This window comes from Triturus cristatus, chromosome 7 (genome assembly GCF_964204655.1).
Source record: "Triturus cristatus chromosome 7, aTriCri1.1, whole genome shotgun sequence".
In the NCBI taxonomy this organism is placed as follows: domain Eukaryota; kingdom Metazoa; phylum Chordata; class Amphibia; order Caudata; family Salamandridae; genus Triturus; species Triturus cristatus.
The window spans coordinates 68,624,502-68,892,265 of NC_140590.1; the positions used below are offsets into that span (position 1 = coordinate 68,624,502).

Sequence of the window (267,764 nt, forward strand, 5' to 3'; positions counted from 1 at the left end):
AAGTACCCATTTTGCACTAAAATACAACGCCAAATGCCAGTTTTGCGTTACATTTGACATAATTACATGCAATTACACTTTTTTCCCCAAAATTTCACATAATTATGCAAAAGCAAATGACATGAATTTCGCACACCCCTTTTATGTACTTCATGACAGCATTCCCCTTTAACATCCTTCTGGAATTAGCCCCCTGTGCTGCATCCAGGAGTGTCAGTGGGCGCCATACACCCAGTGAACACTAATAAAAGTCAAGCAGTAGGTGTAAGAAAGTCAACTCAACCACCCCAATATGAGGGCCCTACAAGAGACATGACACCTTTTTCCAAATCAACATTGTATTAGATTGGAATAAAACTTTTTTTTTTGTTTTATATGGTGCAAACTCGATCCGAAGGTATCAGAGCGCTTTACATGAGCACCAGTTGTGTTACAGAAGGACCCATTCATTAGGTCTCGCCTGAGACAGCGCTTTAGCGCTGCTCTCGAGAGAGCTTTTGTAAATGGGGGATCTGGAAGTGCAAAAGAGTGCTTTCAGGCCTCCAAATACAGTGCATGTGCGCCGGCCGGGCGCGCGCACCATTTGGAGGCCTGAAAGCACTCGTCTGCTTTCACTTTCGCGGGCCGCACGGCAGTAAAGATTGCAATCTCTTTGTTCCCAGCATCAGTGAGATGCAAATGAACAAACCGCGTGAGGCCAAAGGTCTTATTTTTTTTAAAACAAGCCAGGTCACTGCTACAGTGAAAGGAACAACAAGCATTTACAATGCAATAGGTCTCGCATTTACGCGAGTTTGAGCTATTCACATTGCAAATAACAATGCCTTTAATTTGTGTTTTTGTTTTTCAAACATAAATAAAAGGCATCGTCATTTACAATGCCAATAGCTTAAACTCGCGTAAATGCGAGACCTATTGCATTGCAAATGCTTGTTTTTGTTAGGCAGGGGAGATTAGGTGATTTGCCCAGAATCAAAGGATGGTGAGCATCCCTGCCGAGACTCGAACCCGGTTCCCCATCTTCGAGGTCGATCGCCCTATCCCTTAGTCAACTGACACTCAAAATGCCCCGGTCCCACTCACGTCCAGTAAAAAGTCGCAAACAAAAGCATAAACTAATACCTAAAGAGCTCAGACCAAGAGGGGAATTGAACAGAGGAATTTAAAATCTTACCGAAGTACTTATCCGTCTGATCACGCGTACGTTTCTGTAGAGCAAGCTTGTGCCATAGTGTGTGAAACTAGTACATAATATTCTGAGCTTTCGGAATCTTTCATTGTGGGCAATAAGCCTCTTTGTCATTCACAAAATATGCGAAATTAACAGTCTCTAAGCCAACCAACACATAAAAAGGGTGTCCACCAAAGAATATTTTGGGGGCATACAAAATTCAGCAATTTACATTTTTCAACATTTCCAAACTCTCCTGGAGATAACACGTCATCAAACAGCGCCCTAATGTCTCGTAGCAAAACACCTGCATAATTATTTGACCCCGTCCTTTTATTACTGTCACCCTTGACCAGTAATGTGATTAGGAGGTTTAGAATTAAAGCAATTAAACTAAGAAATGAGTTGGCTAACTAATATGATAGTTACCTATTAGTATTTGTTTACTTTAGATAATAGTTTACCACTGGATTCAAGCAAGCCTGGCTGAAGACGGCTGAAATGCCAGCAACCGGTCCTAGGAAGCTTCTTTCCGGTCCAGGGAAGGCATGGCTTGGCAGTTCGGGCTGGACTGTTCCCATGAGGCACAGGGTCAAGACTGATTTGCATAAGGCCATGTCTGAACTGGGGTGGCAGAGTGGGCTAAAGAACGGTGATGGATTAAACCCAGATCTCTTGACTGGGCGTGAGTGTTTGATTGGTTCTGATGCTTCGTCCATCACCACCCCCTTTTGTACCGCTGATCGGTCAGTAAGCATCCCCCTCTCCATCACAACCCCAAAATGTTAAAAAGCTTTTATTAGCGTGAAGTTAAAAAATCAAAGGTGTCATGCAGAGCGCCCACACCTTACTGCAGTCTGTGCTGGCATGCTTTTAATATAGGCACATGGATATTGAGCTCTAGAGCACCAACCCCAAAGATGGCGGCCTCAACCAGGAAGTGGGGCAGTAATGAGATGTGTCCAGTTCCTACATTCCTCCAAGCATGGCAGACATTTTCTCTCTGACAGCTCTGCCAAGAAAAGAATAGCACGTCCCATGATCCCATGGGACATGGTGGGAGAAACCTTCAATCCGTACTTATGTAAATTGAGATATGTTTCAATAGGTTATTCTCTGTTCTTTAAGCACAACTGTAACCTCGTTGTGAACAACTGGGACTAATTGACTCATGGCTCGAGGAACTTCAGTAGCTCCGACCAGTTAAAGCACCCTTCAGTGGACTGAGCGCTTGTACCAACACTCAAGGAATGAAGGGAGGCGTTAATGATGCCCCCCCCCCACGCCGAGAGTCTTGTTCCCAGTCATAGCGTGTCCGACCGCCCGCAATTGCTTCGGTATCAGATCCCTGGAGGAAAATTCAGTCTGTTTATACAATTGAGAAACGTGGATGACCTGACGCTTCTGTTGTCCACTCCGAGCATGAATAACGGACCTGAAGCCAACCTCCCTTCTTTAGACAACCGGAGCATGACAATCCCCAAAGACCTCTGTCATAGTACCGCCAGGGGCACCCCTCTGTCCCCCCTCCCCCAAAATGCATCCCCAAATAACACACACACAAAGACTGTTGAGTTGGGTAAAATTTGCTGCAGGTTTATTACATATTACAATATGTAATGGGTGGGTTATCTTACGGGCGATCCAAGGGCAGGCAACCAACTGGGCCGCCTGATGAGCCGGGCAGCGCGGGAGCGAACCCCGCCAAGCTGCCATCCAGGTGATTCTTTTCTAGGATCACGTGCCGTTGGTAACTTCTACTCACGCCCCCCCTCTCAGGGCGGAGCGTCGCATAGCAAACCCCCCGGTTGTTCAGGCCCACAACCGCCCGCAGGACTAGTGGGGCGCCGGCACAGCTTCCGGGACCCTCCCCTGAGGGTCCTCGGTTTTGGCTCAGGCACCCCCTATGGTGCCGCGCAGAGGTACCCTTTGTACCGGCCTGCTTCCAGATCGCCCTGTAACTCCGCCTGCAACGAAAAAAGAAACATTACAACGCTCTGAAACCCCCCCACCCGACCCCTACGCTGGGTAAGCGGTAGGGAGGGATGCGGCGTACTGGGCGACAAAGAGGTCGCCAGGAGGGTGGGGGAAGGCTAAATAGCCTCCCCTTCCCCACAGGGGGCCAGGAAGTGACACGCTTGTGCGTCACCTCCGGCAAGCACGAGGGGGGGGGGGGGAACACCGGCCGGCATCCCCGCCCCTTCCCCTTGGGAGGAGGTGGGGAGGGGTGACCGGTGCCCCGACGGCACTAGGGCGCCGACCGCTGTAGTGGCCCCCTGCGGGGGCCGCGGTTGGCGGCTTTAGCAAGCCACCGGCTTCTAGTCCACGTGCGCTGGTGCTGCAGGAGTCCTCCCTCTGAGGGCACACCAGGCAGAACCAGGGAGTCCGCTTTATAAGGTTACCATTGGACGCTGTGCACAATGGCGATTCGGCATGGCCTATCGTGATACGATCCTACTCGTCAAAAGGGGTCTTTGGTTTGGACTTTCTAGGGAAGATATCGCCCAGGTGTGCATTATGCTAATGTCAAGAAACCAATCTAGGCAAGAAACCTGCTGCCCAGGAATAGATGTGAAATGCATCTGATCTTGGAAAGAATGACTGATGTTTCCCCACAATTGCAGTGCCCTGCGAAGAAGCCCAGGTGCAACCTGCGCATGTTCCATACAAAGGGGGTCTTCTTCGACAATACGTTTCTGCGCGCTATCTAGTCTTAGAGTCCATTTGACCTTTTATAAACAAGAGGCATGTGAACTCACATAGAAGCCCCGCCCCACACACACTAGCGGCATGCAACGTTTACCCGCCCTTTACTCACTATGATGGACAGCTCACTCAAGGGTCCCCGGTGCCTTTCGGCACGGTGGCAAAGTTACATACACACATGGTCACTGGAGACAACAATTCTTCTGACAGCACAAGCAATTCCGCAAGCTTGCGGAATTCTGCGTGCTCGTGGAGATTTTTTGCCGTTTCGCAGAACTTTGCGTAGTGCGACTACGCTAATTGCACTCACCTTACTAACCTTGCGGGCAAGAGACTCCTAGGATGAAGCATGCCTCAATAAAGTGGGCAAAGTGTCCCTTTCCATTATCTAGGGATACCGGGAGACAATAGCAAGGATTTTACAATCCTTTGTGTTTTTGGTGCGGATATAGCCCACTGTGACTGAAGTTGGGGGATAGCTGCACATCTGGGCTTCCTGTTCAAGCACTTGCAATGGTGGGAGAAAATAGCCACCTCCTAGTTCTACTCAACTTAGGTCCATAGGAAGAAGACGAGAACCCAAGCTTTAGTCTTCCTGACCGGGCATGAAAACTATAATACTGTGACTACTTGAAAGGCACCAGATGCGATCAGTGTGAAAAGTATCCCACTGCCAGCCCCAGGGCACAGATCAGTGCCCTATAAATATGCCTACTAACCATCTAGAACAGCACCGAAAGTATCCCACTGTCAGTGCCCTAAAAAGACGTCTACTACCCCCTCCAGGCGTGAGATCAATGCCCCCATATTTTTGTCGTCCTGTCCTGCATTAATACTCCAACGCTCAGCGATCCTATGGCCGATTGTAAACCAATACAAGCTGCAAAATAATAGTCTTTGCACCATGACTCTCTCTGATGCCAAATATGGCCAGATGGGCTACAGGTCTCTGCTATATCCCAGTGCCCTCATCAGCCTAAGGATTCTAACTGCTGTACCCACCATCTGGAGAGGCATGGAATGAGTTTCTGAAGAGATCCACCGCTCCCTGCTGGCCAGTGGAGGACTGAAGCAAATTCTAACAGCTCCTTGTACTGCATAGCGTCTTCAAGAGTCTTCCAACAAGCAGGTACAAGGACACTTATAGACGCTATGCAGTTTTGCTTCTCCAAATCCTCTAATAAATCAATTGGTTGCATAGTTACATTTGTCACTGAGGGGAGACAGCAGCCCTGATCCTCCTGGACCTCTCAGCGGCATTCAACACCGCATCCCACCACATGCTGATCACAAGGCTGCATGACATTGGCATCCAAGGGGACGCTCTCAGGTGTATCGCCTCCTCCTTCACTGGAAGAACACGGAAAGTCTGCCTCCCTCCTTTTACTTCCGAACCCAAGGAAATCCTCTGCGGTGTCCCCCAGGCCTCATCCCTCAGCCCCACCCTCTTCAACACCTACATGAGACACTTGGCCAACATTGTCAAATCCCATGGACTCAACATCATATCATACACTGGTGACACTCAACTCATCCTCTCCCTCTCCAAGGACCCCATCACCACCAGAAGAAGCTGCCACAGGTGCATGACGAGCCTCGCCAACTAGATGACAGACAACTGCCTGAAGCTTCACGCTGACAAAAGGGGAGGACTGATCTTTGGTAAGAACACAACTCCCTGGAACGCTTCCTCGTGGCCCTCGGAACTAGGGCCGGCACCCACCCCGTCAGACAACGCCAGAAACCTCGGCATCATACTGGACAGTAGGCAGCCGTGAAGTCCCAGATCAACGCAGTGGCCTCTGCCCACTTCTTCACTTTGCGCATCTTCCAATGGCTCCCCCTGAACACAAGATGTACTGTCACACAAGACTCATCCCTAGCAGACTGGACTGCGGCAACGCTCTCTAATCGGGATTGCTGCGCACCTCCTCCAGAGACTGCAGACCATTCAGAACGCTGCAGTTTAATTCGTCCCCGACCTCCCCCGATGGACCCACCTCACCCCAAACCTCAAAGATCTCCGCTGGCTCCCAGTACAGAAGAGATGCCAGTTCATGCTGCTGACCCGCGCATACAAGGCACTACGCAACCAATGGCTGCCCTGGTCCAGGAGAGCTTAGAATGAACGTCCCTGTGACCTACCCTCCAAGGTGGACAGTAACATACGAGAACACCATCAACAGACCTGCAGATCCGATCAAGGCCGCCTGCGTGCCGCTGAGCGCCCGTCTCTCACACCGCTTCCTCCATCACCCCGCCAAGCGCTGCACAGCAGGATAACTTCACACCGATGGTAATCACACATGACAAGGAAACACTTCCCACATAGGATCAAAAGAAAGACAACATCCTTCCAACCACTGGCTCTACCCGGTGTATGGTGCTACTCATGTAGCCAAGCGCCTCAGAGCCCCACAAAGGGATGCTAAGCGCTATATTAACGTGACTTTACCGTCTGAAGTGCACATAGGCATGAATAGACTATGCAAATGAAGAAACAGCCCCTTTTCTTGCAAGTTTTTCTCAAAAGGCCGTTTTCCAGATTTATGGCGTGTGAGTTAAACTGGGAGAAAGTGAAAGAGTGAGGGGGTAAAGACGGAGACAGAGGGGGCGAGAGGGGTCGTCCAAGAGTGAGAGAACATTGAGTGAGTGGGAAGAAGAAAGGGGGCTTGAGAGCGAGCAGCGAAGTGGGGAGACCGAGAGGGAAGAGCGCGTGCAAGAATGCGGCCCCACCGTGGAGGATGAAGGGGGGGGGGGGCGTGAAGAGGGGGGGCTGCTGGAAGAGCATGAATGGACAGGACAGCCTGACAATAGCACGGGGAGGGGGCAGGATGCGGGGCGTGAGGGACAGAGCAAGGGGCGCGGCGTGGGGGAGGGGCGCTTGTGTTTTCATTGTGTGTGGCTTGTCATGTGGCTTGTGCCCTGGCCTCAGCTCCCAGTGAGGATGAAGGACCCCCCCACGCACTCACGCACTTAAGTCGGTTGGAGGAAGGCGCTGATAAGCGCAGCCCAACACTTGTCTGTTAACCCTTTGCCGGCGGGTGGACAGAATGGAGGGCGTCACTCACTGCGCGTGCGGCCTCTGGGGCTGGGCACCAGCTGGGGGGGACGGCAGTGCCACCCAGCACACGGTGGCATTGCTGAGGGGCCGCACTGGGTGGGAAGGCACATACCTGTGTCTCATTGCTTGTGGCAGTCCACGTGGGGTGCGCCTTGAAACCAGGGCCGTTTCTAGGTGTTTTGCCACCATAGGCGAGAATTGAAAAATGCCGCCCCCTCCCTTTTACTACCATCACTCTCTCCCCCTGTCATCCAGGCTAGAAGAATTATTACATTAGATATAAAAATGTTTGCGGCCCTACCCTTTTGCCACCCTAGCCGGCCGCCTAGTCTTGCCTAATGGTAGAAACGGCCCTGCTTGAAACCTGTGTGGTGGCGGCACACTGTCTAAAAGTAGAGAGTCGTGTTTGTGTTTCCATTGCTTGTGGTTGGCCACGAGGGCCGTACCTCCCCCACCGCAGAGTGGGGGTGATTCACAGTCTAAATCGGGGGGGAGGGGGGAGGTAATATTTGTCTTTGCATTGCCTGTGGCAGGCCATGTGTGGGTTGCACCTCCCAGCGCACTGAGGCGGTGGTACCCTGTGTCATTTGAAGAGGGGGTGATGTCTGTGTCCTCTTTGCCTTGTGGCAGGCAGGCCATGTGCGAGTTGTACCTTCCAGGACACATGGGTGAGGGAGAGGTGGGTGTGTCTGGGAATGATGGGTATTTCTGTTTTCAATGCTTTGCAGGCCATGTGCGGGTTGTACCTCCCAGCGCACTGAGGCGTTGGTACATTGTCTGATTGAAGTGGGGCGGGGGGAGGAGGTTTTCTGTATTTCACTTGCCTTGCGGCAGGTAGGCGAGGTGTGGGTTGTACCTCCCAGCACACAGAGGTGATGGAGAGGTGGCCAGTGGGTGTGCCTGGGAATGACGTGTATTCGTGTTTTCAATGCTCGTGCCAGGCCATCTGTGCGCTCTCCCTCCCACCACACAGTGGTGTTGAGCGGACGGGCACTGAGGTGTTTGTAAGTTGGGAGGGTTGTTGGTTTTTTCTTGCTTGTGGCAGCCACGTTGGCTGTACCTCCCTGCCCACAGAGTTGTGTCGCAGCACACAGTGCTCATGGCAGATTATGTAATGATATCTGTGTTGTCCTTGCCATGTGTGCGCTGTGCTTCCCTGCACACAGCAGTGATAATGGAGGGGCATTGAGGTGTTTTTTCGGTGGGGGTGGGTATTTCTGTTTTCCTTACATGTGGCAGGCCAGGGGCTGTACCACATTGCAAACGTGGGCTGTACCTCCCTGCCCACAGAGCTGCGCCTCTCAGCACACAGTGCTGATGGCAGATTATGTAATGATATCTGTGTTGTCCTTGCCATGTGTGTGCTGCACCTTCCTGCTCACGGCGGTGATCATGGGAGGGGCATTGAGGTGTGGCTTAGGTGGGGGTGGGGGTATTTCTGTTTTCCTTGCTTGTGGCAGGCCGTGGGCTCTACCTCCATGCACACAGAGGTGATGCGGGGCTCTCTGATGTGTGTATGTAGGTGGAGGGGTGCACTGAGGAATACTTGTAGGTGTGTGGGGGTATTTCTGTTTTCCTTGCTTGTAGCCGGCCGTCAGTTCTACCTCCATGCACACAGAGGTGAAGTGGGGCTCTCTGATGTGTGTATGTAGGTGGAGGGGTGCACTGAGGTATACTTGTAGGTGTGTGGGGGTATTTCTGTTTTCCTTGCTTGTAGCCGGCCGTCAGTTCTACCTCCATGCACACAGAGGTGAAGTGCGGCTCTCTGATGTGTGTATGTAGGTGGAGGGGTGCACTGAGGTATACTTGTAGGTGTGTGGGGGTATTTCTATTTTCCTTGCTTGCAGCCGGCCGTCGGCTCTACCTCCATGCACACAGAGGTGATGTGGGGCTCTTTGATGTGTGTCTGTAGGTGGAGGGGTGCACTGAGGAATACTTGTAGGTGTGTGGGGGTATTTCTGTTTTCCTTGCTTGTAGCCGGCCGTCAGTTCTACCTCCATGCACACAGAGGTGAAGTGGGGCTCTCTGATGTGTGTATGTAGGTGGAGGGGTGCACTGAGGTATACTTGTATGTGTGTGGGGGTATTTCTGTTTTCCTTGCTTGTAGCCGGCCGTCAGTTCTACCTCCATGCACACAGAGGTGAAGTGGGGCTCTCTGATGTGTGTATGTAGGTGGAGGGGTGCACTGAGGTATACTTGTATGTGTGTGGGGGTATTTCTGTTTTCCTTGATTGTAGCCGGCCGTCAGCTCTACCTCCATGCACACAGAGGTGATGCGGGGCTCTCTGATGTGTGTATGTAGGTGGAGGGGTGCACTGAGGTATACTTGTATGTGTGTGGGGGTATTTCTGTTTTCCTTGATTGTAGCCAGCCGTCAGCTCTACCTCCATGCACACAGAGGTGAAGTGGGGCTCTCTGATGTGTGTATGTAGGTGGAGGGGTGCACTGAGGAATACTTGTATGTGTGTGGGGGTATTTCTGTTTTCCTTGCTTGCAGCCGGCCGTCGGCTCTACCTCCATGCACACAGAGGTGATGTGGGGCTCTTTGATGTGTGTATGAGGTGGAGGGGTGCACTGAGGTATACTTGTAGGTGTGTGGGGGTATTTCTGTTTTCCTTGCTTGTAGCCGGCCGTCGGCTCTACCTCCATGCACACAGAGGTGATGTGGGGCTCTTTGATGTGTGTCTGTAGGTGGAGGGGTGCACTGAGGTATACTTGTAGGTGTGTGGGGGTATTTCTGTTTTCCTTGCTTGTGGCAGGCCGTGGGCTGTACCTCCATGCACACAGAGGTGATGTGGGGCTCTTTGATGTGTGTATGTAGGTGGAGGGGTGCACTGAGGAATACTTGTAGGCGTGTGGGGGTATATCTGTTTTCCTTGCTTGCAGCCGGCCGTCGGCTCTACCTCAATGCACACAGAGGTGATGCGGGGCTCTTTGATGTGTGTCTGTAGGTGGAGGGGTGCACTGAGGTATACTTGTAGGTGTGTGGGGGTATTTCTGTTTTCCTTGCTTGTAGCCGTCGGCTCTACCTCCATGCACACAGAGGTGACGTGGGGCTCTTTGATGTGTGCATGCCTACAAAGCCCTCCACGACTCAGCACCAGGATACCTGAACCACCGCCTCTCATTCCACGTACCCACCAGACACCTCCGCTCCGCCCAGCTGGATCTGGCCACCGTCCCTCGGACCCACAAGACTAGAATTGGAGGAAGATCCTTCTCCTATCTCGCCGCTAAGACCTGGAACACCCTGCCTCTCCACCTCAGACAATCCTCGTCGCTGACCCAGTTCAGGAAGGATCTCAAGACCTGGTTCTTCGTCTGAACTCCAGCGCTCAGACGGTTCAGCATAGCCCCCCCTCAGCCCCCAGTGCCTTGAGACCGTCACAGGTGAGTAGTCGCGCTTTGCAAACCCTGATGATTGATTGTGGCAGGCCATGGGTTCTAACCAGTGGCGACTCCTCCTTTAAGGCGGAGGAGCGTCTCCCCACTGCTGCTGTGCAGCAGTAAAAGAAAGTAAAAACAAAATGATAATAACGCAATTTTATTCTTCCCTGCTGTGGCAGCATGAGGGCAGTGCTGCTCTGCTGACAGAGCAGGGGAGGAGGGGTGGGCACCCTAAAGTGCGCATGATGCTTTGACTGGCCCTCTTGGGCCGGCCAGTCTTGCACACTTTAACATGTTCTCCATGCAGGCTACATTACAGCCTGCATGGAGAACATGCCCAGGTCCCCAGGCCCAGTCTGAGTGCCAAACCACGGTGCTCAGACCAATCACAGCGCTGCATTGCAGCTTTGTGATTGGTTTAGTGGAACCTTGCTGCTTCCTGTTCAGCGGAGGAGAGATGATGTGGGCCAGAGCAGCAAGTAAACACATTTTTCTTTTTTTCCAAATAATACCTCCTTAACCCCTCACCCCCGCCTCACCACCCCAGACCCGTGCTGGCCGCCGCTGGACTGGCTCTTCCTCCCTGCACACAGAGGTGGCATGGGGTTCTTTGATGTGTGTTTGTTGGCAGAGGGCAGGTGATGGGTTGCATTGAGGTAGGTGTGTGTGTTTGGGGGGGTTATTTCTGTATTCCTTGCTTGTGGCAGGCCATGGGCTTTACCTCTCTGTACACAGAGGTGATGTGGGGCTCTCTTATTTATTTATTTATAAAGTTTTATATAGCGCGAACATGATCCCGAAGGATATCAGAGTGCTTCGCACTTGGCGGGAAGGAAGGTAATCATGGAAGTTCAGGCGTCGAATAAGAATACCAAACGAAACAGTTACAAAAGGGGGCATCAGAGAACATCACAATAGCTAGGAAATAGCGAACTGGGAGGGGAGCACACGATTCATTAAAGAAGTATAGCAACCAGCTCAGGGCTTAAAGTGTAAGTCCAATAGCTTAAAATAGACGATCAAAACCCATTTAAGGCAAGAACTTGTTCATAAGGAATCTTTTTACTTCTAATTTGAAAGCAATCGTGAAGGGGATTTTGCGTATTTCCGGTGGGAGAGAGTTCCAGATCTTCGGGCAGAGCCCGAGAAAGCTCTGTGACGCGCTCCCTTTTTGCGAAAGATCCGTGGTTTCAGGGGGAAAGACTTCTTCAAGGTCTACCACCTCCCGATAATTCTACCTCTTGAGCTAGATACCTGGGGGTTTGAAATGGAGGGCTTTGTGAGACAGGCAGGCAATCTGTAGCTGTATTCTTGCTTTGTGGGCCAATTAAGACTGGGGATATGTGCGCATTTCTTTTTGTACCCATAATCAATCTAGCAGCAGCATTCAATGAAGCACTTAGTGGGGACAAGGTATATTTGGGGCGGCCACAGAGCGTAGCACTGCCATAGTCTAGCCTCGGCAAAACAAGCGCTTGGACCACCAGCTTGAAGTCAGCTAGTGGAAGGAAGGGTTTGAGATTCCTGAGTAGCCTCACCAGGTGATTAGCTCCCTTGCACACCTTGCTAATATGATTCTTCATGTTCAGATGCTTGTCCAGGGTGATTCCGAGAGATTTATCTGAATCAATAAGCAGTGTAAGGCATTGAGGTGGTTCATCCAGAGGTCTAACTTGGGGGGGGTGATTCAGAGGAGAAATGATAAGGAATTCTGTTTTGGAAGTGTTGAGCAGGAGGGGGTTCTCGGTTAACCAGTTTTGAGTATTCATTAGGTTAGTGTTGAGTGATATGAGGTTTTCCGGGGAGGTGATTTTCAGGTAAAGTTGTGTCATCCACATACATATGGAAGAGAATGTTCGTGGAATTTAGTGCATTAGCTAATGGTTCCAAGAACAAGTTGAAGAGTATGGGAGATAGGGTGGACCCTTGTGGGACCCCCATGAATACTGGCGAGGGCTGTGATAACGAGTGGTTCACCTTGACTCTTTTGGATCTGTGGTGGAGGAAGGACGAGAAACATTGCAACACCAGACTAGAGAGGCCCATCCTGTGCTCTCATATGGATAAGAGATTGTTGTGATTAACAGTCTCAAACACAGAGGAAAGGTCAAGGAGGATTAGGAGGCAAGATTCTTTTTGGTCAAGCATTTTTAAAATGTCATCCATAACGTGAGTGAGAGCCGATTCGGTGCTGTGCCCACTCCGAAAACCAGACTGATGTTGGACCAGAAGTTGGAAATTCTCAATGTGAGCGCAAAGTTGTGATTGGATACATTTTTTAGGAGTTTGGCCAGTGTGGGGATGTTGGAGATAGGAAGGAAGTTGTTATGGTCAGTGTTGGAAGGCGTTCTCCGGGGGGCTTCGGAATACGTTCCTGACCACCCGTTGACCCACCTCTCCCAGAGTTAGGCCGAGCAAGGGCGGGGAGGCCCTTCCTGGAAGGGTCTCGTACCTAGGATCACACACATTGCGCTTGCACTCTCTGACAGAGGGACACCACACAGTAGTTCTTTGTAAGACAGTATACTTTATCGTAGACGTAAGGGATCTTTATGATCCGAAATGCAGGCATGGAATCAGTGCCACAAGCAGCGGCAATCTCGTGATGGGGGTAAGGGGGTAGCGGGACAGTCTTTGAGTTCAGTGTCTCTGCGGAGTATCCTGCGCACAGCTCTCAATCCTCGAGCTGGGGGATGTTACTTCTCTCGGCAATCTCTGCCGATTCCCTTGGAGGAGAGTGCCGCGAGTCACTCAGCAGGCACAGGTGGTTCGGAGTTCGGGGAGCCGCGACAGCGTCAGCAGGGCTCAGGTGGTTCAGAGTTCGGGGAGCCGCGACAGCGTCAGCAGCGCTCAGATGGTTCAGAGTTCGGGTAGCGTTCTTCGGTTCGGGGAGCAATCGAGCCGCGACCAGGTCAGCAGGCTCTCGTCAGTCCAGGTCTTCTCTGCCTCCCGTCCCTTCAGCACCCCTTGTTATACTCCCCCTCCTCTTTGAAGTCCGGAGTCCTCGCCGAGAGGGGTCTTGGTGCTTGGGGGCGGTGTGTCGGGACTTCCTGTCGCTCGGCCCTTTTATCTGTTCAGGTGGGTCTGGGAGGGACTCCAGACACCCAGCAGGCGAGGCGCCGCTCACCGGGGGCCTGGTGGCTGATTGAAACCTTCCTTGGGGAAGAGACCAGAGGTGTGACAGGGACGGCGCCTCCCGGTCTGGCTTGGGGGGGTTTCTCTCTCCCTCGGCCGGGCATGCGTGTTGGGGTCTGGCCAGCCATCGGGATGTTGGGCCATGGTGGCCGGAAGTCTGTGACATCGGGGGATCGGTGCGGTTTGCAGGGTGGCTTGCTGGTCGGGAGGGCCCACGCCACGAGGCCGGTCTCACAGTCAGCACTATCTGCATTTGTTTTTTTTAGTACAGGTGAAACCTGAGCAGCTTTTAGGCAATCAGGGACCGTGCCTTGTGTCAGTGAAGCATTGACAATCTTTGTTCAAATGGGGATGATGCTGTGATGGTTGGACCAATCGCAAGGGGTAATGGTATCCAGGGGTATGGTGTTTCCTTTGGAGATGAGGAGGTCCAGAATTTCTCCTTTATTAGGAGTTGGCCGGTGACAGTATTGAATCAGCTTGTGATTGCATAAGAATGATTTAAGGCGTGTTACAGCTTGGTTATTTGGGTTAGACCAGTGAAGGTTGAAATCATTGAGGAAGATTTGGGACGCTACGGAATCAACATTGCCGGAGATGATTTCCATTATTTGTTAGATGAAGGAGAGATTGTCCCCCAGGGGATGATGGAATGTATGTTTGCAAACCGGAAGGTGTTTACTTGAGATGTTGAGACAGAGGTATTCACTGGAGGATAGCGTAGAGGACTCAGAGTGGGAAACCAAGAGTGTGCTCTGATGTATGCAAGCTAGGCCACCGCCCTGCTTCTTCGCTCTGTCTAGACAAATAATGTCATGGGTAGGAGGCACTAGGAGGTCAAGGATAGGAGTGGAAGAGGGATTAAGCCAAGTTTCAGTGAGGATGATGATGTCTATCTCATTGTGTCGGATGAGGTCGAAGATATCAGAGGCGTGTTTACGGCTGATCTGCAGTTGAGCAGTACGCATTTAAGTCGTACCGGTGCGTGGAGTAGAGGAGTGTGGATCAGGTTCACTCACTTGAGGTTGTCATTATTTAGGACTCTGAGGTTGTGTGGGGGTTCTCTGTTCGGGTTAGCGTGGATGGCTTGAATGTGACCCAGAGGAGTCTTGTTGGTGTCTAGAGTAAGTGAATAAGAGATGAGTAGCTCATCGATATCATTAAACGCAAGATCGGCCTTCGTTCTTCTGGGGCGGGAGCGGGCAGGAGGGGGCGGTAGGGAGGGGTACGGTTTTAGAGATAGAGAGGGGGGAATGCTGGACAGGGTGAGATATAGCGTTAGAGGGAACTCCTGGCAAATTTCCAAGGGAGAGGAGGGAGCGGATCAAGGGGAGATGCTCAATTGAGAGGGCTTTCAAATCATGAAGTTTGACGGTGAGAAAGTGCAACTGGAGAGATATATCTCCCAGGTGCGCCTCCAGGTCTGAGTGATGGATGAGGGGTAGAGGCCGTGTGGGGAGATCTGGCGGTGAGGAGGGGCCTCGAAGGATGCCAGTGAGGTCTAAGGCGGTACTGCGAAGTTCCGTTGAGGGGGGTTGGTCATTGAGGACTTGCAATGTTCTTGATAGTTTGGATAGAGAAGCTGGGGAATGTGAGAGGGTGGGTGGACAATTGACCTGTGTATCAGGGGTGGTCAAATAGGAGTTGAGTGGGTTTGGCTGGTCATGAATCATGGAGGGCAGTTGCCTGGTCTCCTAGAGGGTGGCGTAGATAGAGGGATGAAGGAAGGGGGATCATCCGTTGAGAGCAATGACAGTAGGTGCATGAGGGAACCTCTCAGCTTGAGTATCATCCTGTATCGGACTTGAGATCGGCAAATTGAGAGAACCCGTAAGCCCGCCAACCTTCTGAGTCGGTGGTTGAGTGGATTGATCCAATCCGACAGGCGATTGAGAGGATCTGAGGTCATCTAAAGGGGGAGTATAGTTTTTAGAGTGGGGTACTCCCGCTGTAGTATGGGGAGGACTGGTTAAGTCCTGAGTATTAGCAGGGTATGGGTAGGGGTCATTGGATTTAGCGGACACCGCTTTTTTGAGTGTGGGGAAAATATTGACCATTTTAGCTAGGTTGCCATTAGAGGCTTGGATTAGGATGATACCTTTGTTGTAGAGGGTGATAGTGGCGTTAGCTTTGAAGATGAGCGAAGGCGACATTGTTAATTTGAGACCATGTGGGGTTTTCCTAGTGCCTGATATTCGAAGCATGGAATAGAGAACATTCCGCCAGCATGCCCGTTTTCTGGTATAGAAGATGAGGTCATTAACTAGAATGCCCTTGTTTGCACAGAAGTAGACGTCTGAGATGAATGTTTTGGGTCTGGCTTTGAGTATACAATGTTTTGTTTTTGGCCGAGATTAGACGGGTAACTGATAATGAAGGAATTAGATCCTGTGGGGTCGGGACTTATCTCCATTCTGAGAGTGTGTCCTAGTGAGGAAGGAGCCCAATTAGGAGTTTATGGAGGTGAAGGTAACTTTATCTATCAAATAAAGCGTATCTAAGCAGGTAAAAGTCCTAATGGGCAGGCAGAAGAAGTTGGCAACGGATAGTTGTGATGAAATTATTTTAGACTTCGGGGTAGGTTAAGTGGCAGAGAGCCTGAAACCGGAGAGACTGCATATGGAATCTAAGGGGACTGGGGGGGGGGGGGGGGGGGGGACAGAGAAAAGAAGAAAAAAAGTAGGTGCAGATGGAGGGGTGCACTGAGGTATACTTGTAGGTGTGTGGGTGTATTTCTGTTTTCCTTGCTTATGGCAGGCCATGAGCTGTACCTCCCTACACACAGAGGGGGAGTGGGGCTCTTTGGTGAGTGTTGGCGGAGGCGATGTGGGGCTCTGGTTTGTCTGTAGGTGATGGGGTATACCTGTAAGGTGTGTGTGTGTGGGGTGTATTTCTGTTTTGCTCCTTACATGTGGCAGGCTGTGGGCTCTACCTCCCTGCACACAGAGGTGAAGTGGGGCTCTTTGGTGAGTGTTGGCGGAGGCGATGTGGCGCTCTGGTTTGTCTGTAGGTGATGGGGTATACCTGTAAGGTGTGTGTGTGGGGGATATTTTTGTTTTGCTCCTTACATGTGGCAGGCTGTGGGCTCTACCTCCCTGCACACAGAGGTGAAGTGGGGCTCTTTGGTGAGTGTTGGCGGAGGCGATGTGGCGCTCTGGTTTGTCTGTAGGTGATGGGGTATACCTGTAAGGTGTGTGTGTGGGGGATATTTTTGTTTTGCTCCTTACATGTGGCAGGCTGTGGGCTCTACCTCACTGCACACAGAGGTGAAGTAGGGTCTCTGGTGTGTCTGTAGGTGATGGGGCACACGGAGGTATACTTGTGTGTGTGTGTGGGGGGGGGGGTGTATTTCTGTTTTCCTTACACGTGGCTGGCCGTGCGCTCTCCCTCCCTGCACACAGAGGGGATGTGGGACTCTGGTGTGTCTGTAGGTGATGTGATGTAGGTATACTTGTAGGTGTGCTTTCTCGTGTCTGGCAACAGACGGGCCACCGCTGCACCTCCCAACATACAGTGCCGGAGACGAGGAGCACACGCTGTTGGGGGAGGAGAGCTGCTCCCTTTTCTCAGGACAGCTAACTTGTTTGAACACATGCTGCTCTTTTGAATAGAAGCTCCTCCCACTGGGGAGGGTGAGGAGGAGGAGGGAGGGAGAGCAGGAGGCAGGGCAGAGCTTGGGCCATCCACCTGCTGCAGCCTCAGGAGTCGGCCTGGGGTCGAACCCGGGACCAAAGTCAACGATTGGTCGGAACCGCTGGAAGACCAGGGGTCAGATCCACCAGGGACTGGAGCCGGAAACCCCAGGCGGGGGCGAGAGTGACCGACCTGCCCCCCTCCTCCATCTGGACCATCACCCCCCGCCCCCCACTCGGGGGGCTCGGGACGCCCGGGAGGGGAGAGTGTCACCGGAGTGTGGACTCTGGCCGGCACCAGCACCGCCGCCGGCACCGGACTCCAGGGGGCGCTTCAAGTAAGTTTATCCTTCGCGGAGGTCATCCGGAAGTGCGACGGATCTAGAGTTTGGTGGGAGCCCTCCCCTGGCATGCGCCCTGCCCGCTGTGCCCACTCCGTGCCACCAATCACCTTGCCAGGCTCTGCTCTCTTGTAAAGTAAAACCCCACTGCGCCGAGAGGGGGCACTTCCGGGCTCCTCTCAGATGTCCTGGCTGTTGAGGGGTACAAGGAACCCCGAGTTGTTTCTGTGGGGTTCATAGGTTGGTCCGGTGCTGCAGACCGGTAAGTTTGGGGTTCATAAACGACATGGGGGTTTTGTCCTCGCTTTCATTGATAGTTTGTGTGTTTTCAGGTGAGCAGGCAGGTGCTGTCATTCCTTGGGGAGGGGCGGGGGCCGCGGTGCGTGCTTCTCCAACTGGTCCGTTTGGATGGGGGGTTTTTGTGGGGGGCTCGTAGGTTCTGTGTGTTGGGTGAGGGGAGATATCGATTTATCACGGATATTATTTGGGGGAATTGTACCCATTTCAAGGGAATGTGTGCCAGGGGTATTTGAATGTGTCTCGAAGACCCCTAGATGCACCTGTTTGGTGTGAGCCGCTCACCTAGTCCAGGTTACTGCTTTGAATTCCAGGAAATGTAGGTACAGATTCTAAAGATAGCAACCATTGGTAAAGCCAGTCAAGCAAGCTTTATTGGGTCTCACAAACCCCTCGTTGCCGTAGTAGCCCCGAATGGATCTACTTTGTGTGGGCATGTACTCCCTGTGAATGGACAAAATGCCTTCATCAGAGTGAAGTTAGCCAATGGCTGAAGTGGCCTGACCCACTGTCCCATGCTGTAGGGGGAAGAAAAACATTTGACTGTCACAGCAGCTGACCAAAGGAATAGTAGGGCTGGCTAATAACCCTATATTAGAAAATGTAATGGTATGTGCCATTTTATTGAAATCGAAAGCTCTTGACTAATGCCATACCTAAAAACAAAACTGAAAGTATCCCAATTTAAAGACCCCCACCCCGCTCAAAGGGCAGGGTGAAATACTTAAAGGGGACATGGGATAGCTGGGACCTCCACATCGTGCTGATTGGTTGGAAGTGTTGGGGAATAACACATGCTGCAGTGTTTTTATCCAGGCTTAGGGCTATGCGTGCTGTGGTCTTCTTCAGACCAGTAGTTTGAGGGTGTGTGTGGGGGCGAGGGGGGTCATAGGCGAGGCAGTGTCTTATCCATACTAGTCGGTTGGGGGTGTTATATCCATACCGCTTGTTCGATGGTTTGGGGGTGTTGGGGCAACCGATGCTGCAGTACGTTCTTCGTGCCGCTAGGCTGTGGGTGTGAGGGTTACGTGCGGTGGTCTTTTCTTCATGCCTATAGGTTGAGGGTGTTGTGGTGCCAGGTGGGTCTGGCAGTATTTTCTGCAGGTCAATAGGGTGTGAGTGTGGGTCACATGCGCTGCTATGTTTTCTTCAGGCTGGTAGGTTGGGAGTCTTGGGGTAAGAGGCGGGTCTTATGGTGTTTCTGCAGTCAGTATGTTTCGGAGTAACAGGTGCCTGCGGTACTTCCAGGCTGACAGGTTGGAGGTCTAGGGGTAATAGGTGGGTCTTATGGTGTTTCTGCAGTCGATATGTTGTGGCTTTTTTGGTAACAGGTTGGGCTGGTAGGTTAGGATCTTGGGGTAAGAGGTGGTTCTTATGGTGTTTCTGCTGCCGGTAAGTTGTGGGGTAACAGGGGCTGGTAGGTTGGTGGTCTTGGCGCAGCAGGTGGCCTTATTGTGTTTCTGCAGTCGGTAGGCTGTGAGTGTTGGGGTACAGGTTTACGCTGCAGTGCTTTTTTCACGCTGGTAGGTTGGCAGTCCTGGGGTAACAGGTGGGTCGTAAGATGTTTCTTCAGTCGGTTGGCTGCGAGTGTTGGGGTACAGATTTGTGCTGCTGTGATTTCTTCACGCTGGTAGGTTAGGGTCTTGGGGTAAGAAGTGGTTCTTATGGTGTTTATACTGTTGTTATGTTGTGGGGTAACAGGTGCTGGTAGGTTGGTGGTCTTGGTGCAGTCGGTAGGCTGTGTGTGTTGGGATGGGTACAGTGTTGTACTGCAGTGCTTTCTTCACGCTGGTAGGTTGGCAGTCCTGGGGTAACAGGTGGGTTGTAGGGTGTTTTCTGCAGTCGGTAGGCTGTTGGTGTTGGGATGGGTACTGGTTTGTACTGCAGTGCTTTCTTCACGCTGGTAGGCTGGAGGTCTTGGGATAACTGGTGGGTTGTAAGGTGTTTTCTGCAGTCGGTAGGCTGTTGGTGTTGGGATGGGTACTGGTTTGTACTGCAGTGCTTTCTTCACGCTGGTAGGCTGGAGGTCTTGGGGTAACTGGTGGGTTGTAAGGTGTTTTCTGCAGTCGGTAGGCTGTGGATGTTGGGATGGGTACAGTTTTGTACTGCAGTGCTTTCTTCACGCTGGTAGGCTGGAGGTCTTGGGATAACTGGTGGGTTGTAAGGTGTTTTCTGCAGTCGGTAGGCTGTTGGTGTTGGGGGTGGGTACTGGTTTGTGCTGCGGGGCTTTCTTCACGCTGGGCATTCATTTAATCTCCAAGTGCCTTCTGGGAGTTGTAGTGATTGTTCACTTCCATGTAGCCTCATTGTATATTCCAATGAGTTGGAAAAGGAAGAGCCAGTGCTCATTCAATCACGATTTATAAAGCGCAGCAAGTCACCCAAGAGGGTTTCAAGGCGCTGGAGTTGCTAGCTGCTTCGTGGTGCTTTTGTTCACAACCATGTTTTGAGTCCTTTCTTGAATTCCCGGAGGGATGCGGCATACCTGAGTAGAAGGGGAAGGTCGCTCCAGGATTTGGATGCTAGGTGTGACTTTTTTTTGCCTTTATCCTCGCAATCCCCTCGACCTCACCCCCACATCGGCCATGTTGAAATCTTTGGTTCTTTTAACTACAGATATTAAGGTATGCCAACTGATTCTCTGGGATATTGTCCGATCCATGCTGTGCTTTGTATTCTGGTACTTGTAGTTCTCTATTTTTATTCCAGTAGCTCCCTAGTTGTCCAGGTGTTGGCAGTTTGTCACCGTTTTTAGGTCGCACCCAGGCAGAGCGCATGCGCTGTCTGGAAGACCTGCCGTGATCACTGTTCAGAGTGTAACCCTGCCTGCTCCTTGCCTTTGGTTCACTCCTGCGTTGCTCTTTTTTCCTGACTCCTTATTGGTTGGTGCTCCCGAAACATAATGTCTGTTTTATGTCATGGAGCACTGGCCAACTACAGTTTACTTATGCTGTAGGTGGTTATGTGCTCATTTAGGGGTTACTTGTTTCATTTCCTGCTAGTCTTTCACCACAGCGCTCACTTCACGGGCCGCAGCGCGCATATGTTTTTTGGTACTTGGACATCGTGCTTCATGTTCTAGCATGGCGTCCTCTTTCATGTGGGCCACCATGTGCATAACTTTTATATAGAGGGGCGCCATGCTTCGTATCAGCACAGCGCCCACTTTCATGTTTGCAACATGGGCACCACGCTTTATTTTTCAGCATGGTACCTGCTTTTTAGGTCTCGCCTGACCCAGCGCATGCGCTGGTCTGGCGAGACTTATTGAGAGGGCTCCAAAAAGTGCTACCAGGCCAGCCTAGAGCTACAGTGCATGTGCGCGCGCACGCCGCACTTTACCGCGATCACTTTCACTTTAGCGGCCGCTTGGCATAGCCAATAGGTCTCGCTTTTGGGACCTTATATTTAGTTTTGCACTTATAAGGTCCCAAAGGCGAGACCTATTGGCTCTGCCAATGCTTGTTATGTTTACCATCCATAAAGCTCCAAGTCTCACAAATGCAAGACCTATTGGATTAAGTCAAATGTTTTTTTGGCTCGGCCTAGTGGAGTATTGCTATTGGCTCTTTAGGTGTATCCCTCCACCTCCCCTGGAGTGCCTGCTGTGAACCACATGTAGGGCTACTTTACAACTATATACCTGTCTATCCACTTCATGGTGGCTCTCTCCTGGATGTCTCATCTTAAAGTGTTACGGTGATGCAAGCGTGGGCACCTTAAACCGAGTACTTTGCATTTGCCACTGCTTGCTGTAGTCTGGCAACACAAAAGTACACGTCGCTGAGGTGCTCGTGCCGGTCGTGGGGCATCCGGAGAGCTCTGAAAGTTTACCCCGCACTGTGGACTTTGCACATGTCAACAAAACACGTAACACAAACACACAGGGGAGGGCGGGCAGGTGCGCTGTGTGTCGAAATGTCGAAAACTTGGCAACACCAGCGTGTCGGGTAAGAACGATGACTGCCGGGCTTGTGTTTTTTAGGGCTTCGAAGCGCTAGTAGTCAAAAATACAATTTAGCGGTACCTTACCAGCCCAGCGTGTTATTGTAATCTCTTTTGTGGGGTGCGTGGAGGGGTCTTGGAGGTGTTCTCTTGTTTCACAAAGGCACCTGGAGTGTACACGTCCCTTAAGGTGGTCTCATGATTCGTCTACGGTGCTGCGGCACCTCTTTCACACGGTTAGAGTCGCAGTCACACCCCTGCAGCGAAGGAGAGCCCGGTTCTGTAGAGGGATGCGCCGCTGGATTCTAGGCGCTATGATGGACATGAGCGCCCTGAGGACAGGTGGAGGAGGCGAATGTCCCTCTCGAGTGACGCTCCGTGCTCCCCGATCGGCCTCTCCGCACATCTCAGCTTTTTTTCTTTTGTTTGCAATCTCGAGGGGCCCAGAGCGGCCCTGGCAGTGCGGAGATCTCAGATCGACAAGGGAAAAATAGGTAAAGCGCTTGGTTCATCAGTGCACGCGGCCGCCCCTGCACAGCTGGTGGAACCCACAAGGCTGCAGCCCTGTTAGCAACATTCATGTACTGGGCAAAATCCCTGCTGGCTTCCCGTGCTCACAGTCACAGCCCGAAACCAAGGCCACAGGCAACTACACTATCTCAGCTCCGAGGCCACTGAAAGAATGGGCTCACAGCCATGAGCTGTGTCCTTCGGGCCGTGTGTGTGTGTGTGGGGGGGGGGGGGGGGGGGGGTTCTCGAAAGAAGAGTAACGGTTGCGTTCTTTTACACCAAGTCGTAGCCCTGTATCAAAACCCCCCACCCCAACCATAGCACCTGCGTGTCCAGCCCCACCCCCCTTTGAGATCAAAGGACCCCGTGGGCAGGGGATCCCCGTCCCTCAGAGACAACAGAGAAGCCCATACCCCCAGGGGACTCGCTTCCTCCTGAGACTGCGTACTACGGCCAGGGCTCCCACCGCTGTGGCACCACAGGGCGCTGTGGCACCACAGGTTCTTTGGCCAGGGCTCCCACCGCTGTGGCACCACAGGCCTCTGTGCCCAGGGCTCCCACTGCTGTGGCACCACAGACCTCTGCCCAGGGCTCCCACTGCTGTGGCACCACAGGCCTCTGTGCCCAGGGCTCCCACTGCTATGGCACCACAGGGCTTTGTGGCCAGGGCTCCCACCGCTGTGGCACCACAGGGCTCTGTGGCCAGGGCTCCCACCGCTGTGGCACTATAGGCCTCTGTGCCCAGGGCTCCCACTGCTGTGGCACCACAGGGGTCTGTGCCCAGGGCTCTCACCGCGGAGGCACCACAGGGCTCTGTCCCCAGGGCACCCACCACTGTGGCACCACAGGGCTCTGTGCCCAGGGCACCCACCACTGTGGCACCACAGGGCTCTGTGCCCAGGGCACCCACCGCTGTGGCACCACAGGGCTCTGTGCCCAGGGCTCCCACCGCTGTGACACCACAGGGCTCTGTGGCCAGGGCTCCCACCGCTGTGGCACCACAGGCCTCTGTGGCCAGGGCTCCCACCGCTGTGGCACTATAGGCCTCTGTGCCCAGGGCTCCCACTGCTGTGGCACCAAAGGGGTCTGTGCCCAGGGCTCCCACCACGGTGGCACCACGGCGCTCTGTGCCCAAGGCACCCACCACTGTGGCACCACAGGGCTCTGTGCCCAGGGCACCCACCACTGTGGCACCACAGGGCTCTGTGCCCAGGGCTCCCACCGCTGTGACACCACAGAGCTCTGTGGCCAGGGCTCCCACCTCTGTGGCACCACAGGGCTCTGTGCCCAGGGCTCCCACCTCTGTGGCACCACCGGGCTCTGTGCCCAGGGCTCCCACCTCTGTGACACCACAGAGCGCTGTGCCCAGGGCTCCCACCGCACTGGCACAACAGGGCGCTGTGCCCAGGGCTCCCATCGCTTTGGCACCACAGGGCTCTGTGCCCAGGACCCCCACCGTTTAGATCAAAGGACCTCATGGACGGGGGGTTCCCCCTTCCTCCACAGACCTCAGAGAAGCCCATTCCCCCCAGGGACTCGCTTGCTGAGACAAATACTATGGCTCCCACCGCCGTGGCAACACAAGGCTCCCACTTCCCGGAGACCAAAGGATTCCGTGCCCACGGGCATGTGCCTAGGGGCCTGGGCACCGCCGTTAAGGTCGAGGATTCTGTACTTATGTGCCGTCTTCGAAGACACAGGGGGCATGCTTCGCAGAAGACTCACCATGAGATCAAACAAGCATTGGCATAGCCAATAGGTCTCGATTTTGGGACCTTATAAGTATTTAGTTATGCAACACAATATCCTTGGTGCAACAACAACTGTTGCATGGCAAAACACTTATAAGGTCCCAAAGGCGAGACCTATTGGCTGTGCCAATGCTTGTTGCTGTTTTTGTGGTACTGCAATATATAGGGATGTTATTTGTCACAGTTTACAGTTTGGATTAGATCATTGATGACACTATTGTTCATAGGATCACAATGTCTCCAGTGACAACTTCTTGCTGCCCAGGTTGTGCCGAGGGGTTCCTTATCCGGTGGTTCTGCTGTCCTGATCGAGCCGAAGGTCCTGCTGCAGTTGTCTCCTCCCTGTGGGTGTGGTGTTGGGTGTGGTTGTGTGTGTGTGGTTGGTTTTGTGTGTGTGTGTGTGTGTGGTTGTGTGTGTGTGTGTGTGGTGTTGTGGTTGTGTGTGTGACAGGCAAACATGGCCGACACAGAATGTGCGTAAATGGAAGGGTTAAAGGTTGTCTCCTGCAGACAACAGAGCCCTTCCTTCAGTATGTTTCTATTTCGAGAGGCGGTCCTCTTTCTGTTATTGTCTTTGTAGCAATACTCCTGCAAATCCGTGTGTCCAAACATGCATTAAAGTTGATGACTTCTGCACTCCCCTATGCGTCTGTTGCATACCAGCCAGCCCCCTGAAAAGAGCATTTATTAGGAAATGGTGAATCAAATGTAAATATTGGATGCACGCACTATAATCTTACTTATCTCCAGACATGCTGTTGGTGTGTAATGTCCTGATTAATTATTCTGGCAAACCCGTTTGCTACATTATGGCAAGCCTGTTTGCTACATTATGTCGGTTTATTCAATTTTGCTGTTTGCTACAGTAAGCTCTTGTAACATTATGCGAGCTTGTGACAGCATTCTCGTGTGTGGCCTGTTTCCGGTGTTTACATGCTGTTTGCTACCTGAACCTCTTTTTTTAGGTCTCGCCTGACCCAGCGCATGCGCTGGTCTGGCAAGACCTTTTGTAGGTGGGTTTCGAAAGTGCTACCCACATTTTTGTGCTGGCTACAAGCGTCAGTGCATGATGGCGTGCACGCGCACAGCTGCTCCCCGCATTCCCCCTCCCTTCTCGCCCAGCCATCTGCCTTTCCTGCACCAGCCTTCAGCACCATGCCCCTCCCCCCGCTATTTTAGCACGTCAACGCGATCGCTTTCAGAGTGATCGCGATCGCGATGACTTTCGCCTGGCCTCTCCCCTCTGCAGCGTCGGTGTGTATATTTTTGGCTTCTTGTGATTGCACATACAAAATCACTGTTTGTCATAAAAATCCGGGTGCGTTTTTAATACAATTCTGGACAGCATCTTCTGAAATACTCAGCAAAGCACGGCGAGATAAATTGCTTGAGCCATTATGAGATGTTGATTTGCTTTCACGGTGTGTTGTCGTGTTTTAGCTTATCTGTGATGCAACACTGTTACATGTGGACTTCTCATCAAAAGTAAAAACACCGAGATGTGTAGTCTTTCTCTCTCACCCACCCTCCTCTCAATCTCACTGGATTTCTTTCTTGCTCTCTCCCTCTGTTTCTCTCTCGTCCTAACCTTTTTCTGTGTCCCTCATTCTGAGTCTCTCTATCTCATTCTCTCTCCTTTCCTAACCCTCTTTGTCCCTGCAGTTCCCCTGTCTCTCTCACTCTATCACCCTCTCTGTCTTTCTCTCCACCCATCTGTCTTCCGTGCTTCCGTTTTTCTCTGGGCCCCTTTATTTCCCTGAGCCTGTTTCTCTCCCCGATACCAAATCTGAAATAACACCCAAGGCTGATTACCAAAGTAGGATTGAATCCATTTGGTAAATTGCTTTTAGAACATGAGTGAGCAATAACATTTTTTAACTATAATTAAAACTACATTTGTATGGATTCCATTGAAACATATCCATAAAAGGCATCCTCCTAGCCTGTTCAAGGGTCTGCAATGTAACTACATTTAAAAAGACAAACATTGGCATAGCCAATAGGTCTCACCTTTGGGACCTTATAAGTGTTTAGCCATGCAACAGTTGATGTTGTTGCACCAAGGATATTGTGCTGCATAACTAAATACTTATAAGGTCCCAAAAGCGAGACCTATTGGCCATGCCAATGCTTGTGTTATATCGCGCTGTTTGCTACAATAAAATAATAGTTAGCATTTAAGGTGGGCATGTGATATTGCCTGACGGAGATGCACCCACTGGGAGAAACCCGAACGCTGGTAAGCACAAAAGCGGGGGGGATTGAGAAAGCAAGAGGAAAGATAGATGGCGCTGGCGGTTCGCGCGAGCACGCTCGCGTGAACGCAAGCTTGTCGCCAGCCAGCAGCACTTAGAAAACTCACCTACTAAAGTCTCTCCGAGCAGCGCATGCGCGCTGACTCAGCAAGACCTAAAAAGCAACCACTCCCAGTGGGTCTAATTTCTGTGGCTCACTCACTGAATGAAGGATATAAACGACCAGCCTTCTATCAAGCACTCCAATAACTGAATACTTTAGTGCTTTGGTTTTAAGAAGCAAAAGTAGTCATTCCTTTGCCCTCCAAATGAAATCCCAGCCTCAATGGGACTGGATAGAGTGGCCGGCAAGATTATGAAGTATCTCACATTTTTATATGTGCATAACACATACACACAATTGCCACACTGTTAAAACATTCAAAGTGACAACACAGAACTGAAAACTTTAGAAAGTAAATTGGCAGCCCAACCCAGCCCCCCCGTATACATTGTGAGCAAATATAATGACCAGTAACATAACTAATCACTTTGAAAATGACATAATTCTTTTCTCCACATCACCACTAACGAGAGTCCAAAACCCACAAATCTGCCGTGCTCAATTACATCACGCATAAAGCTACCCTATAGGAGGAGTATCATTTGAAGGGAAGCAATTGTGTGCTGGTGGTATCAGTTGTCACATTCAATTACTTATATAGAAATTGTGATTTTTAGAAAATGAAAAAAGGAAGGGAAAAAAACATGGAATCGACATTCGAATTCCCGAAGATCCTGCAGTGAGTAGCGTAGTTTGTGAGGTTCGAAGCAATGTTTTAGCGAGTGTGCAAGGGGTAAGTCGAATCTGTGCAACACCTGAACTGACAAAAAAGTACTAATGTGTTTTTTAAAATGGCGGTACTCTCGAAGTAACGTGAACATTCGCTTTGTTATTTCACCCCTTGACGTGCCACCGTAGTCTGAAAATATGCCCCATAGAGGTCAACGGTTAATTAGCACAAATATGAAGAACACACCTTGAGGTAAAGTTCATATTTAAGGTACTGCCGGCATTTAAAACAAGCAACGCGAGTGGTGCGTGCGCGCATGAAAAGTGAAAGCCTGCTGCAAGTGCGAAAGTGAAAGTGATCGCGGCAGTACATATTGCAAAGCTGCCGGCTGTGCGCGTGCACGCTCGCGTGAAGGCAAGCTTTTCGCCAGCCAGCAGCACTCTGAAAACTCAGCGATACCTAAAAACTAAGCCTGGGCAAAGCACTACACTACGCTAGTGTAGTTTGCACTACTTCGCGAATTGCACGTAGCACAGTGCAAACACGCTTAGCAGTGCGTAGTGCAGCGGACATTTTTTGCTTGCTCGCGGTCCTCAACGTCAAGTTGGCGACCGCGAGCAATCAAAATTACATCCCGGCGAGACTTTTTCCTCGTTCGCGATCAGCAACATCAAGTTGCCGATCGCGAGCGTGGAAAATAAACCTCCCGGTGAGATTCTCAACGCGGGGAGGTCAGGTTTCTCATTGCAAGTGGTAGCGTATACTCGCGACCGCTCGCGATGAGAAAGCTGCTCGAGTAAAAATCTACTGGAGCGGCAGAAAACTACAGCTCTCACTGTGCAAGATGCCGTTTTCAATGATTGCTCAGTGCCGTATGCTTGTCTGCACTGTGCAATCATTGAAAACGGCATCTTGCACAGTGCGAACGGGGTACTACGCAGTTCGCGAAGTGGTACGCGTAGCTCGCGTAGTGCGCTACGCGTAGCGCTACTTCGCGAACTACGCTCAGGGTTACTAATAACTATGCCCAGGGGACCCACGAGCTGACACAACAGAACTATGTACCCTGCTGACTGGGCACTGACACGCCCGGGCACTAACACGACAGGGCTCTGTTCCCAGGTGACACACACAACTCGCATATCTTGTGCTGACTGAGGCATGCGCAGTGTGTCTGCTAAAAAAAAAATGGATTGTGCATGTGTCGCCTCTCGGGCATGGGCGATCCACTTTGGGGCCCCAAGCAAGACCTATTTTGGGGGTCCCTATATGTCTTTAAGCTGTTGGTGCATCCAGATTGAGTCCGTTTAAGATGTGGGCAATTGTCCAGATCTTTACCCCCCCCCCCCACATTCGAACCTCCGGGAAAGTGAAATTTCTCTCTTTTATTTCCTGTCTATTCTATTTCTCTATCTAAGCCTCTCTGTCGGCTCTGATGTTACAATGTCACCCAAACACTCTGGTATTTAAAAGAAATATTACAAATGCACAGTTTGAACCATCCTTGCAAGGGAAGAGAAAGGAACTATTTTAGGTGGATGTGAACAGTGTGCAGAGGCTTTGTGCAGTCACTCAAAATGAAGGGAGCCAGTAGGTGTCGTGGGCGGACCCTTGTATACTGTGGCAGGAGGGGGCAAAATGTGAACTGTAGTTTAACAGACCAGTGGGTAAAGGTACAGACAAAGATTCTTTCCCCGCAGCACCCCCTCACAGACCTGCAGGGTTGCCTCGCTCGGGGTCTAGCAGGGAGTAACAACCGGGACTCAGTGGGCTCCCGAGGATGGAGGGCCCCCGGTGCTACTGCACCATACCCACCAGTGAGAGCTACGCCCCTGGCCTCACGACTCAGCTGCACGGCGTCGCTCCTTCACTCACAGACCCGCCTCCCATTGGAACAATCTCTTTGAAGTGCTCCCACGCACCCACTGACCTCTCCAGACCCCCGTCTTCAGCAGGAACCCCTGGGTCACCCACGGAGGAGTTGGTGAGGTCACTGCCAGCGCCCCCAATGGCAGCCTGATAGCACGAGCTGCCTTATTCCGGGCGGCAGGCTGGGCAGTAGAAACCGAATGGCGTGAAGTGCTTCGATGCCAGACAAAACCGCGAAGCACGTAAAAATTCCCCTTTTATTTAAAGGTGGAGATGCCTTTTGTGCAACGTGTACTGAAATGTCCAAGTTCCACATTGTGCCTCATAAATAATTCGCCTTTGTGCTGCTTCGACTTTCTTTTGCTGCTTACTCCTACCGCATAAGGTGGTCATCTGCCGCCACATAATTCCAGTGGTCCTGCCCAGTGGGGAGAGTGCGGTGACCTGCCTGGGGGTGGCACCAGCAGGGACGACCCTTCAGTGGCGAGTCGGAATATGCAGTAGGTCGCCCTGCCTGGGGGCTGGCCAGCGTACATGTCTGCACTGTTGTAAGCCAGTGAACACCACCGTCTGGAGCCTCTCCTGGTGGCCGGGCTCACTGGCACCAGTGACGCCCTGGACGACAAGCGGAGGTTTCCTCCGGGGGCACCTCTACTTGCGTGTCTCCTTCGTGCACTTCTCACTGTTCCCCGTTTTACCAGGTTTTACTTTCCAATGTCTTCCATTCATTTTCATATTTTACTGTTTTTCGTCTTTACTTTCTCTTCTTTTACTTTCTTTTTTTTAATTTATTTTCTCGTTGTTTCCTTTCCATTTTCCCGTTTCTCTCTCCCCCTTTCTCTTTTACACTCGATTTTCTCCTTTTCCGTTTCGGGTGACTTGCTTTTGGTCCTGGGAGATGCACTGTATGACCGTGGGAACGTCCCTTTCCTGTCCGCTCTTGAATCGTATTTAGCATCATTTTCCAAGTTAGGCTCGATGAGTTTCGTGCCCTTACTCTAATCTAACCCTGACCGCAGACATTTCCCAAAGGAAAGCTGTAAACCGCAAGCTGCACAGCTGTTTATATGCTGTGTGCCCGTGGGCACGTTTCACACGCGTGCCCACCGTGTAAGGGAGGGCTGTCGGAAGGCAGGGGGGGGGGGGGGGTCGAGTATTGAAGTACGAGTGAGGAGAAGGGGTCGTGTATGTGGGCCCGTGACTCCATCTGGGGTCAGTTCACCTCACTCATTGCTTCGGAGATGAACACTCCTCAAACTCGCAGAGGGAGGAGCAGCCAGTGGCCGGAAGTTGCATGTTATTAATACCAGTTCAGTTCCCACATATAGCAAAATAAGCAACAGAAAGGTGCCCAATGAGCCTTTGTAAAGGTATTCCATGCGCAGCCACACGTGTTGGTTGCTGCACTTTCCGTGACCTTTGAACCGCTTGTGCTAGAAACCATTTTTTTGGTTAAAATGTGCAGATTATTCAGCAGGTGATGGATTATGTGGCAAATGTATACTTGGGTGAAAACTGTTGCGGCCGCACACTCGCATCATTCCAGTGCTGGCAGCGCCTGGTGGGGTGGGCCCGTTTTTTAGCAGTTTGTGGGCCTGTTATATGGCTAAGTGTGTAGATTTTTACTGTTGATTTCTCTAAGGTTAAAACAAACCTTGCCTGCAGCAAACACAAGTCCATGCGCTCTCCCGTACCCTGAGAGCTAAGCATACAGCGTTTCTTTACAAGTTCAAAAGTGGCCGGATTTGCAAACGTGGGCCACTTTCTAAAGCTCTCTGGTTCACCAAGTGCACGTGCCTTATCCCGGAGTACCTGCTTGATTCTGTGAAGTGCCAGTACTTGTCTATCATCATGTTTTGGATCTCTTTGAGAAGAGCAGATACCCCCTCTCCCCCCACTCTCAAAATGAAGAAGTGTAGGTACTCGGTACCTGTCAGTGCCGGCCCATTTAAAACATTAAGGGGCAGATTTTCAATAACTGGCGCATCCCTGCATATCAGCAGGGATGCGGCAGTTATTTTGCGTCACGGCAGAGACCTCTTGCGCCACCATGGACGCATTTACAATGCGGCGCACCATGGGGCAAGAATAGATAGATCCGTAACACATCTGCTGCCGTAAAGTTGACGCATTTCTGGAGTCGAGTCGCAAGCGCGACGCAGCTCCAGCAAGGCTCGGTGTGCCCCTATGCCTAACATGCTGCGTCAATCCTTGCGCCTGCTTCAAGCAGGCGCAGGGTTTTGACGCAGCATGGCCGTAAAATCTTGTAGATTTCACTCAGCCACTTTTAGGAGGCGTTCCTGCGCCGGAACGCCCCCCCCCTGCGCCGGAACGCCCACATGTGGCGCAGGGCTTTACAACGTGACGCATCTCTCTGATGCGTCACGTTGTAAATACCCAGCAGCATGGCGCTGGCTTTGCGCTGCTGCTGCGTCACAAAAGGACGCAACGGTGGCACAAATGTGGCGTACGGGGCTTGTAAATCTGCCCCAAAGTGCGAACACTGGATAAATATATTGCATTAGCAATGCTCTCCTCTTAAAATAGGGAGTTCCCAGCCTGCCTCAGATTCCCATGGGCGCTGCGGAGGTATATATTGCAGGCTCTAATAAAGTCCCGCCTGCCTCAGGAAAACCCCCAGGTGCCCGCCTCAGGAAAACCCACAGGTGGCCGCCTCAGGAACAAACCCCTCCCCCCCCCCCCCACCTCAGTAAACAGCCCAGGTGCCCGCCTCAGGAAAACCCCCAGGTGCCCGACTCAGGAGAACCACCCCCCGCCCCCCTTCCCCTGTGCCCACCTCGGAAAAACTCAGATGCTTTGTGTTTTTTTTCCTGGCACTAGTTCCGGTTAAAAAAAAAAAATAAAAAAATAATGGCCCATTATGCACTACGCTTTTTTTTAATGGTTTGTCGTTGGTACATGCTGCCTGTACCTTGGTCAGGGGAAATGTAGAAAATCAAAAGGAACTAGCCCCACGGTCGAGGGAGATATGTGTATGTAGATATGAAGAAACAGAATAGTCTCTTTAGTCAAAGGAAACCATTTAGGTTTTTAAGAAAGGCCTCACCCACCAACCTAGTTGCTGGCATGCTTCATCATCGGCCCCCACTAGGGGTACCGAATGTACCCCAAGTGTGCTGCGACGCCTGCAATTGCAACGGAGCTGGTTTATTGTCAAGGTGAGTGTGCAGTGATGGTGTAGTGCGTGTATATTTAAAAGCTGTCCCTCTGGTCCCAAAAACCAATTAGAATTATTTAATAATGGGCCATGGGCAGCATTAAAAGGAGGCAGGGGATGGCTAAGGAGGTATCAATGGCCGCCACCATCCAGTGGGGTCAACATGTTTCAACCAGTGCCTGGAAACTGGGGCTGGCTTTCATCAGGACCACGAAAGTGGAAGGTGAGAGGACAGTTCTAACAGAGTGTGTATAGCCGTCTATCTGCGGCGCACGTTAAGGCGCCTTAACTAGCAGAGGGGGTATTCCTCTTATTTCCAATCCTGTGGGAGGGAAAAGACAAGCATACACAAAACATACCACATATAATGTTAGCCTCAAGCAATATCAAGTAACATGGTATACTGCGGTGGAGGTGCAGAGCGGTACGGCACGTGAGGCAGCGTCAAAAGCGTGCTACAAGTGGCGGTGCACGCTAAAAGTACGCTGTAATGTGTCGAGTGGCACAAGGACACGGTAAAAACATGGTGAACAAAAAAACTAGAATGAACCCATGAATGCTTACACCAAATATTAAAAGGACACAGGCTCCATGAGTCAGGAGTAGGGGTATTCTGTCACAGCTACCATCTGGACAGGGTAAAAACAAAAAAAGAGAGAGAAAGGGACCAAAAGAGGGGGAAGTAAATAAACTTAACCGGCAAAGGAATCAAAGCCGGTCAGAGATTAGATCCCACTTACTTGTAGCTAACAGAGCTCATACCGCAAACCTGTGTGGCCTCTCTCCGACTCCGTGGCTGGAAATGAGCGGAGGAAGCTGAGGTTTAAATAGCACACCCGCCAAGATAGCGCTCAGGTGTGGGGAGCAGCTGCAGGCAATTAACAGGCAGGTGTCTGTAAAAAAAGAAGGAAACAGAAGACAGACACACAGGGGCCGGTAAAATACCGGGCAAAAAGAAAAGAAAGACTAAAAGGACTAATAAGACCAGCGCGTCACACAGAAGGTGTGTAACCGCGCATCGGCAGTGAAGTGCAGATCGCACATGCCAAGCAATGTGGCAAGTGTATTATGCGCATAAGCAGAGAGGCCAATAGCCGGGGGTAAATCGCGCACGTGACCGACAAAGGGGCATGTATGTGTGGTTCATGGGCAGTGCCTCCAGAGTGGGTAAGGAGTAGCGCAAAGTTACTTATGTCAACTGCAAATCACAGAAGAAGTCAAAAGTGAAACCAAATATAATGAAAAAATAAATATATAAAAATAAAATAAAAGCAAAAATAAAACAGAAGAAGCGCAAGTGTGGAGGGACGATCTCAATTATTAAGGGTATTCCAAGGTATCTGGTCATTGAGACCTTCCGCATGGGTGGACAGGCGGCATACCCAGCGCTGCTCCTTGTCAAGAAGAAACTTCGCCATGTTATCATGGGTAGGGTTAAATTGTTCAATCACAGTCCAGTACATGTCATTGGGGGTATGACCCCGTTCAGCGTAGTGGCTGGTCAATTTGCTCACTGTTTTTTTACAACGAATTGTGCTGCGGTGTTCCACAATCCTTAGCCTCACTTTTCGAGTAGTCATGCCAATGTACCTGAGGTTGCAGGGACATTGAATCAGGTATACCACATGTGTGGAGTTGCAGTTAGTGTGTTTTTGTTGGTACCACACCTTGCCTGGTTCCAAGTCCAGGTTTTTGGATGGTCTAGTCAGATGACAGATGCTGCAATCCCCACAAGGGTAGTGGCCAGTGACTTTGGGGAGGCCCCAACTCCACCATGGACGCATTTACAATGTGGCGCACCATGGGGCAAGAATAGACAGATGCGTGACACATCTGCTGCCGTAAAGGTGACGCATTGCTGGAGTCGCGTCGCAAGCGCGACGCAGCTCCAGCAAGGCTCGGTGTGCCCCTATGTCTAACATGCTGCGTCAATCCTCGCACCTGCTTCAAGCAGGCGCAGGGTTTTGACGCAGCATGGCCTTAAAATTTTGTAGATTTCACTCAGCCACTTTTGGGAGGCGTTCCTGCGCCGGTACACCCCCCCCCCCCCTGCACCGGAACGCCCACATGTGGCGCAGGGCTTTACAACATGACGCATCTCCCTGATGCGTCACAAAAGTGACGCAACGGCGGTACAAATGTGGCGTACAGGGCTTGTAAATCTGCCCCAAAGTGCGAACACTGGATAAATATATTGCATTAGCAATGCTCTCCTCTTAAAATAGGGAGTTCCCAGCCTGCCTCAGATTCCCATGGGCGCTGCGGAGGTATATATTGCAGGCTCTAATAAAGTCCCGCCTGCCTCAGGAAAACCCCCAGGTGCCCGCTTCAGGAAAACCCACAGGTGGCCGCCTCAGGAACAAACCCCTCCCCCCCCCCCCCCCCCCCCGCCTCAGGAAACCACCCAGGTGCCCCCCTCAGGAAAACCCCCAGCTGCCTGACTCAGGAGAACCACCCCCCGCCCCCCTTCCCCTGTGTCCACCTCGGAAAATCTCACAGATGCTTTGTGGTTTTTTTCTGGCACTAGTTCCGGTTAAAAAAAAAAAAAAGGCCCATTATGCACTACGCTTTTTTTAAAAAGGGTTGTCGTTGGTACATGCTGCCTGTACCTTGGTCAGGGGAGCCAGCACAGGTCCAGGAGGGCCGGATCCATGCCACCTCTTCAGAGAGTCCTCTGGAGATGCATTTCCATAGGTGATCACTTACATGGGGACAGATTCTCCGGGCACACATTTTAAGATTGGAAACTGTGCTCTGTGCACAAGTCACGGTGTGCCAGTGAGGTCATTTTATCCGACCATGGCAAAGAAGAAAAGCCCGTGTTCATCCCAGTAAGTGCTGGTTCGTGGTCCGAAACCCATGAAATAAAGTGTTTATCATCCACAGAAAGCGCTATGGCACTTTCTTGGGAACATGAAGCACTATACAGACAAATGCAAGAAGCTGTACCACTGCTGCTCAGTTCCCCTCCCTCCCGCGAACAAGAGACATCTTCCGGACTGAGTGCTGAGGACACCAGCCGCACGCCCTGGTGGATGGAACGTGCGATCTTGGGCATGAGGTAATGCCGACAACCCCCTTTGTTCTCTCTCCTGCGCCGCAACAAACTCTGTACCCCGAGGGGCAGTCTTATCATAGTGTGGTATTGCCCTTGCGTCAGGAAGGTAATGCAAGGGCAATGCCACACTAAATCCGATTTACCAAGCAACGCGAGGCCGCCTTGCGTAGACTGTGGTGCTTGGCACATCTGGAATAACGCAAGTTTCTTACTCTGCCCCAAGGAGGCGTTCCATGGGTGGAGCCTGGGTGTTCCCACGCATTTATCCACAGATTTTGGTGCATTCCCAGAATTACCAAGAGTGGTAGACCTGGAATGCATCAAAATGCTACGCCTTCCCAGGTGAGGTGTAATTAGGAGAAATATGTTTATTTGTCCTCGTTTTTTCCACTGTCTGTGTTGCTGCATTCTACAGCGCAGATAGAAAGAGGGAAAAAACCTCAGGGTATTGTTTTTGTGCAGGAAGGTGTTGGTTCCTACACAAAAACAACCCTGCCTACCAGGGAGGCACCCTTTCACCACGGCTTAAGGGTGCCTGCAAGGTTGTGCAGCAGTGCAAGGTCAGGACAGGAATGCAGCATCTCATGTTAAATAAGGTGCATTCCTGCCCTGTCCCTGTCTCGCAGAGCAGCAAGGTGTCTTGCTGCGTTGCATGATCAATCTAAACCTGGGTACCCTGGTCAGTAGACTGCGATTTCCTGAGGATAACATACCTGAGCACAGATTTACAGAGCCCGTGCATTGCCTCGGTGTCATGCAAGGGGCGCAAGGCAACGCAGCGGCTTTAGTGTGATTTGCTAAGACACGCGTAGTTCCCTTGTGTGGCTCTGCGTGGCCTAGTAAATCTGAAGTAATGAGAATCGGCGCAAGTCGCTTCCTTGAGCTACTCTACCCTGGGAAGGCATTCCATGGCGGAGCGTGGGTGCTCCCACGCACCCACCCATGGATTTGGCCATTCCCAAAATTGCTCAGTCTGGTAAACCTGGAAATGCATCAAAATGCCTTCCCAGGTGTGGCGTAATGGGGAGAAATATTTCAACCCTTTTCCTCTTTCCTCATTCTGCCGCACACAAGGAAAAGTTCAAAAGCCAGGCCTACGTCGGCACCAGGCTGCACTCGCTGTGCCAGCCCCGGGAGAGGAATGTGCCCAAATCTACTTGTATTGCCCATAAATTACCTCCATTTCAAGGTCCCCACAAGAAGTATGAATTTCAAAATATTTTAGTACTTTCCCAAGATTCAGCCTGGCCCTCTGTCATCACCGCATCATACCACCAAACCACGTGGGGAGGAGGATAACTTTCCACCTGCAGCAAATACAAAAATCACCAATAACCAGAAACAACTGTAAATAAACGACGAGAGTGTAATCTAAAACTCGGGGGCATATTTCTCAAGGGTTTTGCAACACGCAAGGGGGCGCAGGGCGACACAAAACCTATAGTTAGATTTACCAAGACACGCACGGCCACTTTCATGGCCCTGTGTGGCTGGTAAACTTAGAGCAATGCAAATCCGTCCCTGCCTTGGTTTGCCTGCCCCTGGGAGTCTTTCCATGGGTGGAGTGTGGGTGTCCTACGCATCCCCCCGCCCCCCATGGTTTCTGAAGCATTTCCAGATTTGCATTTCCTGGTAGACCTGGGAATGCGTCAGAATGCTACGCCTTTTGTTCTCTTTGTACGCGTGCTGCGTTCTGCAGCTCACTTAGAAACAGGAAAAAGCCCCAGAGGATTGTTTTTGTGCAGGGAGGTGTCCCTTCCTGCACAGAAAGAATCCTGCCTGCATTGCATGCACCCTTGCCCCATGGTGCCAGCCTGCGTTGGTGCTAGGCGGGAGTTGGTGTACAGGCACAGGCAGAGAGATCAGGAAAGCGACGTATATTGGTAAATAAGGCGTAATCATTTCACCCCCCCCCCCACTCCCTCCCCCCCACGTCACGCAGCACAGCACGTTGTCCTGCTTCCTTGGGTTGTGTGGCTTGTTAGTAAATCTGCCCCTAGTTTTCCATTTTTTTTGTAAAAAAATATAAAAGACTTCTTTGTTCTTGGAGTTTCCACCACTGACTCTCGGGCAGATTAGATCTCGCCCCCTCTACCCCCCAGGGGTAACAGCCGACACCGGAGTAGGGCAGGTGCGACCGCTCCCACATCAGAAAGCAGCCAGCGAGCGCTCCAGATTTCAACACCAGGCTCCGAATTGTTGTCAGTTGTTGCACTCCAAGTCCTTAAAGTCACGTGCCACCCCAGAAGTCTCCTCTTATTCCTTCTTATTGACACCATTGATTGGCCATCAAAAGCCCCCCTCCCCCCACACTAGTGGCGCTGCTGACCTGATCCCAGAGGCAGCCATTGCAGCCGGCGTATGGGCAGGTGAGTCACAGCAAAGTCTAGTAGTAAAGCTGTTGGGGAGACGGGATTTGTTGGGGGGGGGGGGGGGGGGGGGAGTGATCAAGGACGGATTACTGGGGATCAGAGGGAGCTCTGTGTGGCGCGGTGGGGGGGGGGGGGGAGTTGGCACCAAACCCCGGGTAGCCTGGGGCCAAAGCTGTTTTCTGGACACGTCGGACACATTAGGCACTGAAACCTTTAAACACTTTGTACGGTGCTTTCATCACTGCCGTTAACGAGCGCTACCCTGCTGTTTTCCATTTAAAGTTTTCATGCGAGCACTCGGTGCTAAGGTTTTAATTAACTGAGCACTTCATAAAATAAACTTGAACTGAAACTTGACCTGGCTTAGGGGTCCGTCCTGAAACCATGGGTTCAGCTGATGATGAGCCCGTAGGGGAATCTGCTGGGGATCTAGTGGGGTTTACGGGGGATCTGCAGTAGTGCAGGGCGGTGTGAAACCAGGCCATAGAGTTCAGGTCCCAGGACAGCGGAGACCACGTGCCTCGAAGGACAGGAAATCCATGCCTCTGCTCGCTATCTTTGGAACCTCAAAATATATCCACGTGTACAGGTGTGTGGGTATTTGCACTGTACTATCTGTCAATCAATAATGGATTTATAAAGCGAGGGATGCCACCGGTAGGGTCTCAAGGCGCTGTGCTACAGTCAGGTCGTGGGTGTGAGTCACAGTCAGGGTGGCTCCTCGGCTAAGGCGGAGAAGCCTCCGTAGGGTCACAGTCAGGGTGGCTCCTCGGCTAAGGCGGAGAAGCCTCCGTAGGGTCACAGTCAGGGTGGCTCCGTAGGGTCACAGTCAGGGTGGCTCCTCGGCTAAGGCGGAGAAGCCTCCGTAGGGTCACAGTCAGGGTGGCTCCGTAGGGTCACAGTCAGGGTGGCTCCTCGGCTAAGGCGGAGAAGCGTCGCCCCACTGCTCTCAGAGCAGGTCTATAAAGGGCTCATAACATCGCTGTTATCATTTTAGTTTCCGGAGCTATGTGGCTGGGTTAGGGCGGGCGGGGCTGGTGCCACAGGAAGTGGTTCATGCACTTAAGTGTACATGACTATTCGGCTGCAGTCTCGGCCGCCAAACAGTGCTGCACACTTAGCATGTTCTCCACCGGGCTATAATACACAGCCTGGGTGGAGAACATGCCGAGGCTCCCGCTCCGCGTCAGAGGCCAAACCACGGTCCGTTGCAGCGTTGTGATTGGCTTAGGTGAGCCTGGGTGCTTCGGAGACTCGTCCGTGAAGCAACGAAGGAGGAGAGACGGAGGCGGCCGTGAGGAGTTAAGTGTGGTGTTTTGGGTTATACGTTGTCGCTCCCCCGCCCCCTCTTCTCTGTTCCTCGCCAGCTGCCACTGGTCACGCTGCTCATGGTGGAGGTTCACTCGCCGAGCCGACTGTCCTGTTCCGCGTCCGCGTGCTTCGGGCGATGCTCGGGCGGCTGCTCTGATGTCTATGTACTGTTTCTTGTAGAGCGCATATATTATCACCCAAAGGTCTCATAGCGCTTTGCCAGGACTCGGGAACAGACAGAAAAAGCTGAGGAAGAAAGGATTAAAATAGCCAAGTTTTTAGGGACTTGGGGAACTTTATATACTCAGCCTCTGTACGCAGGTGTATGGGCCATGAGTTCCAGAGGGTGGGAGCCAGGTTCGAGAAAGCTTTGTTTCCGTACTTAACTGTTCGGACCTTCGGGATTATTAATAAGGATTTATTTGCAGAACGAAGTGTCCTCGAGGGCTGCTAGCTTTTTAGTTTTGTTGCCAGGTAGTGAGGTCCTTTTCCATCAAGGGTTTTATGAACGAGACATCAGATCTTAAAGTGATCGCAGTGCACAAGCACCCGTGGGAGGGTACCGGTACTGGGGCCACAAGGGGTGCGCCATCTCATGGTTGGGGTGCACTACAGAGCAGTGTGGGCTGCTCCGGTGGGAGGCAGCTCAGGGGTGAGCTGTCCCGGCAGAGCCCTTGCTGTGCCTGTACTGACCTTTACACAATGACAGGGGTCAGCGTTCAGGTGCACGGGCGAAGCCGTGTGTAAGGTGGGTCAGGGTGGCCTGCAGGTCGTGACTAAGGTGCACCAGCACAGGTGTATGTAGGCATCAGTACTGTAGTAGCGGCTCAGGGGTGACATGCACCGATGAGCAGCTAGTGGCTAGTAAGGGATGATGTAGGCCAGCTTTGAGATGCACCAGTGGAGCTGTTAATGGCCGCTAAGGGGTGACATGCACTGATGAGCAGCTAGTGGCCGGTAAGGGATGATGTAGGCCAGCTTTGAGATGCACCAGTGGAGCTGGTAATGGCAGGTAAGGGGTGATTTAAGTGAGGTTTAGATGCACCAGCAAAGCTGTTAGTGGCCGGTAAGGGGTGATTTAAGCGAGAGTTTAGATGCACCAGCAAAGCTGTTAGTGGCCGGTAAGGGGTGATTTAAGCGAGAGTTTAGATGCACCAGCAAAGCTGTTAGTGGCCAGTAAGGGGTGATTTAAGCGAGAGTTTAGATGCACCAGCAAAGCTGTTAGTGGCCGGTAAGGGGTGATTTAAGCGAGAGTTTAGATGCACCAGCAAAGCTGTTAGGGGCCGGGAAGGGGTGATTTAAGCGAGACTTTAGATGCACCAGCAAAGCTGTTAGTGGCCGGTAAGGGGTGATTTAAGCGAGAGTTTAGATGCACCAGCAAAGCTGTTAGTGGCCAGTAAGGGGTGATTTAAGCGAGAGTTTAGATGCACCAGCAAAGCTGTTAGTGGCCGGTAAGGGGTGATTTAAGCGAGAGTTTAGATGCACCAGCAAAGCTGTTAGTGGCCGGTAAGGGGTGATTTAAGCGAGAGTTTAGATGCACCAGCAAAGCTGTTAGTGGCCGGTAAGGGGTGATTTAAGCGAGAGTTTAGATGCACCAGCAAAGCTGTTAGTGGCCGGTAAGGGGTGATTTAAGCGAGAGTTTAGATGCACCAGCAAAGCTGTTAGTGGCCGGTAAGGGGTGATTTAAGCGAGAGTTTAGATGCACCAGCAAAGCTGTTAGTGGCCGGTAAGGGGTGATTTAAGCGAGAGTTTAGATGCACCAGCAAAGCTGTTAGTGGCCGGGAAGGGGTGATTTAAGCGAGAGTTTAGATGCACCAGCAAAGCTGTTAGTGGCCGGGAAGGGGTGATTTAAGCGAGAGTTTAGATGCACCAGCAAAGCTGTTAGTGGCTGGTAAGGGGTGATGTAGGCAGCGTTGAGATGCACTGATGGCGCTGTTAGTTGCTAGTAAGGGGTGATGTGTGCCCGCGTTGAAATGCACCAACGAATCTGCATCTGGTTGGTAAAGGGTGGCTGGTAATGGGTGGCCAGTAAGGGGTGACGTAGGCAGCGTTGAGATGCACCGATGGAGCAGGCAGAGATACTAAGCAGCTGTGTGTGGAAGCCAGCTCTAGACTAGCAGTCTGTGCTTAGGCCTGGGATGAGACGCACTGACGGAGCTGTGTCTGGATCCCCCCAATAGGACATTAGGGGTTATTGCAAAACAATGATTAAAATATTGAGGTGCTCTGAAAGAGCAGTGAGCGTGGCCCTGCATTTCAAATGAAGTTGGCGGTGTGGTGAGAGGGCTCAGTGACAGGCACAGCACCTCTGGGTTGAGCTGCATCAGCGGAATGGTGACAGGGCCCAGTGACGGGTGCATCCTAGGATTGAGGTGCATCGGCGGAGTGGTGACCGGGCCCAGTGACAGGTGCAGCACCCTGGCATTGACATGCATTGGCGGAGTGGTGACAGGGCCCAGTGAAGGGTGCAGTCCGGGATTGAGGTGCATCGGCGGAGTGGTGACTAGGCAAGTGACAGGTGCAGCACCCTTGTATATGGGGGTGCATCGGCAGATTGGTGACAGGGTGCAGTGATGGGTGCACCCTGGGATTGCGGTGCATTGGCGGAGTGGTGACAGGGCCCAGTGGCGGGTGCATCCTAGGATTGAGGTGCATCGGCGGAGTGGTGACAGGGCGCAGTGATGGGTGCACCCCGGGATTGAGGTGCATCAGCAGAGTGGTGTCAGGGCCTAGTGACAGATTCAGCACCCTGGGATTGAGATGCATTGGCGGAGTGGTGACAGGGCCCAGTGGCGGCTGCGGCCTAGGATTGAGGTGCATCGGCGGAGTGATAACAGGGCCCAGTACTAGAACACTAGGCCTCCAGCACTCTTGCTCACAGAGCCGGCTTTAGGGGGGTGCGAACAGTGCAACTGCGACTGGGGCTGACTTTGGTTGGGGAGGCGCAGAATTCGCAACTCATCCTGTCTGAAATCTGAAGTTCTTGGTGTGACTCATACCAGCGCGCACTAAGTTCTGTGCCCAGAGTGCCTGGGCGTGTCCCGGATCATCGTGTACTGATCGGGCACCTCATCCTATTGAGGCTCCCCTCTGTTACTCGCCATTCGTCCATTGTTCCCTTGTAGACTCTTAGCGCGGTGGACCAATTGCCCAGACCACACCTGGCCCCTCCCGAAGACATGTTGGCGCCAGGTGGTAGCTAGAGATATTGGCTGGCGTGAAGAAACGCTTCTGAGACAATTCAACGACAGATCAAGTGACGGTGTGACTCCTTTGTGTTATGAGACCTTTGGGTGAACTTCCCTAGTGGCTGCTTAACTCCCCCCATATTTACATCTACTCCCTAATTAAAACTGTTACATATTCCCACCCGCTTCCCGAAGACCCCGACTAAGTGTGGCTTCGGCCACGTGCGGTCCAGTGTCTGGGAGGCGAGGTGGTTATCCTCCATCTGCGAGAACTAGAGTGGAGGGAGGGTAGAGCCACGGGGTCTGCAGAGGGTGAACGATTGACCTTTTGGGTACCAGTGGCACCACATTAGGATGCGGAGTATGTATGTGTGTGAAAGAGCGTGTCGTATGAACTGGCTGATACCTGTCGCATCGCATAGTGCGTGAGCGGAAGTGATCGTGTGCGGAAGTGATCGTGTGCGGAAGTGATCGTGTGCGGAATAGGCCTGGGTTAAATTTCCGTTTCGCTCGCGGAATTTGCGATAATTTGACATTTTCGCATTCCGCGGAGAGCGCGAAAATGTCAAAATTTCCGCATTCCGCAGTTTAGCGATAATTTGGTTCTTGCTCGCGCTGTAAAATAATACATTCTCTCGCGCGCGCGATCACCTTACCTGAATCCCCGCGTTCGCCGACAAGTTTTCCCGATCCGGTCGCGTCCTCCACAAGATGTTGGATTGTTGGTAGCCATTTGCGCTGTCTCGCGACAGTTCGCGCCCGCAGTAACGTCATGCGTCGCGCGATTACGTCTTTCTTTTCGCGATCATGCACCGCGAGAAGAGTGAAAACAAGATGGCCGCGCCCGCAAGCAACCACATGGGTAAGTTGGCGAGCCGCGAACACGCAGAAAATACCGCGAACGGGCGGGAAAAAAACTTCTGCATCTTTGCGATATTTCCGCGTGTTTGCGGAGATTTTAAAAATGTTCGCGATAATTTGCGAAAGTCGCTTTCGCAAATTTCGCCCACCCCTAGTGCGAAAGTGATCGTGTGCGGAAGTGATCGTGTGCGGAAGTGATCGTGTGCGGAAGTGATAGTGTGCCAACGGCCTGTGATTCATGACACTGGCCGGCGGTATCGATTGTTGCCAAAAGCAAAATACCTTTTGACTTTGGGTTTTTGGGCTTGCGGTGCAACTAAAAAATATTCTGCTTTCGTGTATGTACATATTTTTGATATCATGCACCACATCAGGATGCTCACTCTCAATGGGGAGGGGGGGGAGGGGGGCTGATTCTGAATTGTCCACTGTGTTTACTATTGATAACCACGCGAGTGGGCCTAGTACTGCTGGTAATATATCCAAATGTGTTTTATGCCCTAAAGTAAAAGATGTTCATGATATAAGGATTGAATATAAGTGTTATTTACACCCACCCTGTTAGAAGTCTCTCTTGTGACGCTCCAGGTATTCATCGCGAGTGGCTGCTGACCCTTTGCCTTACACATGGCCTCTGAGATAAGCCTGACTTCTCCATGTCAAGCTACCCTAGGATGAGCACGAGGTGTACAGCATGCACCTCCATGTCAAGCTACCCTACGATGAGCACGAGGTGTACAGCATGCACCTCCATGTCAAGCTACCCTAGGATGAGCACGAGGTGTACAGCATGCACGTGCCATCACCTGCCCTCGATGGTAGCGGTAGGTTCTGCCTGGCTGGGGCATCCCTTCAGCCAACCAGACACTGCCGGTTCCTACAGGGCGCTGTGTTCAAAAATCACTATTGGATTAAAAGCACATGGAATTCCTTGTGCATCCAGCAGTCTTCAGGCAACAATAAAAAAGTCAGGATAACTCTGGTGATTAATGTTCCTACCAGTGAGAGAACGGAATTTTATCTATTGGCAGTTTTAGCTCGTCGTAAAGTAGCGCAGAGGGTTAATGTGCCTGCTGTAAAGATTGTGTGCCTTACAGATCGCTTAACTGGGTGAGTGAACTGATAGCGCTATAAAAACAAAATGGAAAGTATTTCAGAGAGCCACTGTGGAGGGATGAGGTGCGCTGTTGCAGAGAGGTAGTGAGGGAATTCGTGGAAGGGAAGTCATATGGGGGTGGGGGTGCCACCAGCGCTGGAGCCGACCTTGCCTGCTCAGGGTGGACTCCAGCCCCCTGCTCAGGGGGTGCGCCCCCGTCACCTACACCTTCCAGGGATACTGTTTCAGCCGGTGTAGGGTGTCACTACAGCAGCTGCTAGGCTGAGAATTGTATTTTCTTCTGCCCTCGCACCCCGCCCCAAACACTGCTTTGATTTTGAAAACAAAGCCCCTTCAGCTCTGGTTGCAGGTGTCAGGGCGGGGGAAGCGGGGGCCCGCCCCTCCCACCCTCGCTAACCTCTGTAACCTCTGCATTGATTTGTTTGTTTTGGAGGTGAGTAGATGGGGAAACTGGGATTACTTTACGGCGCGGACTCGCATTCAAGGTGTGCATCTCGTCGCAGTGCCAATGGGTGCAAATACGGCGCGGTGATCCTCCTTGAAGGCAGATTAAACGGCACAGAACTGTAAACCCGGATATGTTGTTGAGGGACTGGAGTTTAGAAAGCAGCAGCACATAGTAGCGGGCCACCCGCTGGGCTGAAAGAAAAACCTTCTTTTGAGTCATCCATTTTGTGGCACGCCTCGTCGCCACGCGTTGTTCACCTGTGAAACCAACAAACTGAAAGCGCTGCGTGGGTCGGAACAGAAACCGAGGCGCTAGAAAACCCGAGTCTGGGTGGGTGTGTAGGATGTGTCCGATGAAAGCAAACGAGGGATGTCGGATGTGCAGGGCCACAAGGAAGTGTGTTTGTGTGTCTCGGCTGCCTGCTGCTGCCTGTGGTGACCTGAGCTGTCACTGGTGCTCTGCCGTGTGTGTGTGTGTCTGTGTCGGCTGCCTGCGGCGACCTGACCTGTCACTGTTGCTGCCGTGTGTGTGTCTGTGTCAGCTACCTGTGGTGACCTGAGCTGTCACTGGTGCTGCCGTGTGTGTGTGTCGGCGGCCTGCGGCGACATGAGTGGTTACTGGTGCTGCCTGCTTTATACGTGGGGACATGGAGGTGTGTGTCTGTGTGTGTGTATGCATCTCGGCTGCCTGCGGCAACCTGAGCTGTGACTGTCACTGGTGCTTTGTGTGTGGGGGCGTAGCTGCTATGAGTGTGTTTGTGTGTGTGAGTATCTCGGCTGCCCGTGGCGACCTAAGCTGGTGTGTGTGTGTGTGTGTGTGTGTGTGTTTGTTATGGGGGAGACGGAACTGGCCCCGCTGCTGCTGCGTGTACAGTGTGGGGGGAGTTTCTGCTCTACGCCCGGTCTCTGATGGACTGCGCCGCTGCTTTCCACACTCGCCGGTTGTGTGTGAGGGCAGCCGGCACCGATGCTCCCTTTGTTGTGTGTGAACCCTTCGTGTCCAGAGGTGGCTGTACTAATCCCTGTCATTCTTTCTGTAGTCTAATTCTGGGTAAAGTGTTCAGTGTAATCAGTATCTCAGTAATCCCAACCAGTTAAGCCATTTCTTGTAATCCAATACAGGGTAAATTACTAGGATTGTTGCAATTTAAACCCAGTATTACTCACAGGGAAGCACAGCGAAGGCGCAGGCGATGGACTGTTCTCCTATGACCGGACCTAGCACCTAGCGTAAGGATCTAATGCCAGGGGAAGCAAGAAAAGTGATCCTCTGTTAGCCCATAAAGCGTCCAGCGCGTAGAATTTTCAAGAATTTATTTCATTGCATAGATACTAAACACCATTGCAATACAGAAGCTTGAAATAAGATTGTAGGAACATGATAAAATATAAGGTGCGCACTTATAGTTTCCATAAGCATTAAAAAACTTTAAATAAGTTGGATTACTAACAATTAAAAGGCACTTTGGTGCTAGTGCGGATTGTTGCTGGTGTAAGGAATGCCGTCAGTGCGGCGTTTGTGTCCGAATCGGCCACTGCGATCAGTACAGAAAGGCGCCTACGGTGTTTCTAAGCTGCTAACCACAATGGGGGCTTCCCAGTTCTCCCTTAGTTGGAACGGCCTCTGTCTTTAGTTGGGTGGATTATGCTGGGATTGGACGTGTATAAGGCTGTCGGCAATTCTTAATGACGAGGCCTGCGCACAGTGGTTTCTGGAAGGTTTGCTCTGTATCCCAGGTAAGGCGTGGTCTTATGATGGCATTTTTTGGTCGACTGATGCAAGAAATTTTACTAGGCTGCAGCTTAGTTGTGGTGTTCCTGGATCGAAGCATGCCTGAACTGATTGCCACCTTGCAGGGGTCTCTTTTCCTGCCCCGTCTCCGTACAGGAGCATAGAAGATGGGTGATATCTCCCTGGCCGGTTTTGCACAGGCTGCAAGAAGTTGGGGATGATGCCCGCAGCCACGGTGGAAGGTTCAGAGTGCACGGGAGCGTGCCGAGGCGAAGCTTCAGGAATTTTAGTTTCCGTGATTTTGGATATCCCAAGTTAAAGTATTTTTGAGGGGCTAAGATCTTGTAGTTATTCATGGTCATCCACGCATAAGATCTGGCCGAAAAGGCGGCTTTGTCCTCCACCAATGACGGTTGTTTTAGGGATTTCCAGACCACCCTCTTAAAGGCTGGGTGATTGATCTGCGTGTTCCAGAGGACGGAGAGCCCAGTGCTTGCCAGAGTCTCCTGAAGGTAGCTTCTTGCCGGGGAATTCTCCCCTGTTGATGGTCTTGCCGTAAGTGCTGGTTTAGAGTGTTTGGGGCCCATAATCTGATTTTATTCCAGCAGATGATGTATGCGCCGTACGTGGCCCCTGATTGCTTCAATAGGCCAAACTCCAACCTTCATTGCACCGGGGAGGTGTAGTTTGGGAGGCTGTAAGCTTTGACTAGAGTTTTGTCCAGTAACTTGACGTCTCTGCCTCGTATTATTTCGCTGCCATGGGTTATAGTGGATGGAATTTTTGCCTGCGCTACTTTTAGGAGGGGGTTTAGTGTTGTACCGGTTAGTTTTGATGTTAGATTTGTTAAAGTTTAGTGCTAGCACAAGCACTTTTCTTTTAATCTCTTCTTGATGTCGTGCGAAGGCTCCTTCTTTATCTATGTACACGCATAGGCACTTGTAATCCGCCGCTGGTTCTATTTGTGTGCCATCCAGGTGCCAGGACCATGGCCGTTTCCTCTTGTTATTAATGGTCATTGTCCTTGTTCTTTATAGATTAATTGTCAAGTTGTTTCCTCAGGTGTAGCCCTGCATTTCGTTAAGAAGGTGTTGCATGCTGACTGCAATATGGCTAAGCAGAATTAGGTCGTCGGCGTACAGGAGATTGGACAAAGTTGTGCCCCCCAGCCTGGGCGCGTGGTAATTATTTGAGCTGAGTGTTTGTGGCAGATCTGCCATAAGTAGCCTGAGTAAGGTAGGCGCCAGCACACAGCCCTGTTTCAGGCCTTTCCTTGTTGTTACTCTTCTCGAAAGGTGGGCCCCCGTTCCCAGTTTCACCAGTACCCAGGTGTCTATATGGAGGAGTGTTAACCTTTTTAATAGGACTTGTGGAATGCCCCAGCGGGCTAGCTTCCCCCACAGTCTTTCCCTGTCAACATCATCGAAAGCGGCACTGAAGTCAATCACACAAAGGTGCACCGGCATTTTCTTGGATATTGCAGCCTCAATAAGCAGAGAGATTGACAGGATGTTGGTTGTTGTACCTGTTTTTTGGCGGCAGCCTGTCTGGTTTAGTGGTATTATATCGTTGGCATCGGCCAGGCGTACTGCGCTTGGAGTAATCTCTCAGTGTAATAGAAAGCAGGGTGACGTAATCCTAGTAATGTCTCCTAATCTGATGTGTGGGGAAGTGGCCACAGGAACCACTTCTGTAATCCAATGTACAGTATTGAGGCGTATACATTCCCGAACATCAACACGCACACAGATGATCCATTTTCTTGTAATCCCATAAAATAAGACCTATTGTGATCGCCTTCTGTTATCTAAATAATAAGATATGGCTCGAAGTGATATTACTTCAAAACCAAATCTTTCAGCCTATTCCTGTCCAGAACATGTCACAATTTTTTGCTTTATGTGTGTCTCTCGGAAGGACGTGGGATGGACCAAGTCTTTTCTTTCTCCATATATCTTAAGTGTTGTCAGTACAGCTGCTCAGCAACAGAACTGTGATAATACTTAACTCCATTGATAACTTATAGATACCAAATTCGGAGTTTACCTCAACAACGCCCCTAAAAAGTAACTTCCAAACCATCCAGTAAGGGTCTTAGTTTTGACGAGGAGATGGTGGCCTTCATCCTGGCCGGCCCAACACGCTTGGGGGACCAGATCGGCTCTCCCAACATCAACCTCCTCGAAGATTGTCTCCTATCTCTTATAAAGTAAATTGAGATTGACAGTCCTACATGGGGCTATTATGACAGAATACTTAACGTCCACTGTAGCCACAAATTGCCTAATTGTGACCAACAAACCCTGTATATTTTTGGAAGACATCCTATTCAGAAAAGAAAGGTCGCAGCATGGAAATGTACCCTTGACTGGTTAATCCTAATTATAAATACCGCCTGAAAAATCTCAGCAACTCTCCCTACGTACAATATGAACATCAGAAAATAATCTGAAGTCTACAGTCCAACTAACCGTCTATAAGTAAAGATTGGAAGAGATTAACAAAGAGATGAATGGGAATAAAGAATTTGCTACGCACCAGAAGATAACTAAATTACAAAAATATATCAAGAAGTTTAGCCTTGAGAAAGTCTGCCTTTGCACTTCAAGAATTACTAGTTGCGCCAACCACCAAGCCGCGAATTGATGAATATGCAGGGGGAAAAACACAGTCACCCAAAAGGCCCTCGATCTTGGGAAAGTTCAATTGCAGTGACAAATCCATGGTGCTCCCACAGGGCTTCCACCACCCATTAGAGCCAGGTTTCTTCCAACCACCTCCCCTTTGGCCTCAGGCTTTGTTTTGGCAGCCCTACTCTGAGGCATCAATTTCCTAATTTTTGCCAATCTTTTTTTAGGAAGGGGCCAGGCCAGAACAAGAGGATGGCACAGAACTATAGGAACTTCACACATACTGTTGATGAAAGAACCACAAATGACAACCAAGGGGAATGTAGCAGCCCCCAGCACCAGCAAAACTATCTAATTATGAATTTATCGAAGCAACCTCCAAAAGACATGGAAAGTAGCATTCGGAATAAGGGCCTCTGTTTTGTCCCCACACCCTGGATTGACCTGTTCAAACTTCACTGTAAATTGGCTGTTTTTTTCCAGGATCTTAAGGCAATCTTTACAGACAAACGGCTAGTCAAGAGATTGCGATAACAGATCTACATAATCCACCCAGCTTCAATCCCCCTATGGCGTTGACTCCAATTGAGATATAGACTTTTGAACAAACTAAACTAACAGAGGCCAATCACTTGAAACCAAGAGTCATCTTCTATACCGTTGCACGGGAAGAACAAAGGCCTTGAAGGTTCTATTGAACGTTAAGATAATAACTATCAAGCCGGCAGATAAAGGGGCAGCTGTTATAATGTCTACGGAAGATTACAGGAAAGAATGGCTTAAGCTGCTTAGTGACCAATGAAGATATAAAGTCATAACAATGTAACCTATCAGACCGCTGGCACAACTGGTAAAAACAGTGGTGTAGGAAGCTAAGTCCACAGGATGGATCCTGAAAGCTGAAGCTAACTTCCGGATAAAATTAAACCTACAGACGCCAGACATCTATACTTTGCCCCAGATTCATAACGGTAAAAATACAACCCCCTGGACATCCCATTGTGTTTGGCATCAATTCTTAACTTGAACTGCTGTCCATATTCTGTGAATTTTTCCTTCAATCAATAGTGGAAAAGATGACCCATTTCCAGAAGCTACGAAGCTTGTGCTCAACCTAATCAGTAGGAATAATTCCAACGGCAGGATAGGATCTGGTTATCATGCTTGAAGTGGAAGCACTCTACCCAAGCCTCCCGCAGGACGCCACACCAAGAGCAATTGATGCACTTATGAGGAATACCAAATGGATTTACGTGACTAGGGAATGAAACTAAAGAACTTTATCTTGGCCTTCCCCACATGTGGGAACTGCAGAAACATAACTGTAGTACGAGTAATTGTGTATATATATATGTGTGTATATATGTGTGTGTGGGTAAGTGTATATATATATATATGATCACTTGCCTCTACCAATTACATTACATTGGAATAAGCACAAGGAAGATTTAAGGGCAGAAGAATGAACACAGGGGCATGATTCGCAGCAAACGCCACAACAAAACTGATCCCCCATTTCATTAAAAAGGCTATAGACCATATTACATGACATGGGTGGTTCTAGAATCACTACAGGATGTAATACCCAGGACTGTCTTTTTTGACAGAGAACTATGATGGATATACAAGCTCAAAACCTCTATAACTGGCATAAATGATGACATTCGATGGTCGTTACTTTTACAGAGATGAAGGAAACATAACAACTGTCCCAGCAGCTGCAAAAACTAACATAACAAATGCACAGCCACGCGTTGTCCTAGGAAACGAAGCATATATGCACCTCTACACTTCAGGATTGCGCAATAGATCGCACATCACTCATGATGACATTTGACTCTATGGTCTGCCGGGTTACTTGTTACAAGGATTGTATTAACATTCCCTGCATTTCACTGTCACCCCTTATAGTAAAAACTAGCAAACCCCAATATAACAAGAATAGGAATACTGCCTAGAATGGAACTTCAATGGCTGATGCACCCGCATTAACGTTAATTATCGAAGCAGTGTTATCAGATTAATCTTCCACACCTGCGTATTCTAAGACACTCCCCAGTTACTCGAAGAAGCTGTATAACGGCTCATAAAACATGTCGCTACTAGGGGCCCAAGCACTAGTTTTCACTAATATGTGAATATTTTTAAATTTTAATCATGCAGCCCATAAAAAGCGCCCTGGGCCATTCACCCTCCAGGGACATGCTATGATGTAAGGCATCGGGTGGCAGCACTTTTAAACCACTCTCAGAAGCTACGTTAAATAAAATACCCTTCAAGACCATGCCCAGCCTCTTTTTGGGCCGTCTGACATACACAGACGCGAGATGATGTACGACGTCAGTTGGCGAGATCTTTGAAATCCTTAAAATGCGCCAATTTCAATCCTGGCCAATATTTAGGCGTGAGTAGAAGCAGGTAGGCAAGATGCCTAAATACGTAACCACCTCAGGGATGGGAGCGACGATGAACCTACGCAGTTTGTACACTATGAAATTCGATGAAACGGGGCAGTATGACTATCGCCATGTTTGCCTTGCAGTTACTCACAATAGAGAGAAAGGAGACATTCTGGGTTCCCACACCCTGTGCCTGCTAACAGTTGCAATCTAGACCTGGGCAGTCTTCCCTTCATCGTAGGGCACATTTAAAACGCCATATTTTCACAGTACGTGTCCTCCAAATGGAGATTAGGGTCCTTTGGGTCCTGAAAAATTGCCCCAGACCCCTTTGGTCTAATGGGCAATGATTGACCAAATCATGGACTTGGGGATAACTATGTTCCTATGAGGCCGCCTTCTTATCCGCTTGATTGTCCATAGGTAAGTTCCCAATCTGCACCTTTCCCACTCCTGGAAAGGGTCAGGGCGCCCTTGTCACCCCCTGGGGCTACAGGACACAGATAAAACATCCCCATCAAAGTGCTGAGATAAGGCACCCATGGGGCGTTGCACCGCCCAACCAACGTGGAGCAGCCCGATGGTGAAGCATGTCACTCTGATGGGGGAGGGTCTGTGCATTCATATCCCTTTGACCCTACAAGGCTGGGAGTCCGTAGCACTGCACTGCGGAACCTTTCGGCACATCCCTTTCTGCAACACCACACAATATTTAGCTTTTACATAGCTCTGTGGGGAGGAAGCGTGGCGACTGATTCAATTCCTCTTGCTAACCTCATATTTGTGGTGTTTTTATAATGAATGCACGATGGAGCCATCCGAGTCCTCGTCTGTATTGTAATGCCGGGTAGTGTAATCTGCTTTAGAAATCTGAAACCACTTGTAATGCTGCAGTCCGTAGTGCACCGCCTGTGTGTGCCAGGCATACTGTTGTGTGTGTGATGCTCGCTTGCACTGAGGCTGCGGTGCTGTCTGTTCAGTGTGAGGGCGCACGTGCCACTATGTACTAGTGTAAGTGTAAAAGGACCTTGTCCTGCTGCCAATAGTGTTGCACCAGCTGTATTCACTATGCAAACGCCAGGCTATGGGTTTTGTCAAAGACTTGTGTTCATGCAGGGAGATTTGGAGGGAGGTGTCTGAGGTGATAAATGGGTTCATTCTAACTGTGCCTTTGTGCAGACACCCGGCTGGTGTCTTGGTCTCCTTGGTGCACAGCAGGGAGTGTGGTGCCCCCCCCACCCCGGTACTTTCGTTAGGACTGTCGATTACTGCCCTTCTGAGGAGGGGATTTTCCTTGGCTGCATTAAGGCCGAGGGCACCCTTGCCACCCGCTGGTAGGAGGAGTTTGCGGCAAAGGTGTTGGATACACAATCGGGGTGTGTGGAGACAGGGCTTTAAGTGGGATGAAAAAATTGGGGGGGTCTCCCAAAGGGGTGGGGTCCATGTAATTAATGGCGTGGCTTAAAAACACGTAAGATTAAGAATCTGTGTTTAGCACAGTGTGCCGCCTGACTTGTATTTTGCTGTTCCTGTCATTGTGTCCAGATATGATACAACAAGTCACATCATACCTACAAGTCAGGACTATTTGCTTTGTCAATGGTTGCTAGTTGCATAAGATAAATAAGCCGCAACTATGGCCTGTATATAATATTGAAAAAGCTTCCACCAAGCCCTGGTGACACCACGACAATGTTGCTGCCCCTGAGTTTCAAAAAGAGAAGGGAAATACAGAGAGAAAATGACTCTCTAAAGGATTTCCCTTCCTCTACAGCATGGGTACTCACAAACTTTCTCTCGGGGGCCAAATTTACAGTGTGGTTTCTGGCTGAGGGCCGCACCGGTGGGGGCGGGGCCAGTGGGGGAGGGGGCGGGGCTAGAGCAAAAAAAAAAACTATGACCATGAGGTTGAACACAGGCCACTGCAGCAGACGCCTTCATCTACTGAGCCACCAGACCCGGTATGCACATCTATCTATCTATCTATCTATCTATCTATCTATCTATCTATCTATCTATCTATCTATCTATCTATCTATCTATCTATCTATCTATCTATCTATCTATCTATCTATCTATCTATCTATCTATCTATCTATCTATCTATCTATCTATCTATCTATCTCTCTGTCTCCCGCCCTATCTATCTATCACTCTGTCTCCCGCCCTATCTATCTATCTCTCTGTCTCCCGCCCTATCTATCTATCTCTCTGTCTCCCGCTCTATCTATCTATCTATCTATCTATCTATCTATCTATCTATCTATCTATCTATCTATCTATCTATCTATCTATCTATCTATCTATCTATCTATCTATCTATCTATCTATCTATCTATCTATCTCTCACTCTGTCTCCCACCCTCTCTATCTATCTATCTATCTATCTATCTATCTATCTATCTATCTATCTATCTATCTATCTATCTATCTATCTATCTATCTATCTATCTATCTATCTATCTCTCACTCTGTCTCCCGCCCTCTCTATCCATCTATCTATCTATCTATCTCTCACTCTGTCTCCCGCCCTCTCTATCCATCTATCTATCTATCTATCTATCTCTCACTCTGTCTCCCGCCCTCTCTATCTATCTATCTATCTATCTATCTCTCACTCTGTCTCCCGCCCTCTCTATCTATCTATCTATCTATCTCTCACTCTGTCTCCCGCCCTCTCTATCTATCTATCTATCTATCTCTCACTCTGTCTCCCGCCCTCTCTATCTATCTATCTATCTATCTATCTCTCACTCTGTCTCCCGCCCTATCTATCTATCTATCTATCTATCTATCTATCTATCTATCTATCTATCTATCTATCTATCTATCTATCTATCTATCTATCTATCTATCTATCTATCTATCTATCTATCTATCTATCTATCTATCTATCTATCTATCTATCTATCTATCTATCTATCTATCTATCTATCTATCTATCTATCACTCTGTCTCCCGCCCTATCTATCTATCTATCTATCTATCTATCTATCTATCTATCTATCTCTCACTCTGTCTCCCTCCCTCCCTCCTCCGTTCTCCCTCCGTCTCCCTCCCTCCCTCCCCCTCCCTCCCCCTCCCTCTCTGTCTCCCTGTCTTCCTCCTCTCCCTGTCTTCCTCCTCTCCCTGTCTTCCTCCTCTCCCTCTCTCTCCCTCCCTCTTCCTCCCTCTGTTGCACTCTGTCTTCCTCCCGCTGTCACCTCACCCCCTGCTCTCACTCCCTGCTGCCCTCCATCACCTCACCCTGCTGTCCTCTGTCACCTCACCCCGCGCTGAGACGGCTTCCAGGGAATGCACACGGCCGCCGCACCCAAGTACTTCACAGGTCTTTTAAAGACCATTCACTTGTTAATGAGACTTTGTTGTATTTCACCTCTTCTTAGCGCCCCTGCATCTCCACTCAATGAGAGGGGAGATGCAGGGGTGCTAAGAAGAGGTGAAATACAACAAAGCCTCATTAACAAGTAAATGGCCTTTAAAAGAATCGCCCGGCCTCACAGCTCCGCGCTGCTGTAACCGGCGGTGTTCGCTGACAAGCACAGGGCACAGGCACTGTCTGCAAGGTCCGCGGGCCGCCAAGGAAGGCTTGCCGGGCCGCCAACGGCCCGCGGGCCGTACTATGAGTACCCGTGCTCTACAGCGCTCACCGCGCGCACATCGACGTGCTGCTGTCACTGCAGTCCGGAAAAAAAAACGGACCGCCGGTTCCAGTGCACAAAACAGAGGCCGATAGAGACCAGTTTCGAGGCCCCCATAAAAAAAAACTGCCGGTGCTCGGGCCTAGTGAGACCCGGCCCACTTGAAGCCCTGCGTGGAGAGAACGTGCGGCCAGCTCCCTGGGCGCACGTGCCTGGGCGTGGCGCTTGCACGCGCAGTGCACAAAGATGTAAACACACTAGACTTGTCTTTTCAATGATGAGCCCTTTAGCATTTTACTGGGCCAATGAAGAGCGGCATAGGGCTCACGCGCATTTTACTCACGTACCCTACAGCTTCCTACTGGGCCAATAAAGCGCGGCAGTGGGCTCGTGCGCCGGTGCGCCTTTCACTCACGGACCCTTTTACTGGGCCAATAAAGCGCGGCAGTGGGCTCGTGCTCCGGTGCGCCTTTCACTCACGGACCCTTTTACTGGGCCAATGAAGAACGGCAGTGGGCTCGTGCGCTGGTGCGCCTTTCACTCACGGACCCTTTTACTGGGCCAATGAAGAGCGGCAGTGGGCTTCCACACCTTTCACTCACACATTTTTAGTGGGCCAACGAAAAGCTGCAGTGGGCTCACTCGCCTTTTACTCACGAACCCTTTTACTGGGCCAATGAACAGCAGCAGTGGGCTCGCAGGTATTTCACTTAGAAACCCTACAGCCTTTTACTGGGCCAATGAAGAGCGGCAGTGGGCTCACACGCCTTTCAATCACGAACCCTTCAGCCTTTTACTGAGCCAATGAAGAGCGGCAGTGGGGACGCGCCTTTCACTCAGAAACCCTTTTAGTGGGCCAATGAAGAGCGGCAGTGGGCTTGCACGCCTTTCACTCACAAACCCTTTTACTGGGCCAATGAAGTGCGGCAGTGGGCTCATGGGCATTTCACTGATGAACCCTACAGCCTTTTAGTGGGCCAATGAAGAGCATGAGTGAAAGGCTTGCACGCCTTTCACTCAGAAACCCTTTTAGTGGGCCAATGAAGAGCGGCAGTGGGCTCGCACGCCTTTCACTCATGAACCCTACAGCTTTTTACTGAGCCAATGAAGAGCGGCAGTGGGGACGCGCCTTTCACTCAGAAACCCTTTTAGTGGGCCAATGAAGAGCGGCAGTGGGCTTGCACGCCTTTCACTCACGAACCCTTTTACTGGGCCAATGAAGAGCGGCAGTGAGCTCATGGGCATTTCACTGATGAACCCTACAGCCTTTTAGTGGGCCAATGAAGAGCGGCAGTGGTCTCGCACGCCTTTCACTCACGAACCCTACAGCTTTTTACTGAGCCAATGAAGAGCGGCAGTGGGGACGCGCCTTTCACTCACGAACCCTTCGGCCTTTTACTTGGCCAATGAAGAGCGGTGGTGGGCTCACTCGCCTTTTAATCACAAACCCTTTGCCATCTTTAAACGAGCTTGCTGCAACTCTCTGCTGCAACAAATCGCAAAGTGCTTATTAATGTAGTATATGTCCATCTTTTCGGTGGAGAATATAGTGTGGGCCACAGATGGTACACAAATGCAAAAACATATAGAGATCAGAACCTGTCTGAAATTGGTGTAACAAGGCGTGGGAGTATTGCATCTCTTTATTTGAGTATTTGTAGGGTACAGCATGCTCCCATAAGGTTGTTTCTTTAGGAAGGTGTTTAAAGGTGCCAATTAAGTTGGAATGTTTTGAATTCCGTTCTAGTTTCGAAGATTGCGTATAGTATTTGTTTTCAAAATACTCACTGTGGAGCTTGGTTTGGTTTCTGTTTTTGTAATCTGACAGCCAGCATGCCCCATTTACTGTCCAAACAAGACAGTTCTGCATGCCCTGAAGCAGTCCAAACAACAACAGAATTAGCACTGAAACATCTGAATACTGCATTTTCCAGTGACGATAAATAGCAAACACTTTTTCAACGCCCTTTATGTCGGTCTGCCCGCCCACCTGCCTAAGAAACTGCAGGTGATCCAGAGTGCCACGGCCAGACTTCTGCTCAACCTTCTCAAGCGGACGAATGTCAGATCTCAGCTTCACGATCTGCACTGGCTACAGGTGGGTGCTAGGGTGACGTGCAAGGCCCTTGTGACGGTGCACTCTGCATTATATGGCCATGGCCCGGCCTACCTTCAATCAAGATTTGTTTTCTATTCTCCAGCCAGGCAGCTTCGCTCTTCTGTGATTGGCCCTAGGGCCCGCAAACTGAGATATGATGGTAGCTCCCGGTCCCATCTGGGTGCTTTGGCTTGGAATCCACTTCCGGTGGAGCTTCGCGCTGCCCGTTCCCTGAGTATTTTCAGGTAGAAGCTGAAGACATTCCTCTTCAGATAAGCTTGTCCGAAGCTGTCCGTCTTCATCCTAGGCACGCGCCGGGAAGCTCCTCGGAGTAGCCACACACTATATATATATATATATATATATATATATATATATATATATATATATATGCCGTTAACATAACATTCAGAATTTTCTCTTCTGTTAGTCTTGGCATCTTTTGGGGTGTTTCCCCTGAGTTTTTGCTTTCTGCACCCCGGTTTTGACTCTGTTTTTGCTGGTGTAACGTTTCTGCGCGCTTTTCGCACTGCTGATCAGTGGTAAAGCGCTGGTGCTTTTGTGGTAAATTGTGTTCTGTTCGGATGTTTGATTTAGTTGTCAGTCCCCAGTAAAGGGCACTGCGGGTGCCGGGACTTGTGAGTCAACCGCTACTCCTGGGCCTGCAGCACGGATTGTGCCACCCACGTACGTAGCCCGAAAAAGGTATAAGTGAATGAATATTGGTATGCCTGAACTCCGCGTCTAAAGATGCAGCCTTTAGTGAGGGTGCCCTTTTCATTCTGAGTTCATAAAGGCCACTTTTAGAAAGTGGGTATTATTTTGCTCGGTCATCCTGTGTGCCGCTGTTTGGAATGTGGATTGCCTGTCTGGGTTTTGGACGACAGATGGTTAGGAAGCAGGGTGGCTCCCGATTATCTACGTAGGTCAGCAAAAGGGCTAAATACACCTGGGCTGCGATGGGGGAAGGAGGAGGAGATTTCCTTGCACCTCAAAGGGCCTGGTCTGCCTCTGCCAAAGCCGTCTCCACCTCCTGCCAGGAAATCACACCAGGGAAGGCCAAACTATTTCTGGCCGGGCACAGACACCCTCTGCCTGGAACATCAAAGGATTTTTGTGTACAAATACTGGGGCCCAGACCCCTGAACTTTAGAACTCATCTGGATCAAGGAGACTGCCAAGAAGAAGAGCTGGAGAAGCTGCAAGAATGAACGACTGCTTTGCTGGGCCTACCTGCAGTGGCTGCTTCTTTCTTGGACAGTGAAAGGCCTGGACTGGGCTTTCTGCAACTGCATTGGTGAGACTCTCCAAGGGCTCGAAGTAGAGCTTTCCCCCTGTTCACTGAGTCTCCGGAACATCAAAGACTCCAGGTTCTTCAACCCGCAGCACTGGGGACTGTGTGCTTCGTACTGCAACCCGAAGAACACCACCTCGACGACGCTTACGACGACCCTGCCGACCCTGTGTCCTGAAGGCACTGCAGAGGGCACCGCCGCAAGGCCGCACTGTGACCCTGGTCTCACCGACGACGCTGATGCCATCACCAAGCCGTTGCTCGCACCGCGACCTGTGGGCACCGTACTCTGCACCGCCTCACTACACGACGACGCCGTGGCCTTCCTGACGCCGCTACTTCCTGCCGAGATCGACGCCGCTGCTTGCACCGTGGTTCAGGGGCACCGCTCGTAAGTTACACGATGCACCCCCCCTCATTCCACACCGCAGCCTTGCCTTGGCCCACCGACGTCGGTGCCATCGACTCCCGCTCGTCAGCCAACAACAGCGCTTCAGCAACGACTATGCCGCTGCTTGCACCGTGACCTGCTAGCACAGGGCTGAGCACCGCCTCCATCTCGCACCGCGACCCTTGTCTCAACGATGACGCCATCTGATGCTGCCACCGAGCTGCTGTTCGCACGCCAAACCTGGGAGCACCGCACGCCGCACCACTGCCCTGTGCACCGCAGCACCCGATGCCTGTTGGTGCCAGCGCTCCTGATGGCACTGCAGAGCGTGCTGTGGCAATGCTGCACCATGACCCTGGTCTCACCGACGACGCCTGCTGACGCCATCACTGAGCCGCTGCTCGCACCGCGACCTGTGGGCACCTCACTCTGCACCGTCTCGCTACATGCGATGCCGTGGCCTTCCTGACGCCACCACTTCCCGCCGAGATCGATGCCGCTGCAATGCACCATGGTTCGGGGGCACCGCTCGTAAGTTACACGACGCACCACCCTCATTCCACACCGCAGCCTTGGCCCGCCGGTGCCATCGACTCCCGCTCGTCAGCTGACAGCGCTTCAGCAACGACGCCGCCGCTGCTTGCACCGTGCACCGCCCCCATCTCGCACCACGACCCTGGTCTCACCGACGACGCCATCTGATGCCGCCACCTAGCCACTGCTCGCACCGCGACCTGGGAGCACCGCACGCCGCACCGCTGCCCTTCGCACCGCAGCACCTGACGCCTGTTGGCACCAGCGCTCCTGATGGCACTGCAGAGGGTGCTGCGGCAATGCCGCACCATGATCCTGGTCTCACTGACGCCATCACCGAGCCGCTGCTCGCACCGCGGCTTGTGGGCACCTCACACTGCATTGCCTCGCTACATGACGATGCCGCGGCATTCCTGACGCCGCCACTTCCCGCCGAGATCAATGCCGCTGCTTGCACCATGGTTCGGAGGCACCGCTCGTAAGTTACACGACGCACTGCCCTCATTCCACACCGCAGCCTTGGCCCGCCGGTGCCATCGACTCCCACTCGTCAGCTGACGACAGCGCTTCAGCAACAACAACGACGCTGCTTGCACCGTGACCTACTAGCACCGCGCCGAGCACCGCCCCAATCTCGCACCGCTACCCTGGTCTCACCGATGACACCATCTGATGCCGCCACCGAGCCGCTGCTCGCCCCGTGACCTGGGAGCACCGCACGCCGCACTGCTGCCCTTCGCACCGCAGCACCTGACGCCTGTTGGTGCCAGTGCTCCTGATCCCATCAGAAAGGAGGTCGACCTGCAACACGAGTGACTTCAAGGGCCTCATCGCCCTGCATCTCTGAAAGGTACTGTTTGCGTGTCTTCCGGACACCGTAGCTGGCCTGTGACCCCCGCGGTCAGCCAGAACTGTTTTTGAATTTGTGTGCCCACGACGCCGTGTAAGCCCGGACGGAGCTATTCACGCACAGAACTCTATTCAATCAACATATTTTTGAACTGTGAACTTCTAAGTATAGTATTGTGGATTTTTATCGTTTTTTATCTTGTTTTAATTATATAAAAATATTGGATATTTTTCTAAACTGGTCTGGTGTCCTTTTGTAGTGCATACACTGTATTACTGTCGGTTATATGCAAATGCTTTACACACTGCCTCTAAGATAAGCCTGGCTGCCCGTGCCAAGCTACCAAGTGGGTGAGCAGGGGTTATTTTGGACGTGTAACTCCCTTATCCTGACTCAAGTGGCGATTTTTGTCTGGCTTTGGCCCAAGCCCTAGCCTACTAAAAATCCCATGTCTAACAACTTCATCTGTATTTTTCATTTACGATTTCTCTGAAACCCCACTTACCTCAAATCACACAGTTCCCCTCTCTGTAATGTCATCATTTTTGATCATCTTAGTGCAACTGTAAAAAAAAATACTTCTTTATCTTTTTGTGGGACAGTTTATAGTTGTTCTTTAAGACAAGAGGAGTAGGAGAGATGATATGACAACTTGTCTCTCATTCTAAGTCTGCAAAACTTGAGACCTTTAACAAATGTAATAAAAATGTTAGGGGTGAACATATTTGGAGGGTGCACAGTTGTGGTGACTTTTAAAACTTTGTTGGAGGAGCCGGGCCCCCACCAGTGTAAAACCAGAACATTGGATAAAATCAAAACATAAAAAATACTATATATATATATATATATATATATATATATAATCCTCAAAAAGCACACTTTGTCACAGTAGTATATGGCTCTGAAGGAAACTACCTTGTATGCAGATGTGCTCCTTGTGAATGGGCGGAATGCCGTCCCTCGGAGTGAAAATAGCCAGTAGCTAAAGAGGGATAACCCTTTTCCCCAAGCTGTATCCTATAGTGGTTGGAGTAAAGTGTGAATGATTCAACAGCTCAATGAATGAAAAGAGGTGGCTGAAACCCTTTCAAGTAAGTATATTAGATATCTAAGTTAAGCAAAGTTGAAAGGTCTTGGCTAATGCAAGATTTAAGGAGGGGGCATTTTAGTCACAAAGGAATTAAATAGAAAACAATAAGCAAAATAAAGGCAAAAACGGATATGTTGGGATTAGGGAAAATAAATACCAAAAAAACAAGCATTTTGAAAGCCAATAGATCTGGTGTTAGCTGCTAACCATTTGGCTTTGTCAATGTTTGTTTTGCTTTATAATGGTCTTTGTAAAACGTTGATGCTGAGAGGACTGTCGGGCACTTGCCAGTAGGATAGGAAGACTTTGACTAAAAGCATTTGTTTTAGTTTCAAAAAGCACACATTGCATAGCAATGCCATAGGAATCTGCCAAATCTCTCGGAATAATCCTAGACAGTAACCTGAATATGTGTGACCACATCAACTCGATGGCTAAAACTGCCAGGTTTCACCTCAGCTACCTGAGGAAACTAAAAGATTTCCTTGATGCCTCAGACCTAAAAATGGCAGTGCAGGCATTAATTATCTCCAGAATCGAATACGGATGCTCCACCCTTTCTGGCCTGCCCAAGATCTCAACGGAACCCCTAAAAGCTTGCCTCAATGCCGCCTCCAGACTCTTAACAGGCTCAAACAAATTCAATCACATCTCTCCGCATCTGATGGTGCTGGACTGGCTCCTCTAGAAGCCAGAATCCAACTCAAACTGGCCTCTATCATCCATAATGTGCGACACACAAAATCCCCTGCATATCTCGCCCAGAAAATCATGGTTTCTGAAGGAGCCAGAAACTCCCGGTCCGCCAGAGACTTTGTGCTCCAGCCACCCCTCTTCCGAAAGGAAAACACTTACAATTGTGCTTTTTCTGGGGCTGCACCAAGAATCTGGAGCTTGCTGCCGTCTTTCATCAGAAGAATTCGCTCTCAGTCAATATTTTAAAAGGAAGCCAAAACCTTCCTAATGGGCAAGTTTCTTCCATAAATCCTGCATTGCACACGCCGCTCAGTAGCTTTGCTTATTTGTGTTGCCGCTAGAGTTTGGGCTGACTGGGTGCTGTTCATCTTGTACTGACCTTGTACTCCCATAAATGTAATTACTGGATTTCTCGGAATTATGATCTGAACATTGTATATACCCTGTTATTCCCAAATCTTTCACTTCCTTCTATCCCTACTTATGGTTTTTTACTTTGACTATTTCATACTTGTATACAACGTGTTATCCGTGTAAAGCGCTCTGATACCCTAACGGGTCACGTTCGCGCTCTATAAAACAATACATAAATAAATAAAAAAGCAGCTCCCGGCACTGAAGGAAACTCTTTTGTCTGCGGATATGCGCCTTGTGAAAGAGCAGAATGCTGTCCCTCACGGTGAAGTTAGCAGTGGTTGAATTGGGAAAACTCTCGCACGCTCACACTCACACTCACTCTCCTCCTCCTCTCTCTTAGAGCACCTTATGGAGGAAACCGTGTAGGACACTCATAACAATTATATGAATGTGTGCATTTTTCATTTCATGTTCTTTAACATTTCAGGCAGAGAGAATGACTCTGAGGTCATTCGATTTGGGATGAGATGACGGGTATATTGAAAAGTTCTGGGCATGTGGCCTAGGAGTGCAGTCAGGATGTATGTGAAGTGCCCGCATCACAAGACATGTGGATGGGTCACTCTGCGCGTTTAGGGCACACTGGGTGGAGCGAGGTGGACCTCTGTCACCGGACAGTAGGTGTTTGCTGTCCCACATAAGGATGAGTGGGTCTGACTGCTTGGGTTGGACTGCTCCCTTGGGGCAGGACGTGGCCTCTGTACATGTTATTGTGGTATCTGCACTTGCATAGCACACATTCTGCCACTGTAATGATTCATTGTGCTTTCAACAGGCTGGTGACTTGCACACTGGTATTGGTATTGTGAACTTTATTGTTTAGTTAATAAAAACCATTACAATCAGATAAAATCAACTGTTAAAATTATCTAAAATGTTTTGTGCAAGAACATTATGTGCAGTTAAAAAATAAGCATCTGCAATGCAAGAAGTCTCGCATTTGCTAGAGTTTAAGCTTTATGCCTTTTATTTGTGTTTACATAACCTGCAAGCATGGTTATGTTATGTTATGTTAACGGCATTGCCAATTACAATGGTAATAGCTTAAACTCTTGCAAATGCGAGACCTTTGAGGCACCCGCGATTTAGCTTTACGCATCCTACGGTAAAGCACGGGTGCCGTGATAGCTTCAAAAGTAAACCATTGGAAAAAAGGGTTTCTATCGCTTTACTATTGAAACAATCGCGCCACCCACGCTTTAGCCTAAGATGTTCAAAGCGAAAGCACAGATGCCGCCATTCTAACTAAAGTAACCAAATAGAATTTGGTTTTCTAAGACCCACTTTTGTTACTATGGTGGAACCCGCGCTTTTGCTTTGAACATCTTAATTTAAAGCGTTGGGGCTGTGATTGCTTTAAAAGCAAACAAATAGAAAAAAACACTTATTTTCTACTTGTTTACTTTTAAATCAATTGACGCGCTTTAGCTTAAGATGTTAAAATCTAAAGCATGTAAATAAAAAAATTAAAAAGTAATTGAAATAAAAAGTCATGCGACAGCGTTGAGCCAAGAAATATGAAAACAAAAGCGCAGCAGCGAGTATGCCTGTGGAGGCGTGCAGCGCTGGAAAAACAAAAAAGTTAAGCATAGAGGGAGAGCGTGTCCTGCCTGCAACAGCTGGCATCACAAAGCTATTTCAAAAAATAGTGCTTGGAGTCTGTAATTAAAGCCAACCGAGCAACAACACGCGTAACAGGGGGTGTCACCATGGGAGGTTGCAAAATGAGACAAGGCGGTGCTAAGGGGGGACCACTAGAAATATTGACCAATGAAAAGCCACAATGTCCAAGGGACAATGACACAAGCCAATGAAAAATAGGGGCGTAGAGAGGGCAGAGCTTGAAGTCCACACCTGAATACAGCGTGCCTCACAGTGCAGCGCATACGCTGCCCAGGCTCGACCTAATGAGCAGCCAGTGTATTGCAGAAAAGGTAAGTGATATGTGCATTTTTTTAAACTAGTCAATTGGTGCTTTGCAAATCAGATAGGTGAAATGGGCTTTACAGGCCAGCCTCTGAGCATCTAATCAGTGCACCGATGACCTGCGCATGATTTCTTGGAAACCGTGGAAGTCTGCCAACTTGTGATGTGTAACGGGCTTGTCCTCTGGCCTTGTCCTTGGATACGTGGCTAGGCCTTGTTCATCTGGCTGTGCAGTACGATGTTGGTGTTTAAGGGTTTAGGTTTGAGGGCACTCCCAATCACTTGGGTATCTTCTTGGTTATTAGACCATGCCATAGCCTAGTGGCTGGAAATGTGTGCGGGCAGGTGTTGCTTGTGCACACCTGTGTAAAGTATGTATGCTCATGTATCATGTTGCATCTACATGCAATGTGAGGGCCTTTTTGAAATTCTAGAAAATGTCGAGCAGTGCTAGAACCTGGATACCCAGTCTTGAATCCTGGCCTCGGCGCTAGTCAATATTGTGTGATTCTGGGCAAATCACTTGATCTCCATATGCCTAAATAGGTGTAAAATGTATTTGTGCAATCCCCATTTGATGTACACGATCTTGTAGATGTGCAGCGACTTTTTTGCTTCACAGTTCGGTTTCAGAAGGCACAGAGCGGAAGAGACCGAGAGGGTAACAGCAAATACCACGATCGCCGAACAGTGCGTTGCCTTTGCGGGAACAACAAAGGCGTCTGAACCACCGTTCCATTTACAACACCAGTCGTTATGATGACCTGCTTTGGGTAAAGCGGTGTTGGACTTTAAAGGCTAACGCGTTCCCTACTGTTGCGGGGTCTGGAGTTGGAATAATAAATGATCCTATTCCAAAGTCTAGCGCCGCCTTAAGGAAAGTCCTTGCAATTTACAACCCCAGAGGATGAGAGCTGTCGCTGGGGCTCGAGCCTCGAAGGCGCACCCAGTTTATGCATGGCGCCCCCCTCCCAATCTGGAGCAAGAACAGCCGTTCTTACCCTGGAGGGGTCTGCCACACCTACTCAGGGGGGCTGCAAATGTTTGGAAACTCAAATAACAAATGAACAAAGAACGTATTCATAAAAAGCGTATGCTAAATTTAAACATTTTAAAATGCTTTGTAAGTGGAAAGTTATTAGAAATTGGATGGTAAAAAGTAATTTGCTTTCAGCTTGATTCCAGTGCTTAGCGAAAGTACGGAAAGCAGAATGCAGTAGGAGCGATTGGGGGGGGGGGGATCTCATCTGAGCACTGGTGTGTGCAGACAGAGGTGAATGCAGTAGGGGCGATTGTGGGGGGGGGGGGGTTCTCATCTGAGCACTGGTGTGTGCAGACAGAGGTGAATGCAGTAGGGGCGATTGTGGGGGGCTGTGGGGGTGCCTCAACTGAGCACAGGCGTGTGCAGACAGAGGTGAATGCAGTAGGGGCGATTGTGGGGGGCTGTGGGGGTGTCTCAACTGAGCACAGGTGTGTGCAGACAGAGAGGTGAATGCAGTAGGGGCGATTGTGGGGGGCTGTGGGGGTGCCTCAACTGAGCACTGGTGTGTGCAGACAGAGAGGTGAATGCAGTAGAGGCGATTGTGGGGGGCTGTGGGGGTGCCTCAACTGAGCACAGATGTGTGCAGACAGAGAGGTGAATGCAGTAGGGGCGATTGTGGGGGGCTGTGGGGGTGCCTCAACTGAGCACTGGTGTGTGCAGACAGAGAGGTGCATGCAGTAGGGGCGATTGTGGGGGGCGTGGGGGTGCCTCAACTGAGCACTGGTGTGTGCAGACAGAGAGATGAATGCAGTAGGGGCGATTGTGGGGGGCTGTGGGGGTGCCTCAACTGAGCACAGGTGTGTGCAGACAGAGAGTGGATGCAGTAGGGGCGATTGTGGGGTGGGGGGGGCCTCAACTGAGCACAGGTGTGTGCAGACAGAGAGGTGCATGCAGTAGGGGCGATTGTGGGGGGCTTTGGGGGTGCCTCAACTGAGCACAGGTGTGTGCAGACAGAGAGGTGAATGCAGTAGGGGCGATTGTGGGGGGCTGTGGGGGTGCCTCAACTGAGCACAGGTGTGTGCAGACAGAGAGTGGATGCAGTAGGGGCGATTGTGGGGTGGGGGGGCCTCAACTGAGCACAGGTGTGTGCAGACAGAGAGGTGCATGCAGTAGGGGCGATTGTGGGGGGCTTTGGGGGTGCCTCAACTGAGCACAGGTGTGTGCAGACAGAGAGGAGAATGCAGTAGGGGCGATTGTGGGGGCCTGTGGGGGTGCCTCAACTGAGCACAGGCGTGTGCAGACAGAGAGGTGAATGCAGTAGGAGTGAACAGACGGCGACATGTTGTATTCTTCCCCTAAGCTTCATCTTTTAGGAAAACAGCCAAACTTTGAAATGCTGCAACTTGCCAATATAATGACTGATTTTTACATATATGTTCTTTGTGTATTAACTAAGATAATTTACAACCCTACTCTGAGTTTTGGGGGAAGACCATACGGACTTTGGTGCCTAGCATTGCAGTAAACTCCATATTGTTTCCCCTTGTTTAATTCTGGTAGATTTGACGTCTGGTTTGTCGAAGTGTGAGGGGATGGAAGTCACTCAGTAATTACCAGGTGTTTTAACTAAAATCTAACTTAGAATTGCCATCAACTCAGAATCCGGGCCCTGGTGTGATGTCTGTCTTCTGATGTTGGCCACAAGATGGACCTCCCTGAGCCAGAACATGGCCGACGCATCTAGAGTTGGATTTTGAGGGGGCCTGGCCTGGTTGTTCCAGCTGGACTACCAGTTTTGTGTGGGGTTAAATCTGATTTTAATACGCTTGGTTTCTGTTAGCAGTGGCACAGGAGAGCTCTTTAACAATGGAATGGAATGCACCCACAGTCATCTCCTGTGTTTCTGAGCGTGCCGGTCTTCATCCATCCTGTGCTGTCTTGCTTGAAGAATAGATCTGTTGATGGTGACGCAGCCGGAGGTCCTACCAGGGGCCTCGTTATTAATAGTGCAGCAGGTGCTGTGGCACCAAGGCCCAAGGGACTGGAAGGCCTGTAACGTACCGCATACCGGTTTTGGTTGTTTTATCCCCAAACTCCGGGGGTGGGCGGTCCCTCGCTTGCTTTAGGCCCCAGCCCCCCTTTGCTGCGCCCCAGCCCCCAGGTCACCAGTGTCTGGGCCTGTCGGGGCCCACGGCATCAGCACCAAACCGCGGGCTTTCCCAGTGTGACTGCTCCGCCGGGCCATGGCACCGACGCCTATCGCGGCCGGGCGTGGGCGTGGGCAGGTCTGCACCAGTTCAAACAGTGTTCTCAGATACCAAACCTCTCAAGGGGGGAAAAAACTGACTCGGTGCCAGCTTTATTTAGGGAGAAAGTGTTCCGCATCACGGCCCTGTGAGAGTGAGGGAGCAGGAGGCTGGGAGGGAGGCGGGCGGGGCTAAGAGACACGGAGAATTCCGCTCCTGCCGAGTCCCTGAATGTCGGCAGGGCTGGGGAAGAGTCACTCGCATGTCAAGCTCACGTGAACTATGTTGGCCCGGTCTGTCACATACTCCTGTGACCTGCCAGTAGAGCTGGCTTGGTGTCAGTCACATCTTGTGTATTCCATCGATGACGTATACGAGCTGGTGTAGGTTCAGTCACATAAGAAACTCACCCGGACAGAGCCATGCAACATGGGTAGGGCAAGTTGCGTCCCAGATAATCAGGTCAGGATTGGGGTCAGTTGTATGTCATACAGAGCAGCAGGGTGACCTCATGTCTGTCTTCTCTTTCTGTTTCAGGTTCCTGCCGGAAGAGGTGCCATCTTTCTCCGCTGACCTCTCCTTTGCTGTTCGCCCAGCTGCACTGCCAGGCCCTGCGCCATGACCGGCTGAGCCATGATGGTTCAAAACCCAGGCAGCGTCCTTGGTGAGCAGACCCTCGCCCCGTACCTGGCCTCTGCCTACGAGAGGCCATTGGTTCAGGAGGACATGTCTCCTGGCAGGACTGGCACTGTACAGGTGGGAGCCCTGGAGGTGGACGACGTGACCCCTGGAAGGATTGGCACCGCACAGGTGAGACCCTTGGGAGTGAAGGATGTGCCCCCTGGCAGCATTGGCACCGCACAGGTTGGAACCTTGGAGGTGGAGGACGTGACCCCTGGAAGGATTGGCACCGCACAGGTGAGACCCTTGGGAGTGAAGGATGTGCCCCCTGGCAGGATTGGCACCGCACAGGTTGGAACCTTGGAGGTGGAGGACGTGACCCCTGGCAGGACTGGCACCGTACAGGTGAGACCCTTGGAGGTGAAGGATGTGCCCCCTGGCAGGATTGGCACCGCACAGGTGAGACCCTTGGAGGTGAAGGACGTGACCCCTGGCAGGATTGGCACCGCACAGGTTGGAACCTTGGAGGTGGAGGACGTGACCCCTGGCAGGATTGGCACCGTACAGTTGAGACCCTTGGAGGTGATGGGTGTGGCCCCAGGCACAACTGGTGCAGTACAGCTGGGACCCCTTGAGGCCGAGGACATGGCCCCTGGCACGGTACAAGCGGGCCTCGAGGAGGTGGCCCCTGGCAGGACTGTGGCTGGGCTCAATGGGCCTGCTTCACTCATGAGCATGTCTCCTGGGAGGACTGGAGAAGCGCGGATGGGCCCTTTGGAGGTGAAAGAGGGGCCCCCTAGTAGGACTGAGGCTGTGCTTGAAGGGACCTCCTCACTACAGGATGTGGCTCCCGACCAGGATGGTGTCGGGCGGGTTGGGCCCTCAGCAGCTGACGTCATAGTCTCTGGCAGAAGCGAAGCAGAGTCGGTGGGTCCCTCTTCGGTGGATGGCGTGGCCTCTGGCAGAAGTGACGCTGAGGGTCCTTCGTCGACACTGGACCTAGGAGGGACTAGGGCCACACAGGTGGGCAGCGAGAGCCCGCCTGAAGACCAGGAGGGCGACTCTCTGTCCTCCGAGGCCTGCTCCAGCCCCGGGGCGGCGACGGATAGCGCCGACGATGAAGAGGCCAGCAGCACCGAGAGCGCGCGCAATGGGGTAATGTCCACCTCTCATTTCTGTTTGTCGCACGTGTCTAGCGCTTTGTTCAGAATGTTGAAGCTGTAAGTGAGAGCGTTCTGCCTGGAGCTATTCTGTAAATCAATGAAAGGTTTGTAGACATGTTTCTGCCAGAACAAATTCTGCGTCTGTGACCCTTCCTCCACTGGTAAAAATGTCTTATTCTCGGAGTCAAACCTTTACCCTCGATAGAAGATTGTGGAAGACTACGGGGTTCATGGTTCGATTTCCGGCGGCAGGTTAGCCCAACACCATGTGACTCTGGGCAATAGCTTGCTTAATCTTCCCGATGGCCCCCAGCGCCGGGACACCACTTTGGAGGTAGCTGTGTGCTTTACAAATACTGGTATTTCATTTCAGAACGGGTGGGGGGGACGTTTTGTTATAAGCCAGAGAGGGCTCGAGCTGCAGTTCAGAGATGAGGGAAACAAAGCCGAAACATGTCAGCATTGTTTGTCTTCCTATTCAGAGAAGAGGCACTGTATGCAGCACTCTGTGATGGACTACCACTTTTGTGGTGAAGCTAAAAGTAAACCAGCCGGTAGTGGTGGCAAAAATCCAAACTTTCTATAAATGCATTAAAGTTAATTTAAGGGGTTTTAACAGACGGTCCCGAGATGGTGTTAGGGTTATTTAGTAGTTTACACAAGACTGCTATTATAATTAAAACATTCTTAACAAAAGTTAAAATTTGCAATTAAAGTAATATAATACTACTTAAATGAGAGAAAACATTTATTAATTTGAATTATAATGTCAGTTTACAGTTTAAAAAGGCATCATTTTGTGTGTAAAAAGGTATAAATTCTAGGAGTCAAACTAAAAAAGCTGCCCTTTTCCTCTAAAATGTTCATTTTTATTGGAAAAATCCTGTGAAATCTAATAATGGAGACCAGTTTTCGAAAATTGCTCTATGCTTTTGGCAAATCTCTCACTTCAGTTTCTATAGAGAAACGTTTCTCTACTCTAGGAGCTCCTTAGGAGAGCTGATGGGGCTGGGGCAGTGTCAGACACATGCTCAATTAAGTGTTTGTGAAAGAAGCATGGATCTGATGGGCTACTGTCTGCGTAGGGTTAGTGATGACTTCACGCCACTCAGGCGTCACTTTACAAGCCCAGGGCCTTCTTTTAAAGTGTTGTTTTCAGGTGTGTTAGTCAGGTTAGTTCCACTGAAGGGAACTAAGACTACAACTCCCACAATGCCATGCCCAGTTGACTTGTATTCATCGGTCACTCTGTCTGCATAGGATGTGGGGGTCTATGGAGAAAGATGATCTGTTAATGCCCCTTTCCTCATTCCACAGGAAGATGGGCCTGAGAAGGGGGGGCCTCTGGTGGTCTCCCCGTTCCAGGAGGAGCAGCTGAATGCCGTGGCGAGGATCTCGAGCCTGGAACAGCGGATCAAGGAGCTGAACCAGCAGAAGAAAGAGCTGACCATTGAGGTGGGGGGGTCATGGTGATGGGAAACGCAGGGGGGTGTAGGGCAGATGATGATGATGATGATGATGATATAAAGCTTATTAAGCGCTCGAATGCCTAGGCGTCTTGGCGCTGGTGTGTGTACGCAGGGCAGGGACTGCGCTAGATCTGCTCAGGAGTAAACAGCCGGGATTTCAAGGCTTTCCTGAAGGATAGAAGGTGAGGCTGCCGTCTCGAAGCCACTGGCAGTTTATTCCACAGTTGTGCTGCACAGCTAGACAAAGACCTGCCACCCCATCTGGCCCGCCAAAACTTTGGGGTACAGTTCAGGCCAAGACTGGCCGACCGTATGTTTCGTGATGGGGTATAGAGCCTGAACATTTCCTGACAGTAATCTGAGCCCCCACCGTATCGTGCCGTATGCACCAGGCAGAGCGCCTTAAATTCAATTCTCTGCTGGACGGGGAGCCAGTGTAATGCCCTTCTTCCCTGTGACGTAGGACGACCCTTAGGGAGCTTTAGGATTAGTCGTACCGCAGCATTCTGCAATGATTGAAGTTTGCTGATCTGATGTTTATCATTACCCAGAAACATTGCATTACGATAATCCAATTTGGACGGAAAAAGAGCAACCATTACCGTATTGTGTAGTATGAGGGGAATAAAAGGGAACATTTTGTGAAGGGTCTTTAGCAGAAAAAACCTGGCAGACGTTAAACTGTTGACCTGTGCCGACATATTAAGTTTATCGTCAAAAATGACGCCAAGATTCCTCACCTTCCTAACAGGGTGAGGACATTCCCCAGCCTCCGACGGCCACCAAGAATTGTTCCATAGTGGTGTTCCATTGCCAAACTCAATCTCTTCTGGCTTTTCTGTATTAGTCTTCAGAAAACTTAGACTCATCCAATTCATGATGTCCTTTAGACCGGAGTGAAAGCTGGCAGCTGTTAACTCAGGCCTGTCCGACAGGGATATCACCAGTTGTGAATCGTCGGCATACGACACAAATGTGAAGCCATGTTTCCTGACAAGTATTGTCAGTGACTTCACATAGACGTTAAACAACGTCGGGGACAGAGCTGATCCTTGCAGAACACCACAGGGCAGGTTGAAACTGTCCCATTGTAAGCCGTCCCAGCTCAAACTCTTGTTTCCTGTTCTCTAAAAAAGAGGCGAGGAGGGCCAGAGCCGAGTCACTGATTCCTACCTCCCGTAGTCGCCGCACCAACACCGTGTGATTCACGGTGTCGAATGCGGCCGACAAACCAAGGAGAACAAGGATTGCCCTAGCTCCGCCATCCACTACTCTCTGAACCCCCTCTGAGGCTGCAATCAGGGTGGTTTCCGTGGAGTGTCTTGGCCGAAAGCCATGCTGGGTGGGGTCCAATAGCCTATTGCTCTCTGAATATTCTGTCAATGTCTTATTGACCGATTTTTCGAGGACCTTAGCTACAAATTGTAAACCCGAAATCGGTCGATAGTTTTTAAATTCGGTAGGCTCTAGCAAAGTTTTCTTCAAAATGTGCCTAATACGCACAGTCTTCCAGGCCGCAGGGTAAATCCCTGATGCTAGAACTTGATTGATCAGAGGAGTAAGAGTTTCACTAATTCTCTCAGCGGCCAGGTGCATAATGGCAGGGGGAGCAGAGGTCATTGGGTGACCCGGATTTGATAGACTTAAAAAGGTTCATTACATCATCTCCAGAAAGGGATTTAAAACATGTTAGCTTGGATGGCACGGTCTCCCCTACGAGATAAGGTTGATAACTAGCTGCCTGAACATTTAGTGGGTTAACAAGGCCATCATATACCGGTTGTACCTTATTCTGGAAGAAGGCAGCCAGCTGATTACAGAAAGCCTGATCAGGTTTAAACAAATTGACCTGCTGGTGTTTAGCTAAAAAAAAGTAACAGATTTAAAAAGTTCTTTAACTGAATTTCCTGCTTCTTGAATTTTTGCTGTAAAATACACTCTTTTAGCTTCCAGAATAGCCTCCTTATACTTTTTCAAGGCCCCATTGTAAGCGTCTTTGCTCTTTCTACTATAGTCTGCTCTCCAGAGTCGCTCAGATGGGGACGATCTGAGAAGGGTTTAGAGGGATGTCAATTGGGCGGGGGGGGGTTGAATTATGGGGGCAACAGGAGGACGGTGCGTTGAGGGCAATATGAGTTGGGTGCTCGCAGGATGCTGGATGGGCACTCAGACTAGGGTATAGACAGAAGTCTAGGGTATAGACAGAAGTCTAGGGTATAGACAGAAGTCTAGGGTATAGACAGAAGTCTAGGGTATAGACAGAAGACTAGACTATAGGGAGTGATCAGTGATGGCCTTCGCTGGGAAGGAGATAGGGTGGGTTGCCATGGCTGTGTCTTACTCTGCGGTTGTCTGGTGGTGGAAGATGGCGATATGCCCACTGTGGGTATGAGGTAGGATGTGTTATGCCATGCCGGTGAAGGGAGTTGGTGGTATGTCCTTCACTGGGTATGAGGTAGGGTTTGTTATGCAATGGTGGTGGAGCGAGTTGGCGGTATGTCCTTCACTGGGTTTGAGGTAGGGTGTGTTCTGCCATGACTGTGTCTTCCTCTGCCGCTGTCTGGTGGTTGGAGGTGGTGTATAGCCGTTGCTGTGTATGAGGTAGGGTATGTTGTATAAATGCAAGAAGGGGGGACCAGGAGCTAGTTTAGGTCCAGTGTTTGTGCTCCTAACGTGAACCGTTTTAATCAAAAAGGGGGGCACTGTTCCAGTCGAGGGGTGCAAATTGTCACTCACTCGATACAAAGGGGGAGGAAAGGAGCAAAGAGGAAAGAGAACGGAGAGCAGAGAGGGAGATGTAAGTAATCCTAGGTTTTTAGGACCCACTAGTGAGAGGGAAGAACAAGTCTTGTCTCTTGATGCCCTCACACACCCCGAAGGATGTCATGCTTCATCATCGGGCGTTTTGCTCCTCGTCGGGCCAGCGCTGCAATGCCCCACGGGTCCCCCGAAGGGTTGCTTTGGCGGAGATTTTTTTAGACAAAACGCCGTAAGGTGCATGCGGGTGTGTGGAGTGGGTCCTGCTGGAGGGTGATGTGGTGCGTGGAACGTGAGTTAAAACTGTCTAAGTATTACCAGAAGTATGATTTTTAATGAAGGGGTACCCTTGACAGGGTAAAAACCTGTAGGTTAAGGGTTACCTAAATCGGCTTAATGAGCCCCAGGTAACTATAATGTGAAAGAGGTCAACATGTTTCGCGCCTGTATGGTCTCAATGATCCGTGGCGCTTCTTCAGGACCGAAAAAGAAGGGTGAAGTGTTGTGCATGTGACGAGTGTCAGGGTTAGTACCCTGAAAAGGTGTCAGGGCGGGCCAGGGGACTGTGTACCCCACAGTCTAGCTGCAAAAACTACTTAGTTATGGCCGCTCCTGGACGTCACCTCTAAATATTAGGAGAGTTGCTCCATAGGCTAAGAAAGTAGGACGCCCGCACCTTACTGGGAGTTTTGCTCGGGTGCTGGCTCACTCGCACCTACCCCATCCGTACTCCTGCCTGCAATGGTGTGTTGCGCCATGGCTGTGTCTTACTCTGCTGCTGTCCGGTGGTGGTGTTGCCTGTGGCACACACAGTACAGTGGGCATTCATCTGTGAGTTTCCCTTGTTTTGGTTTTCACCCTCTGTGCCTGGTTGGTGCTGGTTCTCCTCGCTGCGCCCTGGCACTGTCCCTCCTCAACGCTGTTTTACCTCCTGAACCTCCAGCTTGTTTGTCTGTTTGTCCCTTTGCGTCTTCCGTAGCTGCCAACTGGCCTCTGTCCTGTGCCACAGCATCTGCCAGTCCTGTCTGCTCACCCAACAGCAGCTTCTAGGCTCTGGTTTTGGAGCCTGAAAGGAAAGTCCCAAAATCCAAAGGGGATACAAAGCTTGGACTGGCAGAAGATGTAATTCATGCCATTGGTGGGGCAACCTGCCAACTGTAAGGAAATGCACCCATAAATCTAGTTTGCATTTTACAGAAATTGCCACAAAGTAGCTACACAGATAATAACAATGTTATGATAAGAGTGCTCCCCCTAGCAGCATCGCTGGTAAACAGGAAATGAGCCCAAAGGGTCACTATATCATATCCGCCAGCGATGATAAACATTGGGGGTCCTCAAAACTTGTGTCCTGTGCGTCACATGATGACTCGGGACAGCCAAGTATATCTGCGTGTCACCGGAAGGGCTGGCAAGGCGGCATGTCTTACGAGACTTGAAAGGACTGCTGCCCAAGTCCGTGTGGGGTTGATGTTTGGATCTGGATTTTGACAGCGCATCCATCTATGGACCTATTGCTAACAGCAGGTCTAGAGCGGGATTTGAGTCTGCTTCTTTCCAACATAGAATGAATGAAAAACAATTTATAACGCGCAGACTAAACCCAAAGGCATCAAGGCGACATAGAAGTTCTTCCACCGTCATCTTTCAGTCATTGGCTTCAGACTGTCAATCATTGTTTGACCCACACCTGTGGAGCAAAGAACTTTGACTTAATGCTATTGGTTTTGGAGTGTATCCTTCCTCCTCCACTCCTGTGCTTGCATGAGGTACTATTTCACGGCTTTAGCCCCGTGCCTGCTTCTGCTGGCTCCCTCCTGAGGGTCTCCATATAATGTGCTAACACTGCACGTGTTAGCAATTTAGACTCCGACCATTGGCTTTGCGAATGCATGTATATTTCATTTTTTTATGTCTCACCGTGCTGTGGAAAACTTTGACAATGTAACTGTTGTTCAGTTTTCTGCTTTGCTGCTTGCGTTTGAAAATTCTGACTTTTTCGACCATCGCGCTTTATTATTAGATACATATAAAAAAGAGAATAACATCTTTCGATTCCTAGGCAGGACCATTCTGAACAAAGTTGACTGAGAAAGAAATCTGCAGACGCTTTCCATTGTGTAGGGAAAAGTTTTGCCAAGAGTGAACTAGCAGCGTGATATTCTGAAATTAATTGGGTTCGTTCAGAGTGACCAGGATCTCTACAGTCAATAACAATGATCTTGCAAAACGGACAAAAAATTGTAGATAAAGATAATCAGATAATCTTTTCAAAGAGCAAAAAATAGAAAACGTTACAAAACTGCCGTCGTGGTGAAAAAACTTTAGACACCATTATTCCTGTTACTTTAACTTCCCCAAGTAAAAACTGAAAACATTACTACCCGTGCCAATATTATCGTAAGGCACTCCAGCGGCGACGCCTCAGAGTCAGACGGGTGACTCGGCTCCCGAGACATCCCCAGGCCTCGCCGGTGCTCGTCTCGCTCCCAGTTGTCCGTCCTTTGTGTCAGTGCATTGCGAAAGTCTTGCGGTATGATGTAGTGTCTGATGGCGGATTGAAGCCTCCGTGCTTTCAGACTGCTTTAGCCTCTCAGAGGCCTGCGGGCCTCGGCCTGGGCCTGACATGTATCATGCTGGGGCTGACATGTATGTGACTGTGTCTCGCAGGTGGGCTGGCTGTCTCTGTCCCAGTGATTCACATGTTTATATTTTCGGCTATCTAATATTGCACACGTCTAGCTCCGAGGAGCCAGGGGGTTCTTTACAGAGCACATTTGTATTGTAGCAGGCGTTGATTGAACACCAGCTGCTGAACGCAGGAGGGCGGCGTTTGCGGCCCAGTTAAAGTCAGATCACAGAAACCAGGGTGTGTGGTGGGCAGAACTGTGCATTGTCTACATTCGACGCATTACCATTTACACAAAGTGGTTCGCCCAAAATCACACAATATTTTGGCGAAGGACTGAAGCCGAGTTTAGGATTCGGGTATACCGACTGCAAGCTCAGTGGTGGAGCCCCTAAACCACACTTCTAATGTGAGATCCCCTATGACCCAACCGGGGCAGCCTTTCGGGTGCACATGTCTGAGGATACTTTCAGAAAACTGAAAGGATTCCGTATAGCCCGTCTCTTCCTGGTCCCCATGGCAGCAAGGGGGCCAGACTGGGTAGAACCAGGATCCTATGGGAAGCATCTCCATGGTGTTGTGACCATGATGCTCCATGCCATCGAGGCTGAGTAATTCCTGGATCTGGGCCATTATTTCATGAACGAATGCATTCTGGGTGTTGCAGTCCCAGTCCTGTCACTGTAGCTGATGGGACCGATGTTTCTGATCACAGTAGCGTGTGAAAGGAAAGACACCCATGTATTATGGGGGATTCCTGTTGGAATGGGGTAAACACAGTTCCTAATCCTACAATTCTCTGTGATTCCCATATGCACAAGGGGCAACAAGTGACACTTTTTAACGAATACCTATTTTAATCGAACTCATGTCATTGATTCATAAAACATATGCAGCATCTGTGGAATATATAAATCTGCTCCTAAACGTGGGATGCATCAAAAGAGTGACAAATAAATAGAACTGTGCAAAGACAACACTTGAAAAACAGTGACGAGATAGAGAAAACCCCACAAATTGACTTCAACCTGTGTAGCGCCTTCACGCTCGGCCTGAAATCAATTTTACAGTATGCCGACATGTTTCGGCTCTTTATTTACATAAATCTTCTTCAGATCATTTTCTAATCCGCATTTACTCATGTCCGTTCGGTGCTTATGTTTTATTTTGCATAGTTTAGGGGCTAATATTAATGTGAAATCAGTTGTATATATTTGATGTTTTAAGTGGCGTTTGGTTTTGGCCCATGTTAATGCAGCTTTTTTGGTCTCATGTCTTTTTGCTGTTAGTATAAAAGCTAGTTAGCAATATGCTTGTTATGATGGACTGGCCTTACTGTGGTCAACGGTCTGAACTCCCTCATGTTTGCCTAGTAGTCAGTCTCGGGTGGGTCACCGTCTGCAGCCTCCATTATCCTACAGTGAAGAGTCACCAAGGACAGGTTTACCATCTTACACCCACCCTCGTGCACGGACTCACAAGTCACGCTCTTTCCCGGTACCCGCTCCTGGTTTTTCCAGTTTTGCAGCTTGACTGTCTCAGCTGAGTAAGCGCTACAACCCGAAACACTCAGAGCCACAATCCACCTACAGCCGAACAGGTATTTCTGGCGTCTCCACCTGAAGTGTCGAAACTGCACGAGGCTGAAACAGGCGTGATTCGGGCCTCTAATATGTTGTTCCTGCAGCCCTGGAACGACAAAGCCCAGAGTGATCATAAAACACACCTTTCACGTCAGAGGGCTGACTTACAGTAGGTAAATGGGAACTCTGCGAGCAGGCTGGCGCCACGGCACTGCAGGAAGGTGTGGCTCTGGGCCACAGGTGAGTTTAGAAGTTTCCAGACAGGCCAGTGCCTTAGAGGGATTCAAGGTCCGGTGAAAGATGGGGTTGATCTGTGAGACCATATTTGTGGAATGGAGGCTGAGCGAGGAAATCCTCTCTAAGAACCACGTTGTCCTTGAACACCCCGGAGGATGTGTGAAGGAAAGTTCCAGAAACCTGCGTGATTCGTAGCCGGAATCAGGCGATCTAAAGTTTGTGACTGAAAATGCAAATAAAGCTTTACACGCAAATCCGCGTGCTCTGGCATCGTCCGTTTCCTTTGGCGTTTTTTTTTATCGAGGCATGCGACTGTTCGATTTAAATATGGCGTGATAAACACAAGATGGCAGCATTAGATAATACCTTCTCGAACTGCGGGAACTAGTTCAAATGTGTGCAGACTCTGCTAGGAGGCAGTTTGTTCCATCGAAGGAGCTAATGAAACGACTGCAGAAGAGCTGTGAAGCATCTTTCTAAAAAAAAACCCCGACGATAGAATGACCATATATGATGTAATGCCACACAGAACACAAAACGATCGGTCTGGGCTTCCTCTTTCTAAGCTATTAGACCCAAGTACTCAGTTTATGTAATCAGAAATAACAATACTACAAGTCCCAGAATCCACTGGTTCATCTTCTTAAAGCCCTGGAAAGGGCAGCAGAACCCTCTTTAACACCATCACTCTGTGACCGCCTCCTTGTTGTCCGTGAGCACCCATCTAGGACAGCACATAGGCTTCTCTTCTCTGATTGGCCGATGGACCGTGGTACCCTGTTCACACTTGTCTCTGCTCCGCCCTTAGATGGAGATGGAGGGAGCCCTGTTGGAGGGGGAGCTGAGGACGGAGAAGCTGGAGATGCAGCGAGAGGAGGAGGCGGTCCGAGCCCTGCAGTGTCGGCTCCAGTACAGCGAGAGGAGGTGCCAGGCGGAACGGGAGCAGGTAAGATGGTCCATCATTGGAGGCGGATGAGGGAGCAGAGACTGGCATGAGATGACCCTGGAAAGCATGAGATGACTCATCCTCGGAGGAGGGTGAGGGAGTAGAGACTGGCTTGAGATGACCCAGGCTGTCATGAGATGCCCCAGGCTAGCATGAGATGCCCCAGGCTGTCATGAGATGCCCCAGTCTGGGATAGGATGCCCCAGTCTGGGATGAGATGCCCCAGTATGGCATGAGATGCCCCAGTCTGGCATGAGATGCCCCAGTCTGGCATGAGATGATCCTTCATCGCAGCTGGATGAGGTGGGATTGGAAAACACAGGCTTGCATGAGATGACCCATCATCGCAGCTGGACGATGTGGGATTGGAAAACACAGGCTTGCCTGAGATGACCCATCATCGCAGCTGGACGGTGTGGGATTGGAAAACACAGGCTAGCATGAGATGCCCCAGTCTGGCATGAGATGCCCCAGTCTGGCATGAGATGCCCCAGTCTGGCATGAGATGCCCGAGTCTGGCATGAGATGCCCCAGGCTGGCATGAGATGACCCATCATCTCAGCTGGACGATGTGGGATTGGAAAGTAAAGGCTAGCATGATATGACCCATCATCACAGCTGGACGATGTGGGATTGGAAAACACAGGCTTGCATGAGATGACCCATCATCGCAGCTGGACGATGTGGGATTGGAAAACACAGGCTTGCCTGAGATGACCCATCATCGCAGCTGGACGGTGTGGGATTGGAAAACACAGGCTAGCATGAGATGCCCCAGTCTGGCATGAGATGCCCCAGTCTGGCATGAGATGCCCCAGTCTGGCATGAGATGCCCGAGTCTGGCATGAGATGCCCCAGGCTGGCATGAGATGACCCATCATCTCAGCTGGACGATGTGGGATTGGAAAGTAAAGGCTAGCATGATATGACCCATCATCACAGCTGGACGATGTGGGATTGGAAAACACAGGCTTGCATGAGATGACCCATCACATCGCAGCTGGACGATGTGGGATTGGAAAACACAGGCTAGCATGAGATGACCCATCATCGCAGCTGGACGATGTGGGATTGGAAAACACAGGCTAGCATGAGATGCCCCAGTGTGGCATGAGATGCCCCAGTCTGGCATGAGATGCCCCAGTCTGGCATGAGATGCCCCAGTCTGGCATGAGATGCCCCAGTCTGGCATGAGATGCCCCAGTCTGGCATGAGATGTCCCAGTCAGGCATGAGATGCCCCAGGCTGGCATGAGATGACCCATCATCGCAGCTGGACGATGTGGGATTGGAAAGCACAGGCTAGCATGAGATGACCCATCATCGCAGTTGGACGAGATAGGATAAGAAAGCACAGGCTAGCATGATATGACCCATCATCGCAGCTGGACGATGTGGGATTGGAAAGCACAGGCTAGCATGATATGACCCATCATCGCAGCTGGACAATGTGGGATTGGAAAGTAAAGGTTATCATGAGATGACCCACCATCGCAGCTGGACGATGTGGGATTGGAAAGCACAGGCTAGCATGATATGACCCATCATTGCAGCCGGATGATGTGGGATTAGAAAGCACAGGTTAGCATGAGATGACCCATCATCGCATCTGGACGAGGTGGGATTAGAAAGCACAGGTTAGCATGAGATGACCCATCATCGCATCTGGACGAGGTGGGATTAGAAAGCACAGGTTAGCATGAGATGACCCATCATCGCATCTGGACAAGGTGGGATTAGAAAGCACAGGTTAGCATGAGATGACCCATCATCGCAGCTGGGCGAGGTGGGATTAGAAAGCACAGGCTAGCATGAGATGACCCATCATCGCAGCTGGACGATGTGGGATTGGAAAACACAGGCTTGCATGAGATGACCCATCATCGCAGCTGGACGATGTGGGATTGGAAAACACAGGCTTGCCTGAGATGACCCATCATCGCAGCTGGACGAAGTGGGATTGGAAAACACAGGCTAGCATGAGATGACCCATCATCGCAGCTGGACGGTGTGGGATTGGAAAACACAGGCTAGCATGAGATGCCCCAGTGTGGCATGAGATGCCCCAGTGTGGCATGAGATGCCCCAGTCTGGCATGAGATGCCCCAGTCTGGCATGAGATGCCCCAGTCTGGCATGAGATGCCCCAGTCTGGCATGAGATGCCCCAGTCTGGCATGAGATGTCCCAGTCAGGCATGAGATGCCCCAGGCTGGCATGAGATGACCCATCATCGCAGCTGGACAATGTGGGATTGGAAAGCACAGGTTAGCATGAGATGACCCATCACATCGCAGCTGGACGATGTGGGATTGGAAAACACAGGCTAGCATGAGATGACCCATCATCGCATCTGGACAAGGTGGGATTAGAAAGCACAGGTTAGCATGAGATGACCCATCATCGCAGCTGGGCGAGGTGGGATTAGAAAGCACAGGCTAGCATGAGATGACCCATCATCGCAGCTGGACGATGTGGGATTGGAAAACACAGGCTTGCATGAGATGACCCATCATCGCAGCTGGACGATGTGGGATTGGAAAACACAGGCTTGCCTGAGATGACCCATCATCGCAGCTGGACGAAGTGGGATTGGAAAACACAGGCTAGCATGAGATGACCCATCATCGCAGCTGGACGGTGTGGGATTGGAAAACACAGGCTAGCATGAGATGCCCCAGTGTGGCATGAGATGCCCCAGTGTGGCATGAGATGCCCCAGTCTGGCATGAGATGCCCCAGTCTGGCATGAGATGCCCCAGTCTGGCATGAGATGCCCCAGTCTGGCATGAGATGCCCCAGTCTGGCATGAGATGTCCCAGTCAGGCATGAGATGCCCCAGGCTGGCATGAGATGACCCATCATCGCAGCTGGACAATGTGGGATTGGAAAGCACAGGCTAGCATGAGATGACCCATCATCGCAGTTGGACGAGATAGGATAAGAAAGCACAGGCTAGCATGAGATGACCCATCATCGCAGCTGGACAATGTGGGATTGGAAAGTAAAGGTTATCATGAGATGACCCATCATCGCAGCTGGACGATGTGGGATTGGAAAGCACAGGCTAGCATGATATGACCCATCATTGCAGCTGGATGATGTGGGATTAGAAAGCATAGGCTAGCATGAGATGACTCGTCATCACAGGTGGACGATGTGGGGTTAGAAAGCACAGGCTAGCATGAGATGACCCATCATCGCATCTGGACGAGGTGGGATTAGAAAGCACAGGTTAGCATGAGATGACCCATCATCGCAGCTGGGCGAGGTGGGATTAGAAAGCACAGGTTAGCATGAGATGACCCATCCTCGCATCTGGACGAGGTGGGATTAGAAAGCACAGGCTAGCATGAGATGACCCATCATCGCATCTGGACAAGGTGGGATTAGAAAGCACAGGTTAGCATGAGATGACCCATCATCGCAGCTGGGCGAGGTGGGATTAGAAAGCACAGGTTAGCATGAGATGACCCATCCTCGCATCTGGACGAGGTGGGATTAGAAAGCACAGGCTAGCATGAGATGACCCATCATCGCATCTGTACGAGGTGGGATTAGAAAGCACAGGTTAGCATGAGATGACCCATCATCGCATCTGGACGAGTTGGGATTAGAACGCACAGGCTAGCGTCAGATGAGCCCATGGTTAATGTTAAGAGCTCGTCTGCTGTTCTGTAGCAGATTTAAAAATGTCCACTATTTTCCTTCCAGGAATGCCCCGCAGGGGTTCTTGACTGAATGAAGTGGCTCCCCTCAATCTTCTGCAGTTTCTTGGGGTGTGATGAAAAGTTCTCTTTTGCTCCCAAAATCTAATTGTGTCTCTCTGCAGGAGAAGACTCGGCTTCAGGAAGAGAAGCGGAAAGTGGAGGAGCTGGAACTGAGGTTTAAGGAATCACAGAAGCTCTTGGACAACCAGCCAGAGTGCTTGCGGGAGCAGCTGGGAGTGCAGATCCAGGAGGTAACAGGAGCTCTTTGGGACAGGTGGCCTGTGGAGCCACTAAGGATGCAGATTCAGGCGGTACAACAAGGGGTGGGTGGTGGAGGCGAGTGAACATGCAGGAGCATTTGGGAGCGCAGTTCCAGGAAGTACAACAAGGGGTGGGTGGTGGAGGAGGGAGAACATGCGGGAGCAGATTGGAGTGCAGATCCTGGAGGTACAACAAGGGGTGGGGTGGAGAAGAGAGGGCTTGCGGGAGCCACTGGGAGTGCAGATCCAGGTAGTGCAACAAGGGGTGGGTGGTGAAGGCGAGAATACATGCCGGAGGAACTGGAAGTGCAGATTCTGGAGGTACAACAAGGGGTGGGGTGGAGAGGGCGAGAGTGCTTGCGGGAGCAGCTGGGAGTGCAGATTCAGGCAGTACAACAAGGGGTGGGTGGTGAAGGCGAGAGTACATGCAGGAGCAGCTGGGAGCGCAGATCCAGGAAGTACAAGGGATGGGGTGGTGGAGGCGAGAGAGCATGCGTGAGCAGATGGGAGGGCAGATCCTGGAGGTACAACAAGGGGTGAGGTGGAGAAGAGAGTGCTTGCGGGTGCCACTGGGAGTGCAGATCCAGGGGTGCAACAGGGAGCGGGTAGTGAAGGCGAGAGTTTTGCTGGGGCAGCTGGGGGCTCAGATCCAAGGGGTACTACAAGAGGTCAGGTGGTGAAGGCGAGAGTGCTTGCGGGAGCAGCTGGGAGTGCACATCCATGACGTAGCAGGAGGCTTGTGGGACAGTTGGCGTGTGGGATCAGCTAAGGGTCCAGATCCAGGCGGTACAAGAGGGAGTGAGGTGGTGAAGGAGAGTGTGCTTGCGGGAGCAGCTCGGAGTGCAGATCCTGGTGGTACACCAAAGGGTGGGGTGGAGAAGGTGAGAGTACATGCGGGTGGAGCTGGAAGTGCAGATCCTGGAGTTACAACAGGGGGTGGGGTGGTGAAGGCGAGGGTGCTTGCGGCAGCAGCTGGGAGTGCAGATCCAGGCAGTACAACAAGGGGTGGGTGGTGAAGGCGAGAGTGCTTGCAGGAGCAGCTGGGGACTCGGATCCAGGGGGTACTACAAGGGCGGGAGTGGTAAAGACGAGAGTACAGGCGGGAGCAGCAGGGAGTGCAGATCCATAATGTAGCAGGAGGCTTGTGGGACAGCTGGCGTGTGGGAGCAGCTGAGGGTACAGATCCACGCGGTACAACAAGGGGTGGTGTGGTGACGGTGAGAGGACATGCAGGAGGAGCTGAGAGTGCAGATCCGGGAAGTACAACAAGGGATGGGGTGGTGAAGGCGAGAATGCTTGCGGGTGTGCTGGGAGTGCAGATGCGGGAAGTACAACCAGGGGTGGGGTTTTGAAGGTGAGGGTGCTTGCGGAAGCTGCTGCGAGTGCAGATCCGGGAAGTACAACAACAAATTGGGTGGAGAAGGCGAGAGTGCTTGCGGGAGCAGCTAGGAGTGCAGATGCGAGAAGTACAACCAAGGGTAGGGTGGTGAAGGCGTGAGTGCTTGCTGGAGCAGCTGGGAGTGCAGATCCAGGAAGTACAACAAGGAATGGGGTGGTGAAGGCGAGAGTGCTTGTGGGAGCAGCTGGGAGTGCAGATCCAGGAAGTTCAACCAAGGGTGGGGTGGTGAAGGCGAGAGTGCTTGTTGGAGCAGCTGGGAGTGCAGATCCAGGAAGTACAACCAAGGGTGGGGTGGTGAAGGCGTGAGTGCTTGCTGGAGCAGCTGGGAGTGCAGATCCAGGAAGTACAACAAGGAATGGGGTGGTGAAGGCGAGAGTGCTTGTGGGAGCAGCTGGGAGTGCAGATCCAGGAAGTACAACCAAGGGTGGGGTGGTGAAGGCGAGAATGCTTGCGGGTGGAGCTGGGAGTGCAGATGCGGGAAGTACAACCAAGGGTGGGGTGGTGAAGGCCATAGTGCTTGCGGGAGCGGCTGGTAGTGCAGATCCAGGTGGTTAACAGGAGGCTTGTGGGACAGCTGGCATGTGGGAGCAGCTAAGGGTACAGATCCAGGCGGTACAACAAGGGGTGGGGTAGTGAAGGCGGGAGTACATGCAGGAGGAGCTGGGAGTGCAGATCCAGGTGGTGACAGGAGGCTCGTTGGGCAGGTGGCCTGTGAGAGTCGCTGAGGGTGTAGATGCAGATGGTGAGTGAGAGGATGTATGCAAGAGCAACTGGGAAGGAGGGTGTTCAGAAGGCATATGAAGGGATGGGTGGAGAGGGAGAGAGTGTCTGCCACAGGTGCATGTCCAGGTGGTCCTTTGAAAGGGAGGGTTTTGGCACCGGAGCAGACTCTGAGATCATGGTCATCCACACGGATATTTTCTATTAGACCGCTCCAGCATCTTGGACCTAAGGTGTGAAAGTCATGCTTCCTCTTCTCTGAGTCCTCTTGTGATGGACAAGAGATTTTGTTCACTGACCACCATTGTCTGGCCAAAAGTATAGGTTTGAAATCTAGACTCGAGCACATAAATCGTACACTCACTCAAGATTGATATTAATTTGATAGTCCTCTCTGGGGAGAGTGAGTTTAGCTCTCCTGTGCATCTTGTCCATACTCAATAAACCCCTGTGTCCTCATTTCTAAGAAAGCTCTGTGTGTAGATACACATGCTTTCATACCCCTGACGTCCAATGTTGTGTTCGGATGTTAGCAAGTTGTTTTTCTAGGAATAAGTCTTCAAGATGTGACGTGACTCCTCCCTTAGTGGACAAAGCACATGGGCACAGAATATATCTAACTACTTTTTCCGCCATTGAGTTTGAATGTATATCGATAGAGCTCTGAGATCAATCAGGTTTCTCACGTATTTTTGGGTTCCATGGTTGAATTTTGACAGAGGTACATTGCAAAACCAGTCTGTGTCTTGATGGCGCTCCGTCGCGCCTTCACCTGACTCCTTCAGAGACTGATGACCCTGGCTATGGTGGCCTCCCTGCAACCTTGCGTGGCATCCCATCCTGTCTCTGCCTCCAACTCCAAAGAATGCAGACCGCAAGGGGGTGATGGAATGGACACCCTTCCAATGTTGCACCAGGTGTGACTCTAAATGCCTGTGTTTGGACCATCACAAACCTGTCCATGACCATGCCTCCTATGAGTTGTGTGCTTCATCTTCCGCTCAAAGAACATACTAATGTACCACATGGGAAGGCGCTTGACACACGCAAGATGCACCAGCGAGCTTCCTCCAAAAATCTGGATATCTTTGAAGGAGAAGGTCCTTTTGGCATTGAAGCAAGCGAAGAGGCTGACCCATGGGCAATCGCGGTAGCCCAGGCATTACCCAGTCTGGAGATGGTTTCCTGGAGCACACGGAAGAGGGGGTTAAGGCAACACTGAAGGCGAGCGGCTGCAAGTATGCCATTTGGCTTCGAGACCCACTCCAACCCATGGTTGTATAAAACTTTCCATGCCAAGGTAGACCAACACTCCTGAAGGAGTCAGGCATTGAGTCCCAAACATTGACACAAAAGACTGCCCACTCTAGGGTCCCTGCTGCCTTCAGGTTCGAGTTGCCATAGAGAGAGATGGCTTCAGAGTCGATCAAGGCTTCTGACCGAGGCTCCGTCAAAGGGTGCCAACCCCCACTGGATGTCAAGCCATAACCGCTCCAAGGGCATTGAGCATCCTTGCTCATCCTGCCTACCTGAGAGGTACTCATGCACATTTTCCTATCCAGGCAGTCTATATGACCCCATTGATGAAAATGACCAGCTCTTAGACTCGGGCCCACCTATGACCCCTATGGGGAGGGGAATGTTAATCCAACCCCCCACATTCCCCAGACCTGGCCCCCAATCTCAACCCCTCTCGTCCCAGCGATCTTGACTTAGACCATTTACTGGTCAGGGTATCCCCTCCCAGTGTTCCCACAGCCTACCATGAGGTGATCAAGAGTGCGGCAGCAGGTCATAGTCCATGTTGTTCACTAGAATGATGACTTCTATATGGAAATGTTATCTCTCAGCCCTCTGTGTAGTTGTTAACCATTCAAAAGGGTGGGAGGAGTTCTTGGCTAAGACAAGACCATCTCAAACACCAACATTCATTGTTCACTTAGACACATCCTCGAAAGCCATCAACATTAGCATTCTACATAGACACCAGTCTTGGCGTCTGCGTTCAAACCTGAGGTCCAGCCTCCCATTCAACAGGGATCATCTCTTCAGCCCCAGGTTCACAAGATACTTGAGAAAATAAAAAAACGACACAGTGATCACAAAGTCTGTGGAGTGGATTTAAACTCTAGTGGAAAGAGGCTTTGTTTGCAAGTAGAGGGAAGGGTGTTCACAAAGTCCTCCACAGCGGCGGCTGCACGTAAGCGAAGAGGGGCACTTGCGTCTTCTCCTGCCTCAATGATTGGCTGATCAAGGGCTGCTGCAGGCAGAAATACAGATCCAACACTCTTGCAGAAATGTCTGTGCTCCACTGCTCTGGATTTACTATAAAGGCCCAAAAGTCCCACCACTAACCTCAACAGATCCATCCAGAGCCCAAAGCGCTCAGCCTAGAGATCTGGCACCGGAGGTCTTAGAACTTCTAAACCTCCTGCAGGCATGCATGACCATTCTACATGGAGTGCACAGGTCCACTGCTCGGGTCAAAGACCTGGCCCCTTTTAATCCTAATGTCCAGGGCATTACCTGCTACATCTGCAGAAGTCCGGTCTTGCCTATATATTAATTGGCCTACACGTAGCTGCTGTTGCAGCCTACATTCAAAACAGGGAATATTTGTCGGTGTTTTGGATTCCACTAATAAAGTCTTTCATGAAGGGTCTAGAGTCATACCTCCTGCCCCCCATATGGAACCTTAAGATAGTGCTCACAAGGCTTATGGACACACCCTTTGAAACTTTACACTTATGACCTCTACAGTTCCTTTCCTGGAAGGCTGCATTCCTGGTGGCCGTTACTTCCCTCAGACGCGTTAGTGGACTGCAGACCCTCACCCTGATGCAACCATTCCTTTAGGTTCATCAAGGTCTTATTAACCTTCCACTCTTCCAGTCTTCTGTCCGTAACTAGACTCGGTAGTGGGAAGAGCTCTATAGGTTAGATTTCAAAAGAGCTCTTGTGAATTAAATCGACAAGACCAAGGCCTTTCAAAATTCTTACCAGCTCTTTGCAGCCTTTCTGAAGCCTCGCAAAGGCCTCCCCGTCTCTGAAGCAGGTGTAGCATAATGTATAGTCCAGTGTATCCAGCACTTCCACCACAAAGCTAAGTCCTGTCTGGTCCATTCATGTTCCCTGCATGAAAAGGGCAACCATGACTTTCTTAATTAGCATCCTGACCTCTGCAAAGTGGCCACCTGATCAACACCACATACCTTTACCAAACACTACTGTGTTGACATCCTAGCAATGACGTATGGAGGGCACTGTTTTACTGTCTGTTTAGCTACACCCGCTACGAATAGAAAATTCTACTTGTCCTATAAGCATCTGTTCGTACTGTATAGTACTGTAGACTCACATTTGCCAACCCTTTTCCCTGGATGCTTGTGTTGCTGGCAGATCTCTTATTACCTTGTTGACACCTTACTGTATGCATGGTGCACCATGCTACGTTCACTCAGCACGCCATACACGTTCTCACTCGCTGTGCAAAAATAATGTAAGATAGAGCGGGTGGCCATGCTCATTACCCACCAATTGAGGAGTCTCTTCGCATCTTAGGACTCAATAGACTTCTCTGAAGAAAAACAGCATGCAAATGTCCAAGCCCAACACTAGATGGCAGGAGTATGAGGAGCATGTGAATCTACAGCACTAAATGCTATGAAGTGATGCTAACAGGCTAATTAACGTTTTCTTTACTGACCATGAGTGCCAGGTTTTCATTTTTTAATTTTGCCTAAAATACACTGTAGTGAATAGATTTGTTGCATGCTTGTCATCACAGCCACGTTGCAACGTAAGGGAAGCAGGATATTCAGTGATTTGAGAAAGGAGACCGTTTGTGTGCAACTTTATGGAGAATAAAGACAGTCAGTAGAATTTGTCTTCAGGAGGGTGGCGGTCCCTTTGGAAATAAAAGATTGAGGGAGAGGGCGGTCCTGATGAAGCCTGATCCTAAGTTACGTGTTTTTTTTTTTTTTTTTAAGAAGTATATTTTTAAAGGTTTAAAAAAAAAAAGCTAAGATGATCATCAATCTCTGAGGATTGAGGAAGTTTCAGAGCTGGGCTCCCAATGCTCTGATAGTTTTTCTGTCAACAGTCTTTACAAATATCTACACCCTTGCATTCCTATTTGTTCTCCATTAAGTGATCCTGTTGCATCCCCAGATAATTTGATCGCCCCCTGTTCTGGTCCTGGGTACATCTCTTAGCTCAGAGGCACCACTCAGGCTGTTAAAGCATTAAGTTAGTTCAGTGAGCTAAGGCTTTGCTTCAGACGTGTGTGAAGGACACGTGTTGGATATTGTTGGAAATGGTTCTAGAAGACAGTCACTGACATATGTTGGGCACCAGTGATTGTCCCATCATTGGCGGTGTTGAAACATGCATGCCGGAAGAAATTTTCCCTCTAAGTGTAAGAGACCTGTCCTTCCCCTGACACCTGCATACATTTTTTAAAAATAAGTATTTAAGTGCTTTTTCTGATACTATTTAGTGTTTTTTGGGAAGAGAGGCATCCTGGAAAATCTAGTCTCATAGACAGCTTGTTAGCGCATCTGAAATAAGTCTGTTGGGGTTGTCAGACCCAACCAGGCAGCATCCACTCTGAATATCTATGAAGAGTTGACAGACCCCAAAGTGCAAGCTCTCAGATTCTGAAAAGACACTACCTCACACCAGTTCCCTGCCAACTCCTTCCTCCTTTATGAAAGGTTTTTACTCCCTCTTATTCATGTGCTCAAAAGACTTGTGACTTTCGCCTCGAGCACAGATCTGCTTGTCGTCCAGGTTGACACCTGGAACAGTTCTTCAAAGGCAACAGACCTCAGTCAGGTGAGTAAGTTCACAGTGTGCATAACGCACACAGCACAAACACCCATGCAAGGTCTACACCACAGTAGCTTGCAGACTCGTTGCCCAGGGATGGACCTGGTGCTGTTGTCCTCACCAGTGAGTCACTGGCTGAGGTGGTGAGGCTGTCTCAGAGACTGCTCAGTCTCTTACCCTGCTCATACCCCTTTATGGCAGAGACCGCAAACGTCCCTCTCACCCTGATCCCATCCAGGTTAGGGAACTCCTGCAGCCTGTCCCGTCTTCACCACTAGTCCAGTTTAAAGAAAGAGGCAGGTTCCTCTCCCCGCACGGTCAAGCTTCACCCTAGGGACAAGTTCAAGACCACTAGAGAAGGGATTGTAAAGTCTGTAGAGGAGGCAAATGATCCAAAGCTCCAGAGAAGTCTTGCACTGGATTTTGCAAGAGTTTCCTCCATTGACACATTTGTTATCCATAATTCTGTACTTCCCAGGAGGGAGGCTCATGCTCATGCTGCAGATCGGCGCATATAAATTCTCCCTGCTTCCACAGACAGAGTAAACCTACAGTCACACGCACATACACACATCATACGCTAGGGCCCATCACACTAAATTCACACTATTTACTCTATCCACACTGAATATAGGAGAACCAATCTGCATCTACAATGAGGTCAATGCGACCTGAATGATATTGCCCTGAGTCATGATTTTAAAACATAAGAAATACATCTGAAACTCAATAATTGACAAAGAATAAACACCCGACACTGAAATTCAAATAATGCTTGTTTATCTAAATTAATTCAAATGGAAAATCAATCATTAGCGAAATCGTCATTCTCATAGTTACCTATTCTAGCTAAAAGGGTCAGGACAGGTCTCTCTGTAAAGTCTCTCGAGATGCCGTCCTCAGCATAGGTTCAGGAAGAAGTCCAAAACGCGATGAACCACAATGGAACGCAATGGAAGTAATGAGCGCAATGGAACACGGACCCTCTAGTCTAACATATTTATAGTGTATGTTGCAAACAAAAGTAACAAACAAATATTAGATATCCGTTGAGCCACTGAGCAGAGCGAGCAGGAAAGGAAGTCCCTCGGTTACATTTAGAAAAACCTCCGCTCAGGAAAAATCACAAAAATAAAAAGACGGAAGAAGGAACTCGAGTTTGCAAATGTATCTTTCGTAAATGTTCTTCCTTGATATCTTAGCAGAGTCACCGCAGACTGGACAATGTTCATTGTACTTTATCCTTGTCCAAGGCCAGCTGGATTCACGCCCGGAGCTGCCATCCTCACGGAAGATTTTCTAACCAGGCAAAAGCTACGGTCAGGTGACTCTCGACCATATTCAGTAAGGCCTCCCATGAAAATTCACTCACTCGAGCGCAGGCTGTAAAAGGCAGCCATCTTGGTTTAGGCCAAAACGGACCATCTAAATTAAAAGAAACACAAAACAACGTTACCACAGCATAATGATAAAACAGTGTTAATTCCCACTAATACCCTTATGTGTATGTAATTATCTAGCCTCTTGCAACACAATGAAGCATTAGTACACGTTATTTCAAAAGCGTTTCGTGCTTTAAACAAATAGCACTTTGCAACATTCATTTAATTAAAACCGCACATTATTATTAAGCAACATATATGCATTCCCACATGTAGTTTTCTCTCATTAGTAGTGTTGGTTAGTCCGACTTCGACAAAACAAACTATGAATTAATGATTTTAAATTAATAATTTTAGTTAAACCATATAAACGAAACTGGAGCTTAAAACTCAATAAATTTTCAACAGAAAACTCTGCTCCAGCAATCCCCCCTTTGTTGATATCTTATCACCACAAAAACCAAAAAAAAAAAAAACCCAAAAACCAAATTTAAGTCCCAATTTTAGGAGAAATCGAAAATGTCTTTTTCAACACAACATTAAACAACATTAAACACCAGACTCCCTCACATCATCCCTCTTTGTCTCCAAGTAAACACTCTCCCTCAACTCTTTTAATTCTATTTCTCGTGGATCTCTCCTTGATCTCTTTTGTTTCTTTTCTGCCTTTTCCCTAATTAATCTCTTTTTCCCTCCCCTGTTTTTACAACACAAACACCCCAATTTTAGTATCAGTAAAGCAACAATTACACATGTCAATGGAAATAATATTTTACCAATAAAGGTACTACCTATCTTAGCAATAAAACTCTTAACAGCAACTATCTTATTAGCTATTTTAGTCCAGATACTTTCAGCTTCCAGTGGTACTAATTCTTCATGCAAATCAGTAATATTTTTGATATAGACCTTTAGGTCTTTGCTTTCATCAGGAATGTAAGTGCAACAATGTTGAACTTTCAGCATTCCACAAACTCCACCCTCCTTGGCCAATAGAATATCAAGGGCAAGTCGATTTTGCATAGACATGGCACGTACGGCAATCATCTCCGTATTCACCAAAAGAAACCCTCCAGCGGTACTTGTCGATAAGCGATCCACCACTGTTGACAGTTTCCAAATCCCATATGCATTTAAAGAAATTCCCACTGCTGGAATTAAAGCTTCAAATATATCACCAACTATTTCTGACCAAGTTTCTCTCTTAAAACGTGTTAGTAGATTAATGTGTTCTACATCTTCTATCCTATCCATATGAAAAATCTTTGGAAAAACCAGGCCCACATAACACGTGCCATACCAATGGTCAGGCAACTTGTAATAAGCCTTGTTCCCACAAATATAATACACTCCTGGGAAAACTGGATCTTCTCCACCTTTAAAACCCCATCCGGTTGCAATGAAGTATGTATCATGACACTCACTAGTCCCAACAAAATATGTATCATATTGAGACTTCTTTCTGGTAATGCATAGTTTACCCTTCTGTGGTGCATCTAAAGCTAAAGTTGGACTAGCTCCATTCTTCAACTCCTTTCCCATTTCAATGTCCCAAATTGTCTCACTCACTTTATATTTCCCTGCCTTCTCATTCATGCTCATTCTCCTTTCCTCTACCATGTTTAGGAAAGCTTTCTCCTCTTCTTTCAAACTACAAGTTAAATTGTTCTTAAAAATGTAATCTAATGTTAATTCTTCTTTCTCAATAAAAATCTCACCAAAAATGTTAGCTTCTTTAGCTGGATTCAGCTTTTTGTTCATAGGCAATTGCCCAAAAATACTATCTTTGTTAGACATCTCATAATCTATTTTCCCTAACAAATAAAAAACACTACTCAACACACTACATGAAATTCCATACGTAGCTGGGAGATGATGATAAGTAACACCCTCTGAAACGGATGCAGGTAATTGCATGCAGACGTAGCAATCCCTAACTTCCATTGTCTTTACGTATTCGTATAACAACTTTGAAAAAACATTGCTAGAAAAATCATTAATTGACCTATCTTTATGTATGTAAATGTTACTAATTCTAGTTGAAACTACTTTTTGTGAACTTTTCTCTACATTAGTCACATTCTCAGTATGTATTCCAAAAGTATCTATTGTAACTCTAAAAGTAACTAGTAAAGCTAGTACACCCCATATTAGCATTAACAATCCAATACAGCAGCAGCACATTCTACACCATCTTTTTAAGAAGGCACATCTACTTTGAATATTTTCTGTGTTAGCCATTTTACTACTTTGGCAGTGTCTTTTGACTTAGCCTCTTCTACTCCACTACTGAGACTTAGAACACTAGATTATTTCAAACAGCTAATTTTAAATTTTCTCTTTTCACTTCTCCAAGTGACTCCTTTAGTTCACTCAGTTTGGATTCTCATCATTTTTCACTTCTTCTTCAGCAACATCAAATTGTATCAGATCATCAACAACATCCTGTGCATCTGACTCTTCTCCAATGTCAGTCAAGATTACTTTCAGGATTCCAACAGTCTTCTCCTCAACCACTTCTCGTACAGTCCCCTTTGGATTTCCTTGACTTTCTGCCTCTTCACTTTCAGACAGTGCCACATACGTCCATTCCGGTGACCTATACTTCTGGTTAAGTTTTCTTATTCTCTTGATTTCCTCTGGTTCTTTTGTGACCTTTTGTTTTTCACCTTTTGCTTGATTCTGACTCGACACTTCGTTCACCTGTTCAGCTTTCGATGAATTTACTCGTGTCAGTCTGTACCTCAGCCTCTTTATCTTGTTGTTAGGCCAAAGATCTCCTCTTACAACTCTCCTCGGTCTCACTTCTTTATTATTCCTTTCTCCAATCCAAGTTCTCTTTCTCAGAACTCGACCCTCTGATTTCTCATTTTCACTCTCATCTGATTCTGTTTCATTTGCCTCTTGTTCTTCAACAGATTTCTTTTGCTCCACAGTTTTTCCCACCACTGATTGATACTTCCCTAATTCTTTCCCTCCTCGGGTCTCCGACACGCAATCTTCTTGCTGTCTACTTGTCCCTTCACCTAGCTCAACAGGAATGTTCCCTACACCTCCTCGGGGGTCTTCCGCAATCTGTCCCTCTCTATCTTCTTCTGACCCTACTTCTTCAGGTATAATCTCAAGTGGATTTTCAACCTCCTCATCTGATTCAGGAGTAGTCTCCACCCATCTCGAGAACAAACATACTACCACTAGAACATACCTCAATTTGTTCACTTGGGGCATTTCAATGAAATCTATTTGCATTCTGGTAAAAGGACCTCCTTCTCTGCCTATTGTTCCCAGACTCACCACTGTCTTTTTCCCAGTATTGAACTGTTGGCAAATCAAACATCTCTGACAGATGCTCTCTGCAATCAACCTGAACTTTGCATTGTACCAGGTCTGCTTGAATGACCTTATCATCGCATCCCTCCCCAGATGTCCCTGACCATGATACATTCTTGCCATTGTCGACAACATAGAGTTTGGCATGACTGGCCTACCATCTCTATAGATCCAAACATGATCTGTCTCTCTTGGGGCACAACCTGCCTTGATCCAATCTTTCATTTCCTCATCTCCTGCCTCATCCTGCAACTGTTTCACTTCATCCCACGTTTCTAGGACATTAGTAAACATCACAGAAAAAAAGACATTTCCCTCTCTCGTGCCTTATTAATCGATTGATTGATTGACGAGTCTTAATCTGTGTATTGGCTACACCAACTACTTGGATTGCTTCGTCCGAGAGAGGAAGATTTCTAATATCTGCTGACCTGACAGTTGATCTCGTCGCTCCTGTGTCTACCAAAAAAGTAACACTCTCCCCATTTATTTTCCCATCTACAAATGGTCCTGCCTGGTCTATTTCTAGAGTTGCACCAAGTATGCACTCTTCCTCCTCTCTTCGGCACCGTCGATAGTCCCCTTCAGACTCACTCCCCTCATTCTTTAACCAGTACTGTTGTACCAGATTAGAACGTCTCGGTTTGTTTACCTGTTCATCATTGTAGAATCCTGAGTCCTGATTATACTTTTGTGACCCTCTATTCAGCGGCAAGGGCGGTTTTGGCTCTTGGCTCTGCTGTCTGACAACCTTCTGTTGTTGCTGCTGTTGATTACACCCCTCGTTCTGCACCTGTTGATTTAATGATTTATTTTCATTACTCACTAATGGTGGATTGGTACACTCGGATCTCCAATGCCCCAATTGTCCACAGTTGTGACAAGGGAACTTTTTCTTGGCCTCCTCTAAATTCCCTTTTCCTTTTCCTGCATATCTGGGTCTATTTCCTGGATTATGTGCATTATTTGCTTGCTCCATCAACTGTGCTTCTTGTCTTTCAGCAACCTTCACCTGTGCCCACATTGCCTTTTCTTTCAACTTTCTCTGTTTTGCTTCAATCTGATCACTGAAGTATTTCGCATGTCTCAGGATTTCATCAATCTTTTTACTCTGCCAATCCACTGTATGCTCACGTATCTTTTCACTTATCTCAGGTCTCAGGCCATATACAAATCTGTATACAAAATGACTCAAATCCTTGTCACCCAGGTGTTCATCTCCACTGAACTGTTTAAAAGCCAGTATCAGCCTTTCGTAAAAAGCATGAACTGATTCTTTTGCTTCTTGATGTGTTCGATCTATCTTAACCCAGTCTGTCTCTTTCGGGGGTACTTTATTTTTCAGGAACACAATAACCTGATCATACTTTCTCATAAAAGTGATTCTATCCTATCAAAAAAGTGTAAAAAAAGTGATACTAAATAGTTAGTTAATTACTTGATTTTATATATTTTTTGTTTTATATTAATTAGTACAGTGAGATAGAAGTGATCCGTGGAGTGCCACGGAAAGCACTAAGTGTTTTTAAAATACCCCTCACACACTATGAGTCCCATAGTGTCATGCTTCATCATGGGGGTCTTCCCGTCCCTCTACGGGGCGGGGCGTGCTACTACCAACGACTGCGCGGGAGCACTGTTGTTGTGATAGTAAGGCTTATGTGTAGTGCAAGGGATGTGAGTGATTAGGGATACGTGAAAATAAAAGTAAAATTAAAAAGACCCTGGCTAGTAGAAAAAACAATTTTATTCTGTTCTCTAGCTGGGACCATTAAAAATGGGGAAAAGGAGTAGGAAATCTCAATTTTGTGGTTACCTACTGGGTCGACATGTTTCGTGAGCAGTCCCCACTGCTATACTCATCAGGACCAGAAAATAATAATCCCTTAAGCACTAGAGAAAATTTCTAGAGTCATATGCCTATTCGTCTCTGTTGGCAGACTTAAATGAAAGCTGCATCATAGGGTACACTGACCCTAATTGAAAAATAGGACCAAATTGGTATCTGAAAAAAAGAAAAGAGGATGAAGATAACACCAGAAATACATGGCTGTTTTGTCATTTGTCGGGTATGAGCACATCACCGTACTTATGATATATCTTGCTGCAATTGATCTGTGATATATTTTTCTCGATATATATATTTTTCATTCTATATCTATGCGGGTATGGTAAATTGTACACAGCACCCGTTTTTTAGGAAGGCTGGAAAAGAAAGTTGAACATAGAAAACAGACTATACGAAACGTTACTACACAAAGGCACACAATAGTATATACATATACGAAATACGAAAATTAGACATAATGGTACACAATCATACATACAAAAAGACGTAGTGTACATACTTTGGTTAGTTGTACTGTTCAGGCTTCATGAGCACGCACTGGAGGGGAGGACGCCTGGTAATAGTCACTACAGAATAGTAAGTATCGTAATAGTTAGTGAAGCGGTAGCTGTTGGTGATAAGCGAGCTTACCAAACTCCTGACCTGTTTTTAAGGACCTGGCCCGGTCACAACTTACAGTTTTCAGGATCATGCCTCGCTTCCGTCTGCCTCCGTGCCGCTCCGTCGATGTAAACACTGAGGTGTACAGCAGTGTTTTTATTGGCCGGGAGCACGTAGGAAGCGAGCGCGCTGCTAGAGCGTGAAAGGCTAAAAAATGGCCGCCCAGCATGGACTTATTGAGACACCAATCCCTCACTTCCTGGTTGTTATGGTAACGTCTGGATTTAAGGAAGCAAGCGCGCTATTGGCGCGTGACAAGCTAAAGATGCCCCACATGGATTCTTTGTCAAATAACACTCCCTCACTTCCTTGTTGCGGCATTAGAATTGCGATTTTCTGTAGAACACCAGATAAAATCATCGATCGATCGCGTTGTTCATTGGTCGTTAATTTCAAGAAACATTTATTCATGGTCTGACTTCATCTAATGACTCCCCGTCGTTTATATGGAAATTAAAGCACGAAAGACACAAAAGAACACACTGTTCCGTGGCGCGTGCTCCTAGAACGGAATCAGATTGGTCATTTCATTCATTATTACTCATTGGAGGCGCTGCGTGCTGTACAGATGAAATGACAGAACCATCTACTACAGTGTATATAACAAAATGTGAGGCGCTCCTCAAGGTATATCAAAGGTTTCACAGTCTGCCCGAAGGTGAGTGAGATAGATAGAATGCAGCGGGCGTTTGAGGAGTGAAGTAATTATAGCTGACTCCAAGGAATATCATCGTTCAGACCTTTGATATTGGTCTTAATGCGATGGACCCATCTTTGTTCTTTTTCGAACAGGTGTTTGTCATTAGGTACATGTTCTATGACTGTCCATGATATTTCTTCTGGTGAGTGTGCGAAGTCAATGAAATGTGCTGCCATTTTCGTTGCTCCTTTTTTGCACTTGATGTTGCTTTTGTGCTCGCCGATTCTCACTTTTACGCATCTCGTGGTCATTCCTATATATTCCAATTGGCAGGGGCATCTGATCAAGTACACAACGTTCTGGCTGTTGCAGGTGGTGAATCTTCTCTGTTCCCATTCTGTGCCATCAGAAAAAGTGATACTTGTAGTTTTTTTGGTAAGACTGCAGACTTTGCATCTTCCACAAGGATGGTGTCCCTGGATTTTGGCCATGGCGGTTGATAAACCTGTGGGATCCTTGTTGCTGGGTCTAGTATGGACCAACATATCACGTATGCTTTTGCCTCTTCTGTGTGCGAAGATGGGTTTTGGGAGGTTGAGTCCACCACTGTTCAAAATGCGCCAATGTTTATTTACGATTTTCGTAATTCTATTGGAGTTGGTGTTATAAGTGGTAATGCAAAAAGGACGTTCTTCCTTTACTTTTGGTGTGGTTGGTTCAAGAAGGCTTTCTCTGCAATTGTTGCGTGCTCTTTTGTATGCTTTCTCAATAATACGTTTGGGATATTGTCTTTTTGCTAATTTCACTTTTAGTTCTTCTGATTGGTTTTTGAAATCTGCAACCTCGGTGCAGTTGCGTCGTAGGCGCAAATATTGACCATAGGGAAGGTTATCCCGTAAGTGTTTTGGGTGGAAACTTTGATACAATAAAAGGCAATTTTTCGCTGTGGTTTTAAAGTGAGTGGTAGTCACAAGTCTGCCATCTTTAGGTGATATGTTTAGGTCAAGAAAGGTCAGCTCCTTATTGGATATTGTGCTGGTGAACCTCAGAAACTCATCTTGATAGTTTAGCCAGGTCATAAAGTGATTGGCAGTGGTTTCATCGCCATTCCATATGATCAAAATGTCATCAATGTATCTTTTCCAGATACCAATGTGGCCCTGGAAAGGATTATTTGGATGTAATATCCTCGTAGTCTCTAGATGGTGCACGTAGAGACCAGCTACACTAGGAGCGAAGGTGCTCCCCATGCTGGTCCCGTGCTTCTGAAGGTAAATGGTATCTTCGTATTTAAAGAAATTTTCCTTCAATGCTAAGCTGCAGCATTCCATGATGACGTTTCTGGGGGTTTGGTACACCCAGTCAATACTGAATAGAACCTCCTCAATTATGTTGAGAGTCTCTGTGTGTGGTAAGCTGGTATAAAGACTCTCAACATCACAGCTAATGAGCAGTTGGTGTCTAGGATCGAAAGGAAGGTCTTCTAGTAGTACGAGGACATCTTTGGTGTCTCGCAAGTACGTGGATGTTTTTTGAACCATGGGTTTTAAAAAGGCGTCTGCAAATTTAGAAATTGGTTCTAAAATTGAGCCTATGCCAGACACAATAGGACGACCTGGAGGATCTTTTAGTTTTTTATGTATCTTCGGGAGTGTGTATAGATACGGTGTTCTCGGTGATTCTTGGATAAGAAAGTCTCCTTCTTTCTTAGTTATCCATCCATGTGTGAGGGCCTCTTCCACCATGCTCATAATCTTGATCATTACCCTTTCAGTTGGGTCATTCTCCAGAATTTCGTAGTTTCTAGGGTCTTGGAGTAGACGCTTACATTCCTTGTCATACTGTTCTTTTGATTGTATGACTATGGCCCCTCCTTTATCGGCTGGTTTTATTACCAAGTTTCGATTGCTATTCAGTTCTTGTATTGCTTGTTTTTCGCTTCTCGTTAGATTTTGAAAGACATGGTTGGTAGTAGGGTGGAGATTCTCCAGATCCTTCATCACAGCCTTCTCAAAGGTAAGTAGCTCTATGGGGAGGGTGATGTCAGGTGGAATGAAGGTGGATTTTGGTTTCAGACCGGAGTCTCCCTCTTGTGTTTCCACAGGTTCTTTGTCTGTAAAAAAGACTTGTAGCTTCAGTCTCCTCATGAAGTCTTGAATTTCTTTGCATAACAGGAACCTATCCATGTTTGCTGTAGGTACAAAACCTAGTCCTTTCTCCAGGACTGAAACCTGTGCAGTGGACAGTGGTTCATCAGTTAGGTTGACTACTAGACTCATTTCTTGCTGGTCGATGCCTTCGTCATGCTCCTGGTCGATATTCTCTCCTGTTCTTCTTCTCTCGGTGTCCAATGGACGTTGGTGCCCCTTCGATTCCTTCCCCTGTTTCTTCCTTGGCGCGTCCCTAAAAAAGGAGTTTGGTCAAAATATGAGTATTCTTGGGGTGGGTACTGCCATGGTGGATATGCTCCTTGAGGGTGTGGGAATGGGGGTGGACCATAGAATTGTGGAGGATACATAGGGGGTCCCTGAAAATTGCCCCATCCTCTCGGTCTTTGTTGACTTGGGCGTCTGTAGTTGTTCCTCATGTTGGAATATCTTGGACTTTTCCCATAGTTGGATCCTGAGCTGTTTGAACCAGTGTCAGATGAATCATCGTCTGTTGTCGCTTCTTGTTGTGGTTTGTAATCCTCTCTGATATAAGGATATACCCTCTCATGGCTGAATTTGCTGGTATCCTTTTTAAGTTTATTGTATTTACTCTGTTTAAGAGTAGCTTCAAAGTCATTCAGTGTCTTGTTAAGTTCCTCTAGATGTTTCTTCAAACTACTGGTCGTCTCATAACTTTTCAGTCGTATTTCGATGGTTTGGATTTCAGTTTTTAATTCAGATGCCAATCTACTTGCTGTTTTTATGATTAGAACTATCCAATCCCTCGTGCAATGCCACGATATCTGTGACCAATCTTTTTTGAACCTCATATCGTGTAAAAATATATATGGTTCGTTGCGAACGATCAAACCCTGTGGTGCAGCGTTCGCTTTCAGGTATTCTGACATAAGTAACCCATGAAGGGCTGTTCTTATTTGGGTACGTCTTAGTTCCTCTAACTCATCCCAGTCGTTATTTCCAATTGAGGATTCTGTAGTGTTAAGTCCTTCAAAAGTGCCCAGTGACGACAGGATGTTCTCTATTTCTTCGTCAGTGAACGTTAGGCCTGTGTTTTCTGCCATCGTGTGTATAGTGATAACCGAATGATGTTGCAAAAGTATCGTCCAAAAACTACTCCAGCTAACAGATAGAACTCAGAAAAGTGACTGAGAACAAAAGGAGACCAAATAATGGTCAGATATAGGGAAAATAAACTCCCACAGCTGCACGCTGTCTAGATGCAAAGAGGTAATCAAAGAGAGGGAGGGAAGAGGTATAAGGATAGAACCTATCTCCTATCTGGTATTTAATAAACAAAAGTGATTCTATCCTATCAAAAAAGTGTAAAAAAAGTGATACTAAATAGTTAGTTAATTACTTGATTTTATATATTTTTTGTTTTATATTAATTAGTACAGTGAGATAGAAGTGATCCGTGGAGTGCCACGGAAAGCACTAAGTGTTTTTAAAATACCCCTCACACACTATGAGTCCCATAGTGTCATGCTTCATCATGGGGGTCTTCCCGTCCCTCTACGGGGCGGGGCGTGCTACTACCAACGACTGCGCGGGAGCACTGTTGTTGTGATAGTAAGGCTTATGTGTAGTGCAAGGGATGTGAGTGATTAGGGATACGTGAAAATAAAAGTAAAATTAAAAAGACCCTGGCTAGTAGAAAAAACAATTTTATTCTGTTCTCTAGCTGGGACCATTAAAAATGGGGAAAAGGAGTAGGAAATCTCAATTTTGTGGTTACCTACTGGGTCGACATGTTTCGTGAGCAGTCCCCACTGCGGGGTCCTATTTTTCAATTAGGGTCAGTGTACCCTATGATGCAGCTTTCATTTAAGTCTGCCAACAGAGACGAATAGGCATATGACTCTAGAAATTTTCTCTAGTGCTTAAGGGATTATTATTTTCTGGTCCTGATGAGTATAGCAGTTTTTTCTACTAGCCAGGGTCTTTTTAATTTTACTTTTATTTTCACGTATCCCTAATCACTCACATCCCTTGCACTACACATAAGCCTTACTATCACAACAACAGTGCTCCCGCGCAGTCGTTGGTAGTAGCACGCCCCGCCCCGTAGAGGGACGGGAAGACCCCCATGATGAAGCATGACACTATGGGACTCATAGTGTGTGAGGGGTATTTTAAAAACACTTAGTGCTTTCCGTGGCACTCCACGGATCACTTCTATCTCACTGTACTAATTAATATAAAACAAAAAATATATAAAATCAAGTAATTAACTAACTATTTAGTATCACTTTTTTTACACTTTTTTGATAGGATAGAATCACTTTTGTTTATTAAATACCAGATAGGAGGTAGGTTCTATCCTTATACCTCTTCCCTCCCTCTCTTTGATTACCTCTTTGCATCTAGACAGCGTGCAGCTGTGGGAGTTTATTTTCCCTATATCTGACCATTATTTGGTCTCCTTTTGTTCTCAGTCACTTTTCTGAGTTCTATCTGTTAGTTGGAGTAGTTTTTGGACGATACTTTTGCAACATCATTCGGTTATCACTATACACACGATGGCAGAAAACACAGGCCTAACGTTCACTGACGAAGAAATAGAGAACATCCTGTCGTCACTGGGCACTTTTGAAGGACTTAACACTACAGAATCCTCAATTGGAAATAACGACTGGGATGAGTTAGAGGAACTAAGACGTACCCAAATAAGAACAGCCCTTCATGGGTTACTTATGTCAGAATACCTGAAAGCGAACGCTGCACCACAGGGTTTGATCGTTCGCAACGAACCATATATATTTTTACACGATATGAGGTTCAAAAAAGATTGGTCACAGATATCGTGGCATTGCACGAGGGATTGGATAGTTCTAATCATAAAAACAGCAAGTAGATTGGCATCTGAATTAAAAACTGAAATCCAAACCATCGAAATACGACTGAAAAGTTATGAGACGACCAGTAGTTTGAAGAAACATCTAGAGGAACTTAACAAGACACTGAATGGCTTTGAAGCTACTCTTAAACAGAGTAAATACAATAAACTTAAAAAGGATACCAGCAAATTCAGCCATGAGAGGGTATATCCTTATATCAGAGAGGATTACAAACCACAACAAGAAGCGACAACAGACGATGATTCATCTGACACTGGTTCAAACAGCTCAGGATCCAACTATGGGAAAAGTCCAAGATATTCCAACATGAGGAACAACTACAGACGCCCAAGTCAACAAAGACCGAGAGGATGGGGCAATTTTCAGGGACCCCCTATGTATCCTCCACAATTCTATGGTCCACCCCCATTCCCACACCCTCAAGGAGCATATCCACCATGGCAGTACCCACCCCAAGAATACTCATATTTTGACCAAACTCCTTTTTTAGGGACGCGCCAAGGAAGAAACAGGGGAAGGAATCGAAGGGGCACCAACGTCCATTGGACACCGAGAGAAGAAGAACAGGAGAGAATATCGACCAGGAGCATGACGAAGGCATCGACCAGCAAGAAATGAGTCTAGTAGTCAACCTAACTGATGAACCACTGTCCACTGCACAGGTTTCAGTCCTGGAGAAAGGACTAGGTTTTGTACCTACAGCAAACATGGATAGGTTCCTGTTATGCAAAGAAATTCAAGACTTCATGAGGAGACTGAAGCTACAAGTCTTTTTTACAGACAAAGAACCTGTGGAAACACAAGAGGGAGACTCCGGTCTGAAACCAAAATCCACCTTCATTCCACCTGACATCACCCTCCCCATAGAGCTACTTACCTTTGAGAAGGCTGTGATGAAGGATCTGGAGAATCTCCACCCTACTACCAACCATGTCTTTCAAAATCTAACGAGAAGCGAAAAACAAGCAATACAAGAACTGAATAGCAATCGAAACTTGGTAATAAAACCAGCCGATAAAGGAGGGGCCATAGTCATACAATCAAAAGAACAGTATGACAAGGAATGTAAGCGTCTACTCCAAGACCCTAGAAACTACGAAATTCTGGAGAATGACCCAACTGAAAGGGTAATGATCAAGATTATGAGCATGGTGGAAGAGGCCCTCACACATGGATGGATAACTAAGAAAGAAGGAGACTTTCTTATCCAAGAATCACCGAGAACACCGTATCTATACACACTCCCGAAGATACATAAAAAACTAAAAGATCCTCCAGGTCGTCCTATTGTGTCTGGCATAGGCTCAATTTTAGAACCAATTTCTAAATTTGCAGACGCCTTTTTAAAACCCATGGTTCAAAAAACATCCACGTACTTGCGAGACACCAAAGATGTCCTCGTACTACTAGAAGACCTTCCTTTCGATCCTAGACACCAACTGCTCATTAGCTGTGATGTTGAGAGTCTTTATACCAGCTTACCACACACAGAGACTCTCAACATAATTGAGGAGGTTCTATTCAGTATTGACTGGGTGTACCAAACCCCCAGAAACGTCATCATGGAATGCTGCAGCTTAGCATTGAAGGAAAATTTCTTTAAATACGAAGATACCATTTACCTTCAGAAGCACGGGACCAGCATGGGGAGCACCTTCGCTCCTAGTGTAGCTGGTCTCTACGTGCACCATCTAGAGACTACGAGGATATTACATCCAAATAATCCTTTCCAGGGCCACATTGGTATCTGGAAAAGATACATTGATGACATTTTGATCATATGGAATGGCGATGAAACCACTGCCAATCACTTTATGACCTGGCTAAACTATCAAGATGAGTTTCTGAGGTTCACCAGCACAATATCCAATAAGGAGCTGACCTTTCTTGACCTAAACATATCACCTAAAGATGGCAGACTTGTGACTACCACTCACTTTAAAACCACAGCGAAAAATTGCCTTTTATTGTATCAAAGTTTCCACCCAAAACACTTACGGGATAACCTTCCCTATGGTCAATTTTTGCGCCTACGACGCAACTGCACCGAGGTTGCAGATTTCAAAAACCAATCAGAAGAACTAAAAGTGAAATTAGCAAAAAGACAATATCCCAAACGTATTATTGAGAAAGCATACAAAAGAGCACGCAACAATTGCAGAGAAAGCCTTCTTGAACCAACCACACCAAAAGTAAAGGAAGAACGTCCTTTTTGCATTACCACTTATAACACCAACTCCAATAGAATTACGAAAATCGTAAATAAACATTGGCGCATTTTGAACAGTGGTGGACTCAACCTCCCAAAACCCATCTTCGCACACAGAAGAGGCAAAAGCATACGTGATATGTTGGTCCATACTAGACCCAGCAACAAGGATCCCACAGGTTTATCAACCGCCATGGCCAAAATCCAGGGACACCATCCTTGTGGAAGATGCAAAGTCTGCAGTCTTACCAAAAAAACTACAAGTATCACTTTTTCTGATGGCACAGAATGGGAACAGAGAAGATTCACCACCTGCAACAGCCAGAACGTTGTGTACTTGATCAGATGCCCCTGCCAATTGGAATATATAGGAATGACCACGAGATGCGTAAAAGTGAGAATCGGCGAGCACAAAAGCAACATCAAGTGCAAAAAAGGAGCAACGAAAATGGCAGCACATTTCATTGACTTCGCACACTCACCAGAAGAAATATCATGGACAGTCATAGAACATGTACCTAATGACAAACACCTGTTCGAAAAAGAACAAAGATGGGTCCATCGCATTAAGACCAATATCAAAGGTCTGAACGATGATATTCCTTGGAGTCAGCTATAATTACTTCACTCCTCAAACGCCCGCTGCATTCTATCTATCTCACTCACCTTCGGGCAGACTGTGAAACCTTTGATATACCTTGAGGAGCGCCTCACATTTTGTTATATACACTGTAGTAGATGGTTCTGTCATTTCATCTGTACAGCACGCAGCGCCTCCAATGAGTAATAATGAATGAAATGACCAATCTGATTCCGTTCTAGGAGCACGCGCCACGGAACAGTGTGTTCTTTTGTGTCTTTCGTGCTTCAATTTCCATATAAACGACGGGGAGTCATTAGATGAAGTCAGACCATGAATAAATGTTTCTTGAAATTAACGACCAATGAACAACGCGATCGATCGATGATTTTATCTGGTGTTCTACAGAAAATCGCAATTCTAATGCCGCAACAAGGAAGTGAGGGAGTGTTATTTGACAAAGAATCCATGTGGGGCATCTTTAGCTTGTCACGCGCCAATAGCGCGCTTGCTTCCTTAAATCCAGACGTTACCATAACAACCAGGAAGTGAGGGATTGGTGTCTCAATAAGTCCATGCTGGGCGGCCATTTTTTAGCCTTTCACGCTCTAGCAGCGCGCTCGCTTCCTACGTGCTCCCGGCCAATAAAAACACTGCTGTACACCTCAGTGTTTACATCGACGGAGCGGCACGGAGGCAGACGGAAGCGAGGCATGATCCTGAAAACTGTAAGTTGTGACCGGGCCAGGTCCTTAAAAACAGGTCAGGAGTTTGGTAAGCTCGCTTATCACCAACAGCTACCGCTTCACTAACTATTACGATACTTACTATTCTGTAGTGACTATTACCAGGCGTCCTCCCCTCCAGTGCGTGCTCATGAAGCCTGAACAGTACAACTAACCAAAGTATGTACACTACGTCTTTTTGTATGTATGATTGTGTACCATTATGTCTAATTTTCGTATTTCGTATATGTATATACTATTGTGTGCCTTTGTGTAGTAACGTTTCGTATAGTCTGTTTTCTATGTTCAACTTTCTTTTCCAGCCTTCCTAAAAAACGGGTGCTGTGTACAATTTACCATACCCGCATAGATATAGAATGAAAAATATATATATCGAGAAAAATATATCACAGATCAATTGCAGCAAGATATATCATAAGTACGGTGATGTGCTCATACCCGACAAATGACAAAACAGCCATGTATTTCTGGTGTTATCTTCATCCTCTTTTCTTTTTTTCAGATACCAATTTGGTCCTATTTTTCAATTAGGGTCAGTGTACCCTATGATGCAGCTTTCATTTAAGTCTGCCAACAGAGACGAATAGGCATATGACTCTAGAAATTTTCTCTAGTGCTTAAGGGATTATTATTTTCTGGTCCTGATGAGTATAGCAGTGGGGACTGCTCACGAAACATGTCGACCCAGTAGGTAACCACAAAATTGAGATTTCCTACTCCTTTTCCCCATTTTTAATGGTCCCAGCTAGAGAACAGAATAAAATTGTTTTTTCTACTAGCCAGGGTCTTTTTAATTTTACTTTTATTTTCACGTATCCCTAATCACTCACATCCCTTGCACTACACATAAGCCTTACTATCACAACAACAGTGCTCCCGCGCAGTCGTTGGTAGTAGCACGCCCCGCCCCGTAGAGGGACGGGAAGACCCCCATGATGAAGCATGACACTATGGGACTCATAGTGTGTGAGGGGTATTTTAAAAACACTTAGTGCTTTCCGTGGCACTCCACGGATCACTTCTATCTCACTGTACTAATTAATATAAAACAAAAAATATATAAAATCAAGTAATTAACTAACTATTTAGTATCACTTTTTTTACACTTTTTTGATAGGATAGAATCCCTTTTGTTTATTAAATACCAGATAGGAGGTAGGTTCTATCCTTATACCTCTTCCCTCCCTCTCTTTGATTACCTCTTTGCATACTTTCTCATAACCTCTGGATCTGGTGCTCCTGTTTTCTGATCTCTAGGATACTCCCTTGCAGGCCAACCTATAACTATTTTACACTCAGCCCACAAATCTGCCGGAACAATTATATCAAACAGACTATTCAGGTCAATCCACAGCACTTTTGACAATTTCACAAACCTGTCTACCTGCCTATACCACTCGACGGGCTTTTCTCTCAGTCGAGGGAAATCATTTGTAAATGATAAAATATCCTGTCTAGTCCATGGGACATGTACATATCCACCTCCAGGAATCTCTCTCATAGGATAGGCATCCACTGTTTTCTCTTTTTCTCTCACAGGGAAAGCTGAATAAGTCCTGTCCACTGAATCTTCCCTTTTCTTGTACCACCTATCCTTCCACTTTTCTACATCACCCCATTTTCGCAATAAGGCAATCATTTCCTTAATCTGCCCCGTTCTACCAGCACCATTTAGATTCTCAATATCTTTGTCTGTAAAATCCATCCTGTAGGACCTCTGTAACACCTTCACTTTATCCATGTCAACTCCTTGTTCATTCGCTATTGCTCTTAACCTGTCATGTGTACTCTTAGCCCTCCAGGTGATGTTTTTACACATAAATAACAACTCCCCATCATGATGATTTTTGAGTATATCTGTAGGAATTGTCCCTGCAATAAGCTCCTCTAACTCCATGCGCAACCTGGCCACATCAATTGCTTGTGAATCTTTATCCTTCTTTTGAAGAACCTTCAACCAATCATTCAAATCCTCAGCTGTTATTTCAGTAGACCTTTTCACTGCACCCACTTGTTCTGTCACCCTCTGTGGTTCCAGAATTGTTCCTCCCAAACAACCAGTATTCAATCCTGAATTAGGCTGTACATCTAATCCTCCACTATAGGTGTCATGTCTCAATTGACTCAAATTATTTCCTCCTGTTCTCATTCCTGATTCCTCCAAAGAGCACGTACCCATCAAACCATTTCCAACATAGGGAACTGTCAAACCATTTTCACCCATTCTTTGCTTATCAAAAATAGGCACAACCGGACCTATAGTTACAGGCACTGTAACTGCTTCAAGATTTTTCGTTAGCTCCCTAATTTTCTCAGTCAGCTCAGTTGTGGTTCTAGCTAATTCTCTTGTTTTCTCGTCACTAACTCGTGGCTCTCCCTCTCGCTCTCTCTCTCTTTCCCTTTCCGTGAAAGAGCTACCACTTTTCAAATCAGGTGTCACAACCTTAGTTTTAATAATCCGCAAAGTATCTCTTACAGGAGTAGCAGCTGACATACTCTCTTCTGGTTCTGGTCTATACGGAGGTGGTCTCTTGTAAATCATGTCATCCAAGACCTCATCCTCGTAATCATTAGCTCCATACCTTCTCACTTCTGCATCAGGCACCTTCTCTGCACCTTTCCTCCCTTCCGCTTCTTCAACTGTCCTCATAGGATATAATCCCTCTGACATACTAGCATCTCGCCATCTCCTCATTCGATCATGATGAGTTTCACGATCATATTTTCTCCCAAAAAAGTATCTATAATTATTTCCACCCCTCTGCTTTTCTCGCTCATGCACCTCATCTTCCCATTCCACCAATGCCTCGAACTGTGTCGGTCTTGGTCTAGGCTCTAGACACATCATTTTCTCCCGTAAATTTCTCAACACGGCCAAATTAAATGAACCATGTTCCGGGAACGCTAAGACACCATCTTCCTTAGTATACCTAACCCAATTGTCCAACCAAATACAGGTATGATACCCATATTTCGCAACCATGAAGGATGCAGGAGTTTTCGTCGGAGGTAGCAATTCACCCTCTCTGGTTATTATCCTTGTCGAACCACTTCTTTATTTTACCGAACAAGGATTTTTTCTTCTTTTCCTCCGGTTGGTAATACATTGTAATGTTTACCAATATTCTCTAATCCCTTCCGTACAATTATGATCTTTTGTCCAATAACAGCGCGACTCACACCAACGCACCAATCCTGGAGCGTCTACGTCACTCTGTACTCCTTCCAATCCCTGCGCGGCTCACACTAACGCACCAATCCTAGCGCGAGCACTGTTCTGATTCACTACCCAATCAGAGCGCGGTCTGTATGATGTCAGCAGTCGCTGCAGTCGCTTCTGCTCTGTCTCCTGTCACTCGTCTACCCCTCCTTTACAAAGCCTTTTCAGTAGACTTCGTTTCAGATTCCACAAAATCTATTAGTTACAACATATAAACATCTCCATTGTCTGTCTCGCTAACCACAGAATAGTAAAAGAAATCTTTTTCACAAGAATCCCGCTTCTCTCTAGAACAGCGCTTGCCTCTGCTCCACTACGGAATTATTACTCTCGTTGACACAGTAGCACATCCCTCTACTCTGCCCTTCTAACATACATCCATTAACTGTTTCCTCTAGGACTGCTCCAAAGAGTCTTACAATCAATTAAATGCTCATACATTCACGCACTTTCACACCAGAAAAATGTAGCATGCACACAGAATCCTGCCTTTCCCAAGAACAGCGAACAGTCTGTCCCACTACAGAATTATATCACACGTTAACCAAGAAGCGCTTACCTCTGCCCAGTCCTTCAAACAAGCTCAGAGAATACCTATTACTCCTCCCGCGATAAGCTTTAACGGCAAACCTTACGGATCCCTGGGACTTATGACCAGAGTTTCACAGATAACCTTCGCTACCATACACACTCCTTTTATACCGAAAATATATCTAATAGTAACACACGACGATGTCATGTCACTTATTCCGAACCCAGACAATGTGACGCGCAACTTCAATTGTCACACGTTTTTCCTGCATACGTACAGGTAATTCCAACAATCCCGTTTTTCCCGAGAGCAGCTCACTCTTCCCTCTGCCCTACTACGGAACTGTCACCAGCTCCCAAGTTCCAGAAGCACTACATAAAACTCAATACGACGACTTCAACATATAGTATTAGTACATATACCAACATCAATCAATAATCAATGAATCAAAAGCCAATATACAAGCAATCTAATCTGATCAAGACAATAATCTAACCATCATACTGCTACCAGGAAACTGCTGCAGATCGGCGCATATAAATTCTCCCTGCTTCCACGGACAGAGTAAACCTACAGTCACACGCACATACATACATCATACGCTAGGGCCCATCACACTAAATTCACACTATTTACTCTATCCACACTGAATATAGGAGAACCAATCTGCATCTACAATGAGGTCAATGCGACCTGAATGATATTGCCCTGAGTCATGATTTTAAAACATAAGAAATACATCTGAAACTCAATAATTGACAAAGAATAAACACCCGACACTGAAATTGAAATAATGCTTGTTTATCTAAATTAATTCAAATGGAAAATCAATCCTTAGCGAAATCGTCATTCTCATAGTTACCTATTCTAGCTAAAAGGGTCAGGACAGGTCTCTCTGTAAAGTCTCTCGAGATGCCGTCCTCAGCATAGGTTCAGGAAGAAGTCCAAAACGCGATGAACCACAATGGAACGCAATGGAAGTAATGAGCGCAATGGAACACGGACCCTCTAGTCTAACATATTTATAGTGTATGTTGCAAACAAAAGTAACAAACAAATATTAGATATCCGTTGAGCCACTGAGCAGAGCGAGCAGGAAAGGAAGTCCCTCGGTTACATTTAGAAAAACCTCCGCTCAGGAAAAATCACAAAAATAAAAAGACGGAAGAAGGAACTCGAGTTTGCAAATGTATCTTTCGTAAATGTTCTTCCTTGATATCTTAGCAGAGTCACCGCAGACTGGACAATGTTCATTGTACTTTATCCTTGTCCAAGGCCAGCTGGATTCACGCCCGGAGCTGCCATCCTCACGGAAGATTTTCTAACCAGGCAAAAGCTACGGTCAGGTGACTCTCGACCATATTCAGTAAGGCCTCCCATCAAAATTCACTCACTCGAGCGCATGCTGTAAAAGGCAGCCATCTTGGTTTAGGCCAAAACGGACCATCTTAATTAAAAGAAACACAAAACAACGTTACCACAGCATAATGATAAAACAGTGTTAATTCCCACGAATACCTTTATGTGTATGTAATTATCTAGCCTCTTGCAACACAATGAAGCATTAGAAGCGTTTCGTGCTTTAAACAAATAGCACTTTGCAACATTCATTTAATTAAAACCGCACATTATTATTAAGCAACATATATGCATTCCCACGTGTAGTTTTCTCTCATTAGTAGTGTTGGTTAGTCCGACTTCGACAAAACAAACTATGAATTAATGATTTTAAATTAATAATTTTAGTTAAACCATATAAACGAAACTGGAGCTTAAAACTCAATAAATTTTCAACAGAAAACTCTGCTCCAGCAATCCCCCCTTTGGTGATATCTTATCACCACAAAAACCAAAAAAAAACCCTATTGACACTAAACGTGGCAGTGCTTTTTAAAAATATTTGAGGTCTGCTTCAGGTCATGCTGTTAAGGGCATCTTCAAGGTCTATTTCTGGTGGCCCTTTTGGTGATGGGGGAGCACACTGTGGACTTTGACAGGTATGTTTCTGCCATTCTGCTCACAACCCTCACTCCTGTCCACAGATGTCGGATGTCCTCGAAGCAGCAGCGAAGGCCTTCGAAGATCTGGAATTCCAGCAGCTGGAGAAGGAAAGCAGTCTTGAGGAAGAGAGGGAGACAACTTACCGTCAAATCACACAGGAGATCTCTGAGCACCAAAACTGTCTGAACAAGAGCAAGGTAAGGAGATCACTAGGAGCACTGGCAGACCGTGGCATCACTGGGAGCACTGGCAGACCGTAGCGTCACTGGGAGCACTGGCAGACCGTGGCGTCACTGGGAGCACTGGCAGACCGTGGCGTCACTGGGAGCACTGGCAGACCGTGGTGTCACTGGAGCACTGGCAGACCGTGGTGTCACTGGGAGCACTGGCAGACCGTGGTGTCACTGGGAGCACTGGCAGACCGTGGTGTCACTGGGAGCACTGGCAGACCGTGGTGTCACTGGGAGCACTGGCAGACCGTGGTGTCACTGGGAGCACTGGCAGACCGTGGCGTCACTGGGAGCACTGGCAGACCGTGGCCTCACTGGGAGCACTGGCAGACTGCGGCCTGGCTGGGAGCACTGGCAGACTGCGGCCTGGCTGGGAGTACTGGCAGACTGCGGCCTGGCTGGGAGTACTGGCAGACTGCGGCGGCTTCGCAGGGAGCACTGGCAGACTGCGGCGGTATCGCTGGGAGCAGTGGCAGAGTGCGGTGGCAGAGTGCGGTGGCCTCATGGGAAGCAATGGCAGAGTGCGGCCTCACGGGGAGCACTGGCAGACTGTGTCAAGCTTTGAGTCACTCCTGCCATGGGAGACTACTTCCTGGACAAAGGACAGGAGTGAGCACTTCAAAGTGGGCAACACCCACTGCACAAACTTGAAAGGCTGAGACACTAAATGACATCTGTGTCTGGAAACAAATAATAACAAGAGGAGTTTTCGCCTCCCAAAATCGTCAAATCTTAGACTGAAGTGTGAGTATACATCAGGGTAGAGAAGCTCAGCATGACTTCTACCTGTTGTGACCAGGACTGTGGACCAAAGTCTGCCAGCCTCCCTGGACATCACCCAGGAGAATCAATACGTCTCACTATGTAGCACTAGTGTCAGCCTTCTACTGACACCAGGGCACCTTGTGAGGAGGCAGAGATTGCCTGGAGAAAGCAAGGTCCAGTGGAGATCCAGCCAAGTGGATCCTTGAAGCGCAGTGTGGCGTTCCAGTCGGGGAGCCTTGGAGTGCTCCACCTGCTCTACCCCTTACAGACAAGTGCTGAAGGGTAGTTCTTGGCCCAGTTACTCAGGGCCTATAGTAGGTCGGGTTCTGAGACATTACAAGTAAAAAGCCTCCGCCCCCCTGCTTGTGCCAAGTAGCTCCTACTTGCCCCATGCCCCTCAGAAATGAGTTTTGACAAGAGGCAGGGCAAAGTCATTTAATACCCTCTGCAGAAGGTCGCATAGAGTGCAGCTCTATGTAACATTGCAGGAGGTGCCAGGAAGAGGCTTGTTCAAGCTGCTGCTAACGTTCTGCCACAAAAGGTTCCTCAGTACTGATCTGGTGGCCCTGGCTGCCACTTAGGAGAAAAAGCCTTGTATGGAGAGCATTTCCACTTCCCTGTCAAACTTTTTGTATTCTCTGTCTTAGGGTGCTCAATGGACTAAGTGCGTTATTTAGATTTTTGGGGGCCGGATGCTCCATCAATATGTGGCGGGTATTCAATCTGCCGTGTTACAAGTGCCATAAGTTCAAATTCTCTTTTAATATGTCAGAGAGGATTTCTGTCACGTTTGTGATGGAGTTTCTCACCCCCCAACCACTAAATAAGGGAGCAAGTCTTCCCGGTGTAGGTAAAGTTCTTCTGCTATGAAAAGGAAGGTTCTTGGGGACAGTTCTTAGCATGCTGTCCATCTCAAGCCTCTGTCCAAGCATTTGGCAGGGAAGCTTCTGCCGATCAATGAAGTGTTATCTAGAAAATGGGCAGGTCATGCAGTGTAGCCCACCGTGCAATCCTCCTCCTCCTCCTTCTACCTCTTTTAAGGCCCTAGACACAGACCAAGGACTTGGTCGAGTGACAATGGAGGCCGTCTCCAAGTCTAGCCGTTCTGGTAAAAGTACATTTGCTATGGCCCAGTTTTTTTTTCATTTTGCAAATTGAAGGCCATTGTAACGCCAGGATTTCATATCACAAGTACCTCACATCACCATTCAGTGGTCTTGTAAACCTGTTTGTGGGTGCAATAATATGAGACAGGAAGCATCTGACCCCCCAAACCTGTGTTTCAACACTATACAACAAATCTTCCCATTTCACCCTTTCATTCCCTGTGAAGCTCTGAGAGTTCTCATCCTTGTGGGGACCCCGCTGGTGTGGTGTCTGCCACCTCCTCAACAACAGTTGATGGACAGAATGCAGAACAATGTCATACATTCACCCCAGTACAGAGATCTGGGCCTAAATCCATCGTTTCTTTGCTCACCATGCCGTTCCAGTTTGAACCCAGCCATATGCAAATCAGTCTTGACGCTGTGCCTCATGGGAACCGTCCAGCCCGAACTGCCAAGCCAAATCCTCCCTGGACTGGAAAAAAGCATCCTAGGACCGGTTTCGGGGTTTCACCCCTCTTCAGCCAGGATAGCTTGATTCCAGTGGCATGGAGAGCACGGGACCCACGTCTGGGCATACCCTTCCCACTCGGGGTGACAAATGCAACAACAACAGTTGATGGACAGAATGCAGAACAATGTCATACGTTCACCCCAGTACAGAGATCTGGGCCTAAATCAATTGTTTTTTTGCTCACCGTGCCATTCCAGTTTGAACCCAGCCATATGCAAATCAGTCTTGACCCTGTGCCTCATGAGAACAGTCCAGCCCGAACTGCCTCATCATGATCTAGGGTTTTTCTCTGGAATATTTAGGTATAATGGGCTCCTGTCATAGATGCCTGTTCATTTTCTAGAATGAGGTTATTTTTCCAGCCATGACCATATTCAGGTGATGTCCAAGATTAAAGGGACCAGTCGCATGCTGAGGACACAGGAAATCCCACACATCATGTATTTTATACCGTGTCCACAGGCATGGGATCCGCAGAGTAAGCGGGCTTGGTGGGAGGTCGTGAGCGTCAGCATGTTCTTCTGTGGGGATGGTATAATGGGTTCAAGCTCCTCTACCCCCTCTCCTCTGCCTTAGAAGAGTGAGTGCTCCTCCTGTGATGCGTTAAACCAGACTCCATCACGTATACACCAACAGATGTACACCGTCATCTGAAGGTCCTCGTCGCCACAGTGTACACGCTGGCACATTCTCAAGTCATGATCTTTAATCCTACCTACTTTACTACCCTTTAAACGCTGCTTGTCAGCAGATGTTGCCAGCACCTGACCACCCCAAGCTGACGTGGCACTCCGTTGTACTTTGGACGCTGTCGCCTCCCCTCAGCACCCATCCCAATTCAAGATGGCTGCCTCTGGCTCAGACCCAGACAGACCTGTGAACGTGGCACGCACTGGTGTACATGCAACTGTAGCTGCAGGTGTGAACATACTAATCGTCTCATCTATGTGCTCATGTCCTGCGCTTGTCTACTAAGTGACTTAAAATACATACAGCACCTAGAACTAACTGGTGAAGGGACAATGTAAATATAACTGCCAAAGTTAACAGTAAACCTTCTGGAAATCAACTAACATACTCCTTGGAACGATAATAAATGAGTGATTCTGTTTACTTATCTGTAAAAGTGCTGTGCTGGGATTACAAATACCCATGGCCCAGTTTTTCTGTTAATGTGTGTGCATAAATGAGTTAATGTTTAAACTTTCTTGAGCTGTGTTGTCTGTGAAATTAACACACTACTACGGAAGTCTGTGGAACTTGTAAACGTTCTGGGGAGTTATTTTTGGTTCTCTGTTTAGCAGCAATATCTAAAAATGATTCCCGTTTACATATAATGGAGAGTCCCCAAGGGGGTGCAGTATGACTTCTGTTGGCCCATTCCGTCATTACAGCGAAGTCCGCGCTCTCGGTTGGGTTCGAGCCAAGAAAATCCATGCTTGGCCACTAAAGCGGTGGCCTTTCGAGCCAGACCTGCCCCCTGGAGGTTTGGAGGCGAAGCGGCATTGAAGGCCGGCCACCAGTAGAGGGACCACCTCCCAGGGGAGGCTTCTCTGGTCTCCCCGGAGACATATGCCGCTAGACCCCTGAGCAGGAGGCTTCACCGATGCCACGGGCGAGAGAGGGGGCAGCCAGCTGTCCCTTCAACAAACCACCTCCCCCACCCCACCACCATCGCCTCTATGGGCAGAGAGCAGTGGCCCGTCCTTCTGGGAGGGATGTTCCTCCAGTGCTCCTGGGAGAGATGCCACGTGTTCCTCGTGAGGGGTGAGGGGGTAGGGGCACGGGTGCCTCGCCATCAAGGTGCCCCGTGTCTTCCACCCTCTACCCTGACCGCCTCCAGGTCTAACTTACTCTCTTCCATCTTTCAGCGCAAGATCCTGAAGCTCGAGGAGCAGCTGCGGCAGATCAAGGAGCAGACGGAGGCCGAGGGGCGGAGGATCAGCGAGCAGAAGATGGAAGCCATCAAGGACCTCCACCTGGTGAGTAGCGTCATCCCAAGTCATGATGCAGGGAAAGGGCAAAGGTCAGTCATGATGCAGGAGATGGAAGCTATCAAGGTCCTGCACCTCATCAAGTCATGATGCAGGGAAAGGGCAAAGGTCAGTCATGATGCAGGGGCAGGGCAAAGGTCAGTCATGATGCAGGGGCAGGGCAAAGGTCAGTCATGATGCAGGGGCAGGGCAAAGGTCGTACATGGCATCTGACAGTCCTGCCAGGACTGTAATACCTATTGAGACTCCTCTTGTAATGCTGACGAGCAGTTCTCATATCGCATTAATGGCCGGGCGGATCCCAGCTCTCCAGAGATGGCTGCACCGAGGTCCCCCATGTGCTGGAGGGTGAACCTTCTCCTGGGAGACGCTGAATACAGATGTGGGGGGATTTGCACTTACACCAGAGGTGGTGCATCCACCATGGGAGTGTTACAGACTCGCCAGGACTAATTACACCTGCTTCACAGTGGAACCTACAACCTGGAATAACGGCGGCGGACAGGTCAGCAGGAGCTACTTCCCAGGTCAGTCCCCTGGTGCCTTTGGGAAGCCATGGGGCAAGTGAGCAATCCTGGTGACAGATACTGACTATTGCCCCTGAAGACAGAGGAACCATGTACTACTGCACTCTACCCCTGAATACAGAGGAACCCTGTACTACTGCACTCTACCCCTGAATACAGAGGAACCATGTACTACTGCACTCTACCCCTGAATACAGAGGAACCATGTGTACTACTGCACTCTACCCCTGAATACAGAGGAACCATGTACTGCTGCACTTTACCCCTGAATACAGAGGAACCATGTACTACTGCACTCTACCCCTGAATACAGAGGAACCATGTGTACTACTGCACTCTACCCCTGAATACAGAGGAACCATATACTACTGCACTCTACCCCTGAATACAGAGGAACCATGTACTACTGCACTCTACCCCTGAATACAGAGGAACCATGTACTACTGCACTCTACCCCTGAATACAGAGGAACCATGTACTACTGCACTCCACCCCTGAATACAGAGGAACCATGTACTGCTGCACTCTACCCCCGAATACAGAGGAACCATATACTACTGCACTCTACCCCTGAATACAGAGGAACCATGTACTACTGCACTCTACCCCTGAATACAGAGGAACCATGTACTGCTGCACTTTACCCCTGAATACAGAAGAACCATGTACTACTGCACTCCACCCCTGAATACAGAGGAACCATGTACTACTGCACTCTACCCCTGAATACAGAGGAACCATGTACTACTGCACTCTACCCCCGAAGACAGAGGAACCATATACTACTGCACTTTACCCCTGAATACAGAGGAACCATGTACTACTGAACTCTACCCCTGAATACAGAGGAACCATGTACTGCTGCACTTTACCCCTGAATACAGAAGAACCATGTACTACTGCACTCTACTCCTGAATACAGAGGAACCATGTACTACTGCACTCTACCCCCGAAGACAGAGGAACCATATACTACTGCACTTTACCCCTGAATACAGAGGAACCATGTACTACTGAACTCTACCCCTGAATACAGAGGAACCATATACTACTGCACTCTACCCCTGAATACAGAGGAACCATGTACTACTGCACTATACCCCTGAATACAGAGGAACCATATACTACTGCACTCTACCCCTGAATACAGAGGAACCATGTACTACTGCACTCTACCCCTGAATACAGAGGAACCATGTACTACTGCACTCTACCCCTGAATACAGAGGAACCATATACTACTGCACTCTACCCCTGAATACAGAGGAACCATGTACTACTGCACTCTACCCCTGAATACAGAGGAACCCTGTACTACTGCACTCTACCCCTGAATACAGAGGAACCATGTACTACTGCACTCTACCCCTGAATACAGAGGAACCATGTGTACTACTGCACTCTACCCCTGAATACAGAGGAACCATGTACTGCTGCACTTTACCCCTGAATACAGAGGAACCATGTACTACTGCACTCTACCCCTGAATACAGAGGAACCATGTGTACTACTGCACTCTACCCCTGAATACAGAGGAACCATATACTACTGCACTCTACCCCTGAATACAGAGGAACCATGTACTACTGCACTCTACCCCTGAATACAGAGGAACCATGTACTACTGCACTCTACCCCTGAATACAGAGGAACCATGTACTACTGCACTCCACCCCTGAATACAGAGGAACCATGTACTGCTGCACTCTACCCCCGAATACAGAGGAACCATATACTACTGCACTCTACCCCTGAATACAGAGGAACCATGTACTACTGCACTCTACCCCTGAATACAGAGGAACCATGTACTGCTGCACTTTACCCCTGAATACAGAAGAACCATGTACTACTGCACTCCACCCCTGAATACAGAGGAACCATGTACTACTGCACTCTACCCCTGAATACAGAGGAACCATGTACTACTGCACTCTACCCCCGAAGACAGAGGAACCATATACTACTGCACATTACCCCTGAATACAGAGGAACCATGTACTACTGAACTCTACCCCTGAATACAGAGGAACCATGTACTGCTGCACTTTACCCCTGAATACAGAAGAACCATGTACTACTGCACTCTACTCCTGAATACAGAGGAACCATGTACTACTGCACTCTACCCCCGAAGACAGAGGAACCATATACTACTGCACTTTACCCCTGAATACAGAGGAACCATGTACTACTGAACTCTACCCCTGAATACAGAGGAACCATATACTACTGCACTCTACCCCTGAATACAGAGGAACCATGTACTACTGCACTATACCCCTGAATACAGAGGAACCATATACTACTGCACTCTACCCCTGAATACAGAGGAACCATGTACTACTGCACTCTACCCCTGAATACAGAGGAACCATGTACTACTGCACTCTACCCCTGAATACAGAGGAACCATATACTACTGCACTCTACCCCTGAATACAGAGGAACCATGTACTACTGCACTCTACCCCTGAATACAGAGGAACCATGTACTGCTGCACTTTACCCCTGAATACAGAAGAACCATGTACTACTGCACTCCACCCCTGAATACAGAGGAACCATGTACTACTGCACTCTACCCCTGAATACAGAGGAACCATGTACTACTGCACTCTACCCCTGAATACAGAGGAACCATGTACTGCTGCACTTTACCCCTGAATACAGAAGAACCATGTACTACTGCACTCCACCCCTGAATACAGAGGAACCATGTACTACTGCACTCTACCCCCGAAGACAGAGGAACCATATACTACTGCACTTTACCCCTGAATACAGAGGAACCATGTACTACTGAACTCTACCCCTGAATACAGAGGAACCATATACTACTGCACTCTACCCCTGAATACAAAGGAACCATGCACTACTGCACTTTACCCCTGAATACAGAGGAACCATGTACTGCTGCACTTTACCCCTGAATACAGAGGAACCATATACTACTGCACTCTACCCCTGAATACAGAGGAACCATATACTACTGCACTCTACCCCTGAATACAGAGGAACCATATACTACTGCACTCTACCCCTGAATACAGAGGAACCATGTACTACTGCACTCTACCCCTGAATACAGAGGAACCATGTACTGCTGCACTCTACCCCTGAATACAGAGGAACCATGTACTACTGCACTCTACCCTGAATACAGAGGAACCATGTACTACTGCACTCTACCCCTAAATACAGAGGAACCATGTACTACTGCACTCTACCCCCGAATACAGAGGAACCATATACTACTGCACTCTACCCCTGAATACAGAGGAACCATATACTACTGAACTCTACCCCTAAACACAGAGGAACCATGTACTACTGCACTCTACCCTTGAATACAGAGGAACCATATACTACTGCACTTTACCCCTGAATACCGAGGAACCATGTACTACTGCACTGTACCCCTGAATACAGAGGAACCATGTAATACTGCACTTTACCCCTGAATACAGAGGAACCGTGTACTACTGCACTTTACCCCTGAATACAGAGGAACCATGTACTACTGCACTCTACCCCTGAATACAGAGGAACCATATACTACTGCACTCTACCCCTGAATACAGAGGAACCATGTACTACTGCACTTTACCCCTGAATACAGAGGAACCATGTACTGCTGCACTTTACCCCTGAATACAGAGGAACCATATACTACTGCACTCTACCCCTGAATACAGAGGAACCATATACTACTGCACTCTACCCCTGAATACAGAGGAACCATATACTACTGCACTCTACCCCTGAATACAGAGGAACCATGTACTACTGCACTCTACCCCTGAATACAGAGGAACCATGTACTGCTGCACTCTACCCCCGAATACAGAGGAACCATATACTACTGCACTCTACCCCTGAATACAGAGGAACCATATACTACTGCACTGTACCCCTGAATACAGAGGAACCATATACTACTGCACTCTACCCCTGAATACAGAGAAACCATGCACTGCACTCTACCCCTGAATACAGAGGAACCATATACTACTGCACTCTACCCCTGAATACAGAGGAACCATGTACTACTGCACTGTACCCCTGAATACAGAGGAACCCTGTACTACTGCACTGTACCCCTGAATACAGAGGAACCATATACTACTGCACTTTACCCCTGAATACAGAGGAACCATATAATACTACACTTAACCCCTGAATACAGAGGAACCATATATTACTACACTTTACCCCTGAATACAGAGGAACCGTGTACTACTGCACTTTACCGCTGAATGCAGAGGAACCGTGTACTACGGTGAGGTCCCTAAATATTTAGGGCTTTGACTTTCACAAGTTTGTGAGGACGAATGGACAAGACTAAATCTTGGCGACACATGCTTCAGTGACGCACAACATACATTGCCCAGTAGGTTTGATCACTTTTATTGTCCAAGTTCAATAACCAGCAGCGGAGCAGTGTTGGAAACAGTTCCTTTACATCAGGGGTCTGTCCCTTTCACTATCATTCGTGTCTCCTCTGCAGCACAAGGATTCGAACGAACATGTTGCAAAGACAGTGCATCTCTGGTTCAGTTTTATCGAGATCAGTAGGTCTGGGCTGTTGGCTTGTGTTGGTGTGTCCATAAAGCATTGTATTGGGCAACGCCGGCTGGGCCCGATGGCCAAGGGCAGGCCTTCTGGTGGCATGGTCCAGTGGTGGAGGTCTGGCGTGGGGCAGAGTCAGTCAGCTCTCGCAGGATGACGTGATCGACACAAAATGGTTCCTCGGCTGAGGTGATAAAAACCATCCTTGGTTGGCCTGGTGGATCGGGGCAGCAGCGTGTTAAGGAGCTGCCAGGACAGCACGTTCTTTGTTTCCGGGCAGGTGGGCGCATGGATGGGGGTCCAGAGTGCATCGGGTCGTGCTGGCACAGCCGTACTGTCCCAAGGGTGCAGAGGGCCTCAGACACACAGCAAAGGTGGTGATCAATGCAGAACGGCTTCTTGACCTCTCCCTCTTTACAATGCAGACATCTGGTTGCTATGGGTGATGGGGAGAGAACAGTGTCACTACTGTTGTTGGTTCAATGCCCTCAAAGCAGCTGAAGGGATGGGGCTGAGCACACAAGACAAAGCACTACCTTCTCCTTCACACCGCACTTCATTCCCTCATTGCCCACAATCACCCCCCTCCTGCGTCATTTCCTCTTGTACTTGTGTGCCCAACTCAAAGGGCCGGACTATCCAGAAACCGTGACAACTGGAGTCTGGCTAACTGATCTCTGAGAGTTAAGGCCACAGTCAAATTTTTGGAGAGATCAATCTACGCTGGGTGCATATTTCTGTAGGTTCGGTTTAGTTCTATGGAAACCAGTCTCCTATAATATTAACAGCCACCTTGGTTCTATGGAGATGCAGACATCCCCTAAAGCCCAGTATGTTTGTAAAGCTCTCGATGACTGTGCTTTACTCAGCCATGGACCCTTATGGGCTCCGGTCTCCAGGCCAGAGCTGGAAAGGGGATGTGAGTTTGGGTCCAAGTGGCCACTGGCTTAGTCAAAGTATATGATTGTGGCAGTTCCGTGGACTTCAGTCCTTGGCAGTTCTTTCTCTGTCTGACTTGCTACCCGCGTGATCCTTTGAAGGTGGACGTAGAGATCACCCTTTCCTTTGACGAGGGAGTGACATATGAACCAGAAACCCAACAGCTGGCTTCCTGTCTGCTCCAGTTATCTACAGCTATCCCTCTGGCTCCCTACATCCCTGGGGCTGGCGCACCCCGTGTGCCAAACGCCTCTTACTCTCAGGGGGATTCTGGGGCCAAGCATCACCCACTACATAGATGTACCGTGGAGAACCTGTAGGTATCGGGTAGATTTCACCTACTGTTAACGGTGCATTTGCGTGGACTCCCAGACTGCAATCAAACGCGTTACACTTGGTTACCTGCAGAACCAGTGACTCTAGAACTCTGCTGAGGATCCCCAACAACACGTGGCGCATCAGCTGGAGGGCTAGTGACGTGGCTTATCTGCACAGAAAGTGATCGGGTCCCTTATAAGTTTGAATTGAGAAGTAGGGCATCCCCTACTGCTGCTCTAGGGACTCTTGACCTTCACCCCTTTACAAATCCACCAGTGGGGAGTCTTCACCCTGGAAGTAGCTGACTGCCCTGTTGTCAGACAGGGTGGGAGGTCTCTTCACATGTGCACCAGAAGCCAAACCCTGCATTTGGTCCTGGGTGCAAACAGGCTTTGCTGGGGGACCTTTACACATGCAGCAGAGGTTGAGTGTGCCCTTCAGAAGTGGCCGATGGAGGGCTCTCCCATCATGCAGGGTGGGCTGCTTTTTAGTGGGCGGCGGCACGGGAACTTTCATTTGTTACAAGGAACCGGCACAGGTATGCTCCTTGGATCCAGCGTACTCTCTGGCTGACTAGCTGCCAGCATGATGCTTCGATGGTGAACATACTCATTTGGCTGCGGGAGCTGAATTTTGGGTGGTGGTTGAAGGAGGGAGGCGGAATCCAGTGTCTCCTGACAGTCTGGCAGCACCAGCTCATCGCCACGCCTGGTAGAAATGTCTGCTGGGGTTTGAGGATGCAGGGGAGTAAGAGCTGGGGTGCAGGAAGTCAAGGATTTGCGCATCTTCTGCTGGTACGTTTGTCTGGCTCGTCTACGACCAAGTCACGGATCCTGGTTCTGGTCCCAGGAGGGCTGATAGGTTCGTCTTGGGTGGAAGCTGATGTCCACCTTCTGCAGGAGCATTCCTGGTCAGTTGGCGCACTCTTCAGGGCAGCACATCGGCTGAGTGTCCAGGCAGAACCTCCTGTTCATCCTACCCATGGGAAACGGACAGACGGCAGATCCAACGTGCCTCATAGGAGCTTTTGTAAAGGCCCTTTTCAGGGGCCCAGCTACTAATTAGCAAGGAGCTTAATTTTAGGCAGCTAATCCCTGACCGGAGGGGGCATTTTAACCAGTCACCTGCTGACAAACCTGTAGAACACTAGTTTGAGCTGCCAGGGTGTGTAGGTCCGGCCCAAGCAGACCAGCCTGCAACAGCTCCTTAGATGGTCACTAGGGTGATGGCCATGGGTCAGACTAGGAGGAAGAGGACCACCTGAAACACCAGCTCTCTGTTGAAGAACCAAGACACTGCTCTTGAGCATCCCTGGGAGGGGTCTCCCGGCCAATTATTTTCACATGAATCCAACACCCTGGTGCTCAAAGGAAGAGTCCCTCTAAGGGGGATCTGCATCAAATTTACAATAGAAAAAAGTGGTGCCCCCGCTCCCCATTCCCCTACTTTAGAGTAACAAGGTTGTACTGAAGTATGTCCCAACTGTGCAATCTCTTAGACAAGCAAAGGATGATACTACTTTCATCAGAGCGAGGGGCTCTTTGAGAGACCTCCTTATGCATCTGAACAGAGAGCCTGCTCTGAGCATGCAGGGCTGGTGCTCAGATGAAGAGGACTGTGGGGAGCTTTCCGGGTGGAAAACCGTGTTAAGCATCCACAGCAAACTACTCCTTCGCCCCTACAGGAAGCCTCGGTTAACCAGCCAGACCTACTGGCTCCAAAGTGCATAAAGGAGGCTCTGTCTGAGCCCTTGCTCTTGATTCGACAGCTTTCCTCCATATTCTTTGATGCTAGTGCTCTGATTGGTGGATTTGTATCTTCCACTGCTGATGTTGCCTACATGCAGGGAACTGCTTTTTTTTCTCGTCTGTTTTCTTCCTCTACTGCTTTCATCTTCATTTTTCACTCAACCCTTTGCTCTCCCTTTGGCTTTCCTTCCCCAACCCAGCTCATCTGCTGTGTTCCCCAACCCTCTTCCTTTTCATATGGCCCCACCTGTCATTTGCTCTGCGACCCTATACCTTGTTGCACCCTTCCCCCAGCCCTGTCCTGTCCCACTACTCTATAATAAGTTGTTTTGTGCCTGCCGCTCTATTGGTGGGCCTCCATCTTGTAATGGGTTTTTACCCATTTTAAGATGTCTGCACGTGAATGCACACTCGTGCATGGCAGGCCCCAAGAAATGGGATTGGACTATATGAAGAAACCCATTCAAAGAAGGCTACTTCTTATGCACGTGTCTTCACCACAAGTGTTCGAAATAGATTCAAAGATGGCCGGCGTGGATTACCATGCATCCTTGCTGGCCATCTGTGAATGTCTTTGTAAGTTTTTTTATATACCCATTCCAAAGTGGCTGCAGCACATACTCAAAAAAGCATTGGCCAAGCCATTATGTTTCATTGTTGTGAACTATTGGCTATGCCACTTCTTGTTTAACTTGAATGTAAGCCATACTCTAGACATCTCCTTTGTGCATTGAAGAGAGCTAGTTGAGAGAGTGGTGGGAACTAATAGAGAGGGCAGTGAAGGGAGGAGGGTGATTGGGAGCCATGTTTAGAATGGCAGAAGAAAGGACTTAAGTAACCAGGAATAGGAAGCGAAGGGAAGAAGAAAGGAAAAGGAAGAAGTGAAAAGAACGGAGTAAGAAGAGGAAGTGTGAGACATAGATGAAAGACTATGGAAAGGGACATGAGGCAAAGACTGACCGATGAAGGGGGTGGATGGAGGGGAGGTATGGTTCATAGAAAGCAAAGTGAGACAGCTAGGTGAGGCAACACATGGGCTCTCTGTACCCCTCCTGCTTGAGGTCCCCACTACAACACCCTTGTATGTGACCATGCGCAATGACCCAAGCTGACCACTGACCTCTCTTCCTCAGGAGAAGGACCGCCTGACGGAGCTGATGGAGCAGAAGAGCAACGGAGGGAAGAGCTTTCCAGGCAGCCCGGAAATGCTGACAAAGGTACTTTGCAAAGCGGGCAGTGGAGGGGCTCTGGGTGTCCATCGAGGGCCTGTGAGTGGAACTGGGGGAGGGGGGTGATTGGAGAGCTGCTGAGAGAGAACCTTGAGCATTGAAAACCATGGAGCGAGGGCTACATCTCCTTCCCAAGGCTCTTCGACTCAAGCCCTCTTCATGAGCACAACCGCCGCTGCCAGACTGACGCATGCAGTCTGAATGTTGAACATGCCTGAGAATGAATGCGTTCACTGAGGAGGCCACTGAAGTTGGGGAAATGAATTAAAAATGTAGGAAGACCCGGGAGCACCTGGCCGGCTGGTTAATAACCGCACAAATTTGCGAAATCCAAAAATCTGATCTACATCTAGGTCTGATGAGATTTCTGAGACCAATGCAGACATCTTGTCTGGTGCACTGTCCTGTGGAGACCACATGATTAAAAATAACAAGAGCATCCTCTGCCGGGAGGCGGAGGATCGGATGGCCGGAGCATGATCTGCTCTCATTTGAGGAAACATGTTTTCTGTTTGAGTGACATAAAACTCTTCCACCTGTGTGCGTGGATGTCGATTTATCAAAATGGCAGGGGTAGCAGAATTAACATCACATGCCTTTTGACCTGTGATGATGTTATAAGACATGACGTCACATAACCTCATTCACCCCTGGTGGCATGATGATATCATAGGTAGGGGTGAGCGCAACTGGCGTAATTTGTTGTAGTGAAATTATTCAAGATTACGCAGAATTACGTGAGGAGCGTAACCCAGCATTTAGCAATTAAAAAATGGAGCTAACTGTAATGGTACTCGAATACCAGCAGCCACTCACACTCCCTAAAGTTGCTGTTACTGAGCTTCTGTGGCAGGATCTCTTATGCCAAATAAAATCACTAATAAGTTATGTGAAACCGCATAATTTTCTGTAATTATGCATCAAAAGAGTAATGTCAAATCATCTAAATTACTCCAATCACGCTGACCCAATTACAAATTCACCTAACCATAGGTAGCAACATCGCCAAAGTTACAAAAAAGAAAAATACAATACAAGCAAAATTACCACCAGGTTTAATAAAATAGCCAAAAATTACTAAATGTGTAATAACTGAAAAAAAAAGGTACAAGTCTGCAATTAAAATAGAGATGAAGCCATCAGATACCAAGGGGTAGCCATCATTTTCCAGATGGCCATTGTATGCTGCCCAATCACAGCCCGCAATGTCCAATCCCTGCCTCCAATGCCAGCCGCAGCGCCACATGAAAAGGCTCGGCTATGACTCAAAGTCCAAAGATCAGGAACAGCATCAGCCAGAGCTCTGCAGGCTTCAGTCCTTCTCTTAGACCCCTGCTAGGAGTGTTTGGGGGGCTGGGAGGCTTCTCCCCTTAGAAAATATTGACATAAGGGGGTCACATTTCAAAGGAATCGTCTCAAAAGCCATTGGGTGCCAAGCCAAGGTAGCATTGCGCTTCCCAGGAGCTGACCCCAGTTTTTCACAATGTACAGTGATTGCACCCTATGTCGATGAGCACACCCTATATGAAATGCAGGCACCCCCTTATGCCAAGAATGACGTACGGTATGCCAGTGCCAGACGTCTGCCGAGATACATACAAGTGGCAAAATTGTCATTTTCATTCACACTCCCACACATGCTCACACACATTGTGTCACTCACAGTACAGTTAACTGTTAAGTAAGAGTGCATGCCAGCAAAGATTTCAACTTTTTAATGACGTGTTTGTGAAGTGCTTCCGGAGAGAGACTCCCTCTTTCAGCATTGCCAGTTCTATTAAGCAGTTTCGTTCCTGTTTGATTTCAGTGAGGTTGACACAATACAATAAAATAAATTGTATAAAGCGCATGGCTGCCTCTAAAGAGACTTCCGGGTGCTAGCGGTACTGAGATGTGCTGAGGGATTAGTCCACGACGTAACAGGGACCCTACTTATCAAGTTGGTATGTTTTTAGCAATTTACCGGAGGTAAGTTCAGAAGGTGTGAAGGGTAGGTGGTAAGGAATTCCAGAGTTTGGCAGTCGGGTAAGAAAGGAGCGTCCACCTTCCCTTGTTGATCCTCAGGAGACACACACGTTTTTGCTCGTTGGACCGGAGTGTTCTTGCCTGATGATAGGGAATTAATCTCTTCCTCAGATAGCCAGGGCCTTTATGCTCACATGCTCTATAGGCGAGTGCTTTAAATTTAATGCGGCTAGTGATGGGCAGCCAATGAAGGTTGCATAGGGAGGCCTTGATAGAGGCACGAGCAGGTAACTTCAGGATCAGCCAGGCTGCCGCCACAATATGTCCAGTGTTGTACCAAAAGTCTACACCGCGGGAAAGCTTCGGTGGACCCTGGGCTTGAAAGGTGGCTTTCTCTGCAAGTGGATAGGTTGTAGCAGGTTATGTGCAACTGTTTACAATCTCAACCACAGTCTGCTCTTGGTTTAAAAGAAGTGCAGGCTACAAATAGATTTCTATTTCCCTAGTGCTGCTTGGTCGCGACTGAGCCCAGGGTTCGCAAGAACAATGCCAGGGGTCGCAACAGAGAACCCACAGGTCGCAATTGCGACCACTGGAGACCCCTAAGTGATGTCCATGGTTGTGTGCAGTTTCAGGAAAGTGTTCATGTTTGGTCTATGAGGCGCATGTGAAAAAAGTTTGTACTCTTTCAGCACATACTCTGTTTGTGTTAGTGCAGTTTGCATTGCTACTCCGGTGCTGTACCTCTATGATGGAGGGAATTGGTGCCTGTGCTGTACCTGGTGGGGTGTTTGTGTGTTACTTGCCCTGAGGCTTCCTGTGCTCTTTATGTTCCCAGTTATTGATAGCTAGTTAACAAGTCAGTGGTAGGTAGTAATTTATTTGTTAATTAATTAAAATCATTACAAACCTGTGCACACACACAGAAAAATAAAAAATAAAAACACCTTTGAAAAGAACCACTACTTGTAAATTAATAATTAACAATTTTTTTAGTTAACAAGTCACTTGCCAGAAGCCTGTCTTTGCCCCGCTGCGCACATGATCCAGACCAAAGCGACTCTTGGCATTCCTTCTTTTTCATCAGACGGGAGGCAGGTGGTTCCAGTGCCCAATTATGCTTCTCCTCCTAAGTTGTGGAGAGCCTCCGGGCTTCTTGCGCAGCCCCACACTGTTCGATCTATATGCGCCTCCGGGCTTCTTGCGCAGCCCCACTCTGTTCGATCTGTATGTGCCTCCGGGCTCCACGCAGCCCCACACTGTTCAATCTGTATGCGCCTCAGGGCTCCTTGCGCATCCCAACTCTGTTCAATCTGTATGTGCTTCCGGGCTCCGCGCAGTCCCACACTGTTCGATCTGTATGCGCCTCCGGGCTTCTTGTGCAGCCCCACACTGTTCGATCTATATGTGCCTCTGGGTTTCTTGCGCAGCCCCACACTGTTCGATCTGTATGTGCCTCCATGCTCCTTACGCAGCCCCACACTGTTTGATCTGTATGTGCCTCTGGGCTTCTTGCGCAGCCCCACACTGTTCGAACTGTATGTGCCTCCAGGCTTCTTGCGCAGCCCCACTCTGTTCAGTCTGTATGTGCCTCCAGGCTTCTTGCGCAGCCCCAGACTGTTCGATCTGTATGTGCCTCCGGGCTTCTTGTGCAGCTCCACACTGTTCGATCTGTATGTGCCTCCGGGCTTCTTGCGCAGCCCCACACTGTTCGATCTATATGTGCCTCCGGGCTTCTTGCACAGCCCCACACTGTTCGATCTGTATGTGCCTCCATGCTCCTTACGCAGCCCCACACTGTTCGATCTGTATGTGCCTCCGGGCTTCTTACGCAGCCCCACTCTGTTCGATCTGTATGTGCCTCTGGGCTCCTTGCACAGTCCCACTCTGTTCGATCTGTATGTGCCTCTGGGCTTCTTACGCAGCCCCACTCTGTTCGATCTGTATGTGCTTCCAGGCTGCTTGCACAGTCCCACTCTGTTCAATCTGTATGTGCCTCCGGGCCCCACGCAGCCCTACACTGTTCAATCTGTATGTGCCTCCGGGCTCCTTGTGCAGTCCCACTCTATTCAATCTGTATGTGCCTCCGGGCTTCTTGTGCAGCCCCACACTGTTCGATCTGTATGTGCCTCCGGGCTCCTTATGCAGCCCTACTCTGTTCGATCTGTATGTGCCTCCGGGCTTCTTGCGCAGCCCCACACTGTTCGATCTGTATGTGCCTCCGGGCTCCTTATGCAGCCCCACACTGTTCAATCGGTATGTGCCTCCGGGCTTCTTGCGCAGCCCCACTCTGTTCGATCTGTATGTGCCTCCGGGCTCCTTGCGCAGCCCCACTCTGTTCGATCTGTATGTGCCTCCGGGCTCCACGCAGCCCCACTCTGTTCGATCTGTATGTGCCTCCGGGCTCCTTACGCAGCCCCACTCTGTTTGATTAGTATGTGCCTCCAGGCTTCTTGCACAGCCCCACTCTGTTCGATCTGTATGTGCCTCCGGGCTCCTTACACAGCCCCACTCTGTTCGATCTGTATGTGCCTCTGGGCTCCTTATGCAGCCCCACACTGTTCAATCGGTATGTGCCTCCGGGCTTCTTGCGCAGCCCCACTCTGTTCGATCTGTATGTGCCTCCGGGCTCCTTGCGCAGCCCCACTCTGTTCGATCTGTATGTGCCTCCGGGCTCCACGCAGCCCCACTCTGTTCGATCTGTATGTGCCTCCGGGCTCCTTACGCAGCCCCACTCTGTTTGATTAGTATGTGCCTCCAGGCTTCTTGCACAGCCCCACTCCATTCGATCTGTATGTGCCTCCGGGCTCCTCATGCAGCCCCACTCTATTCGATCAGTATGCGCCTCCGGGCTCCTAATGCAGCCCCACTCTGTTCGATCTGTATGTGCCTCCGGGCTCCTTACGCAGTCCCACTCTGTTCGATCTGTATGTGTCTCCGGGCTCCTTACACAGCCCCACTCCGTTCGATTTGTATGTGCCTCCGGGCTCCTCATGCAGCCCCACTCTATTCAATCAGTATGTGCCTCCGGGCTCCTTATGCAGCCCCACTCCGTTCGATCTGTATGTGCCTCCGGGCTTCTTGTGCAGCCCCACACTGTTCGATCTATATGTGCCTCCGGGCTTCTTGCGCAGCCCCACACTGTTCGATCTGTATGTGCCTCCATGCTCCTTACGCAGCCCCACACTGTTCGATCAATATGTGCCTCCGGGCTTCTTGCGCAGCCCTACACTGTTCGATCTGTATGTGCCTCCATGCTCCTTACACAGCCCTACACTGTTCGATCTGTATGTGCCTCTGGGCTTCTTGCGCAGCCCCACACTGTTCGATCTGTATGTGCCTCCATGCTCCATACGCAGCCCCACACTGTTCGATCTGTATGTGCCTCTGGGCTTCTTGCATAGCCCCACACTGTTCGAACTGTATGTGCCTCCAGGCTTGCGCATCCCCACTCTGTTCAATCTGTATGTGCCTCCGGGCTTCTTGCGCAGCCCCAGACTGTTCGAACTGTATGTGCCTCTGGGCTTCTTGCGCAGCCCCACACTGTTCGATCTGTATGTGCCTCCGGGCTTCTTGTGCAGCCCCACTCTGTTCAATCTGTATGTGCCTCCGGGCTTCTTGTGCAGCCCCACACTGTTCAATCTGTATGTGCCTCCGGGCTTCTTGTGCAGCCCCACACTGTTCAATCTGTATGTGCCTCCGGGCTCCTTACACAGCCCCACTCCGTTCGATTTGTATGTGCCTCCGGGTTCCTCATGCAGCCCCACTCTATTCGATCAGTATGTGCCTCCGGGTTCCTCATGCAGCCCCACTCTATTCGATCAGTATGGGCCTCCGGGCTCCTTATGCAGCCCCACTCCGTTCGATCTGTATGTGCCTCCGGGCTTCTTGTGCAGCCCCACACTGCTCGATCTATATGTGCCTCCGGGCTTCTTGCGCAGCCCCACACTGTTCGATCTGTATGTGCCTCCATGCTCCTTACGCAGCCCCACACTGTTCGATCTATATGTGCCTCCGGGCTTCTTGCGCAGCCCTACACTGTTCGATCTGTATGTGCCTCCATGCTCCTTACACAGCCCTACACTGTTCGATCTGTATGTGCCTCTGGGCTTCTTGCGCAGCCCCACACTGTTCGATCTGTATGTGCCTCCATGCTCCATACGCAGCCCCACACTGTTCGATATGTATGTGCCTCTGGGCTTCTTGCGCAGCCCCACACTGTTCGAACTGTATGTGCCTCCAGGCTTGCGCAGCCCCACTCTGTTCAATCTGTATGTGCCTCCGGACTTCTTGCGCAGCCCCAGACTGTTCGATCTGTATGTGCCTCTGGGCTTCTTGCGCAGCCCCACACTGTTCGATCTGTATGTGCCTCCGGGCTTCTTGTGCAGCCCCACTCTGTTCAATCTGTATGTGCCTCCGGGCTTCTTGTGCAGCCCCACACTGTTCAATCTGTATGTGCCTCCCCACACTGTTCGATCTGTATGTGCCTCTGGGCTTCTTGTCGCAGCCCCACACTGTTCAATCTATATGTGCGTCCGGGCTTCTTACGCAGCCCCACACTGTTCGATCTGTATGTGCCTCTGGGCTTCTTACGCAGCCCCACTCTGTTCGATCTGTATGTGCCTCGGGGCTCCTTGCGCAGTCCCACTCTGTTCGATCTGTATGTACCTCTGGGCTTCTTACGCAGCCCCACTCAGTTCGATCTGTATGTGCCTCCAGGCTCCTTGCGCAGTCCCACTCTGTTCAATCTGTATGTGCCTCCGGGCTTCACGCAGCCCTACACTGTTCAATCTGTATGTGCCTCCGGGCTCTTTGTGCAGTCCCACTCTGTTCGATCTGTATGTGCCTCCGGGCTTCTTGCGCAGCCCCACACTGTTCGATCTGTATGTGCCTCCGGGCTCCTTATGCAGCCCCACTCTGTTCGATCTGTATGTGCTTCCAGGCTACTTGCGCAGCCCCACTCTGTTCGATCTGTATGTGCCTCCGGGCTCCTTACGCAGCCCCACTCTGTTCGATCTGTATGTGCCTCCGGGCTCCTTGCGCAGCCCCACTCTGTTCGATCTGTATGTGCCTCCGGGCTCTTTGCGCAGCCCCACTCCGTTCGATCTGTATGTGCCTCCGGGCTCCACGCAGCCCCACTCTGTCCGATCTGTATGTGCCTCCGGGCTCCTTGCGCAGCCCCACTTTGTTCGATCTGTATGTGCCTCCGGGCTCCTTGCGCAGCCCCACACTGTTCGATCTATATGTTCCTCCGGGCTCCTTATGCAGCCCCACTCTGTTCGATCTGTATGTACCTCCGGGCTCCTTACACAGCCCCACTCTGTTCGATTAGTATGTGCCTCCGGGCTCCATGCAGCCCTACACTGTTCAATCTGTATGTGCCTCCGGGCTCTTTGTGCAGTCCCACTCTGTTCGATCTGTATGTGCCTCCGGGCTTCTTGCGCAGACCCACACTGTTCGATCTGTATGTGCCTCCAGGCTCCTTATGCAGCCCCACTCTGTTCGATCTGTATGTGCTTCCAGGCTACTTGCGCAGCCCCACACTGTTCGATCTGTATGTGCCTCTGGGCTCCTTATGCAGCCCCACACTGTTCAATCGGTATGTGCCTCCGGGCTTCTTGCGCAGCCCCACTCTGTTCGATCTGTATGTGCCTCCGGGCTCCTTACGCAGCCCCACTCTGTTCGATCTGTATGTGCCTCCGGGCTCCTTGCGCAGCCCCACTCTGTTCGATCTGTATGTGCCTCCGGGCTCTTTGCACAGCCCCACTCCGTTCGATCTGTATGTGCCTCCGGGCTCCATGCAGCCCCACTCTGTCCGATCTGTATGTGCCTCCGGGCTCCTTGCGCAGCCCCACTCTGTTCGATCTGTATGTGCCTCCGGGCTCCTTGCGCAGCCCCACACTGTTCGATCTATATGTTCCTCCGGGCTTCTTATGCAGCCCCACTCTGTTCGATCTGTATGTACCTCCGGGCTCCTTACACAGCCCCACTCTGTTCGATTAGTATGTGCCTCCGGGCTCCTTATGCAGCCCCACTCTGTTCGATCTGTATGTGCCTCCGGGCTCCTTACACAGCCCCACTCTGTTCGATTAGTATGTGCCTCCGGGCTCCTTATGCAGCCCCACTCTGTTCGATCTGTATGTGCCTCCGGGCTCCTTACACAGCCCCACTCTGTTCGATCTGTATGTGCCTCCAGGCTTCTTGCACAGCCCCACTCTGTTCGATCTGTATGTGCCTCCAGGCTCCTTACACAGCCCCACTCTGTTCGATCTGTATGTGCCTCCAGGCTTCTTGCTCAGTCCCACTCTGTTCGATCTGTATGTGCCTCCGGGCTCCTTACACAGCCCCACTCTGTTCGATCTGTATGTGCCTCCAGGCTCCTTACACAGCCCCACTCTGTTCGATCTGTATGTGCCTCCAGGCTTCTTGCACAGCTCCACTCTGTTCGATCTGTATGTGCCTCCGGGCTCCTTACACAGCCCCCCTCTGTGCGTTCTGTATGTGCCTCCGGGTTCCTTAAACAGCCCCACTCTGTTCGATATGTATGTGCCTCCGTGCTCCACGCAGCCCCACTCTGTTCGATCTGTATGTGCCTCTGGGCTCCTTACGCAGCCCCACTCCGTTCGATCTGTATGTGCCTCCGGGCTCCACGCAGCCCCACTCTATTCGATCTGTATGTGCCTCCGTGCTCCTTATGCAGCCCCACTCTGTTCGAACTGTAAGTGGCTCAACGTGCTAGATCCATAGGATCCTTCAATGTCTCCTGTAAGCGTCACACCAATGACTGTGCGGCCAGATGGGTGCACTGATCTGGTGCACAGGAACCTCTGGAGCTGCTTTCCTGCATGACTTCCAGCTGCCTGAAAACAAACACAGACAAGACTGAGGTCCTGGTATCCTGGACCAACCATTCGTTTGGGCATCTTCCTGGTGGCCAAGTGCCTTTTGCAAGGGTTCTGCTGTCACACAGACGGTAACACATGGAGGTCCACTCTGATGACAAACTGTCCTTCAAAGCACCGATGGCGAAGGTCTCGCATCAAGCCTTCATTTGAGAGTTCTGAAGAGACTCCTGCATTTGCTGCCCGAGAGCTCCTTCCGTTGCTGTTTCTCACCTGGACTGGGCTCATGCCTTTTATCGGCTCTTTCTTCTGCCCTTAGTCTCTTTAGGTGGTTCAAACCGTGACGGCTTGCCTTCTGCCTGAGCCTCCCCAAAGCTCTCCGATTTTAGGACATCTTAGCCGTCTGCATTGTCCGCCAGCTCTGTGTCCAGCATCCTCTGTATTCACTTTGAGGTGTTGCAGAACAAAGGTTTTTCTTCAATATGACCGGCTTTAAATGGTTCATTCCAGTGTGACCCCTGCACCAGAGGCGCAACTAGAGCCAAATTTCGGGGGGGGGCTGAGCAAAAATTTCGGGGGGGGGGCTGAGCAAAAATTTCGGGGGGGCTGAACTTTAAGCAATAGGCAGAGTGGAGCTGCATGGGCTCTTAGAGGGGGTGAAACAATAGCAAGGCCTCATTAACATGCAAATGGTCTTTTAAAGACCTGTGAAGTGCTCGGGTGCGGCTGCTTTTTTGCCCGGGAAGGTGTCTCAGCCCGGGCTGCCACACACGACGGGGGGGGCTGAAGCCCTGTGAGTCCAATGGGTGTTGCGCGCCTGCCCTGCACTCAGCCCACCTGTACCAAAGTTACGGTGGGGGAGGGGCACCAGGTGGGTGACCCATTCTGAACATCAGGCAGGCGTTAAGTGAGGGGACCCAGGTTGTGGGCTCCGTTTTCAGTGCCAGCTGCTGCACTCTTAAGAGGTCACTCACTGACGGAACGTCTCTCCCCATCAAAGACTCACGCACTTGTTACTGTCCTGATGGTGTACCCCGCCACTGTCGATGGGGAGTCCCATACAGAGGATTTATGAAAGGCCGTGGCCCCAGGAGGGGTGAGATGCCTCTAAGCCCTGATGTGCCAGGGAGCTACTCGCTGCAGCTGCTGAAATCCAGAAGGGGGTCATAGAGACGTTCTCTGGGTGGGGAGGCGGCAGCTCTCGAAGTGCAGGATTAGTTTCTAAACCCTGGCTCCCCTATTCAGAAATTTCTCTGAAACGATGTCCCCCTTCTGAGCGGCGGCACGCCCACTCACAGTGACTCCTGGTACCACTCAGATGCGCACTCTGCACTGTCACACATCCAGAAAAACATCAGCGGGAACATTGGCAGGAGATCTTTTAGGCCATGGCACACTTTACACATTCTGTGAATAAAGATGACATCATTGGCTTACCCAGTGCTTAATTTGTGCTCCCTTGCGGGTGCTGGACACCGGGACTCATTCTTGTGGACACGGATTTACTTTTCTGCATCAGGCTTTCATTCAGAGAGAGAGAGAAAGAAAGAATGGCAAAAGGGAGAGGAAGATAGGAAATCGGAGACAGAGAGACTTTGGGGAGGAAAAAGAACCTGCCAGAGGGAGATGGAGAGAGGAAGGAATGGGAATGAGGTGGAATCAAGAATAGGCAGGCCTGGTATTCACCAACCCTTGTGTTTGGCACGCGTTGGAAGAAGATTCCTGAAAAAAAGAACTTTGGGCCCGGACATGTTTTGCAAATAAGACTTTAGACGGCTCTTTCCAGCAAGCATCACATTCGAATCAACCCTCGGCATCTAAAAAGTTCTCCAGCCCCAACAAACTGGACTCCACTGAAGAAATACTCTCTGTGATGGCTCACACACCTGACAACACTGACAAGGCCTCAACACAAGGAAACTGAAAACAAGAAGCCAGGCATTCGACTGCCTGTACCGTTCTCCTCCCAGCCGAGTGTATGAAAACCAAGGGTTCAAAAACAAATCCAAGAGAGGGTTGAAATAAACAATGGAAGGACAGGACGTGAATACTGCTGGTACAGAACGGTCCCTCGCAGGGTGACGCATGTCTCTTCCGGCCCTGAGTGCCCCGGAAGCAACGATGTCTGACTCTAGTGCCGATTGTTGTTGTCCTGGGCAAACTCAGATCTTGCGTGTGCGCCGCGACATCAGCCTGTCTCCTGGGTTGCGGCCTCGTTGGACTGGGAGGGTGCGCACGCGCTACCTCCCTAGCGGGGAAAGGCGCCGCCTTTGCCAGGAGTTAAGCACCGCGACGGCGGTGGCGGCAGCAGCAGCAGCTTACCCTGCAGCGATCCGTAGAAGCGAACAGGATGCGTTACCCCTGATACTGGAGTGAGGCCTACGGGCTCCCGCAGCTCTCAAGCAGCCAGTAGGGGGCTGTATGTCAAGGAGACGCTCTGCAACACTCCTGTCTGTGACCAGGACCGGGGGCCAAGGCCTGCCAGACTCCCAGCCGGGTGAGGGGCCATCCAACACCACCGACCCCTGGAGCTTCCAGCACCAGCCTCTGCCTCCTTGCAAGACCAATTTTTTTTTTTTTTTAAAAGAGATACTATTTTGCTTTACTTTGTTTTACACTTAAAACAGTAGCTGTAACCATCTAGGTCCAATGCTGCCACCTTGTGTTTGTTTTGTGAAGTACGCGGAAGGAGCCAGCAAGGACAGTACGTGCGGCGGGTGCCCTGCTCTTAGGCCCTTGGATAGGCAGCTGTCAGCAGCTCTTGGCCGATTCAATGTCTGATATATGAAAAAGATACATACTTTGATTTTTTTTTTTTTTTTTAAATTGTTTTGAAAATCGCTCAATATCTGCAGAGTAACATGAAGCCTTGCATCAACTGCAGCGCTCGAGTGTGATAGCGTGGCAGGGCCTGGGGCGCTCAGAGGCAGCTGCAGCCTCAGCACAGGGCCCATCTCCCTGGGCCCTTGCAGTCTCAGCACAGGGCGCACTACCCCAGGGATCCTTACCCCAGGGATCCTTACCCCAGGGAGCAGTACCCCAGGGCTCATTACCCCATGGATCATTACCACAGGGCTCATCTCCCTGGGCCCTTGCAGTCTCAGCACAGGGCTCATTACCCCAGGGATCCTTACCCCAGGGATCCTTACCCCAGGGATCCTTACCCCAGGGAGCAGTACCCCAGGGAGCAGTACCCCAGGGCTCATTACCCCATGGATCATTACCACAGGGCTCATCTCCCTGGGCCCTTGCAGTCTCAGCACAGGGCTCATTACCCCAGGGATCCTTACCCCAGGGATCCTTACCCCAGGGATCCTTACCCCAGGGAGCAGTACCCCAGGGAGCAGTGCCCCAGGGCTCATTACCCCATGGATCATTACCACAGGGCTCATCTCCCTGGGCCCTTGCAGTCTCAGCACAGGGCTCATTACCCCAGGGCTCATTACCCCAGGGTTCCTTACCCCAGGGTTCCTTACCCCAGGGTTCCTTACCCCAGGGTTCCTTACCCCAGGGTTCATTACCCCAGGGATCCTTACCCCAGGGATCCTTACCCCAGGGTTCATTACCCCAGGGATCCTTACCCCAGGGTTCATTACCCCAGGGTTCATTACCCCAGGGTTCATTACCCCAGGGCTCCTTACCCCAGGGTTCATTACCCCAGGGTTCATTACCCCAGGGCTCATTACCCCAGGGATCCTTACCCCAGGGATCCTTACCCCAGGGATCCTTACCCCAGGGCTCATTACCCCAGGGCTCATTACCCCAGGGCGCCTTACCCCAGGGCTCCTTACCCCAGGGTTCATTACCCCAGGGAGCAGTACCACAGGGATCAGTACCCCTGGGCCTTTGCAGCCTCACTCCAGGGAAGCCCTTTGCCCCCTCTGTCTTTTCGTGTGTCGTTTGCTCTACCTCTGTATTTGTTTGCCCTTCTCTTGCCCTTTCATCCTGATGTTGTCTTCCTTGTCTTGTTTGTATTGTATCCTCGTTATTTCTGCTGTGCAAGTTCTTGACTGTCTCGTTTATCTTCTCTCCTGCAGTCTGTTGAGCTCCTGTTACTTCTCAGTGATGTCCTTTTCTCATCCTACAGCTATACCTGGCTTATCTCCTCTCTGTCCTTTGAGTGGGCCTGTCTTTTCTTGTTCCCCATAAATGCATTTTCGGGTCCTACATCCCTTGATGTCTCCTCTGCACAGTTCCCATGGTCTTCTTTCCCCGTCTTATCTACTGCCTCTTCCTATGAAGGTTCTAGCGGTTCCCGCTTCCACTGAGTTCCTTCAGGGTTGTCCCCACACCTCTCTTGACTCCTGCTCTGACCCTTCGCTCCTGCTCTTTCCCAAGTGGAGCCCCCTCAGTTCCTGCTCATTCTCTTCTTTCCCTGGGCCTCTCCCCCTCATGTTAGTTCTTACTGCTTAGTTCCTTCTATTCCTGCTCATTCTATTCTTTCCCTGCACCCCTCACCTCCGATCAGTTCATACTGCTGAGTTCATTCAGTTCCCCTCATTCTCTTCTTTCCCTGCACCTCTCACCCTTCGAGTCTTATCATTTCTTACTGCTGCATTCCCTCAGTTCCTGCTCATTCTCTTCTTTCCCTGGGCCTCTCACCCTCACATTCCTATCAGTTCTTACTGCTGAGTTCCTTCAGTTCCCACTCATTCTCTTCTTTCCCTGGGCCTGTCACCCTCCGATTACTCTCAGTTCTTACTGCTGAGTTCCTTCAGTTCCCGCGCATTCTCTTCTTTCACTGCGCCTCTCGCCCTCCGATTCCTATCAGTTCATACTCCTGAGTTCATTCAGTTCCCCTCATTCTCTTCTTTCCATAGGCCTCTCACCCTTCGATTCCTATCAGTTCTTACTGCTGAGTTCCCTCAGTTCCCGCATATTCTCTTCTTTCCCTGGGCCTCTCACCCTCAGATTTCTATCAGTTCTTACTGCTGAGTTCCTTCAGTTCCCACTCATTCTCTTCTTTCCCTGCACCTCTCATCTCAGATACCTATCAGTTCTTACTGCTGAGTTCCTTCAGTTCCCCTCATTCTCTTCTTTCCCTGGGCCTCTCACCCTCACATTCACATTCCTATCAGTTGTTACTGCTGAGTTCCTCCAACTCCTGCCCATTCTCTTCTTTCCCTGGGCCTCTCACCCTCAGATTCCTATCAGTTCATACTGCTGAGTTCCTTCAGTTCCCCGCTCATTCTCTTCTTTCCCTGCGCCTCCCTCCCACCCTCAGATTCCTATCAGTTCTTACTGCTGAGTTCCCTCAGTTCCTGCTCATTCTCTTCTTTCCCTGGGCCTCTCACCCTCAGATTTCCATCAGTTCTTACTGCTGAGTTCCTTCAGTTCCAACTCTTTCTCTTCTTTCCCTGCACCTCTCATCTCAGATTCCTATCAGTTCATACTGCTGAGTTCCTTCAGTTCCCCTCATTCTCTTCTTTCCCTGGGCCTCTCACTCTCACATTCACATTCCTATCAGTTCTTACTGCCGAGTTCCTTCAGTTCCCACTCATTCTCTTCTTTCCCTGCACCTCTCACCCTCAAATTGCTATCAGTTCATACTGCTGAATTCCTTCAGTTGCTGCTCATTCACTTCTTTCCCTGCACCTCTCACCCTCCGATTCCTATCAGTTGTTACTGCTGAGTTCCTCCAACTCCTGCCCATTCTCTTCTTTCCCTGGGCCTCTCACCCTCAGATTCCTATCAGTTCATACTGCTGAGTTCCTTCAGTTCCCCGCTCATTCTCTTCTTTCCCTGCGCCTCCCTCCCACCCTCAGATTCCTATCAGTTCTTACTGCTGAGTTCCCTCAGTTCCTGCTCATTCTCTTCTTTCCCTGGGCCTCTCACCCTCACATTCCTATCAGTTCTTACTGCTGAGTTCCCTCAGTTCCTGCTCATTCTCTTCTTTCCCTGGGCCTCTCACCCTCAGATTACTCTCAGTTCATACTGCTGAGTTCATTCAGTTCCCCTCATTCTCTTCATTCCTTGGGCCTCTCACCCTCCGATTTCCATCAGTTCTTACTGCTGAGTTCCTTCAGTTCCCACTCATTCTCTTCTTTCCCTGCACCTCTTACCCTCAGATTCCTATCAGTTCATACTGCTGAGTTCCTTCAGTTCCCCTCATTCTCTTCTTTCCCTGCACCTCTCACCCTTCGAGTCCTATCATTTCTTACTGCTGAGTTCCCTCAGTTCCTGCTCATTCTCTTCATTCCTTGGGCCTCTCACCCTCACATTCCTATCAGTTCATACTGCAGAGTTCCTTCAGTTCCCCTCAGTCTCTTCTTTCCCTGGGCCTCTCACCCTCACATTCCTATCAGTTCTTACTGCTGAGTTCCTTCAGTTCCCCTCATTCTCTTCTTTCCCTGGGCCTCTCACCCTCACATTCCTATCATTTCTTACTGCTGAGTTCCTTCAGTTCCCCTCATTCTCTTCTTTCCCTGCACCTCCCTCCCACCCTCAGATTCCTATCAGTTCTTACTGCTGAGTTCCCTCAGTTCCTGCTCATTCTCTTCTTTCCCTGGGCCTCTCGCCCTCCGATTCCTATCAGTTCTTACTGCTGAGTTCCCTCAGTTCCTGCTCATTCTCTTCTTTCCCTGGGCCTCTCACCCTCACATTCCTATCAGTTCTTACTGCTGAGTTCCTCAGTTCCTGCTCATTCTCTTCTTTCCCTGGGCCTCTCACCCTCAGATTATTCTCAGTTCATACTGCTGAGTTCATTCAGTTCCCCTCATTCTCTTCTTTCCCTGGGCCTCTCACCCTTCGATTCCTATCAGTTCATACTGCTGAGTTCATTCAGTTCCCCTCATTCTCTTCTTTCCCTGGGCCTCTCACCCTCAGATTTCCATCAGTTCTTCCTGCTGAGTTCCTTCAGTTCCCACTCATTCTCTTCTTTCCCTGCACCTCTTACCCTCAGATTGCTATCAGTTCTTACTGCTGAGTTCCTTCAGTTCCAACTCTTTCTCTTCTTTCCCTGCACCTCTCATCTCAGATTTCTATCAGTTCATACTGCTGAGTTCATTCAGTTCCCCTCATTCTCTTCTTTCCCTGCACCTCTCACCCTTCGAGTCCTATCATTTCTTACTGCTGAGTCCCCTCAGTTCCTGCTCATTCTCTTCTTTCTCTGGGCCACTCACCCTCAGATTTCTATCAGTTCTTACTGCTGAGTTCCTTCAGTTCCTGCTCATTCTCTTCTTTCCCTGCATCTCTCACCTCAGGTTCCTATCAGTTCATACTGCTGAGTTCTTTCAGTTCCCCTCATTCTCTTCTTTCCCTGGGCCTCTCGCCCTCAGATTCCTATCAGTTCATACTGCTGAGTTCTTTCAGTTCCCCTCATTCTCTTCTTTCCCTGGGCATCTCGCTCCCAGATTCCTATCAGTTCATACTGCTGAGTTACTTCAGTTCTGCTCATTCTCTTCTTTCCCTGGGCCTCTCGCCCTCAGATTTCTATCAGTTCATACTGCTGAGTTCATTCAGTTCCCCTCATTCTCTTCTTTCCCTGCACCTCTCACCCTTCGAGTCCTATCATTTCTTACTGCTGAGTCCCCTCAGTTCCTGCTCATTCTCTTCTTTCTCTGGGCCTCTCACCCTCAGATTTCTATCAGTTCTTACTGCTGAGTTCCTTCAGTTCCTGCTCATTCTCTTCTTTCCCTGCATCTCTCACCTCAGGTTCCTATCAGTTCATACTGCTGAGTTCCCTCAGTTCCTGCTCATTCTCTTCTTTCCCTGGGCCTCTCGCCCTCAGATTCTTATCAGTTCTTGCTGCTGAGTTCCCTCAGTTCCTGCTCATTCTCTTCTTTTCCTGGGCCTCTCGCCCTCCGATTCCTATCAGTTCTTACTGCTGAGTTCCCTCAGTTCCTGCTCATTCTCTTCTTTCCCTGGGCCTCTCACCCTCACATTCCTATCAGTTCTTACTGCTGAGTTCCTCAGTTCCTGCTCATTCTCTTCTTTCCCTGGGCCTCTCACCCTCATATTACTCTCAGTTCATACTGCTGAGTTCATTCAGTTCCCCTCATTCTCTTCTTTCCCTGGGCCTCTCACCCTCAGATTTCCATCAGTTCTTACTGCTGAGTTCATTCAGTTCCCCTCATTCTCTTCTTTCCCTGCACCTCTCACCCTTCGAGTCCTATCATTTCTTACTGCTGAGTCCCCTCAGTTCCTGCTCATTCTCTTCTTTCTCTGGGCCTCTCACCCTCAGATTTCTATCAGTTCTTACTGCTGAGTTCCTTCAGTTCCTGCTCATTCTCTTCTTTCCCTGCATCTCTCACCTCAGGTTCCTATCAGTTCATACTGCTGAGTTCTTTCAGTTCCCCTCATTCTCTTCTTTCCCTGGGCCTCTCGCTCCCAGATTCCTATCAGTTCTTACTGCTGAGTTACTTCAGTTCTGCTCATTCTCTTCTTTCCCTGGGCCTCTCGCCCTCAGATTCCTATCAGTTCATACTGCTGAGTTCCTTCAGTTCTGCTCATTCTCTTCTTTTCCTGGGCCTCTCACCCTCACATTCCTATCAGTTCTTACTGCTGAGTTCCTCAGTTCCTGCTCATTCTCTTCTTTCCCTGGGCCTCTCGCTCCCAGATTCCTATCAGTTCTTACTGCTGAGTTACTTCAGTTCTGCTCATTCTCTTCTTTCCCTGGGCCTCTCGCCCTCAGATTCCTATCAGTTCATACTGCTGAGTTCCCTCAGTTCCCGCTCATTCTCTTCTTTTCCTATGCCTCTCGCTCCCAGATTACTATCAGTTCATACTGCTGAGTTCCTTCAGTCCCCCTCATTCTCTTCTTTCCCGGTGCCTCTCACCCTCAGATTCCTATCAGTTCATACTGCTGAGTTACTTCAGTTCTGCTCATTCTCTTCTTTCCCTGGGCCTCTCGCCCTCCGATTCATAGATTAATTTTTTCCTTCAAATCTTTGTCACACTCCTTTCAGGTTCTGCTTTTTCTTCATACTTTTTCACTTCCTATTGCCTCTTTTCTTTGCAGCGTGTCTTATTACATCTTCCCCCAGCCTTTTCTGTCCCTGCTTCCTTCTATTACATTTGACTTGCTTCTTCCTGTTTTCTCTAGTCACGTGCCCCTATCTTCTGTCTTCCAACGCCTTTGTACATTTATGATTTTCTGCTGTTTTGTCTTTTCCAGTTTATGTTCATCCTCAGGAAAGACCATCGGGTCCACCTGATTGGTTCTGATAAGTGTAAAGGCCACACCTCTTCCTGTTTGCTGTCTACCAATAATCTGTGCACTTACAACTCCCTGAAGGTAGGGAGCCTTCCTACTGTCAGTCGTAATGTTCTCGCTCGCTGTCTTCAAAACGTCTGTGCTCTATATCTGTGTTTTTGTATACACCTGTATTATATCTGCATGTACATTTGTGTCTGTCTTTGTAAATCTATATGTTAGAGGTTATAGTTGCTGTAGCTGGAGAAAAAAATGTGCGCTGTGAGCTGCATCTTACAGCTCCCAGTCTGGCTCAGGCTGGGGGACTAGAAGGTGGACAACTACGTTGCTTTTTAAATAATATGTTTTTCAGTGGCTAGATTAATTAATTCTGCAATACCATTAAGTGTGGTCTAGCCTAGTAGAAGTGTACCAGGGGTTGAATATCATAAAACTGAAAGTAACAGGAAATTGCACCAGTGCATCTCTGTGCAAACAGGAGCGGGAAGAGTAGCCCGCGTTGAACTGGCTGATCCTACTTCAGTGGACTGCTGAGAAACAGTCGTTGAATGCTTTACTTCCATTCCTTCTAGAGACCTATGCCGTGGCTCTGCCCTCCTAGGAACCAGTGTGTACATATAGTAATAGTACATTTGTTCTGTCGGAAACATTTCCTTCGACAGCCTAGTGATACACATCCGATCCCAATTGTAGTAAGCATCTGAAGTGATAAACCAAATCACAAAACAAATGGCATGTCAAGCAACCTTGTATTGTATTCAGTCTCAATTCAGAGTGTGTTTTCCACTACATCGCACTATAGTGCAACATTAAACCCTGACGAAGGGTATGAGTGGTCCAGTGCTCCTTGCTGAGTGGCATTGTCCAAGGTTAGATCCACATTTATAATCGAACCTAAAGTTTCTAAAATTGCTCCAAGGGTTCCCCAAGGTGTTTATCACATTTTGCCTGAGTGAGAACTCAGGTGAGGTTTGTTTCCAGCTCCTGACAGTCATTCATTGAGCATCACCTTTTCAACCTTTTGGCCTTTACTAAAGATTGCTGGAGTCTTCATTAGGATATAATCTGTTGAGGGACAGTGTTGAGCACTACAGCCCTATGAAGTGACCGTGATCTATAGATTTTGCACATCAGTAGGCATTTGAACACAATTCTGGCGACAGCACAACTTTTTCTTGATCTGAATCATGTATTATGTTGTTTGCTATATTTGGGTCCAGATGAAGATCACTATGTCGAAACATGTCAAACCTCTTTCCAGTAACCTATCTGATGGAACAGTTTTTCTAGTCACATTGCTCAGCTGTGCATAAAAATTGGACTTGACAATAAATTTCTCTCTGCAGTGACGTGCTGGCCACCGGAACACAGGTTAGCACACCAATTAACTACAACGTCCTCAAATACTAACTGCCTTATTACACACCGTTGGTGCAGAAACGGAGTAATTCCATTCTGAAACCTTTTGATGCTTATATAATAAATAATGGAGAAAATAAAATTTTCTCCAGTGTGCATCTCGAAAAAACGTTTGGAACACGGCAAACAGAAAAGAAATGGGCTGTGGTGCTATTACAGATTCACTGGTTATACGTAAACGTCCTTGTGTAATCAAGATATTTTCAAAGAGATAATCAATTTCTTTACATTTTTTAAAATATTTTAACAGAAATGCAACAAACTGCTAATGGCAGCATTGATAAATGCCATCATTCAACGGCTGAAGGAGGGTGACCAAAGCACTCATCTATAATCATCTATACTGTATGGGGCTTTCAGCCTGTCCTCTTCATCCATTGGTTTGTTGTTGTGCCATTCACATCTTGCTTCCTCCCACTACAGCATAGGGCATGGGGGATTGGTTAGCCCACCTGAATCGCGAGCTCCCTTTACTGGAAGTGACTGCATTCTCCATGTTCACAAAAAGCAATTTCCTTTTGCGTCTGGGATGGTTGTTTGATTTTTACATTTTTTACCTATTTATTTTTCAATCAATCAATCAGTAGTTGTTAAGCGCTACTACTCGCTCGTGAGGGTCTCAAGGCGCGGAGGGGGGCAGCTGGTCCGAATGGGCGCTGACGTTCAGTCGAAGAGCCAGGTCTTGAGATCCTTCCGGAATTGGGTCAGCGACGGGGATTGCCTGAGGGGGAGGGGCAGGGTGTTCCAGGTTTTGGCGGCGAGGTGGGAGAAGGATCTACCTCCGGTTCTGGTCTTGCGGATCCGAGGTACAGGTGCCAGTACCAGTTGGGCGGAGCAGAGGTGTCTGGTGGATACATAGAATGGTATTTTTCATGCTCTGAGGGCTCAGCATCTCTCAAGAAACTGCTCGTAGGCCTCCACCCGCGCAAACACTGCAGGTGTGGTACATTTTTTAACAGGTTTTTATCCCAACTAAAAGTATGGCCGCCCATGCGTGCATGTATGGCCATCTTTGTTTTTTTTCTTTCCTTTGTTGTAAATCATATCACAGACGTCCACTTAAGCAGGCACACTTTTATGCATGTTTGTGTAATAAAGATTTACAAAGCCATGTAAAAACAAGCATTGGCAAAAACAATAGGTTGGTAGCCAGCACCAAACCTAAAGGCTTGGTCAATGGTTGTTTCATATGTAATGCCTAGAGAAGATATCATTTCTACCCCCATGCATGACAGCTGTATTTTGTTTTCTCCGAAAATACTCCAAAATAATTTTACATTAACATTAAATCTAAAAATGTTCTTGGGTTTCAGCTGTTGCTTGTGTAACACTCTCAGAATGAGGCAGCATAGAACCATTTGATGTTGCGTTATAAAATTGGTGGTCAGTCGTAGCAGATGACTTTGTTAGTGAGTATAACTCATTCCAGACGTAGCAGCTGAACTTGTACGTGGAATGTCCATGTCTTCTGCAACCCACAAGTTTCCTAAAAAATTAACAGAGGTGGACAGACTTTACATATAAATTCTTTATATGTAGTTACAGTTAGAAAGCTATGTACTGCCCAATGTGTACTCTTTATCTAAATAATCTTGGTTTTAACCATATATACTCACAAAGGTAAAATAAGTGTGTGCTGGTTCATTTTCGCATGCTTCTTCCAAACTTGCCTGCACATCCACAGTGAACAGGCCCAAATGAGCCTCTTTTTAGGTCTCGCCTGACCCAGCGCATGCGCTGGTCTGGCGAGACTTTTTGTGAGGGCTCAAAAAAGTGCTACCATGGCTAGCCTAGAGCTACAGTGCATGTGCGCGGGCGCATGGCCATTTTGATGTTCTCCGTGAGCCAGTCCTTTTTTTTATTTTTTGTGCTTATTACTGCTCTATAGTAATGGGGGCGCCCGTGCTTTAGCTTAAACATCTTCGGCTTAAGTCGGGTGCTGAGATTGCTTCAAAAGTAAAGAAATAGACAATGCTTTACTTTTGAAGCAATCTCGGCACCCGACTTTAGCTTAAGATGTTTAAGCTAAAGCACGGGTGCCGCCATTACTACACAGCAGTAATAAACAGAAACAAGCATTGGCATAGCCAATAGGTCTCGCTTTTGGGACCTTATAAGTATTTAGTTATGCAACTGCTGCATGGCTAAACACTTATAAGGTCCCAACAGCGAGACCTATTGGCTATGCCAGTGCTTGTTTAATATTTGAAACTCTGACTGATTTTGTGCAAACAGCGGATACTGGTTGAAATGAAAACCGATTGAGGCGTCTCAATAGTTTCCATTCTCTTTCTGAACTTCCTCCATATTGGAGGTTGGGGGGGGAGGGGGCAGGCTGCGGCATCTGCCACACCCCTTGTTCCAGCACCCCTGTACAGTTGAACGCAATTTCAAACGAGCATTGGTAAATGCATTCAGGTTCACCTATGTGATTAATAATAAGCTGTCTTTGTTGTAAGTTGTAGCTTGGTGAGCAGGTGTGTAACATAAGTTACTGGAAGTTTGTTAAAGTGTTATGATCCACAATTACAATAGCGTAATGGAAATAACAGGAAGTGAGCTGGCTGACATACAATTTACTGTGTTTAACAACAGAAAGCTCATGGTTAAAGGCTTCATAAGTAATGCATAGATGACAGATGGAGCAGGGGTGATGCATGCAAGAGAGGTGGGAGGAGGATATATTCAGAGCAACATGAGTTAGAGAAGTGCGCGGTTAAGGGGAGAGAAACGGGGGTGCGAAGGGCAAGGGAAGATGCTGGTGAGAGTGGAGTGTCTGAGGGCAGTGACACTATGGAACATAGTAAGGGTTCAAGCGGTGGCACCAGTCCCACCGCCTTAATGCTAGCACTGTGTGGACTATCTCCTGTTCATCATAGTGTACGATGTCCACCAACTTCCAGAACTAGAAATAATGTCTCTCCATGAAAATGATATGGCTGAAAATTCTATTAGTATGAGGGTGCATGGCAAAGAGGAGCAGCCCATGCGTGTTGGGGACAAAAAACAACAGTACAATAATCCTGCGTAGACGTACAACATTAATGTGAAAACTGTATGCTGTTTGCATCGGATCTTATGATGCAAATAGACTGTTTGTATGACCGCTGCTGAACTGTAGTTACTGATAGCTGCCCCTCCTATGTTGTGAATGTGCAGCACACTGCCCTATCCGCAGGAACCGCAGACATCTGGGGCAGCGCGTTTTCTCTCTCAAAAAACGACTGGACCCTGCGACCAACCACAAAACAGCCATGTGGCTAGTTTCTGAACGTGGAAACTAGCATACATTGTCAGTTATAAAATCACACTTTTTTTTATTATTCCCATGTTGTCTGTAATTTCTTGGTAGAGTCCATCCATTTGGAGAGCCACATGCCGGTGAGTGAATGAATGAATGCATAAACACAACATACAGCTCGGCTTTTTACCCTGGTGTCTTTGCAAAAAAAAAGCTTTTTTTGTCCAATACTTGGAAAGTCAAGTGCGTTTTGACTTCAAATAGTCACAAAAGAACAATTGCGACTGAACGGCGGGACGACGAGAGCGCATGCCATGAAAGCAGCATGTTGCTACAGTATGTGTTGCATGACCGGTCAGCATAAATACGTTTGACTTGTTCTGTTTTTATGTAGTTCATTCATGTTATTTCCAAACACAATCAAAACGTTTCCCCCTACCTTGTGGTGCAGAGCGGAGGAGCGCTGCTGCTGCAGGAGTGAGACGGCGGCCCTGCTTCTTGAAAGGGCGTTCGCCTCTAGATGAATGAATACAGCTTGAAAGGGTGTGGAGACCAGCTTTCCAAGAACCCTTTTTCTCTTTAATCTCCCAAGTTACTTGTTGTTTTTAAGTGAAATCACTGACAAAACAAAAACAAAACATGACCTGCGTCTGTGCACTCATCTTAAATATTACATTATTTGCGCCGTAGTAGACTCCCCTCATATTACTAAGAGTTTGACTGAAAGCGCTGCTGATTCACGAAGCGACACAGCTCTCAGCTAAAATGACTCGTGAAGGTTTGCAACCCCTGATGATAGAAAGATATGTTTTCCCGGAGCCGTTTCACGCTCCGACCGTGTGCGGTCAACTCTCCTCCGCTCCAGAGCACAGCGATTTGTCGTACCTTCCTGTGTTTGATTTCCACAGCCAGGACTGAGCACTTGGCCCCTGTGCCGGCATATCTCCGTTCTCATAAACATTTAATAATCCCGCCACATTTAGGCAGGGGCGGCTCCTCCGCGAGGCGAGGAGCGTCGCCCCACAGCTTTTTTGCAATGAAATGCAGAGAAAATAAAATAATGATAACTCGCGTTATCATTTTATTTTCTCCTACTTCTGCCCACAGCTTTGCGTGAGGGGGCAGGGGAGGAGTGGTTGTGCCCTCCTAAAGTGCGCAGTGACTGCTTGGACGGCCCTCTCGGGCCGCCCAAAACAGTCATGCGCACTTCGCATGTTCTCCATGCAGGCTGCATCGCAGCCTACGTGGAGAACATGCCCAGGCCTCCAGTCAGCATCTGCGAGCCAAAAAACAGCGCTCAGACCTATAACAATGCTGAGAAGGCAGCATTGTGATTGGCTGACTGGGAGCCTGGGTGTCCTTCCTGTGGCCGACTCCGAGCGACGGAGTACTATGGAGGAGGGACGGGCAAGGAAGCGGCAAAAAGGTACGTTTTAAATTAAATTTTTTCTTAGCTGCTTCCCCCGTGTCCTCCCCCCTCCAACATCCTTCCCCATATCTCATGTGTCCCCCTCATCTCCTCTCCGATTGGTGCCGGCCACACCTGCATTTAGGGCAAATAAGTGATTTAAAGTGCCATTGAAATGGGTCCATATCAGGAACAAGAGACGACAGAAAATGCATCATTACGAGGGAAGAGGAACAAGTACAGAAGTGGATGCCTGCTTCTGCTCCAGGGGTCGGTGGAGCGCATGCGCTTGTGCCCTTGGATCACTAGTTAGTGCGTACCTGGTCCACAGCAGAGAAGGGAAATAAGGCACCGCTAGGATCTACATGGAGATAATAACAGCGCGCTAAGCCCAAGGCATTCGGGCAGTGCTGTAACTTTAAAGCAAGGGTGTAGTGTAATCTTGCAGTGACAGTAGGCAGAGGCACTTAAAAGAAATTCCAGGAAAGTGGATGAACACAGTACTTTGCTGATGGGAAACTGATAAGAGAAACATATGGAAGAACAGGAAATAGAACGCCTACAACAGACTGAAACGAGGAAAAGTAAAGTGACAAGCATGAGGACCAAAAGGAAGTGAAGGCGGGATGTAAGTCCCTTTTAAGATATATTTAATACAATAGATTGCACAAGCACAGCGCATGCACTGTGCAGGCGAAACCTTAAAACTAAGCAGCACACTGCGTTTTTAGCAAAATTGTACTAAAGAATGAATTGTTCTGGTCTATGTAGCTCAATAAACTCCTCTTTTTGTGTACAAAGATGTGGGAACATACGGTTTGCAATATTTTTTCACTGCACATACAGTAAGTAAGGTTTAGTATAGATACATTTAGAAAGATGCAACTGTGAACAACGCATGTGGAGATATCAAGATACAAATGCCATAAACCTGGGGTCCTTAAAGTAGCTTCTTCCTTCTTTGAGGATTCATAAGGCTATTTCTGAACTACATGGTACAGACTTTCTCAACTTCAGAGATGAAAGGCTGCGACATCAGGCTTGAAACCTCTGAATATGAGGTTATGTGCAGCTCTGTGCATTTAGGCTGATATCTCGGCAGTGCACATGCAGAGGCATCATGCTCTCATTAGTCACTTTAGTTTTAGATGAATTTATTGTATATATATTTTTAGTTACAAGAATGTTGTCGTAGCATTTCAAAAACAAACTACCACTACGCTTTAGAAGTTAACGAAGAGACTCTTGCAATATTTTATCCACTTTCTTTGTGAAATATTTTCTCTTTTAGTGTCTGGCTACAGACCGCTTTAGTTTTCTGTTGCTAAGGTAATCTGATCTGTAGTACCGCCTGTTGTAGATGTATGTACGCTTTGTTACCCATTATGTTGTAGGTAACCCTGCTTACAATTTGTGTTAATGGGACATTGGCACCTTCATGTGTCTACTGTAAGTAATACAGACAAGCTACACACATTGGTATTGCCAATGCATTTTTAGTGTATGCCTCTTAAATGTCTTGATGTCAGTCCTCCTGCATTTGAAACCCACTGTAACAAATGTACATTAATGTGCTATTTCTTGCATCATGATGACATCACTTCCAGCCAGTGTTTACTTCCACCAGCCTCAAAGCGCACAGCATCCGATCCTCTAGTAGCTATGGGGCCGGCTCCGCTTCCGCAGAAGTTTGTTCTCCTGAGATGAGTACTTTAATTCCAAATGAATACCCGCGGACACCGAAGTTCACACACTTCAGTGTGAGTAGTGTGCACCTTTGTTTGTAGTTATTATGAGCACTTTTTCTTTGGAAAACGTGCTGCAAAGCCCATCCACAAAGAGAGATTTAAAACATTAATATTTTTTAACATAGTCTTTGTAGCACTTCTGCCTACATTGAGCCTTGCACCTTCCTCAATCGCTGTTCTAGTACACAAAGCAAAAAAAGGCTATTAAAAAGAAACTGTCCTTTAATGTGAGGACAGCTCTCTTAGTATACTGAAGTATTTTGTGTGTGTATTATAGATATATAGGGTATGTGTCTTTGTAAATGCAGCATAGATGTGCATTGCTGAAAAGCAGAGGTGAGTACATACATTTTCTGTGTGTAACACTCTGGGAGGAGCGGGGCTTTATCCATGCAGTAGGGTCAGTTCCTAGTAGTTTTCTAGAGTTCTGTTTTTGATGTCCTACGGACCCTTCCGCATTTCTTACTCTTTTCTCTAGCCTCAAGTTAGATGGCCGGTTGTGCAAATAGTTAATTGCAGATGTGCTGGAGGTCCCCTCCATAGGGCAATGGAGCCACCAAGTTTGGGGTCCTCTCACATTTCCTGTTCTCCTCTCTAACCTTGGCTTGGGGGACCAGTTGTGCTATGAGTTTCCTGAAGACCGCCCAGAGATCCCCTCCATGGCCTTTTATCAGCCATCGAGTTTGGAGCACTCCCACATGTTATGTTATGTTACTGGGTATTTACTGGGTATATAGAGCGCACGGCTACTCCCAGGAGTGTCCCGGCACTAACACAGAGGACCCGTAACAAGAAACCCTCAGCAATCAGACCAAGGTCGCCGATCATAAAAACAACAATGTTTTTAGTTTGTGACGAAAGCGCAAAAGATCATGTTCGAGGCATATGAGCTGCAGATCACACACTAAGGATAAGATCGCCATCTGGTGTTGGGCTCGGATGATTGCAGGTTGTTGTTGTCTTCGGAAGAAGTCTTTGGTCACGAGATAGGTGACTCCTCCTCTGGACAACGGTGCGCATGGGCATCCACTCCATCCTCAGATTGTTTTTTTCCGCCATTGGGTTCGGAGGACCTTTTTTCCGCTCCAGCAGAAAACTTCATAGCCATCACAACAACTCTCAAAATTTAGAATTCGATGTCGAAATCCCATCGGACCGGCTCCGGACGCGGCTGATGGAAAGGACACCCTTTAAAAAATGCCCCCAATGCGGAGCAAAGTTCCCCCACAGTGATCACCACGAGGTCTGTAATTTTTGCCTCTCACCAGACCACAACAAATCGAGCTGTCCAGCCTGCGCCGCATTCCGTTTGAAGAAAACGATACGGGACTGAAGAGCTCGACGCCATATCATGGCAAAACCGGTACCGGAACCAGAAGACATCTTTGCACAGGATGTCCCTGACGACGATTCCGAAGACCTCCAGATCGTGTCCGAGGTCGACTATTCTGATCCGGGGCAGTCCGTGAGTACCAGCTCCCCTACCCCAACCCCACCAAAAAAGACATTGGTCAAGACTCTGCCAACTGGGCCCAGTCGCGATCCAAAATCATCTTCAGAAGCCCCGCCCCCGGGCCCGGCTCCATAGACATCTAAGCCTGCAGGTGGCTCGGGCTCGAGCAAACCTCATATTATTGTGCCTACAATACCTTCGGCACCGAAGCAGGCTCCGAGGCCGAAATCTCCATCGGCACCGAAACGTCACTCGGCACCGACATCTCCACCGGCACCGAAACATTCTTCGGCACCGAGGTCCCCACCGGCACCGAAAGGTTCGTCGGCGCCGAAAGGTCCTTCGGCACCGAAAACTCCATCGGACCCGAAAACTTCTTCGGCACCTAAAACATCCTCGGTGCCAAGAAAAGTCCACAAAGAACCTGCCGATCTCACAAAGCCCAGATCGGAACCCAAAAAGTCGGCGCCAAGGCCACCTTCGGACACTGAGGAACTTTTTCGGCCAGATCCAACGCAAAAACGGATTTACATCAATCCTAAAACAGGACATGTCACAGCAGTGCCATATAAGAAAAGGAAGCTGGACACACCACCTCCCCCAGCTCCTCCGAAGAAGGACTGTGCCACCTCACCCATACGTCCTTCCTCTCCTGTCTTCCCTCCTATCCCATCCCATCCCCCCCACCCCCATCGCCTTCTCCTTTACCATCTCCTTCTCACACACCATCTCCACAGGATGATGATGATTTAGGGGGAGGGGGAAACCCGGATTTCTTTAATGATCCCACTGATCCTAATGATCCCTTTACACTCCCGGACACGGCACCCATAGACGACTGGTCTTACCCTATGCCTGACATGCCTGATCCCACTCCATACACCTCAAAACCCTCCCCGCCTGATGACCATTTGGGGTTTGGTTAACTTCTAAACAGGGCGGCACTGTTCCATGGCGTCACCATGCACACAGACACACCTGGGGAAGATTTTCTCCTCGACACCTTTGAGCAGTCGCAAAAAAGCGTTCACATTTTACCCATGATTAAGGGAGTGATAATGCACGCCACTGAGGTTTTTAAAGACCCTGTTAGGGCCAGGGTTCTTAACCCCCGGATAGAAAAAAAATACAGACCGGCACCACAGGATCCTGCGTACATCAAAGCGCAACTCCCCTTAGACTCTTTAGTCGTGTCAAATGCCAGAAAGCGGACAAACTCCCAAACAACCAGAGACACACCGCCCCCAGACAGAGTTTAAACTCTTAGAGGCTTCCGGAAAAAGAGTTGCCGCACAAGCTGCTAACCACTGGCGTATTGCCAATACACAAGCCCTATTGGCTTGCTATGATAGGGCTCATTATGATCAACTGGAAGACCTCTTGCAACACCTGCCTGATCAATACAAATCACAGGCCAATGACCTTATCCAAGAGGGCAAGCTAATATCAAATGCCTCCATCAAATGCGCATTAGACGCAGCGGACACTGCCTCTAGGACAGTCAACACAAGCGTGCTACTTAGACGACACGCATGACTCCGCATTTCCGGCTTTAAGCCGGAAGTACAAACCACCATTCTTGCTCAACCCTTTAATCAGGAGCAACTATTCGGACCCGCAGTAGACACTGCATTAGAAAAAATGAAGAAAGATAATGAGACTGCCAAATCAATGGGAGCATTATAGTCTCCTCAAGCCAGAGGCTCCTTTCGTCGCTCCTTTTATAGAGGGGCCTCCAAAAATGTGGGAACAGACACCTCTTCCACCTTCAAAACATCAGGTCAAACATCCCCTAACAGAGGATACTTTAGAGGAGGTTACAGGGGAAATAATACCAAAGGCCGAGGGCGGGGCAACAACAACACCCGTTCCTCTCCAGCCACCAAACAGTGACTTACCACCACTCCCCCCAGACCATTCCACTCCGGTCGGGGGAAGACTTCAACAGTTCCTACCTGTCTGGAATTCCATCACAACAGACAGGTGGGTAAGACAAATTATCCAGTCTGGCTACTGCCTCGAACTCATACACACACCCCCAAACATACCACCCAAACACCGTCCCATGTCGTCTCACCACCTCACGCTCCTCAAACAGGAAATTCAGTCTTTGCTTCAGAAACACGCAATAGAACCAGTTCCACTCCAACATCAGGGCACAGGAGTATATTCTCTATACTTCCTCATTCCCAAAAAGGACAAAACCTTAAGACCCATACTGGACCTCAGACTACTAAACCAGTACATACAATCGGATCATTTCCACATGATCACTCTACAACAGGTTCTTCCATTACTTCAACAGGGTGACTTCCTTGCCACTTTGGACCTCAAGGACGCATATTTTCACATCCCCATGCATCCTGCACACAGGAAGTATCTACGATTCGTGGTAGACGGTCAGCACTATCAGTTTACAGTTCTCCCATTCGGAGTAACAACCGCACCCAGGGTATTCACCAAATGCTTAGCAGTAGTGGCGGCACATCTCAGGAGACAACAAATCCATGTCTTCCCCTATCTCGACGATTGGCTCATAAAAGCCAATACTCTCGACAAATGCGTTCTCCACACTCACCGCACTATTCAAACCCTACACGAGCTCGGATTTACAATCAACTATCCCAAATATCAACTACAACCCTCCCACGTACACCAATACCTGGGAGCCACCATAGATACATCCAAGGCCATAGCTTACCCCAGCACAGCCAGGATAGCCAACATACAAAATCTCATCAAAAGATTTCAAACACAACACTCTCTTCCAGCAAGAGTGTTTATGCAACTCTTAGGCATGATGGCATCATGCATCTCTATAGTACCCCATGCACGACTTCAAATGCGTCCCCTACAGGAATGTCTAGCACAACAGTGGAACCAGGCCCACGGACAACTTACCGATCTGGTGTTGGTGACCAGCCGCTCACTTCGTTCACTGAAGTGGTGGAACACCATCAACCTGTCCAGAGGGCGGCCGTTCTTAGAGCCTCTTCCACAGATTGTGCTGACGACCGACGCATCTCTTACAGGATGGGGAGCCCACCTCCTTCAACACACCACTCAGGGCAGGTGGACTACTCAACAGCAACAGCTCCACATCAATCACCTAGAACTTCTAGCGGTATTCCTAGCACTGAAGTCCTTCCAAGTGCACCTAAAAAACAAAACTGTCCTCATCCGCACGGACAACATGACCACAATGTATTACATACAGAAGCAGGGGGGGACACATTCTCTACAACTGTCCCAACTTGCACAACAAATCTGGAGGTGGGCAATTCCCCAAAACATCTACCTGCTAGCAGAACACCTCCCAGGGGTTCAGAACCAGGTGGCCGACCTCCTAAGTCGCCACACACAGCAAATACACGAATGGGAATTACACCCCAAAGTCCTACTCCCATTCTTCCAAAAGTGGGGACAACCAGACATAGACCTGTTCGCCACACAAGAAAACGCAAAATGCCCAACCTTCGCCACCAGGTTTCCACACCCGCAATCACAGGGCAATGCGATATGGATGAACTGGTCAGGCAGATTTGTGTACGCTTTTCCGCCTCTCCCACTCATTCCATTTGTAGTACGCAAACTGAAACAACAGTCGCTAACGCTCATCCTGGTAGCTCCCACTTCGGCACGCCAACCCTGGTTCACCACACTTCTGGAACTATCTCTAGTTCCACATCAAAAACTGCGTCTCTCCCCGGCTCTATTAACCCAGAACCATGGAGAAATCAGACACCCAGATCCTCAAACTCTGAACTTGGCAATCTGGCTCCTGAAGTCTTGGAGTTCGGATACCTCAACCTCCCTCCAGACTGTATGAATATTATAAAGGAAGCCAGAAGACCTACTACTAGGGCGTGTTATGCAGCAAAATGGAAAAGATTTGCCATTTACTGCACTAACAATGACATACGTCCACTGGATGCGTCCATCCAAAACATCATTTGCTACTTGCTACACTTGCAAAGATGCAATTTAGCTTATTCCTCCATACGCCTACATCTAGCGGCATTAGCAGCCTACTTGCAAAATAGGCAACACCTGTCCCTCTTCAAGGTACCGGCCATTAAAGCATTTATGGAAGGTCTAAAAAGAATTATTCCTCCAAGATTACCACCTTCACCAGTGTGGAAAGTTAATATTGTTCTAACAAGGCTCATGGGTCCCCCATTTGAACCAATGCACAAATGCGAACTACAGTTCCTAACATGGAAAGTAGCTTTCCTTGTCGCAATCACATCCCTGCGAAGAGTAAGTGAAATACAAGCCTTAACTCTTGAAGAACCCTTCCTACGACTGCATCGGAACAAGGTGGTTCTTAGGACAAACCCAAAATTCCTCCCTAAAGTCATTTCCCCTTTTCATCTAAACCAGTCAGTCGAACTGCCAGTCTTCTTCCCTAATCCAGACTCAGTAGCCGAGAGGGCACTTCATACCTTAGATGTTAAAAGAGCCCTGCTTTATTACATCGACAGAACCAAACCTTTTCGAAAGACCAACCAACTGTTTGTTGCTTTCGCACCACCACATAAGGGCAACCCCATTTCCAAATCGGGTATAGCCAGGTGGATAGTTAAATGTATCCAAATATGTTACCAAAAGGCTAAACGTACTCTTACAGTTCCCCCTAGGGCGCATTCCACGCGTAAAATAGGGGCTTCTATGGCATTCTTAGGGAACATCCCCTTAGAAGACATTTGCAAAGCAGCCACATGGTCTACTACACACACCTTCACTAAGCACTACTGTGTCGATGTGCATTCCAAACAACAAGCTTCAGTAGGCCAAGCTGTCTTAAAAACTCTATTCCAAACTGCTGCAACGGATACAGGTGACCACCGCTAAGGGAGACACTGCTATATAGTCTATCCTTAGTGTGTGATCTGCAGCTCATATGCCTCGAACGGAATATGCTACTTACCAGTATGCATCTGTTCTTGGCATGTAGAGCTGCAGAGCCACACACGCCCACCCGCCTCCCCGGGACCTGTATCTGTTCCAGCATTGTCTTAATTAGACACTACACATGGACATCCTTTCTCTCTACTTCTTATACACTCCATCATTTCCCATCATGGCGAAAAACAATCTGAGGATGGAGTGGATGCCCATGCGCACTGTTGTCCAGAGGAGGAGTCACCTATCTCGTGACCAAAGACTTCTTCCGAAGACAACAACAACCTGCAATCATCCGAGCCCAACACCAGATGGCGATCTTATCCTTAGTGTGTGGCTCTGCAGCTCTACATGCCAAGAACAGATGCATACTGGTAAGTAGCATATTCCTTTCACGGCGCAGCTCGATAGGTAGGTTATTCCAGAGTGCAGATGCCAGTACCTGAAAGGGGCGCCCTCCCGGTCGAGCACGAAAAAATCTTGGGGTCAGTAAAAAACAGGAGGACGAAGATTGTAAATTACGTGCGGGAGCATATTGCTGGCATCTGTCCCTCAAATAAGTAGCGCCGATATTATTGAAGGCCTTAAAGGCCAGAACAGATGCATACTGGTAAGTAGCATATTCCTTTCACGGCGCAGCTCGATAGGTAGGTTATTCCAGAGTGCAGATGCCAGTACCTGAAAGGGGCGCCCTCCCGGTCGAGCACGAAAAAATCTTGGGGTCAGTAAAAAACAGGAGGACGAAGATTGTAAATTACGTGCGGGAGCATATTGCTGGCATCTGTCCCTCAAATAAGGAGCGCCGATATTATGGAAGGCCTTAAAGGCCAGCACAAGTGCCTTAAAAGACACCCTCTTACGCACTGGGAGCCAGTGTAGCGTTCTGAGGAGAGGGGTCGTGTGTGTTCGGCGATCAGCCAAAAAAATAGCTCGTGCAGCAGCGTTCTGAACGACTTGAAGCCGATTGATCAGATACTCGGGAAGGCCTAGATAAAGGACATTCACGTAGTCGAGCCGAGACAGTATTAGGGCTTGCACCACTATCTTCCTGTGGGATACAGAAAGTAAAGGTAGGAAGTTGCGCATCATCCTAAGAAGGCCGAAGCAGGAGCCCGCCATCGATTGAACCGTTCATGGAAAGGTTATTGTCCAATTTGACCTCTAGATTCTTGACCGTAGTCGCCAAGGTGGTAGGAGACATATTAGATGGCCACCATTCTCGCCATTCTTCTCCCGGAGTGCAGCCGAAGAAGATCATTTCTGATTTTTCAGAGTTACAGCGTAATTGGTTTACGTTGAACCAATTGAATACCGCGGATAGGCATAGGTTAAGCCTCTTCCCATCCAGGACTTCTCCCTTGCCGCACGTAAACAACAGTTGCGTGTCGTCGACATAGGAAACGATTCTGGCACCAAAAGGTTCAACCAACAATGCCATTTCTTGCTTTCCTCTCTACCCTTGGTTTGGGGACCAGTTGTGCGACTTGTTCACTGAAGGTGGACCATAGGTACCATCCAGAGTCCGTATCAGCCGCCGAGTTTCCCCTGACATCCAGCAGTTTTTCGAATAAAGTTCTGTTCTCTCCCAGGTGCCCCTTGCTAGGGCATGCAGTACCATGCTTGGAGCTGAAAACATCCGCTTGGAGGCCCAGAGGCCCGGGCCGCTGCCTGCTGATGCTGGCTGCCCATAGGTCTACCTTTATCAGAATTCAAAGCACAAAAATCTGCCTTTTCAGTACTTTGGGTAGATTTGAACATGTCAGTTTCTAGTCTTGGCTGATTTGCAGGGTTCCTTTCCCTTTTTTTCTGGGATGCTCCTGGTGTCTCTAGCCTTGCTGTCCCCAGCTGGGAGGGGCTGTTCCAGAGAAGGAGATAAATCATTTCTGTGCATAGAGCAGTAGCAACCTGTGCACCCACCATCCATTTGGCCTCCTACTCTGCTTAGAATACAAAGGGCTATATTTGGGTTGCAAAATTGCTGTACCCTGCTGATATCCCTAATACGCTGAATAATTTCTGTAACAAATCCATTCGTTTCTCTACTGTTCTCCATAAAATCTGATTTTTCCTTAAATTCTTGAGCTCTTGCCTAGTACGGTTACCACAGTAATGCCCACATGGACCTGTGACTTGTACTGTCCCTTCACCTGTGACCTCTCTTCCACCACAGGGTTCAACAGCTGTGCAGAGGACGAACAGCCTGCCGAGGAGGCGAGGGGACTCGGCGCACCTGCGACCAGCCGATCGGCCCATCTCACTACATGGAAACGGTATGTTGTGACACTGCCCCACTGGTGCCGCCCTCTTGGTGCTCTAGCCAGTACCATATGAAAATATCACGCATTCCTGGGAGGAAGGAAAAAAAAAAGTAAACCAGCTGCAGAAAAATGCAACATTTTTGTCAAATCCTTTCTCCCAGTGCAATCCTATGTTCAGTATTTATTGTGCATCAGCACCTAGTGCTATGCTATAGTCCTTGCATTGTGCATCAGTTGCACCGAATGCTGTACTATAGTCATTGCTTTATGCATCAGTTGCACCCTGTGCTGTACTATAGTCATTGCCTTATGCATCAGTTGCACCTAGTGCCGTACTATAGTCATTGCACTATGCATAATTTGCACCTAGTGCTATACTATATTAATTGCATTGTGCATTAGTTGCACCCAGTACTGTACTATACTCATTGCATTGTGCATTAGTTGCACCCAGTACTGTACTATATTCATTGCATTATGCATCAGTTGCACCTAGTGCCGTACTATAGTCATTGCACTATGCATAATTTGCACCTAGTGCTATACTATATTAATTGCATTGTGCATTAGTTGCACCCAGTACTGTACTATACTCATTGCATTGTGCATTAGTTGCACCCAGTACTGTACTATATTCATTGCATTATGCATCAGTTGCACCCAGCGCTGTTTTATAGTCATTGCATTGTGCATCAGTTGCACCCAATGCTGTACTATATCCATTGCATTATGCCTCAGTTGCACTGTGTGCTGTAGTATATTTATTGCATTATGCATCTGTTGCACCCAGTACTGTTATATCCATTGCATTATGCATCAGTTGCACTCAGTGCTCTATATCCATTGCATTATGCATCAGTTGCACCCAGTTCTAGTATATCCATTGCATTATGCATCAGTTGCACCCAGTGCTGTGCTATATCCATTGCATTGTGCATCAGTTGCACCCAGTGCTGTGCTATATCCATTGCATTGTGCATCAGTTGCACCCAGTGCTGTACTATATCCATTGCATTAAGCTCAGTTGCGCTCAGTGCTGTACTATACTCATTGCATTGTGCATCAGTTGCACCCAGTACTGTACTATACTTATTGCATTATGCATCAGTTGCACCCAGTACTGTACTATATTCATTGCATTATGCATCAGTTGCACCCAGTACTGTACTATATTCATTGCATTGTGCATCAGTTGCACCCAGTACTGTACGATATCCATTGCATTATGCATCAGTTGACCCTGTACTGTACTATATCCATTGCATTATGCACCATTTGCACCCAATATATTCATTGCATTATGCATCAGTTGTACTCAGTGCTCTACTATATCCATTGCATTATGCATCAATGCACTCAGTGCGTCACTATATCCATTGCATTATGCATCAGTTGCACTCAGTGCTGCACTATACTCATTGCATTATGCATCAGCTGCACCCAGTACTGTACTATATTCATTGCATTATGCATCAGTTGCACCCAGTACTGTACTATATTCATTGCATTATGCATCAGTTGCACCCAGTACTGTACTATATTCATTGCATTGTGCATCAGTTGCACCCAGTGCTGTGCTATATTCTTTGCATTATGCATCAGTTGCACCCGGTGCTGTACTATATCCATTGCATTAAGCCTCAGTTGCGCTCAGTGCTGTACTATACTCATTGCATTATGCATCAGTTGCACCCAGTACTGTACTATATTCATTGCATTATGCATCAGTTGCACCCAGTACTGTACTATATTCATTGCATTGTGCATCAGTTGCACCCAGTACTGTATGATATCCATTGTATTATGCATCAGTTGACCCTGTACTGTACTATATCCATTGCATTATGCACCATTTGCACCCAATATATTCATTGCATTATGCATCAGTTGTACTCAGTGCTCTACTATATCCATTGCATTATGCATCAATGCACTCAGTGCGTCACTATATCCATTGCATTATGCATCAGTTGCACTCAGTGCTGCACTATACTCATTGCATTATGCATCAGCTGCACCCAGTACTGTACTATATTCATTGCATTATGCATCAGTTGCACCCAGTACTGTACTATATTCAATGCATTGTGCATCAGTTGCACCCAGTACTGTACGATATCCATTTCATTATGCATCAGTTGACCCTGTACTGTACTATATCCATTGCATTATGCACCATTTGCACCCAATATATTCATTGCATTATGCATCAGTTGTACTCGATACTCTACTATATCCATTGCATTATGAATTAATGCACTCAGTGCTGCACTATATCCATTGCATTATGCATCAGTTGTACTCAGTGCTGTACTATAGTCATTGCATTGTGCATCAATTTCACACAGCTCTGTACTATATTAATTGCATTATGACTCCGTTTCACCCAGTACTGTAATATATCCATTGCATTATGCATCAGTGGCACTCAGTGCTGTGCTATATCCATTGCATTATGCATCAGTTGCACCCAGTGCTGTGCTATATCCATTGCATTATGCATCAGTTGCACCCAGTACTGTACTATATTCATTGCATTATGCATCAGTTGCACCCAGTACTGTACTATATTCATTGCATTGTGCATCAGTTGCACCCAGTACTGTACGATATCCATTGCATTATGCATCAGTTGACCCTGTACTGTACTATATCCATTGCATTATGCACCATTTGCACCCAATATATTCATTGCATTATGCATCAGTTGTACTCAGTGTTGTGCTATATCCATTGCATTATGCATCAGTTGCACCCAGTGCTGTGCTATATCCATTGCATTATGCATCACTTGCACCCAGTGCAGTGCTATAGTCATTGCATTGTGCACCTGTTGCACCCAGCGCTGTACTATATTAATTGCATTATGCATCCGTTTCACCCGGGACTGTAATATATCCATTGCATTATGCATTAGTTACACCCAGTGCTGTGCTATATCCACTGCATTATGCATCAGTGGTACTCCATGCTGTGCTATATCCATTGCATTATGCATCAGTTGCACCCAGTGTGTGCTATATCCATTGCATTATGCATCACTTGCACCCAGTGCTGTGCTATAGTCATTGCATTGTTCTTCACTTGCACCCAGCGCTGTACTATATCATTGCCTTATGCATTAGTTTCACCCAGTCCTGTGCTATATCCACTGTGTTATGCATCAGTTGCACCCAATACTGTGCTATATTGATTACATTATGCATCAGTTGCACTCAGTGCTGTACTATATTCAGTGCATTGTGCACCAGTTGCACCCAATACTGTACTATATCGATTGCATTATGCATCAGTTGCACTCAGTGCTGTACTATATTCATTGCATTATGCATCAGTTGCACCCAATGTCAGTGCTAGTTTTGCATAAGGTCCATCTCCTGCAACACTATTTTCATTTTCTTTGCAGTTGCCCCCCTCAGCACTCTATTTGCTCATCTTTATCAGCACTCTATTTGCTCATCATTATGCAGCAGCGGCACCCGGTGTAGCACTACATTTATAAGTGTTTTGACACCTTTTGCTCTCCTTGAAGTGTTACTTTATAGCTCTTGTTGACCAGTCTCCCCGCATCACTATATTCTTATGCACAAGATCCACCCCATGAAGCAAAGAAAACATCATCAGTTTTAGGTTTGTCACGAGGTTGTAGTCTCATCTACGTCACTATAAAGTGTCCGGATGTGATGTTCTCATTTCTAAGGCAGACCTTCGCAGTAGGATGAATCCATCCACTGATCACCATCCCGTGTGGAAATCCTTTCCAGAATGCTTCATAGCTGCCAAGGTTTCAGATTGCTTATGTGTGACGTTCTCCCAATTTCAGTGTAATTACGAGTGACATTTCAATGACTGAGTGACACTTTCTCAAGAGCAAAATCAAGATATGAAGACGAGGGAAACCTATAAATACCAGAAATTACACCCATTTGAGCAACAAGAAACTCCAAGAAGATTTTACTACTGCAGCAAAGCACCAGAAATGCAGAGGCACTGTGGGACCCGACTGTACCAAACAGGATGTGTGGGGCCACACATACTGCCTGCAAATGAGCCTCCTCTTCCATAACGCCCCCCTCCCCCATAAAAATAGGCTCGATCTCCCATGGGTGGAATGAACCAGAACCACGTGGCTCATTCTCCCTCTGCCGGAAATGATCAAACTGTGCTGAGAAGCCACAGTGCGAACTGTCACAAACAGTGTATCCCTCTCCCGTACGATGTGACACTCACAGCCACCTCTGACAAATGCCACCTCATTAGGAGGGTATGTATACTGTGTACACCCTGGCCTTTCTTGTACCTCTGCAGAGCTACCCCCTACAGGGTAAACAGAGTCCAGTCATAAGAAGCCAAAATAAAATACAGCTATTGAGAATTACATATAGAAACATCAGGACCGAAAGCTATTACCTTCAAATAAATGCTTTAAAATATTCATTTTTACAGAAAATATCACATTATTTAAACAAATAGTTAAAAAGAACGATTATTCTAAATATGTTTTGGCATATGGTCGGTTGCATTTACTTTGTTTTTTATCCTGGAAACATGCCACTTTCTTTTTATTGTGATTCAAATAGAAATTGTAATAGTTTTGTTGTTTACAGGCACGTTGAGAACAGAGAAAGTGAAATAATGAATTATCTTTTTAACCGGATAAGCATAAATGGCGGTGTGAAGCTTTAAAGAATGAATGGGAAAACATTCTAGAAAAGACGATACATGGAAGGTCACAAGATCCTCTCTGGACTGGAGTCCCATTTCCTGTTTTACATGAAGCATGAAGACTCTTGGCCGCTGCAACACTAGTCTCTCCCTAGGCAAGCGTGCACCGCGCATCACCCCCTGGCATCAGACTCACTGAGGATCAGCAGCAGGTGCCACTGCTGCACTATGGGCATCACGTGCGCTGCCGTCCCGTGGGGTTGGATCCGGCGGTACCAGGGCCATGACTGGTTTCAATTTACCTCCATGCTGAGGAGCGAGCAGTGCTTCTATGATGTGCTATACCATAGAGCAGCTGCCCACAAACTTAACTGCAGCCCGAAACGGTTGCAGGACATAACGTCGCGCGGCGCCTATGACGTCAGTCAAAATGTAATGGCACGCCGAGGTGGGAATCGTAATGTCTCCATGATACGTTCTAGCACTAGCAGCATCTAACTCCGGCAATCCCCCAAGCCCAGTGCCGTGAGCAGCGCGCACACCACGGTCCGCAGCCAGCCACCCCAGCTTAGTTTAGTCAGTATAGCAGCCCTACTGGCTTGACAGCCGAGGCGCTGTCTATGCCAATTATGAGTTTAACAAAGTTATAAGTTTATCGGGACGGGCAGCGGGATAAAGTTCCTTCATGGCTACGATTTGCCTCCGAGTCACCCTCATCCGAATCTCATGTCCTGCTCCCACACACCTCTCCAGCACGCATGCGCTGAACCTCACCCAGATATGCACAGTGTGAGACATTTCCAAGGTGCACGCGCCCCCCACAGCATAATATTCAACTTACTATGTGTAACATTCAGAAGTGAGTTTACAAGTGGAATGTCCTAATCTTCTCAGTATGGAGAGGACGGATGCATTCCTTAAAGACCAGGGTCACGCGGGCTCGGATTATGATGTTGGGTTCCTGTTACTGTTGAGACAACATGGTTGTCTGATTGGTTGCCAGTTTAGGTTCATCTGAGAGTAAGGAAGTGTCAGAGGTTTCATAGCCACACCTCTAGAACAGCCTCATTGGCTGGATAAAATGTCTCTCTTGATCACATGATCTTGCAGAATCTCTTGTTAATAAAGCCAATTGACTATCATTTGAACATCATTTCCTGATATGGACCAAAGCTGTAACTTTGCTCCATATCAGGAAATTAAATTTAATTGGCTTTTTAACAAGAGATCCTGCAAGATCATGTGATCAAGAGTGACATTTTGGTCAACCAGACAAGTATCCTGTGGAAAAGTAGGAAAAGTTTGGCAACAGATGGTTCAGTGAGGCGTAGTGTCACTTCTTGTTTGCAAACGCGGACCTGCTCAACTCCTCGGTGCGCGTCCCCAAGCACTTCCTCCTGCCCTTGGCGGGCTGCGCTCCTCCGCTCGCTATCTTGAAGCATTATCTTGGTTGCTGATTCTGCATCTGATGAAGTCCTTCCCCCTTCATTATAACGCCATGTCCTAGAAATACAGGCCAAAGGGGGTTATAAAAATGGTGTCCTCTGTAAAATTCCTTCTGACTCCAGCTGACTTCCAACCGCTAGGCACTCAGTTTAAATGGCCCTCAGAAGCTCTTTACTGCAGGGCGTTCTTTCCAGGTACACAGACCTCACAAGCTTGGACAGGAGAGCTATTTCTGTTCCACAGACCACACAAACTTGGACAGAAGAGCTGTCTCTGTTCCACAGACCTTACAAGCTTGGACAGAAGAGCTGTCTCTGTTCCACAGACCGTACAAGCTTGGACAGAAGAGCTGTCTCTGTTCCACAGACCACACAAACTTGGACAGTAGAGCTGTCTCTGTTCCACAGACCTTACAAGCTTGGACAGAAGAGCTGTCTCTGTTCCACAGACCGTACAAGCTTGGACAGAAGAGCTGTCTCTGTTCCACAGACCACACAAACTTGGACAGAAGAGCTGTCTCTGTTCCACAGTCCTTACAAGCTTGGACAGAAGAGCTGTCTCTGTTCCACAGACCGTACAAGCTTGGACAGAAGAGCTGTCTCTGTTCCACAGACCTTACAAGCTTGGACAGAAGAGCTGTCTCTGTTCCACAGACCTTACAAGATTGGACAGAAGAGCTGTCTCTGTTCCACAGACCGTACAAGCTTGGACAGAAGAGCTGTCTTTTATGTTCCACACACACACCTTACAGTTTTAGGATCCTTCAGGCTTCACAGGCCATACAGGCTCGGTCGTCTGACAGCACAGCTATCCCTCCATTTGTGGGTTCTGAAGCTGGCAAGGTCTGTGCGGATAGACATCCATTTAGACAGCTGCTCTATGTTACAGGATGAGACAGCCGAGCACTCTCCACTCTATGCATCCCTTACAGGTACAGACCCTGGAGCCCGAGCAGGGCCTCCGACTGTAACACAGATGTTATGCGTTTCAGCTGGCTGCAGCCGTGAATAGCAGGTTAGGCTTGTGGCTTAGATGGATTGTACAGCCTCTCACCTTCGACAGCAGGCCTGTACCTCGCACCCTACACCAGGACTGTACCTCGCGGCTCCGGTATCCGGACTATACCTCCAGTCTCAGGTAGCAGGACTGTACCTGGTGCCTCGGGCAGCAGGACTGTACCAGGTGCCTCAGGCAGCAGGACTGTACCTGGTGCCTCAGGCAGCAGCACTGTACCTGGTGCCTCAGGCAGCAGCACTGTACCTGGTGCCTCAGGCAGCAGGAATGTACCTGGTGCCTCAGGCAGCAGGAATGTACCTGGTGCCTCGGGCAGCAGCACTGTACCTGGTGCCTCAGGCAGCAGGAATGTACCTGGTGCCTCAGGCAGCAGGAATGTACCTGGTGCCTCAGGCAGCAGCACTGTACCTGGTGCCTCAGGCAGCAGGAATGTACCTGGTGCCTCAGGCAGCAGGAATGTACCTGGTGCCTCAGGCAGCAGGAATGTACCTGGTGCCTCAGGCAGCAGGAATGTACCTGGTGCCTCAGGCAGCAGGACTGTACCAGGTGCCTCAGGCAGCAGGACTGTACCTGGTGCCTCAGGCAGCAGGACTGTACCTGGTGCCTCAGGCAGCAGGACTGTACCTGGTGCCTCAGGCAGCAGGACTGTACCTGGTGCCTCAGGCAGCAGGAATGTACCTGGTGCCTCAGGCAGCAGGAATGTACCTGGTGCCTCAGGCAGCAGGACTGTACCTGGTGCCTCAGGCAGCAGGACTGTACCTGGTGCCTCAGGCAGCAGGACTGTACCTGGTGCCTCAGGCAGAAGGATTGTACCTCACGCCTCAGGCAGCATGTCTGTACTTATTGCCTCAGGCAGCAGGACTGCCCCATGTGCCTCAGGCAGCAGGAATGTACCTGGTGCCTCAGGCAGAAGGATTGTACCTCACGCCTCAGGCAGCATGTCTGTACTTATTGCCTCAGGCAGCAGGACTGTCCCCTGTGCCTCAGGCAGCAGGACTGTACCTTTCACTTTAGACAGCAGGACGATACCTCGTGTCTCAGGCAGCAGGTCTGTACCTCGCCCCTTACACCAGGACTGTACGTCGTGCCTTAGACAGCAGAACTGTACCCTGCGCCTTAGATAGCAGGACTGTACCTCTAGCCTCAGGCAGGAGAACTGTACCTTGAACCTTAGACACAGAACTGTACCTCCTGCCTTAGACAGCAGGACTGTACCTTCGCACCTCAGGCAGCAGGACTGTACCTTCGCACCTCAGGCAGCAGGACTGTACCTCGCACCTCAGGCAGCAGGACTGTACCTTCACACCTCAGGCAGCAGGACTGTACCTTGCTGCTCAGGCATCAAGACTGTACCTTCTGCCTTAGGCAGCAGGACTCTACCTCGTGCTTCAAGCAGCAGGATTGTACCCCGCACCTCAGGCAGCAGGATTGTACCCCGCACCTCAGGCTGCAGGACTGTACCCCTCACCTCAGGCTGCAGGACTGTACCTCGCACCTCAGGCTGCAGGACTGTACCTCGCACCTCAGGCTGCAGGACTGTAACTCACGCCTCAGGCTGAGGCAACAGGACTGTACCGCCAGCCTTAGGAGGCAGGACTGTACCTTGCACCTTAGACAGCAGGACTGTCCCCTGTGCCTCAGGCAGCAGGACTGTGCCCTGTGCCTCAGGCAGCAGGACTGTGCCCTGTGCCTCAGACAGCAGGACTGTGCCCTGTGCCTCAGACAGCAGGACTGTGCCCTGTGCCTCAGGCAGCAGGACTGTGCCCTGTGCCTCAGGCAGCAGGACTGTGCCCTGTGCCTCAGGCAGCAGGACTGTGCCCTGTGCCTCAGGCAGCAGGACTGTGCCCTGTGCCTCAGACAGCAGGACTGTGCCCTGTGCCTCAGACAGCAGGACTGTGCCCTGTGCCTCAAGCAGCAGGACAGAACCTCGCACCTTAGACACCAGGACTGTACTTCGTGCATCAGATAGAATGACTGTATCTAGGGTTGCACAGCTCCTCCTGTCTGGGAGAGCAGATCAAGCTCTCAAGGTAAATATGTTTCATACACCAGAGACTTAGAAAACAGGTCAGTCTCTTGGGTTGCATACATCCTACAGGCTCCTGGATTGGAGATGTGGTCAAGGCCTGGGGTAAGATGGATTGTTTAGTATAGGCCCTGCCTTAAAAAGTAGGTCTAGACCTTGGGCTGGCCATTTCTTACAGGCTAAACACCCGGCCAGTGACTTGGCTTTCCCAGAGTTTTTAGGCTCCAGACTTGGCCGGCAGGTCTGTCCCCAAACTTGCAAAGATCCCTGTAATGGTTTCCTTTCAGTGTTCTGTCCTGTGATGGATTCTCTGGTGCGCTGTGTGTGGGGAACGGTCTCATAATAGAGGCTCTTGCAGTCTGGCCGCTATACTTCATGTGGCCAGTAGGTGGCACTGCTGCATTTAGATGTGAGTGCTGTCATATGCTGTATCCGAAAGCATTGAGGCCCCGTAGTGGCAGGCACTTCGACTACTGCGCACCCTCGAATATTGTTGGGGGTTTCGAGCTGGCAAGCCGGAGTCCCAGATGTAGTGACCGGTTGGTCACGGGATAGTGTTTCTGTTATAATGTTTTTCCACCATAATGAGTTCCACCAGACACTCCTTGAGGGCTTGCTTCCACACTCACACACACACCCATCCATCACAGACGTCACTGGTCAGGTGACCCCCCGATAAAAGGGTCTGGGCGCACGTGCCCTTTGCCAGTTCCAGACAGTATGACTATGTGTCCGTGTCATTATCCTGCTGCATGTGGGCCTAGGGCCCTAACCTCTTACACCAGAGAGCGGGTACATCTCACCAGCCAGTCTCGCATCTGGGATGGAGTTACAGGCTCTGCCTTGGGTGAGCGGACGTCTCGGGGCCCGCCAGCCCCCAGCCCCCAGAAAGCAGCCGCAAAGAGCGCACTTCTGCAGGTCCGCCTCACTCCCGCATGGCTGCGCAAAGGAATACAGTAAATGTACACAGAGACGCCTCCTACGGTTGTGTGGGAATGGGTATGTTTCTGCCCTGGAGGTACAAGTGACCTGGTAGGAAACACTATCTTCACCCGGAAGGATCCCCTGCTGATCCCTCTTTTCCATTCCTTGTTTTGTGTACGCAGATGTTCACAGATGTGCATAAATGGCGTTTAGAAGACACTGTACATGTATTCTACACCCTGCTATGAACATGTGGCCATTTCGTGATACAGAAGATTGCTTTATTGAACCGACTCATTCTAACGTCCTGGCATTGCGCGCCCCCATAGATACCCAGGTGCCCAGGTTTCATATCCTCTTTGATGCCCATATGACTGCTGCTGTATGCCCCCAGCGATGGCCAAACTGCGCATCTTCTACCGCGCCCACCTGCCCCAGGCCACATGTCCCTTCTGTGCTGCGCGCCCTAGGACTAGCCCCATTCTGAATCCTGTGCAATGCTGAGCTGCCACCATATCTATCCTGAGTGATGGAGACCTGGTTACGATGCATATGGAGTCTTTGCACGTCTAAAGCGATGCCCAAGCAGTCCAGGTCAACATTTTCAACATAGCTACACTGCCCTCCCTCGCCCCACCCCTCTGCAATGCATATATGGCGGCTCTTGACACTTCAAGCGATTTGTTTTCCATTTTTGTGATGGCCATACAGGACACGTCCAGCAACAGCTCCTCCCCTGTGATGGCCATCCATCCTGGACATTGCCACACCCAGATGGTCATTCTTCATTCTCGCTTCAGTGCCGTGGCCAGTCTACTCCCCTTCTGCAAATGACTCCCTGGCGGTGCTTCCTGCCCGCTGCTATGCCCAAATGAGCATGCCCACATGAGCGACTTGCTTGGGATCTGTTATGCCCACATAATGAAACTACTTTCCGAGGTACCCACATGATACAGCCACTCGGATCACCCATTGCAATGCGGGCACAGTTGCAGTCCTAGTTCCCTGAAATGCCTACCAAGCTGGTCTGCCAGACGCCTGTGAGGACCTCTTGAGGGCTCTCTTTACTGCCCTGTAATCTCACTGACGCCCCTCTTTGCTTCTGCGGTGCCCATGTGGCAGCTCTGACTTTGTGATACTCATAAGGTGGCTGTGTCCTCCTGGAATGCTCACCTAACAACTCTACTTCTTTTATTTGGTACCCACGTGGCAACCATGTGTTGATTCTGAGAAACCCAAATGACAGATCTGTTTGACTTCCATTCCAGTGGAGTCTCTGCTCACCTGTGAATCCACCATGTCCTCTAGGCTCCTCACCAGCGAGTCCACGTGGATATCCCCTGAAATGCCCATTAACTTTTCTTATAACTTTGTTTTTCAGCCCAGAACGGAATCGTTGCCTTCCATTTTGCCAACCTGGGTAGTATCGCAGGAGCCCAAGGAGTCCTGGGCAGCCCATCCATGCAGGCGGCCCGGCACCAGAACCCACTTTACCAGTTGGTGAATGGTGTCTCCAATGGGCGCTTGTCCAATGGGTCCATCGGGTCCATCTGCAAGAATCCAAGTTTGAGCATCCCCCGACTGCCATTCAGGTGAGGAGAAAACTCGCAGATGCTCATATGACTGAGTGACCCAGTAGTGTAAACAATGCTGATGTAGAAGTGAGGCTAACACCCAAGCTGAAATTGTAATATTGGTTTTGCTTTTTCTGTCCGGTGATTCCTGTTTCTTTTAAAGCATGAATCCGCTGTAGATTCACGTGCTGTGGCTATCCCACCATCAAATGACTGGAAAGGAAAAAGTGGCACTTTGTCTGCGAGCGTAGCTTATGAACATGCACATTCCACAAATCGACCAGCAGGTTTTTCCCTGTGTCTTGTCAATTCGACTGCACTCGAACCGCGTTCTGACACATTACAAAGCAGTGGGATGTGATAAACACGCCCTGATCCTAGATCAGTACTGTAAGAAAGCAAAGTGTAGTTCAAGAACCACTGTGTGAACACGAGCTCTGACCGTGGTCAAGAAGTGATGGAGGCTCATCCAGTGGTGGACGATGACTCCTGGCCAGGGATCAAACTTGAAGTAAAGGCACATATGCAGAATACGCCTCTAGATGGGATGTCACTCATTAGGAAACCAGATGACAGTACCAGTGAGCCAACTCAAAAGACTCCCTGCTAGGCCAAGAAGAGCTTTGGGTCCAAGTGCGAATGTAATATTTAGACTGAATTGAGAAGACTGAGAACAAATCACTGGTCTCCATTTTGGAAGTTCGGTGAGGCCCTTATCAACAAGCATTGGCCATGCCAATCGGTCTCGCCATATTAGTGTTGTATGAAAATATGATAGTAATAATACAGATTGTTTGATATATTGTTTTAAATAAATGACTGACTGCTTTAGTAATTTGTAGCACAATTTTATTTTAACATCAATTGACTTTTTTTCACTTGGCAAAGAATTCAAACATTTAAGTAGCACATTTTTTTTAATAGGCAATATGTTCTAAATAGCTAAGGTTAAAACATATGTAAACATTCTTGAATCAACAAATGCTATTGTAATATTTGTAAACAGTATATAGGGCATAAAAGTTGTTCCCTTAGTAATGATAATTGCATTTTGGTATTATTATGTATAAAGTCGCCTATTAGTACATAAGTCACATTGCAAAATACATACCCATTCCGAAGCATAATCTACAAACAGAATAAGAGTGTGTGACACAGAGAGAGAGAAAGGGTGAGAGAGAGAGAGGGTTTTGGGTTGGGGCATGGATGGATGGGTGGGTGGGTTACTGGCTAGTTGGCGAGATGAGTGGGATGGTTGGGTAAGTGGATGGGTGAATGGGTGGATAAATGAATTGGTGGATAGTTGAATGTGGAGATAAAAACCAGAGGCAAAAAAAGGCATGAAGAGTGTGAGGATGTTTTTAACATTTGTGCCACAGCAGCTTTTCATTATTAATCCGGCCCTTAACGTGCGTTACCTAATAATTATTAGGCAGGTGATCTTGTTATTGTTTGCGAATGTAAAGTTACCAAAGTGGCCTATTAGTAGATAAGTCACATTGCAAAATACATACCCATTCCGAAGCATAATAGGGCGTAATACCAGTTGGGTATTACCATAAGTATAAAAATAATATTGACAAACACCCAGCAGTCTGCAATAACTTTACTTCTACTTAGTAACAATAAGGCGGTTGTACATAGATTGGGGGGGGCTGTAGCTAAAACAAAAACATCTCCTCACGAGAAACGCTAAGTGGTTGATGCACAGGAACAGAGCAATAATAATGTGAGGTGGTAATTGTGGGGAAGCTGTAGGTGAAACAAAGAAAAAAACATTCTCACACTGAAAACAAAGCTGTTGCTGCACAGTTTTTGTAATGGGAAACACAGCGCGAAATTAAGCCACCGCTCAGAAGCAAGCACCAATGAAAACAACAGTGTAGCTGTAACTGAAACAAAAACATTGTCCCGAGCAAAATGCAAAAGTAAAACAAGCTTCTTTTTGAGTTCGCTGTCTGGGTCTATAACTATGAAAAGAATATCGGCAAACACCCAATAGTATACAATAATTTCATTGCCTCATAGTAACAATAAGGCGGTCGTACAGAGGAGGGGGGCGGGGGGGACTGTAACTAAAACAAAAACATCGCCTCATGAGAAACGCTAAGTCGTTGATGCAAAGGCATGGAGCAATAATAATGCGGGCTAACAAATTCGGGGAAGCTAGACCTAAAACAAAACCCAAAACATTGCCTCACGCCGAAAGCAAAGCTGTTGCTGAGGGGAGGGGGTGGGGGGTGGGGGGGGCGGTGCGGCTGTAGCTACAACAAAATCAAAAACATCGCCTCATAATAAACGCAAAGTCGTTGATGCAAAGGCACGGAGCAATAATAATGGGAGCTGGCAAATGTGGAAAAGCTGTAGAGAAAACGAAACCAAAAACATCGCCATGAGCAAAATACAAAAGTAAAACAAGCTTCCCTTGAAGTACACATTAACTAAAAAAAAAAGAGAGATCCACGAACAAAAAAAAAAACACGAAACAAAAGCAAGAATACCGTGTAAAAAATGTAAATTTGTAAATGTAAATTTGATACTTGTATAGCGCACTACTCACCCGCAAGGGTCTCAAGGCGCTTGTACGAATACCGCTGTGGAACCCATCCTGGCTTTCCCTGTGAGGCGTCCACTCCTGGGCACCTCCAAGGTGGAGGCCAGGCATCCTTAGCGTTGTGGGGGCCGTTGTGAAGATTAAGCAAGCTATTGCCCAGAGTTGCAGAGTGGGACTCCATGATTGGAATAGGCACCAAGGCGAGAATTATCAGGTCCGTGGAATATTTGAGCCCAAGACCCGCCGAGGCAGGGAATTGAACCCTGGTCCCGGGCTAGACCTCTGCATCAGGGTCTGCCGCTCCAATCATTGAGCCACACTTCTCCACACTTCTCCATTGGCTCCCTGTAAAGGGGCCAATAGCTAAAGATGTGCCCAAGAGGGAAAAAGGAGGGACGTAACACACGCTTAACAAATATAGCAAGAAGCAGATTTAAAAAAACAACTGAAGAACTAATCGGAAAACGGAGGCAGAGCCTCCCTCACTATACTGTATACAGCATCTCTCGACTAGACCGCACATGCGCTGCCTGGGCCAGACCTAAAAATGGGTTGGAAAGATGGATTTTATTACGTATAAAACTCTTTGTTCGAGGCATGTGAGCTGTAGATCACATTCTTTGCATACTCCTGCCATCTAGTGTTTGGTCTGGATGTTTGCACTTTGTTTTTCTTCGACTATGTCTTTCCAGTCACGAGGTAGGTGACTCCTCCTTTTGGTGATAGTACGCATGGGCATCGACTCCATTGTTAGATTGTTTTTTTCCGCCATCGGGTTCAAACGTGTATTGCCGCGCTCCTGTTTGACAAAGTTCCTTGGGTTGCCCTCGGTACGCAATACACTTACCCTCGACGGTATTGTTATTCGATCACGTTTCCCATTATTCGCGAATCATATCGGTTTCAGAAAAATATCCTTTCAGTGGAAACTTTGTGGAAGGCCGACGGGCCTAGCCGCATCAGGCCACCTCGCAGTCTATGAATCGGACTCCATTTAAATTCTGCCCTGGGTGCTATGCCAAGTACCCGTGCACTGACTAGCACGAAGTGTGCAACTTGTGCCTCTCTCCGGAGCACGACGAACAAGACTGCGACGCGTGCAAAGTGTTCCGATCCAAGAAGATGCTCCGTGACCGTCGGGCTTGACGTCACGAAATGCAACATCAACACAGCGGTACCATTTCGGATCTCTTCGGAGGAGATTCCGAACGAGACGTCTACGACGTGCAAGGAGCCGAGGAAGAAGAGTAGCTCATTTCCATGTCAGATGCCGATTCTGGAATGGACAAAGAGATTCCGCAGGGTCAGCTTATCGTGAGTACCGATCCTCCCCTGCCCCAAACACCACCTCTGCCCAAGAAAAAGGCCCTGGTCCCTCCTCTGTCTTTGGGCCAAGGTCGCCACCGAGAACATGTTTCCAACGCCCCGCCTTCGGGCTCGGCACCAAAACAAACATCAAAGCCTTTCGGCTTGGGATCGAGTCGGCCGCATTCGGGCACTGAGCTGAAGCAATTGGCATCAAAACCGAAACACGTTTTGGCATCAACTCCTTCGGTACTGAAGCGAAAACATCTTTGGATCCGAATACTTTGGCGCCGAAAGCCTCCGCTCCAAAAATATTGGCACTAAAAAATAAAACAACTCCTACTCATCAAAGGAGCCTCGTTTCAACATTCCGCCTTCTAACACGGACCCGAAACAGAAGGAACTAGTCATCAATCCCAAAACTGGACGTATTCACCCAAAATTGCCTTCAAAACGCAAACCAGGAACAGAGGACACTTACCACATTCCTCTTAAGAGAAAACATGTTGGTACTAACCCCTCTCCTCTTCCTCTTACACCTCCTTCCCCACCTAACCCAAATGTGTTAATAATACCCACAAATTAACCACAAACACCTGACAACCAGGATGACTGGGGCGGGGTAGATGATAATAGCCCTGATCCATGGGACGATTATAACATAGATCCAAACACAGATAGTGATCCAGATGTATACCCTAGCGCAAGAATTCTTACACCAAGGGTCGATAAAAAGTATAAGTCTGCACCATCAGATCCGGTTTACATCAAGGGTCAGTTACCATTAGATTCCTTAGTGGTTTCTAATGCCCGTAAACAGGCAAACTCACAAACATCGGGGGATGCCCCCCCCTCCAGATAAGGAATCTAAACTGATAGATGCCTCAGGCAAGAGAATAGCTGCACAGGCAGCCAATCACTGGCGTATTGCCAATACCCAGGCTCTCTTAGCTAGATAAGACACAGAGCACTACGACAAATTGGATCAATTGCTCCAATTTCTAGGTGATGAACATAAGGCTAAGGCACACAACCTAGTTCAGGAAGGAAAGATAATTTCAAACACATCTATTAGATGCGCTTTAGATGCAGCTGACACTGCGGCTCGTGCAAACACCACCAATGTCTTGCTAAGAAGACACGCCTGGCTAGGGTTTAAACCTGAAGTACAGGCTTCTATATTAAACTTGCCTTTTGATAAAGAGCATCTCTTTGGTCCTGTTGTAGATACTTCCTCAGAGAAAATGAAGGACACAGACGTTGAAAAATCTATGGGAGCCCTACAGTCCCCATCCAATAGGGGTTCTTTTTGGTGCTCCTTCTACAGGGGAGGCTCCAAGAACATGTCTACAGACAGCACCTCTACATCTTATAAAGGCATCAGTCAGTCATCCTCTTCAGAAGGTTACTTTCGAGGCGGATTTAGAGGCAATAATGGCAAGGGAAGAGGTAAAGTTTCCACACCTCGCACCTCCCCCTCAACATACAAACAGTGACTTGCCTCCCCTTTCCCCCGATCTTTCCACTGCTGTCGGGGGACGTCTCTCCCAATTCCTCTCCATCTGGCATACAATAACTTCAGACAGATGGGTTCTAGGAATTATCCAATCTGGTTATTCCCTGAAGTTTACCAACAATCCCCCAAACATTCCTCCACGTTCACACAGAATGTCACGAGAGCATCTAAACCTCCTCAAACAGGAGGTTCACTCTCTTCTGCAAAAGGGAGCTATAGAACCTGTACCATTATAATATCAAGGATCGGGTGTGTACTCCCTATACTTTCTCATACCCAAAAAGGACAGTTCTTTCAGGCGTATATTAGACCTCAGGGAGCTAAATCAATATATACACTCAGATCACTTTCATATGGTCACTCTTCAACAAGTGCTCCCACTCCTACAGCAAGGCGACTTTCTGTCTACTTGAGACTTAAAGGAAGCATACTTACATATTCCAATACATCCCGCTTATCCCAAATACCTCAGGTTTGTGGTAGCGGGATAACACTACCAGTTCAAAGTGCTTCCATTCGGAGCCACCACTACTCCCAGAGTATTCACCAAATGCCTGGCAGTAGTCGCTGCTCACCTGCGAAGGCAGCATATTCATGTTTTCCCATACTTGGATGACTGGCTCATCAAAGCCAGCTCTCACCCAAAGTGTCTTCAGCACACTCAAATAACACTACAATTACTGCACGATCTGCCATTCACAGTAAATGTGTTGAAGTCCCATCTCCAACCCTCCCACACACAAACCTATTTGGGAGCCACTCTCAGTACTCAAAAGCTCTAGCCTGGCCCAATGCAGCCAGAATCTCCAATATCCAGGCTCTAATCTCTCAGTTTCAGCCCAACTACAGTCACTACCAGCTCGAGTATATCTGCAGCTACTAGGAGTGATGGCATCTTGCATCATGATAGTTCCCTACGCGAGACTTCAAACGCGTCCCCTTCAAGAATGCTTAGCACGTCAGTGGAATCAGTCTCAGGGTCAATTGTCAGATCTAGTGTTGGTAGACGGCCGCACCTATTGCTCTCTGCAGTGGTGGAATCCACAAAACGTATCCAAAGGGCGGACCTTCATCGACCCAGTTCCACAGACAGTGCTAACAGCAGACGCATTGCTCACTGGTTGAGGAGCTCATCTCCAGACTCACACAGTTCAAGGTTTGTGGAGTCAAAAGCAACAGCAACTTCATATAAACCATCTCGAGCTGCTAGCAGTATTTCTAGCGCTCAAAGCCTTCCAGACTCACTTTGCAGCCAAAAGTGTCCTAGTCCGCACCGACAAAATGACAGCCATGTATTACATACAGAAACAGGGAGGGACACACTCTCTCCAGGTGTCACACCTTGCACAAGCCATTTGGAAGTGGGCCATACATACAATGTATCTCCTAGCAGAACACCTCCCAGGAGTGAACAATCAAATCGCAGACCTTCTCAGCATGCAGAGACAACAGATTCACAAGTGGGAACTTCACCCTCAGGTTCTCCTCCCATTCTTTCAAATGTGGGGGTTTTTCACAGATCGATCTGTTCGCAACACACCAAAACGCTAAATGCCCAAGCTGCTCCTCCGGGTATCCACACCCATTGTCCAAAGGCAATGCTCTATGGATGAACTGGTCAGCGATATTTGCTTATGCTTTTCTGCCTCTCCCACTCATTCCACTAGTAGTTCGGGAGCTCAGACAAACCTCCATCACACTGATCCTAGTAGCTCCCACATGGGCACGTCAATCTTGGTTCACTACTCTGTTGGAGCTCTCAGTTGTTCCTCCTCAAAAACTATATCTCGCACCCAGTCTCCTCACACAGAGCCATGAAGAGATAAGACACCCAGATCCCAAGGAACTCAACCTAGCCATCTGGCACCTGAAATCATAGTTTGGTTACCTGAACCTTCCACCAAGCTGTATGAACATCATTAAAGAAGCCAGAAGGCCTACTACAAGGGCTTGCTACGCAGCTAAATGGAAGCGGTTCTTTACATATTGTAATAACAACCATATCAACCCCTAAGATGCTGCCATTCAAAATATCATTGGTTACTTACTGCAGTCAGGATTGCTTACACATCCATACGCTTACATCTCGCTGCAATAGCTGCATACCTTCAAAATAGACAGCATCTGTCTCTTTTCAGAGTACCTGTTATCAAGGCCTTTATGGAAGGACTCAAAAAAGTTATTCCACCTATACTTCCACCTGCTCCCATATGGAATCCTAACATTGTCCTTAGCAGACTAATGGTTCCACCCGCCGAGCCATTGCATAAATGTGAACTGCAATTTCTCACTTGGAAAGTAGCTTTCCTTATTGCTATTACATCACTGAGGAGAGTGGGTGAGTTTCAGGCACTTTCCATAGAGGAGCCATTTTTTCAAATACGCAAAAAAAGTGGTTCTTCGCGCTAACCCTAAATTCCTACCCAAAGTAGTATCTGCCTTCCACATCAATCAATCTGTTGAGTTGCCCATGTTCTTCCCCCAACCAGGTTCAGTGTCCGAGCGGGCTCTACACACTGTAGATGTTAAACGAGCCTTGTTGTATTACATAGAAAGGACAAACCCATTTTGTCAAACTAAACAACTTTTTGTAGCTTTTGCTCCACCACACAAAGGCAATCCTATTTCTAAATCGAGTATAGCTCGGAGGATTGTTAAATGTATCCAAACATGGTAAGCAAAATTTACCAAGCACTATTGTGAAGATTCACATGCGCCCACCAGCCTCCCCAGGTACCTATACCTGTTGCAGTTTCTTACGAACTCCATTCTCACCCTCTGCAGCAACGGAGTCAATGCCCATGTGCCTAGTGTTGTGTGCGGAATATTTGCACTTTGTTTTTCTTCGAAGAAGTCTTTCCAGTCACGACGTAGGTGACTCCTCCTTTCGGTGATAGTGCGCATGGGCATGGACTCCATTGCCGCAGAGGGTGAGAATGGAGTTAGTAAGTGTAGAATAAAGATGTCCTGGCGTATGTATATGAAGTAAGCAACTGAAACTGGTAGGCAGGTGAGCGCATGTCAATCTACAGCTCTACATGCCAAGAACAGATGCTTACTGGGTAAGTAACATTATCCGTTCGAGGCATGTGAGCTGTAGATCTCATGCTTTGCATGGACTATACAGCAGTATTCTCCCAAAGCAGTGGCTAACCTGTAGCTGTTGCAGTTGTCTGAAAGTGTGTTCTAAGAACTGCCTGGCCTACATTAGCTTATTGTCTCGTTAACACATCTACACAATAGTGCTTGGTAAATGTGTGAGGTGTAGACCATGTTGCAGCCTTACAGATGTCAGCTATGGGGATGTTTCCTAAGAAAGCCATAGTAGCCCCTATTTTGCGAGTGGAATGCGCTCCAAGGGGTATTGGTAAAGTTCATGTTCGAGGAATATGAGCTGCAGATCACACACATTCAGGATAGTAGATCGCCATCTGGTGTTGGGCTCGGATGCTTGCAGGTTGTTGTTGCCTTCGGAAGAAGTCTTTGGTCACGAGATAGGTGACTCCTCCCTTGGACTACAGAGCGCATGGGCATCAACTCCATCCTCAGATTGTTATTTTCCGCCACTGGGTTCGGATGTAACTTTTCCGCTCCGGCTGAAAACTTCTATTTACAAGCTTTTCGATGCACAAAAACTCCTACAACGATACCGAAGCACCTTCACTCGACATCGATTTCATCGACTCGATTCCGGACGTCGACACGGGCTGCTGGACCTTTCCATGCCGTATGGCCTACAGCTAATGGAAAGGACGCCGTTCAAAAAATGCCCCCAGTCTGGAGCAAAATTTCCGCACAGTGACCACCACAAGGTCTGTAACCTGTGCCTATCACCGTAACACGACTAGTCCAGCTGTCCAGCCTGCGCAGCATTTCGATCCAAAAAGACCATTCAAGATCGAAGGGCTCGACGCCACATCATGCAACAGAGACCAGCTCCGGAACCAGAAAACATCTTTGACGAGGGTCCAGATGTCCCGGAAGAAGATTCCGAGGATCTCCAAATCATCTCCGAGGCAGACGACTCAGACGACCCCATTACTCCTGGGAAACGCGCGAGTACTACTGCCCCTGCCCCAACCCTTCCAAAACCTAAGGCATTGGTCAAGACTTCGCCTGCTGGCCTCAGTCGAGACCGAAAAAATCCTTCAGAAGCCCCGCCTCCGAGCTCAGCTCCGAAGAAACATAAGCCTTCCGGTAGCTCGGGCCCGAGCAAGCCGCATGTCATTGTTCCACCGGCGCCGAAGACACATGACCTCTTGTCACCGAAACCGGCTCCGGCGCCTTCGGCACCGAAAACATCGAGGCCCATAGATGAACCGGCACCGAAAGTTCCCAAGCCAACAGACTCCACTTCGGCACCGAAACCAAGGACTCTAACACACCACCTAAAGCCAAAAACTCTACCGATCAACCAAAACCGCGATCGGAACCGAAAAAATCGGCGCCAAAGACTGTTCCCGAAGAACAAGAACATTTCCATCCAGATCCATTGCAGAAAAAGATCTATATTAATCCAAAAACTGGACATGTCACCGCGGTGCCATGTAAGAAACGAAAACTGGACACAACACCTGCCCCAGTTCCTATCAACAAAAAGGACTCTGCAACATCACCTATTATTCCTTCCTCTCCCATACGACCTTCTACCCGACCCCCTCTGCCTACACTACCCTTACCTCTCCCCTCTCCATCACATACACCACCTCCACAGGATGATGATGATGACCTAGGGATAGGGGGTGATCCTAATGATCCGTTCACAGATCCAGATGCCATACCACTGGATGATTGGGCATACCCTCTACCAGATATGCCTGACCCTACACCATATCCCTCCAAACCATCACCTCCAGATGACCACCTGGGGTTTGGACAATTATTAAATAGGACAGCACTTTACCATGGCGTCACCATGCACTCTGACACACCCGAGGAAGACTTCCTACTAGACACTTTCGAACAGTCACAAAAGTCTGTACAGATTTTACCCATGATTAATGGGGTCATAAAACACGCCACAGAGGTATTTAAAGACCCCGTCCGTGCCAGGGTGCTTAACCCAAGAATAGAAAAAAAGTATAGACCTGCCCCAGAAGATCCTTGTTACATCAAAGGACAGCTCCCTCTGGATTCTTTGGTCGTTTCCAACGCAAGGAAACGCGCCAACTCCCAAACCACAGGAGATACACCACCCCCGACAAAGAATCCAAACTGTTAGAAGCCTCTGGCAAACGAGTAGCAGCACAAGCCGCTAACCATTGGCGTATTGCCAACACTCAGGCCCTAGTAGCACGCTATGATAGGGCTCACTACGACCAGCTGGAAAATCTGCTACAACATCTACCAGACCAATATAAGACCCAGGCAAATGACCTTCTTCAGGAAGGTAAACTTATTTCGAATGCGTTGATTAAATGTGCGCTTGACGCAGCAGACACCGCCTCTAGAGCAATAAACACAAGCGTGCTCCTTAGACGCCATGCCTGGCTACGCATTTCAGGCTTTAAGCCAGAGGTACAAACTACCATACTTGGTCAACCATTTAACCAAGAACAACTATTTGGGCCAGCAGTAGACACTGCACTTGAAAAGATGAAAAAAGACACCGAGACCGCTAAGTCCATGGGAGCATTACAGTCTCCACAACCACGTGGCTCCTTTCGACTCTCCTCCTACAGAGGAGCCTCCAAGAATATGGAAGCAGACACCTCCTCTACGTTCAACCCCTCTACACAAACATCCCCAATAGAGGATATTTTAGAGAAGGATATAGAGGAAACAACAACAAGGGAAGAGGCCGAGGCAATGCCAACACTCGTACCTCCCCTGCCACAAAACAGTGACTTTCCTCCTCTCCCCCCAGACTATTCCACTCCAGTCGGGGGAAGACTCAAACAGTTCCTTCCTGTCTGGAACTCCATCACAACAGACAAGTGGGTAAGACAAATTATCCAGTATGGTTAGTGCCTGGAACTCACCACTACACCCCACACATATCGCCCAAGCAGCGTTCCATGTCATCAGAAAATCTTACGCTCCTCAAACAAAAGGTTCTCTCATTGTTTCAAAAACACACAATAGAGCCAGTTCCATTACAACATCAGAATACAAGGGTATACTCACTATACTTCCTAATCCCCAAAAAGGACGGGACTCTAAGACCAATACTCGACCTCAGACCCCTAAATCTGTACATCAACTCAGATCATTTCCATATGATCACTCTTCAACAAGTGCTCCCACTACTACAACAAGGCGATTTCCTTGCCACACTAGATCTCAAGGACGCCTACTTCCACATTCCCATACATCCTGCTCACAGGAAGTACCTAAGGTTTGTGGTGGACGGACAACACTATCAGTTTACTGTCCTTCCACTCGGAGTAACCACTGCGCCCAGAGTATTCACCAAATGTCTAGCAGTAGTAGCAGCACATCTCAGAAGACAACAAATTCACGTCTTCCCGTATCTAGACGACTGGTTAATAAAAGCCAAGTCATTCAACAAATGTGTTCTACACACTCACCAAACTATCCAACTCTTACACAACTTGGGATTCACAATAAACTATCCCAAAGCTCATCTCAAACCCTCTCACATACATCAGTATCTGGGAGACACCATAAACACCTCCAAAGCCCTTGCATATCCCAGCCCAGCCATGATAGCCAATATACAAGCTCTAATCGCAAAATTTCAAGCCCAACACTCTCTTCCAGCAAGGGTGTTCATGCAATTCATAGGGATGATGGCGTCATGCATCTTCATTGTGCCTTATGCAAGACTTCAAATGCGTCCCTTGCAAGAATGTCTAGCACGTCAGTGGAACCAGGCTCACGGACAACTTACAGATCTGGTGTTGGTGGACAGCCTCTCACATCGCTCTCTAAAATGGTGGAACATAATAAATCTGTCCAAAGGGCGGCCGTTCCTAGAGCCTCTTCCACAAATAGTGCTGACAACCGACGCATCTCTCACAGGATGGGGAGTCGATCTCCTCGGACACACCACTCAGGGCAAATAGACCACCCAACAGAAAGTGCTCCATATCAATTACATGGAACTGCTAGCAGTGTTCCTAGCACTAAAATCATTCCAACTACATCTCCAGAACAAAACTGTCCTCATCCGGACGGACAACATGACAGCCATGTATTGCATACAAAAACAGGGAGGCACACATTCTCTCCAGCTGTCACAGCTCGCGCAGAACATTTGGAGATGGGCCATTCCCCAGAACATATACCTGCTTGCAGAACACCTTCCAGGGGTTCACAATCAAATTGCCGATCTGTTGAGTCGACAAAATCAACAGATCCACGAATGGGAATAACATCCACAAGTCCTATTGCCCTTTTTCCAACAATGGGGCCAACCAGACATAGACCTGTTTGCCACACACGAAAACGCAAAATGCCCAACCTTCGCCGCCAGATTTCCCCACCCGGAGTCGAAGGGCAATACGATAGGGATGAACTGGTCAGGCAGATTTGCGTACGCTTTTCCGCCTCTCCCACTCATTCCATTAGTGGTACGCAAGCTCAGGCAACAGTCTCTCAAACTAATCCTAGTGGCTCCTACATGGGCATGCCAGCCGTGGTTCCCAGCACTACTGGAACTCTCGCTAGTTCCACACCAAAAACTGCACCTCTCCCCGTCCTTATTAACCCAGAACCATGGAGAAAACAGACACCCAGATCCAGGTCAACTGAATCTAGCAATCTGGCTCCTGAAGTCCTAGAGTTTGGTTACCTATACCTGCCACCAGACTGCATGAATATTATAAAGGAGGCCAGACGACCTACGACTAGAGCCTGCTATGCTGCAATATGGAAAAGATTTGCCATATACTGTACTAACAATCATATAAACCCGTTGGATGCATCCATCCAAGACATCATTTGCTACTTACTGCACTTGCAAAGATGTAATCTGGCACACTCATCCATACGTCTCCACCTAGCAGCATTAGCAGTCTACTTACAAAATTGACAACACTCGTCACTATTTAGAGTACCTGCAATCAAAGCCTTCATGGAAGGCCTTAAAAGGATTATTCCTCCCAGATTACCACCCTCCCAGTGTGGAATCTAAACATCGTCCTTACAAGGCTCATGGGACCCCCATTTGAACCTCTGAATAAATGCGAACTACAATTCCTCACATGGAAAGTGGCTTTCCTTATAGCTATCACATTCCTCAGAAGGGTAAGTGAAATCCAGGCTTTAACCATACAAGACCCATTCTTACAATTACACCGCAACAAAGTGGTTCTTAGAACAAATCCGAAATTCCTTCCAAAAGTCATATCTCCGTTCCATCTTAACCAATCAGTAGAGCTACCAGTGTTCTTCCCAAATCCGGACTCCGTAGCTGAAAGAGCTCTTCATACCTTAGACGTTAAAAGAGCCCAGCTTTACTACATTGACAGAACCAAATCATTCCGCAAAACAAAACAGTTGTTTGTTGCGTTCTCTCCACCACATAAAGGCAACCCCATTTCTAAATCTGGGATAGCCAGGTGGATAGTTAAATGTATCCAAATATGCTACCACAAGGCTAAACGCACACTCACAGTTCCCCCTAGAGCGCATTCCACACGCAAAATAGGGGCTTCCATGGCATTCTTAGGAAACATTCCCTTAGAAGATATTTGTAAGGCAGCCACATGGTCTACAACACACACCTTCACTAAACACTATTGTGTTGACGTGCAAGCAAAGCAAAAAGCTTCTGTGGGTCAGGCTGTCCTTAAAACTTTATTTCAAACTGCTGCAACTGATACAGGTGACCACTGCTAGGGGAGACACTGCTATATAGTCTAACCTAAGTGTGTGATCTGCAGCTCATATGCCTCGAACGGAATATGCTACTTACCAGTATGCATCTGTTCTTGGCATGTAGGGCTGCAGAGCCACACACGCCCACCCACCTCCCCGGGACCTGTATCTGTTCCAGCAGTGTCTTACTTAGACATTACACATGGACATCTCTCTCTTTTCTAAAAACTCCATCATTTCCCATCATGGCGAAAAACAATCTGAGGATGGAGTGGATGCCCATGCGCTCTGTAGTCCAAGGGAGGAGTCACATATCTCGTGACCAAAGACTTCTTCCGAAGACAACAACAACCTGCAAGCATCCGAGCCCAACACCAGATGGCGATCTACTATCCTAAGTGTGTGGCTCTGCAGCTCTACATGCCAAGAACAGATGCATACTGGTAAGTAGCATATTCCTTTCCTTTTGCTTACCATGTTTGGATACATTTTACAATCCTCCGAGCTATACTCGATTTAGAAATAGGATTGCCTTGGTGTGGTGGAGCAAAAGCTACAAAAAGTTGTTTAGTTTGACGAAATGGGTTTGCAAAGCATGTGAATGTACAGCTCTACATGCCAAGAACAGATGCTTCCTGGGCAAGTAACATTATCCTTATACACCAGAGGTGAAGGAGTTGTAGGAAAAACCTTGAACCATTTGATTAAAGTTCAAGAAGCAAGTGCCAGATTAATAGAAAACGAACCTCTAAAAGACGTGTGCATCAAGCAGCAGCTTTGACCTCTAGTCACGTGATCACGGACCTTTACTCAGTTGACACAGACACAAAAGGAGAACCGCAGTAGCGTCTGGTATGGCTTTCCTTTATTCAGGACTGATGCAACCTCAAACCACCCACATAACGTATAATACTAGCTGTTGATTCATGCGCAGCATGTGAGGGTGGTTTGAGCTGTAAATAAGTGCGCTAGTTGTCCCAGTAGTGTTACTGCTTGACTAATTATAGTTCAAAGGTGAACCCATGCAGTCACCTGTGTGATATAGAAGAGGACATAATGCTTTGCATCACAGGCAGGCAAAGAGTGTTAGATAACACACAGAAATGTAATGTGAAACAGCCTAAACATGCAATACGCAGCATGCAAATCTGTGTATTCATCCATTTAACAACTGTTGCATGCAGGCCATGGTTCCTTTCTCCTACTCATGCAGCCACGCTGCATTCTTCTGTTGTTGCATGCAGGTCCTGGTTTCTTTCTCCCTACCCTTCCAGTCACGCTGTGACTGCATTTAGCAACTCTTGCAGGCAGGCCTTGGTTTCTTTCTCCTACCCTTGCATCCCCGCTGTATTCATCTGTTGTTGCAGGCAGGCCATGCTTTCTTTCTCCTACCCTTGCAACCACACTGCATTCATCAGTTGTTGCAGGCAGGCCATGGTTCCTTTCTCCTACCCTTGCATCCACTCTGTATTCATCTGTTGTTGCAGGCAGGCCGTGGTTCCTTTCTCCTACCCTAGCATTCCCGCTGTATTCATCTGTTGTTGCAGGCAGGCCATGGTTCCTTTCTCCTACCCTTGCATCCACACTGTATTCATCTGTTGTTGCAGGCAGGCCGTGGTTCCTTTCTCCTACCCTAGCATTCCCGCTGTATTCATCTGTTGTTGCAGGCAGGCCGTGGTTCCTTTCTCCTACCCTTGCATCCACACTGTATTCATCTGTTGTTGCAGGCAGGCCGTGGTTCCTTTCTCCTACCCTAGCATTCCCGCTGTATTCATCTGTTGTTGCAGGCAGGCCGTGGTTTCTTTCTCCTACCCTTGCATCCACTCTGTATTCATCTGTTGTTGCAGGCAGGCCGTAGTTCCTTTCTCCTACCCTTGCATCCACTCTGTATTCATCTGTTGTTGCAGGCAGGCCATGGTTCCTTTCTCCTAACCTTGCATTCCCGCTGTATTCATCTGTTGTTGCAGGCAGGCCATGGTTCCTTTCTCCTACCCTTGCATCCACTCTGTATTCATCTGTTGTTGCAGGCAGGCCATGGTTCCTTTCTCCTACCCTTGCATTCCCGCTGTATTCATCTGTTGTTGCAGGCAGGCCGTGGTTTCTTTCTCCTACCCTTGCATCCACTCTGTATTCATCTGTTGTTGCAGGCAGGCCGTGGTTTCTTTCTCCTACCCTTGAATCCACTCTGTATTCATCTGTTGTTGCAGGCAGGCCATGGTTCCTTTCTCCTACGCTTGCATTCCCGCTGTATTCATCTGTTGTTGCAGGCAGGCCTTGGTTTCTTTCTCCTACCCTTGCATTCCCGCTGTATTCATCTGTTGTTGCAGGCAGGCCATGGTTCCTTTCTCCTACCCTTGCATCCACTCTGTATTCCTCAGTTGTTGCAGGCAGGCCATGGTTCCTTTCTCCTACCCTTGCATCCACTCTGTATTCCTCAGTTGTTGCATGCAGGCCATGGATTCTTTTGCCTACCCTTGAATACACGATGTCACTGCATTCAACTGCTGTTGCTTGCAGGTCATGCTTTCTTTGCGACTCTTGCAGCCACCGCTGGGGCTGCATTAAATAATTGTCGTATGCTGGCTGTGGCTTCTTTCTGCTGTCCTTTCAGCCAGGGGCGGCGGCTCCTCAAGAGCGGAGGAGAGTTGACCTCAGTCGTGGCTGGCATGACTCGCGGGAGGGGGGGGGGGGGGGGGGGGGTCACGCGGGGAGGGGGTCTTGTAGGGGGAGTGAGGGGATGTAATTAAAATTTGTTTTTAATTAAGGTAACTTACCTTCGTCGGCCCGGACCGGTCCCACGTCGTCCTGCGTGTCTCTGCACCTCACAGGAAGCAGGCAGCCTCCCTCCCCTCCCCTAAGCCGATCACAATGCTGCAATGGCAGTGTTGTGATTGGTCGGGACGCCAACTGCACAGGCGTCTATGGGGAGGCCACATCTGCATGCAGCCTACATGGAGAAAAGGGAGAGTGCGTATGACTGGTTTTGTCGGCCCTGGGGCTGACCAAACAGTCAGCGCCCACAACAGTGGACAAGCCACTCCTCCCCTGCTCTGGAGCAGGATCGCCGGCCCTCCCCCAACCAAACCCTTCTGCTTTCTCGCAGTACAACAAGCAGAAACATAAAATGGTATTTATAATACCATTTTATGTTTATGCTTCTCGCACTGCGAGAAAGCAGTGGGGCGACGCTCCTCCACCCATGTGGAGGAGCCGCCCCTGGTCGCCCTGTATGCTGTGAGTGCAGTAGGCACGCACAACTCAGTAAAATGGCATGTCAATGCTATTTTACTTACAAGCAGGGGGCGGGACTGAATTTTGCGATTGCAGGATTACAGATGCCCCTGCAGTGCGCGTATAGGCTTGGATGGCTGGTTTGCTATGGCCAGCCTGGCAAGCGCAGTGCACACCCAACATTCCCCTGGCTATGAAACAACCAGGCAATTGCTAGCAAAGGCCCCAGCCTCAAAACGAGCACTGAGTTAGCAATCTCCCACCAATCCTGGAGCTGCTATCTTGATGAGAGCTGCTTCAAGATTGGCTGTTGGTGTTCCCCCGAGCAGGAAGGAAGTCCTTCCCTTTCCTGCTCGAGGACGTCGATATGGGGAGAGAAGTGCCGCACCCGGGGAGCAGTAAATATGGTGGGTTTGTCGCAGTCATGCCCCACCATATTTTTATTGTTGAGGTCGCCACTGCTTGCAGCCAAACTGCACTCTACTGTTGTTGCATGCAGGCCATGGTTTCTTTGCTGCTCGTGCTGCCACCGCTAGTGCTGCATTCACAGCATCCTTGTGTTTCTCTTTTCCAGCCAAGAAAACCGTCTTCCTAATATTGCCGAAATGGAACGTCGACTACGGGAGGCTCTGGCAGAGAAAGAACGCCTCCTGAAGGCCCGGGTAAGACATGTAACCATGCGTCCTCTTTCTTTTAAAAAAAAAAAATAATGCGTCAAAAAAGTACCAAATGCAGCAGAGAGTAGAGGCAAAACAAATTGTACTATAACACAGAAACAAATCTACATCAAGCAGATATATACTTCCTGTTGGAAACAGCCCACTCCCACTCCGCAGGGTGGTGGTGGACTCCCCGAACACACTGTGGTAGCTTGGCTCGAGTGGTCAGGAAACAGGCGCAGTGCTAAGCATACAATATACCCATACAATAACCATGCGTGCATCCGTTCCAAAAACGACTCTACACCGTAAAAATTATGAAAATATTCTTTCTTTATCTTTTTCTCTTAGTTGCTGATTGGAAAAATAAATAGGTCAATCACAATATACAAGTTTCAATTAGTGCAGGTCAAATAAATATTGGCTGTTTGATGAAATAAATAGGGGTGATCATAAATAACAGGGCATAAATACAAGTGCAATATATACAGACAATTAAATACTTTGAGGCAATAAATACTGTATCAATAAATATTGTACACCAACAAGTCCTGTGGACCTATAAATATAGTGCAGCAATAAATAGGTAAAAACTCAATAAATACAGTATCCCCAATAAATAATTAAAAGTATACAGCACCCCTCATATAATCAGATGACACCTCACTTCTTAAGGGCTGATTTGGCCCAGGGACAGCTTGTAGGGTTGTGGAAGGCTTGAGGGGGGAGGCTACTCCCTGGCTGGGACAAGGCTGAGGCCTAAACTGAGGTAGATCAAAGGGGGGAATACCAATGCCCTGGCTTTCCTTCTCCACACAACCTCTCTAGGTTAGTCCCAGTTCACCCCAGGCACAGTCAGGTGAGTTTCAGCACCTCCCTAGCCCCTTAGAGCAGTCTCTCAGGTCTCCACAGGGCCTTAGGCGCCCTCTACTCCACTTACTGCCCTTTTTCTGATGTTCAGACGCCGCTGGAGTCGTGTCGACGCCGTGAGGCGGTTCCGGTTCGGTCTCGGCGGCCTCGGCACAATGTCAGTTCTTTGACGACGCCGGCAGGCGGTTCCGGTCCGATGTCGGTGGCCTCGGTTCGATCTCGACCTCCGATTCGACGGCGTCGGGCAGTCTCTTCACGATGTCGACTTCGGGCGGCTCCGGTCCGATGGCGCTCTCGGCTCCGATGACGTCGGCCGGCCTCGATGTCGACTTCCGGCGACTCCGGGGTGCGATCCTCACCCCCGACCTCCGGTGCTCCTCCTCACAGGCTCCGGGCGACTCCGGAGTGCGATCCTCACTCCCGACCTCCGGTGCTCCTCTACCTCGGTCTCCGGCGACTCCGGAGGGCGGACTTCACTCCTCCGATGACGCCGCTCGCTCGACCTCGGTTCACTCCCTCCTCGACCTCTGGTATTCCTCACGACCTCCGTCGGCGCCCTCTCACGACCTCAGGCGGCTCCGGGTACGACGTCTGCTACTTCAGTCAGCGCCGCTTCTCCACCTCGGGCTCCAGGTCTTCAGGCTACTCGACGCCGGACTCCAGGGAAACCAGTTCTCAGGTCAGAATCTTGCTGTTTTCTTGGTTCTAAGGCCTGTTCCTGCTGTCCAGGTCCTTAGGATAAGTTTCTTCTGTCTTCTTCCCACACAGGGCTATAGGCTGGGATCCATCAGTAGGGACAAGTATCAAGGGTGGGTTTATGGACCCCACTCCAGGCACAAGTTTCCACCCCTGCTGCTTCACTCCTTCCTCCTTCACTGTTGTGCTGCTCTCTCTTCACCAGTCAGGTGCCAACTGCCAGCTCCAACTGCCAACTCTCTCTCTTAACCTCCCAACATTCTAAACGGTTTCCAACTGTCACAGAGTTCTGGAAGGTGCTGGTAGGTTCCAGTGGATGCTGGTGATGTCACAGGTGGCCACCATCTTGTGCTCCAGGCCCTCAGACAGAAGTTTCAGGGGTAGCTAAAATGGCTCCCTGAATCTGCAGCAACACTAAAAAGTCTGGTGGTTCCCAAAAAGGAAAAATTCAAACAGGGTTTGAGGCAAAAGTGGGACAAAATAAATAATGATGAGGAGGGACCACCCAAAGGGCTGACAGGTCTAACACGCGTCCCCCCCAGCTGAAAGTGGGGAGAGCTACCCAACCCCTTGGGAGTTCTCATCACTAAGGCGGAAATACCTTGAGAGACCGTCTGCATTGGCGTGGTCCACTCCAGGCCGATGTTCCACCTGAAAGTCCATCCCCTGTAGGGAAATAGACCACCTCAACAACTTGGGATTCTCCCCCTTCATTTGCATCAGCCAACGAAGGGGTCTGTGGTCGGTCTGAACTAGGAAGTGCGAGCCAAACAGGTATGGCCGCAACTTCTTCAGAGCCCATACCACTGCAAAGGCTTCACGCTCTATTGCACTCCACTTCTGTTCCCTGGGAAGTAGTCTCCGGGATAGGAAGACCACGGGTTGATCCAGACCCTCTTCGTTGAGTTGCGATAACACTGCCCCAATGCCATGTTCTGATGCATCTGTCTGGACAATGAACTTCTTGGAAAAGTCTGGGGCCCTTAAGACCGGGGCCTCGCACATGGCTTTCTTCAATTTCTCAAAGGCTTGCTGACAAGCCTCCGTCCAGACTACCCGTCGAGGTTGTTTCTTGGACGTGAGCTCCGTGAGAGGGGCTACGATGGTACCGTACCCCTTCACGAAGCGGCGATAGTATCCCGTGAGGCCCAAAAATGCTCGGACCTCAGTCTGTGTCTTGGGGGGTTCCCAGGCCATGATGGCCTCGATCTTCGCCTGGAGGGGTTGCACCGTTCCCCTACCCACCAAGTGTCCAAGGTACACTACCGACCCCTGCCCGATCTGGCACTTGCTGGCCTTGATCGTCAATCCAGCTTGTCTCAGGGCCTGGAGAACAGCTTGCAGGTGACGCAAGTGATCCTCCCAGCTGTTACTGAAGACGGCTATGTCATCCAGATAAGCAGCAGAGAAACTCTCCATCCCGGTGAGGATCTGGTTTACCAGGCGCTGAAACGTGGCAGGTGCGTTCTTGAGCCCAAAGGGCATCACACAGAACTGGTAGTGGCCATTGGGCGTGGAGAAGGCTGACCTTTCCCTTGCTCCATCAGTCAAAGAGATCTGCCAGTACCCAGCATCTCGGTGTGAGTCCGGTATTCCACCTCCTTCCAAGCGTTGTGCTCCATGTCATTGCCCAGCAGACAATCGACTGGCACGGCAGGGCTTACGGCAACTCGAAGTGAACCTGCAACCCCCCCCCATTCAAAGGGAACCTCGGCCACGGGATAGTGACCTGTTCTGCCGTCAGCCATCGCGGCTGGGTGGAGTACATCGGGAATTACCTGCTCTGGAGACACCAGCTGGCTACGCACCATAGTCATACTGGCTCCTGTGTCTCTCAGAGCCTCCCCTCTTTGGCCGTTGATGGTGATCCACTGCCCATACTTTGCGGTATTTGCGGGCACCTGGATCTTAGGAACCATCTCCCGTTCTCCCAGGGACACTAGAGTGACACCCGCCCACTCCCTTCCCTTAGTTAAGGGCATCTCCTCCCCGAGCACTACACTAGCTACTCCGGGGGGCTTTCCTCCAGTGGGAGGGGGTGATCGTTTCTGACACTTCGGATCTCCTTTATAGTGTCCAACGCCACCGCACTCGTAGCAATGGACAACCCTTGGCTGCTGACTCTGGCCAGGATTAGGGTTTCTGGGTGGGTTAGCCTTAGAGGTGAATCCTGTTCCCTTCCCTTGGAAGTTATTTTGGGGGCCTTTGGAGAACTCCTTTTTCTTTTCCCCTCCCTCTTTCTTCTGGGGGGCGCCCTGTCCGGCCTTTTGAGTATCCCCTCCAGTCCCCCTTGTGGACACCCGGGTACTAGCCCAAATGTCCGCCTCCTCAGCAAGCTTCCGGGGGCTGGTCAGCTTGCTATCCACCAGGTGTTGCCGCAGTTCAGGGAAACATTTCTCGAGTAGGTGTTCCTTCAGTACTAGGTCAAACAGCTCCTCGTAGTTCCTTACTTCACTGCCCTGAATCCAACCTTCCAGTGCCTTCTTTGCATAGTCCAGGAAGTCCACCCAATTCTGTGTGCCCAGTTTGTGACTACCCCTGAACTTCTGTCTGTACTTTTCAGGTGTTAGTCCAAACTTTCTGATGAGCGCCAGTTTCATGGTGGGGTAGTGGGTCTGCTCATCCTCTTCGAGGCCCAATAAAGCATCCCTACCAGCTGGAGGCATGTACCTATACAATCCTCCTCCCCAATACTTCACTGGAACCCCATGGGCCCTCAACGAGACCTCATAGGCTGCTAGCCACTTGGCGATGTCGTCACCCGCCCCATAGCTAGCTACTATGTCCTTTGGCAGGTAAGGTTTGGATTCCCTGGTGATTTCTTGGTCTTGGCTGCCACCATTAGGAACAGTTGGTGCCCCAATTCTTAAGATCTGAAGCTCTATCTCTTTCAGTCTTATCTCATGAGCCATCTTCTGTTTCTCCGTCTCATGAGCCATCCTCTGTTCCTCCTTCTCCTTCTCCAGCTTTGCTAAGTCCCATGTGAGCTGTCTTTTCTCCCTCCGATCTGCTAACTCCACTTCGGATAAGCCCCCACTAGAGACAGTGCTGCCCTTCCTAGAAAGTGTCCTGGGCCCTGCTGACAGGTTCCCCACCTCAGGTTGGTACATCTCAGCCCCCTCGGGGTCAGGCTCTCCATCCCTGTCTTCCTCCTCAGCCTTGCTTTCTCGGCGTGCCTCCCCCCAAGCCCTTAAGCTGGTTTGGAGTGCACCCTTCTTTGCTCCTGGGGGACAGTACACCCCCTCCCGCTGGCAAAACTCCCTGAGTTGGGCCACAGTGTACGTTTCTAGATTCTCTAGTACAAACTCCATCTTGCCCACTCAGGTTAGAGGACAGGTTTTGTGCAGTAACAATGTAGGGGGGTACCTTTAGTAATACCTCCTCCCACCACCAGAGTAAATTTGGAAAAAACAAAAACCCACAATTAGGAAGGCCGCTGTGAGAAAACTCCCGGTGTAGGCCTATGGACTACCCACAGTTATTGTTGAGTATACGTAGGCACAGCTCTATCCCACCACTGAACACCAATTTATGTTGGAAACAGCCCACTCCCACTCCGCAGGGTGGTGGTGGACTCCCCGAACACACTGTGGTAGCTTGGCTCGAGTGGTCAGGAAACAGGCGCAGTGCTAAGCATACAATATACCCATACAATAACCATGCGTGCATCCGTTCCAAAAACGACTCTACACCGTAAAAATTATGAAAATATTCTTTCTTTATCTTTTTCTCTTAGTTGCTGATTGGAAAAATAAATAGGTCAATCACAATATACAAGTTTCAATTAGTGCAGGTCAAATAAATATTGGCTGTTTGATGAAATAAATAGGGGTGATCATAAATAACAGGGCATAAATACAAGTGCAATATATACAGACAATTAAATACTTTGAGGCAATAAATACTGTATCAATAAATATTGTACACCAACAAGTCCTGTGGACCTATAAATATAGTGCAGCAATAAATAGGTAAAAACTCAATAAATACAGTATCCCCAATAAATAATTAAAAGTATACAGCACCCCTCATATAATCAGATGACACCTCACTTCTTAAGGGCTGATTTGGCCCAGGGACAGCTTGTAGGGTTGTGGAAGGCTTGAGGGGGGAGGCTACTCCCTGGCTGGGACAAGGCTGAGGCCTAAACTGAGGTAGATCAAAGGGGGGAATACCAATGCCCTGGCTTTCCTTCTCCACACAACCTCTCTAGGTTAGTCCCAGTTCACCCCAGGCACAGTCAGGTGAGTTTCAGCACCTCCCTAGCCCCTTAGAGCAGTCTCTCAGGTCTCCACAGGGCCTTAGGCGCCCTCTACTCCACTTACTGCCCTTTTTCTGATGTTCCGACGCCGCTGGAGTCGTGTCGACGCCGTGAGGCGGTTCCGGTTCGGTCTCGGCGGCCTCGGCACAATGTCAGTTCTTTGACGACGCCGGCAGGCGGTTCCGGTCCGATGTCGGTGGCCTCGGTTCGATCTCGACCTCCGATTCGACGGCGTCGGGCAGTCTCTTCACGATGTCGACTTCGGGCGGCTCCGGTCCGATGGCGCTCTCGGCTCCGATGACGTCGGCCGGCCTGGCCTCGATGTCGACTTCCGGCGACTCCGGGGTGCGATCCTCACCCCCGACCTCCGGTGCTCCTCCTCACAGGCTCCGGGCGACTCCGGAGTGCGATCCTCACTCCCGACCTCCGGTGCTCCTCTACCTCGGTCTCCGGCGACTCCGGAGGGCGGACTTCACTCCTCCGATGACGCCGCTCGCTCGACCTCGGTTCACTCCCTCCTCGACCTCTGGTATTCCTCACGACCTCCGTCGGCGCCCTCTCACGACCTCAGGCGGCTCCGGGTACGACGTCTGCTACTTCAGTCAGCGCCGCTTCTCCACCTCGGGCTCCAGGTCTTCAGGCTACTCGACGCCGGACTCCAGGGAAACCAGTTCTCAGGTCAGAATCTTGCTGTTTTCTTGGTTCTAAGGCCTGTTCCTGCTGTCCAGGTCCTTAGGATAAGTTTCTTCTGTCTTCTTCCCACACAGGGCTATAGGCTGGGATCCATCAGTAGGGACAAGTATCAAGGGTGGGTTTATGGACCCCACTCCAGGCACAAGTTTCCACCCCTGCTGATTCACTCCTTCCTCCTTCACTGTTGTGCTGCTCTCTCTTCACCAGTCAGGTGCCAACTGCCAGCTCCAACTGCCAACTCTCTCTCTTAACCTCCCAACATTCTAAACGGTTTCCAACTGTCACAGAGTTCTGGAAGGTGCTGGTAGGTTCCAGTGGATGCTGGTGATGTCACAGGTGGCCACCATCTTGTGCTCCAGGCCCTCAGACAGAAGTTTCAGGGGTAGCTAAAATGGCTCCCTGAATCTGCAGCAACACTAAAAAGTCTGGTGGTTCCCAAAAAGGAAAAATTCAAACAGGGTTTGAGGCAAAAGTGGGACAAAATAAATAATGATGAGGAGGGACCACCCAAAGGGCTGACAGGTCTAACACTTCCAGAAATATTTCATTTTAATCCCAAGCACAAACTATGCAAAAATCTAAATTATTATTTTAAGGGGAAGGTTGGAGCTTTTCAAAAAGATGTCATATGCTAGACTCCAGCGTATCACTTTGTCATTTCTGCTCCTAGCGTTCAGGCTCTCTCTTTATTTGCTTCGATTGAGACTGCCATTGGTCTATACTGCTCCTACCACACATGCTCTCTTTGTTGGTGGATATGAGAGCTTCAATTGAGGTCGCCATTGGTCCGTACTGCTCCTAGCATGCATGCTCTCTCTTTGTGTGCGGATACGAGAGCTTCGATTGAGGTCGCCATTAATCCATACTGCTCCTAGCACGCATGCTCTCTCTTTGTGTGTGGATATGAGAGCTTCGATTGACGTCGCCATTGGTCTATACTGCTCCTACCACACATGCTTTCTCTTTGTGTGTGGATACGAGAGCTTCATTTGAGGTCGCCATTGGTCCATACTGCTCCTAGCGCGCATGCTCTCTCTTTGTGGGTGGATACGAGAGCTTCGATTGAGGTCGCCATTGGTCCATACTGCTCCTAGCGTGCATGCTCTATTTGTGTGTGGATACGAGAGCTTCGATTGAGGTCGCCATTGGTCCATACTGCTCTTAGCGCCCATGCTCTCTCTTTGTGTGTGGATACGAGAGCTTCATTTGAGGTCGCCATTGGTCCATACTGCTCCTAGCGTGCATGCTCTCTTTGTGGGTGGATACGAGAGCTTCGATTGAGGTCGCCATTGGTCCATACTGCTCTTAGCGTGCATGCTCTCTCTTTGTGTGTGGATACAAGAGCTTCATTTGAGGTCGCCATTGGTCCATACTGCTCCTAGCGCGCATGCTCTCTCTTTGTGGGTGGATACCAGAGCTTCGATTTGAGGTCGCCATTGGTCCATACTGCTCCTAGCATGCATGCTGTCTTTGTGTGTGGATACGAGAGCTTCGATTGAGGTCGCCATTGGTCCATACTGCTCTTAGCGCGCATGCTTTCTCTTTGTGTGTGGATACGAGAGCTTCATTTGAGATCGCCATTGGTCCATACTGCTCCTAGCGCGCATGCTCTCTCTTTGTGGGTGGATACGAGAGCTTCGATTGAGGTCACCATTGGTCCATACTGCTCCTAGCATGCATGCTCTCTTTGTGTGTGGATACGAGAGCTTCGATTGAGGTCGCCATTGGTCCATACTGCTCTTGGCGCGCATGCTCTCTCTTTGTGTGTGGATACGAGAGCTTCGATTGAGGTCGCCATTGGTCCATACTGCTCCTAGCGCGCATGCTCTCTCTTTGTGGGTGGATATGAGAGCTTCGATTTAGGCGGTCATTGATCCATACTAGAGTCTGTTTGCTGTACTTGTGCTGCTCCCATGAATCCAGATAACAATACCACCTTAATTATTGCCTTCAATTTCAAATTCCTTCACATTCACAGTGGCGTTAAAATTGTCAATTTTCATTTTTGCTTTTTATGTATGTATACGTTTCTTAACTGCTCATATTGGTTATTCTCCAAACAGTTGTTGGCCCCTTCCGTAGGTGACTTGGACCTGCAGGGGTCCACGGACCCAGGTTAAAAACTCCTGCTTTATTGTAGTGAAATATCGCACCGTGCATGCATTGACGCTACTGCATTGTAATAATTTGTAAATCGCTGCTCCAAAGCTCCTCTAGGCAAGCGCCTTCGGCAGGGTGATCACCGTTCCCTGATAAGGTACCAAAGTTTGCCGGTGTTTGAACCTCTGCAGTTGTGTTTAGGGACAGACGTCCCAGCCCACCATAGAGGGACTGAATAACTGTGCAGCTCTGCAGTAAGGAGACCCTTTCCAAGCACAGACCCTCCAGGCACCATTGAGAGCACAAATCCCAGTCTTGCCCTTGTATGTCCAGCGATCTGGGCTACAGACAAACCTCCATGGGCCACATTGAATTCAATGATCCCTGGAGTTACCATTGCAGGCAATGAGCGCCTGTTTTTAAGCGAGGTCTGAGTCAATGGGACTCCTGTTGGGCTACTCTTAGGAACGTTTCACTCATGGGGACCATCAGGACTTGCCCTTTGACTCCCGAAGATTAGTGCTTCCGTCTTTATTAGTCATTGATCGCTCATAGAGGAGTTAGTCGATCTTGTTGACGCTGGAGTCCAACCTTTGATTTGTCCATTGTCACCAGCTGGTCGGCATGCAGCGTTAGATAGGCATGCGGCAACGCCACCTCTAGAGAAGCAGGAAGGTCCACGCACAGGTATCCGCACAGGTATCCTTGTATTATACAAGGCACATCTCAGATCCTGCTCACGGTTTGCCAGAATGATCACGCTGGAGCACGAGCCAAGGTTACATTCTGCAGTGACTTGATAAGGCAAGATGCATTGGGGGCAATTCCCTGCAGTTCCAGGTCAAAGGTATCGAATGCATCATGGAAGGCCAGCGGTTTCCCTGACCAACAGAGGACCCACCCACAGCACTGCTGATACAGCTCAGCTCTGACCTCCAATGCCTCCAACGAGTCCAAAACATGAGCGTCTCTCTCTGCCCCTTACGTTTGACCTGTAGTAGAGGCTGTGTCCCTGTCCTGCTGGCTGAGCTCTAGAACTGGTTTCCTGGAAGAATAAGAATTTGCAATCATTTAGAATTCAAATGTTAAAAGCGTGGCTCTTTGTGTCTTTATAATTGCATGGGAGACTGCTTATAAGAAGAGGGTTATCTCTCACGTTTTTCAGTTACTCGGCGCACCATGCAGAGCTCCGGCTCACTGCGCCATGTTTCGAGGAATCTCTGAACTTCACCCATCCCCTCCATGCAGGACGAACTGCAACCAACACACTATCCAACCTGCACTTCAAAAGGGGGCCAGGAACATGATTCCGTTTGGTGCTCTTTGAAGCCGCATTATGGATTGGAAGCACTTTTTTCTCGAGCAGATCCCAGTATTCTGCTCCCCTTGCTGCCTCTATTGCTTTGCGTTGATTGTTCCCTGGTGTTTTATCAACTGTTTTGCCTACACTGTGCTCTACTTGTTATATTCTGTTGTTGTGCTTACTTTGCTGGATTCTTCTTTATTGCTTTGTTTACCCTGCTGCCCAGTCAATTTCTGCTATTTTTTTCTCCCTCACGCTGGCCCTGCCCTCCAACTCTGAGTGACCCTCTCACCACTCAGGACCTACTTAACGGGGTTCGCAGAATGGCCATGCCAAATGCAAGCCCATCTGTGCCTGGACTGCGCCCGTCTGCCAGGAACCCTGGCCCTTCTGCCACCCACAGGTATTCCACCGCAGACCTCCGAGCCCTGGACCCCAGATGCTGAAACAGCAACTGCTCTACCATATCTCCTCGACCAATGTTAGGACCTTTTAGCTGCCGCCATTGCCGCTTCTCCTAAAACTCAGGACCTCCAGCCCTCATGTAAACCCTCACCACACCCACCTCACCAACCACGACCACACTGGAATTAGTCCACTGCTCAGTGCCCATTCACACTGCAAACACGTCACCAAAATCTGGGACACCATCACCACCCTCACCCCAAAGTCATCTTCATCACAGAGACCTGGCTCAACCCCTCCTCCACCCTCGACATCTCTACTGTTTTGCCGAAAAGTTACAGGATGATACACCAGGACCATACCAACAAATACAGAGTATGTGTTGACTTCATCCACAAAGAAACCATCCAATGCACCACCACCACCGTAAACGACACCACACCGATCATGGAACACCTCAACTTCCAACTTGAGACCAACCGCAAAACTATCATCAGAGGCACCTTCACCTACAGACCTTTCACCTACAGACCTTTGAAGACCACGCCACGGACTCTGCAGCACCATACCCGAATTCATCGCCTCACTCGGCATTGAATCCAAGAAGTACATCCTCCTCGGTGACCTAAACTTAGACCTCAATGACCCCAAAGATGCAAACCCAGCCAACCTCCTGGAAAGCATGAGCAACATCGGCCTCACCCAACTGGTCACCAACCCCACATACAGAGCAGGATATATGCTTGACCTGATCTTCACTGTCCGCAACCAAGTCAAGTACAGTCACATCCCCAAACTCACTTGGACCAACCCCGCTATTGTCCACTTCACCAGCACAGGATCACCATGCACCATCACCAGAGCCACCAGCTTTTCCCACTACAGCTGGAAAAAAGTGCCAGTGACCCAATGGAAAGATGCCCTCAACACCACCCAGCCCGACCCCGCAACTAACCTTGAACAGTACATCCAGATTTTCTCTGCCTGGTTCTGCTGACAGTCGCCCTCATTAAGCCAGCCAAGACCAGCAGATCCACCAAACAAGCCGCTTTGTATACACAGAACTCAGGACTATGAAAAGCAACTGCAAAGAGCTAGAAAGAAGATGGTGCACCAGCAAAGACTCACAGACTCTGCCACCTTCAAGTCAACCGTCAACAAATACCACTAACGCCTAAAAGACACAAAAAAGTGCCCTGGTGGACTGCATCAAAGCAAGTGCAAACCACAGCAAGGATCTCTCCAGCATCATCGGAGCGTTCTGAAGCCTGTTGGTCACTGAGAACACAATGTTCCCTTCCCAGGAATTCTGCGACATCCTTATGGAATCCATAGCTTCAACATCATATCCTGTGCAGATGACCCCTGCTCATCCTCTTGCTCTCTAAAGACCCGTCCACCACTATGACCAACTTCCACAACTGCATGACGAGTGTCGCAGACTGAAGACAAACTGCCTAAAGCTCAACACAACAGGACAGAAGTGCTGATTTTTGGGAACACCTCCCTGTAGAATGCCAACAAGAAGCCGTCCGAACTCGGACCCACACTGACAGACCACGCCCATGACCTGGTCATCATCCTGGACAGCAAACTCACCATGAAATGCCAGATCAAAGCAGTCTCTTCCACCTGCTTCCACACCCTTCGCATGCGCCGAAAGATCCTAAGATGGTTCCCTGTCCGCACTAGGAAAACTGTCACTAAAGCGCTAGTGCCCAACCGGATGGACTATGGCAACGCGCTCTATGCAAGAATCACCACCCAACACCTGGAGAGACTCCAGACAATTCAGAACTCGGCTGCTAGACTCATCCTTGACCTCCCCAAACAGACTGGCAGCACCCGCCACTTTCGGAACCTCCACGGGCTCACCATCCAGGAAAGATGCCAATTCAAGATGCTGATACACGCCCACAGGCCCTGCACAACCAATGACAAGCATACTTCAATCACCACCTGACCATCACAAACCCTGCACACACCTGGACTCTGCTTCCTTCGTAGAGATGCCCCACATCCGCTGGGGCTATAGTGGAGGACGTTCCTTCTGCTACCTCGCCACCAAATCATATAATGACCTTCCCCTTCACCTCCAAACATCATCGTCTCTCCCGGGAATTCAGAAAGGGACGCAAGACCTGGCTCTTTGACTGATCCCAGCAAGAACCTAACCCCTGGATGCCCTCGCGGATGAGTAAATCCGAGGTGATGGATTTCAATTCTGCAGTGAGACACAATTCAAAGGACCTTCAGTGAGAAGGTGTACTACTGCACTGGGGAGTCATCTCATTTTCAGTCCAGTTTCGCACGGCTTCTGGTGTGTAATGTGAAATAAAAGAAGCCTCTGCTATCTTGCAGTCAGAAGCAGACAGCAGACAGCAGACAGCAGACTACAGAGCAGTCTCACTCCCCGCAACTGGTGGAACGCTGGAGGAGCTCCCTCGCCAGACTTCCCCTGCATCTTCTCCAGCAACTTCTTGCCTCACAGGCGGCGGCGGCGGCTTCCTCTTTTGCAATCCAAGCCTCTCGCTGCCAAGGTTTTTTTCAGATCTCAGCATTTCTGACATGTGATCAAATGCAGGAACATCTAAATTTACTCCCTCCTGAAGGGAAAAAAAGTGTCCGTGGGGTAGGATACGCCCTCTCGACCAATGGCGACCGGAAGGAAAGACCCGCCAGAGTCCGCTTCTGCTGGTTTGCACCACAAGAGAGGTGGGACTGCCGCAGCCAGAGGCCATAGGGAGGCAGGTGACCGAAATCTTTCCTGATTGGAGAGCGTTGGTGTCATTCAACAACTGCAGTCTTGGGGTGCTGACGCGGTGAGTTGCCGCGCTCCCGACGGCCACTGCAGGTAAATATAAATAACTCCACTTTTTATGCAGCTTTTAGCACTGGTGCGAAGCCTCCTCATCCAAGTGCTTCTAATTTTGGTTGACGAGGGAGCTGAGCGTAGTGTGTTCAGTGCTTAATTTGTAAAAAACTAAGTGCCAAGGCTCTCATCAGGTGCCCACTGCAGTTTGCACCATACATTGCCCCTGCCAGCGCTGCCAATGATAGTAACAACACAACTACTAACCATCACACTCCTACAAGTGTGACAATACAGACTATTTCAGGCCCCCAAAGCTATAAGAATGGCTTGGGAGCAGGTAATAGTCCTGTTTAATGTATACTGAATAGAAAATTAACTGTTGTTGTCATCTCTAAATTAGCGAAACAGCACCAACTTGTGGCAGAGTGTCACAAGCGTCGGTGTTGCCACCGGCTCAAATTAAGCACGAATACAATTGTATTCCACCTTATTTCCCCATCCACCCAATGTGGACTTTCTTTGCTGTGGCATACGCGTTAAAACCCCACCAAGGCTGTGCATGGCTTGTGTGGATTGTAAAGGCTTCGGTGTTGGCTCCTGGAGCGAGCCTTGGTGGATACTGGGTCTATTGAGCGCCCTGAAGCACAGGGCAAGGAGGTGAGTGGTTCTGCATTGGGGAGTGGAGAGGCCACACTTTAGTGCTCCAGGCTCCATTTTGAGGGCTGGACACTTTCCACTGCTCTTGGGATTTCTTTGCATGATCTTGACCCCGCCACTCTTCAGCCACGTGCGTCCAGTTCTACCATTGGCTGTAGGCTGGATCACGTCTGCAGGACCCTCCCTCCCCCTAAAATGGAGTCCCCAAGTGTGAGCGCAGCCCACTGCACCCTGACGTCGAAGAGTTGACCAAATTTAGGTGCAGCCAGAATAATTCCTATTTGTAAAGCATGAACAGGGTTTCGAGGCGCTGGGGGCTGTTGAGGATATTAAGTGAGCTATTACCCAGAGTCACATGGTGCTGAGCTGAGCGGCCGCCTGGGATCGAACAGGGACCCCCGCACTCCGGAGTCAGCTGCTCTGGCCGCTGCGCCACACCTCTCCCTGACCTTTATGGTACAATCCCCACAACTGAATCTGGCTTTTACAAGTTATTTGGCTTGAATGGGGGAATAACATGATGGCTCAATAAACCCATGCGGTCCCATATCCCTGGCTGAGCGGTGGTTCCTTTCCTCCCGGTCACCAGCTGCCAGTAGTCCGTAGTGAATGTGAGCGAGTGGATTGTGGCCGGGAGGCAGTGGTCGGCCAGGGTATCCATGTCCAGAGGAAGCTGCCGCAAGGCGGGGTGGGACATTCCACAGACCTGGCATGTGTTGAGGCCTGGCCTGTGCTGGGGCCTGCAGCCCCCTCTGTTCAGCATTGGTTTCGCCGGGTGCACACCCACACCAGATACAAGTGGGCCCAGCGTCCCCGAACCTGTGGATTGTGGGTGCGCGCACACCTGTCCAGTGTGATCAGGCGGCGGACGCCAAGGAAGGGACGCCGCTTCAGCCAACTGGTAATCGTCCGCTAAACTTTGACGAAAGATCGACCGAAGGATTAAAGTCAAGCTCAACCCTGAACCCTGTGTCTTACTGACCCCTTGACTCCGTTCCTGATGGGGTTAATTCTTTCGTTAACAACATTCTTTGAGTAACAGTGTTCTGAGGCTCGAAGCCGCTGCGCCCATCGGGTCTGTTACAGAACCACTTGCTCGCCTGGGGTGGTACCCACTCCTTCCATCACCCCTTTGAGTTTGGAAGTCTGAGTCCAGTGTCTAGGGTTCGAGCATGTCATGTGACCCTGCTGGTCACCCTTGACTCTCTGCTGCGGATGTGTTCAGTGACTTTCGCTCAATGTTGCTTCCATCACTGGAACAAATGTGAGCTCCCCAATTATTTCTGAGGTGCATGTCGTCATTGACCGTTACAACACTGAGTTTCTTATTTGCCTTTCCATAAATATCCCCAGACTGATGGGCGTGGCTTGGCGCGCGGCAAGATGGCCGCACTGTAGTGCTGCTCCGCCGGCCGCCGTAACTATCCTACACTATCCTGCTCTCTGGGTGCCCATCGCCTAACGCCCGACTGGAGGACTGACGCTCCGGACGCTGTGCTGGCGGAGACTTCTGTCGGGAGGCAGATCCGTGGTCTGAGGCTGCGATCGGAGAGTCGCGCCGGTCGCGGCGGCCATCTTGGTAGCCGGCTGCGGTGTGCGGAGCAGACGAGGCGGCGTAGATCAGCGGTGAGTTGGGGGCCCTGCGCGCCATACCTGAAGCTGGTGCTGTGTGCGGAGACGACGGAGAGTGGCAGCGACGGCGTTTGACCTGGGACTCCCCTACCGCCGCAGCGGCGAAGACGAGTGGTGGCCTGGCGGATGCGGATGCGGAGGTGAGGTGGGCGGTGCGAGCTGCACGCGAGCTGCCGGCTTCGGACGGGTGAGTGGGCCCTGTGGCTGGCGGCGAGCTCCCCCCCCCCCCGTGCCCTGCTCGCGCTGCTGTGCGGGCACACCTGCTGGAGCGACTACGCACGTGGAGTCCACGAAGAAGAGAGGTGGCCGTGGGAGCTGCGAGTGGAGGGGGCAGGGCGCGCGCGGGCTGCCGGCCGCTCAGCGAGATACCCCATTACGTCCTTCGTAGGACCTGGCGCCCTGTAAGGTTCCCTGCCATACACGCCTCTGGAGGGATTGGAGTGCTGCGACTTGTGGGACAGATCTGGACATTTGTGGAGTGCATGCGGCTGGCTTCCCGCGTGGGGCCTGTGGTGTCACCTGGGGGTGTTGGAGGCGCACGGGCCGACTGGAACTGACTGGTGTGCACGGAGAGGAGTTGTCCTCGAGCCGTCCCCCCCCCCCTCCGGCCCTGGTTGAGTCCTGCTGCTGGCCTGTGTTCTGCCCCCCGCTGCTCTGGGGGTGCGTTGCCGGCCCCTCCTGCCCCTGCTGCTTCACTCGGTCAGGTCTTGACCATGGGCAAATCGGACAAAACACAACCAAGGCTCACGTTTGAGCCCCGCAAAGGGGGGAAACCCTCGCGGCCCGTGACGCCGGACACGGAGCTGGAGTCTGCCGCGCTGGGCCCCACGACACTGGCGGCGATCCAGGCCAGCCTGCAGTCCATCGATGGCAAAATAGAGGCTCTTAGTGGACGCATGGACTCCATTTCCGCCAGGCTGGACAAGCAGGGGGTGCGCCTGGGCGAGGCAGAACAACGTCTATCGGACAATGAAGATGGTCTCCAACAGGTTTCCGATAAGACTGCGGAAATGGCACGGCTGCTGGCGGTGATACAGGCCAAGAATGAGGATATTGAGGCGCGCTCTCGGCGCAATAACGTACGAATCTTAGGCCTGCCGGAGTCCACCAATGTGGGCCGTCTGGAGGACTACATCGAAACGATGATACGAGATATCTGTGAGCCTGCGAATCTCTCCACCATGTTTGCTGTTGAACGCGCCCACAGGTCTTTAAATGCGCGTCCGCCTCCGGGGGCTCCACCGCGCCCCATTATAGCTAGACTGCTGAACTTCAGAGATCGGGACGCACTGCTCCGTGTCTCTCGTCAGAAAACCACGATCACCTATCAGGGGAATGTCCTCTCCTTTTTCCCAGACTTTACTGCCACGGTTCAAGCTGCCCGCAAAGAATTTCTCGGCGTTAAGAAGCTGCTCATGAAGGAACAGGTCCCCTATGCCATGTTATATCCAGCGCGTCTTCGGATTGGCAAGGATGACGCCGCTAAGATATTCACTAACCCGAAAGCAGCCATGGACCACGCCAAGTCGCTGAGAAGGGGGCGGCAGCCCTCCGCTTCCACTTCCGAGATTGAGGACTGACTGTGGCCCTTTTACTTTGATGGACCGTTGCTGAGTTTGCCCTGGGCCTGATCTACCAGACTGCTGGGGGGCCGACTTGCGTGGGATGCTTACTGGGTTACACATGTTGATACCTGCGATGTACTCGTATTGCACTTGTTCTGACTCATGTGCACCAGCTTGGTGCTTACTCTGGGGCGTTGCAGCGGGTGCAAGTGTTCACATCTAGTAACGGGCATGTCTCGATGCCGTGTGCATGCTGTCTCCGCCAGTTGGCTGCTGTGATGCGGGGGGGCGGCTGGGGCTCCCTGGCTGTTTCCCTCATGATGACGTTTCGCCGCTGTACTAGGGGAGCTCGAGTTGCACAATGGATGATTGCGAGGCGTTTTGGATGGTGGGATACCCACGGAGAGCATTAGCCACAGTATGGCGGCCCCTCCCCAAAAGACTGGGAGGTATTCGCAGCCAACACGTTCCCCCGATGGGTGCTCCCCACCTTTCTTTGGTATTGCTACCTCAGGGGTCTGTTTTTGGTTTTGTTTTTGTTTTTCTGTGTGCGAAATTGGGGTTTGTCTTTGGCAAGGTTGGGTTGCTGAAGTGGGTGGGGGGTGGGTGTTCAATACAGTTCCGGATGCGATTGGGGACGTCAATTGATGTGCCTGCTGAGAAGATGAAGCGAGATGCGTGTTGTGATGCGGAGCGTAGTGTGGCGGTAGGCTCTGGAGCTGTGCTGGTGCATACAGACAATGGGTGACGACTGCCGATGCCTGACTTGGAATGTCCGTGGGCTTAACACCCCCAAAAAAATACGTCAAGTGTTACACTACTTAGACAGGCATAACATTCAGATTGCACTACTGCAGGAGACGCATCTCACTAAACATACAGAGACTGCGATGGCTCACAGATGGGCGGGGTTTCGGCTCGCTTCCTCATACTCGGCTTATGCGCGGGGAGTGGTTATACTGGTCAAAAAGGGTGTCCCATTCCTACCAACACACACCGCTACTGATTCGGAGGGACGCTGGGCGGCAGTGCAGGGCAGGCTGGGCATGACTTATGTCACGATCCTGAATATATACGGTCCAGTAGTGGATGACCCACTCCCCTTTACACAGATGCTTGCTAAGGTGCGCTCCTGGCCGGAGGCTGCGGTGCTATGGGGAGGTGACCTCAACACACATCTCAACCCCCAAGTTGACAAGTCTAACCCGGCGGGAGCTCGCACGCTTAAAGTGGCTCAGTGTGTCCGTGAAGCTATGGCGGAGATGGGGCTGGTGGATGTCTGGAGGTTGCGGAATGAGCAGGCTTGCATGGGTACGCACATCACACCGGCCCATAACAGCTGGTCCCGGCTGGACTACTGGCTATTGAGTGAGGAGACAAATAGATGGGTGATCGGCGTCAACAACCTGCCGCGCACACTATCGGATCACAGCCCGGTATACTTACATCTGCGAATCCCTACTAACCCACACCGACCCTTCACTTGGCGCTTTCGAGCGGAGGCACTGCGGGATCCTATATACACAGACACCATTAGGGAGGCCATCGTGAACTACTTCACTGAAAACACAGGCTCGGTGTCTCGTCAGGCGTCACTATGGGAGGCGTTCAAGGTAACGATTCGGGGGGTCTGCATTAGCACCACCGCATGTATTCTGAAAGATCTTAGGGGGCAGCTCGCAAAAACTGAGAAAGCTCTTGAAGGGTTGGAGCGGGACTACTACGCAGCGCCGTCCACGGCGGTGCTTGCACGCATTCAAACACTGCTTACGGAATATGAAAAGCTAGCCGACACAGAAATAAAATACAGGGGGAAGCGGCACGTGGCTAGGGCGTATGGGGAGGGAGGACGACCCGGCAGGAACTTGGCCGCTAAGCTGCACTTTCGGGCAAATCATCAGCAGATTGACAAAATAGTGGATGCCGCCGTTAATGAGCACTTCAGGCCACAGGCTATAGTGGATCAATTTAAGGACTGTTACAAGACACTCTATACCACACAGGGTGAGGTGAACGGGGCGGACTTGACAGACTACTTATCGGACATAGCATGTGCGTGGCTCTCCAACTCCCATAGGGAATACTTATCCCTACCTATAGACGTGAACGATATCCGCGACGCCATCATGTCTCTTCCCAACAATAAGGCCCCAGGGCCTGATGGCCTCTCGGCCGAATTCTACAAGGCGTACATTGATCTACTTGCCCCGCACATTTTGGAAATGTATGCTGAGGCACATGAGGCCGGCATCCTGCCCCCGTCTTTGCGACAAGCCATGATTATCACTCTCCTCAAAAAGGATAAACCATCATCCAGTTGCGACTCCTACCGTCCTCTGTCGCTGATCAATCTAGACGCAAAAATACTAGCTAAGATTCTAGCCACAAAAATGCAGCCCCTGATGAACTGTCTGGTGCTCCCAGATCAGTCCGGGTTTATACCGGAAAGGTCCACCTCCCATAACTTGCGGACTATTTTCTCCATGTTTCATATCCTCAATCCTGAATTATCGGCAGCCGCTGTTATGCTGGACGCGGCCAAAGCCTTCGACTCCGTGGAATGGCAATATATGTTTTGCGTATTACGTAGGATTGGTTTCCCAGAGGTCACGTTACGGTGGCTCCAGCTCTTATACACTGATATATCGGCGGTGGTGCGAGTAGGTAACCACACGTCGGGGTCATTTAGGATTGGTCGAGGTACTAGACAAGGGTGCCCTCTGTCCCCTCTCCTGTTCGCCTTGGCCCTTGAGCCACTGGCTTGCAAGATTCGGCAATGTCACAGGGCGGCCGCCCTAAATTTCAATCTCCGGCCGGTGGGCATATCGATGTATGCCGACGATATGGTGTTGTTCATTAGAGATCCCCAGACACACCTATCTCCGGTACTCCGGGAATACATTAAATTCGGTTTGTACTCCGGACTTGCGATCAATTGGGACAAATCGGTTGTCATACCGCTTACGATGATCACGTCACAGCCCCACATGGAGTATCCCTTGATTTGGACGACGGAACCAGTGAAATATCTCGGGGTGTGGGTCCACCGTGATCCTGCGGTGGTGATCCGGGAAAATTATGGTAGGGCATATGACGCACTAGTGCAACAGGTGGACGGATGGCTGCGCCTCCCCTTGTCTCTGGCGGATCGTATCGCTGTGATAAAAATGGTTGTTCTCCCGCGTTTCCTATATTTATATTGTAATATTCCGATTAGGCTGACCCAACAATTTTTCATAACGCTGCGTGCCCAACTACTGCGGTTAATTTGGGGTGGAAGACACCCTAGGATTAGCTGGAAAACGTTGACTTTATCGTATGACAGGGGGGGCTTTGCGGCGCCGGACTTCTATGTATACTACCTGTGTGCACAGGCGCAATATGCGTATTTTTGGTATAGACCGCATAGCTTTGTCCCACATGTGGCGGTGGAAGACGGGGACGCCCATCCCACCCCACTTAGAGGTATACTAACGCATACTGTCCGGCACACGCCGCGCACTGAGATTAACACATTGGACATGACTATTGGGGCCTGGCAGGCGATTGGACGTAGAACGCAGAGACTACCGTTATATGCGCCGGCGTTGCCATTGGTGCACCACGCGGCCTTATCAGTTGCGCAGGAAGCTGGCCCTCTCACATCACTTAAAGAAGCGGGTATAACACATATGCAGGACCTTTACACACAGGGCCGTTATCTAGAGCAGAGGGACTTGGCATACATACAGAACCCCACACCCCTGTTTGTGTACACTTGCCACCGTCTCAGGCGGGCCATGAGAGATCACTACCCCTGTTTCCCCGCTGAACCCCCCACACTTAAAGCCCTGCAGCTGCTGCTGGTGACCCCGTCCAGGAAGAAGCTAATCACAAAATTATACAGAGCAGTACAGGAGGAGACGGTTCATGGCCCCGATGGTAGTTTAGCAAAATGGAATGCTGTGCTGGTCCCCCAGATATCAACTGAGGACTGGGAGCGAATTTGTCAGCTAACGGGCCGCCTCACCCCTAATGGTAACTTGCGTATAATCCACTTCAAGTACTTACATCAAATATACCATACCCCGTCCAGACTGCACAGAATGGGGTTGAGGGAGTCGGATCGTTGCAGACGGTGCAGGCAGGGGGCTGCGGACTTTCTGCATCTTGCGTGGGGCTGTGGGCCAGTGTCTGAGTACTGGAGAGAGGTGCTACATCACATTCACAAAATGACTGGCGCTGAGCTTCCGTGCGAACCCGCGGTGTGTCTGCTGACCTCCGTGCCTCAGTTGAGGGGTTTGGTGGGCAGGTTTGTGAGGGTTGCCCTTCTGTTGGCCAAGCGGCGCACCCTGTTTACATGGGACAGTGCAGCTAAACCAAAGGTGTGTGGATGGTTGTCGGACATGGTATACTGTCGGGAAAACTTAGAACTGTATGCAGAGGAGCTGCCCGCCTCCTCCAGACCCAAGGATATCTGGGAGCCGCTCAGACGCTTTCTTGCTGAGGCGGCACTGAATGAGGCTGATTGAATATTGTTTGATCTCCTTCTGTGCCCAGGTAAATTAACAAGGTGGTGGCTACTAGTTGGTCGGTACTGCGTGCCTGCCGCAGGACGTTTGCTGTATTTTAGCAGTGCACTTTGTGTTCTGTGATTAGCCCGGAACTGTAATGTTGTTACAATGTTTTATGTTTGTCTGTACGCCGATCACAGACGACGGCGAGATGTACCATGCTTTAAAACAATAAACAGATTTAAAAAAAAAAAAAAAAAAAAAAAAAAAAAACAGTGCTTGATGTTGGTGCTAGTTGAAAGCAGAAAAATATGAGCTTTGTAGTACTTAAAAATCATTTTACTACAGTTGTTTTGAATAGTTCAAGCAGAATATGCTTATGCTGCAGGACTGAAATTGTAAAACAAGTATTATTAAAATTACAATACTTAAAAAAAAAAAAAAAAAAAATATCCCCAGACTGGGTCTCCCCCAGCCTGTTAGGTGTTCGCCTCTACAAATGTAGTACTTTGAAGGACATCAGTTTAAAATTACATTTCTGGACAGATGAATGTGCGCTGCCGCTCTTTAACCAAGACGCCCACAACCTGCTCACTGAGCTAAGGGGCCGAAGGCTCACTGGTAGGGAGAGAGATCACCGAGCCCTCTGCCGCTTGCTCACTCCTTCAAATTCAAAACCACGTCTATTAGTCATGAATCTGCTTCCCCCACAGCCTAAATAAAGAACTGATAAGTATGCTTCACTGTTAATCATCTCAGCAGAGGGTGCCTCACACTGAATGTGCAAGAGTAGAGCAGCGTGCTGCACAGTTGGTGGTCGCATCGGAGCTGCTTCTTGAGGGATTCGTCCTGGGTACATAAGGTGCACTTTTGAATATTTTGGTGGCCAGAGGTTTACATTGTCCAAGTTCGTTTGCATTAGTGTTCATAAATGTTTCGCGGTACTCGGACGACTTTCTGCAGTAGTTAAGAGTCCACTCTTTCCGTACTTTCAGCTCCCTTTTCACTGCAGTGTAAACAAGTCCTGCTTTGGAAGCAGCAGCAGGGTAGCGCCTCTCCCGTTCAGCCGGTTGTCTCTGCGCTTTCCCAAAAACTGCAGCCTCGCGTTGTGTTTTTGTCCAGTTGTCTATTAATGCTTTCAAGAAGCCGCAGCATTGCATTGTGTACTTGTGTCCCAACACGTCTGTTGCACTCCCAGAAAGCAGCTGCATTAAACTCTGCTCTCCTATCCAGCATGTTGTCTGGGCGTTCCTAAACAAGCATTTGCAATGCAAATAGGTCTCGCATTTGTGAGTTAGAGCTATTGACATTGTAAATGGCAATGTTTTTTACCTACACGTTTTATTTTTGGAGTGAATGTATGTAGTGTGCAAAATCCCTTGGAAAGGTCCTGCACTTCGTAATAAATATATTGAAAAAGACAAAAAGTGTGGATTGTGTCAACAATTGCTTGGCACATACCTCATGGGTGAAGTGTCGCCACACATGCACACAGTGGTGCTTTACTAGTGCGAAACTCATTAATAAAAGTAGTGCTTACAGACTAACCAACGCGATCAGGATCGGAGCATGTGAATCCGAATCCCGGCTTCCCTTTCATTTTCTAGACTATTTGACTCCCTCTCCTGCGTCTTGGTTACCCCCCAAACATTGGAAGGCAATGAAGTTTGCCAAGGGGGCGGGGGGCCGGGGGGCTTCGGGGTACATGAAAACGTATTAATTGCCTAGTTGTCAAAGGTCACCCGGTGCTATTAGTTAAGAGTGCATATTTCATTAAGGTATTAAGAGTACTTTACTCGTATGTATGAGAAAATCGACATTAACTAAACAAAATGCCAGAATGCGTGTCAGTTTTCACAGTGTTTTAGACAGTACTGGTTGCTTAGTTTCATTGCATTAATTTTTGTATTTACTCTTTTACACAGCATCCAAAGTAGGTTACTAACCCCAAAGCCCAGAGTTGTTAAATGACCCATAGAAGGGAGTGTTTTACAGTTGAGCAAATGTGTCCAAATGTAATTTTGGTGGTGCCATGGAATGATCAGCCAATCAGGTACTCGATGAGCAGGTACTTAACTACACGTTCAAAATGTACGGTATTGTGACTGTTTGTTTGTACACAACCACCTCTCTGAACGTGTTTATTAACACAGAGCTTCATCTACCAGACAGTGCTCACAGAGGGGCGACTAAAGCACAGAAAAAAATGTATTCATTTATCCTGAGTGTGAAAGCACCTGGAAGGCTTAGGTGTCTGCCCGGAGAGGCTAGGGATCCTAGCGCTTCTACAGACTCTGCCGTGCTCCTCTGCACCAGCAGGGCACAGCTCAGAATCTGCCGCTTCTGCTAAGAATTGGTGAGGGGGATGAGGTTGGGGCATGCGGGATTTGCCGGCAGATTTTCTGGTTTTTGAAAGTGATGATTCTGACGTGAGGCGTTAGAGACTGACTTTTTCCGTTTGTCTGCACCAGTCTATTTCTCTACCATCTACCGGGCTCACCGTCATGTATCCATTCACCTCTCTTTGTTAGAGGTGCACAAGCCAATATATTAATTAACAGGTAGAGCCAGCCGGAGACGAGCCAAGCGTATACGAGCCAGTGGGCGAGCCTTGAAAATGATCGGCATGTTAATCATAGAGTAAACATGATGTAAATGTGCGATAATGTCTCTTCAGAATTCAAAAAAGTGCATTTCTTTAGCGCGTCACCTCAGTACACAAGATTATAGCACTGAATTGAGAGGAAGTTATTAAAAGTGCTTGTTTTAAGCATGAGTTAAAACACTGCTACTCCTCCCGCCCGACAACAATGCCATTTGTGAACTAAGACGCGTCGGTTGCCATGCATACCCCAAATGTTGCCTAGAGTCTTATTATATTTAGAGTAACATTAAAATCTCGTTCATTAAACACGAGAAGTTTTTGTACAGCACACATCTTGAACGGCAGGCGAGAAAACATGAACGGGAGTGGGTGGTGGGGGAGGGTGAGAAGTCACAGACTGAGGGAGGGGGCGGTGGGGTGGGGAGACAGGGAAGAAAATAGTGTTAGGAGTAAAGGGGCCAATAGCCGTGTAAGGATACAAATGATGACTGAAGAGGGACTAACACGCCTCAATCCAATCGGAAGGCAACATTTAAGACAAAAGCCAATGGGCAGAGAGTGGGTGGAGCTTCCATGAAACTTCCACACTACAGTATATAGTGCATGTCTCGCAAAGCGATTGCAGCTAAACCATCATCGTCAGATGACATCCCTAAGTAATGCCCTAATAAAAAGGACAGCAGAGATTTATAGGACACAAATGATAGCGGAACAGAATGATTTATGTTTCTTCCTTGAAACAAGACTACCCGATGAAAAAGAATCAGTACCAGTCTGTGCTGCTCAGCGTCCTGGATGATGGACGAGAGGCCATCAGAAACCCAGCGGCAGCCAATGCGGTAACGCCAAGCGTAGATAACGAATACAGGCACTCAACACTGGACCCACCTTACATCAGGTGCAATGTGACAGTAGACTCGGTCATAGTCACCAGCACATGCAAAGAGCACCAATCACCATGGGGCCCACTCCTGAGAAAGAGCGTAAGGTGGGGACATGATGGGCCACAAGATAGGAAGATCGGAGGCAACAGAGGGCCACACTGCCGACTCTAGCATGAGCTAAACTGATGTGGCCATCAACAGTAGGACGAATTTCAGACCTAGTGCAACAACTCTCTGAGCAATTCACGAATGGAGCAGTGACTTTCAAAGACGAAGGCAAAGCCATTACCAAAACCTGCCTAAAGTCGGCATGTGATGCTGTGGACTGGACCGGCCGAGAGCAGTGTGTGGCCTCCACTCTAAAAAGGCAAGCCGGCTACAGGTATCTGTTTTTAATTGGAGGTTCTAGCATCGGCCATAAACATGCCACTACGGGGAGAGCCTTCTAGGTCCTACAGTTGATGCTGCGCAACGATTCATGATGGAGAACAAGGCCTTAAGTTCAGATCTCCCTTACATCCAGGAAAAGAATGCCCTCATAGTGAAGTTTATAACCTTCCAGATCACTCTGTGCCTTCACACCGCAGTGTGGCACACCATCACGGGCCGGAACTCCTCACTACCAAGACACACTCGCTGAGGGAGAACCAGAGGCGGAGGAATCACTCTGCGGGGGTCAGGACCCTCCAGCGAGTCACTTACCAACAGTGGTCCTCGTCCACAAACCATCTCTAGGAGGTGGGCTCAGAGGTTGTGCCCAAGAGCAGAAGAACATCACCTCCCACAGATGGATAATCAACATAAACCAACATGGTTACTACATAGAACGCTTGAGAAAACCCCCTACACTCACTCAACCAAGCTGCATCTACGCCAAGTGGTCACGGACCTCTTACACAGGAATGCAATAGAAAGGGTACCAATAACAGAAACTAACCAAGGATTCTACTCCCTTTACTTTCTCGTCGCGAACCTGAAAAAGATGCCCAGACCCATGCTACGAGTCTTGAACGCGTTTATAAAGATACAAAGTTTAAAGATGCCAACACTGCAGGAGGTCATTCCATTTCTGAGGGGACTATATGGCAACTATAGACCTCAAGGATGTGTACCTGCATGTACCAATGAACAGCAGACACAGGAAGGTCCCGCGATTTGTCGTAGACAAGGTACATTAAGCAGTTCAGGGTTCTAACCGATGGGATAAAGTCCGCTGTAAGGGTTTTCAGAAAGAGCCTCGCTGTAGTAGCAGCACATCCGCGGAGGCAGGGAATAAATGTATACCCATACTTAGGCGATTGGCTGGTAATGGCAAAACCATTCAAACAGTGTCAGTGCAACATAGAGGTAGTGGTAAAGGCTGTCCACAAACTAGACATCTCTGTTTACCTTGAAAAGTTATCTAGACATCCAGAGAGGGAGCAGACCTTCCTAGGAGCGAGACTAAGTTTGCTGGAGGCCAAGGCCTTCCCGGTAACAAGGAGCCCAGGAAGTGACAGAGCAAGCTCGCCTCTACCAGAAGGACCAGAGTTCGACAGTGAGGACTGTGGGGAATCTAATGGTCATGATGGCATCTTGCATAGGCTTAATGCCCCATGCAAGACTTCGCATCCGACGACTTCAAGCGTGGCTACGGCAGCAATTGTCACAGGCAACCAGAAGTTGGGCGGATGCTGTGGTCGTCACAGACAGAGAATACAGAGCAGTACAGTGTTGGAGTGCAAACAGCATTGCAATGAGCAGACCTTTCAAACAACCAGTCCCCTCTGTAATCATCACAACAGACGCATCCAACACGGGGCGGGGAGTCCACGTGGAGAAACTGATCATCAGGGGCCTATGGAGCGCTGATCAGGCCGTGAAACACACATTTAGAGCTCTTTCAATTAAAAAAAAAAAGAAATTCAAATCACATAGATAATGACTCCTCATGTACCTCTTTGATTTACTTCCCTTTCATAGCATGCCATACAACCGACCTCTCCTGTGCCACATAAAGCAGCCGTGTATTGCTGTACAGTTCCAGTGGTCCTAAGGGCAGAAGTCCAGATGGGGTAGCATTAACTTCATAGTTGTTGTCCTTCTTCACTTTTCATGCCATTGTTTTCTCAGTTGAGTGGACATCAGTCTTGAGCTCCACCTCTACAGCTTTTCTTTTCTTGACCTTATCGGCTCAACAGAAAATGAGCTTTCATACGTACTACTGAGAAAGGGGCTTACGCGCCGCCCTCTTGCTGTTGTCTTGAGTATAGCATTTGATTGGACAGGTGTTGTGCTTCCACTGAAAATGAGTGCTTGTTTCACATTTTCTGCTTTGTGGGACAGCTTCTGCTCAATACCGCAAGACTTAGGTTGTTGTGGTAGTATGCCAGTGACCAAGGCTCTGAGCCAGATCCGTTATTTATGAACAAGTAGCACTAAGGCAGTAGGCCGGACATATTTAGTGTGAAAATCCTAGGATAAAATCAATAGGTATTTAAGGGTGGATTCTTACTAAACTGTGAAATTCTGATGACCGGTATTGCTTTGTATGCTTTCTCACAGATTATTGTAAGAGGCAACCGTTTTGGATTCCTCACTGGCCTCTTCCTTTGATTATTTCTAATTTTCTGAAAGTATGTCAGAAGGTTGCCTGTTGGAAAGGTTTTGCAGAATTTAGTAGGCTCGAGTTGATAATTGGGACAACCCAGTGATGGAGGCTGTAGGCCTCATTGTTTCATTGGGAAAGTGTATGGTGTATGCCATAGGTCAGATCTCTTTGTTGTGAAAGGCTATGACAAGAGCAGTAGGCCTGACTTATTTATAGTGAAACTCATGTTCTAAAGCCAATACGCCTGAAAAGGAGGATTGCTGTAAAACTGTGTGCAGTTCTGTAAACGGATGTTGTGTTACATGGATTCTCATAGATTGATGTAACAGAAAAAGGGGTCTGGTGTTGGTCATACAACCCTAGGGTTAGAAGGTATGTATTGTGAGAATCCTTCTTAGGCACTCTTAGGTGGGATGTAAATTGTTTTGGTAACTCTAATTGTGCACATATTTTTAATTATATGTCTCTATACTTAACGGTTATTGTTCGGAAAGCCTATGCTCATTATAGTAGATTTTAGCTGGTTACGTTTAACGAAGCAATAATGCCATATGTCCGATCTGCTTATTATGACCTGTAAGGATGGATTTATATCACACTGTATTAATGCATGCGGCAGTTATTTGGTATATGTAATCTCTCAGATTACTGTAGTAATCAAGGATTTTAGTAGATTGGCCACGCCCTATGGCAGAAGCTGTGGGGTAAGATTTGCACTTTGATAATCCTTGGAAACACCCTCTTAGGAGGGCCCGGCATGTGTACTCGTTTGTCAGGCGCTTCTAACAAAAAAAACTCTATATGCATATACAGAAGGTCCCTGAGTCATCATTTTTCTATCTGAATTTCCTTTACATTCTGCTTCTCGTTATAGCATACTGCTTGGGGCAGTGTGTTAGCCTCATTTCTGCCATTGTCTCTTGCCTCATGTTAACGCCATTTGGCCTGGTCACACATGCACATCCGCTTGAAAATTAGCGTGATTCAATGTCTCCAGTCCTTTAGATTTCCAGTTTTTAATCTATTAGTTCCCCTTTAATTTCTTTGCCTTGTCTCCTTGGAGAGCTTCCTGCAGCTGCCCAGACAATCCTACTGGGCTGCTCACTTGCCACTCTTTTTGCCTACTGTGTGCTCCTTTCTCTGTGGCTGCTATTTCTAAACTCGGTGAACATATTGTATTGATATTATCAATAGTTCATCATTGTTTAACAGTTCCAATATGGCCACCGGAAGCATTATGTGTGCCAGCTTGGCTCTGTACAACAGTGATATATACTTTACCATTTGAAGATGGCCACCTGCTACAATGTTTACTGAGCGTCCATCTTGAAATGGTATTGTGCATAGAGTATCATTGATTTTACCTCTGCCCCATGGCCGAAACGTTCCTCTAAATATGAGAGCTATGTTGTAACGCAATACCAATGCACTATATACAGTACCATTGCAAAATGGCTGCCTGCTGCTTTATTTCATTTTTATATTGCAAGCATATGCCTACCAAGGCCAAGTTTAGGTGGCGGTGTGTTTTCTTCTACTTGTATTCTTTTAAATTATCTTCCATATGCTTCTTGATTTTGATTTCAAGAATTAGTCAGAAGATGAGTGTGCGTGATGCAGAGAGCCTTAAACTAAACTCCTTGGCCAACTGCCAATAAAGGGGTCCTGTTGCTTCTGAGACCTGGTCAAATCTAGCGGAGCATGCAAACAATGTGAAGAGCTAGGTTTTGACTGAGCTGCAGAACGCTAAGAAAGGACCCCGGGAGACCCACAAACAGGCTATTACAGTAGTCTATATAACACATCTTCTCTCTGCAAGTTGTCGAAGGCCTACAAACAGTTTACGTTGAGATCACGTACAATGCTCTTGGCTGATCCTGTTTTGGGGCACTGAGTTGAGGGTGGCACACAGGAAATCTTGCTTGTCTTTGTCTGTCTCCTGTGTATCAGAGTACCCTGTTCTCACCTTCTGTTTTTTTCATTGATTCTCTCCATTTAGGAAACCAAACGAGCAGCTGTAGAGGAAGCCAAACGGAAGGAGGCGATGGAGCCGCGCCAGACCACAGAGCTCCCGTCTACTGGACCAGTGCCCCCGTTGGCTCCGCTGCCAGTGCTTACCTCTTCTCAGGTACTGTAGGGGCAACAGGGCGTCCCCAGAGAATCGGTAATTGACCTCTCCCAGTAATACATCAAGACAACCCCCTCTGCTGGGTTGGGTTCTACATTAATCCGCTAACACAGATATTGAAACTTTCTATATATTTCACCTATGAGCTAATGTTTAGCATTACTAAGCGTTTCAGAATGTTTGCGATAACTCTTCCACATTCATCCTATTTCAGACACATTTTTTTACACTAATATTTTATTTATTCTGAGATAGTAAAATAATATCCTGAGTTACAGTGGCCGAGCTGGATTGGCATTTAGGGGGATTGTAAGCTTTCTTGATTGGATGATGAAACTGGCTAGCATCTGACAAGCAACTCCCTCTGTTCAGCCATGTCCTTTCAGACGTACCAGACTTCACATTTTTCCATCTAAGCCAGAACCTTTGGACAGTCTTAAAAAAAGCACAATTGTTCATTCTAGGATCTACTGCACACCAGCACACTACTGTTCCAAACCTGTGTCAGCCATAAAACACCTGTCATGTCCTCTTTCCCCTCCTAGCAGACGAAGACCCCTGTGCAGCCAGCTACTGGCCGCAGACCGCTCCTGGACCTGAAAACCCACCTAGAGGCATCGGGTCACAGCGTGGAGACCTGCAGCCATGTGACCGTCTCAGCCACCTCCTGCAAGGGCTTTCTGGTGAAGATGGGTGGCCGGATCAAGACCTGGAAGAAGCGCTGGTTCGTCTTCGACCGCCAGAAGCGCCGGCTGGCCTACTTTGTAGGTAATTGTCCTCACTATATTTAGCTAGAGTTCAGAGCCACCAGGGTGTCCAGAGTCATCCATAGAACCTCTCCCTTCTTCCCTGGTCCTTCTCTTTCTAACGTTGACTCACTGCTCTCTCTGCAGATAAGGAGGAACAGAAGCTGAAGGGGGTGATCTACTTCCAGGCAATAGAAGAGGTGTACTACGACCACCTGCGGAGCGCCTTCAAGGTACGACAGGGAGTATTATTGCCTGTTAAGAAAGGCATGAGATTTGGAGAGGAGTAATTTATTTGGACAGGCTTTGGTAAATTGACAAACATGATAGAAAAAGTAACTTTAAACAACTAAGCGTACTTCATGGTTTCGAGCCTAGACACATAAAAGCCGCAGAATACAGCAAGGAAAGGAAAGAACAGGCCTTATCATAATTCTATCAAAATGTGACAAGGACCTCCTATGTCTTTCATTTGTTTTGTCAATTCCTGTCTGGGAAGGCACAATTCCAGCAAAAGAGAAGGTGTCCGCCCCAGTTTGACCCTAAAATCAGAGCTCTTATTTCTTGAAAAGGTATTCATTTATTTGCCCTACTGGTGTGAGAATCCAGTTCTGATTCTTCCGTAATTGGGTGAGCCTTCATCAGGATGATATAAGTGGATCAGGAAAAGTTCTTGGATGCTTGTGGTTCTGTTTTGTGGTTAACGACTGTGATAGACATTATTATACTTCTTACTGTCTTTGCACCAGTTCACTGACTGGCTGCGCGTGGATAGTTTCCTACATAGGCTGAATGTGGGTGGAATCTTTTTTTGTGTTGGCAGTCTTGGGGTCATGGGTGTTCAAAATCGCGATGTCACATGAGTATTGGAAGATGGAATTAATTGGGTTTATGATAAAGGCTATGCTCTCACCCAGTATTTTAGGCTCATGCTAACGACAGCAGAGCTAATCCTGAAGTCTCAGGTTTCGCATGCGCAGGCCCCAGGCACCTCTGATTACATAGGCCCTACAGGTCATACCTAAGGGGGATCATTTATGCATAGGACACAGAGCTATCCCCAGTTGTGTGTCTAATATAAATATATATATACATTCAGAGGCCACTCCCCTTTTTACACTTCTCTGCAACGCAGCTCTATGGCCTTACTGGAGGTACATGGTGGGCTAGTTGGACCCAGGGACTCTCAGGATTCAAGGGGACTTAATCCCCCAACTTAAAACGTGCCACGGGGTGCCTTTGCATAGTGGTGAAGGGAGGGGGCGGGGCCTGAGGGGACATGTGTCCAAACACGCCCTGTGGCACGTTTTAAGTTGGGGAATTAAGTCCCTTTTAATCCTAAGAGGCCCTGGGGGCCAACTAGGCCACCAGGTACCTCCAGTAAGCGCCACGGGCCTGCGTTGCAGAGAGGTGGTCCAGGACACGCCCCTTTTTACACCTCTGTGCAACGCAGCTCTGTGGCGCTTACTGGAGGTACCTAGTGGGCTAGTTGGACCCCAGGGACCCTCCGGATTCAAGGGGACTTAATGTCCCAACTTAAAACGGCCACAGGCCGTGTTTGCACAGTGGTGAAGGGAGGGGAGGGGACGGGGCCTGAGGTGACGTGTGCAAACACGCCCTGTGGCGCGTTTTAAGTTGGGGAATTAATTCCTGAGGGCCTCTGGGGCCAATTAGTCCACCAGGTGCTTCCAGTAAGCGCCACTGCGCTGTGTTGCAGAGAGGTGGTCCAGGCCATGCCCCTTTTTACACCTCTCTGCAACGCAGCTCTGTGGTGCTTATTGGAGGTACCTGGTGGGCTAGTATGACCCCAGGGACCCTCAGGTTTCAAGGGGACTTTATCCCCCATCTTAAAACGGCCACAGGACATGTTTGCACACATGTCCCCTCACCCCCCTCCCCCTTAACCAGTGTGCAAACGAGCCCCGTGGCACGTTTTAAGAGGTACCCCAACGCATAGTGTTCCCTAGTGTATGTAGGTGTTTTCACTGTATTGTAAGTGTCTTTTAGCATAGCACTGGCTCTAGGCCTGGTTAGTCAGTTACCACCAGTACCCGTCTGAAAAAGTTGTGGGCACATCTCTACTTCTTCTTGCACCTTTCTTCGTCTTTGTGGACTTCTGTTGCTTCTTTCTGCATTTCTTTTTTTTCTTTCTGTGCGTTTCTTCTTCTTTCATCACATGTCCTACCTCTGTAGGCATAGTTAGAAACTAGCATTTAAAAAACCTTTGAAATTCACTGAAAAAACCATAGGTTTCAGGCACGTTATAGTTAGTTGAACATTTCACTCGTACAAAACCATAGAAATTCCCCCACTATAGTTAGTTCAGCTAACTATAACTCGCAATGCACTGCTGATGACGTCACATATTACATCACTCATGACATGGTCAGTGACATCACTGATGACATCTCAAATGACATCACTGATGACATCATCCGGTGACTGTGTGTTTCTGTAAAGTTTAAATATGTTTAATATATATAGGGAAAGGCATATTGAAGAATGAGTGGGTGTGTAAGTGTCTGAATAGATGATTTAGTAGGTGCGTGACTGACTATAAGTGAGTGATTAAACTTCTCTTACTGAATGCATGGGTTAGTGAGTAAACTGTGTGAATGTCTGTATCCGTCTGTCTGTTGGTGTGTAAGCAGCTGCATGGGTTTGCGAATAGCTACATGAGTGTCTATATGGGTTATTGATTGGTTGTCTGAGTATCTGTATGGGTGCCTGAGTGTTTGTGTGGGTGGGGTGTGTGTGACTCTATACTTAGATGTGTGAGTGGGTGATTCACTGGGTGCATGGTTAAGAGTGCATCTGTGATGGACTGAATGGGTGGGTGAGTGTGTGTATGGGTGTGTTAGTGAGTGAATGTATATCTTAGTTGTATATGTGAGAGTAACTACATATGTGAGAGGCAGTATATATGTGTGTTGGAGGATATAAATAGGTTCGAGGCATGTGGGCTGCTGAATTCATATCTGTGCATAGATCGCCGCCTAGTGTTGGGTCCGGATGTTTGCACGTTGTTGTCCTGGAAGAGTCTTCGAAGTATCCTGAGATAGGTGACTCCTCCCCTGGACCACAGTGCGCATGGGCATCCTCTCCATCCTCAGATTTTTTTTTTCCGCCATTGGGTTCGGATGTGCTTATCTTGACTCAAGTTAGAGAAAACTTTTTTCAGGCCAAAAGGCCTTTAGTTCGCGTCGGTACTGTTCCCGATCGGTATCGACAGTTACTTGTTAGTTTATTAACTTCTGAAACAACTTTTTCGCATCGACCATCGACACCATCGACGATGGAATCGAGGACACCATTCAAGCGGTGTCCTGTTTGCAATGCGAAATATCCCCATGTCGACGTCCACCCGGTGTGCAACAAATTCCTTTCACCGGATCACGACGAATCCACATGTATGGCCTGTGCCCGATTCCGATCCAAGAAGACTCTTCGGAATCGACGAGCGGTGAGACTTGAAGCGCAGCAAGCGGCACCGGCCCGACCAACATCTTCAGCGCCGAGGACGAAGATGTGGAAGGCGTGGAGAACCTACCCTCCAGCCCCGCTTCCGAACATGATTCCGGATCGGAAGACATCGAAGAACAACTCTTTCACAGAGATGAAGACGACACCGAGGTAGGAGACTACGATGAGGCCTTAGGGGCCGAAGAAAGTGGCTCCGGTGACGAGCAAGGCCTACCCGTACAGACGGAGGATATCCCAGTGCGTCAGTCTATGGCTCCGGTCGAGGGATCGCCTTCGGGCCTTACCCAAGACCTATCCCGCAGTTCTTCGGCCCCGCCCTCGGGCCCGGCCTCGGACATTCAGCGACAGCCATTAGGACCCAAAACGGCTGGTTTCCCTTCCTCGAAACCGAAACCAAAAGTCGTGTCGGTTCCACAGAAACCGAAACTGAAAGTGGTACTGGTCGGATCGAAGCCCACTACACCTTCGACGCCAGCAAAACCCGTCGGCACCGACCGCACCAAACGGGACTTCGGTGCCGAACTCGCAGCAGCAGACGTCGGCGCCGACACACGGAAAAAGGCCATCGGTACCGACAAACCGCCTCGGCACCCGGCACCGAAACAATCGGCTCCGGCCACGAAGGTCAAAATGGCCGCTGCGTCGCACACCACTTCGAAAGCAGCACCTAAGGCCCAATCATCGACGCCGTCGACGGCTACAGCCTCTCCTCGACTCGATGACCCCGTGGCCCCGAAGAAGCCCACGCCTGCCTCTACAGAACCGCTCTGCGCCAAACAACCGTCGGCGCTCCAGGTGCGACAAGTTGCAGAGTCCTTGCAACGCATCAAAGAAAAGGCAGCCCTCCAGGACACGTCGGGCCCCGAGCCGAAAAAAGCTCAAAAAGCTTCTCCAGCAACACCCCATATCACTTTTGGCCTGCCACCATCCACGGCGCCAAAAATGTTTGAAATAAGAACTCGTGTCACCCAAACTAGGATCACACCTGCCAAACGCTCTCCTACGGAGACGTCACCATCCCACATCATCGATGCCGACACCGGCAGAATTATGCTCCACAAGCGGAGAATATCTTCCGAACACAATTTGGACTCCTACCGGATCCCGCTAAAGAAAAAGCTGCCAGCAGATTCGGAACCAGTTCTTTACGAACGTCTCCATACCTCCTACCCAGATCCACAGTCCTTCTCTCCAACACACTCCGAAACCGACGTTTTGGAGGACTATATGGGTGACGACATCCCCTACCCAAGAGAGATGGACCCTGAGGGCCAACAGGACCCTGACCAGGCTTGGGATGACCCTGTAGACACAGGTGCACCTATGGATACACAGGACACGCAGCTCTATGGCGCAAAAACGTCTCCCACAGAGGACACTGCCGCATTCAACGCCCTAATTGAACGTGCTGCGGAAAATCATGGTGTGCAACTCCACTCTGACACAATCGAGGACGATTTTCTAATGGATACTTTCGCATCCTCAGAAAGGAATATCAAAACTCTACCCATGTTGAAAGGTGTCCTCAAACCAGCAAAGGGCATTTTCAAAGAACCCACCAGGGCAAGAGTGATAAACCCCAGGATCGACAAAAAATATAGGTCGGCGCCTGGGGACCCTACGTACATTAGAGGCCAGTTGCCTCTGGATTCCATCGTAGTCGCAAATGCTCGCAAACGGGCGCACTCGCAAACAACTGGGGATGCTCCTCCCCCGGACAAAGAGTCCAAGGTGCTAGAGACCTCCGGCAAACGGGTTGCAGCCCAGGCAGCTAACATATGGCGTATTGCCAATACACAGGCGCTCCTAGCTCGCTACGATCGCGCACACTATGACACATTAGAAACCCTACTCCAACATCTCCCTGACCAATACAAAGAGGGAGCAGAGATCCTCATCAGGGAGGGACAACTCCTCGCTAACGCATCCATTAAGTGTGCACTGGATGCCGCAGATACAGCTGCCAGAGCAATAAACACCAGCGTCATGCTACGACGACACGCCTGGTTACGAATCTCCGGATTCAAACCTGAGGTTCAAAATGACATCCTCAATCAGCCGGTCAACCCCGACTACTTATTCGGGCCAGAAGTTGACGCCACCCTAGAGAAAATAAAAAAGGACACAGACACTGCAAAGTCCATGGGGGCTCTCCAAACACAGACCTTTCGGAGTGGCTCCTTTCGTCGCCCCGGGAATAGAGGTGCAGGCAGAGGACAGGGGTCACAGCAAACCTACAACAAGGGCAACACACAAAGTACCTACGATAAAAACACCCGGGGTGGGTATCGTGGCTCCAGCACAAAGGGCAGAGGACGCGGATACGGCAATACCAGGTCCTCCCCCAAGAACAAACAGTGACGCCCTCTCCCTTCCTCCCGACCACATAACACCTGTCGGGGGAAGGCTACAAAGGTTCCTGTCCACGTGGAACACCATCACTACGGACAGGTGGGTCAAAGATATTATCAAACACGGTTACTGCCTAGAATTAACCTCCACTCCACCCACAATACCGCCAAAACACCGTCCTATGTCCTCAGAGCACTTAGCGCTCTTACAGCAGGAAGTGATAAGTATGCTGGAAAAAGGCCAAGTAGAGGTCGTACCCGTCCACGAGCAAGGCACGGGGATATACTCCCTGTACTTCTTAATACCAAAAAAGGACGGGTCACTCAGACCTATACTAGACCTGAGACCCCTCAACCGCTACATTCTCTCAGAGCATTTCCACATGCTCACCCTGCAACAAGTCCTCCCGCTGCTCAAACAGGGAGACTTCCTGGCCACGCTAGATCTCAAAGACGCGTATTTCCACATACCCATTCACCCCTCACACAGAAAATATCTCAGGTTCACTATTCAAGGGCAGCACTACCAATTCAAGGTTCTCCCCTTCGGCGTGACAACAGCACCCAGAGTTTTCACAAAGTGCCTAGCTACTGTGGCTGCACATCTACGGAGGCAACACATTCACGTCTACCCTTACCTGGACGACTGGCTTGTTCAGGCTAAGTCAGCCCAGCAATGTGCCAGCCACATGTCCCACACCATTCACCTTCTTCACAGTCTGGGGTTCTCACTAAATTACCCAAAATCACATCTCCAACCCGCACACGTACAACAGTACCTAGGTGCGACCATAGACACTCTGGCAGCCACAGCTCAGCCAAATTTAGTGAGGATCAACAGCATGCAAATGCTGATTTCCAAGTTCAAACCACAACACTCCCTTCCTGCGCGAGTGTTCATGCAGTTGATAGGCATGATGGCCTCCTGCATCTTCATAGTCCCACACGCGAGACTACATATGCGCCCGCTTCAGGAGTGCTTAGCACGTCAATGGAATCAGGCTCACGGGCAACTAAAAGACCTAGTGTTGGTGAGCGGTCGGGCATACAACTCTCTGCATTGGTGGAACCCACAAAACCTTTGCAAGGGCCGACCGTTCCAAGAGCCTGTTCCACAAATAATACTGACAGCGGACGCGTCTCTCCAGGGATGGGGAGCTCATGTACTCAATTACACAGTGCAGGGACTATGGACAATACAACAAAAGAAGATGCACATCAACCTTCTGGAACTGATGGCAATCTTCATAGCAATGAAAGCATTCAAAGTACACTTGTGCAACAAAGTCGTGTTGATCCGGACGGACAACATGACCGCCATGTACTACATACAAAAGCAGGGAGGAACACACTCTCCACAGTTGTCTCATCTGGCTCAGAGCATGTGGAAGTGGGCCATTCAGAGGAACATGTTCCTCATGGCGGAACACCTCCCCGGCAAGGACAACCAGATGGCGGATCTGCTCAGCAGACACAGCCACCAGATGCACGAGTGGGAGTTACACCCATCAGTACTCCAACCGTACTTCCAGCAGTGGGGTCATCCAGACATAGACCTATTCGCCACAAGCGAAAACGCAAAATGCCAAAGCTTTGCCGCCAGGTTCCCACATCCGCAGTCGCAGGGCAATGCGATATGGATGAACTGGTCCGGCAGATTTGCGTATGCTTTTCCCCCAGCACCATTGATACCGCTGGTGGCGCGCAAACTCAGACAACACTCACTGACACTCGTCCTGGTTGCTCCAACATGGGCACGCCAACCATGGTACACCACCTTTCTCGAACTTTCCGTGGTGCCGCATCAAAGGCTGTGGATCAAACCCGCGCATTTGACGCAGAACCATGGAGAGATTCAGCACCCAGATCCGCAACAGCTGAACCTGGCAATCTGGCTCCTGAAGTCCTAGAGTTTGGCTACCTAAACCTGCCACCTGACTGTATGGACATCATTAAGGAAGCTAGAAGACCCACTACCAGAGCTTGCTATGCAGCCAAATGGAAAAGGTTCGTAATTTATTGCAATAACAATGACATTAACCCGCTAGACGCATCCATCCAAAACATAATTTGTTACCTCTTACACCTATACCGATGCAATCTGGCATACACCTCAATACGTGTCCATTTGACCGCAATATCAGCCTATCTCCAGAACAGGCAGCACCTCTCTTTATTCAGAGTGCCTGCCATCAAAGCATTCTTGGAAGGACTCAAACGAGTAATTCCTCTTAGCCACCCACCAGCTCCAATGTGGAACCTCAACTTGGTCCTCACACGCCTGATGGGTCCACCCTTCGAACCTCTACACTCATGCGAGATTCAATTCCTCACCTGGAAAGTAGCTTTCCTAATAGCGATCACTTCTTTGAGGAGAGTTAGTGAACTCCAGGCACTAACCATTCAAGAGCCATTCATACAGGTTCACGCAAACAGGGTCGTACTACGTACCAACCCAAAATTCATGCCCAAAGTGATATCGCAGTTCCACATGACTCAAACTATTGAACTGCCTGTTTTCTTTCAAAACCCACAAACTGTCGCAGAAAGAGCACTCCATACACTGGATGTAAAGAGAGCCCTCATGTACTATATAGACAGGACTAAAGTCTTCAGGAAAACAAAACAACTTTTCGTTGCCTTTGCCCCACACCACAAAGGTAACGCCATCTCCAAAGCAGGTATAGCCAGATGGATCGTTAAATGTATTCAAATTTGCTATCAAAAAGCTAAACGCACATTAACGATTCCCCCACGAGCCCACTCAACACGTAAGTTAGGGCCCTCCATGGCTTTCCTGGGAAACATTCCTTTGCATGATATATGTAGAGCAGCCACCTGGTCCACTACACATACATTTACCAAACACTATTGTGTAGATGTGCAATCAAAACAGCAGGCAGCTGTAGGATAGGCTGTTCTCAAAACTCTTTTTCAGACCGCTGCAGCTGGCACTGGTGGCCGCCGCTAATAGAGGGTACTGCTATATATTCTATCCACAGATATGAATTCAGCAGCCCACATGCCTCGAACTGAATATGCTACTTACCAGTATGCATCTGTTCTTGGCATGTAGGGCTGCTGACATTCATATCGCCCTCCCTCCTCCCCGGCGCCTGTAGCAGCTGCAGCTCTCAGAATTACTGTAAGCATGGTCATCACTTTCTGTATCTACTCCATCACTGCCACAATGGCGAAAAACAATCTGAGGATGGAGAGGATGCCCATGCGCACTGTGGTCCAGGGGAGTAGTCACCTATCTCAGGATACTTCGAAGACTCTTCCAGGACAACAACGTGCAAACATCCGGACCCAACACTAGGCGGCGATCTATGCACAGATATGAATGTCAGCAGCCCTACATGCCAAGAACAGATGCATACTGGTAAGTAGCATATTCATTATAAGTGAGTGTGTGATTGTGAGAGTGGCTGTATGGATGAGTCTGTGCTTGTATCAGTGATTGTATAAGAGTGTAAGTATGTGCTAGTATTTGTATGAGTAAGTGAGCTGGTGTGTGTATAACTGTATAGGTGAGTAAATGGCAGTGTGATTAATTTTTAGCATGACTGACTAGGTGTGTGAGTACCTCTATGGATGAGTGGCGGTGTGTGTTTCTATATAGGTGTATGAGTGCTTATGATAGTCCTGTACTGAGTGACCATAAGTATGAGTGACTGTACGGGTGAGTGAGTGAGTGGATGTGTGTGTAAACCTAAGAATCAGTGAGTGGGTATGTAGTTATTGGTGTTGGATTGTCTATGGTTTTGAGAATGGCAGTCTGTAATTTAGAGTTGGTGTATCTAAAGTTATATTAGGGTGTGAGAAAATGCATGAAATTATCACATGGATGATGTCATCAGTGATGTCAGTTGAGATGTCATCAGTGATGTCACTGGCCATGTCATGAGTGGTGTAATATGTGACGTCATCAGCAGTGCATTGCGGGGGCGTGAGTTATAGTTAGCTGAACTAACTATAACAGGGGAATTTCTATGCTTTTGTACGAGTGAAATGTCCAACTAACTAGAACTTTCCCTAAAACCTATGGTTTTTTCAGTGAGTATATATATATATAGGTGTAGATATGTCCTACTGGTGGTTGCCAGTAGGTAGTTAAAGTTACATTCTAGTTTCTATCAAAAGGTGAATTTCATTTGCCTTTATCTTTGGCGCCAGTTGATGAATCTTCATAAAATTTGCCTGGTACAGAGAAAAAAGAGTTCCCAAAATGCATTTTGCCCATTTCAGATCTCATAGGGCCTTTGAACAAGCCTACAGCCTGAACCGCTGGACGGAATTACACCAAATGCTTCAGGAAGCTAGATCTTGGCACGTAGATCATGCTTTTTGTGATCTGTTGTAAATCCGTTTAGTAGTTTGGGAGATATTAAGTGGGCAACAATTTTGTATATCTGGGGACGCAGATAATTTGCGGATCTACCTGCGAATTATGCACAAATCTAGAGATGAAAGGAAGGCCCTGATTGGCTGGCAGCAGCTTGAAAGGAAAAGTGGCAACAGCCATTTTATTTTCTCTCTTTGACTTGGTGTGTGGAAAATACACTGCAAAACAGATAGAAGGGGGCAGGATATAGGTATCCTGACCACAGAGGTCACATACAGGGGTCCCTGAGGGACACTTGTGACCCTAAAATTGTGTTTGTTTTATTGCCGCATTTTACTGTCCGTGGATCCTCCGTGAACTTTGGTCCCAGCAGGGAAAAAAACATTGAAATTCACTGATAACACCAGAGGTTACAGGGTTGTTCTAGTTAAGCTGACTTTTTATTCATAAAAAAAACAAAGAAATTCAGCAGTTATAATTATACTTATGTTAAGAAACTATGACTCGTTGCCTTAAGTTACTCAATGGCAGGAGTTATAGTTTCTTCAGATAAGCATAACTAGAAGTATAAGTATAACTGCTGAATTTCTTTGGTTTTGTATGAGTAAAAAGTCAGCGTAACTATAACGACCCTATAACCTTTTGTTTTATTGGTTTATCAGTGAATTTCAATGTGTTTTTTCCTGCTGGATCCAAAGTTCACGAATAATCACTGAAAAAACCAAAGGTTAAAGTAACATTATAGTTAGGTGAAATGTTCAGTAACCACGTAATGTTTTAAACTGTAAAACCCACTGAAATTCAGCAGCCATAGTTATCTTGGGTAACTATAACTCATGACTTAAAGTAACTATACCTTGCGTCACCACCATGCCCAGTTTTCTCATCAATAATTTCACAGCAAATGTTGCACTGATATTATCAATGATGTCATGAGTGATGTAATATGTGGGGTAAGCGTTACCTTAGGGCTTGAGTTACTTTTTAGAGTTTAAATTGTTACATTGTTTCTGAACATTTCGCTTAACTATGTTACTTCAATCTCTGTTTTTCTCAGTGACTGTCTAGTGTTCTTCTTAACGTAAAGTAATATCTAATTACCATACAGAAATCCAATGCTCGCTGCTCAGTGATCAAATTATTTTAGGGGAGCAGGCAAGAAAAGCCCCCATAAAATAATTTTACTGGCCCATCGCAAACATATTCTCATGCATGTATTCTATAAAACACTAAATACTGCAAAACAAATGCTAAATAGTTTTTTTGTGACATGAAGTCATGCCCTCTAACTGATGTAGTCAAATCTGGTGGTATCACTACAATTACATTCAGTGTAAAGCGAAATGTAGGAGGCAAAGCGATTATTTCAAGTAAGGTTGTGAGGCAGACAGAAAGGCATTTTCGAAACAGCCTTGCAAATATCCTAAAATATATCCTAAGAAATAGAGGGAGTCCTAATGTGTGAGTGACATTAATAGGTACCAAAGAAGTTTGACAAACATTAATATTCATCGTTGGCTTTCATTTTTGTTCCCCCATTGCCATTTCTTGTGGGCAGTTCTCCCATATTGTCTGTCACCTTCAGACATTCTTGGCGTTTAGTCAAAAGCACTTTGCGTTTTACGTTTCACTAGTGCCCTTTCTTGCATTGTTTAGTGAAACTACGAATCCCAAAGTGCAGCACGCTGCTTGCTAACTTAAAATGGGCTGCAAGGGTTGCATAGGATATCGCTCTCAGCCAGGACACTCGCAAAAGATGTTATGCTGGCCTATCACAGAGTGCCTCCTGGCCATTCTGTTTTACACTAAATCACAGTACTGTTTAAGTGTGAAGATTGTTGGCACTCTCCCAGGCATATATTAAGTGCTGCTCTTGACTAGAGTGTTGCTCCCCACCCCTCGGAATCTCTTTGTGACACATCAGTGGGGCCTATCCCGCAGTTTGAAGGCAACTGAACTAAACGATACCCGTACTGTCATTTACAGCTGAATAAAAAGAACAGAGGTGTGGCTCGAGAGGGTACCACTGCTGTCCTTTAGGACTGTACGACAAAGTGTAGGAAGCTGCCTCTTTGTGCTATATCAAAAAGTTGATATACCTTGTAAAGAGTCCAGTGTTTCCCTTATGAGTGAGCAGGGGCTTACTATGCAATCCCAAAGTGCTCTATTAAGGGGAAGTGTGGTCGAGCAGCCTTAGGCTTAACAGGGGAGTGCAAAACATTTAAAAATACACACAATGATGAATAAATGACAACACAAATAGCAAGTATCTTTATATATGTTTAAGAATCGGAGAACAATCCTTCAGTGAAGTAAGTTTTTAACTATAAATTCTTTTCACTTTAAAAAGTGGACACTGCAGTTTAAGTTCTGCAATTATCCTATGGAAGGAAGCCCAAGTTCAGCAAACAGGTACAGTACAACGACTTACAAGACCAATCCCAATGAGTTAAGGTGATTATTGGGCAAGGTCCAAGGCAGCACCAACAGTACTCCTCCAGCGGCACGTTGGCAGTAGGATGCAAGGTGCAAATCAGCGTCAGGAGCCTAATGTGTTTCAATGGACATGGGCCACTGTAAAAAAGGCTGCAGGCTCTGGCTAGGAAGCCAGTCGGGCTGAACCAACAAGTGGTCCCAGGCTGTGCGATGCTCGAGAAGGGGGGGAACACACACCTTTGGTCCTCTTCTCCAAGGCCCGGGTGCAGGGTTGTCCTTAGGCTTTGTTTTTTTTCTTACTGTAGCAGTCGCAGTTGAGGGGTGAGTGCGTGCAGACGCTGCAGGCGATGTCAAGGAGTCCAGAATGGGGGAAGCCATGATGGGCTCGAGCTTTGTAGGGCTGGGAAACCTTATTGACACTGGTGGCACACTTCAACTCGGGCTGGAGGCGACGGGTGAAGTGGTGTCTTTGGGTGTCTGGTTTTCGCTGTTCAGGAGGCCTCAGAGTCTTCTCTTTTGGAGTTTCTTCTGAACATGTCCGTTGTTAACGCGATGTCTTGAGTCTTTTTTGAAGGTAGGCAGTCCTCCCCAGTTTCTGGAGTCACAGCTGCAGGTCGAGTCAACTTTGACGCTGTTTTTGCCAATGGGTGCAGACAGACTTGCGGGGGTTGTACCTGGTCAGCTTACTTCTTCTCTTTTCGGCTCTTTCATGTCCTCTCTCTTCTTAGATCATCAGGATCTGCTTCCCTAGTGCAATGGACTCCCCTAAATACTAAAGTTTGGGGTGTTATGGGAGTATAGGGTAGTAGTCAATGGGCTACCTACCTTTGGGTTCACTACGCCCCCTATATGACCACTTCCCGTGAAAGTGGGCATAACCCTGTCCCAGAGTTCCTAAGTATGCCATCACAAGGATGGCTACTTCCAAAAAATCGCTTCCACTTCACAGTAGCCCACCTTAGGGGTGGTACTAGCCTGGAGGGGGCATGCCTACCTGATTAGCTAATTTTCTCACCTGTCCAGGTGGCAAGGGGGCTCTAGACAGGGGGGTAGGTGGCTTCCTCTCCTGTGAGTGGAGCCAGATTCGCATTCCAGAGGTGGCTGCTTCTTTGAAGCTTGCTGGCCCAAGGAGGCTAATCAGTAGGTCATCCTGTGGGAGGGAGTATTACAGCCTCTTCCTGGACAGGCTTTTGTTCTGGGTATTCTGAGAGCAAAGGCTCTCGCCCTAGGCAGTCAGAACAGCATCTCAGGTGGCCGGCTGGCAGAAACCAGCCAGCAAGGTCACCAGAGGCTGGTAGGTTTTCAGGGGGGCACCTCTAATGTGCCCTCTGGGTGCATGTATTGGTAACTCAATGCTGGCGTCAATTTGATACCAAACACATGTTTTTAAATGGCTTCTCTGGTCACTTGTACTGGCAGTGATAGGAATGACTAGCTCAGGGGCATATCTGTTCATGCAGGTATGCCCTCACATGTAATTTTTTTGCACCCTGCCTTCGGGCTGTTAAGTCTGCTTTAGAGGTGACTTACAAATATTGCATGCAGTGACCTATTGTGTTTTCACTTTTGTCTGCACCACATGCATGCCAACTCTCCCGATTCAGGTGGGAGACTGCCGATTTCAAGGTTAGTCTCCCACTTCCTGCTTCCTGCATAGAAAAATCTGATTCTTCGGCGGGCTACAGCTGATAGGTACTGGTGTTGAGCGACTTGGAGTATGCACCGCCAGTAATTAACTCTTGCAGGCGAGTGCACATTTGTCACGCTCTCTCTGCCAACCATAGCGCTTTCTCCGTGCGCCTGCCTGGAAGGTGAGGAAAAACGTATATTTGCATTTCTCATATCCAATCCCACAGCAGCAAACCATGAAAGTCCCATACATGCCAATAGACCCGATTCAGGCCACAATAGAGGTCAATGGGCAAAATGCATTCTCTTGATTATTATTTGAAAATCTCCCACTTTACTCTTCTAAAATGTTGCCATGTATGGCACCAAGACGCCCAGCCTGCAATGGCAGTCTTGCATGTGCTTGGTGAGGGGTCCCTTAGGGTGGTCCAATTTGTGCTGCTGCCCTTAGGGGCCCTGTTTAGCACCTCGGGTCCTAGTTACCAGGGTTACTGTTTACTTTGGACTTACAGAGGGTGCTAAAGGTTTTGCCAGTTGGGTCAACAATTGTAATTGATGGGACAAAGAAAACTGGTAGTGGGGACCTTGTTAGCAGGAACCCATTACACGTCAGTCAAAGGTGCAACAAATACTATGCAAAAAGTGTGCGGGCGGGGGGAGTACTGCAACAAGTACACAGCTTCCTACAGAAAGAAAAAGTGGAACTTGAGGATAACATTGCTGTTCTTTAGAACTGAATAATAAAAAGGGAAGTGCATAACAAGAGGATTCAAAAGATTCACATAGACTGTCCTTTTGGCTTGTCAAGGATAATTGAGGCATGGATCTGGAGATACCACTGTTGTCCTTTTGGACTGTATGATAGTAAAAAGCAAGAGTTGAACTTGAGGATACCCGCGCTGTCTAAGGGAAGTACACAACTCGAGGATTCACATGCTCTGCCCTTGTGGACAGAAGAAAGATAATGGGGGTCTGGATCTAGAGATACCACTGTTGTCCTTTAGGGCTGTGTGATGGGGAAGGAAGAGTAGAACCTGCGGATACCCACGCTGTCCTTCAGGACTGAAATAAAAAATAAAACAGACCTAGAGATTCACACAGCTCACACACTGAAAGGAATAGTGGAACTTGAGGATTCCCATGCTGTCCTTTAGGACTGAACAATAAAAAGGAAGTACCGAACTAGATGATTGATGAGATTCACACACACACTCCTTTAGGACTGAAAAAAGGTAATGGAAGCGTGCATCTAGAAGACACTGATACTGTCTTTTAAGACTGAATGGCTAGAGTGAGATACTCATTCACACATTTGTTGCTTAATTAGAGGCAATGACTAGCAGGTCTAAAGTATTCTTTCTGTCTTCTCAGCTTTTAGTGCTGCAAATCAGGAGGTGACGAGTGTCTCTAGATGATACCAAGACTGTCTTTGCAGTAGGGTGTGAAGAGTGGAGCTGGTGAATACACTGATGTTTAGGGCTAAAGGCAGACAGGTTTTATGGTTAGATATTCTATGGGCAGGGCTGGAGAGGGAGGCTTGTAGTTCAGAGACTTGTGTGCTTTTTATTTTTAGAAGTGTGTGAGATGTTTCTGCCTGCTCCAGTGGTTGATTGCTAACTAATTGTCTTTATCCTCTTGTCTCCCTAGAGCCCCCACCCGAAGCTGACCTTCTGCGTGAAAACCTATGAGCGTCTCTTCTGCATGGTGGCTCCCACTGCTGAAGCCCTGCGCATCTGGATGGACGTGATAGTCACAGCGGCTGAGGAGAACGCTCGCTACTGAGCAGGACCAAGGGGTCACAAATATAAGCTGGACTTTATGGCCCCAGAGTATATCAATCACAAAGGTACATGCCATGGGAGCCTGAAGATTCAGGAATTCATTCCTTGAAGGACATGTGGTACTACTGACACAGCTACAGCTGCTTAGACAATCAAGACCCGGTCACCCACAACTGCTTGGAAAATGTCGTCTACTGAGGACCAAACCACAGTTGAGCCTCTGTCGTGACCGAGAATTCGTGACAGGCCGAGTGAACATGGGCATCTAAGGACCCAGCCACATTGGCGCCTGTGGCTCCTAGAAGGCTGCTAATAAGGACAGAGCCTCAGTGGCTTCTGCAATGCAAGACAAAGACTTGTAGTCGCAAGGGCTGGTGCCCATCTCGCAGGTATCAGCACTGCTCCAACACACAGCTTTGCCATAATTCAGGACTTTTGCTGCTAAGGATGGTCATGGTCAACTTCCTTCATACCCACATACACTGCCGGGGCTGGTGGGGTGCAAGTGGGAGCTCGGTTAAGAGATAGTGTGCCGGCTGCTCTGACAGAGCCACCTATTACCATGACGTGGACTTTGGGTGCAAACTCTCATGTCCCAGCATAAACTGATTTGCCCCCACATGGAGTGCATCAGTGAGCTCATACTGGCACTCGAGGACTCTGGAATAGCCATTCTAATGGCAGATGCATTTTGGGTATCTGCTTCCCTCCTGAGTGGTTCTAGAGACAGACAAGTTTAACTTCTTCCCTCTAATCCAAATTGGCTTTCTTCCGGGGTGATAAGCGCCCCAGAGAGGTATCAGTGGTTGGCCAAGGATGAAATGGGATACGGTCATTGACACTAACAAAAAAACGGTGTTGAATATCTGATTGGTCAATTTCAAAGATGATTGTTTTCTGATTGGTCACAACTCCAAGTTGTACTGAACCTTTCTGATGTCCCTACTGGTTTTTATCTTCTGCTCACCTGCTATCTAATATGTTATGTCTTCGGTGGAAACTGACACACTGCAACCAAGCTGCACACTGGCCTTAACGTATGTACAGTGATATATATGTATATGTAGCGATCAGTTTTTTCAAGGCGCTTCGTCAAGGCCCTGCCCAGATATCGTTTGAGGCACCTTGGAGAAAGATACTGTAAAGAAATGTTTCCATTCCGAAGTGGTGTCTGCTATGGTGCTTTTTCTGTAGCTGGCACATTCAGCAAACACTGGCACAGTTGGACACTTGTTACAGAAATAAAGTAATTTATTATATTTAAATGTTTATGGGTATGTGTAGTTTTCAGTCTCTGCACTCACAGAAAGAATGTATTAAATCTATGGATTTTTTTGAATTTTTAAAGAAATGTGTTGTGTTTATTACATAAGTGCCCACTTTTCCATCAATTATTACCACAGCTGGGGTGAAAACCATAAGCATCCCTAGGGAAATGTGTCTGTGCTGTGGCTGTTGATACATGGACTCTGCACACTCCTGCCATCTAGTGTTGGGCTCTGGTGTTGCAGCTTGTTTTTGTTAGAAGAACGCAGTCACATGACCGGTTGTAACTCCTCCTTTAGTCCATAAAGCACGAGGACACAGGCTTCACTCCAGATTGTGCTCAAAACATTCGAAACCGACGGCAGAAGAAAATGAACACCAAGACTGACACGTTTGTGCTGCCTTTTCAGGGCCAGGTATTTGACACTTCGACACCTGTGATTAGGAAGAGGCTACAGGTAAAACTTCTCTGCTCAACCATTTCCTTGGCGACTTGCAGGTAAATTCCTTTGGCGAACTGCAACTCCTAATCCTGTACCAGCCACCTGTCGAAGCTCTTTGGTGACTACTGGTCGATAAACTTTGATTTTACAAAAGTTGTATCATTGGAGAATGCCTAGGGGAGGGTGTGAAACTTACACCCTTTCAATTCTGCCCTAGAGCAATAACATACACCTGTGGTTGAATCAGCACACGGGTGTGCAACCTTTCCCTCTCCCTTGACCACATCAGCACCTCCGGCAACTTTTGTGCTGCATTCCGTTGCAAGAGCACCCTTAGGTACTGGAGGGAGAGACACTGGATGCATCGCAAAATGAAGCAGCAACCCTTGCCTGGGACTCCTCGCCGGTGTTTGACCGTGCAGGGCACCAAGCCCCGAGACCACACCGAGGTCTGCAGCACTGACACCCAAAGGCAGGTAAGAAGGTGTCATCCTAAAAAGAGCACCCAGTCCGGGGCACAGCACCTCTCCCCCTGGAGTCCGGCATCGAGCCTCGAACCGAGTCATAAAAGGCAATGTCTTTCGAGTCCAGCTCCATCACCCAGTGCCAGTTGACCATGGAACCAAGCCTCTACACCCATCAGGCTGCCCCCAATCACTGAGCCACGTCAGAAGACAATGCACCTCCAACCTGAAGCCTTGATCATCCTTCCTCGGAGCCCAGATCATCGTTGATAGCGGCTGCCAAACTGATGCTGAAACTACCTAGGTCAGACACTACCAAGACCCCAACCTCTTACTTCTGTCCAAGGTCTCCACTGCCAAGCAGAGGACTCTCTTGATCCACCCACACATTTGAAAGATCCATTACCAAGCAGCCTCTGGCAGAGCCTCCACATCTGTGCTCACACATACCTGAAAAACACAGCTCATTTGTGAGGAAGAGCTAGTGCTCATGATTATGTCCCCTCCTGCAGCCTCTCTATCCTGCAACCCCATAATCCTGTTTTTCCCTTTCCTCGTTCAGTTTCCTCCACCAGCACCATTCCTACTTCCGGCAGTAGTTTCACATCTAGTGCTAATGAGGTGGTCCTGCTAATTGATAAGATGTGAATACCACCCATACTCATCACCATGCTGCAGAGACCTACTCTAGCTACATAATATCCCCTGCATGCTGTCAGCCAACCACAGGTCATGTTACAAACCTGTACCAAGTTACTGTCATGTTGGGAAACTCATCCGTTAAACATGTAATGATGTGGCGATTGTGAGAAAGTGCCATCTTTCTTGCATGGTATGCCCCCACTTTTGCTGAATTGCTGATGTACTTTGACTGAGTGTGCCCTAGGCTCTTGCCAATCAGGTGCCCAGGGCCTGTGTTCCTTCCCTAAAACTGTGTTGAAGCCTAAACCCAATTGGCATCTCTGGCCACATGTCAGCCCCTGGTGAATGGTACCCAGGGCCCTGTGACCTGAGAAGACCCCTGTGACCTGAGAAGACCCCTAAGGGCTGCAGCACTTATTGTGCCACCCTTAGAGGTCCTGTACCCTGACACACACACACTGCCTTTGCAGGCTGAGTGTCTTGGTACAGAACAAAACAAACAGTTGACATGACACACAGCCCTGTGTGCCATGCCCACAAATACCTCAGTCACCCCTCTAGCTGGGTGCACTATGCCAGTGTTGAGGGTACAGGTGCATGAGCCCTGTACTCCTACAGTACCAGGTCCATTCCTGGGCACTGTGTGCAGTGCTGCCATTAAGAGTATATGGTGCTGGGAGGTCGTCATCACGAACTCCACAGTACCAGGATGGCTACACTGAAGACTGAGAAGTTTGGTATCAAACTTCTCAGCACATTAAACTCACACTGATGCCAGTGTGGGATTTAATGTAAAATGCACAACAGAGGGCATCTTAGAGATGCCCCCTGAAACTAACCAACAACCAGCGTCCTGACTGAGAGGCTGCCTAGGCTGCCACCCAGCAGACCTGTTGCTGGACCCCTGGGTAGAGAGCCATCCGCTCTTGTGGGTCTGCAACAATGCACATCCTGGGCGTGGTGCTAGGTCTCCTCTCCCAGAATGGGCAGGGGAAGCTTCAAAGGCATGCTGCCTTTGTGAGCTTCTCCAGGCCACTTGCTGTACTGAGCAACTGGCCCCCATCGGTTTTGACCCCCACTCTGGCGGGAAGACTGGTAGGAAAACCCAAGGGAGTAAAGGGGGTGTGCCAGCCTCTACCAACCCCACCCCTCAGGTGGGGGAGGAGAGGTGAAGCACGACCCCGGGCTCTCGCCATCTTGAGGATGGGGAGCCCTACCCAATCAGGACTAGGCTCCTGCCCCCCTCCCACAGGAGAGTGGCAGGCTAGGGGGTGTACCCACCCCAGGGAAGGTACTCATTGGTCCCTGACCTCTATCTACCTGTAACGCCCCTAAATTTAGTATTTAGGGGCACCCTGAACGTTCCTTCCTCAGATCCCGATTTTGAAACAAGAAGAAACAAAAGAAAGAAGACCTGCTGTTAACAATGACCACGAGGACGTCCCCCCAGCGACTGTGATTCAGAAACCAGCACCCAAGGACCCTCCTCGACACTCCTGACGACGCCTGCAGCCTCACAACCAGGGACCCCTCCAACCGCGACCAGCAGAGGGTAAGATTTCCCGACGCCAAAAGGCACCCCTGCACCCGGCACCTTGCTGCCCCCTGTGCCCAACTCCTGGGTTCCTACCTAACCTACAGCTTCCCAACTTACCTCTCGAAGTGGTGGTTGCACCTGAAGAATCTCCGTCCCCGAGCTTGCAGCCTTTGTTCGTCTTGCAGCTTCTCCATTGAAATCCATTGAGCGCCCAACTGCTCAAATGCACCCTGCACCCATCTATCCTGTCTTACTTCCCCACTTGCCCTGTGTAAGTGACCAGGAGCCCAGCTCCCACAGCCGCGTGGCCTGCCTGCTAGCAGCCACCAACCAAAGGCCCCCTGCCCGCCATAGGATAGCATTGGGCCATACTCTCTCTGCACCCGGCTGCCCCTGTGCTGCTGAGGGTGTAACAACTGTACCCCCCGACCCTGGGAGACCCTTTGAGTCTATGCCCAGAACTTTAACTCTGCCAGTCGAGTACTTACCTAAAAGCCGATAACCTACATTTTCTCCATCGGATAACATTGACTGGTTTCACTTGGAAATTCTTCTAAGTGTCGAGTTTTGAAACTTTAAAATATTCACTTAAAATCAGCCGATCAATGAAAACTAAATTACTCTCCTGTTACCAGGAGAGATCCCAGTGCTGGATCTTGGTGCCCAGCACTGACCCTGAAAAGTAATTATAACTGTACTTACCGATAACTTGATTTTTCTCAATAGGATAACATTGCCTGGTTTTTACCAGAAATTCTTCTAAGTGTCGATTTTTGAAACCTACAAATATTCCTTAAAATGGCCTGTGTGGCTAAGCGTAACATTGCACAGCTGTGGGGTTCCCCGAGGCCGCCCACGGTCGCGGTATGGAAGGAGAACATGGACTGGTGTATGTTTAGGGAAAAGACGGTGTATGTGGCGAGAGGCAAGCCTGGAAAATGGACTAAGGTATGGGGTCCATGGAACTCATATCGTGGGCATATCTGCACCCCGCCTCTGCCGTTAGAGGTCGATATTGCTTTGTCCCCCTAGCCACGCATTCTGCGGGATTGTGTGAGGTGTGTTCCATGCTTTGTTTTCCCGCTGCCCCCCGCTTCCACTTCCTGTCAAGAACTGCTTTTGACACTGTCCGTTGTCCCCCGTCCTGGGAAGCGCACGCTGCTATTTTGGACTCTCATTGCCTTGAGTGTGTTTTGTGTTTAATTAAAAATGAAACTGTTTTTGATTGCTCTTGGCCTATGGCCACGGCCTGTTGCATCTACCTACGGACTGCCGGGAGCCTCGCCTCTGGTTCATTTGACTGTGTGGCGTTGCATTGCGGGCCCTCGGGCTCTATAGCGGCCGGCCTTGGTGGTTGTAGGCCCTTGTATGTATCTTATTGTATAATAAAGGTTTCTTTAAAAAAAAAAAAAAAATGGCCTGTGTAACAAAAACGATTTATTTCAACTGTTTACAGGAAATGCACCAGGACTGAATCCAGGATCCAGCCCTGAGTAAGAAAATCATACGCAAAGTAATTGAAATTGCATTTACTTAAACTCCCATTGAGCTCAATGTTATAATTGTGTTTGAATTGTGTTGCCTATTGCAACAACTGTAGCTATTGCATTTAAAAGTCTATTGTCTATTGAAAGTATATGACTAGAATGTCTCAAGTATTTTTTGATACCTACTTGTGGTTCTAAAATGAAACAACTATATATTTGTATATACAAACCATTGGCCTAGAGTTCAGTTCTTGAGTTTGTGAGACCATTTGCTGACTGAGTGTGTACAACAAATGCTTTACACTGTCCTCTGATACTGCCTTACTGCTCGACCAAGCTACCACTCTAAAGAGTAAGGTTATATCTAACTTTAGCTTCTGCCAAACCTCTGGGGACTGTGGACTCTGTACACCCTGTACCTTACCTTGGTACAGTATATACAGAGCCACTTTCTTACGGCGATCCATGGACATACCGTATCAATACTGAACAGTTCTTAATACACTTGATTTCTGGCCATTCAATGTTCAGCAAACCATGTTTTGACAAGGAATTGTTGATGGGAAAGGCCAGAGCTGCCGATTTTGGAGCTGGAACCAAGATAGAGTATTGATGACGACTCAACATCTTGGGATTCTGGGTAAATCAAGTAATCTCCCCGCACCTATCAAAAACGAATATGTTCTTGTGTAATGTAGCTGGTGCTCTTCTAAAGCACTCTAATGCCTTCTAATACCCCAAGGCTCGTCACTCAGCCCCACACTCTTCAACATCTACATGGCCCCAATTGCTGCCATTGTCAGACAGCACAGACTCAGCATCATATCCTACGCCGATGACACCCAGCTCATCCTCTCCCTCACCAAGGACCCCATCACCACCAGACTCGGTTTCCAGGAAGGCATGAAGTACGTCACATCCTGGATGAGCAGCAGCTGCCTGAAATTCGAATTGGAGAAGACAGAGGTCTTCGGGAGCCCTCCCATCCCTACAGACCAAGCCCGAAACCTTGGTATCATACTCGACTCCTCCTTCTCCATGACCCGCCAGCTCAACGCAGTCACCTTCAGCTGCTTCAACACCCTCCACGTCCTCTGAAAGACCTTCAAATGGATCCCACCCGAATCAAGAAAGACCGTCACCCACGCACTCATAACCAACAGACTGGACTACGGAAACGCCCTCTACGCTGGGATCAACAAGTCTCTGCTCCACAAACTCCAGACCATACAGAACACCACTGCCAGACTGGTCCTCGGTAGCCCTCAACACGAATACATCACCCAATACCTGCGGAACCTCCACTGGCTCCCCGTCGAGAAGAGTCACCTTCAAGATACTCACCCATACCTACAAATGCCTCCACAACACCGGACCCAAATACCTCAGCGAAAGAATCTTTCCACGTCCCCAAGAGAAACCTCTGATCCGCCGCCCTCGCCAAAATCCAGCGCATCCGCAGAGCCAGAACATGCGGAAGAGCCTTCTACTACGCTGTGGCCAAGACCTGGAACGAGCTCCCGATCGACATCAGACGCTCCCCCCTCCCTGAACATCTTCAGGAGGGCACTGAAGACATGGCTCTTCGAATGAACGGAGCTGCTACCCCACCTCCCCCCATCGCCTTGAGACCCTCTCGGGTGAGCAGTGCGCTTACAATTCCCCTGATTGATTGATTGATCAAGTCAGCGCTATACAAAAAAATACTGTACTGTTTATGTAAACTGATTCAGCCTGATCATTTTGTTTTGTGTGTGTGTGTGTTATAGTTCATTGCTTATGTGCTTGTATTAAAAGGCATGTGACCAAATACGAAATTCCCAGACCTCTTGTTTGGAAGCATCCCTGAGCCAGGACCAACCAGACTTCCACTAGCATATCGGAACTGTAGTGTCCTCCCCAGCCCAGGAGCATGCAAATGAATACACCACACATGGAGCTCTGTAATTGACATCTTTATTCCTCAGCATACGATTAGACACTGCACACTTATCATGCCATAACCGTTAATACCCACACCTTAACACCTCCCAGCAAGTGATGTAATTCCTCTGTTGAGTCCGCCCACAGCTGCAAGTATCCTAGTGCACATAGTCTCACAACACTACATCTGCCGCTTTGTTAAATAAAAAGTGCAACCCTATTTCTTCAGTATGTCATTGAGGCTCTCACACTAGTCGGCCAGTTCGAGTGGTATGAGATGTTTGAGGTGCACTCTGACCATACACCCATGGCACAGCCTCTGGTGTTTGATCTGGACTGTTAGGCTGGATTGTCTAGTTCATGAATGCAAGAGATGAAGAACATCTAGGTAGGTGCCTAAAGTGTGATACGTCCTGTGTGATGGACTTTCCGGGACGATGTGGCATCACCATATGTCCTTTGCACATCACAATGTTCATAGGATCGACAGCAAATGGAGTGTCTGTTTTCCGCCTTTGTTTCTGCTTGACTAGGACCCAGACACATACATTGAAGACTGTTTCCTGAGCTATTTGTCACCGATCGGCATATGTTTTCATTTTGCACTTTCGAGAAGTGTCTGTGGGACGAACCTCATCAGCATTCAAGGATCAGTCTTCTGTCCACTGTGGCAGTTTGGTGCCGGTGGCTCTCCCAAATAGCAAGGTGGCAGGACTCTGATCAGTTGTGGAGTGAGGAGTTGAGCAATAACCAAGGACGTCTTGATTTAACTCAATCCCCTCCATCCATGCCTATTAATGTACCCATAATTCATTACACAACACCATTGCTTTGGGGCCACAGAGGTGTACTGTTTTGATGCTTGACATTTAGTCTGGCTAGAAACTCCTTGAATTCTTTGCTGTTGAAAGGAGGACCACTGTCAGATTTGAGAATGGCGGGGATACCGCATGCGGCAAAGATCTCATTGAGCCGCCCGATTACCTTGTCATGAGTTATTGATAACTCCTCTACTAAAGGAAACCATGAATACTCATCAATCACTACCATGAAATGATGTCCATTTCTAAAGGGCCCAAAGAAAACAATTGCAATTCCTTCCTAAGCCTGTGCAGGAAGGTCCGACGTTGTCAATGGATGCTGCGTCACTTTGGGGGTAAGGCAGTTGCGAAAGATGACACTCTTAGTTCCCTCTCAACTTGCTGATCTAGGTACAGAAACCACCATCTGTCTCTTAGGGCTCTTTTAGTGGCTACAATGCCACAATGTCCTTCCTGGGCTAGTTCAATGAGGCTCTCGGGTATGATGATTCTCGAAGCCTCTCAATACAAAACCTTCCCTGGTAATGGACGGCTCATTCTGTACATTTTTGAAATTCAACATCGTCAGCAAAAGCAAAAGTCTTCCATGATTAAGTTAAAATGATGTCCTTGAGGACAAATATGTTCTTATCGGTATTAGTAGCAGCAATAATCTGTTCAATGGGTAGGGCTGCTGGCGTGCTGGACCTCACAAAATTAAGTTCATGCACTGCTCCGCCGTTTTGGGTGTTGAACTGTGATGATGTAGCGGTACTTGTGAAAAGTAGTCAGCAGAGTTCTGATCTTTACCCAGATTGTGCACACTAGCATAGTCATATTCTTGCCATCACAACCGCCACCTCTCAATGCGAGGCGGCATCTTATCTTTAGGGTATCCAAAAATAGTGAGCAGCTTGTGGTGGTCTGTAATGATAGTGAACAGTTTTCCGTATAGAAACGCATAAAAATGGTTGCAGGCCCACACTACAGCCAGATTCTCCCTCACATTCTGTGTCAGACTGGCTTTGACTGACATAGGCCACAATATGTCTCTGAACATTCGGATGACCATTAGGTTGAGCAGGGATTGACCCCAGCCCCACTGGGCTCACATCTACTGTGATTGCAGTCTGTAACTCGGCGTCAAAATAGGCAAATCTCGGTTGCATTCTTAATTGCATGTTTAATTCTTTTGAAGCTTTGATCACGTTCGGCAGACCACTGGAAAGGTACATTTTGTGTTTCTCAGTGGGCCGCTGACAGTAACAAAGTCACAAATGTACCATGAGCAATAACTGCCCATTCCTAAGAAGGATCGCAGCATGGTGACATCTTGTGGGGCCCTAAAAGCTGACGGAGCTTGTACTTTATCTGGGTCAGGAGTCATTCCTACATCAGAGAATATGTGCCCAAAGTATTTAAGTTTGGTCTTGTGGACCTCACAGATTTCTGTATTCAGAGTAAGACCTGCATCAGCAAGTAACTGGCACACTTGTGTAAGAGCCTTGTCATGCTCATTTTGCGCTGCTCCAAATACCAGTATGTCATCATTGTAATTAAAACCATGCGTGATAGGTTGAATTATTTGACGTATAACATCCTGAAATATGTCTGCAGCTGACATTTCAAAACTCAACCTTTTGCATGTGAACAAACCAACATGAGCCGAAAAAGTAGTGCTGTACCCACAGCTCTCTTACAACTCGAATTGATTTTACCCTTGTACAGATCAAGACTGGAGAAGACTTTGACACCGTTCAGTTGCATGATCATGTTCACTAGGCATGGACCAGGATGTCTTTCTCTCTCAATTTCTTTGTTGGTCTGGAGCCTATCAACCTCCAGTGTCCTTTTTTGGCACCACCACTATGGGCGAGACACAGGGCATTTCCAGTTCTTTCTCAACAGCTTCTTGCAAGTGAAAAGCGACTCTGCAGTGCCGTTGGGCAACAGGACGAATGTCCTCATTGATATGAAGTTGGACTTTCATTGTCTTGAGACAAGAAACAACATGAGATGAAGATTGGAACTGACTCTCAATTTCAGATCGAGTGATGAGGTTGTAATTGGGAGATACCAGTCCCATATCAGCAGCAGTGGAAACTGAGTAGGCATGCAGTTGACAAAGTTCCTTGAAGAGGGTGAATTGGCACTTGCACTGATACTGCTTTATGTTGCATTGTTGCTGTGAATAACTTTTGACTCTGCAGTAATTTAGCAGCAGTCCACATGTATACCTTCTTGTTTGATGGGTGGAGGTGTGGCACAGGAGACAGACTATTGAACCTTTCGACTAGCATGATGTTAATCAAAGCACCACTGTCTATAATAACTGTTATAGGGCAACCGTTGACCAATATTGTAGACCTGGAGCAGTGTCCAAATGTATTCGGTTGTTTTGTTGGGTGGTTTCTTTGTTCTTCCTTGCAAGCAGCCAAACCTACATGGGCGTGTGGTTGTTTGGTCAATACCATCATCGTACAACCATCTTCTTCACCGGCAATTGACAGTGACGTCGAAGACCATTTGTTGGATAAACTTGACGATAATCGACTTTGTCTGATTTCTACTTGTCGTAACTGATGTTGCCTTTTGGCCTGGTCGAGAATGCTTCTAGAACCTTCTGGTGCCCTTTTTCTCTTTTTGCTGAGACGCATTTGGTTTTTCTTTCGCTTTGCAGAACATTACAAAGTGTTTTTCTTATCCGCAGCCTTTGCATGTCTGTCCCATGGCTGGACATTTACCTTCATGGGAAAACGAAAACCCACTTGCGTTCATCTACCTCGTGCCTGTGCCTGCTTTTCAAGACCAACGCTGATTCATCTTTCACTGTTCCAGCTTCCATATCCACAGTCTGTTCGATCTGCTCTTTCATCGGTCCTTGCAGCCATTAGTACTTTCTCTAAACTGAGCGTTTCTCTCAGAATGTGTCTTCTGAAAGAGTATGAAAGACAGCCATTTGTGACTCTGAGGAGTATGGCTTCTTGATCATTTAATTCACAAATCTTGCACTGTTTAATAAGCATGTTAAGTCTCTCAACAAACTCATCCATCGTTTACCAGCTTGACATGGAATGTTACCCATATGAAAGTGCTGGCTGCACCTGCCTTTCACTCATGTTTCCACTTAGTAGGTCTGTTTAATCCACATGCCACTGATGCCTCAGCTGTCTAAGTTATGTGAGTAATGGATGCTGGGACTACCACTGCCTTGCTGCATCTCTTAGGCAGGGAACGGGGGCTTGCACTGCAGCTGACGATTAGAACCTGTAGCGTCCTCCCCAGCCCATTAGTATGCAAATGACCACGCCACACACCGAGCTCCATAGTGTATGTATTTATTCTTCAGAGTGCAACTGTTAGCTGCACCACTGCTCAATAAACATTATTAACTACACCCAAATGATTGCGTCATTCTCCTACGAATATTACTTTTAGGCCTTTTGGTTTAACGCGCTCAGCAAATGCTACAAATACAAATATATACATTATAGTTCCTTTTTGAGTCATTGAGGTGCTTGTACCAGTCTTCCAGATCCAGTCGTGTGAGGTTGATGAGGCGGAGGAGAAGTCCCTACCTCTACCAGAGGGGATGCAGAGGTAGGTGTAGGAGTTAGACTCTCCAGACTCTCAGGTGGGCAGATCCTACTTCGGACATCGGATCTTGTGATGGACTTTGCAGGACTTTGAGCGATCACCATAGATCCTTTACTCGTCACAACCCTCAAGGGTTCAGCATCAAATGGAGAAATATACTTGCATTTCTGTTTTTGCTAGACCAAGACCCAGTCTCATTTCTTGAAAACCATGTCTTGAGCACATCTGCATTTATGAGCATAAGTCTTCCTTCTGGACGTGTGCTAGGGATCCGTTGTACAGATCTCATCGCCATCTGTTAGTGGGCCATTGCAGCAATTTGGTTCCCATGGCTTTCCCAAACATCAAGGTGGCAGGGCTTTCACCTGTAGTGGAATAGAGAGTTGACCTTCAAGCAAAAAGGGCTGAGCATAGAGCTGATTCAAGATCATTTACTTATTTCGCAGCGTGCTGAACGACTCTCTTTAGGGTGCCCATGAATCGTCCGAGAAACACCTTTGGCAAGTGGCCAGGGACCTGCACTTTTCTGATTTTTGACATTCATTTTAGTGATAAAATCCTTTAACTCTTGTCAGTTGAATGGTGGGCCATTGTTGAAATTGAGAATGGAGAGAACACCCCAAAAATGTAATTAAAAGTCCCCAATGACTTTGTCATGTGTGGTTGATGACAGGACTTCCACAAAGGGAAATCACGAGTACTCTGATTTCCATTGTTGAGGGGTCTAAAGAAACCAACTATCCTCTCCCACACCTGCTTTGGGAGGTCAGACATTAACTAGTGGATGTGGTGTTGTTTTGGGAAACAAGCAGTTAAACAAATGACAAGCCTTCAATTTTCTTTTAACTTTTTCATCAAGGCGAGGAAATCCCACACTGTCTTCAAGAGCTCTCCAGATGGTGACAATGCCATGATGGCCCTTGCGGGCTAGTTCAATAACTTGTCTCAGGCACTCCGGAATGACAATTCAAGATCCTCTTAATGTAATGCCTTCTTGAGTGACAGAGTTCCTCTCTCACATCTTTGAATTTCTGATATTCAAAGTCCTCTGTAAGCGCTCAAGTGCGTTTATTTTCCCATGATTGCTGGACAATAATGTCTTTGAGAACAAGCATATCTCGGTCTATGTTTGTAGCAGCATGAATGTATTCCACCAAATAGCTGCAGGTATGCTTGACTTGACCACGAAGTTGACATTGGCCTCTGCTGCTTTAGATGTTGTACTGTGACCCTGCACTGGCACTTCTGAAAAGAAGTCAGTGGGATTTTGGTCTTTCTCTGGCCTATGTTCAATAGTGTAATCATACTCTTGCAGCCGCAACCCCCACCTCTCGATTCGAGGGGGCATCTTGGCTTTTGGATTCCCAAAAATGGTGAACAACCCCTGGTGGTCAGTAACAAGGGTGAGTGCTTTCCATATAGAAACACATGGAAGTTTTCACATGTCCACACTACAGCTCGACTTTTTTCTCAGGTTGGGAGTAAGCACGTTCGATCTGCTACAGACTACTACTCGCATAATCCACAATGTGCCTTTGAGCATTGATGTGTCCACTGTGCTGAGCTAGGATCGCACCCAACCCCACTGGGTTGGCATCTACCATAAGCCAGTATGATGTTTGGGATCAAAATATGCCATTTCAGTATCTTTCTCAATTGCTTATTTGAGTTTCTTAAAGCTTTGATCACATTCAGGTGACCACTTGAGCACAGCGTTCTCTTTTGTCAAGCCTCTCAAAGGGGCACTGCCTGTGGCAAAATCACAAATGTATCTAGAACAGTTCCTGGCCATGCCAGGGAAAGATCGAATCATGGTCACATCTTGTGGTGGATTAGTGGATGATAAGGCTTTTACTTAAGCCGGATCTGGTGTATCTCCTTTTCAGAGAAAATATGCCCAAAGAATTTGAGTTTTGTTTTGTGAAATTCACACTTTTCTGTCTTCAAAGTGAGACCTGCGTCAGCAAGTAAATGTCACACTTGTGTAAGGGTTTTGTCATGTTCCTTTTGAGGGGTCCCAAATACTAGTATGTCATCACTATAATTAAAAGCATGTGGGACGGGCTGTAGTATGCGGTGAATGACATTCTTTAAGATTTCTACAGCTGACAACACTCCCAAAGCTTAGTTTTTTATATGTGAAAGAATTAATGTGGGTGGAAAAGGTGGCAATGTACCTGAAATGTTCCTCTAGTTCGAGTTGGTGATATCCCTTGGCAAGGCAAGAAAATACTTTGGCACATTTCAGCTGTGTAATCATGTCTGCAACGAGCAGGCTTGGAACTTGTTTTTTCTGAATTGCTTTGTTAACTTGGCGGAAGTCGGCACAAATGTGCATGGCACCTCCATGCACTTGGGCACTACCGCTATGGGTGAAACCCATGTCGGACCAATAGAGTGCGCAATGATATCAAGCTTTAACAGTGTTTCCAGTTATTTTTCAATAGCTTCTTGCAAGTCAAAACCAACTTCACGATGTCTTTGGGCATCAGGATGAATGTCCTCATTGATATGAAGTTGCACTTTCATGGTCTTAAGCTTTCATATTCCATGAAACAATGGCGGGAACTGACTTACTATATCGGCATGCACATTTATGTGATAGTTGATGGAGATAAGGCCCATGTTAGCTGTAGTACTGAAATTGAATAAACCTGTACCTTGTAGAACATGAATCAGCACTTGTACTTTCATCTTTTTGTGTCTCATGTTTGCTACAAATAACTCTTGATTTTGCTATGGTGTGGAGGCATCCCAAGTGTATACCTTTGTCTTCGAAGGCGTGAGACAGGACACTGGAGAAAGTTCCTTGTACTTCTGTGAGAAGTTGGCCTGGTATATGATGTTCACTAGTTATAGTGACCACCTTGTACCATGCCAAGCAACCCTTATGGTGTGGTTGTAAGTCAACCTTTTCGGACTAGCTGCCCTAGTGGTAGCGTAGGCTAAGCAGTCTTTGAGGCTAAACTCGTTAAAGCGTGTTAAGCAGGCTGTTTTACAAAATGTAACCCCCCTTTATACCAATGAAAGGACACCACACAGATATATATTGAAAATATATATGTATTTATTTCTCAAAGTATCCCCTAGACTCTTTATGAGCACAGGAGCACAAATCCTTCAACAAGACAATGTGATAATATACAGAAGTTGCACTTTATATGGATGGGCCCTGGTGGCCACTCAAACCATATACTAAAATAGTGGTATAAGTACCACGAACAGGAAAGGGAAAAGGCCTAGGGCCTCTAGAATCGCTGGGCCTACAAGGAGCTAACTTCAGTTAGTGACCAGGAGGTCCATGGGTCGCGTGTGCAGTGAAGAAAGTTACACGCGGGCTCCCATAGGGTTTCAATGGGTGCGTAAAAGTTACAAAGTTACTGCAGAAAGGGTCTTCTGAATGGACTACGATCTTTAGATTCAAAACACAGACACTAGAGATGTTTCTCTACACTTGGGCACCGGAGTGCCAGCTTTACCTCACCCACAGGAAGCGGGTGCATAGGTCTCGAAGTGCGTCGGGTTTCTTCTATCGATTCAATGGAGCCTGATGACAAAGATGCTGCAGGCGGTCGGTCCAGAAGAGATGCGGTGGATCCAAGGGTGGATCGGAGTTGTAGAAGACCTGAAAGCAGAGGGGACAGTGTTCACAGTCACTAGCCAGTGACAGGCGTGGCACCAGGTAGGTACCAGGCGATGTCGGGTGCAAACAGGCAAAGAGGTGTAGCTTGTCTCCGCAGCCACGTGGTCCCTGAAGGTCAACAACGCCCAGGAGTCGAGTCACGAGCTGTCCCACGCAGGCTCTCGCCGTCGGCGGTGTCGGCGACTCAACAGAAGCAAACAAGCCTTGGCAAATGCAGGAGTCGTGGAAGTTCAAGAAAGCTGATTGTTCTGACCAGCAAGGTCAGAGGGGCTGCTCTTTTGGAGAGCAGCTAGGGCCAGTCTGGAGCAACCAGACCAGCGTCGTTGATTTTAAGTTTCGTCGCAAAAATGGTCACTAGCCAACGGGCCAGGGACCGGGCAGGCGCGTCGAGATGCAAAATGCAGAGGGGCCCCACGCAGATCGTGGAGATGCTGGAGGGCTCACCTTTGGTGCAGATGCTGCTCGATGGTTGGGCTTCTCAGGACCCAAAGCACAACTCGGAGGGAGCCTCTGTCGCTGCGCTTGCAGCTTGACGTCGGTCTTTCAAGATGGCTGGCTCCACGTGTCTCGGTGCCTCCACGGGTTCCTTCTTTTCAGGGACTGTGGATCGGGCGGTGAGAGGTCTGGAGGTCCAGGTCTTCTCGGGCTCTGGGCTCAGGCTCTGGCAGGAGGCGGCGGCAAAGCAGACGTTCAATAGCTGGTTGGTGCTTGCGTTAGTAAGATGGTCACTCCCTGACCATAGGGGAGATTTCCTTCAGTCCTCTGTGCAGCAGAGCGTCGAAGTTCCCGTCTTCTTCTTGTGGTTAAGTTGATTCCAGGATGTCTGAAGTCTTAGGACACAGCTCCTACCTTTAAGCGGATTCTAGGGGCCGGACTACCTGCTAGGTCCCTCCCTAAGGGTGGGACCAGGAAGGGGGGTGGTTACACCCCCAATCCTTTGTCCAGCTCACCCCAGGTCCGGGGCTGGTGTGCCCCAGGACCGGTTTGAACTGGCATATGCACCAAGGCTCCTTGTGAGCCTCAGGCATGTCTGGTTTCTTTCAAGCCCTACCTGACCAATACACAAAATCCTGTCTGGGGTGGTGCACGCACCTCCTCTGGCAGGAAACCCTTTGTCCACACCTCCCAAGCTGGAAGGACACCCAGCAGCAGGAGGGCAGACTTGTGTCTGTGGTGGCAGCATCCATTTTTTGGAGCTGAGGCTATGTCTGATTTTACCCGGGTTTCAGGTACTGTACATGTCGTGTCCCTCTAGAAGGGTGGAATGCTAACCCCGTCGCCAGAATTGGCGAGGGGTTAGTATTCCAATTCGTATGACACCTTACTCGACATGTTTTGATACAGCCAAAACAAAGATAGCATTTAACCGCGAGGTTCATAATGCACTTAAGAGTATATGGTATGACGATATCTGGAAACAGTAGAAGGAAGTTGTTCCGACCACTGCAGACAGGCTCAGCTCATGCCAGAGCACCATCTCACATGGAACCAAGCACTCTGCCTTCAGGATTGTTAAGGCCTGCCATAGGAGTGACTTATAGGTTAACATGTGTCCCATTTAAGGTTAGGTATAGGTATACTACACCTAAGTAAGAGGTGGTTACACCAACTTACCCCAGCTGAGTGATCAGCCAGTTGTGTCAAATTTGTTAGGCCAGGCCAGGGGTGGCACAATACATGCTTCAGCCCCTGGTAGGCCTTAGATACACCAATGCCCTGGGTACCTAGTGTACACTGGTACAGGGGCTCACAGGGTGATCCACTTCCAATTGGTTATGCACCTAGGGTGCATAGTGTAAATTTAGTAGAGAGAACAGCAGGCTGGGGGTCTGATTAGCAGGCCCACAGCCTCAATATGTCAAAAACCAGTGAAGCAAAAAGCAAAAATTTGAGGTGACCATAGGATAGCAGACCCTACTTTCCTACACAACCCCCCCCCCCCCAAACGCAGGGACATTAAACTAGCCTTGACCAGTCTTGTCTTCATGTCCTAAGTGGAAGTACCTGGAGAGACCATCTGCATTCTCATGGTCTGTACCTGGCCGGTGCTCCACTGTAAAGTCCATCCCCTGTAGGGAAATGGACCACCTAAGCAGTTTGGGGTTTTCAGCCTTCATCTGATTTAGCCACAAGAGGGGCTTATGGTCGGTCTGAATCTTGAAGTGAGTGCCAAACAAGTATGGCCTCAGCTTCTTCAGGGCCCACACCACAGCAAAGGCCTCCCTCTCAATAGCTGACCAATTCTTCTCTCTGGGGGTCAACCTTCTGCTAATAAAAGCAATGGGTTGGTCTTGACCATCTACATTAAGTTGTGACAGCACAGCTCCCACACCCAACTCAGAAGCATCCGTTTGGACAATAAACTCTTTGGAGTAGTCAGGACTTTTCAGGATAGGTGCAGAGCACATGGCCTTCTTCAGGTCATCAAATGCCTTTTGACAGCTTACTGTCCACTGAACCTTTTTGGGCATCTTCTTGGATGACAGATCATTAAGAGGAGTCACAATGGACCCATAGTTCTTAACAAACTTCCTGTAGTACCCAGTCAAGCCCAAGAAAGCTCGAACTTGAGTCTGGGTGGTTGGAGGAGACCAGTCCTTGATGGATTGTATCTTACTCTCCACTGGTTGAACTTGGCCTCCACCTACAAGGTGGCCCAAATACACAACCTTACTCTGCCCTATCTGGCACTTAGTAGCCTTGATAGTGAGGTCTGCCTTTTGCAGAGCCTCAAGTACCTTCTTCAGGTGGATCAGGTGATCCTCCCAGGTGGAGCTAAAGACAGCAATGTCATCAAGATATGCTGCACAAAAGTCATCCAACCCAGTAAGGACTTGATTCACCAACCTTTGGAAGGTGGCAGGTGCATTCTTCAGACCAAAGGGCATCACCAAAAATTGATAATGCCCACCTGGGGTTGAGAATGCTGTTTTGGCCTTAGACTCCTCAGCTAACCTGATTTGCCAATAGCCAGCTGTCAAGTCAAATGTGCTCAAAAACTTAGCAGAAGCTAGTTTGTCTATGAGCTCATCTGCCCTTGGAATAGGATGTGCATCTGTCCTGGTGACAGCATTGAGTCCTCTGTAATCCACACAGAACCTCATCTCTCTCTTGCCATCTTTGGTGTGAGGTTTGGGGACCAGAACCACTGGGCTAGCCCAGGGGCTCTCTGAGGGTTCAATGACACCTAATTCCAGCATTTTGTGTACCTCAGCCTTTATACAGTCCCTGACGTGGTCAGGTTGTCTGTAAAGTTTGTTCTTCACAGGCAGACTGTCACCAGTGTCCACCACATGGGTACACCAGTAAGTTTGACTAGGTATCAAGGAAAACATGTGTTGAAATGATTGTAGAACCTGTCTACATTCAATCTGCTGATGCTCAGTGAGGGTGCCTCCAAGGGTCACTCCTTCAACTGAACCATCCTCAGGGTTCTGAGACAACAGGTCTGGGAGAGGGTCACTCTCTTCCTCCTGTCCCTCATCTGTAGCCATGAGCAAGCCCATGTCTGCCCTGTCAACATATGCTTTTAACCTGTTAACATGGAGTACCCTGTGGGGACTCCTGGGAGTTCCTAGGTCCACCAAGTAGGTAACCTCTCCCTTCTTTTCCAGGATTGTATGGGGTCCAGACCATTTGTCTTGGAGTGCTACTGGGGCCACTGGCTCCAACACCCATACTTTCTGTCCTGGCTGAAATTCAACCAAGACAGCCTTTTGGTCATGCCAAGCTTTCTGTAAGGCCTGGCTTGCCTCAAGGTTTTTGGATGCCTTCTCCATATACTCAGCCACCCTGGAGCGGAGACCAAGTACATAGTCCACTATGTCTTGTTTAGGCTTTTTGAGAGGTAACTCCCATCCTTCCTTCACTAAACACAGTGGGCCTCTCACAGGGTGCCCAAACAACAATTCAAAGGGGCTGTAGCCAACTCCTTTTTGTGGGACCTCTCTGTAAGCAAACAGAAGGCAGGGTAGAAGGATGTCCCATCTTCGCCTGAGCTTTTCAGGTAATCCTTTGATCATACCCTTTAGAATCTTGTTGAATCTCTCAACAAGCTCATTGCATTGTGGGTGATAAGGGGTGGTGAACTTGTAGTTGACACCACATTCCTTCCACATAGCTGTCAAGTATCCTGACATGAAGTTGGTACCTCTGTCAGAAACCACCTCCTTAGGAAACCCCACTCTGGAGAATACTCCCAGCAGGGCCCTGGCCACAACAGGAGCTGTAGTGGTCCTAAGGGGAATTGCCTCTGGATACCTGGTGGCATGATCCACTACCACCAGTATAAATCTGTGCCCAGATGCAGTGGGAGGGTCCATGGGACCCACTATATCTATTCCCACTCTTTCAAAGGGAACCCCCACCACAGGTAGTGGTATTAGGGGGGCCTTTGTTGTGCCACCTGATTTGCCACTGGCTGGGCAGGTCACACAGGAGCGACAAAACTCCTTGGTATCTTCATTCATGTGAGGCCAGTGAAAGTGAGGGACAAGCCTGTCCCAAGTCTTGTTCTGGCCTAAGTGTCCTGCTAAAGGAATATCATGGGCCAAGGTAAGAAGGAAGCCCCTAAATTGCAGAGGTATAACCAACCTCCTGGTTGCACCAGGTTTTGGGTCTCTAGCCTCTGAATAAAGGAGCCCATCATCCCAATACACTTTATGGGTACCTTGAGCATTCCCAGCAGCCTCAGCAGCAGCCAGCTGTCTGAGGGGTTCAAGAGATGGACAGGTTAACTGAGCCTGCCCCAAGTCAGCCCTGGAAGGTCTCCCTGTCCCCAGAAACTCAACCTGATCAGGTTCAAGCTCTTCAGGGACAGTTCCTTCAGGGTTCTCTAGATCATCTTCCTGGGAAGGCTGATCATCACCTTGAGGCAGGGGGAAGGCACAGCCTTAACCCTCCTGTTCTTCTTCTTGGTAGGTGCTTGGTCCATTGTTCCAGGATCCAAGACCTGTGGTTCAGTAAGGCACTTTTTGGCCTGTGACCTGGTCACAGCAAGGACATGTGGTGATATACCTAACATCTCTGCATGTGTCCTGTACTCCACTTCTGACCATAGAGAACTCTCTAGGTCATTGCCCAACAAACATTCTACTGGGAGGTCTGCACTAACCACAACCCTTTTGAGGCCAGTTACCCCTCCCCATGAGAAGTTAACAACTGCCACACTATGTGAAGTAGTGGCATTGCTGGCATTGGTCACCAGGTAGTTCTCACCTGGTATGTACTGTCCAGGGTCCACAAAGCCTGGTGTCACCATAGTGACACTGGCACATGTGTCCCTGTAGGCTTGAGCCACCTTTTCATTAATTAAAGGAGTCTGTCTGTACTTGCCCAGGTTACTGGGGCTCACAGTCAGGGACAAATCCATGTCCCCATCACAGATCAAGACTGCCTGTGTCAGGGTTCTGTCTAAGTCAGAATCTCCTTCAGTTCCCATAGTGATTCCCACTACACCCTTTGTCTGGGGACCAACACTGCTAACAGTAGTACTGGGAGCAGGTGCCTTAGGGGCAACAGTGTTGGGGGCTCCACCCTTCTTACAATCACTAGTCCAGTGAGTTGTATTCTTGCAAGATTTGCACCAGGGTTTCTTTGGACCTTCTTTCTTCTTCCCTTTAGGCTGGGACCCACCCTCGTTAGTACTAGTTTGGGGCCTGTTGAAGACTTCTGGTCTTTAGATTTCTGATCTCCACCCTTTTGGTCTGTTTTCTTCTGATCACCCCCTTGGCCCTGGTTCTGGTTCTTTTGCTTAACCCTGGTTCTGACCCATTTGTCTGCCTTCTTTCCCAATTCTTGGGGAGAAGTCAGATCTGAGTCAACCAAGTGTTGATGCAGTTGCTGGTTCTGACAGTTATTTAAAATCTGTTCTCTCATCATCAAATTGTACAATCCTGTATAATCAGATACCTTACTTCCCAGCAACCAACCCTCCAAAGCCTTAGTGGCACATTCAATGTATTCAGACCAGTCCTGAGTCTGTGTCTTCTGGGTGTCTCTGAACATTAACCTGTACTGTTCAGTGGTTAAGCCTAACCCATCAACTAGGACACTCTTCAGGGCTCTGTAATTTCTGACATCCTCCTCCCTAACAGTGAGGAGTCTATCTCTGCCTCTTCCTTCAAAGGAGAGCCATAAGATTGCTGCCCACTGGTCTTCAGGAACCTGCTGCACTTTGCAGGCTCTTTCAAGAGCAGTCATCCATTTGTGGATGTCATCCCCACTTTTGTAGGGGGGCACAACCTTGGACAGGTTCCTATTGTCAAAGACCCTATCTTTGTCCTTAGGGACAATGCTGCCACCAGTGGGTATATACCCACTCTCTTTAGGTTGCCTAGCCTTGTTCAGTTTCTCTTCCATCAGGGCTACCTCTAGCTCCTGCTTCCTGATCCTCAGCTGGGCTTCCTGCATTCTGGCCTCATGCTCCCTCCTCTGAGGGGTGGTCATCCTTCTCCTGGAGTGACCTTGAGAGTCTCTAGAGGCATGAGAAGCATTAGATTCACCTGAGTGATTCCTTTGCCTCCCAAGCCCCGTGTTAAGTCCACTGGGGAGATCCAATGGGATGATCCCATTGTCAGTCCCCAATAGCCTTAGGTTAGCTGGGCCACGTATAACACTTGGCACTGGGCTAGTTCTCCCTTCATCCCCACTAGCATCTGTATCCCTATCACTTTCATCCTCTGTTGTATGATTCTCATCTAAGGGATGACTATTGGAAAGGGGTACCTCAGTAGCATCTTCAGAAGGGGGGCCTCCTGTTCCAGTCCCTAAGGGGCCTAACTGGGAGGCTTTCTTGAGAGCTTTCTGATCTTCATCAACTTGTAAAAGCTCTCTGAGTTCAGCAGAAGTAGGGTTCTTGGGCTGTTTAAGGCCCCTGATATTTGCCAACTGCCTGAGCTCATTTTGATTTAGGGTAGCAAAGAGAGTTGGTGCCCTCTGGGGGTCACTCTCGACAGAGATGGGTACCTTGGACCCCTCTGCCCCCTCCATTGCTCTTAAGTGTGGGTGGATGTGTTGCAATCTACCTACACTTGGGTTTACCTACTAAACCTATCTAGTAGTTGTAGTCAGGGTGTGCTACTCCCTTTGCTCTACAACAACTAAGTTCAGTAGAACTTAAGTATATCTATCTTGTTTTATATGTACCTACAGGTACCTATGTGATCTTTCAATTGATAACCAAGAGATTACAATGGTAAAACACAGCAAGCTCAAATCCCACCGCTGCCACCAATGTGAGAAGTTGGCCTGGTATATGATGTTCACTAGTTATAGTGACCACCTTGTACCATGCCAAGCAACCCTTATGGTGTGGTTGTAATAACAGCCTCGCCAACCTCTATGTTCATCTTTTTGAGCAGAACTATGTACTGAACCACAGCAACCCCTACCGACAACATCTGGTGCTGTGGAAGAGGTACATAGATGATGTTCTAGTGGTTTGGCGCGGTACCAACGTTGAGCTTCTTGCTTTCCATGCCTGGTTAAATCAACAAAACGTTTTTTTAAAGTTCACTAGTGAGTACAGTTAACAACGACTCTCCTTCCTAGATATTTCCATCTTTCCAAACGAAGGGACTCTGCATTGTGAACTATTTAAAAAACCTATGTCCAGGAACTCGTTGTTGTCCTTTGATAGCCATCATCCTAGGGCTCTCAGGGAGAATCTGCCGGTAGGCCAGTTCCTCCGGGTTCGAAGGAACTGTTCCACCCGAGACCTTTTTGACAAACATGCCAGTGAACTTGCACTTCAATTACGGGCGCGTGATTATCCCAAGCGTCTGGTACGTCAAGCCCTGAAGAGAGCATCGAATAATGATCGTGATGCCCTGTTAGATCACAATCCCAGAAAGAATACCAGTGACAGGCTGACTTTTGTGACAACTTTTTGCACTCTATCTAACCAATTGCAGAAAACAGTTAGGGGATATTGGCGAATCCTGAATGTGACATCGGAAAACATCCCGCCCCCACTGTTTGCATTTAAGAGAGGTCCTAGTCTGCGGAACAGCCTGGTCCATACACGACCTCTATCACAACCCGCATGTGGAGTTAACACTCTGTGGGCTTTGAGTCCGGTACGAGGCCACTATCCATGCGGCACTTGTAGTGTTTGCCCCCAGACGACCAAAACCATATCAGTAGATATAGGTACGAGTCGTCCGTGGATTTTGCAGCGTCACACCAACTGCAACTCTGACGGCGTGATCTACATGATTACGTGTCCGTGTGCTCTCAAATATATTGGTTACACTACACGTAAAATTAAATTACGTATTAGTGAACACAAAAGCACCATCCGGTGCAAGAAGCAGTCCACGTGCCTCACTGATCATTTTCTTGTACAAAATCATAAGGCCGATGATCTACGTTGGGTGGTGCTTGAACGTCCAGTAATCCCCCAGCATGTGCCAGACACTTCCAGATTTCTGTTCCTCAAGTAGCAGAAATGGATTTTCAGATTGAAAACTGATATACAAGGTTTGAATGATAGTATTCCCTGGTGTCAAAAATTCCTGTCATGCGAGGGGAGGAAAACGGTAACCAGCGAAAACGGACTACATCTCCCAGGATGCTTAGCGGTTGAGAGGTTATGTAAACAGGAGAGCTGTTACATAACTCAAGGAAAACACGCCCTTATGTAAACAGGAGAGCTGTTACATAACTCAAGGAAAACACGCCCTTATGTAAACAGGAGAGCTGTTACATAACTCAAGGAAAACACGCCCTATAAAGGGAGGAACTGGGAGGTACAACGCTGTCGGATATTGTGTTTACACCGACGTACCTGCTTAGTGAAGAGCAGTGTTCCGGAGTGGTGCTCCAGTAAGGCAAGAACGGAGGTAGGTCGAGTCGTTACTCCCTGGGCCGTGTCTTGCCCCATCGTCACCTGTGAAGGACCCGGAAGCTCTACCGGATAACCATTGAGCTTCGCTTTTTGACTCGGCTGAGTCAAAGCGCAGTGCGCTTTTGCTGGTTGGAGTCGTAACTCCCAGCCCGACCAGAGATACAGGGACTGCCAGCTGTAACGCACACCAGGAGGTGTTTGCCGCGTTACAGACTCGGAAGTCCACAGGATCGATCGAGCGGCTGCTCTCGGTTCAGTCTTCTTGCTTGTGATTGGGGTATCGGTGACGCATCACCAGGAGGTGACTCCGCGTCCCGGTGCAGTCTGAGGAAGAGGTTGAGCGGCTGCTCCCTTCAGGTAGAGACCCCGGCTGGGTGTTTCCCTGACTCCTCGATTCTCCCCAACACTCTTCGTGCCCCTCACAGCCTACCGATTGGCATTGTCGGCCATTTCATTTCTGCCCTCTGTTGGCATACGCCGGGACCGGCGTATATGCAGAGGACGGTTAGGACCATCCGTGCTGTGGGCTGGTAACGTACTTAGCCTGGAGGATTCCAGTGACTATAACTTTTGTTTATTCTTTGTATTATATTTGCCTTCATTAAAACAACTAACCCTTCACTAGTGGTTGCGTCCTCATTGTCGTGTCTGTTAAACGATCCTGAGACGTTCAGGGCGTTACAAAATATCCGACCTTAATAACACTAACTGTCTCCCGGTCGATAACAGACATGGCAACACTTGATGATGTGCTGGCTGCTTTAGCGGCCATGCAAGTTGAAGTGGCTGCCTCTAGGCAAGAAACAGCCGATGTAAAAGCCAGACTGGATGCTATCCAATTGGACCCGCTCACGCCCAGCACCTCCCTCACGAATCAGACCCCTGCGGTAGTAGTGGAAATGCCGGTAGCCATCCCCTTGGCGACACCAGAGAGGTACAGTGGGGATCCTAACACAGTGCAGGTATTCCTCACACAAGTGGCGCTACATTTATCGTGCAAACCAAAGGCGTTCCCCACGAGTCAGGCTCGTGTGGCTTTCCTTATATCCTATTTGGCTGGAAACGCGGCACAATGGGCCGTACCTCTGGTGAGCAGGGACGACCCCATCTTATGTGATTGGGGTGCTTTTCGCGAGGAATTCCTGAAGGTATTCGACAGAAGGGCTGACTCGTACACGGCGGACCGTGAAATGCTTGAGTTGAGACAGGGATCCAACGACCTGGTGCAGTATCTCAACGCGTTCCGAAGGCTGGTTGCGGAAACCAAGTGGCCTGTTGCTAAACAGACGGCGCTCTTCCATCAAGGGCTGTGCGATGAGCTCAAGGACGCCGTGGCTCATATTGACCCTCAACCCAAGACATGTGAGGGCCTTATCAACCTGGTATTACGGCTGGAACATAGGCTAAGTGAAAGAAAGGGGGATCATGGGAGAAAAGGAAAATCCCTTCCATCCTATGTGACGGTGGGAAGTCCTGAAACTTCCACCGCATCCAAGGGAGAACCCATGGACATCGGCGCAATACGAGCGAGCCTCACAGCCACGGAGAAAGAGTCACGCCGTAAACAAGGATTGTGCCTATATTGTGGCAAAAAAGGCCACTACGTACGTGAATGCCCTGCCAAACCGAAGACGTCACGTTATCGGGCCAACCGGTCGGTAACAGCCGTGGTGGACATACCGGCGGAAAACTGGAGGACTCCAAGACCAGAGAAGGGGCATCTCGGAGTCACTCATCCATCCCTTCACTTTCCAACTCGGTCACTAAGGGACAACAACACCTGTTTATCACGGTGCACGTGGGAGTGCATGACCAGTGGATACCCGTTGTGGCCATGGTGGATTCAGGGGCCACTGGCATGTTTATGGACCACAACGAGGCATGCAGGCTAGGGCTAGTGCTTCTTCCCAAAGCTGTACCCGAAGACGTCTATGCTGTAGACGGAAGGCGATTGGTGACGGGGCCCATCGGGCAGCACACGGGGGTCCTTCCGATGAGATATGGGTGGAACCATTTGGAACAAATCGATTTTAACATCATCCGAGCACCCCAATATGGCGTCATATTGGGATTGCCGTGGCTACAGAAACACAACCCCTTTGTGGATTGGCCAACACATCGCATCGAAATGACGTCACCGTATTGCATCCTGCATTGTGGAATAAGAACGGAATCCCTTGACGCAGATGAAAGCGGGAGTCAGACGGTGGCTACAGCGGCAGAAAAAGATGTGGCTCTCCCCCAGGCTTATCACAGTTTTGAGGATGTATTTGATGAGGTGAAGGCGGAAGTGCTACCACCACATAGACAGTTTGACTGCCAGATCGACCTGGTGCCAGGGGCCAGCGTTCCCAGCAGCAGGCTGTATGCCCTGACGGAGCCTGAAAACGTGCATCTCCGGGGGTACCTGGATAAACTCCTCAAGCTAGGATTCATCCGCCCGTCCAAGTCTCCGGCCGCCTCGCCACTCTTCTTCATCCCGAAGGCTAATGGGGAGCTGAGAGCCTGTGTGGACTTTAGGGCATTGAATGCGATAACCGTAAAGAATCGGTACCCCTTGCCTCTCATCAGTGTACTTCTGGAACAGGTCAAGAAAGCTCGTATCTACACCAAGTTGGATTTGAAAGGGGCATACCATCTGGTGCGCATGAGGGACGGAGACGAGTGGAAGACCGCCTTTAAGACCAGGTTCGGCCTTTTTGAGTACCTCGTCATGCCGTTCGGTCTGTGCAACGCCCCAGCAGCCTTTCAGTACTTTTTGAATGAGGTATTCAGAGAGGAGTTGGATATCTACGTGGTCGTATATATCGACGACATCCTCATCTATTCATCCAGTGTGGAGGAGCACGTACACCACGTCAAAGCTGTGCTCCAAAAGCTGAGGGAAAACATGCTGTTTTGTAAACTCAGCAAGTGTGACTTCCACGTCACATCCGTGGAATTCCTCGGAGTGATGCTGAGTCCAGAGGGACAGGAGATGGCAGAACGAAAGATCAAGGCGGTGAAAGAATGGCCGGTGCCCCAAAGCGTGAAGGACGTCCAAAGTTTCATTGGCTTCGCCAACTTTTACAGGCGGTTTATAGATGGATTTTCAGGATTGGTGGCCCCAATCACACAGCTACTGAGGAAGTCCAAGGAGTTTGTCTGGTCCCCTGAAGCGAACAAAGCCTTTGAGGCCCTGAAAAGCGCCTTTGGTAAGGCGCCGGTGTTGGCTCACCCCGATCCGGATCTCCCCTACGTGGTGGAAGCGGACGCATCGGATGTGGCGCTGGGGGCTATCTTGTCCCAACGCAACCACGACACAGGGGTGCTTCATCCCGTTGCGTACATGTCCCGCAAACTCAACGACGCCGAACGCAACTACCATATTGCGGAGAAGGAGCTTCTCGCAATCAAGGACGCCTTCACCGAATGGAGGCATTGGTTGATGGGGGCAAGACATGTGGTATCGGTGTACACGGACCATCGGAACCTACAGTTCATGACGGCCACAAGACACCTTTCTCCCAGACAGCTGCGGTGGATGATCTTCTTTGCGGGGTTCAACTTCCGCATCACATATCGGCCGGGGACGGAAAACCGGAAGGCGGACGCCCTGTCCCGTCAATCTGCAGTTAAGGAACCATTGCCTGCGACCGAGCATTCCATCATTTCCCCGAGGATGGTATTGGGGGTTATCCAACCGGATACTTTCCTGAGGGGAATAAAGAGAGGGATCAGGTCATTCGCATGGCGGAGGTGGCTCCTCAGTCACAGAGAATGGCAGCTGAAGGACGGGATACCCCTGAATGGCAGGTGCCTATTGATACCCACGCCTAGGCTAAGGAAACAAGCATTCATCTGGTGCCATGACTCTCCATGCGCAGGTCATTTGGGCTTTGAAAAAACGGTGGCTAGCATGGGACGGCATTTCTGGTGGCCAACCATGAGAGTGGATGTCAGGAGGTGGGGACAGGAGTGTCCTACGTGTGCTACCATGAAGGCCGACCATGGCCGAACCCAAGGGCTCTTACATCCACTTCCGACCCCGGATAGACCATGGGATAGCATATCACTGGACTTCGTGGTGGGCCTACCGGTAGACCAGGGGATGACGGCAATACTGGTGGTGGTGGATTACTTGACGAAAATGGGGCACTTCATCCCCTGCAAGAGAGTCCCTACGGCCGGGGAATTGGCGTCACTACTCCTAAAGAATGTGGTACGACTGCATGGATTACCTGGGGTGATCGTGTCGGACCGGGGGTCGCAGTTTACTGCGCAATTCTGGAAGACTTGGTGCACTGCGCTGCATGTTAAGACCGCCCTGTCCACCAGCGACCACCCTCAAACGGACGGCCAAACCGAGCGCCTGAACCAAACGCTCAAACAGTATCTGCGATGTTTTGTGGACCAGGGCAGGGAAGAATGGGTCGACTTGCTATGGGTTGCAGAGATAGCCTATAACAACGCCACTCACAGCTCCACACAGTCATCTCCGTTCTATAGCAACTATGGCCAACATCCCAGGTTCTTGCCATTTCTACATCCGTTTAGAGAGGACAGGATTCCCGCCACAGCGGACAGGGTGGCACACATAAAAGACACGTTGATGCGCTCAAGGGCTGTCCTAATAGAGGCCAAGAGAAGATACAAGGCTGCGGCAGACAGGAAGAGAAGGCCCGGGCCACTGTACCGCACTGGAGACTACGTCTGGATATCCACAAGAAACATGAGGTTTCGAAAGAACAGTGTGTTCCATCCCAAGTACATGGGCCCCTATCGAATTACCAAGTGTATGGGTCCCGTGAAAGTGAAGGTGTGCTTGCCCCAGTCATTGCGGATACACCCTGTCTTTCATGTATCATTGCTCAAACCAGCACCCTCCAAGCCGTCTGGGACACCTAGGCCGGTATGCGTGGAGTCGGAGGTGGAGTATGAAGTGTCGGGCATACGGGCGTCCAAATGGCGCAGGGGGAAGCTGTGGTACCTGGTTGCGTGGAAAGGCTATGGCCCAGAGGAGCAGTCATGGGAACCGGCTGAAGGGGTTCATGCTCCGCGCTTGGTCTCCTTGTTCCATCGGCGTTTTCCTGCCAGCGCTGGACCCGTGGGGAGCCGCTGACAGGGAGGATGTACTGTCAAGAATTCCTGTCATGCGAGGGGAGGAAAACGGTAACCAGCGAAAACGGACTACATCTCCCAGGATGCTTAGCGGTTGAGAGGTTATGTAAACAGGAGAGCTGTTACATAACTCAAGGAAAACACACCCTTATGTAAACAGGAGAGCTGTTACATAACTCAAGGAAAACACGCCCTTATGTAAACAGGAGAGCTGTTACATAACTCAAGGAAAACACGCCCTATAAAGGGAGGAACCGGGAGGTACAACGCTGTCGGATATTGTGTTTACACCGACGTACCTGCTTAGTGAAGAGCAGTGTTCCGGAGTGGTGCTCCAGTAAGGCAAGAACGGAGGTAGGTCGAGTCGTTACTCCCTGGGCCGTGTCTTGCCCCATCGTCACCTGTGAAGGACCCGGAAGCTCTACCGGATAACCATTGAGCTTCGCTTTTTGACTCGGCTGAGTCAAAGCGCAGTGCGCTTTTGCTGGTTGGAGTCGTAACTCCCAGCCCGACCAGAGATACAGGGACTGCCAGCTGTAACGCACACCAGGAGGTGTTTGCCGCGTTACAGACTCGGAAGTCCACAGGATCGATCGAGCGGCTGCTCTCGGTTCAGTCTTCTTTGCTTGTGATTGGGGTATCGGTGACGCATCACCAGGAGGTGACTCCGCGTCCCGGTGCAGTCTGAGGAAGAGGTTGAGCGGCTGCTCCCTTCAGGTAGAGACCCCGGCTGGGTGTTTCCCTAACTCCTCGATTCTCCCCAACACTCTTCGTGCCCCTCGCAGCCTAACGATTGGCATTGTCGGCCATTTCATTTCTGCCCTCTGTTGGCATACGCCGGGATCGGCGTATATGCAGAGGACGGTTAGGACCATCCGTGCTGTGGGCTGGTAACGTACTTAGCCTGGAGGATTCCAGTGACTATAACCTTTGTTTATTCCTTGTATTATTTTTGCCTTCATTAAAATAACTAAACCTTCACAAGTGGTTGCGTTCTCATTATCGTGTCTGTTAAACGATCCTGAGACGTTCAGGGCGTTACACCTGGTCCTTGATTTGATTTTTTGACTATCTCTTTGCTGGGCTCTGGGGATACTCAAATGTGTAAGTCATTCGGCAACAGACATTTTTGAACTGATATGACACATAGTTGCCTCATTATTTGCCGTTACTTTATATTCAGTATTTGGTCTGAGTAAGGTTTAGATCTAGCCAGTGCTTATTAATGATTGAAGGATTTTGATCTTTCCATCTAAATACATCTCATCATTATGTTAAGCACTTGATGATTGAACTAATATGTACTTCCATCCTTTCAGGCATGTATATTCCATGACTTTGGCACATGTTGATTTGAGGTCCGGCATGAACGACACGGTAGCTGTGAACTCCCCAGATACAGCTAAGACTCAGACAATTGAGTATATTGCTGCTTGCTACTTATTTTCTGATTTTTCTATTTCTCATTGTGGACGCTTGATTTTTGTGGTCATGCTCTGTGGCACACAATTATCTTACTACCTGGCTTCCGTCAACTTGATGAGACTACGTTTTTTTCATCCACTCGCGGGTGGTTTTGATTTATTGGTTCCTCATTGTTTTCTCATACATATGCTTTTTGAGAAATTTTTTGCCTTAGGTTAGGCACGGCGCACATGGCGCCTTCGCTTTCCCTGATATAGTGCAACTAAGCAGATCCCTAATTTTTAGTGAAGG

At 48.8% G+C, this 267,764-nt stretch overlaps 1 protein-coding gene across 7 annotated transcripts; it reads left to right on the forward strand.

The window, feature by feature from the left end:
• The first annotated feature begins 17,102 nt into the window (after positions 1–17,102).
• PHLDB3 (pleckstrin homology like domain family B member 3) lies at positions 17,103–237,563 on the forward strand. 7 transcript variants are annotated; one of them, XM_085615667.1, is made up of 16 exons: positions 17,103–17,433; positions 67,832–69,070; positions 70,396–70,533; positions 78,562–78,699; positions 82,528–82,656; positions 111,834–111,989; positions 116,279–116,389; positions 125,641–125,724; positions 143,659–143,778; positions 160,042–160,141; positions 171,586–171,796; positions 189,743–189,830; positions 219,396–219,524; positions 220,073–220,292; positions 220,418–220,503; positions 236,165–237,563. In XM_085615667.1, the coding sequence occupies exons 2-16, from the start codon at positions 67,928–67,930 to the stop codon at positions 236,297–236,299; spliced, it is 2,988 nt and encodes a 995-aa protein (XP_085471793.1). In that variant the 5' UTR covers positions 17,103–17,433; positions 67,832–67,927; the 3' UTR covers positions 236,300–237,563. The 7 variants fall into 7 exon arrangements, with proteins under 7 accessions (XP_085471793.1, XP_085471796.1, XP_085471794.1 ...); XM_085615665.1 differs by having other exon boundaries at positions 17,130–17,433; positions 220,070–220,292; XM_085615666.1 differs by having other exon boundaries at positions 17,133–17,698; positions 220,070–220,292.
• The last annotated feature ends 30,201 nt before the right edge of the window (positions 237,564–267,764 follow it).

Coding starts and splice junctions, on each gene's coding strand:
- PHLDB3 (XM_085615665.1), top strand. CDS start 67,928: ATGATGGTTCAAAACCCAGGCAGCGTCCTTGGTGAGCAGACCCTCGCC. Junction 78,700..82,527: donor GCCAGGCGGAACGGGAGCAG/GTAAGATGGTCC, acceptor GTCTCTCTGCAG/GAGAAGACTCGGCTTCAGGA. Junction 111,990..116,278: donor ACTGTCTGAACAAGAGCAAG/GTAAGGAGATCA, acceptor TCCATCTTTCAG/CGCAAGATCCTGAAGCTCGA.